The following is a 243,793-nucleotide window of genomic DNA, read 5'->3' on the forward strand; positions in this document are numbered from 1 at the left end:
GATTGAGACCTGTGTCTGGCTCCCTGCTGGGCGGGAAGCCTGCTTCTCCCTCTCCCACTCCCGCTGCTTGTGTTCTTTCTCTCACTGTGTGTGTCTCTCTCTGTCAAATAAATAAATAAAATCTTTTAAAAAAAGTATTTTCCTAGATGAAAGAAAACCTTGCACAATAGAAAGAGGAATGAGAATGATTATAAAAAGGAGAGAAACACGAAGGTGATTTTCCTGACAACTAAGCATCCCCAGTCCCTTCCTCAAGACATATTTACCAATCTTTTGTGACTAACTGAAACACACACACATACCCCAAACACACAGAAAGCCATAGCAATGTGGAAAAGGCAAAAATAATCATTACTTCACATACCAGCTTCCATTTCCACTTTTGCATTCGTACGGTGATTTGTTTTATAATCACTTTTTAAATAATACTAGTTATCTTGAAATCTGCTCTAAAATTCAATTAAGTTAACTTCTGCTATATATATAAAGCTCATTCACAAATAAGAAATGGAATACTAAATAGTAAATTAATTGCCTGCCAAGTATTCACTATCTCAGACGAGCTCGTTTCTCCATTCCATTATCAGTTCACTCTGTAAAAATAAAAAGGTTTAACCTTCAATCCATTTAACAAACATCTATTAAACATCTACTATGGGGCGCCTGGGTGGCTCAGTGGGTTAAGCCACTGCCTTCGGCTCAGGTCATGATCTCAGGGTCCTGGAATCAAGTCCCGCATCGGGCTCTCTGCTCAGCAGGGAGCCTGCTTCCTCCTCTCTCTCTGCCTGCCTCTCTGCCTGCTTGTGATCTCCGTCTGTCAAATAAATAAATAAAATCTTTAAAAAAAAAAAAAAAAGATTAAACATCTACTACGAGCAAAGCACTGCACAAGATAGTATAAAGAACAATTTGCTCCATAATAGAATCAGTGAGCCATAAATAAATTTAAAATGAGACCAATACGTTATAGAAGTGCCCACAAATGTTGATTGAGTTCAGTTATGTTTGTTTTTACTAAGCACATAAGGATATGACATTGTGTATTTGAACAGTCTCATTAAATGGGCATTTTTTTAAGAATTTATTTATTTATTTGAGAGAGAAAGAACATGAGTGGAAGGGCAGGGGGAGAGGAAGAAGCAGACTCCCCACTGCGCAGGGAACCCCAGGACAGCTCTATCTCAGAACCCCAGGATCATGACCTGAACCAAAGGCAGATGCCCAACCAACTGAGCCACACAGATGTCCCTTAAATAGGCATTTTAAAAGTTCTTTTTAAATAATCTATTCCTGTTATTTCATGATGTTGGAAATTTAGAATAGAAATAGTCAGGAGAAGTAAAATCTGTTTGGCAAAAGCTATTTGTAGACATGCTTTGGACCATAAGGTAAACACTGCCACAGAAAATAACGAATGTTGCCAACATATTTAATGAAGACTTTTCTCCACACCAAGAAAGAAGATGAAGAACTGAAAAATAAGGTCTTTCCAAACTCTCCCCTCCTATAGTGTTTATAGTCAGGTAGTTCTAGGCTACTCAGGCTTTAGGTTTCTATCTGACCCAACAGCAAGACCAACTGTACATAAAATTATTAGGCTTTTTAATGTTTGTGCTAGGTCCTCTCTTTTCCAGTCTTCTGCCTCTTGACTGTTTTCTGCACCCCCAATGCCTTTATTCGAAACCTCTATGGAGCATCCCATCCAGGACTTCCAGTTCCATATTAATTTCTATGCATATCAATTTCTATGACTTATCCAAACGGAATTCTAATTCTGCCCTCTATTTCTTCTACCTCAGGTTTCTGCTCAGTATCACATCCCCTATGAGTTTTGACATGTTTCATGATAATCTCAACATAATCTCACAAAATATGTACCCAAATGAGAAATTTACAGAGGCTGCATCCTTCCCTGGGGCAGGAAGATAATCCTTTTTTTACTATGAATATATCACAGTTTACCTATCTTCTTACTGATATGCATCTGGGTTATTTCCAGGTTATCCCTTAAGTAGCACTGACATGAACAGCCTTGTACCTGTTTTCTATCGCACATATAAATGAGTTACTTGGGGCACCAGGGTGGCTCAGTCGTTAAGCATCAATTCAGGACTCACACAAGTCTAAAGAAAATCGCCTGCACTTGTAGTCAAGGGACCTCAGATGAAGTCCAAAGTCCACAATAATTCATATGGGAGACTGAGTCAATCATTTAACTGTATGGAGACTCAGTTCATCAATCAATTAAATGGAAGAAATAGTAATGAATTCACATGAATGTTGGAGGAAATTACATGAAGAGAACATTTGTAAACAATATGGTGATCTAAAATAGAAGTGATTTTTGCTTTATGGCAATGAAAACCACCAGGGGAGAGATATCATTACCTGTTCCTCAAAGACATTCTGTAATGATGCTTACTTCACCCGTGCTAGGAATAGTATTGTCAAAAAATGTATAGGAGGGGAGAGGATTCATTTTCAAAATTATGCTTTCATTCAATCATTGACCCATTCATTTAAAAAAAAAAAAAAGTGAATGCCAGGCACAGGGGATACAACAGTACCCAAGGTCCACATGGTCCCTGCCCTCATGGAGTTTATTCCTGTCTGAGCTTCAAAACGTCTGGAAATGGGGCACCTGGGTGGCTCAGTGGGTTAAGTCTCTGCCTTCGGCTCAGGTCATAGTCTCAGGGTCCTGAAATTGAGCCCCACATCGGGCTCTCTACTCAGTGGGGAGCCTGCTCCCCCCCACCCCACCTGCCTCTCCGCCTCCTTATGAGCTCTATCAAATAAATAAATAAAATCTTAAAAAAAAAAATCTGGAAAGTGTGAAGATACTTCAGGTCCAAGCAGGATGATGAAATTCCCAGGTGAGTGTCTCTTACTGAAATGAGGGTCATCTTTGTTTTTCACTGAAACAAGGGAGGCCATATTATCTGATTTACATCCATCAATCAGCCTGTGAAACCAGCATCATCTTAAATTCTATGATCTGCTTCTTCGTCCTTGACCAGCAAAAGACAAATTCATCTAGGTGAGAGCCAGAAATGTCATAACCAAAAGCCTAGTGAAATACTTCTGTGCTTGAGAAACTAGGGTATTTGTTTTCTGCTCCAGTGACACATTGGCTCTTTGATGATAACAGCCAATACTCAGGGCTCACTAGGCTCTAGTACTGTTTTAAGCAGATGACATTCTGTCCCATTTAACCACTAAAACTCTATGCACTAGGACTATTATCATCCTGCCATTTTACAGATGAGGAGGAAATAAGGCATAGAAAGGTTAAGCAACTTATCTTAGGTCACACATCTATTTTTTTTATTCAAATCCAGTCTGTCTGATTACACAGTATAAGCTATACCCACTGTGCTCTTTATAGATTCCTCTCAATAGAATGACTGATGATTATAACATAAGAGAAATTATGTCCTTCTAGAGGGACATAACCAGTCCCTCTAGAACTCATTCAAAAGCACTAGGGTGCCTCCCAGAGTACCACTTCCCTAGGCTTGATGCGATTGAACCGCATAGGAGCATGCAAAACACAAACAGCCTCACCCTGCACAATGAACCTGTTTCTCCATCCTAAACCATACTTTCTTTCTCACATTGCTTCACTACAGAAAGCCCTGTCCCCTATTCTCTTACCGGGCACAAAGCTACTTATCAATTAAGCCCAACTATATCCTCCTTGAAGCCTTTCTGGGCTCTTTCATCTACCTTAAAGATCTGTTTATCTCTTCTACAAACACCCACTTTATATTCAGTCTACTTTGTGGACACTTTGAACTCCTGCTTAGCAATTGGTTATGTAAGGTTTTGCGGTTTACCAAACAGGTCTTTAATCAGCTACATGTAATTTCGTTGAGAACAGAAAAAAAATTTGTTTCCTGATCCTGGCTGCAGCACACTCCCCATGCCCACAGACACACACCTTCTGCACCTCATATAGTACTAAAAGTTCAATAAATGCCGTTTAGAGAGTTGGTAGACTAATTGATTAATCTATTGAATAAATATTCATCTAAACTTAAACAGCTTCCAAGATTTTCTATCCTCAGACACGGATACACACATAACGGGCTGTCGAGTGAGCTAATGAACTGAAGAACAGAATAAATAAATCTTTCACAGGGAAATTACTATAAATATAAAAATCACAAGAAATGGAAATGTATTAGGACTCAATCTAAAACGTTTTGAGAACTGGCTAGCTGAAAAAGAAAAAAGTAGGTTTTTTGTGTTTGTTTGTTTTTTTAAGATTTTATTTATTTATTTGGCAGACAGCACACAAGGAGGGGGAGCGGGAGAAGAAGAAGCAGGCTTCCTGCTGAGCAGGGCGCCCCGTGTGGGCCTCGATGCTGAGCCCAAGGCTGACACTTAATGGACCGAGCCACCCAGGAACCCCAGAAAAAGGTAGTTTTATACATTCAGCATTAAAGTACCCTCTTCAGATCTGAAAATCAAATGCTTGTCTCCATCAGGTTTGTCATTTTCTCCTGAAGATGTAATACATCATTCTACATTTCATTACATCTCTCCACACACACACACACACGCACACGCATATGCACACACCCTGTATCCCAACTTCTCCCCCTGCCCACCCCACTTCCCCCCAAAAAAAAGAAATCACCGTTCAACTATGAATTAGTATTTCTGAGTCATCAAAACTGCACTAGAGAAAGTTTCATTTGTTAACTTGGGCTCCCTCTGCTGGGCCTGCAGCAGTAAAACATACAATTCTGTAGGATTGGCGGTTAGGGAACTCAATTCCCCCACAGAATTCCTCCTGTTTTAACTTAAATTAAATCCAATATCCACCAAAACACCATCACCTGAAGACAGAAGAGATCCAGGACCTGAATAAGTTAGTAACAATACTTCAAAACAAGTGGTTTTTCAGAAACAGCTGTCCAGATGAGGGTCTCTTGCCCCTGGTTCTCCTCCCTGGCAGCAGAATGACGGCATGCAGCAGGGAGTCTCAGAGATTGCGGAGATGAGGATAGAAAACTGTGCGGAAGAGAATCATCCCAAGAACTAAGACCTAGATTGCATGTGTTTGTCAGAAGCAAATGCAGAGGCGTACGGCAGAGGCCGACGTGAGGCCTCTGGGTAAGGTTTCTGAGGAAGAAAAGGCAGCAGCAGCGAGCCGTGTCCCCAGATGTTACAGACCAAAGCTGTTGTTAACGTCAGTGAACTACAGTAGCAAACGTGACGTTACACTGTTTATTGAGCCCCCCACCACACCCCCATCCCCGCCTCCCCAAAAGCCTAACATCACAAAGTGCATTTGCATTTATTAAAGATAATAAACAGCAATCTAATTTATGTATCAAAATGGAGATGGGAAATATTGATTCCTGTTAAGATGGAAATCGGATTTCTCATCTAATTGATTCGGTGCTAATTATAAAAGAGAACAGTTAAATGGACCTAAAACAAACCATCATACCAGGAAAAAGAATGAAACTAGACCTGAGACCTCTAAAATTCTGGGAAACACTATCTATAATATTTTTTTCCCCTTAAGATAGACTGCAATCCAAAGATTCTGCAATCAATACCTTAAACCAGTGCCAGGGGTGATCTTAGAGAGTCATCAAATACTCAGGGAATTGTGTATTCCACAGCCTTGAAATCCAGGATCTGAGCTTTTCTCTACAGAGTCCAGCGCAGACACTGGCATAACCTCAGGTTACTAAAAACCTTTGCTGGGAGCCCTTCTGCTGTTACGGGTCCATCTCCTGTCTCCACTGTCACATCATTAGTTGCCATAAAGGGTTAACTAAGACTCTAGCCCATGAACAGCTGCAAAATTTGAGACACCTAGTACAAAATGAAAATGCAGGACTCCTTTTTCAAAAAGTATTAAGAACTTCCAGCCAGTGACGGCAGAACAGGAAACAAACCAGGTTAAGCCCTTCTAAGCACAGCCTCTAAGTACGGAACCCTGTGCAACTGATCAAATGGGTCACATGTCCACGAAGCCAGCCTTGCCTGAGCCCTAGATTAGTTTAAGATCAGCAATAACAGTGTCTTCATGGGTCCTATATCCCCAATGTTGGACAAAGATGCTAACCTCATCTTGTCATCCTCCAAGCATTACCTTTGCAGGAGAGATATCTTTGCTAAAACGAACAGTTCAGTTTACTTCCCCAAATGCTTTGGAACCTGTTAATGCATCATTTTTTTATTCTGTCTATCCAAGTTTGGCTTGGGTGACGAACACCTATTGAGAGAAACTAATTCACGTGGATCTTTCTTTCCTTTCTTGTAAGGGACAATTTAAGTGGTTAAAAACACAACCTCCAGGGCGCCTGGGTGGCTCAGTGGGTTAAGCCGCTGCCTTCGGCTCAGGTCATGATCTCAGGGTCCTGGGATAGAGTCCCGCATCGGGCTCTCTGCTCAGCAGGGAGCCTGCTTCCTCCTCTCTCTCTCTCTCTGCCTGCCTCTCTGCCTACTTGTGATCTCTCTCTGCCAAATAAATAAATAAAATCTTTAAAAAACAAACAAACAAACAAAAAAAACACAACCTCCAGGGTCCAACTGCCTGAGTTCCAATCCCTTCTTCACCACTGACCATGTGTGCTAGTTTGAACAAGTTACATTACTTTTCTCAATCTCTGCTTCCAAAAGCAAATAAGAACAGTATCGCTTCATGGGTTGCTTACCAGGATATACTGAGGCATAATTTATAAACAGTTTAACTCAGGGCGTGGCACCCAATAAATGAAGGACTCGGTATTATCATTACATAATATTTTTTTCAAATGTAATGGAATATGGATCTTGGAAAGCCAGCTGGCTGTCTATGAGCCACTTGGTACTTAAATTCGAGTTGTGCTTAGTGTGGTTTAATGGACTGTCTTATATAAAATAACTTTTGTTATAGCACCCATGTTCTCCAGATTTCCAAAGGTCTTTATTTATTCATTTGTTTCATAAACATATATTGATTCTCTAATCTGTCATAAGCACTATGCTGGATATTAGGAATATAAAGATTGACAAGATTAAATCTCTTCTCTAAATGAACTCACTAACCAGACACTTAAATGGATAATTTGAATACAACGGGCCAAGTGTGACAATTGCTGGGAGACTGTTCTCCAAGGATCTCTCTTGTTTCTGCACTTTCTGCCAAGGCATTAACCAATATTTTGTTTCAGACTAGCTGTTCAGGAATGTTTGTATACCACACAGCCTTGGAAGACACAGTGTCTCTCTCTCTCTCCAGAGCAGAGGGCACATTTATATTCTGACTAGAATAATTAAGACACTGGGTCCTTCCAGGGTAAAGTATGGGCAGATTTGCTAGCCACCCCCTTTAAAGGACAGAGGTTTCCACAGTTTGGTACTCCTCAGGTGGGTGGCAAATCCACTGTGTGTGTGCAGAAGGGGATTCTCCATGTGGAGGGAATGGGGGTGTAGGAGAGCATCATATGGGTGCCTAGTACACACAACACAGTCACGTCAACAATAAGGTATGAGGCAGAAGGGGAGGAAGGATGAATCTTGGGGAACTTCATGTGCCAAATGTAAACTTACTTCACAATGACATTAGGTAATGACTTTACACCATACTGTTTTTAAAAGTTATGCATTTTTTTAACAAATCTTTTTAAATATAGCAACATTTTTCCCAAAAATCTACTCGGTAAATACACTGCAGGACATGATATATTGATGTTACTGTTTGAGAGACACACTCACCAACTTACTTGGCTTACCACTTTTTAGTCAGAGTATCTTAGGGAATACATTTCCATTAAGCACTCTTTGGATGAACCCAAAACATTTTTTTTCTTTTTGAGAGAGAGAAAGAGAAAACAGAGGTCTCCTTTGGACATGCACATATCCTATGTATTAGATGTTTAGTCTTTTATTTTGCCCTGAAGGTGATTTCCTGTGTGATCACTTACAAAATGGAGCTTGAGTACAGGGCAATCTTAAAGCCCCAAAAGGGTCAAGAATTGATGAAGAAAATGGAACAAAAAGGAGATTGTGCCTTCCAAAGAGTGATTCCACTGCACTTGGCCTCTAACATTGACTGCTCCCCACTCTCTTCTTCCTCCTTTCACAAGGAAACAAAACCTTTGTTCCATAGAGATTCCATTTGTTTCCTTTCAAATTGTGGTTTAACTATTTATATAAACCTCTTTTCATTGTTGAATTGGTATCTTTTCAACCTGTGAAAACAGATTAGGTTTCTTAAGTTGAGAAGGAAGTCATTTTAATTTTTCTGGGTTTTTATTTTTGTTTTTTGTTTGTTTGTTTTTAGTTTTTCATTTAGCAATAGGTTTTTACAAAAACAAACTAAAAGTCATTAAATGAGGGATGCTTGGCGGCTCAGTGGGTTAAAGCCTCTTCTTCGGCTCAGGTCATGATCTCAGGGTCCTGGGATTGAGCCCCACATCGGGCTTTCCGCTCAGCAGGGAGCCTGCTTCCTCCTCTCTCTCTGCCTGCCTCTCTGCCTACTTGTGATCTCTCTGTCAAATAAATAAATAAAATCTTAAAAAAAAAAAAAAAGAGGCAACTGACTTATGTTCACTGCTTAAAAAAAAAAGAATATGCTTACTATGATGAGCATGTTAGTAATATATAGAATGTTTAATCACTATATTGTACACTTGAAACTAATATAACACTGTATGTTCACTACACTGGCATTAAAAGAATGCTCTCTGCTAATATTACTATTCCCCTCTTATTTGTGGCTTCTGTAGATTACTAGGAAGCAATGTGGAGAACAGCTTTGAAGGTATCAAGACTGACATGAAGGAAATCTAATGGCACCATAACTGAGAAAGGAGAAAACAGGTAGGGATTAAGAATGAGTTTGGTAGAAAATCATGCATCTGAAAAAAAAAAAAAAATCATGCATTCTATTTTGGACATGTTCAGATTAAGTTGCGTGAATCACTTCTTTCTTCTTCTCAGCAACTTACTCAGGTCAATTTTTTTTTATTAACATATAATGTATTATTTGTTGCAGGGTCACAGGTCTGTGAATCATCAGTCTTACACAATTCACAGCACTCACCTTAGCACATACCTGCCCCAATGTCCATCCCCCAGCCTCCCCAGCCCTCTCACCAGTCTCCCCACTCTAAGACAAAACAAGAAATATTCCAAAGTTGAGTTAGGATTACGTTTTGAAATAGAAACTGCAGAACCTAGAGGCCCAAGAATTTTCATTGTTTATTCAATGCTGACCTCTTCAGAGATAAGGCCCTGAAAGCCACCTGTTTGTAAGGAAGTGTGATGAAATTCATGCATGGAGTTTGTGCTTGGATAATTATTCAACATAGCAGGGAGTTAGAAGTTCCTAACTGGAAAGGTTAAAAGTAATCAAACCCAAGTAAAAACACAAAAGGTCAACAGAAGTATAAGTGGCAGATTGTCCCTTTCATGCTTTGTTTATTCTCTTTTACTACTTGTAACATATGCCCATTCACAGGACTCTACCCCCTCACTGCTCCTGTCCCCCTCAACATTCTCAACACCCCACCTCTCCAAGTTTTCCCCCGCCCAGCACCGCCTGCAGCTGCACAGAAGGGAAGGGACTAATCCTGATTCATGTTGATGTCCCTTCTGGAAAGAATACCATAGTGCGTATCAGGTGTTTAATGTGTGCTTAGTGAAAAAGCAATACCTAACTGCATAAACCCACATAAGGATAAGTACTCAATGACCTTGTGACTCCAAGTAGTTCTGAGCATAAGATGAGGGTCACATAATAGACAGTTTCCATTATTTAAGCCTCGACAGCTATAAATACCATACATTATATCTGAATCCATGTGTGCAAGAAGCTACTACATTTAAAATTAATTTCAGTTTCATGTTTTAAACTTTTATTATTTTCCAAAGAATTCAGTAAATGACATCATAAAAAATTCTAATTACTGCGCTAGTCCCAGAACGTGAATGAGACAGTCCTCAATAAATATTTCATTGAATGACTAATAAACAGATTCTTTTGTTTTTCTACCCATAAACAGATATTGTTCTTTTTCATTTTCTTGGAGTATGCACACAAATAAACTTTATCCTATGGCAGAAGAAAAATTCCGTCTTCTTTCTTCTTTTCCCTACGTATGCTTGAAATAAAAGCATGGGACATTGTAACAACAGCTGTGTTGACAAAAGTATCTTCTGAGACCACATCATCTATTATTTTTGAAGTATATTTAAAACACATTAACAAAGTTAAGTTATATTTCAGTTCTGTCGTAATGCAAAATGTAAATAATCCTCCCTCTTAGGGAAAGTAGCAATTCTAACTGAAATCACTGTTATGACACAAGAATTAATTGAACCTCTTCAGATAATTGTGCCACAGCTAACATCTTCATCCATCACAACCGGGAATCCTCATAAACCAGCTCTTCTTCACTGGACCAATACAAGGGGTAACTGATGCTGATAAAAACATGGAAGCAATGTAAGAAGCGAAACTATCATTTAATCACCAAAAATACTGGTTGCCATCTTGTCGTGGAGCTTAATTTTGTCAAACTCATTTGGTAAAAAGTACTAATCTCCAGGGCAGTGTTTCTCAAACTCCAAGCTACTAACATTTTAGACGGGATCGTTCCTTGTTGTGAGGACTGCCTTCTGCATTGTAGGATGTTTAGCATCCCTAGACTTGACTTGCTAAATGCTAGTAGCATTTCTTCCTCCTGCCACCCTGAAAATCAGAAAGGTCTCCAGACATTGTCAAATGTACCTAAGGAGCAAAATTACCCCCAGTTGGGGGGACGCCTGACTGGCTCAGTTGGTTAAGGGTCTGCCTTTGGCTCAGGTCATGATCCCAGGGTTTTGGGATCAAGCCCTGTGTTGGGCATTCCGTTCAGCAGCGAGCCTGCTTCTCCCTCTCCTTTTGCCTGCCTCTCTGCCTACTTGTGCTCTCTTTCTCTCTGTCAAATAAATAAATAAAATAAAATTACCCCCAGTTGAGAACCACTGCTGGAAGAAGTATTTGTCGTGTGACAACTCTTGAAGATCTAAAACACATAATAGTCCATTTCCCAGCCATTCTGGATAAACGAGGAGTCTCTTTGTTATGCATTAGTAACATCCCATTAACTAGTGTATTAAATTAACCATAAATCCCATTTCCTTGTCATAGCAGACAATAAACATAAATCCAAAATATTTACTCTGTTCATCATTCTATTCTGTTATCTATGAACTTAACCCTCTTACATTTTAGCAGCTATTTTTTAGCAATAAATAAGAGGGAGTTCTGGTAAATTGCCTCCACTGTCCCAAGTAAAACTTGTGGGGTAGGAGGGAGACAAGGGACTTCACAACCATAGTTGTGAAGTCATTCACATTATATCCCCTTAGCTTTTTCTCCTTTTATTCTTTGTGAACAGGAGTTTACAGCTGCTATCAAGAGCCTTCAGAGTTTCTCCTGCTGTGGCTGAAATTCACATGAAGGAAAAAAAATTATCTCAGCTCAAAATTAAAGTGGCAAAAATGAAATACACAATTTAAGCGAAGAGGGAATACATGATCATATAAACTTGTATTACAAGTCCAGAAGACAAATTCATGACATTTTTAGGGGCTAACCCATTCTCCAGAATATACTGTAGCATAAAAATTAATTACAATGAGAATTCCTTATTATTTAAACTTAAAAGGTCATTATTTGCATGTATTCCTTATTTTGTTTCATTTGACCTTTCCTGAATACCCACTAAGTGGCAGGCACTGGGAGAGGGATGTTCACAGAGGTCGAGAGGTTTTCTGCACATAGAGGCTTCAGATAATAGCCTTCTGTAAGTGGCAACTGACATCTATTGACCCATATTTGATGTTTTAAATGTTCAGATTTTCAAACACAGTATGTTTTGGGGGTGGGGGAGGGATATGCTGATTTTATAAGCAAGGTCAACAACAAGAAAAAGAGGGGAAAGAAAATGATATGTTTGGTAACATTTTATTAAACTGTAAAAATCCTTTTCTGAACAAGAAAGTGACAGTCATGTCAGCGGCTGGCAAACTGAAAACCCGACAAGTGATAAACATCAATAATTGCTTAAAAAAACATTACCTTCTGATTACAATGTTGATGCAAAACCGAAAAAGCCAGCTGACATGTTAAATAACATGTTAAAACAGAATAACATGTTAAAACGGAAAACCTCACTAACAAAAAGGGACAGTACTAGAGAGTTCACTGGCTTTTGTGGAAAAAGTGTCACATACAAAATAATGCTAAAACATACACCACAGTTCACTGGAGGAGCTAGAAATTTGGGGCACAAAAGCAAAATGTCAGAGCTGTTCTCTGCTAAGTAATTACAAAATAAATAGGTCACCTACCACCCTTGAAATTATAAAGACTCTGTGGGTGGCATCCACACACAGGGAGGAAGAAAATAGTAGGAACCTTTGCACTTTCTCTACCCACTTAAGATTATCCAAGAGCAAGTACTTAACTCCTACGTATTTAGAGGTGGTTTGGTATATGAATAAATAATTTTATAGGAATTTAGAAAGTCCTAGAAGTGAAGCGCTTTGGAAGTATGACCAAGGAGCAATCCAAAAATCCATCTTAAAAATTCAAATGACTTGGGGCACCTGGGTGGCTCAGTGGTTAATCATCTGCCTTGAGCTCAGGTCATGATCCCAGTGTCCTGGGATGGAACCCCACATCGGTCTCCCTGCTCATCCGGGAGTCCGCTTCTCCATCTCCCTTTGCCCCCTCCCCACCTCTCTCTCTCTCTTCTCTCTCTCTCTCTCTCAAATAACTAAAATATTTTTAATAAATAAAGTAAAATTCAAATGACACTCAATCGTGCTCCTGGAACACTCCACTAGCTCTGTGTGCACCCCACCAAATATGTATGACCAAGGCAACAGAAACATCTTTTTGGCTTATAATTTAACTCAAGGCAGCAGATAAGGCCTTCACTTGGATGTGAATTTTATAGCAATAGAAAAAAAATCTCCCACTATGTAAAATGGTCATTTTCAAATGTTCTCTTTTAAACTCTGTTTTAAAGGAACCAGATATGTTTGTGTAACTCTAGTCTACAAGTTATCTCCAACTACGTAGTGTTCAAATAAGCCAACCACTATTCGTGTTTTGTACTTGCTGACTTCCATTTCTCTCCTTCTACAGTTTCTCTGATGACTCTCTTACTGGAAATTAGTATTTCAGTCATTCCTCTTCACAACTTCGTGGCCAGGTCAGGCTTTACATCAGATAACCCTCCTAGATGCTGAAAGTGTGCATTTAGTTCGTAACACATTAAAATGGAAAATGGGGTGTCAAAGCTATGAACAAATGAGAGGTAACTATCCAGAGCTGAATTAAGTCTGAATCTGAAATCTACATGGATAAAATTTGCAACATAAAATATCACATTTAATCCCAGGTAAACCTGCATTTTAAAACAAATGATTTGGACCCATCTTCACAAAAAGTCCCCTTAATCTGGATTTTCCCCAAGAATGCACATAACATGAAAAATATTAAACTCTAATCAATTCTGTCTTGAGAAAGGCCCACATTTAACAATGAGTATCCAGTGGGCATCAGGAATATCTCCCCAATATCCATTTCACCTTTCTCCAAGTGTATATTAACTAGCCGGTATAGATATTGACCCTACCCCCCAACTTCTGGGATGGTCTCAACCAATGACTTCAACCTGATCAAACCCAATAGCTCCTTTACAGAATATTATGTAATGTCCCCACTCTATACTAAAATGAAATTCACAAATTAATATGATTATCTCCATACACAATTTCAAAATCATATAATTCTCAAAATAAAACATAAAGCAGGATTTTTAAAGTAATTTATAAAACAAATGTATTCCAATATATAAATATTCAGACATAATAATAGTCAAATGCCTAAACCTTCACAAGAAATCAGCATTAAATGAGACAGCTACAAATGCAGGTCCTAAGGTATACTGAACAGACAACTTGAATACCAAAGCAACACCCCAACTGTGACATAATTTTTTCAAATGGGTCAACAAATTTTGGAAAAATTCTGAACAAAGTACAGTATTCTCACAATACACTGAATAGCTACGCTTCTGGAAAATTCAGTATATACTAAAATACTGTCTCCAAGCCCACTTCATGTTTATTTTTTTTTAAAAGATTTTATTTATTTACTTGACAGACAGAGATCACAAGTAGGCTGAGAGGCAGAGAGAGAGGAAGAAGCAGGCTCCCTGCTGAGCAGAGAGCCTGATGCAGGGCTCGATCCCAGGACCCTGTGATCATGACCTGAGCCGAAAGCAGAGGCTTTAACTCACTGAGCCACCCAGGCGCCCCCCACTTCATGTTTAAATGTAAAACAGCTAAGTTCTAGATTCAGATGATTACATACAATTTTTCCCCACTACATAGTCCAGAAGCACATCCAAAAAATTATGGACAAAGGGGACAGTTCTTGGTGGCACAGGCCAATCCTATGCATTGAAGGATCCTTGGTCCTCACCCACTAAATGTTGGTTTTGACTTTCCCTTCATTGCGAAAAGGTGACACTCATCAAAAGTCTCTATGCACAGTTTTTCTTAGTTTTCCATGCATATACAACTTGGTATCACTCCCTATTTAGAATCTCTGGGAATATCTTTACCATGACAACTTGTTTAGAAATAAATATAAACCCTGGGGCTAAACCAGTCAACATGAAAATTTCCCTGGTTTTAGCAAGGTCAACTCAATCAGCACAAAGCTCATGACTTCAGTGGAAATTCTGGGACCCTTTCTCCTTTTAGACAGTGAGGGATGTGGATACAAAATCTGGAACTGGACAAAACTGAACCACAGAAGAGAAAAGAACAAAGAGAAGGGCAGAAAAAGAGAGAGAGAGAGATTTAATCATCCTGGAAGCCTTATTTCAATTACATAAGTGAAAAATTCCTTTTTAATTCATAAGCTTATCAATCTTTGTTTTTCTGTTACTTACAGAGGGAAATCTTCCCTAGGTCTTCCCTTGCCCTCCAAGAATGCAACATGAGTCAGGGAAAAGAACAAGACATAGCCTCATGGAAGCAGGGATCTTGTATATCTGTTATAATACTGTCCCTAGACATAACATGGAGCGTGGCTGACAATAAAATATTAATTAGTTGAATGAATAAACAAGCCTAGGATTGGACAAACATGTGATATACAGGCATGTATTAGCTTCATAGCTTTACCCTTTACTACCTGAGATCACCCTGGGCAAAATTGTCTCTTAGATCCCTTACCCATTAAACTGAGGACGATCACCTTTTCATCTTCATCTCACAATACTTTGCTGCTAGATGAGAATGTTTTAGCCACACCAGCCTCCTTGCAAAACTTCAAATATCCCACTCTTTTTCTTGACTTGTGAACTCTACAAAGATTTTCTGCTTTGCTGGAATGTTCTTTCTCTTTCCTTTATGCTTAGCTTTCCTGGTCCTTCATGATTCAGCATAAACTTCACTTCCTCCACCACGTCATTCATGACAACCCTCTGGCTATCATGTACTGTTAATTTTATTCATGGCACTTATCAAAATCTATGCTAATTTTGATTTTTATTTCCTTATCTAGTCTCTTTTTCACTGGAAAGCAAAGTTGAGGAGGTCAGATAGCATATCTATCTCGTTCATCTGTCATCAACACCTAGCATGATGTTGTCTGTACATAATTCTCAAATGAGTGGTCGCTCCTTCTCCAGCTCACCTTATACCATTCAAACTCTATCGTCTGCAGCTACCTGGACTTATTTTGATTTCTCAGGTATGTTTTTGCATATGCTATTCTTCCTGCCAGAAGTCATCTTCTTCCATCCCAGCATTGTCACACTGCCTACCCTCATCCCCCATCCCATCATGCTTTACCTAATTTCCACTGCCCTATCAGGTCTTACCTTACACCATTCTTTTCCAGAAAACCTCCTCTGAGAATACTATGTCTGATGCCATAATGTCCTATCATAACACCAATCACATGTACTATAATAATTATTTCATTAACTCTTTTCCCTGGTAGGGGCACCTGGGTGGCTCAGTGGGTTAAGCCGCTGCCTTCGGCTCAGGTCATGATCTCAGGGTCCTGGGATCGAGTCCTGTATCGGGCTCTCTGCTCAGCAGGGAGCTTGCTTCCCTCTCTCTCTCTCTCTGCCTTTCTCTCCATCTACTTGTGATCTCTCTCTGTCAAATAAATAAATAAAATCTTTAAAAAAAAAATTAATTAAAAAAAAAAAACAAAAAAAACAAACTCTTTTCCCTGGTAAACTGTAAGCTCTACGGAGGTAAGGAGTTTATCTTGGTCATAGCTACAGGCACATAGTAGGTGCTCAACAAGAACTATTCCCTTCCCTCTTCTAATAAGACTGGTACTTAGATTTGAGGTTGTGAACAAGAGCCAGTTGCCCAAAAACAACCAGTTTTGTTTCGTAGGGTTTTATTTTTTTTTCCAAATGACCCAAGAAAAGCCACATTCTTAGCAAAATCTAACTTCTCTAACTGACTATCAAGCAAAATGCCAGTTCTGAAGGACTGGATAGTTCAATAAATCGCTCAGCACTCCTGTGGCAGGCATCACAAGATTACCATCAGATTTATGATTTGGAGACTCAACTACTCAACGAAAGTAACAACCTCTTCATCGCAAGGTTATAGAGCCAGCAGAGCATTATGACTATAAGGTAAGAGAGATTTGAAAAATTCATCACACATGTAAAGCAAAGGGATCTTGGAAAATGAAAATAAACATTAAGGAAAAAAAACTAATGAAAAATGGATTTTATATATCATGGTAAAACAACCAAGTTAAATAAGAAAATGGGATTTCCTTTCAGAAAGCGAATTTCGAGTCTGATTTACCACCTCTGAATTATTCCACTTATGGATATCATTAGCTTCACTAAGTTAATAACAAAGCTTGCATTATACAATAAAGTGAAAATCGAAGTGCTATGAGAAAAGCTTATCTTCTGACTGGTCAATAACTAGAGAATGAGGACTTAACGTATTCTGTGTTGTGAACTGGTAAACAATGTACATCTCTGGAGAAGTCATACCTATAGAAGGAACACATGGCTTCTTCACCCTGATTGGCTTTTCTCTGCCCTCCGTGTGTCTCAGGAGGAGAACGCTCTTTTTCATGCCAGAGGCTTCATGATGAATGCTGATGAGATAATATTTGGCCCATCGCTGCATAGACACCTACTTTGCCTGCAATTTTTCACCTTTGTAAATTCACTGCCTTGCACACACATCAGTATTTGTGGTATGATTCCTAGTTAACAAGTGGACATGTTTTTGCTTTTAATTTGTAGAGATTTTTTTTTTAATATTTTACTTATTTATTTGACAGAAATCACAAGTAGGTGGAGAGGCAGGCAGAGAGAGAGAGAAAGCAGGAAGTAGGCTCTCCGCTGAGCAGAGAGCCCGATGCGGGGCTCGATCCCAGAACTCTGGGATCATGACCTGAGCCGAAGGCAGAGGCTTTAACCCGCTGAGCCACCCAGGCACCCCTGTAGAGATTTTTATTAGGAGAAAAAGTATATTCCCTTTCTTCAGTTTAGAAGATCCAAGAATCTTAAAACCTCTTATTTAATACAGTGATGCACAGTTGTTATGAATCATTCAATGTAAATGTGGATACAAATGGGTTGGACAGAATCAAACCCAGAATCAGACAGAATGTGGCAGTTTTCATCTCCTTTGTGATTCTTCTGTCAAGCCTGATAACTTTCAAAGAAGGCAACAACTTTTCCCCTCTATGAAACTCTATCATTCCAATATTCAACAAATATAAACAACGCAAGACAAACTTTTTCAGAATATGCTTACTACTACACAGGCTTTGGAGGAACAGTGCACAGAAAAAAATAAGCTATCATCGTAATTCATGACAATATGCATAAGTTATAAAGACCTCCTAAGCTTCTTCTGTAAACAGCATGTACACATAGAAGTTTATAATTAGCAGTGGTTGGGGAGTCAAAGACAGAAGATATTGACAGACTGAGAAATATAAGAAACCAGGATAACATTTTCTAACCACAAATTGTTTTGTGGTTAAAGATCTGTTAACAGAATTAGCAAGAATAGGCAATAATTTCTTTCTCCCCCAACCCCTCTCTTTTGGAAAGGGCGGTGCTAATTTAGAACACAGCCATTGGCTAAGTAAAGTTTTATAGAATAGTGCCTGGTAATATTGTGGGTTTTGTGGGCCTCCTTGAGAAACTTATAATCTTCAACTAGTTATGCCCAGAAAAAAATTGGTATATGAGCAAAATTTTAATAAAATTTGAAGAGGATTTCCTGAGCCTCTTAAGTTTACCCTTAGAAATCCTCCTTTATCCCCCAAAAGAAGTCTCTGCTTTGAAGAGGATCTCACCTTAAATATGTGACTGAAACTTAAAGGAAAACACACACACACACACACACACACACACACACAAAACACTATATTAGGAATTTGTCCTCAATACAGTTGTAGCTCTTTGGCCAGAAAAGCTCCTATTTCTCACTCTCGCCACCTAAGGACAGATGTACTAGGAAATGCCCTAAATAGATTTTCCCCCAAAAAGCCAAAGGAACATATTTATGGGCAAAGAAGCCAAGATCTACTGAATTTACATTGGAAGTGATCATATCTAAACTATGTAATAATACTAATTATTATTTCATAATACTATGAAACTAATACTTATGAAGCACTTAGGTAAGCTAAACCCACGACAAGTCCTTGTCACCTCTTACCACAATACACCTTCTTAAGAACTGTGGGAGTTAGTTATTATGCTGTCTTAGTCCATTCAAGCCACCATGATGAAATACCAGAGACTGGGTGGTTTATAAAAATACAGATTTATTTCTCACAGCTCTAGAGGCTGGAAGGCTGAGATCAAGGTGCCAGAACTGTGAGACATTCATATCAAGACATGTCAAGTCAAGACATCAAGCATGGCTGTGTTCTGAGGAGAGCTCTCTTCCTCTTCCTATCAGCCCCTTCTCGCTGTGGTGGAAGGGATGAGGGAGCTCTCGGGAGCCTCTTTCATAAGGACACTAACCATACCCATGAAAGCTCCAACCTTAAGACCACATCACCTTCCAAAAGCCCCACCTCATTTTTTTTAAAGATTTTTATTAATTTGAGAGCAAGATATGAGAGAGGGAGAGAGGGAGCACGGGCACAAGTTGGGAGAGGGGCAGAGGGAAAAGCAGACTCCCTCCCTGATGCAGGGCTTTGATCCCAGGACACTGGGGTCATGACTTGAGCTGAAGACAGATGCTTAACCGCCTGAGCCATTCAGAGCCCTCAAAAATTTCCTAAAACCGGGCGCCTGGGTGGCTCAGTGGGTTAAGCTGCTGCCTTTGGCTCAGGTCATGATCTCGGGGTCCTGGGATCGAGCCCCGCATCAGGCTCTCTGCTCAGCAGGGAGCCTGCTTCCTCCTCTCTCTCTGCCTGCCTCTCTGCCTGCTTGTGATCTCTCTCTGTCAAATAAACAAATAAAATCTTTTAAAAAAAAAAATTTCCTAAAACCATCTCCTTGGAGGTTACATTTCAACATAGAAATTTGGGGGAAACACAAACATTCAGTCCACAGCATTCACATTCAAACACAGTGGCTCCATGAGACAGAAAAACCAAGAAACAGACTCTTAACTATAGAGAAAAAAATGATGGTTGGGAGGCAGCCGGTGGCTGGGGGGCTAGAGGGGGCTGCGGGGAGATGGGTGAAAGAGGTGATGGGAATTAAAGAGTACACTTATTATCAAAATAAAAACTGTGACAGGGGCTTCATGAAGTTAAGTAGCCTGCCCAAGGTCACACTTGTAGTAGGTGATGGAAACTGGATTCTAACTGATTAATTCCAAAACCCACATTCTATTATATTCTATTTCCCCACAGCTGAATTTAGGGCATGGCCACCCACAGTGCTTGGAATACAAGGAGAGCCTAGTGCACTCTTCCTGAAGCATATACCTCAGCTAGGCAAATGAATCCCAGCCCTTTCTCACCACTTCTACCACAACCACCGAGGTGTAAGCCATCATTATCTCCATATGGATTGTTCAAACAGCCTCCTCACTGGTTTCCCAGCTCCCATCCTTCCCCCACACATTCTGTTCTCAACCCTGCAGCCAAAGGGATCCTTTCAAAGCCTAAGTTAGAACACAGCATCACTCCTCTGCTCCAACCCTGCAGTGGCTCCCCAACATAATCATAATAAAAACAACATGACACAAAAGCTGTAGGTTTTTGTAGGTCCAACGCTATCGGGTCCCATCGCTGCCTCTCTGACTTCACCTCAGATTTTCAACTCTCTCCCTCTAGATTACTCCTATCTAGGTACTCTGGCATCCTTGAGGAACCTCTTGACTTTTGCATGGCTTATTTCCACTTCCCTCCCCAGATTCCCCACCACAAATTCCCACACATCTTTTAAGCCATGCTTTGCTTCAAAACCACCTCTTCTGTGAGGTCTTCTCAGACCATGAGATGTAAAATTGCATACTGTGGCTGTTAAGTTTAAGCATCTGACTCTTGATTTTGGCTTAGGTCATGATCTCAGGATCATGGGATCAAGATCCCATCAGGCTCTGCACTCAGCATGGAATCTGCTTGTCCCTCTGCATGCATGCTCTCTCCTGCTCTCTCAAATAAAATCTTAAAATGCAATAAAAAATAAAATTGCATACCAACTCTTACCTCAACATCCCTTACTCCTCCCCACACCCTTCTTTATTTTTCCCCATAGCACTTATTAGCATTTGGCATACCATTACTATTATTTGTTCATTTATGTTCTATTTTCTATTCTATTTCTATGTTCTATTTTCTACCCCCTATTGTAAGGGCCTGTTTAGCCAGAGAAATTCCATCCGGTTAAACAGTGATTTTGTTGTTGATGCAGAAAAACTTAAACTGACCCTGCCCCCCACCCGACCCCCACAGGGGACTTACTTAAAAAGTCTGGGAAACCAGTCCCAGGTAACAAAACCCAAATCCAAGGGCGGGTCAGGCCAGGTGGAGACATCCAATCAGTAAAGCTCATAGTACAGTAAAGTACTGTCTCCTTAGCTACCAAAGAGTGTGGGCCCCGCCTTTTGGGTGCCAATTCTGACCAAGGTGATAGGCAAGTTCAAATATCAACTATAGAGTAAATTGTAATTCAATTGGCCACCCGTATGTGACCTAGCATGACTATGCAGCTTTCTTTGTGTGTTGCAATCCAAACGTCATGGCCTTTGCCCTTTAAAAGTTAGTCTGTAAGGCTGGGAGGGGTCGCCCTTTCTGTAAGAGGCAGCCCCAACTGGTCGGTTTGATTCTCGATGCTTGGCACGAAATAAAGCTTTGCTTGACCTTCTCTTTGTATCAGTCTCACTCCTTTGATTACGGACCTAACACCTATGAATGTAAATTTCATAAGGGCAGGAATTTTTGTCTAATAGTTTACTAGGGTAGATCTAATTCCCAGAACAAGGCCAGGCCCACAGTAGGTACACAATCAACATTTGATGAATGAATGAATGCAGAAGTGGTCATTGGCACTTCAAGTCTTAGTTGGCAGACCAACAGAAGACACTGAATTGTTAAGGTTTTCTAGAGCCTATTTGGATGACGACCGCTGTGATAGGAGGGGTGCCTTGCTACACTCCACTGCACGTCAATTAAATGCAGTCTTTGAGGGCATATGCAATGCTCAGCAAAGCTGGGCTTCCCCTGGTATAACCAAATGTCTGCTCCACGTCCTCTTTTCAGTTCAGTGCACCATTTAAGACATCTAAAACAATGGAAACAGAAACATTCATTTTAATTTAAAATAACCTTTTTTCAGAAGAGGTGTGAGCTTTCCATTTTAAACAGTCTTGCCAACTGAATCCTTAATTCAATAATGAGTTCCGCAAGAATTAATAGATCTCATTACTACCTAAAGACCAGCAATAGGGTGGGGGGAAAAAAAGTAAAAAAAAAAAAAAAAAAGTAATTTCCATCCTTGCCCATGGAGTAACTAGATATATAAAAGAAGAACTCTTATGCTTTTATGAAGTTGTTAGATGTGGTTTAATGGTGAGGGGCATGGATAGGGAAATGGTCCCAAAGCTGGTTACTTTTAATACCACTGTAGGAAGAGGTCTTATCAATCACTTGTTAAAAGGTGGGCTTGGGGAAAATAAGATAAATACAAATAAGGACACCAATGCATTTTAATACTCCTGAAGAAACTAATAGTCACAGCCTAGTTATTATTGTAATTACTCGGTGCTGTCACAACCAAAGCACCCAACACTGTAAAATGAGTATCTTTACTGAACTACTGAGTGTTATAAAATTCTTAAGTATTTCATAGAATTCATTTCCCCCATTTAGGGACTACAACTTACAAACAAGTGACATAAACTGAAACATTCCACCCCAGAGTATCAGCACTGTAAGTTGTTCTCACTGAAAAAGCAAAATACAGTGGCTCTTCTTATCCACAGGAAATACATTCCAAGATCCTAAAACTGCAAAGAGTAAGCCATGCCTGGAACTGCAAAGAGTACCAAACCCTGTTTACACTAGTTTTTTCCTACACATACACAGTGACGGTAAAGTTCAATTCATTAATTAGGCACAATAAGAGATTAATAAAATAGAACAATGTTAACAATACACCATAATAAGATTTATGCGACTGGGTCTCTCTCAAAATATCTTATTGTACTGTACTCACCCTTCTTCTTGGGGTGTTGTAAGATTTTAAAATGTCTACGTGATGAGATGAAGTGAAGTGAATGACTTGGGTATACGGATGTAGCCTTATGCCATTGTTGACCTTCTGCCGGTGGTCAGAGGAGGATCACCTGCTTTGGGACCATAGCTTACCTCAGGTAAGTGATATCATAGATATCATACAGAGTATGAAGATTATGCTTACTAATTTATAGTTCACACATTGATTTAATATAGACTAAATATAGAAATTCTAAGAACTCACTAATAGATCTTCTCCTGGTTGGGGATGGGAGAAGGAACACTTAAACCAGGATCCGTACCAGAGAAACACTTTCTCCAACTAGTAGGCTGTGTGACCAATGACACACATCCTAGTAACAAGCATTGCTTCGAACCACAGAATGCCATAAAAAGACTAAGGAGGCAAAAATAAATAAAAATAAATAAATAAATAAACATTAATAATAAATAAATAAATAAATAAATAAATAAAAAGACTAAGGAGGCTACATGGGGGGTGGGGGGGAAGGGGAGGTTTCTTATTCAAATGTCATACCAAACCAGAGTTGGAAGGGATCTAGCCCAATTTCCTTATTAAACCAACAAGATAATTGAGGTTTGAATTTGAAAACTGACTCGCCCAGGGTTACACAATGACTGAGTCAAGGACTAAAATAAAGTCTCCTAACCCTTAATCCAGTCTTTTTTTTTCCCCCCACTACATTGTGGGTACTTGACAAGTAATGGTTTTCTTTTCTTTTAGGCAGTAGGAGGAAAGGCAGAAGCAGAGAGGACATTGTCATTTATTATTGTTTATTTGTATTTTTTAATATAAAGACTTTAGAAAGACAATACCAGAGCGGCAATGTGTATCTTATTTCCCCAGAGCACGATGTGCTCTTGGGTAAATGTGTTTTATGAAGAGATTTGTCCCAGGAACTTGGCACATTTTCCTGTAAATATTTTAGCAGTTTCCTTTTATTTAGTTGTAGGATTAAATTTTTATCCGAGCCTCCCCAGATCAATGTCTGCAGATTATCGGTGATTTTGTGAGGGATGATGGCTTTCTTCATTAAACAGTGTCATGGTGAACATTCAAAGGACTCCTGCCCAACAAGAAAGAAGAGCTTCAGTTACTGGTTTCTTCAGCTTCCCTTCAGCTCTACAAAACTTTCTGGAGCTCAAGTCCTCTGGTACCACCGAAATCAGGTGTCCAAGCAAGGGAGCAGGGGAGCATATAAACCTGACAGTCTGGCTAATGCAGGGCAAATATGAGGGATGGTATTTCCTTCAGCGCTCACTGCCAAGAGGAGCAAGGCTTTGTTGGACCTCTTCTCCATTCCTCCAATCCTGCTTCCTCCTCTTTCCCTTCACACATCCTTGATCCCAAATAAGTATCTTGCACCTCAGGCTCTGCCTCAATGTCTGCTCCACTCAAATGTTTACTTTGTTTCTCAAGTAGACATAGTCATCAGAGCATTCAGCCAACCTAGAATGATGCATAGAGTTCACACTACAACCAATTTCCCCAGTGCTGACTTTACTGTATCAGAAATAGGTTATTTCCCATAGAAACAGGAAAATTTGAGAGACTACCTGATCAAAAACTATAGGCATGGCTCACTTCAGATCAAAAAGTCAGCCTGTAAGGCTGAGTGAAAAGAACCTGAACTGTAGAGAGAAAAGATGAGTTGGTGGGGGTGGGGGATATTAGGAAAGGACCCTCTATTCCCACTTTGTCAAGACCCGCCTGTCTGGGCCAGGCACTGTACTGCGTGCTTTATATAGGCTTTCCCTGTAAGTTCTCACAACAACCCTCTGTTCCAAGCTAGGTTGAGTTATCCCTGTTTTTCAGTTTGGGAACAATCTCAGGCTAAATAAGTTGTTCAAGGTCACTAACCTGATCACAGACACCCAAAATTCCTTTGACAATGAACAACATCCTTCACTCCACACAAAGAAGATAGATTTAAAGCCCCTAGGCATCTCTGGAGATGGAAAGGTCAGAAAGAATGATGGCAGAATTCAAGAGGTTGCTTGTTCCAGACAGCCTGACCAGACAAAGGGGCTTCCCTCAGCTAAGGGGGATGCTTTTCTCTGATGTAGTTCAAGGTTACTGGCATCTGCCTGGAAGGCTCCAGTTCCTGGCTTTGTTAGCTGCGCTCTCATCAGCCTCCCCCTTCAGAGTCTTTACCTGAAATTCTGTGGCTCTGCTCCTGTCCCCTTTGAGGAAACACCACACACTTGCTTCCCACTGCATTAAAACAAAGAATTTGGGGCGCCTGGGTGGCTCAGTGGGTTGAGCTGCTGCCTTTGGCTCGGGTCATGATCTCAGGGTCCTGGGATAGCCTGCTTCCCTGTCTTTCTCTGCCTACTTGTGATCTCTCTCTCTCTGTCAAATAAATAAAATATTAAAAAAAAAAAAAAACAAAGAACTTTGCCTTGCCCTCTGACTGCTAGTTCAATGTTTAAATTTTAATGTATATTGCAGTTTAATGGTTTTGTCTTTTTTAGTCAGCCATCTTTTGACTTGGCTTCGTATTGTTATGTGCTTTTTTAAAACTTTTTAACTGTAAACAGTAAGAGACAATGCAAGCAATGCAATTATGAGGAGAGTCATGCCCCCTACAGACGAAACTTAAAGCTTTTGTTTTCCTTTTCTTTTTCTCTTTAAGAGAGGGAGGTGGGGGCGGGGGAGAGAGAAAGAATTTTAAGCAGGCTCTATGCCCAGCACAGCACCTGATGGGAGGCTCAATCCCAGGACCCTGAGAGCGTGACCTGAGCTGAAATCAAGAGTTAGACGCTTAACCAACTGAGACACCCGGGCCCCCCGTATGCTTATGTCTATAGTTAGCTCCTTGCAGGCCTTTCCTGGATCGCTAACTGGGACTCGTAGGAAACCTCAATGAACACTCGACTCAGTCAATTAAGAAGAACTGAAAGTCATGTTCATCAGTGACCCTAGTAATTTACGAGACTCAAAATCTAGATATTCCTATGACTTGCTTTGAAGGTGGTCTTTATAGCTGATTGCTGTTTCAGTTGTCAACTCCTTATTGAATGCCACAAATGCCCAGCTTCCCATGTTGCCCACCCAACAGGGGAAGCATTTTCACCTCTGTGTATACTATTTCCCCTTTTTATAAAAAAAATAATAATAAACTGGGCTTGTGAAGTTTAAGTAACTTGCCACTTTATGAGCTTGTGATTTTAGAGAAGTTATTTCACCTGAGACTGTTCTCACATGTGTAAAATAGCGAAAATATCTACCAGATCATAGTACAGTGCCCACTGCCCTAGTTCTCTGCCAGGCACTAGGCCCTCAATTAGCATTTGTGGAATAAATGAAAGTCACAAGAGCTGAACGTGAGGAGAACTAGAAATACCATAGGAAAAACCAACAAGGACATTCTAGATGGCTCCAGTGTTGATACCCAGAGTCACATGTCAGTCAATAGCAGGCCAGAAGTCCTAGCGTTGTCTCTCATGCTCCAAATGCCCAAATTCCTTGCTGAACTACACTTCATCACGTTTCAGATCACAGTATTGTTATGTTGCCAAAATAACTGGGCCTAACTGAAGGTATGCCACAACAATTGATAGTGTCTACTACCACTTCATGTCGATAAATGTCTTTAACCATTATGACATCCCTATTATTTAAGTCCCACTGCTATCCCCATTTTCCAGTGGAAAAAAAGGAAGCACATGGAGGTCAAGGAACATGCTCAAAATAATATTGTCAATAAGGGCTTACCAGAGATGGAAACACAAGCATTCTGGTGCCAGAGACCATGATGCTACACAATCTCTTTGTATCTGCCTCCAGACTCCTTTGATTTGACAGAAACCTAAGAAGTGGCTAATTTTAAAATGGTGCCTAACAAGATTTTTTTTTAACACAGGGATGGTTACAATGTGTGTTACTGCCCAACTTCCCCTTGCATAGTCCTATTCATTATCTAACACTCACAGCCTTCTTTACTTCCCTGAAAATCCTCAGCCCCATTCATATAAGAATCTCCCATACATGACTAGTCATCTAAAGAAAGTGTCACCCCAGTGTTTTATAGCAGCAATATCCACAATAGCCAAACTATGAAAAGAGCCCAGATGTCCACTGACAGAAGAATGGATAAAGAGAATGTGATGTATATATGTGGGGGGTGTGTGTGTGTGTGTGTGTATGTGTATATATATATATAGTGTCTATACATATATTGTGTGTATATATATATATATATATATATATGGAATATTACTCAGCCATCAAAAAGAATGAAAGCTTGTCATTTGCTAGTGGAACTAGAGGGTATTACACTAAGTGAAATAAGTCAGCCAGAGAAAGACAGATACCATTTTACTTCAATTATATGTAGAATTTAAGAAGCAAAACAGATGGGGAAGATGAGGAGAAATAAAATAAGATAAAAACAGAGAGGCAAACCATAAAAGACTCTTGACCAAAGGGAACAAACTATGGGTTGCTAGAGGGAAGGTGGTTGGGGGGACGGGGTAACTATGTGATGGGCATTAAGGAGGACACTTGTTATGATGAGCACTGGGTGTTATATGCAACTGATGAATCACAACTCTACCCAGAACTTGAAATACAGTATATGTTAATTAACTTGAATTTAAGTTTAAATAATAATATTAATAAAGTATCCTGTGTTTGAAAAATAGCAGTTATTATTAAAGTCATGCCTGACCTTCTATAAAATCAGCAGTACACAGAGGTTAGACCTCACAAAGGGATTTCTTCACTTGCTGAACTCAAAGGAACTGATTAACCCAAAGACTACCTGACTAGGAACTGTTTTAATCTGTAAATGTTTTCTTAATTTCTGTCCAGGGTAACATCCCTGAGCTACCACAATACACAACTCCAGCATATGCCATTCACATGATCTACCTGAAGGGAGCGCCCTATATTGAAGCAGTGCACAACCTGAGCCACTGTGAATAGCAATGTTGACACATTTTACAGCAATCTGGTAACAGTTTTCTCTGCCTCCATCCACAATCTTATCCACCAAGTCTCCTCTTGATAGTACCTGTTTCTTTAAGACCTTTAGTCAAATTATCCTTTAAAGTTCAAAAACTCCCTTATGTTTACCACGTAGTTGACAGTTGTTCTTTCCTGTGGCAAACAAATGGAGTTAGCAAACTGTCACTGTTGCATCCTTCTCTAGAAGGTATATTTCAATATAGTGAGAAGGAGATGGTAGCCAAGTTCCTGTCAGAAACCTCTCTGTCCAAAATTATGTTCCATATTGTCGGGGACCGCCTCCGGCCGGGAAAATCCCCACCATTACACGATGGTGCTTGGCTCACTGCCAGCAAAATACGCTGCAAGTGAACACCGAACTTTCTGGTGAAGCCCACCTGAAGGAGGACATAGTCATTGGCTGTTTCAAATTTAATCAGCATAGTAACGGGACTCTCATTGGCTCTCCCCATTGTTTGGCCCCTTATTGGTCACCCTGACACATATAAGCTAAGAAAGTTGTCGAAATAAAGAGACGAAGCATTAACACCATACCAGGCTGGTTGTCGTTCTTGCGGGCCAAGGGCGACAAATGGTGCTGAGACCCGGGAATAGTTAATGAGTAAGTAAACCTTGCAAGGAGAAAAACCCCAGGTAAGCGGGGAAGGAACCACGATTAAAGTGGTGGGAATCTTGTACAAGACCGCAATAAGAAGCGGGCGGCCATAGAGCCGGGATTTTCTTAAGGGACCACGATTAAAGTGGTGGGAATCTTGTACGAGACCGCAATAAGAAGCGGGGCGGCCATAGAGCCGGGATTTTCTTCCGCGGTAAAGCGGGGAGTAAAGGTCGACTGAAGTATATGCGCGTAAAAAGTCAATGTGTTGGTTAGTGTCTTTAACGTCTGCATCTGTTGTCTTTGTGTTCATAATGGGATCTGAAGTATCTAAAGAGCGGTCTTCTTGTGCCTCAGAGGTAGTTCTAGTGAAGAGGAAGTCAGGGGAGGAGTTAGACCGTAAAATGTACTCCAAGTTTGAACAGTTGAAACTGTCCACTCCAGCAACGCCTAGTGCCCCTCCGCCGTATAATCCTATGGTGTGCCAAGGAGCTTGTAGCTGCTGCACCACATGCGGCAGTGGCAGGGTTTCGAGCTGGAGAGATCATGGCCTGGCCTCTGCCTTTCTGGTTTTAGAGGACCAAAACAACCAGCGCTATCATCAGCCTCTTGATTTTAAACTAGTTAAGCAGTTAAAGGAAGCAGTCATGCAGTATGGCCCTCAGGCAGCCTTTACAGTATCTTTGTTGGAGACCATAGCGGGAATGAACTTAGTCCCTGAAGACTGGGGTATTCTAGCCCGCGCAACCTTGTCAGGAGGGCAATATCTAGTATGGAAAACAGCCTGACAAGAATACTCACAGGACACTGCCCGCCGTAATGCAGCGGCTGGAAATCCTCAGTGGGACCTAGAAATGTTAATGGGAATGGGACCGTACATGGGAAAGCAGGCCCAAATACAATACAACCCTGCAGTGTATCTGCAAATAGCCGCAGCGGCCACTAAAGCATGGAAAACCATTCAAGGCAGTGGGGATTTACAGGGTCAGCTGTCTAAGGTAATACAAGGACCAAATGAGGCATATGCTGATTTTGTAGCGAGGCTGATGCAAACAGCTGGTCGAATATTTGGGGAGGTAGAGGCAGCCATGCCATTGATAAAACAGCTGGCTTATGAGCAAGCTAATAAGTGGTGCAAAGAAGCCATCAGACCTTGGAAAAGCAAAGACTTGAGTACATATATTAAAGTTTGCAGGGATATCAATGACAGTGTTATTCAAGGGCAGGTTATGGCTGCAGCTATCACTCAAGGTTTACGAGGATTACAGGGAGCTCAACAATACAAACATAGGGGTATTCCTGGAGTTTGTTATTACTGCAAGGAGCCAGGACACCTTAAGCGTGAGTGCCCAGAGATAAAGGTGTCTTATCAGGAGCCTAAAAAACCAGGTATCTGCCCAAGATGTGGGAGAGGTGCCCACTGGGCAAATGAATGTCACTCAATAAGGGATATACGAGGAAACTCTCTGCTTCCAAGAGGGTCAAAAAACGGGAAGGGGGGGCCCCACACCCCAGGGCCCTCAAATGTATGGGGTGCTCCAACAGGTGGCTTGCTCGCATTATCCGCCGACGAGCCAAGGCGAGCCACAACAGGGAGTGCAGGATTGGACATCCGTGCCACCACCAGACTCCTATTGACTCCAGAGATGGGGACCCAGGTAGTCGAATCAGATTTTAAGGGTCCATTACCTGAGGACACCGTGGGCCTCTTGCTAGGACGGAGCTCCACGGCGTTATCAGGACTCATTGTTCACCCCGGAGTTATAGATGCTGATTATAAAGGAACAGTGAAAATCCTGGTATCTTCCCCACGTGGAATTACAACTATTAGTCCAGGTGATAAGATAGCTCAGATCCTGGTATTGCCTAGTTGTCACAAGCTTTTTGGAAGCCATGAGGTTACGGGGGAACAAAAGGGGCTCGGTTCATCTGGAGCTCCTCTAGCATGCGTCACGCTAGGCATGGAAAATAGACCCCTTTACTCTCTTTGGATAAGAGGCAAGAAATTCATAGGCTTATTGGACACTGGAGCAGATCGCAGTATCATCAGTGAAGCTGATTGGCCTAAGGATCGGCCTGTGCAAAAGGCTGATCAAACACTTCGAGGATTAGGGATTGCTCATAGCCCCATGTGCAGTGCAGCTACACTGCCATGGAAGGATGATGAAGGCCACCATGGACTTGTGCAGCCATATGTCCTTAAGATTCCCATTTCATTGTGGGGACGGGATGTTTTGGCCCAAATGAACCTGAAGTTGACTACAGAATTATTCTATAGTGAGGAAGCTCAAGCCTTAGTGACTAAGTCTGGTTATCCTGGAACGGGAGGCCTAGGGAAATAGCTGCAGGGCACTCCTGAACCTATTCCCTTGACTAATTACTTCTCTCAAAGAATAGGTGGGCCGGAGCTGGGTTTTTCTTAGGGGCCACTGAACCTCTAAAAATTCAATGGAAAAACAGTAAAGGGTTTTTCTTAGGGGCCACTGAACCTCTAAAAATTCAATGGAAAAACAGTAAACCCGTGTGGGTTTCTCAGTGGCCCCTGCCTAAAGAAAAATGTGAAGCTGCCCACACGTTGGTAAAAGAGCAACTTGCCGCCGGGCATATTCGGCCCTCCACATCACCATGGAATACGCCTATTTTTGTGATTAAAAAGAAGTCAGGGAAGTGGCGATTGTTACATGACTTACGAGCCGTTAATGAAAGGATGGTGGCCATGGAAGCAGTACAGCTGGGGCTGCCTTTAGTCTCAGCCCTGCCCTCTGGTTGGCCCTCTGTGGTAATCGATGTTAAAGATTGTTTCTTTTCCATCCCATTGCACCCCGAGGACACCCAATGTTTTGCTTTCACAGTACCTACCATTAATCATTCTAGTCCGGATCAACGCTATGAATGGGTGGTATTGCCTCAGGGCATGGCCAACAGCCCTACAATGTGCCAATTATATGTAGATCAAGCCCTGAAGGAGGTGAGAACACAATTTCCCCCACTCATTGTGTATCATTATATGGATGATATTTTGCTGTGCCATAAAGAAGAACAATATATTGAGAAGGCCCTTTCCTTTCTTTTCAAACATTTTGAGAGATTCGGATTACACATAGCACCAGAAAAGGTCCAAATGACGCCCATTAAAGAATATTTGGGAACTAGGTTAGAGAATACTAAAGTCAGACCTTTAAAGATAACGCTGCGGACAGATCACCTAAACACATTAAATGATTTTCAAAAATTGTTAGGAGATATCAATTGGATCAGGCCCTACCTAAAACTCACTGATCAGGAATTGTCACCCTTATTTGAGACACTTAAAGGAGACCCTAACCTCACCTCTCCTCGTCAGTTGACTGAGGGGGCAAAAGCAGCCATCAATCTGATCCAGAAAAGGCTAGAAGCTGCTCAGACAGACAGAATTGACTATTCCAAACCTTTGCTATTTTGTGTCCTTGCCGAAAAACGAGCTCCCACTGCAGTTTTTTGGCAATCTGGCCCCATATCATGGGTTAGTTTGGCCCACTCTCCAGGGAAGGTCTTGCCTTGGTACCCAAGCGCCGTTGCACAAATTATACTTAAAGGGATTAAACTTAGTATAGCAGCGTTTGGTAAACAACCAGATACTATAATAACACCATATACGCAGGAACAAATAAAGTGCCTAGCAGCCTGTGATGATGACTGGGCCATTTTGATAACTATAACGTGCGCTCAATTTGATAACCACTACCCATCACATCCATGGCTACAGTTCAGTTTATCCAATCCAATCATATACCCTAGGATCACTCACCATAAACCCCTCAGTAATGTAAGGCTTATATTCACTGATGGATCTAAGCAAGGAGTAGGAGCTATAGTTACCAAAGAAGAGAGTTGGACCTTCCTATTTCAAAGCTCCTCTCCCCAAGAAACCGAGCTGCTCACAGTGATAAAAGCATTTCAAATGTTTCATCAAGAACCCTTCAACCTTTTATCAGATAGTAGATATGTGGTGCAAGCTGTCTCTATCATTGAAAATGTGGGTTCTATTAATGCCAGGTCTACTATCTCTAAGGCATTACAAGAAATCCAAACATTAGTTTGGGACAGGAAGGCTCCATTTTATGTTGGCCACATAAGAGCTCATACAACCTTACCAGGCCCCCTGACACAAGGTAATCGGTTAGCAGACTCCTTAACCAGAGGAGAATTTGTCTTTGCCATTGAGGACCCGCTGCAACAGGAGAGACATTATCATAAGCTGTTCCATGTGAATGCTTTAACTCTTCGCCTCAAATTTAACATAACAAAAGCACAGGCACGGGACATAGTAGTCTCCAGCAGAAACTGTGTGACTTTACTACCTGCACCGTCTTTGGGGGTTAATCCTAAGGGTCTGTTACCTAATCATATATGGCAAATGGATGTCACACATGTTTCAGAATTTGGAAAGTTAAGATATGTTCATGTCTCTGTAGATACCTGCTCTGGAATAATTTTCGCCTCAGTGCATACGGGGGAAAAATCCAGAGATGTTATCGCCCATTGCCTACAGGCTTTCGCGGCATGGGGAAAGCCACGCCAGTTAAAGACAGATAATGGTCCAGCCTACACCTCACAACCCTTTAAAGCCTTCCTACAACAACTTGGCATTCACTTGATACATGGAATACCCTATAACCCACAAGGACAGAGTGTTGTGGAGCGTGCGCATCTTACAATTAAAAATGCGCTTTATAAACAAAAAGGGGGAATAGGGGACACCTTCAGGCCCCCTAAAGATAAGCTCAACACCATTCTCTTTATTTTGAATTTTTTAACGTTGGACAAAACAGGTAAATCAGCTGCAGACAGACATGCAAGTGCTGCTGCTGCTCCCCCTAAGCCTTTAGTACTTTGGAAGGACATCCTCACAGGAAAGTGGAATGGACCAGATCCAGTGTTAGTGTGGAGTAGGAGGTCTGTATGTGTTTTTCCACAGGAAAAAGAGGCTCCAATTTGGATCCCAGAGCGGCTGGTGCGTGCAGCCTTGCCTCCGAACACCAGTCATGATGCTGAAGATGCTGATGATAACTCTGGAGATGCTACACCTCCTGCGGCAGACTCAAGCCAGAGAGCTGTGAGCAGTGGTTAAAGCATGGCTATATCCTTTACCAGTGACTAACTCTTCTCTCATATTCCCTCCTCTCCCTTTGATGCATGGCAGGTCTGTAACTTGTTAGGAGCATGTACTGATATCTCAGCAGTGTCCATGTTAAATGGTGGCAAATTCCTCAACTGCTCTTATAAACAAAATGACTCTGGTACCTTTGAGACAACAGTTAATGTGTCTTGTCCCAATAATATTATTTAATTGCTATCTTTCCCAGTGCTGGAATGTCATGGCCTTCAAGCTGGCTGTGATTATGCGTATCCCTACCCATGTTCCTATCCCAGTTTTCATTCCAGAGGACAAGTTACTGGTGGTGCTATCCAGAAAGAAGAGAGACTTTGGTATCACAGCCGCCATTGTGACAGCATTGGCTATATCTACAGCAGCTGCCACAGCAGCAGCAGTCTTGCTTGCTGCAACTATACCCACTGTGGAAGCTGTGAACACCCTTGCAGAAGGAACGGCGGCTGCCCTTCAAACACAGACCCAGATCAATGCACATCTGCAAGCAGGAATCCTGATAGTCAACCAGAGAGTGGATTTGGTTCAAGAACAAGTGGACATATTGGGGGCCCTATTGGGACTGGGATGTGTAGCACCCTTTCCGGCAATTTATGTAACTCCCATAGCCTATACTAGTATGAGTAACTTACAGAATGTCTCCCGACAGCTCTCCCAGTATTTGCAGGGTGCTTGGTCTGACGATGTTCTGACGATTTTCAAAATTTCACACGAGTACGCGTGTGCAACCAGTTTCCCTCCCAGAGCTATTTCAAACATCCAGCAATATGTTCCAGTTTACCAAACAATGGGCTGGCACAATTGGTCTTCTTGTCCTCCTTCTTACTGGCATTCTGCTTCTATTCAGAAAAGTTCGCAAATGGAGAACACAGCAGCGAAAGCAGAGCCGAGCTATAGTACAAGCCCTTTTGTCAATAGAGGCTGGGACATCTCCCTAGATGTGGCTAAGCATGCTAGATCGGTAGTCAAAGACGGGTAAGATCAGTAGAGAAACATACCAACCTAAGACAGGACAGAGATCATCGATATCTTGTGTCTGATGACGGATAAGGATGTTTTCTGCTACTGACGACCTAAGACAGGCACAATCTCTGCCATAAAACAAAAAAGGGGGAGATGTCGGGGACCGCCTCCGGCCGGGAAAGTCCCCACCATTACACGATGGTGCTTGGCTCACTGCCAGCAAAATACGCTGCAAGTGAACACCGAACTTTCTGGTGAAGCCCACCTGAAGGAGGACATAGTCATTGGCTGTTTCAAATTTAATCAGCATAGTAACAGGACTCTCATTGGCTCTCCCCATTGTTTGGCCCCTTATTGGTCACCCTGACACATATAAGCTAAGAAAGTTGTCGAAATAAAGAGACGAAGCATTAACACCATGCCAGGCTAGTTGTCGTTCTTGCGGGCCGAGGGCGACACAATATGAACAAATTAGCTTCATGTTTATTATGGCTACTAAAAAGTACAAAGAGGCCTGCCTCTGGGAGCACCTAGATCGAGAGGTGCAACTGTGATTGAATATTGTTCCTGCCAATCACTTCTGTTCAGGGGAACTCAACAAAGATGAAACCCTATGAAGCCTTATCCTACTTCCATGGCCACAAAAAGAAAAAAAAAAAAAGGAAAGGAAAGGTCCAAATCTGACTGAACATCTGTAGAAAAAAAGAAATTTACAAGAACTTGTGGTAATACATAAATATTGCATGATATCGTTTTTGATATGGAACAAAGAAGCAGAAGAATGATCTTTTACTGATTTACCTCTCTGGGTGTCCCAGATTTTTCTTTTTCTTAATTTAAAATACACATTAAAAAATTAAAAAAAAAAAAAATATATATATATATATACACATTAAGAGTAGCCTAAAAAGAGATAGCCCTCACATCTGACATCATTTAAAACAACACCACAGACCCTAAAGCAGAACTCTATACCAGATACCATAGGATGTCACCTCCCCATGGACTGGTAGGATTTTCACTGAGCCACTGCCTTTTCAGGATGGACTGCTGAAGGAGATCTACATTCCCCGTTATGCCTCAGCCAGATGGACTTGCCCTCGATGTCCAACCTGGAAGTGCTAGTCAGTCATCAACAACCTGTAACCGTTTATTAAAGAGCTTCTCCTCAGCAGAGAATGAGCATAAAGCTGTTTTGTTTCATTTTGTTATGTTTCTCTTCAAAACCTCCTAATCTGGCTCCTCTCTTGCCCAGTATAGCAGATCACTTAACCATATCCTGGGCAGGCTCTGTAACTTCTTAGCTGCCTTTTGGTTTTAATAGTTTGTGCAGTCTGATTTCCAATCTCCTATCAGATGTGAAACTTTTCCCTCTCCCAACACTGCTCAGTCTATGGTAGAAGGAACCGGAGGGAGTAGAGGAAATTTTCTTTCATTTGTCTTCTTTACTGTAAAGTAAACATCAGTGCTCTCCCTCTGGGACATCCTCCTCCCCTACTGAGTCTCTCTCCCTTTTCACATGAAAGTTTCCAGAGTCTCTTACCCAAATGGCATCACTGGCTACCACTGGCTGGCTCCAGATGCCCAATCTGGAAGCAATGGAAGCTTCCAGAAGCTGGAAGCACTCTCTCAGAAGGCCCACGTGTGACTTCTTCAGCTGACTCTGCAGCTGTCCTCACTGTTCCTTGACATGAGGACATCTAGTTCCAAACTGACCTGCCCTCAATGCCTACCCATAAGTGGTATCCCCCCAAGGCCCTCTGCTGTAGGGATGTCCTTCACACTCTGTGGGGTTGGGGAGATAGTTTAAGCCCAGTCATCTCTGAGACCAATGAGAAATTTATGCTTCCTCCTTGCCATGCCAAATGGTAGAAATGCAGGCTATTCCCCCTGGCTCCTCTCTGCCTTACTATTTAACTCAAGCTCTCTGTCCCCACATTGAGATGAGCCCTGGGCAGTCCAAGTCCTTTGCCATATCAAAGGTCTGTCCTGCAGTGCCAACTTCGCCATCTTGCAGGCACCCCCCGTTCCTAAGAAGAGTTCTCCCAGTCACCTCCTCATGTCAACCCATGAGGGGTTGCTTATATAAATCCCAGTAATATTCCTTCAGTTTCTTTACTGTAATTTGTTAAGAATCAATGAGGATAGGAAGTGGCTTTTTAGAATTTCATTTCAGGTCCTATAAATATTGAAAACTATGGAATAACACAGAGATGTAGGTGATTTTCCAAAGTTTTAGGAAGAGGTTTTCAAACTGGGTTCAACAGAGCCCTGGGTTGCACTGAGGTATCATGGGAGCCTTCACAGCAGTGAGAAATTCTGAAGTGTGGCTTTTCCTGCGCTGTCCCCCAGCCTCACACACTGTCAACCCAAGGAGGTAAGATTTCACCTGCTTTGTATAGTAGACTGAAGGCTTTGTATATGGGGAGACATGGTTTTGCTACCAAAAAGTAAGCATTTCCTTTATGAATTTCTTTAAAGAAGCTGAATATATATCTTCTTGCCTTATCAAATAAGAATAGAAGCTTCCTGAAGGAATAACCAGACTGTTCATCGAACACTACCCTAAGAAACAGAATGTTGGTAACTACGCCAAAATGCGAGCATTATTTCTGAGAATCACTCTTTTGTGTTCAGCTATACAAATAGCTTCCTTCAACACTCACTCAGCCACAGAAATTGCCTTTACTGAACTATAATTTAATATTATGCCTTGGCCTTTATCGGGGGTCGATATGAGGAAGAGCAGTGTGACAAACACTTCTGCCTTGTTTGTGAAATTGCTGTTGAAGATATTGTTCATGTCCCTTATATGAAGACACATGCAATGAACTCCCTTTAGAGCTAAGGGCTAGAAAAATCTTCTATATATATATATATATATATATATATATATATATATATTTTTTTAAGATACCAAGGAACTTGTAATTTGGTTTGCCTTTAGCTGCCAGTAAACTGAAAGTGAAATTTAACATTTGAAGGCACAATGTCTGGAAAAATATATATATATTAAAGGCAGAGGGCTAGGGGGAGGACCTATATTCAAGACGCTGTGTTTTCTGATCCAGTTATCGATTATTACCTGGCTTTCCAATAATCCAGCCAATGTCAATGGAGTACTCATGTGACAAACACTGTAGTAGGTATCAATGGCACAAAAATTATTTAAACGTGATGCTTTCCCTAAGATAGCTCAGTAAAATGGTTCTTGTTCTTTTATTTTTATGATCTTTTTGTTTATCTATCTATATTTGCAACCAGTCCGTATTTTGAAAACAGGATAATACAGGTAAGGAAATTGAATTATCATGTTATGGAAAGAGAAGATACGGATTTCAATTTGCCTAGAGGGGCAGGTAACAGTCATAATATTCTTCTCTCTTAGCTTCTCAAATCATCTTCCCACCCATCCTACAATCATCGGGTTAATTCTCCTAATAGGCTTTTCCTGATCATATCATTCAGCCACTCAAAAATATTAACTGCTGCCCCATACACGTTTTCCTCAAAATCTACAAATACCATCAAGTCAGAAGCAGTCTTGGCACCAAGAATACAGAAGCTGCCTAAATGCTTCATCCTCCCTATGTGCTTACAACTGGATGGGACCGAGTAACACTTTTCTAGAATGAAATAGGCACATCCAAGTGCTGAAGGCCTTATCATTGAAAAAGAAAAAAAAAAAATTGTTCCACCAGATACATATATATATTTGCACCTAAAAATCAACTTATTTTTTTAATCCGTTTGGGATCTTATAGAAGTAAGTTATTTACTTTTTTCACAGGTTTGCTCATCTTCCTGTCACCAGCACACCCAAGAGGGGTGGAAAGGACTGATTTGCAGTTTCTTATTTGTAGTTTTAACGTGTCCAAAATCTGGCCTCTGGAGTGGGGCAGGGCGGGAGGCGGGGGATGCGCCACGTGGTCCCTTGACATACAGACTGGTTTCCTTCTTTAAGGCAAGGAAAGGCATTCCTTGCACTTTTTACAAATTCAGCCGCTTGAGGGAACCAAGGTGCAAGAGCGCCCAGCCCATCATCCCCTATCATGCTCCTTTCCGGTTCTTCCCACTGTGTCTTGGTGAAACTGAAATGCTGCCCGCTAAGCCCCTGCTGACGGCTGTCCCAGGTGACTGCCCACTGCCCATCAGCACAGTCCTCCTGCCAACCTCTTGCAGTTTAGTTCTCAGTTGAAAGTTTACACAGAGAAAGATCGCATTCCCAGATTTTGTTACTTGCACAGAAGCCCAAGATTATTCTCTCTTAAAAGGAAGGTCTTCTCTTCTTTAAATGCAGAATATGGCCCAGAATGACAATACATAGGGTCTATTTGCAGTATCTGATGTGTGTATAGTTATTTAGTGTCATAGAGAAAAGTCTGGATACTTTATGATAAGACTTTAGTAGCAATTTCATAATGCAATTATATACTATCATAAAAAAAGAAGATCCTTTGGCCAGTTTACTCCCATTTCAACTGTGACTTTCCCACTCTCCTACCCGGAAAAGTGTTCATAAGCTCATTTATTTATTTATCTTGTACATAGAATAGAAATCTCTATTTCTATACACCCTAGAGCCTAACAGGGTCTATGCCATACACTAAAATAGACTCTATTATTTAGCGAAGTATATTTATGGGGTTAGGAACACTAACAAGACTCAAGGAATAAATTCCTCAGTTAGGTTTCATTTAGTTATCAGACACAGTTACCCAGTGTACTAGTGAAACAAAGTGATGGTAGCCTTTAGATGTTTGTGTTTCTGGAGAGCAATAGGAAACATAATACAAGACTGCAGTGCAAAATATTTTCAATAAAGCGGACATTTCTGATTTAGTACATTCCTCTGGAACAGCAGGCCTCCCCATATAACACAGCACAGAATGATATTGCTTTGGAAAATGCACAAACACCTTATACTGCAGTCAACTGAATCTAGAGGGAAAAAAAGATGAGGTCTGGAAGATTCTTCTTGCCATGCTCATTAGAGAGCATTTTTTTAATTACATTCACATTCCCAGATTACTGATTTGTATGCACAGGGAACAATGTAGGGGGAAAAAACCTGAGGTGAATACAATTTGCTATGAACTACTGGGGAAACGTGAACTTACTGTCAGTTCCTTACACAGATAAAGCAGCTAAGGAGTACAAAGATCTCCTCCCCCAGGAGAGGAGGCACCCTGCAGCTCAGGAATTCACTCTGGTCCCCAGTGATAGAAAATGTGACAACTCATTCAATGTTGAGAAATTTTACCTATTAATTGATTGATTACCTGCAGCATAAAGATGTCCCAAGTTCTCTGCAAACTTGGAACCCACAATTGTCCGGTCCAGGTATGAAGGATAGATAGAAGCATTCTAATAGTGTTCTCCTTTGTGTGATAATTCATCTCCTGTTTAAAGAACTGTGTTATGCTATTCTGAAATTCAGGGTCACTCTCCCATAGACGTGAGCCACAGAGCCCTGATGGGGGCAGTGAATAATTTCAGGCTATTTGTACACAGCTGCAGCTACTTGCATGGGTAATTGCTTTTGCCCGAATCACCAGCATAATTGTGGCTCTAAAGACATAGATTTAAAAGCCATTGAAGTGTCAAATTATATTACAACAATAGAGCCAGTTCTCCAGAAAATATTCATGTTTTAATTTTAATCAAGCTCCAAGAATGTGTTGAACCCTTGCTCTAGGGCAAAAACGTCAAAGTGTTGTGATATGTTGATGTCAAGCATGATAAACAGGAGTTTTGCTAACTGCACATACTATAGAAAGAACCTGTCAATAATTTCAGTACCGCCATCTCTCCCCGTGCTTGGCTTTCAATAATTTTGTTTTTAATGAATGAACACAACATCTACTTTCTATGATTTAAATTGGAAATTTGGGGTTTGAAGGTACCAGCGGTGGCTCTTCTGAGACATGTCTGTGGTGGCTGGCCAAGGCAGAGTGAGGACTACAACAAAAATGGATTTGTCTGTTACCTCTGGCCTCTGTTTAGCACGCTGACCCCTCACCCAACACATTCCATTATTTTCTCAGGTGAAGAGGAACATCAGTCCCTGCTCTGGAAAAAATTCCAATCTAATTAGACAAGCTTTCTGAGAAAAACAATAATCAAAATGCTAAATTGATTGTGTGCTAAAAAATACATTAATTTTCTCTCTTTCCGTGATTTGACTAAGAATACACAGCATATAGGGAAATCTTCAAGACTTGAATGTAAGTGTTTATACTCTGTGTCCTGTATGCTTGTTTTTATTTATCAATAATGGACCACACACAGATAAAGAGCTGTGGTGGTTGTTCTCCCACAGTAGACGTCCAAGGGTCTAGAGCTGCTTGAGCTGGTGTGGTGATTTAAGGATACCAGGGCTGTGGTCACCACAGCGCTCTTAGTCTTTCCCTCTGGTCCCAAGAAATCTGTGACTACCTAACGATTTTATCTGTGATTTTCAAAAAAAGGTGTGGAAGAAAATGGAGCAGAGGCATTAACAGAAGGGACAAAGCTCTCCACATCCATGAAAGACTTCTATTGTTACTTCATTCATTAAAATGAATGTCCCAGGTACAAGGAAGCCTAGGAAGTGTACATTTTTTTTCTTTTTTTTTTTTTTAAAGATTGTATTTATTTATTAGAGAAATCACAAACAGGCAGAGAGGTAGGCAGAGAGAGAGAAGGGGGAAGCAGGCTTCCTGCTGAGCAGAGAGCCCGATGCGGGACTCGATCCCAGGACTCTGAGATCATGACCTGAGCCGAAGGCAGCGGCTTAACCCACTGAGCCACCCAGGCGCCCCAGGAAGTGTACATTTTTTAAGCTAAACACATTTCCAGTCCCATCAAAACTGGAGTTCTACTGGTAAAGGGGAAATGGAATGAATAGGTTACTAGCACAGTCTGCCTCAACAGTCTTTCCAGAGCTGGTGTTAAGAATTCTATTGGGGTGGGGGGAATTGTATGAAAACATATTTGAAAGTGTTTTGTTAACCATAATGCCAGAGTTGATTTTTTAAGCTCAGTAAATGTGGTACTATTTTTATGTATATACAGTATCATGAAAAAAAGACTTTTAGATAATATAAACTAATATATAGGCATATTACCTAATATATAGTATATTAGGTTTCACACATAGGTACCTAGGAAAAGGAAAGGATGAATTTATTTTCCTTGTGTATTTAAGACATTGTAAGTTAAAAGTGTAAAAAATGTATGTGCTAAATTAAAAACATATGGCCTATGATAATAAGGCAAAGTACAAAAGGCTTTGACTTTTTATGTAAGTGCATGATTTACCTTTGATGACTCGATTTTTTGTCTAAAAATTAGGTATCAGGATGCCTGAGTGGCTGTTGCTTAAGCGTCTGCCTTCGGCTCAGGTCATAATTCCAGGGTCCTGGGATCGAGCCCTACCTCGGGCTCCCTGCTCAGCGAGGAGCCTGCTTCTCCTTCTCCCTCTGCCTGCGGTTCTCCCTCTCTCTGACAGATAAATAAATAAAATCGTTTAAATAAATAAATAAAAATAAAAATAATGGTATATGTTAGAGAACAAACAGAGGGTTAGCAGAGGGGAGGAGGGTTGGGGGATGGGTGAAACAGGTGAGGGTGATCAAGAGCACACTTACAACGATCAACACTGCCTAAGGTAGAGAATTGACGAATCACTACATTGTACACTGGAAATTAAGAACGCTGTATATTAACTATACTAGAATTAAAATTAAAAATAATGAAATTAAAATTAAAATGGAGTATATTGGTCTTTCCCTCATTTACATGTGATGAAATTCAACAGTAATGATTCAATTTGTAAATTAAAATGGCTTGAAGCACTACCCTCACTTTCAAAAATATAAATAAAAGGAAGGACAACTACAAAAAAGTTTCACCTTAGAATTTTAAATAATTTATCTTCTCTAAGAACATAAATAAACATTGAATTTTTTCGTTCAAGAAGCCTATGAATTTTTTCAGATCCTAGAAAATGGTCTGAGAAAAAAAATCTTTTTTAATAAAAATTCAATGCAGGAAAGAAGAAATTAGGAAAAATATTCTGTCTCAGTGACAATATAATTACAGCACCCTATGAAGCCGTTGGCACAGTAACGTGATTTTTATTGAATATCAGAGCATAGATAGACCTTAAAATGCAGTTTGAACACGCAAGATGTTAAAGTCATTAGAGATATCAAGGAGCAAATTGTTTGGAAAGCCTTAGAAAACACAGTTCCTACCATTACACTTATACCTACAGGGGACACCATGGCCAGCAGGACTGATGCAGGACCTCCCTCCCCCATTACATCTCAACCTCCCTGAAACCCACCAGTTCATACCCACCACCTCAGGGCTTTGGCACCTGCTGTCACCCCCTCAGTTTTCCGTTTGACTGTCTCCCTCTCATTATTCCACTCCTGATTCCAATGTTACCTCCTAGTGCTCTCTTCTTTGAATATGGTAAGTAGCTGACTCCCTCCACCCCTTCCCACCCTAAGAGAGTCACTCTCCATCACCTTGCTCCTATTTCTTCATACCATTCACAATTACCTGACATATTTTACTTGGTTTATTTGTTTATCCCAAACCTCCCCGCTAGGCTAGAATATAAGCTTCACAAAAGCCAGGGCACTGTCCATCTTGTTTATAGCTCTATCTCCAGTAGCTAGAACAGGGTTCATCACAAAGTAAATGCTCCATAAATATCTGTTGAGTGAAAAAAAATTATATATATAGCGGCCCTGATGGTCTGGTAGGTTAAATTGTGTTCCCCTATAAACTTTTCTGGAAAAAAAAAAAAAAATCAATACCTTTATGGTTTATCCCAAGTAAGTTATGTAAACCACAAGCAGCATTTTATACTTAGTATAATCTCAACAGAAAGAACGTGACACAAATAACTATAAGGGCTGAATTGAGTTAATTCAAATAACTTAATCTGCAAATATGACACAGGAACAAAAAATATGTGGAAAGGACTAAGCTGCTACATATAGGTGTGCATATTAGGTAGTACCTCAGATAATAAATATAATTCTTAATACTTCATTAAAACATTTCTATTGGTATTAGTACACCTAGAGAGGGATTCTAACTACCTCAAAAAAACCAAGTATTAAAAATAATATTTTTATTCAAAAATCTAAAATTGAAAAATGAAAATTAAAATAAGAGTGACCCAGACATTCTTCTGATGAGTTCCTCAGAATTTATTAGCCTAAGAGAACATATTTTTCCAGATACCATCCCCCTCTCCATGGGAACAGACTATAAAGTATGTCTTCTTAGATCTATAAGCTAAACTCCTTAAATGAAAGAATATTAAACAGCTATGTCCCCTTAAATTTGCATCTTAGACTTGGGACTCTGGTCTCTGTTTTCCAGATCCAGTTTCTTCCTATCCAGCTAAGTTATTAAAACACAGTTGTGAAAATATAGCTGGTCTTATTTTGGATGTTTATTCCGCACCCCCACACACCCCCCCAACCAAATGGTTACTCTCTCCCCCTTTAGTTCCCAAAGCAAGATGTTAAAGGTAAGATACCTAGTTAAAAGCAAATCAGAACATGAATCTTCTCTACTGTCTCCATCACTTAAACAAGGTCCATGTACTACTAACCCCACTCTAAAGATCCAGTACAAATGAAATGAAAGGCACTGGAAAATAAGCAGCATTAGACTCCTTCAGTTCATTTAAGAAAAAGGAAGTGTTCATCTTTAATTCAAATACTCCAGTAAAAGGCAGTAACTTCACATATTATACAGATATGACACCAACTTCTTAATTCAGTATGGAGTTCTCAGAAAATTATTTGAGTTCGGGCTGTCAAAAAAGACTCATTATAAAAGAAACATAATTTCTTTCTATCCCATGCTTTCACTTGACCTGGCACTGAAGGACTCTTCTGTTTCTGTAAATGCATCAGATGTGACTAAACAATATTTTTTAAGCCCTTAAGTTATTTCCTGCTCATGCAGTGATACAGTCAATCACTTTCCAAAAGGTGGGTTCAGGGGAGAATAAAACAAATAAGTAAACAAAGGATTTTAATAATCCTGAAGAAACAAACCTCCAATATAATGGTAATTAATAAAAATATTCACACTATCATTAAAGCAGAACTGCCACCATAAACTGAGTAGACTATGGTGAATTACTAAGAATCATAAAATTCTTAAGTGTCTTGTAGGATGCATTTCCCCCTCATTTAGGAATTATAACTCAGAAAGAAATATTCTGAAAGAAACAGTCTGTTCCTCTGAGTGTCAGAACTCTAAGTTGTTTTAATAGAAAGCCACAGTAAATATTTTTTATGGTAGAAGCTGAATAATATGCTTGCATTTTCTATCAAGTTCCAGCTTTTGAACTAAGCTCAGTGCGATCAATTAGAGGAAGACATTGTTTGCTGATCTTAGCTTCCCCCAAATATACCATCTCCTATAGTCCTTGGAATCCCTGACCCTGGAGCCCCATGACTTCAAGCTTCTTCTCTCACCTAACCATTACCCTAGCCATTCACTTCCACAAATAAGTACTGAAATACTCATTGTGTCAGGTCCCCAAGAGGTCCTATGTTTTCAGAGCTCAGAAAGGAAAAGTGGTTGGTATTGAGGTTACAGCTCAAGTCCTTGAAAATCTCTTGGGAAGCCAGACATGCAATGGTCTTTTGTCCCACCAAGATGTCTCTCTTGGCCGTTCTTCTCTCCCTAGCAGCTCTAGGATCCCAGAAGACAATTAAGTACAAGAAAAAGTCTGTATGTCTGAATGTACATGCAGGCAACTGATAGGAGAGATTTCTACCAACATTCATTGTCACCTCCTGTGTTAGGGTTCTCTAGAGAAACAGAACCTAGAGCATATGAAAAGAGACTTTGAGGAATTGGCTCATGCGATGACAGGAGCTGAGAAGTTCCACAATCTACTTTCTGCAAACCTGACACCCAGAGATGCAATTCAGGCTAAGTCCAAAGGCCTGAGAACAAGGGAGCTGGTGAGGTGAATCCCCATCCAAGGGCAGAGAAGGAGGAGATGAGATCCTCCTGTTCAGGCAATGAGAAGGGAAAAGGGGGGGGGGGCAAATTCCTCTTTCCTCTGCCTTTTGTTCTTTTCAGTCCCCAAAAGTTGGCCGATGCCCAACCACATGAACCACCAAATCAAATGTTCTTCTCACCGGGAGCCCCTCACACACCCAGAAACAACACTGAGTCTGGGCTCCCCAGAGCCCACTTACAATGACATATGAAATTAACCATCATGCCTCCTAAGGGAATGTTTCCAGAATCACCCATAGAGATCCTCCTTCCTTTGAGCTCTCAGGGCATTTTGCTCATAGTTCTCTGAAAGGCCTGGGCCAGATGCATTCTTGTCTCCTGGTGAGCTCTGATCTCTCCACATTCTTCCATGCACCCCTATCCTTATCACAGTAACTGTCACGGTAAATGCGGAGTAAACGTTGTTGGACACAAAGAAGTTAGAGAATAGTAAGAAACTGTTTTCTGCCTGCTGTCCTGGGGCTCCAAGTCATGCAAAGGAGATGAGGTGAGATGCCTAAATTATAACCATTACCGCTATTTCTGCTTCTGTACCTTTGCTTGCTAACCCATGAGGAGATGGAAAAATACCAGCAGACTTTCTATAGACACTCTGTAACCACACATCCCCCTCCCAGAATTGAACCTGACAGAATGGCTGCCCCCGGACCCCTCCCCCGGCTCTGGGCCAAGAGATAACAGCCATCTGACGCCAAAGAACCCCCCACCTGGAATTGGACATGACAGAATGACTGCTCCCGGACCCCCCATCCGGCTCTGGGCCGAGAAATAACAACCATCTGGTGCCCCGCGGCTTGACAGGAAGACCCCAGTCAACCTGAGGTGACACAGACCCTAGCGGCACCAACTCAGCAGTTTGAAGAATGACCCTCTGTTTGAAGAACCCTTTGCCCTAACCAATAATCCGTTCCCAGCCTTTTCCCGCTCTGTAGCACGCCAGTCATATTATAGAGTTCCTTTTTGATTTTTCCCGCGGTATGTGGCGATTTGTTACAAGATACTATGATGTATGCTAAGTCCCTGCCTCCCCAGAAATAGTGTATAAAAAGTGTTGTGATCCTGAGCTCGGGACCTCTTGGCATCACCAGCAACGAGTGTGCAGAGGTCCAGGTTCGAACTCGTAATAAACGACCCTTGCGGTTTGGCTTTGACTCTGGACTCTGGTGGTCGTCTTTGGGGGGAGTCTCAAAATTTGGGCACAACAGAGGCATGCACGGAGAAAACTAATATATGACAGAATATAAAGTGTCATAAGAGAAAAGTACAAGCTCTTCTGCCAATTTGATGTCTTCAGAAGGATCAATGGCAAGTACTGGCGAGCAGGGAGGCAGGTCTGTCTCCTGGAGGTGTGACCCTCACCAACTCTGTGGCCCTCACCCATGAGAGGGATCAGAAATCAGTCTTGTTGCTCTCAGGGTGGCACTAGAAGGGCCAATATAACTTCAAAGTAAGAGACTTAATCACTACCTCAAAGAGACATCTGCACTTCCATGATCATTGCAGCGTTATTCACAAGAATCACGATATGGGGGGGGGGGGAGAAAAGAAAAAGGTAGATTGGTGGTTGCCAGGGGTGGAGAAGAAGAGGTCATGGGGATTATTGTTTAATAAATGTTGTTTTAGGTTTTGCAAGATGAAAAGAATTCTGGAGATGAATGGTAGGGATGGTTAAGCAACCGTATGAATATATTTGGAATCCCTGACCTAGACCCTTAAAAATGGTTAAGACAGTAGGTTTTATGTCAATTTTAAGACAAGAAAAAATTAACATTCCAATGCATAAACTACTGGAAAGGAAAATTATTTTAGAGGGAAGAATGTCTGAATGTATATCTATAGCAGCACATTGAATGAGAGGATCACTCTTTTATATATTAAACTTTAAAAATCTTAGAACTGTGGGCATCTGAGTGGCTCAGTTGGTTAACTACTGTCTTCAGCTCAGGTCATGATCCCAGAGTCCCAGGATCAGAGTCCAGCATCACATCATCTGCATCATTGGGCTCCCTGCTCAGCAGGGAGTCTTCCTCTCCCTATCCCTCTGCTTCTACCTGCCCCCCGCCCCGCCAGCTTATGCTGTAATAAATAAAATCCTTTTTTAAAAGATCTTGGAATTGGGGCACCTGGGTGGCTCAGTGGGTTAAAGCCTCTGCCTTCGGCTCGGTTCATGCATGCTCCCAGGGTCCTGGGATCAAGCCCCACATCGGGCTCTTTGCTCAGCAGGGAGCCTGCTTCCTCCTCTCTGCTGCCTCTCTGCCTACTGTGATCTCTGTCTGTCAAATAAATAAATAAATCTTTTAAAAAAAAAATCTTGGAATTGTCTTTTTTTTTTTTAAAGAAGAAAATGAGGGAAGAGACATCGTCCTTCCATGTCACCTTTTTTTCTTTACTTTAGAAAACTTGTAATTTTGAGTTCTTTCTCTTGTCTCTTTGTAAATCATTTTAAAAGCCAAATAAGAGTCACGTGGGTGGCTTGGTGGGTTGGGCCTCTGCCTTCAGCTCAGGTCATGATCTCAGGAGCCTGGGATTGAGCCCTGTGTCTGGGGGAGTGGGGGGGCGCAGGTCCCTGCTCAGTGGGGAGTCTGCTCCCCCCCATCTCTTCCTCCCTCTCTGCCTACTTGTGATCTCTCTCTCTATGTCAAATAAATAAATAAAGTCTTTTTTAAAAAATTAAAAAAATAAAAGCCAAATAAGCCCCCTACTGGCCTCAAGACCCAGAAACGTCTTTCTCAAGGACCTCTCCCTCTGAACTGTAAACATCAAGGAAGATAGGCTCCTATCCCCCCACAGACACTAGGGGACAGGGGCACTCACTTTGGTGGGAGCCTTGTACCAAGTGGCTAAGCCACTTCCCATCATAAAGATAGGAGAAGCTTGTGCCTCCCCTAGAGAAAGCCGATTAGCTAACACACCGAATCACCATGAATTCCCAGGCAAACACAGGAGAGCTATGCTTGAGGAGTGGGGACAGCAAGCGCTCACAAAGACTAGTCATGGGTTATCTGGAGAACAAGGACAAGCCAGCTGGTGTCTTCTTGGCTACACAGAAGATAGAGATTTCTCCCTACCTTTTCAGTCTCTTAGATGACCTGTGATGCTCTTGACAGTCTGGTTTCATCATTTTTCAGTAATAACGCTGTTTTCTTCCTCTTCTACCTTTTCTAAGTTGGTAGGAGATATTTCTATCTCTACAAGAGTATCCAGCATCAACTCTGGGCATTGAAATGCTTACACTGCAGCCTGTCTCTGGTTCCCAGTGGATGTGTCTCTTGGACTGGTATTCTTCCTTGGTCATAAAATAATGAAATCGTGTAAACTGAAAGGAACTGTCAACTAAGAGAATTCTGTGACTACTCTATGAATGTCTCTATGTGGCATTCCACCAAAAAAAAAAGAAAAAAGAAAAAAAAAGTCCAGCTTTTATTTAAGGTGTAGGGAAGGGGGACAATTTCTCCAAAGGTAGAAAAATAAAGGAAGACAGCATTGCAAGTAGAAGATGCAGCATGAGCCTAGGACACAGGAGGAAAAACTGAATGTTTGAAGAGCACTGAGAAATTCAGTCACGTAAAAATGTTAAGGGTGTGTAGGCCCGTGGAAGACAGAACCAGTAATGGAAGTTAGGACAATAGTGCCGATATCTGAATACCAGGAAAAAGATTTGAAATATTCAAGAAGAGTATTAAAATACAACCAAGTTTGTCTCCGAAGGGAGCAGCATATGACTTAGTGAGGATCTTTCATGAAAAGTATGAACGAGTATGTTCAGCACCCCATTTCCTTTAGAGTTCTGTAAAAAACAAGCTCCCTGATTCCAGACAAAGGGCTCCCTGATTCCAGACAAAATCTTCAAACCCTAGAAGAAAAGACAACTTTTCATTGCTCTTACGACATGGTCTTTTATCTGTCCACTATTAACAGTTTTATCTCCATAACCGTTAACAGCAGTTTGGGATGTTGTTATTAAAATGGCATCACTGTTTAAAAGCACCATTTCTTTGTTCCCAACTCATCTTCTGGGCCTGAAGGAACCAATATTCCCACTTTTTTTATGCTGTCTCTCAGTGGCTAAGGCCAGTGGATCTAGTTTTTCTCTGACCTTCCTTTCATTTTCAGGGAGGTGTCCTGCCTATTTAAATACGATTTGTTGAAACCGAACCAGCAGTCACCACAGAAATGTAAGAACTCACAGAATGTCCTCTTTCATTTGCAAAATCTGCATTCAAAGACAGATGCTTTCGGAAAGTGGTTCATTTAAGTATGGCAAATATACCTGTTTGTTTTCCAAGTAACATAAATCTCTCACTGGCCTGAGGTAATTGCGATAGACATAGTGAGGAATGGACTGAGTAATAACAGCTTGTATGAACAAGTCCTACTTCTTTTGATGGGTATATTAAAAGCCTAAGGATTGAGGATGAGGAGAAATTGGGGGCAAGGGAGTGCGGGGGAGGGGTCTGTATTTTAACTCTTTCCCATGACTTCATTAAAAGAATTTTCATTTCAGCAGATGCTTCTATAATCAGAGCTGAGATCTAATTTATTTTTGGAAAACAGAGAAAATGAAAATGTTATGAATAGTCTTATTTCAGGCAATCAAAGAGAGTGGAACAAGAAATCTAGTATTTGATTTGTTTTTCACAAGCTCGGTTCAAAGAACATCTGTGCTTATATCATGGATCCTTCTGTAGAGGGCTCTCCCTTGGAAGTTTTAATAGGAACTGAGTCCATTGATCTGCAATTTGGTAAACTTGAGGTTTTTGAAGGGCAGCCAAAGTTTCACTTAGTTTTTCAACCCCTTCCCCTCTCCCTCCCGCCTCACCCCCATATTCCCTCCCTTCCGCTCTCACCTGAGAACATCTATCTTGTTCCTAGAGAACTTAAGATACATTTTTATATTCAAGACATCATTGTGCTAAAACTTGCAGACAAAAGCCAGCCAGCTTTATTGAGGCACTGAGTTCCTTTTAAAGAAATATTTCATTTATTTTCTTAATGAACATGTCTGTCTTTAGTGGAATGTCTTTAGTGGAAGAAATGCCTAAAAATACAAGTGTTACCTCCCATGAAAATTTACAAGTTGTAAATCTAGCCAGGGTTCAGGTCTTAAACGTTAATACACACATGAGTCACTCAAGATTTAAGATAATTATTATTTTTAAAAATCCAACTAGCAATTAATCAATTGGAAAAATCCATCAAATGGAAAATTTTTCAGACATCATCTTGGTTAATTCAGAATCATTTCCAAGTGTTAGCCCTTCTGAGACATTTCAGATTCGATCATGACATTTTTCATGAAATAGCACATAAGTGAAAGAACAGGTACAAAGTAGTTAGCACAGGGCCTTGTACAGGGCTCAATAAACAGCTGGTAATTTAGTAACACAGTAGTAGCAGTAATAGTACTAGTCCCACACCCTGTCCAGCAGCGGCGGCTCATTTCACCGATGAGGCCCAGAGAAATTCAATGATCTGCCCAAGGTTACAAGCGAGCCAGTGGCACAGCTAAAATTGGAATGCAGGCCCCTGACAAGTCTAATATTGCTTCTCCAGTACCTTGAGGGAAATGATTTTTTCAATTATAATGAGCTATTTTGTCATATAAAATATCCTTAGAAGGACTGAGCTTTCCTTCTAACCTCAGGTAGCAAATCTTCTCAATTTCTCTCCTGTACAACTTATAATTCTTTTTTCTCAGCCCTCAGCTTCCTTTGACCTCTCTGCTGCACTTAACACCATCACCTACACTGTCCTTTGGCCTAAGGACACCATTCTAAACCAACTCCTTTTTCTCTATTTATTCCTTCTGTTTACTTGCTCCCTCCTTCCTTGTGTACTTGATATATGGGAATTTCCGAAGTTGAGCCCTTCCGATGTCACACATATTCATTCCCAAGTACTCTCGCTATATAGAAAAGTCCAAAATGTTTATCTTCAGTCCTAATGTCTTTCTTGAAATCTAGCAGCCAATTTCCAGTTTCCTACTGGATATTGCCATTAGATATTCTAATATTAAGTCAAAAATCACCAGGTCCAAAATCAAAATCATCCTCCCTTCAAAAGTAGCTCAGAATCTTAACTTCCCAAGTTTATTAAGGGTTCCATAATTCCCTAGTCTTGAAACCATGAACACATCTTGAGTTTCTTCACCCCTCCTAAGTCACCTATCACACATTCTACTATAGGTTTTCTTTCTCCTTCCTTTCCTTTCCCACCAGCATAATGTTAGTCTAGTTTCTCACCACCAAGACCAGAACTACTCCAAGAGCCTTAACAGACAGCTCTGCCTTTGGTCCTCACCATCTTAAAAACTCCCCAAAGGCAATTAATTTTCCTGAGTCACAGTCTATTACACCATTCCTCAGATCAAATCTGTGCAACCACTCCACTGTGCCTATCTGATAGGATCTAAATGCTTTGGTCTTGTAACCAAGACTCTCCACTGCCTTGTCCAGCCCTGTTCTCTACTATGTTCATTCAATTTCTCAGCAAAATATGAATACTACCTGTGAGGTGTGCATGTTTGCTTAATGTTTCTCTCTGAGACTGAGGCAATGACAAAAGGCACTTAGTACCCAGAAATACAAGGATTGTTTTTCTCTTCTGAGAACCAAAATTAAGTTTTTGTTTAAAAAAATTAAACAGCCTAATATTTTTTAGAGTTGATATCACTCACGATTAACACTTCCGAAACTAAGAACTTTGCTTCCTAGAAAGGTTTTGTAATCATTGTCTTCCACAGATATTTCAGGCTAAATACATTCTCAAGGATAACAGTACTCAAGAAAAGCAGGAAGTCATCTTTCTCTAACAAAAGGTTAAGGAAGTCTGTCCAAAAATTACTGCTGAAGGACTCAACAGTTAACATTTTCTAGCTGGGTTGTTTTTGTTTTTTGTTGTGTCTTTTTTTTTTTTTTTTTTTTTTTTTTAATTGGCAGTTACTTAAGCCTACTACAGCCACTCTTTTTCTTTCTTCCATATTGTTAACAAAAATTGTCTAGATTCTGACTTCTCAGAGTGCTTAGGGACTGGTATCAAGAATTCTCCCCTGGGAAGGGTATTGACTAAATCCCTCCACAAAGAAACACCTCCTCTGCAATAACAATTCTTTTATTTTTTCACATTCTGTTTCTTGTTTTTATGCATCCCTTTCTTTAAAAAAAATTTTTTTTCTCTAATGTAAATTAAACCAAAATACCGTTCTCACTTTATCAGATTGGCATAAGTCCCAAAATTCGACAACATATTCTTCTGGCAATTTAGTAGGCTAATGGGCACTTCATACGTTGCTGGTGTTAACGCAAAATGGTATAAACCCTAAGAGGGAAATTTGGCAAAATTACATGTGCTTTTAGCCTATAATCCAGCAATTTCACTTCTAGGAATACATCCCAAAGTAATACTGGCAAAAAGACAAAAGCCCATTTTTGTAACACTATTTAATTAAAGCAAAGGAACAGAAACAACTTATAAGTGGATTGAAACAAACCCGTTTCCCTCAAAGCAAACCCTTTGCTTCCTCCCCACCCCTTTTTCCCATTTCCCCTTTGTTAACATCCCTACCCCAGGTGACCCCCCCCACACACAATCTTGACAAACTGCAGGAGTGCAAAAGAGCTTAAAGAACTGCTTTTATTGCCAGGAGGGGATTATACCCAGGACCCCAAACAAGAGGTCTGAAGAACGAAAGCAATCTCCAACTGTTCCAACCACAGTAAGCTTCTCCCCAGTGAGAGGTGAAATCACAGGACCATAGCACAAGGACCCAAGGTCATGGTATATAAAATTCCTGTAAAGTTCCCGTTCTGATGCAGTGCAGGGAGTTTCCTGACCTTCAGGTGCTTCCCCATGCACAGCCGTGGAATAAAGTCTTTAATACCTACTTGAATCATTTTAACTGTTTTTCTCTGACAAACCCAAATGTCCATCGACAGCAACTGACTACATAAACTATATTACATCCCCTAAATGAAGTACTAAGCAAGTATAAAAAGGTCAGAGGAATGTCTACATACTACAATGGGACGATTTCCAGAAATACTAGCTGAAAAAAAAAAAAAATTCAGGAGAGAAAAAAATGTGTTGCATACAGTACCATGTATCTAAGAGATGAGGATATAAACACAATATATATATTTACTTTTTTAAGAGAAACAAAAATTTTTAAACAGTTACCTATAAAAGGAGCAAGGGAAAAGTGTGAAGGAGACAGGGAAAGAAGTTAAATTTCTCTGAATATGCCTCATTTGTAGCTATAAATACTTTATGTAATAATTAAATTTTTAAAACCAAGCTCTATAAGCTAAAAGTGCTGTGAAACCACAAGTCTGTGATAGTGTGACCACAGCGAGGGGAGACAGTAGTATTACGTGCTTTTGGTAATCATTTGTTGGTGGTGGTGTTGGTATTATGATCCTAGACTGCTCTGTGTGCACTGTGGAACAAAACAAATGGACAACTATATTGGCATCATTAGTAACCAGAATTTCCAGCACAGGAAAAAATACAGATAAAAATCAAAGAAATTAAGTAAAAATTCTATAGTCCTAAATTTTAATTAGATTTTCATAATCCATGTGAATTTATAATAAAATTTATCTGGAAGTTCATATTTCCTAGTATTTTATACTGGAAAAAACTTTAAAACAGCATTCAATCCAACAGTAATGGGCACCCTTAGATCCCAGATGATAGTTCAAAATGCCATTTCCTACTAAAAAGGAACCAGAGCTTCTCAGGAAAAGAGTTTGTTCCAGGTTTGCGGCAGGCAAAGTGTAAGATAAGGCCGAGATACCATGTCACACTAAAAATAGGGTTGTCTAAAAATACTGAGGAGACAACTTGGAAAGTTTCTCACTGACCAAAGGTAAGGCAATTTGAGCATAGAGACAATCAAGTTCATAACTTTTCATTCTTTAAAAACTCATTATTCACCTATGAAAAAGGCTAAATAGGCAACTAATATTACTTGAAAATGTGTCAATTTTAAAAATCACACTTTTAGCCTGCTTTTCCTGCACTGTACCTCTATGTAAACAAACGATGAGAAATTTCTCTTTATAGAAGTAGTCTAGACAACAAATTTTGTTAAAGAATCATAAAATTAACATTCAACTACTTTGTAAACCCTCAAGAATTAATACATCTTGGGAATAAGCATCAGTGGCAATAACCAAGTAGGTAACTATACAACAGCACCTATTAAGTGCTGCTGCCCAAAAAGTCTAGATTGAATATGACCACACTTTAGGTTTGAATTACCAATTTACCAAAAAAAAAAAAAAAAAAAGGAAACACGTGGGATTATAAACATAGCAAGAATTCAATCAGGAAAATCTAGACTATATAAATTCTACTGGAAAATGACCTGATTTCTTCAACTGATAAATTGCAAGGAAGAAGAAAAAAATGGAAGGGGATGTGCCAGTTTAAATATTGAAGAGATTATATCAATCAGTAAATATATGCATTTTTTTTTTGGATCCTGACTCAAACAAACCGTATATCAATCTCTTTCCCCCCCTCCATATATATGTGTATATATATATATATACACACACAGAGACACATATGTATATATACACATATGTATTTGTGTCTATATGTGTATATTTATATATATATACTTTTATATATGTATATTTATATATGTATGTATATATATTATTGCTATTACATGATATTATGGCCAAATTTTTGGCACGTAACATTGTATTAGTTCCAGCTGTACAACACAATTATTTAACATATGTATATATTGTGAAATGATTAACAAAGTTAATACCTATCATCTCACTTTACATATTTTCTTGTGATAAGAATTTTTAAGATCTATATTCTTACTAACTTTTAAATATCCAAGATTATTAACTATAACCACCATGCTGTACATTACAACCTAGAACTTATTTATAAGTTGAAGTTTGTACCTTTTCACTACTTCACCCATTTCTCCCCACTGTCTACCCTCCACCTCTGACAAATACCAATCTATTGTTTCTATGAGTTTGCTTTTTTTTAGATTCTGCATGGAATGTGAGCATATAGTCTTTCTCTGGCTTATTTTACTTGGTATAATGCTCTCAAATTCCATCCATATTGTCAAATATTGCAGGAATTTTTTCTTTTATGGCTAATTAATATTCCATTGTGTGTACATCACACTCTGTGTATGTGTGTGTGTGTATTACACTTTTCTTTCTTAATTCATCCACTGATGAACACTTACATTGTTTCCATATCTTGGCTATTATAAATACTGCTTCAATGAACATAGGGGTACAATTATCTTTTCCAGGCAATGATTTCAAATTCTTCAGATATATAGAACTGCTGGATCACATGGTAGTTCTTTTCTTAATTTTTTGAGGAACCTCCATACTGTTTTCCATAGTGGCTGCACCACATTACATTCCCACCAACAGTGCACAAGCGTTCCCTTTCCTCCACATCCTCTCTAATACTTGTTCTCTCTCTTTGGTGGTAGCCATTCTAACAAATAGAAGGTGATATCTCATTGTGGTTCTGATTTTAATTTCTCCAGTGATTAGTGATGTTGAGCACCTTTTCATGTTGCTGTTTGCGTTTTGTCTGCATATCTAAATGATGCCTTTTGAAAATGTCTACTTGGTTTCTCCGTCCACTTTGTAATTAGATTGCTTGCTTCTTTACTATTGAGTTGTAGTTTTTTATATGTATTTTTGTATATTTTATATGAATATACATTTTATATGAATATACATTCTATATACATTTTTATGTATACATCTACATACAATATACATGCAGTATATAATATTTCATATAAGACATTGATAAAAGGGTTTCAAGATGACACAGACAAGTGAAATATTCAATGCTCGTAAGTTAAAAAAATTAATATTGTTAAAATGTCCATACCACCCAAAGCAATCTATAGTCAATGTAATCACTATCAAAATTCTAATGGTATTTGTTAAAGAAATAAAATAATCTTAAAATTTGTATAAAGCCACGAAAGCCCCCACATAGCCTAGTCAATCTTCAGAAAGAATAACACAGCTTGAGGCATCATACTTCCCGATTTCAAGCTATACTACAAAGTTGTATAAACAAAACAGTATGGCGCTGGCATAAAAACAGATACATAGGTCAATGGAACAGAATAGAGAGTCCAGAAACAAACCCGTGCATATACGATCAAGTAATTTATGGCAAAGGAATGAATAAATAATACACGGAAAACTGGACAATCATATGCTGAATGAAATTGGACGTCTAACTTATACCATACCCCAAAAGAATCTGCAATGTATTAAAGACTTGAATATAAGACCTGAAACCATAAAACCAGAAGAAAACAAACAGCAGGCAATTGACATCAATCTTGGCAATATTTTGTTTTTTTTAGATTAACACCAAAAACAAAGACGACAAAAGCAAAAATAAATAAGTGGGATCACCTCAAAATTAAAAGCTTCTGCACAGCAAAGGAAACCATCAACAAAAGGAAAGGCAGCCAACAAAAAGAAAATATTTGCAAATAGGATCTGGTAAGGACTTAGCACCTGAAATATATCAATTTTTATAGGTATTTTTGAAGTCATTATCTTTCAGAGAAATATGGAAGTATTTTCAGAAAAAAAGTAATAGACATCTTGGACCTTCTAATCCGGAGGTAGAGGAATGGGTAGAGGTATAACTGAAACAAAACAGGGTTTTGTGGAAGCTGCATGATTTGGCCAATATCATATGGCTAGAAAGCAATAAAGCTAGAACTCTAGTCTTACTTCTCTGACCCCAAGCCTATGATCTGTTCGATACAAAGACACGTGCACACAGTCTTTTGTAAATTGATGACTACCTAGATTACCTACTTCGCAGGGTTCTCTGTGCTTACATATGCACTTAATGACAACGTATATAGATTATAATTAAGAATGAATCCAACTAAAAGAGTGACAAAAAAGACTAAGGAAACAGCACAATAGGCATTTTTAAATAAGTACCAGATATTTTTAAATAAATACCAGATATTTTTAAATAAATGCTTCTGTTAATACAATCCTTTCAGAACTGATAGCATCATTTTAATAGAATTAAGTCAGTGGTATACAGTAGAAATGAGCTCACAACAGAAGCACATTCTAAAAAATAAATTAAGGTTCTGAGTGCACAGTGTATGACTATTCAGGTTCTTTATAAGGACCATAACTGTCTTCCTGTTTGTCTAGTTGCTCTAGTGATTTATGAAAGCCAGAAAAGAAAACTATTGTCTCCAGGACCCTAGGGCAAGACCTAATCTACCCTCGCACCCTAAAATAAGTAATACCTCTTTTTTAAAATGCCAAACAAAGGAAACTCTAAGCCAGAGTCCAGTGCTACCCTCATCATAATTCTAAGATATTTAAGTCCGATGACTCTGATATTCAGTGATTAGCATCACACTGGGTGAGTCCTTTAGACAATCTCTTTGAGGAAAGCAATTTCCCAGTGATGCAGCTAGTGTCAAGTTGCACCTTCTTCTGAAATCTTGCCAAGACTTAAAAGAAATACTAGTTTTGAAACTCGCCCAACATGTACATCAAGTCAGCCAGGTTCCTGAGATAGATCACCCTGCTTTTATGTTCTTCCATTTCTACATTTGCTCTACCAGAGTTATGCATTTATTTATTACTTCTCTACAGGATTTACTAAATAGAGAACACATAGAGCTATAAACCCCAACTGCAGAATGGGTTTTATCCGAGAGCAGACTACCTTGGCTACTGGCCTATTATTATGTCTCTACCCAAGAACATTTTAAACCCCCAGTTAAAATGTTATTTTTTGTTTTACACTTTGGCTACTATAACATTTCTTAATTGACCCATATTTTAGAACCAGTAAGTAGTTTGCAATCTAGGAACATTGTGTTATTCACTTTGCTCTGACCCACCCACATTTAAGGTGTCACAGCGTCTAACTAAACATTGTATTATAGCAATTATTGTTTTAGTATTAATCAGTTATTATTTTACTATTAATCATTCCCCTTTCTTCTGTTGGTTGACTTACACAGATGGTCTATAGTATTTCAGAGAAAAAAAATAGAGAACATAAGTAAGCAAATCCCCTAGGCAAAAGTTTTTAGCTCCACTCTGCTAAAGTTTCACATTAGAAAACAATTCCGAATTCTGAAACATAGGCCCTGTACTTTGATGGTATTGAAAGAAAACTAGAGCTGTAACTAGGACAAAGTTGGAGTATCAACAACTTCTGCTCCATGATATTCCCTTAGCAATAAACTGTCAAGAAAAAACACCCCCCCAAAAAAGTAAAAATTTCACAAGATACTTTGTAGGACTCTTTTCTTTCCTTTTGATGCATTATATATTGATAATACTGAACTCAAGTAAGAATAAATATATAAATCTATTTTAATACTAAGAAATTGGCCACAGGCCCACATCTATCATTTTTTTTAAATTCATGGAGGATTAGGAAGATGACCAGAATATAATTGTATTGTGTCTCTTATATGTACATATTTTTAAAAATGTAACTGGAATCTTACTGAAGCAAATCACCAAAAATATCTATCAAAAAGAAAACAGTATTGATCATGCAGCAAAACCATTCTCTTAAAAAAGAAAACACTTCAGACAAATTTAATATTCTTACTTGGCAAAATTATAGGCCCCTTATAGGCCCCTTCATCCTCCAACAGATATTTACTAAGGGACAATGACATGTCAAGAAACAGGCAAAGAACAATCCCTTGCCTCAATAAACACATGGTCTAGTGGCTAAGGCAAACAAATTATTTCGTTAAAATAAGGTGGATGCATGGACAGCTGTAAATCAAAATTGTACAAATGCCCAAAAGAGAGGTCCAATAACTCCATCAGATAAAAGACTCTCTTGACATTTCTTGAATGATATATTCATCAATATACCAACAAGAATTTCCAAGATCAGGTAACCTACAGGGATCCACCAGGAAAAAAGAAGTGCTATGGGCATTTATTAATCTTGGATCCAGAGTGGTTTAAAACACTTTTTACACAACTTTCATGATGGACCAGATAACTTGCTCAGTGACACTGAAACTACGTAGGAAACTACGTGAAAAGTTCCTTCAAGGCAAGAGCTGTCTTCTGCCTCTTTGTACTGTACTTATGCTCAGTATAAATATAAATAGGTGCTTTAATACATAGTAGTTGCATACTCAAAGCTAGAAAAACATGCAAATTATTTCCACCATAAAGAATTAAAATGTCAGTGACCTTGGTGAGCTAAAAACAAACAAAATAAATGTAAACTAGAGCAAGGCTTTGCCTTTAAAAGCCGATAACCTGGGTTCAAACTCAAGTTCAATCACCAACTAAGCCTAGTGGCCTTCAGCAGGGTACCTAACCTCTTTGACTCTTAACTATTTAGCTGAAAAATGAAGATGAGGATACAGATACTAATCCTTTGGGTCATTCTAAGTCATCAATGCACACACACACATACACACAGATTCTTTTTTTTTTTTTAATTTTTTTTTAAAATATTTTATTTATTCATTTGAGAGAGAGACGAGAGAGAGCATGAGCGAGGAGAAGGTCAGAGAGCGAAGCAGACTCCCCATGGAGCTGGGAGCCTGATGTGGGACTCGATCCCGGGACTCCGGGATCATGACCTGAGCCGAAGGCAGTCGTCCAACCAACTGAGCCACCCAGGCGTCCCACACACAGATTCTTAATTCAGAGTATGGATCATGTAGAGTACTCAATAAACATTAGTCTCATGTCCTCACTATGTACATGCAGGTTTAAAAAAAAAAAAAGGTAGATTTCCCAACTGTAAAAGACCTTGAAGGATCTCCTCATCATTCTCCTTTTAAGACATTCTAAACTGAATGCATGTGGGAAAAGTTATTCCACAACCTTTCTTATCAAAAGTTTCAATATCTCTTGAGAGCAGTAAAACAGTGACATCATTATCAAATATAAATTTCTTCCATTCATTTATTTGACAACTCTTGTCTATCTACCCCATGTCATGGGCTGTGTTCCAGATCAGTGTCTTATAAAGCTGGGGTCTGAGTTTCTGATCTAGATAACCTGGTGGGTAAGAGCACCCACGACAACCTCCAGGGCTAGAAATTCACCACTTTCTGAAACAACTTTCAGTCTTTGGACAGCAGGAAGGATTAGTCAGTGACAAAGAAAAATAGAGGGAGAAGAGCTTTGAGGAAGTGGAAAATGAGCTCAATCTGAGATGCCTGGAGTTTGAGATTCCTCTGAAACACCCAGCTTGAGAGGCCAAGTAGACAGTTGGAGAGTCAGACCAAAGAACTCTTGCCAGAAACCACATTTGGAAATCGTCAACACAAAGGCAGTAATTAAGTGAAGAGGGTAAAGGAGATTGACAAGGAAGTAAGAATATGGTGATAAGAGAGACATGCCATGGACAGAGACCTGGGGAACATCAATGCTTCATAGAAAAGCTAAACAAGAAAAGCCAGCATAAGAGGTTCTAAAGAAAGGGTTATAGAGGTAAGAAGATACTGTTAACAAGCCTATAGGGGAGAGAGTTGAGCAGAAAAAGAAGGGAGTGGTCAATTAGAGCAAATGTCAAGGAGAACAAATAAAATGAAGCCTAAATCCACTGGATAAAGAATTTAACTTACTCATAAAAATGTTCAAAGATAACAATCAAGGGTCCATTTAATGTTTGAGTGCCTCCAAAATAATGCTTTCTAGAAACTGTCCCCTTGTACTTGCATGAACACTCCCAGTGCTAGAAATTTACCAGTTTCTAAAACTCTTAATCTTTAGACAGTTCTAAATACTACCAATTTTCTCATTTTGAATCAGATTCTTTCTCCTTATCTGCCTGCCCACTGATATGACACTGTTTCCTAAATATTTGAAGATAACTTTTCTGATAACAGCACCTACCCTAATTTGTAAGCACATGTCTATACATAAATACATATTTGTTTATTGACTCTCTCTCCCACTAGATTATAAACTCCAAGGATACTCTCTGCTTTATGTACTAAGTATCTGCAGCACATAGTACAGTGCCTGACACATAGTAAGTGCTCTACAAACAATGATTAAAAGAATGAATAACACTGACAAACAAGATTTTAAACTCTAAAAGTACTGAATGAAATTCAGCATTCCTTTCTCTGCTTCCTTTCCCCTTAATTGGATTAATGTTCGTATAGCTTTCTAAATTGGTATAAGAAAGCAAGATAGACTAGGTCCCTCTCCAACTCCCTTCCAGAATGCTGATCATATGAAAAACTTACAAAAATTGGTGTTTTAGTGAAAACATCCCACTGGGAAATCAGGAAAGCAGAAAAGTCTCAGACCTGGTCTGCTACGATTTCTGTGTCCTTCAGCACATCTGGCTCCCTTTTTGGACCTTGGTGTCTCATTTATAACACTCCAAGATTGGATGACATATACTGCAAGGTTTTTTCCTGGTTCAAAACTTTAAGATTATAGGGAAGGGGGAGTAGAATCACTTGTAAATGTTATAATAAAACTTGTGAAGAAAAATATTTGAAATGCCTACTCATTGCTCTGATCATACCATTCCTTCAAACTTCACATTTTTCTTTCCTAAAGTTATTGTGTATCTACAGTAAGCTCCTTTTATACCACATTTTCACTTTGCCATATCCCCAGTCATTTGAAATAAAACTGCCCTGTCATCTTTGACAAAGTAGCTCTTCAAGTGGAATTATACTGTTGTTTGTTATGATTTTAAATCTTACCTTTCCAAGGGACTTTTCTCTTAGCCCCAGCTAGAAAGATTTTTTGCTACTTATAATATAAAATACAATCTATAAAGATAACTACTATTGCATTCTGAAGCAACAACTATAATTAACACCAAAAAAGTAAATCAAGTACACAAAGAGCATATAATATATAAATACTCAAAAAAATATACATTTTATACAGATACACACACACAAACACACACTAGTATTGGATAATACCTCTTCTTTAGAAAGAAAGGAGTATGTTCCCATTCTTTTCCTTTAAAGACAGAGTCAAAAGAAAATAAAAAGTAGCTGTAATACAGTACTCCTCGTCTGATGTTGTCAACATATTAAAAACACCCATAATCTTCAAAAATAGGAACCTATTACTCATATTACCATAGATTGTCTACTGCCTGTATTATCATATCATCAGGGGGAAAAGTCCATTTACAGATGTATTTTGTTTTACTCAAAAAGGGATTGTCTGAATTCTTCCAATATAATTAATGTTTTCATGAGGCTTTGTCATTAATCCGAAAATTAGAAGATTGCATTGTTCAATACTCACCAAGGGTTTAGCATCTAATTAGCCTTATATTGATGTTCTACAGATGCAACTGAGTCGTGCACTCAGGGCCTCTGCATTGGCTAGTCCTACCCTACCCACAAGTAACCTGTTTCTTACACAGCAAAGAGCCCAAGAGAGATTTTTCTAAGAGAAATGAATTAGGGCATTTCAGTCTGAATTTAAATTCCAGAAAAAGACACACTTTACCCCACATTCGTTTAAGAGTTAGAGTTTGAGTTTTTTTTTTTTTTTAATTCAAAGGAATAAATATTTGAGTATATAAATGAATTTTTCAAATTTTCTTGAATGTTAGTACTGTATCTCATTACTTCAAGTTTTTCATCAAATGAAATTAGAGAATCATAGAAAGCCAGTTATGGGAAATTTGAAACCTATTCAAAGAATGTTATGGGTATTAATGTAATTTTAATGATACAATTCTAAACTTAAAAGAATAAGATCTACTTAGAGTGTCTAGATATAAATAACTTGAACCAAGACAATTTGCCAACCGGCACTGTGTTAAGCAGAATGAGTCTCATTTTCCAACAAGTATGATTGAGATGCATAATATACAGTTAAAAACTCAGCTCTGAAGACAGGGTGTGTCGCTCAGGACTCATCTCTGCTTCTTCCAAGCTGTATAGCCATGGACAAGCCACTTACTTATAAAACAGGGATAAAAGCAGCTCTTTTCCAGGACTTTCTGGACTTTCTGTGTGAGTTAAAGGAGATAATTCATGTAAAGTGCTTAGTATAGCGGTTGGCACTTTGTAAATGCTCAGGTTTTAAGTGTCAAAAATATCTATAGATCTCCGCAGAGTAAAGACCACAGGAGAGAAGTCTCTGTCCCCTCACAGTGTTCTTGTACCCTGCCTTTGTAGACAATGATATTCAGGGGGTAGCAGAGGCAAAATGTAAATAAGCAACTCTGGGCATGCTCCCCATTCTCCTCCGTTGCTCTCTCTTCTTCCCTAGGTAGCGGGTCACTGCAGGAAATTTGAACTCCATGGTTTATGAGGCCCAGTTGCTGCAAGCTGGGCAAAACCCAGAAAGAGAATAAAAGGGTGACTTTTCCTGTAGACATTAAGGAGAGCTGAGATTCTTCTATACCCATAGGGTCCTCTAGGGCTCTCTCCTTGGTGATTTTTAAACACTCTTCCTGGAGATCTTATCTGGTTAGAAGGTTTCAACAGCCACACGTAAGCTGGTGCCTCCCAAACCTCTACCTCTAACCATAATTCTGTCCTGAACACCAGACCCAAATTTATCAGTACTTATGGAGATTTTCTTTTGGGTATTCCTCAAACTCAAAATGCTTAAAACTAAGCCAATCACCTTCATCTAGACAGACCACAGTAGGCTTTGGGATCTCACTATATAAACGGCATGAGTCACCTAACAAGGACCTATTCTTAACTCTCTTCTCTCCCTGTCCTACACAATCATTCTCCAAGACCAGTTGATGCCATCTTCCACCTCTAAGTTGAACCTACTTCTCCTCCTTTCTTCCAGCTCTCTTCTTCAAACATTTGCCAGTTCTCACCACCATCACTGAACTAGCTCTCTAGCTCATTTCCCTGACTTCCTATCCTCCACCCTCTATGGAGACTAACCTCCATACTGTCACTAAGGAATATAAATACCAGAGGAGGATGGGCCTCACAAGAGACCCCTGTGAGGACACACTAAAAGCCCGGCAGTAGTAGAACAGGTCACTCAATGTTGTTACAGTTTTACTTAGGATAGTTATGAAAGTAGACATAAACTAGGCAAAAAAGATTTCTTCTGATGTGACAGGAAGATATACTACAGAGAACTGTGAAGCATCTGAGATTTTTACCCTACTCGCAAGCTTTCAAGGTAGCCCACCATATTTTATGGATGCTGGCAAAAGACCTAAGACTCCTGGGGCAGAGACAGAAGACAATTTCTCACTGCACAGTAAGCAGCATGAACATCACATTTAAATTGGCTTCCTTCACCCCCAAATTCCACAGATGAGATGCAAAGCAGCCCATATGGATATTGCATGTGCACTGACTTGTGGAAGCATGAACTTAAGGAACCCAAATATTTTATAATGGACTATGCGGAGATCTGCACTTTTCTAGAGGGAAACATCATTTTTATTATGCTGGACAGTGAGCAAATATGACTGGTGATTCAGAAGGAGACATTATCTTTCAAGGCTATTCACTTTTTAAACATCCTTAAAAATGTACTATGGGCAGTTAGTGTCTTGAGACACCCATGGAAAATGGTCTCCTATAGCTAAGCCTTGAATTCAAACCAGACTCTTGGCACCCACTAGATATATCATTTTTAGCATTATCAGTTTTCTCACCTGTGACTGAGGATAGAGCACTCATTGCTAACTCACAGCCATTTTACAAAATCAAATGAAATCAAATGCATGAAAGTTTTGTAAGTCATACAACATTAATATGCAAATGTAATCATTTATGCCTCTGGAACTTTATCGTATATTATAGAAAAGAAGGATAAAAATAATTTAGAATTTTATAATAAAAATTAAGTATCAATTAATAAAACACTTATTAAATGCCTGAGTATGTCCTAGGTTAGACTTGGGTAGTACAAGGTGAAGAGCAAGACACAGTCCTTGACTTCAAGAATTCCAGTGTAGCAAAGCAGCAGAGAGGACAGCATCCAAGACATATTCTTGTGACAGAATTGAAGTTTAGAAGGATGATCTATGGTCATCATTGATCTACAGAGCTTGGAGAGACTTAAACAATCATTAAACCTAATCATCTCATTTACCAATAAGAAAACCAATGACAAAAATATTCAACATTTTTTTAGAATTAACAACTATCTGGTGGCAGAGCCAGAACTAGACCCATTCTTTCAGACTTTTAATTTGGCAAAAAGCCTTATCAGAAATTTCATATCCCTGATAGAGTCTTTGCAAGACTGAAGAGAAAATCTGGTTTGGCACAATCCATTTTTCTCTCCCCTACAGTCTTACTTCAGTTCATTGCCATTTTACCTCTTTGTTACCCAAGAATTATGATGGATTTATTCATTCTTTGTCTAACTTCTTACCTCTCTCCAAGGTCAAGGAGTTCCTTTTATTTGTATAAAAAGTCTAACTAGAATAAACTTCCCTTCTGACCTCTATTTTCTCCCTTTCCCTCCATCTGGCTCCTTACCTAATTCCTCTTCCCCTTTAAGTCCCACAAAGTGATAACCCTGACACCTTCTCGATCTCTGACTGCCAGTTATTCAATCTGCATCTTTCATTTCACTCCACTCTGCCATACTCTCTACCTAGTGAACTGAGGCAGATGTCACAATGTAAAGTGAAACATTAACCATGAGCTCCTAAGTCCACCTCAAAGTTGTGTGTAATCAGCTGCTAGGAAAAGATACAAGGCAAGGGGGGTGCCTGGGTGTCTCAGTGGGTTAAAGCCTCTGCCTTCCGCTCGGGTCATGATTCCAGGGTCCTGGGATCGAACCCTGCATGGGGGTTCTCTGCTCAGTGGGGAGCCTGCTTCCTCCTCTCTCTCTCTCTGCCAGCTTCTCTGCCTACTTGTGATCTCTGTCTGTCAAATAAAGAAATAAAATCTTAAAAAAAAAAAATCTAAACACTCATTTCTTAAAAAAAAAAAAATACAAGGCAAGGAAAACCATAGCTCACCCACTCTTCCTAGAAGTACCATTAGCCTTGAACAACATGGGAGTTAGGGGTGCCAACCCCCAGCACAGCTGAAAATCTGTATATAACTTTTGACTCCCCCCAAAACTTAACTGCTATTGACCAAAAGTCCTACCTGTAACATCAACAGTCAACTAGCACATATTTCCTATGTTATATGTATTCTATACTGTATTCCTGCAATTAAGTAAGCTAGAAAATCATAAGGAAAAGCACTTATAGCACTCTATTTATCAAAAACAGAAAAAAAAGAAAGAAAAACCCTCATACATGTAAGTGGACCCACACAGTTCAAACCCTCAAGGTGCAAGCATTGACTGTTAACATGGACTTTGCTCCAAGGTAAAATTCACCAACAAGCTTGATTTTAATTCTACTTGTTGATTTTTAAAATCTTTCAGTGCTACAACAAACCTAAGTTTTTCGTGAATCTCGTGTTTGGAATTGAGGCAGGGAGAAGGGATAGATCTCTTTTTCAGTAAGTTCCACAGGAACCCTCACTCCATTAACCTAAAGGTTGTCCGCTATTACACAAGCATGAATGTTTGGGGACAAAACAGGGAAAAACCAGATCCATTTGATTTAAAGCCTGTCTTTTGACTCCTTGAAGAGTTCCAAAAACACTTCAAAGAGTAAAGACATCACATTCAAGGGCTCTGAGAAACTTTTTAAGTATATAGTTTGTGTGTGTATGTATGTATAGACTGATACATAAAATGTACTGCAATCTTTTACAATAGAGGCAATGTAAAAAATTCAAATTAAAGTTTTTAATAATCTAATAAGTCAGCTTTTTTGGTTTCACCTAGGTTTCCTTAACAATTAAATATAGTGAAAGCGCTTTAATCTTGTGAAAACTTCCATGGCAGCAAGCTTTTGAAAGTTTTACTTAACATAGAAGGATTAAAGTGAAAAAATCAATAAATCCTTGAATGTGTACTATTCATACTAAATTGTATTTAAAATTAGAATACTAATAGTTTTCAATATCATTGAAGCCAAGAACAATGGTATCATAGTCAATAGAGTTCCTGAAGGTGATAAAAGCAAATCTGGTTCAAGATAAATTACGAAAATGGTAATTATGTAGATAAGAATAAACAGCTTTAAATTCCCTAATGAATGATGAGTCAAGTCACTGACAAGAGCAATCAAAATATACTCCATATGTGATTAACACTTGAATTTGACATTGACAAATATTTTTTTAATTTATACAACAGTGGAATCACAAGCATACATAGCCTCTAAACCTCCAGGTTACAATAAATTGTGGAAAGAATGGAAATATCTGTCAACATGTTTTTGTCCTTTATGATTTGCCTAAAATGCAGGTATTTTTTTAGTACTAAAGTATCTTCCAGGTTAGAGATAGAAAGCGTAGGTCAAAATAAATGGCCAATCTCTTTTTCACACACACACTCAATTAGAATAAATGACAATTCTTCACAGAGTATTTCCTCGCACACTGAAGAAACATACAAAAGACATTCTATCAATATGAACTATTAATCATCTTCCCATTGAATGTTAATTAAGTACCTATTATGTACTAGAGATTATGCTAAGTGCTGGGAATCAACAGAAGCATAACACACATGGTTCTGCCTCACAGAGTTTACAGTCTAAGGGACTCAGTAAAATTCATATCATGACTCCACTATAAGCAAAAGTATTCTATACGATAGAAACTTCTAAGCACTTAAGAGAAATTGAGTACGAAATAATAGCAAACTATATTTATCATACAACTTGCAAGAAAATGAATTGCTTCTTTCCCTCAGACTCACATATCTAAATTTAATCTCAGTTTATAATTAATATATCAGCTTAAGAAAATTTAAGAATTTCCAGGGCATTGCTATAACTGACAACAAAGGTGGCTTTGTGGGTTAAGTGACCAACACTTGATTTCCACCCATGTCGTTATCTCAGGGTCCTCACATCAGACTCCCCGCTCAACAGCAAGTAAGCTTGAGGATTTCTCATCCTCCGCCCCTCCCCCAACTCATGTGTTCTCTAAATAAATAAATCTTGAAGGGGGAAAAAAACTGACAACCAAATATTCTGCCCAGTGAACTGAACTTGTGACATGTCCAGGTCAGACCTCAGTAGAACAGCTGGTAGAATGAGCTAGGACACCTTTGGCATTAGTAATATCGGTTTAGGGGGAAAAAAAAATCTAAAGTCAAAGTCCCTAAATAATAAGTTACTATGTCTTCAATAGTAAAGAGACCACTTTTAGAAAGTATATAGGATCAGCAGAGCAAAAACAAAAAAGAGATTCACTTAAAAGTGGTATGCTCCAGAGGTGCCTGGGTGGCTCAGTGGGTTAAAGCCTCTGCCTTCAGCTCAGGTCATGATCTCAGGGTTCTGGGATCAAGCCCTGCCCTGGGCTCTCTGATTCCCTTCCTCTCTCTGCCTGCCTCTCTGCCTACTTGTGATCTCTGTTAAATAAATAAATAAAATCTTTAAAAAAAAAAAAAAAGGTATATGCTCCATAAATACACAAAACCATAATTTTTAAGCCCATCTTCTCACCTATTCATAAAAACTACTCAAATAGAACAAAAATCTAGACACTGTGGCCAAAATTTTGACATTTAAGCCCTAAGAGAAAGTAACTGCTGTTGAAATTCCAGAAATGATTTGGAGGGCTAAAATCAACCTTGTACGCTAGAATACATCCATGTATAATACAATGCTATATTTGAGAAATACACTTACTTCTTTAAACTATAGGAAGTAAGCCAAACTTGCCTTAGTATGTGAAAAACAGACAATTTCTGATTTATTCTTTGGGGTAAAATATAGTCTCTAAATAGAAGGCTAGTAAATACAGCAAACGCTTATAAATTCCGAGCTCAGATTAGAAAACCTTTGAGGCGAGTGTTTTGAGTCAGTAGCCAGGTTTAGGCTGCTCACTATAGGGAGAAACCTGTCAGAGAGTAAGAGTGGGAGGCCTCCCACCTGGCTACATGCATGGAATAAAATTCAGTGGTGAAGAGCTCTCTAAAACCTTGCAATGCTAACTGTAGACCATGGGCCCATACCAACAGCTTCACCTAGGAGCTTGTTAGAAAGGCAGAATCTCAGCCCTTACCCCAGAACCTGCATTTTAGCAAATTTCTCCCAGATGATTTGTGTGCAATACAAGTTTAACAAGCACTGACCTAAAATAAGGCATTACAGAATTATAGAGCCTGTTCCAAATATTAGGCATCAATTTAAACTTGTGCATTCTCAGCACATCCCTTAAGCCCTTCAAGACACTACCAACTTCAAGGTGAGCTCAGCATCACTGGCATGCTGAGTCAAAAAGAAGAAAGCAAACTAAATGCACAGGTGAGAATGAACCATCCTTCATTATCATTCAGTTCCTTCTGCTGAGCCCTTAACTGGGAAGGACCCTGGCTCCAAATGCAGGTGGGGTTAGAGGATTATGGGTAGAAATGACAGTAGGGCCCCACAGGATCATCTGCTTAACTAGCTGTCCTCACACATCCGTCAACAGCAGCACCTTCATGCCCCTTCTCCTGCATATGACCTACAGATATGCCTGTTAGCCCACACAGTATTTCAAATTTGAATTCATTCACTTCATTTATAAATCTGGAATTTTCACATTTAAAAAATATCTGTATACCTAATTCTCTTCTACAAATCAGAAGATCTGGCAACACCAGACCCACATTCCAGCATGGCAACAAATGAAGCCAAGGCTCAGCTGTCCCACTGAGATGCTGACCACAATCCCCACCACTCCCTATAGTCTCCCCAACACTGTAGCTGAGGCTGAGGGTCCATTGTCATTTGTTATCTTCCATTTAGTCTGCTTCACTCATTCACATTCCCAGTCTGACCCCTCTAGGTTTTTGAATTTCGACACTTTATCGATCTCAAGTCATTCAATCTACCTGCATTTATTCTTTCATTTGTCATTCAGGAAAAGGAGCTATAGTTTATACCATCCTCAGTTTGATCATAGACCTTGTGAGCTGGGTGTAATGAATGCATCAAATTACTTAGTACCTCACCTTAGTACCTCACCTTAAATAAATGCCCCTTAAAAAAATACATATTTTTTGGGGCGCCTGGGTGGCTCAGTGGGTTAAAGCCTCTGCCTTCGGCTCAGGTCATGATCCTAGGGTTCTGGGATCGAGCCCCGCGTCAGGCTCTCTGCTCCGCAGGGAACCTGCTTTCTCCCCTCTCTCTCTCTGCCTGCCTCTCTGCCTACTTGTGATTTCTCTCTGTCAAATAAATAAAATCTTAAAAAAAAAAAAAAACATATTTTTCTACATAATTCATTCTGATTCTAATATTTTAACTATTTTATCTATTTCTTTTCAGGACAGTTATTTCACAGTTATAAGTAAGAATTAATAGCAAAAGCAGACACAGTAAAATACATTGTTGAATCATTCCTCCAGATTCATTTCAAAACCTGAATATACTGTAATGGTAAATTCTATGAGGACAAGTACCTTTGTCTTTTTTCTTTACCAACATACCCCCCAAACACCTACAGCGTGCTCAATACTTACTGAATGAAGGAACTTCCCCAGAATTATAAATTCTCAAAAATTCATACACAGATTTTGAATGCATGTCTTTAATTACCAATAAGTAGGGACGTCTGGGTGGCTCAGTCAGTTAAGTGTCAGCCTTCAGCTCTGGACATGATCCCAGCATCCTGGGATCAAGTCCCCTCTCTGACAAATAAATAAATAAAATCTTTAAAAAAAAAAAATAAACAAAAAACTACCAACAGGGGCACCTGGGTGGCTCAGTGGGTTAAGCCTCTGCCTTCGGCTCAGGTCATGATCTCAGGGTCCTGGAATCAAGCCCGGTACTGGGCTCTCTGCCCTCTCTCCCGGCATTGGGGAGCCTGCCTCTCTGCCTACTTGTGATCTCTGTCAAATAAATAAATAAAATCTTTAAAAAAAAAATGAGACAAAACAAAAACTACCAACAAAGATTATTCATTTGCTATCCTAGATTTATTTGGGTCCATTAAAAAAAAAAATTATTTCAGTGTCTGTGAAAACTGGCAGCAGAGAGAAGACCTGTAATCCTAACAAGCCTAAGACTCATGGGCTATCACAACATGCTTTGCAGCTAAACAGCATCATGTAAACTAGGCAAAATGGCTACACTGTATTATGAGATTTCATCTGACTCAATCCTATGTACCCACATCTAGAGTCTTTGGTCATTACCATAATCATTATCATCCCAATTTTTTTTTAGATTTTATTTCTTTATTTGGCAGAGAGAGAGAGAGAGAGCGAGCACACATGCAGGGGGAAGGGCAGAGGGAGAGGGAGAAGCAGGCTCCTCGCTGAGCAGGGAGCCCGATGGGGGTGGGTGGCCCTCACCAGGACCCTGGGATTATGACCCGAGCTGAAGGCACCTCATCATCCCAATCTGATAAAGCTGAACAGCTGTCACAGACCATTTACTGAAAAGCATTTATGGAACACTTATCAGTGTTCCAGGAACCATGTGCTAGATGTCTGACTTCCTAACTAAAAGGTACGTCCTGCAGTACTACTATATCTCCCACACCATGATGCTTGGTAATTCTGGACATGTGGGATGGGAATTACATTTTTAATTGTCCTGCACACTTTACTGAAAAAATACATTGCTGAGAAACTGAGTCACAGAGAAATGAAGTGATGTTCTTGTGGCTACAGGTCATTTATTATTAACTATTTTGCAGAGCTACAGAAGCATCTCCAGAGCTCTCATCACTGCCCTACACTGGTTATAGTAGTCATTTTCAAAGCATATCCACTAACCAAAATGCAAGCCAATGAATTTTAACCACTCAACAAATGATATGATGAGCAAAGGTATCTTCAAATAGCAAAATCTAAATTTTGACCCAATTCTGGTATATTTATAAACATACCAACAATCAATCTAAAAAGAGTTTGCAATAAACCTAATACATGTATCTTAGCAGGAAACTACTGTGATAGAACACTTCAAGAACTAAAGCTAAAAAAAAAAAATCATTAGAAATTTTCCTTGAACTTAAAGCTGCCCCAAATGGGGCCCATTTTATGAAATACAAGATTGCAACGCCCTTGCATTCTCTTATTGGCCTTTGGATTGCCTGACTGAACGGTGGATCATCCACTTCCATTCTCATTATATACCATAAAAGAACTAAAGTTCGAGCAGTTTCACTCAATTCAACTCCACTTTCTGTAGAAAACACAAATCAAAGCAGGACCAGGTCACTGTTACTCATGTCGGATGGCCAATCTAAGGAGGAATTTGCTGCACTTGCCAGCACCAACAAATGTGAGTGTACTACTCCCCTATAACAAGATAGAACTAAACTAAGAAGGAAATGGTCACATTAACCTGTTTCTTCCACCTCAAATATATTTGGAACTTCCCATAAACTAAAGCAAATAAGAAACGTGAGTGTACAGGTTTCCTCCTATGGTCTGAATTGGCCGTGTCTGAATTCTTGATTTATCTGGGTAGTCACAAATACACTCCATCAGTATATAAAGCTCCATTGTTCCAGTAGACCAAATTTTAGAGCTACAGAAGTTCTGCCCTCTGGGAGAATATATTCTAACAAAAGTCTCTGTGTTTCATTACTAGGTTGAACTTTTGTTACTAAGTTTCCTATGACTGCATACCCCTTTTCCAGTTGCCTGCTTTTGCTTACTCCGTAAGGACAAAGACTATGAAGATAGGGGAAAGACTGGGACAAATAATCCAGCCTGATTTTCCTCACCTAGTCTTTTTCATCGGAGAGCAAGCATATTAAGGTCCTCCAATATTTAAATACAGTTCTCAATGGAATCTCTGAGAAGGATGTGAATGAGATAAACGGACCCAAAAATCAAATAAAACCTTGGCATAGTTTCGTACATATAGTTAATAAGTCTGAAAGATCAGGTTTTTTTGGTACCAGAAAGAATCTGTCTCCTTGTGGCCGAGGCCATTCAGACTTGAAAACTTCAACTGCAAAACACAAATCCATTTTTCCAAAAATCTTCTGTCATAGTGTTACTACCAATACTTTCATAATTTCCTTATAGAAGCTGCATAATCCACCACAGAAAACCAAAGTGTTATGCTGTATTATTAAACTCAGCAGAAAGCTCCATATGCAGCAACAGGAGGCCATAGGCAATTAACTCTGTAAATTGAAAGCTTTAAAATTTTTGCATGACCTTTAAAGGTCAACACAGTTGCCCATTCACATGCATGCAATTATAAGGGACTACTTCATAGCAAAAAAAAAAAAAAAAAAAAGAAGAAGAAGAAGAAAAGAAAAAGAAACAAAAATATTTAGTGAAACTAACCTTGCATTCATTAAAAGCTACTGTGCACTCTCCAAGCTTTCTGTAAAGAGTTAGTTATACATAACACATGAAGATAAAAGAGCAAAGGAGACTTATTTGTCTGCTTGTCCCCATTTTGTCAACATACTAAATTCAGCCCAGCACCGTAATTGCTAAGAATGCAACATTATCACAATAACCAACCACTCTAAAGAATTTCAAAAATTTACTGTATAAAACAATATAAGTTGAGTTAAATGAGTATGTTTGTGCTATGGCTAAAGGAAAGGGGGATGTACCTTTGCTTAACTGTCACTCAGGGGAAATCATAAGACAATTACAGCTCCTGTGGAATAATTTGGGAAATTGAAGTGATTAAAAGGACTTCATCTAATAGAAGCATAATTCTGATTCCTTAGTTATGTCTCATACCCCATATGGATCACTGTGAACAAAATGGAATATTCTCCTTATAACTTATATACTGTTTTCACCTGAATCAAGAAGTTACCTGAAGGGCGCCTGGGTGGCTCAGTGGGTTAAGCCGCTGCCTTCGGCTCAGGTCATGATCTCAGGGTCGTGGGATCGAGTCCCGCATTGGGCTCTCTGCTCAGCAGGGAGCCTGCTTCCTCCTCTCTCTCTCTGCCTGCCTCTCTGCCTACTTGTGATCTCTCTCTGTCAAATAAATAAATAAAATCTTAAAAAAAAAAAAAGAAGTTACCTGAAGGTCTTCTAGTTTCCAATGGCAATATCAATCAATCGCCTAAATAGGTGAGAATTTCACTGATTCCAGTGACTTGCTTCCCTATCATCACAGTGCAGGATGAGCTCCAACATATACATGTGGTATACACCTTGGAAGTGGGTGGGTTTTGAAAATCTAAAAAATTTCAAATATATCAAGATGTTTCTGGGAAATTTATAGATACCATTTGTAAACTGGTGTAGTATGCTCTACTGTAGCGCACGGTTTGTTTTAACTGTGGACAGGCATATCTAATAAAGATGGCATACAAATATATTCAGTGTTTTAAATGTGTTGAAATTCCCAGTCATAGGGTCAATAAACACATCCCAAGCACCTCTACGTGAAGGATCAAGTTGAATTTTTTTTTTGCATTTGTCCCCTAACAAATAAAAATATCTCCAGAAGAAAAACTAAAGAGAAAAATACATTACATGCAACAGTGGTTTAAACAGTTAAACTCAATCATAAACCATATGTTAAACCATAGGTACAGTTGTACAGTAAGTAAATCATGTAAAAAAGTGAAAAACGTAGACTGTTTTGAAAGTAATTCTTTCTTCTTAAACATAAAACCAATATTTTACATGGGTGCCATTAAAAGCATACATACTAATGCATATGAATATATATATAGAGAGAGAGATAAAGATTAGATAGATAACACAGAAATTTAGATTTAAATACTGCTTTTCTTCACATTCCAACAGGTCCAACCATACCTGTTAAATTTCTGTTGAAAATAAGTAGAAAACAAGACTTGTTATAGTTCACTGGCAAGGACACTGAATCACATGCCAAATGAATAAATCAGACTTCTTAAAAATGACAAAATAAAGCAGTGGTCAATGTCAGCTAAAAAATAAAAATGAGGGACGCCTGGGTGGCGCAGTTGGTTAAACGACTGCCTCCGGCTCAGGGCGTGATCCTGGAGTCCCAGGATCGAGTCCCACATCAGGCTCCCAGCTCCATGGGGAGTCTGCTTCTCCCTCTGACCTTCTCCTCGCTCATGCTCTCTCTCACTGTCTCTCTCTCTCAAATAAATAAAATAAAATCTTAAAAAAAATAAAAAATAAAAAATAAAAATGAACTTCTAATTCTGTTTGCTGGGCCCACAGTTCCATCTCCCCTGTTTCAGGCTATGCTCCAAATCTAAAGTAAAACTTCTCTCTAAAAAGACTTATGGTAACTTCCTTATGAAATTATTCCTGTTCTTCCAGTGCTCTAATTCAATATGCTTCAAGTAGTTCAAAATAAAGTTAACCAAAGAATTTTGAACAAAATGGCAAATACACTGTATTATATAGCATTAAAAACAAAAAAAAATCAATGGGTTGTAAGCAAGATAAATCACGTCAAATACTGTGGAAGTATGGAGACCAGATATGAAGCGATTTTGCTAGTTTGGCCTCCCTATCTAGCAGCAGCTTACAGCAATGCATGTCTGCTCTTTGTTTTGATGGGGCATTACTAAGAACAGGTTGATAAATTGCATTTGTAAATGTCAGGTACAGATCAGAGGGGACGATGTTAGATGCTTATTTTACTTCAACTTAGGGTTTTTCACCAAGAAAGCAAAACTGCATTGCACAGTCAAGTTCTTTATTTTTACTTGAATCTTCAATGAACAAAACAGCTGCAGAATAATACGACTTAATGAGGCATCCCTAATAAAATACTGGAGAAGTCAAAGCGGGGGTACTGAACTGTTTGCACTCTGTGGTTTCATTTTCCCAAATCTATTAGAAGTAGCTGATGACACTCTGGAACACTCCTAGTTTGGGACAAACATCAGACGGGCAAATGGTCACCCTAACCCTAACTTCAGCAGAATCTGACAATACCTTTTACTACAGCCCACAAGAATGCCTGGAAAATGCTGCAAAGGCCCATCTTATCCTACACGTATAGGTTAATCCATACTGGCAATTATGGTAAATCAACCCTAAAATGCACTTTCAGCATTTCAATATTCAAAAACGTCTTGTCAAAGGATCATCATTAAAATGAGATATTGAAGAGATTAGATCCAGGACCACTAGAACTTTTTAATAATATACAAAATAATTTTTATAAAATATTTTATTACTCCCTAAGTTTCATTCCTATAAATTTTTAAAAAAAGAAATGTGGCCATGTCTAAAAACAGATCTTTTTACAGCTGTGTCATCACATTTTATAACTTGGTGGTTAGTAAATATTGTATTCTCTAAGCAATATGTACCTTTTTGGTCACAGATCCATGGGCATTTCCATGAATCTTCATTTTCCATGTATCATTGTTAAAATAGCTAACATTTTTCAGATTCAGAAATCACACATACTTAGAAACCTTAGATTCCCCTTTGGCACAACTTGTAGGATTATAGGTGTTGGCTTTAATACAAAGGTTTTTGGTTCTTCTTAAAGAGGCATCATCATAGCATTATGTATAAACAGGTAAGTTCAAATATTCTCAACTACACAATTTTATGAAAGGGCAAGAAACAAGTCAAGATTTTAGTCTCCAAAAATGCCTAACTTAAATAAAACAACTCACTAAAACTGTGTTCTTCCTCGTAAGAGTCACTGTGCCCAAGCATTCAGTTGGTAGTGCTCTGCTCTCATAGCATTATACCTATAAATATCGTAATCCAGTTTTTTCACCAAAAATTAAGAAAATAAGAATAAAATAAGCTCTAGTGTGGTTACTGGTAGCCTTTCATTGGCTACTGGTGGCTTTAAAACTTAAGGCTCTAAAATGGTCAAAATGCAAGCAACGGACTCAGCATGAGATCCAGAACAGATAAAGTAGGAAAAGAGAAAAACGCATCTGATCGTTTTTTAAGGATGCTGGGCACCAAATTTAAAACTGCAAAAGATTCACCAGTCCAAGAATACATGTGCTAACATGGAAAGGCTGGAATAAATACAAATAATCTTAATGCTGTTTTTTTAAGGGCTTTAGAGGTGTTTCCAATCTCCTTTGCTAGTTATTGCCATTAAGCACCTTTACACAGAAATCTTAAATTACTCATTTGTCTTAAGTTACATTGCCTAGTAGAGCAGTATTAAAGTGTTAATTGATAACAGTCTGATAACTGATGTCTCCAACAATCTGGTTGAGAAGACAGGAACCAGATAATTATCATCCAGTCAATAATCACTGGAATTCATCCTGTCCTGAGGGAAGGACCCTTCTGCACTAAATGCTATGGGGGTACTTTTCAGAGCGAAGGCTGTATATAGGGGGTTGTTTTTGCAAAAATGATTTTTGCAAAATCCAAGATGAGATTTAACACTCACCAAACGGAGAGTCTTGTTCTTTTCTGTCTTATTGCCACAAGCCAAAGTCAAGCTAACTCACCGGGAAGAGAGGCTCGCTAGCCACTGTAGTAAGTACACATCTGATTCCAAATGCTGGAGGCGGTTAACACTGGGTCTGGAAGTGGAATACTGAATAGGAAAGCGTCGCGTCTACCCGGGGGCTCAGCAAGCTCCCACAGCCCCTCCTTTTCAAGTAGAGACTAGATAGTTCAGTCTGCAGTTCTAGGAGAAATACGGCTACGGATATCAAACTTTCCTTTGCAAAGGCCGTTTCTGGAAATAACATGTTCCCCACTGGCAAGTGCAGATCAGTAGCCTAGAGAAAACAGCTCTTGATAGCAACCTGGCCTTTTGGAATAGAAGGGGAGAAGGAACAGAAAAGCAGCGGGGCGGAAAAGCCGCGTACCCTTAATAAGATTTGGGAGGCAAATATTAGGAAAGAGGAAAAAAAAAAAAAAAAACCACTATTCGTTTCTCCAAGCTGTCCTTTTCCTGAACGCTGTTCGTAAAATGATCCTTTTCCTAAAGCTCTCCTGGAGAATCCCTCACTAAAGCTTTATTTCATTCCGTCATGAAGTGTCCGTTCCCAAATCGAAGTAAATCTTTAAATAAATGAGGCTCCGGAACTTACCGTGATGATTCTTCATGAACATAGTTAGAGGTGGGGAAATGAACAGCCTCCCTGAAACGCCCACCCTCTGCAGACAGGCCCGAGAATTAACTAATCAGAAGTGGACAGAAAGTGGGGATTCCAGAAAGGCGATCTGACACATCCCAGTGATCCTCTCTTGAACGCGACCCCCAACTCATCAGGAGTCCAAAATGGTTACCAAGCGGGATTGGGTCGGTTGGGGAACCGAATGAAAACCCACTGCCACCCTCGCCCGGGTCGCTCGCTGTGTTGGGAGAAATGGGGCAGGGAGGGAGAGCACCGCTCCCGAGCCTCCTCGGCGTGCTTGATCCCCTCTCCGCGTCCCTTTACCCCCGCCCCTACCCCGACCGCCCGCGAGGGAGAAGCCGGGCGCCCATCCAGCACCCGCTCTCACCTCGCGCCTTCCCGGGGCGGGCCCCCTACGGCCCCCGACCCCCAGGGGAGGGCTTCGGCGCCCCGGGTCCTCCAGCTGCCGCGGGGTCCCCAGCGCCGGCGGGGTCGGGGGGCGGGAGACGCGGCTCGCACTTACCTGCAGCCCGGCTTCCTGGTGGCGGCAACACCTAGCGATGGTCCTGCAGCTTCCGCGGGCCGGCGCCAGCCTTATCGCGCTTGCATCGCTTCCGAGATGCCAATCCGCCGTCGCCGTTCTGGGGCATAGGGAACCCAAGTCTGGCGGTGTGTGCTCGTGGAGGGCGTGTGAGTGGGGCCCTGAGCGCGCGTGTGTGCGCGCGCGTGTTTCCTCCTCCGATCGCAAAGAGGGTTCAGGAATCTCTTGACATCCAAACTGGAGTCCCCGAAGAGCGGGTGCAAGGGGGGGCGCCCAAGCCTCGCCTCTCTTCCCCAGCTCTCTATTCCACCGTGTCAAAGTAATCAAAAGATGTGTTCACCGAGGCAAAGCCGAAGTCCCGCAGCCCTGGCCTGCGCCCGCGGTCGCCCGCGGTCCTCGTCGGAGGCGCGGGGCGCGTTCGGCTCCCCCGACTGCGAGAATCGAGGCGGTCTTGCAGCAATTACCTGCCTTACTCCATATCTGATTTGTTTGCTTTGAACGCGGAGTCAAGACTTTTCCTCTCGCCTCACGTCGTCTCCCCCTCTCACGCACACACACACATCCTCCGGCCCCCTCTCCCGCCCTCCCTTTGGCTCCCTGGGGAAAGGCAATTGGACGGAACGATTCACCTTCAGGAAAGCAGTCTCTGCCACGTACTTCTCCCGTTCCCCGGCTCTCCCAGGTCCCAGGTCTCCAACGTGGAGGAGTCGCAGGGGAGGTTCGGGGCAGCAAGGCGGGGAGGCTCGGGGCAGCAAGGCGGGGAGGCTCTGCGCTCTGCCGTCCTCCGCCCTCAAGACGTCAGCTTCCTCGGATCAGGTGCCCCTTGTTCCCGCTTTTAGCACCTCCGTCCCAGCTGCTGCCCTTTCGGAGACTTGGCGCCCGGTCCACTTAGCAGCAACCCCTAGCCAGCTGCAGCCCCTCAATCCCGCCTCGAAGTGCTTCGGGCAGAGCCCCACGCAGCCCAGCCGCTGGCCCTCTAGGCATCGTGGGCTGGAAGGAAAGGAAATCCGCCGCTGTCCCCTGTCCCCAGACGCTGCCACCGTCACCACCGAGAAGGTGCGATTTCCAAAATCAAACACAAGCGAGCAGGTGTTGCCTGTCTCACTTCGCTAAAGGCGGGAGGAAGAGAGAAGGGACGGAGGAGGGGGGCCCAGGAAAGAAATCCGGATGACCAGAAGGAAAAAAAAAAGTAGTGGGTTTAGTAATCCAAACCTCCTCTCCGCCTCTCACCCCAGGCGCTGCACTGGCAAAAGACACCGGTGGTGTCTTTTAGAAAGTCACTGTAAAGGGCAGAACCCCTTGTTCCGCCCAGACCTTTTATTCCAACCAGCTGGGCTGTCCCGGGAGCACGGAGTGAGGGCCTCCTTGTATAACGCAAGGAGTGCGCAGGGAGAAAATAGGTCCCGACACTCCGGGGTGAGTGAAGCAGTAAAATGGGATAGCAGAACCCGGTTACGTCGCCTCCCTCCGTCTCTCCCAACAGCCTGCTCACGGATGCTGCTAAGAGCAAACTGCGGTCCTGCAGAAAAAGGAAGAGACAGTAAAAGATGAGAGGGCGGCAATCGGTGTAAAAGCTGGACTATGTCTCCCTCTAGAGGGAGAATCGTGTTAGAGAACTTCCCTGGAGGTAAGTAGGACTCCAGTTTCTCCACAAACAAAAAGAAACCGGTATCTGGTTTCGGAAGAATTTTGCATTTTTACAAATTCCAACCTCTAATGGATTTAGAGAGAGAATTTGCAGAGCCGCCCTATGCAAGCAGAATCCTTACTAAAGGAACGTCCTGATATTTACAGAAATTTAACAGCAAAGACCCTGGAAGTTCATGTCCTTACAGGTTTGGTCAAATTGGGTGTTGGTTTAAGCTGTATGCGTATGAACTCAAAGGAAGGGTCTTCTTAGGCTCACTTTGATCAAGTTTGGTCATGAGCAGAATCTTAATCTAATGATTAGAACATTGTTTTTAAAAGCATAAGTAGTGATAATAGATTTAGGAAAAAAAAATCTGAAGCGAAAAAATAGGATGCTAATAGGTGAAATCTCACAAGGCCCTTACAAACTAAGGATATCTCAAAGATTTTGTTTTGGAGCCAATATGTATACCTCTTATTCAACAGACTGGTAATTTCCAAGGTGACTAAATTCCTTCCAGCTCTAAAAGTTTGTGTTTTTATAAATTCACTGAAACCTTTGACAAACCAGGTATCACATGCTCCCTCCACCAGCTATAAAATCAAAGTAACACTAGTCACCATATATACAAACAAATATGGAATATATGTTTTATATGTTATCTTAACATGCTTTGAAATGCCAACATATTTTATATCTAAAAGGCATCAAGTAATTTAGCTCAGCGTGCCCCAGATTTTATAATGTTTTGTTACTTTGCTGATGTTCAAGAGAGGTCCCATTAGTAAGTTTAATATTTAGATCTTGTGAACTTACCATTTGAAAGTTTGCTTTCAAGACGTTTCTGTATGTTTGAATTATAAAATATATACTAACATTATGATTAAATTCCTTCCCATTCACCATTCACTCTGAATTTTTGGAGTAATTCTATTTTAACTTGAAAAATCTAACTTAGTGTAAGCTTAAGAAAGAGAAGAATTTACAAGAAAATATCTTAGACTAACAAAGCAGAAGCTAAATCATGTGGGGTTTATTATCTTAGCTAATTGCACTATAGTAGATTTGAATCAGTCTCGCACATGACAATCATTTCAGACCCTCAAATGGTCTCTTTCAAAAGATTCATGTCATGTATCAAAGATTTTTATTTCATTCTTCTTACCTAGCAACTTATTTCCCCCAGGGAGCAAAGTTTTCATTTTAAAACAACTGGCACTGTTTCACTGCAAATCTTACAGTAATTCTGTGTCTGCTATGTTAAGTAGTGGGATAGAATCCAAGCAAGAATGACATTGGAAACTGGGGCTCTGTGTTGGGAGGAATTAGCCATTTACAAAATCACTTTAGAATATTGGCCTTCGGAGGTAAAATGGCAGGCTCGTGGTGAGCGGCTGTCAGGAATGAAAATAGATATATGCCTTGAAGAAGATTTTTAAATCGGTTTCTCTTCAAATCATCTTCTTTCATACCACCCGATAAGGATTTTGATTCACCATGGCATTAGCAGCAGTAAAATGGGTGATATCAAATAGAACTCTCTGGAAACGTTTATTTCCAATTCAAAACGGAGCTTTATATTGTGTTTATCACAAATCTACATATTCTCCTCTACCAGATGACTATAATTGCAAAGTAGAGCTTGCTTTGACATCTGATGGCAGGACAATAGTGTGCTACCACCCTTCTGTGGACATTCCATATGAACATACACAACCTATCCCTCGGCCAGATCCTCTGCATAATAATGAAGAAACACATGACCAAGTGCTGAAAACCAGATTAGAAGGGAAAAATGAGCACTTGGAGTAAGGACCCATGATAGAACAACTTAGCACCGTTGGTATCCTCGTGGACAGTATCATAGACGTCATAGGAAACTGGATCCTCCAAAAGACAGATGATACTGAGGTTTTCAGGAATCGAAAAGATGCTATCTTGTGTCTCATTTGCCTTTGAGAAAATGCATTGAGTATATTCACTAACGTGTTATATAGCAAAATAATAATAAAATGTGTTCATATATTAAAAAAAAAAAGAACATTGGCCTTCCCTACCCACAAAAAATAAAAAGCTTACGTCATAATCCTTCTAGTTTCTAATTCATTAGCCCTGTGTGGTTGTAGGAAAATCTATAATGTCATCATTTTGTTAAAACTATTTTTATTGCTAAAATGTCTGACATTTTCAGAGTGCCTGAGTGGCTCAGTGGGTTAGCGCCTTTGACCTAGGTTATGATCTCAGGGTCCTAGGATGGAGCCCTGTGTCGGGCTCTCTGCTCAGTGGGGAGCCTGTTTCCTCCTCTCTTTCCACTTGCCTCTCTGCCTAATTGTATCTCTCTGTCAACTAAATAAGATCTTTTTTTAAAAGTCTGACATTTTCATCCTTGTTTTCCTAATTCAACATCTTCTTATAAAAATATGATAAAAGTAAAGAGAAAAATGTATACGTTAATTGCAAAACACAACAGAGAATTTCTTATCCAGAGTCCTCTGATGCTGAAATTCTCTCACATTTGCACTACTTGTCAGTATGCAGATAATTCCTAATGATTTTTCAGATCAAGGTATTCTTATTTCTAGCACCTCCTAGACTTTAAAACCAAATCTTTGGTTTTCTTTCCAAAACCAAGTAGCAAATACCTCCCCAGTTTAGTAGAAATCTTGAGACGATGCCTCTTATCTATTTGTTTAAACTGCCCCCTTCCTCCTGTGAAAGTAGTAAACAGTAATTGCTTGGAATGCTGAACTCCACTGGTCATAACTATGTGTAGCTCTTCATATTCTGAGGGATTATTAAAATGTCACTTGGGGGCACTTTAACCTTTCTACCAGGGCTTTAGTATGTGATCCCAAATCTTTTTTTTTTTTTTTTAAGATTTTATTTATTTATTTGACAGAGAGAAATCACAAGTAGATGGAGAGGCAGGCAGAAAGAGAGAGAGAGGGAAGCAGGCTCCCTGCCGAGCAGAGAGCCCGATGCGGGACTCAATCCCAGGACCCTGAGATCATGACCTGAGCCGAAGGCAGCGGCTTAACCCACTGAGCCACCCAGGCGCCCCATGTAATCCCAAATCTTTATCTCAAGACCTCACAACATCCCATAAAGCAGATGATAAACCCTCATTATACATACTTTTTAAACTGAGACTTAATTTCACTATCATGAAATGGCAGAGCTGGGATTCAAACCAAATCGACCTAAATCCGAAGACAGTTTTGGAGTTTGGTTTGTTGTGGTCTGGGCTTTGATTTTTCTCTACCCTCCCGAGCACCATTACTAAAACATGTCACCTCCTGTGTTAGAGAGAAATAAATCATTTGGACCCAGATGCAGAAACACCTCAGCTGAAGCTCTTGGGTTCATGAATAAGAATAGAAAGAAGTGGTGGGAAAGAGAAGAAAAATTAGCACCAGTTCTCCCCAGTACTCTGCCAGGCTCTAGGATATGAAGACAAATAAACACAAAGTTCTAATTCCTAGTGCACAAGTGGACAGGAGTGTCCCATACAAACCACTCACTAGTGCTTGTGTCTTGTTTTGTTTCTTTGGTGTTAACCACTTATTTTTCTTTTTCAATAATGCTCATCTTTTCAGTGTTTTCATCTAATTAGGTGAACAGAAGGAAGCCCAGAATCCATTGCATATAACCTAAGGTAACATGTGCATGTTATTAACTTTCAGAATCCCCATCACCTAGCGTAGGACCCAACACAACAAGTAACTCTTGAAATACTTCGTGCTCAGTAATCAGGACACCAAGGATCAGATAAGCAGACAGACACTGTAGAAATACAGCAAGAGAACTACTCCCTGGCATGGTGGGAGAAAGAACCCAGGAGGGGAAACTGTCCTATATGTAGGAAGTAGGCAAATAAAATAAAATGCTTCACAATGTAGTGACTTAAAGAACAAATGTTCACTGGGATACCTGGGTGACTCAGTCACTTAAGCATCTGCCTTTAGCTCAGCTCATGATCCCAGGGTCCTGGGATCAAGCCCTGTATTGGGCTCCTTGCACAGTAGGGAATCTATTTCTCCCTCTTCTTGCCACTCCCCCTGCTTGTGCGTGTGCACTCTCTCTCTCTCTCTCTCTCTCCCTCTGACAAATAAACAAATCACAATCTTAATTTTATTTTATTTATTTATTTTTGTTTTGTTTTGGGGTGGTACAAATTCTTTTTTTTTTTTTTAGATTTTATTTATTCGACAGAGAGAGATCACAAATAGGCAGAGAGGTAGGCAGAGAGAGAGGGAGGGAAGAAGGCCCCCTGCCGAGCAGAGAGCCCGATGTGGGACTCGATCCCAGGACCCTGAGATCATGACCCGAGCCGAAGGCAGTGGCCTAACCCACTGAGCCACCCAGGCGCCCCAAAATCTTAATTTTAAAAAAAGAGCAAATATTTATTTAGTTCACATTTCTGTGGCTTTGCGGTTTGGGCTGAGGTCAGAGAGGCTCAGCTGGGCAGTTCCCTGGGACTCACTCCTGTGTCTGTGGTCAGTGGGCATTCCAGCGCCTCACTCACCTGACAAGTGGCTGACTGTAAACTGGAGTGCCAGGGAGTATCTAGGCCACCTGTCTCTTACCATCTGTAGGCCGGCCTGGCTATTTCATAGGGTGGGAGTCAGAGGCTTCGGAGAGTAGCGATGGGGGAAGCACCTTCCAAGTCTTAGCTTGCATCGTGTTTGTTACATCTCCTTGGCAAAGCAGTTCATCAGGCCAGCCCAGACTCAAGGGGTAAAAAAAAAGTCGCCACCCCTCCAGGCTAGAGCTACAGTAACACATTCAAAAGCCTGGTACAGGGAAAGGAAGAACTTGTTTTCATTTTTACAATTGAGTGCCGTAACTATCCCAGAAGGCTAGCATTTCTCACGGTGCCTTCATCCACCCATCTTGTGGGTCTTGTGGACAGACCCAAGGAAAGTAGAGTATTCCCAGTATAAAGGACACCTATCTTGAGTAAGAACTGGAAGTCTGGCCAGATTATCAAGTCTCCAGACTTGCTCCCATTATCAGATACAGCCTGTCCAACAGCTTTCACCAATACAATGGAACATGTCTCCGTAATTCTTTCTCCCTAGGAAGCAAAAATTTTCCAAGACTTAATCTACTCTCCAGGCAGCCATTGAATTAATTAATCCCAAGTCTTTAATTTATAATTCAAAGTTATCAACACTATTATAAAATCTGACTTGTTCCACTAGAAATCACAAGCAACTGCTACACAGCAGTGATGATTGCATCGTTGGTGCACGTCATCTCCTTTGGCTACTCAGAGACATTGTTTACTTTCTGATTTCTTAACATGTTCCAAAGAGTTGAGATGAAAAATACCTATCATAAATGATTTCCCACACGGGCTTGATTGAAACCATTGGTACCACCACATCTGTAAATAATCTTACCTAGTTAATTCCAACCCACTCATTAAGGCTTAGCATCAGAATTAGCTCATCTAGGAAATCACCTGCCATTCCCTTCTCCTGTGGTAACTGTTTATCTCATGGGCTCCCAAACACCTGATACTTCTCTCCATTTTCACACTCACTGTATTGTGTTATAATTGACTTATTTTATTTTTGTATTTTATAAATTATCCCACACATTAGTACATCTGTGTTTCACCTAGTAAAGCTACAGATATGGATGGCTGGATGAGTAACCAATATATTCAACTGACAAGATTTTGGAATATGATCACATTTATTTTCATATCCAATAATGATGACTTAAAGCTTCCAACCCACTGCTCACATGAATTACATTCATCTAGATATTACATTCTCAAGTGACTTCTGGAAATCTTGACCAATGCTGACATGGTCTATGTAATTAGCCTTCTTCATTGCTACACACACACGCACACACAATCACCAGAAACAAGGATCTCAAATGTACTCCTTAAAGTCTGTCTTGTCCTGCTGACCTCCAGAGCCCCACCTACTTGTTTCTATTTCCAACATTCAGCTGTTTCCATGCACAGTTTAACACTAAGCCTCATTTTAGAACGGTAACTAAAGTCCGATTTGCTCCAACAGCTGAACTACAGTGGTTCCTAGGGTGCACGGGTAGTTCCACTTCTCCACAATGCTACACTCAATCAAGGATCAAAGAAAAATAGCCCTAGACTCCAGAAGCCCTAGGTTGTTAGAATCAACTCATTTAAGTTACAATCACATAAACCTTTTTTCCCACATTGCCAGAGAAACTAGGTAAAGAAGAGATCCAGCATTAGCTTCATGCTGAGCCCAGTAAGAGTCCTTCCCTTTGACAACTCAGATACTGGTGTTTTCCCAGCTCCCTAGGGTGTAGGTGTCCTCCTCCCTTGTGAACACCGAGGTCAGCCACAGGGAGATATGAGGTGAGGTGGGCATTCTTAGTCTCTCGGCCTGCCTGGATGCTTGCTGAGCAGCAGAGACCAGAGAGAAAAAGAACCCTTGGGAGAATCTAACATTTGTTTCCCCAGTAGTGGGGGTAAATGTGAAATTATAAAGAAGTGCCTGCTCCTTGCCTGGAAAATTCTAAAGGTGGGAGGCTGGCTGAAGTGACCAAGAATAGCAGTCCAATGTAGAGGGATCATGTGATAGTCAAGAGGCAAATCTACTACTTCATAGGTCCAAGACATATTAGTTTTAGGGACCAAGAGGATAATCACAAAAGACTGTAGGCTGAGACATCAAGGCATTGCGAGAAAAATAAAACAATGCCTTGGTTGTACTTCACAGTTTGTACCCATTTATTTATTTATTTATTTAAAAGATTTTATTTGTTTATTTGACAGATAGAGATCACAAGTAGGCAGAGAGGCAGGCGGGGGGCTGGGGGAGGAAGCAGGCTCCCTGCTGAGCGATGGGGGGTGGGTAGGAAAAGCCCGATGCGGGGCTCAATGTGGGGCTCTATCCCAGGATCCTGGGACCATGACCTGAGCCGAAAGCAGAGACTTTAACCCACTGAGCCGCCCAGGTGCTCCTGTACCCATTTATTAATGAGCTGAACAGTAGATTTTATGAATAGTGGCCTTTTGGACATTTTAGTTCTGGGATATAAGGTAGCAAACAACAATAACCAGCAGCCCTATTTTACTAGTTACTCACAGAAGGAGTTATTAATATTATGATAGTCTGAGATCTTATGATTTCTAGAAATAGGTAGGCAGCAAGTAAGTAGCTACAGAGTTATTGTGAACAACTCGCAAGGATAGAACTGGGAAGAAATTGACACATCCCAGATATGTGAGAAATTAGCAGTCCACACAATGAACATACCAGTCTCAGCAGTATAGATGGGAGGGCGGGATCATCGGAATTGAGGGTGTTGCCCTAATAATCGTTTCCTTCCTCCGGCAAAAGTAAAAATTTCCATTGGCTTGAGGTGGGAAGTTCAGGGTCTTCAACCACTTTACCTCATTGAATTCATTGGCTGTCTTTTTTCAGAAAGTCTCATAACAGTTACCTGGAGTTGGTCTTGCTCCAGTATCCACTGAAGGAGTGACATAACCTTCAACAGCCAATACTGCCAGCTCCGGACTGTCCATCTCTTGGCTCTGCCATGCTGATAGCAATCCTGGGCATTTACCATTTCTTCTAATCCTCATTCTTCCAGTCAGGTTTATTTGCTTCATTAGATTGCTTTTGGCGTCTCACTCCCTTATTACTCTTTCCTCTCCCTGCTTACCCCATGCAAGGGTGTGGAAGCAGATAGACTTTCACTTTAGCAGGCAACCAAGATTTCACAGAGCAAGGTCCATCCCCAAGGTATGGACCAAGATGAAAGTCAATTTTCAGGGCTATCCTTAAGAGGCTGGGTCCTCCTAACCTTTAGCTCAAAGTCCCATTTCCCTCTGTAATTTGCTGACTAAATAGATACTAATAACCCATAGTTTTGTTTATTCACAGAATGTGGCTAAGAATTGGGAGGAGAGTGAAATCCACTGAGCCAACTGACTACACCACAAAGACCATTTCTCACTGAAGCTAAGTAGAGAGCCATGTTTACAAGTTTTCTGTCAAAAATGGGAAACAAAAGTAAGAAAGAAAACTAACTTACCTCTTTCTTCTCGTCCGAGTTCCGTAAGATAGATATTATCTCACTTTATGATTTATAAACTAAGGCTTGGAGGTTAGATAACTTGCTCAAGTAATTCAGCTAAAAAGTAAGGGCAGCCAGAATTATTATTAGATTCTCTTTTTTTATTCAAGAACATAAACAAGTACTCTTGTCTCCTGGTTCCCAGTCCAGTTTACTTTTCACTATCCATATTGTTCTGATGTAATTATTTCCAGAGAGCTCAAGCTCTGAAATTTCTTCAAGCAAACTCTCTCCAGATTCTTGTACAAAGTTTTCTCCCACTTTTAGTCTGATATAGAATGATTTCTGTCATCTAACATGATCAAAATGGGAAAGTTTTAGAATTTCAACTCCTCCATGCATTTTGGTCACCCAGGGTCAAAGCAGTGAAACTGCAGGCAGATACTAACATTTCTAGACAAACACAGTAGTATATACTGTCAGCTTTACAGCAACAAAAATAAATCATGACAGAGGTTCCAGCATCTTTGAATGGTAAAGCTTACACACATAGAAGATACTCCCACAACAGAAAGACATGCATGAACCTAAGAAGACAAAGGTTTATAAAAAATGAGAAATTTAAATAGCATAAGGGAAGATGCACCTGTTCCCAAAAAATAAGGAGTAAAAAACAATGAGATAATGAAATTTAATTGTACATAAGGAAGCAGTCAAAAATAAGGGAAATGACATCCAGTTTTTTTCTGCACATTTTTTAAATGCAGAGGTTAATTAGACAGTGTAATGAGCCACACAAAGAATTAGAGGAATTGCCAATATTAGAGGTATTCAGCAGAATCTCTAGCTAGACAACTGATGGGAAACCTATAGACATCAATTTCCACCAAGTTGTAATGACAAACAAGTGAACAACATGCAGCAAGGGATCCATTAGGGCTAACATTGAAACATCATCATCTAAGTGGACTTACTACACATTTAACTGTACATAGATAGCACCTGACCTCTGGAAAGCACAATCTAATAAAGCAGAAATTATGACATAATAGCAAAATGATGCTATAGCTCATTAATCCAATTACGTGAATTACAAAGGAGTGAATTTTAGAGATTGGCAACAGAGCTATGTTTATTTTAGATTTAAAAAGTAGAAAAATAGTCACAGAACTCTGAGTATGATAAGAAAAAGATTTTTAATGTTAATAGGTCTTCTTTCAAAATTATTCAGGATTGGAGCTTGGGCTCTCTGGGTCACTCTTTCTTTTTTTTTTTAAAGATTTTATTTATTTATTTGACAGAGAGAGAGATTACAAGCAGGCGGAGAGTCAGGCAGAGAGAGAGAGAGAGAGAAGCAGGCTCCCGCCAAGCAAAGAGCCCGATGCGGGGCTCGATCCCAGGACACTGAGATCATGACCTGAGCCGAAGGCAGCGGCTTAATCCACTGAGCCACCCAGGCGCCCCTGGGTCACTCTTTCTTGTGAAATCCTAGCTCTCTCTACTGGGGTGTTGGCCCCAGCACAGTGCACAAGTGTACAAGGTTATCAATCAGACCAGTGGCTCTCAACATTTTGATCAGTTTCCTTAGGTGGGCTAGAAAGCATTCTCATAAATATACTAGGGTTATTAAAAATTTTGTTTCTTCCTCTAAGTCCTTTCTTTCCCACTGACAAAGCCCAGCTAATACTAGTATCTGAAAAGGATACGTAGGGATAACTTTTCCAGTTTACATTTCAAAGTAAATACTTCCCAAAGTTCCATGGTTTATTAGTAATAGCTTTATTATTAACCATTAACTTTACAACAAATCACCACATTGCATGAATCTTGTAATCAAGTAATAAATACTGTTAAAGATCATAATATAATGACTTCTTTGTGGTTCAAGGCACAGAACAAATCAAGAAAAAGTGGGTAGAAGGAGATTCATTCTATACTTACCATCAACTCATAGAACTGGAAAGGAAGTTTCCAAAAGTGTTCCGTTTCTCTTTAATTCTAAAAGTTTTTCTTCAACCAATCCCATACCCAAAATCTCTTTGTCATTTAAAAAATATTCAATACTCAGCTATGGAAATTCAATATTCAGCTATGGAAATAATATTCAAAATCCAGCAATGGAAATGCAATCCTCAGCTATGGAAATTAAGTCCCTTATAAGGAGGTACTTCATGGAGGGCTCTATTTCACAATAGACCTATTTCTTCCAATTTTGTCTTTTGTGGTTTTGAATAAGAATCTCCATCCTTTTATGATCAGGTTTCCAATTCATCAAGGATATCCTCTAGGGAAACTCATCTCTGCCGCCATTAGACATTTTGCAAGTTGACAGGGTATGATGATACCTGAGGCTACCAAAGTCCTCTGACATCTTTGGAGGAAAAGTCACTCTACTCCTCTCTGCTTAGTAACTGTTGTCTAAACATCATTTCTTTCCTTGGCAGAGCTAATTGTTTTCCTTTAAAAACCTGTGAGGAGAGTTGAGATTATAATATGCTCTACCTCTCCAAAAAAGTACTAATACAAATGAAATATTTGAAAACACTTTCTTTTTTATCCATTTGGCATTCTAAATTACCAAAGGTGTAATCCAACTCTTGAGATAAAAAAGATCATAAATTGCAACTTTGCTGATACAACAAGTTTCTCAACTATTGCATTATTTTAAGAATAAAAAATATACCTCATTTAGTCCAAGAGCTGTAAATTCCAAGGTAAAAATTATTTACAGAAGATTGAAACAATATTCACGTGCCAGAAGATACCCAAAAATAAACCCAAACAAATGATTACTACTTGAAATATTTGCCTCATATTCTAGGGTTGTGCTTTTTTTTAATGTCACTATGAAATTTTATATAACGGAGGCCACAAATAATGCATTTCATTCTCTTTGGTGGAAATAATTATAGTAAAGTTGTGAAGTGACTGTATTAGTGGAATTTATACTAGCAACCAGCCAGTTTGGAGACCACAAATTTTACCCCCTTTCTCTGAATCAGTTCATATCAAGGAGCCACTATAAATGTCTGTCTTTCTCTTCTGGATTTAGACTGGGCAGCTGCTAGTACATCACACAGCTTTCAATCTCTCCTTATTTGGGTAAGGGTGTAGCCAGAGAAGTGCTAGGATGGAGGGATGGAATAGTTCCAAAGCGATGCTTTAGAATTCAGAGGAAAAACCCCTCTACTTACAGACAATCTGCTAGTTTTCAGGATGATTGTTTGAAAATTTAAGCAAGTTCTATTTGTTTCATAATTATTAAAAGTGTAATTTGCTATTAAGTACTCTTCTGTATGGTACTGTGCTTTGTCAATATTCATGGTCTAGTGTTGTAGAAATTATAACCCAAGCTAAAGAATAAAAATGTTTATCAGCCACCAAATCGCTAAACTCAGGGTGGCTTCAACTGACAAGTGAGATGTCTTTGAAGACTTCGTTCTTTAAAACTCTGATTGTGGGGTGCCTGGGTGGCTCAGTAGGTTAAAGCCTCTGCCTTCGGCTCAGGTCATGATCCCAGGCTCCTGGGATCGAGCCCCGCATAGGGCTCTCTGCTTGGCAGGGAGCCTGCCTCCCTCTCTCTCTGCCTGTCTCTCTGCCTACTTGTGATTTCTGCCTGTCAAATAAATAAATAAATAAAATCTTTAAAATAAAATAAAATAAAACTCTGATTGTCCCCATCCCATGGAAATGATGATTAAAATGAAGATCAGTCTCCCAGATAAAACAACGATAATAAATAAATCTGAAAAAGCTTTTAAACACAAAGATACTGAATCAAGTTCCCAGTCAACATTACTACTGGCCTGTAAACACCATTTGGCCTCGTCACTTTCCAGAGAGTCATTGAGAACCTGATGAGAACGTATACTACACTTTTTCTCTAAAAATTTTTCTTTTCTCTGAATTTTTCTTTTTCTCTAAAATTTCATAAACTCTTTCAAGGAGTCCAGCAATTCCTGACCCATCCTAGCACCCCAAGTTAAGAAGAGCTGATGTAGACATTTGAGTGATGCCAGAAAGATGGTAGAATAGGAAATTCCAGCCCTTGCTCCCCAACAGAGACACTGAGACAACAACAATACTTGAGCCAAAATACTTATATGAAACCTCCAGAATCCAGTTAAGAATTTGCAACACCCCAGGGGATCATAAAGTTAAGAATTTTGCTTTGAAGTAGCTAAGAGAAATAGTTTTACTTTATCTATGTCAGATCCTCCCTCAAGCCATCCAGCTCAGGCTTGAGAGAGATTTCCTCAGACTGCACTTTCTTTCTCAGAGGAAAGATACCCTCAGGCTTTCAGGGCACTGCCCTCAAAGACCTACTACCTCCTCACCTTACTCCTAGCACTGAGATGACCAACATAATAAAATACCTGGGGGCAGCTAAGAACAAAGAAAAGATGTCTTCACTAGTGAATTCTACTGAACATTAAAGAAGAATTATTACCAATCCTTCTCAAACTCTTCCAAACGACAGAAGAGGAGGAAGCATTTCAAACTAATTTTACAAGGCCAGCATTACCCTAATACTAAAGCTAGATGAGGATACTACAAGAGAAAAAAATCACAGGCCAATAATCCTGTTGAGGATTTTCGTATCCTCAACAAAATACAAGCAAACTGAATTCAACAGCTCATTAAAAGAACCATATATCATAATCAGGATGGATTTATCCCTGGGATGCAAGGATGGTACAACATGAGAGTATCAATAAAAGCGAGAGACAACATTAACAGAATGAAGGATAAAAACCATATGATCATCTTAATAGAAACTGAAAATGCATTTGACAAAAACTCAACATCCTTTCATGATAAAGACTCTTGACAAAGTATAGAAGATAAACATAATAAAGGCCATCTGTAACAAGCTAGCGTCATACTCAACAGTGAAAAGATAAAGTTTTTAAGATCAGATAAAGACAAGGTTACCCACTCACATACCTTCATCAGTGCTGGACCTATTCTTCTGATTCAAGACAAAAAGGGACACGTCTAGAAAGAAAAGCAAGTTGTAGAACTCTCACCAAAGGGCAACTACTAAAAAGCTAAAATCATTTTTACATAGGATACCTTTGTATATGAACATAGGAGACTGATACTGCAAAACACTCACACCCTCCAGTTCCTGTACTAGGCAACAAAGGGAAGTTTCTGCTTGTTCACATTTGGGGCTTTTGGTAGTAGGTTAACAAGTGCCTTAGTCCCTCCCCAGAAAGACCTGACCTAATCCAATAACTCGGCTAAGAAAATACTAAAATTCTTCAAGGGCTGTGGGACTCAGGGTTTGAGTGGATACTGAATCATCATCATGTTTCCCCTGTTAGAGTAAACAGCATAAGGGGATGAAATAATAAATGAAGTCCTGGCCAAGTTTCTTCTAACAGTGGGTCCACAGACCATCCCCTGGTCACCTCTCCTGTCCCTAAATGCATAATTATAATGGACATACTTGGTAATCTGCAGAACCCCCATATCGGTTTCTTAGGCGGTGGAATAAGATCTATGTAATACAGAAACAGCCTCTGAAACTTTCCTTCCCTCAAGATCATAAATTTTTAAAGAAGTAGATCAACCCTGGATGGAGGACAAGGGGAATAGCCGAGATCAGTGCCCCTCTATATGTACACTCTTCCTTAAGGATAAAGGGCATGTGGCTGCTGGTTCTCATCATTTAATTAGCCACCCTGGACCTTACAGAAACAAAAACAAACAAACAAACAAACAAAGGCACATCCTGGAGAATGGTAGAATAAGCAACCTCAATTAGAAAGTAATCCCAAATGCAACTGTTGCCCAAATGTGACCTCTCTGCTAGATAAGATGATCATGGCCTCTGGTGCTTGGTATACACATTATTATTGTTCTGATGGAACACATCATTTTTCTATCCCTATTGGAAAGATCAGAAGTAGCTATGTGTACATATTTATAGTTTTAACCAGAACTAGATTAATACTGTTGCTCTCTGACATAATACAGCCAAAAGAGACCTGACCTGCTCATTTGGTAAAACATTGTACTGGTTGCTATACTGATAGTACCACATTAATCAGACTGGAAAAGCAAGAAGTAGCATATAAATAAGAGGTCTTGGTATAACATGCTTTATAAAGAATGGGAGTTAAACCCTATAAGAATTCAGGGAAATGCCATGTAAGCAATACACAGGAATTAAGTGGTCTGGGATAAGCTATGACATCCTTTCTAAACCAAGAAACAAGTAATTGCATCTTGTGTCTCCCTGCATAGAGAAGGAAATGTAGTGCCTTATATTCCTCTTTGGATTCTAGAAGCAATGTATTACATAGTTGGAAATACTGCTCTGACACACTTCCCAGGTAGCATGAAAGTTTGGGTGAGACCCAAATCAAGAAGGAAACTTTCAGTATGTTCAGCTTGGGGCATATGATCTCACAGACCCTTCAGTATTAAAGGTCTCAGTGATGGAAAAGGATATTATGTGACATTGATGCCATGTCCCCAAAGTGAAATCACAGCATAGATCGCTCAGGTTCTGGATGAAACAATGCCTTCTGTAGCAGTGAGTTATATATACACTAGTGAGAAAGAGAGGGAGAGAAAGAGCAGAAGAGAGAGCTGTCAGTAATGCTACTGTGGCTGGGAGAGACAGAGAGCCTGACGGCGGGAGATCAGGGATCAGTGGGCCAGAATGGATCATGATGAGGTAGGTTCTGCCAGACTTCTCCTAAGTCAGCACAAGAAGGCCATTTTGTCCAAGACTTAGCCCTCTTCCTGGGAACCCTCTGTCTTCAGTGACCAATCCAGATGTAAGAGTATAAAGGCCTAGCACTCCTGGCAAAGTTGAACAACTCTGGACAGGCATACTAGTTCCAGAGCTCTGCCCCTACCCTGAAAATGGCAGAAGCCATTGTCACAATTGCATCACACACAGCTTAACCCTCACTCTTGTTCTTCTTCCCTTGCTGCCCCATGGATATTGATTCCACGGACATTCTTCGATAAACATCTTGCAAACAAATCTGCGTCTGAGAATCTTTTTCCAAAAAAACCCACCTGAGAAATGCATACCAAAAGTTAGATGGGTGAAAGTAAGTGGAGGGAATGAGAAGCTTCCTTTCTGGATTTTTTTATAGCAAATCTGGATTAAATTGATTGCTAATTTATAAAGAAAAAAAGTGGAGGAAAGGAAGAGAGGAGAAGTAAAGGAAAGGTAGAAGACTCCCTTCCCTGTTGTTTGATTAACACACCTCTGAAATGCTGTGTAATCAGTTGGGTAAATTTTCATTTCCCAAGTTCCTGAAGTGGAGGATATTGTTAGTCCAAAGAATACTACCATTTGCTTTTCAGCAAAGAACCAAATGTTTTAACCCAAACTGTACTTGTTTATACCTCCTTTGAAAAGTCTGAATTTCATTCATTCACTTACTAAAAACTTATTTAGTATCTGTAACATACCAAATATTCTATAATATAGTGTTACTATATGTACACTCTTAAATCTATGAGTCAAATAGATGTTTTGAATATTCTTGAATAAGCTGTTATTCCTAGCCACTTATTTGCCTTCTCTTTTATATTTTTGTTGATTCCTCATTGCAAGTCACAAAGTCAATAAAACAATGACAATCAGAATAGATTTCAAAAGGACATTTAAATTGGAATCATTTTCTATTTACCAAAGATATTCTGAAGGGCATTTTTTCAAGCAGTTACACATTTACATAGGACATTTAATAATATCATACTTGCAAAGTAGCTAGACATTTTGGCATTTCAGATTTGAAATGATGGGATTAAAGTGGCAATATAGGAAAGCTGTGATTTGGACTCAATGAGAAAAGATGAGGACAAAATTATATTTTAATTAATAAGAATAAATACATCAAGATGAACATAGTGAAGAAAAAAATTTTAATGGAAAAACATTTCTGAAAAAAATACAATTTAGAAGTTCCTCTTATTAATACTTCATCTCCATAAACTGATGAATAAAAATATACCCCACACCCAGTTCTGAAAATAAAAACCTAGGTCAATTTACATGAATTCAAATGTATAACTAAAAGAAATTAATTTAGTTATCTGAAATATAAAAATGAAAAATTAGCTTTGGTTAAAATTATAAATGAAACCATAGGTCACAATTTTATTTGTATTTAATACAAAATATGAAAAAAAGGAGTTGCTAACACAAGGGCTTTTGGAAATGCAAAGCAGTGGTAGTAACAGGAGAAGGTTAGAGAATATTTACATATGGTAACTGCAAAATAAATCTTCACTTAATCTAAACCAATATAAACCTAATATATATTGGTCTATATACCAAGGACAAAGAGTTATTCTAAAATATTCACAAGTTAATTTTAATAGTAAAAGTCCCAAGACTGTTGACTTGAAACTTTTGAGATCTGCTAATGAGAACTTTTCACTTCAAGTTGTAAGCAAAATTTGTCAGAAGGGTTTGAATTTGCTCACCAAACTTAAGATAATTAAGTCACTAACTATAACCTCACAGCTCACTTAGTACATAAAAACTTTGCTTTCTTCCATTAAGTCAGAACTGTATCTGTGAGTCTTCCTTTTTGAATGGGTTATGAAATAAATAAGGTATTCTAAATATCAACTTTATACACAATGCAAAATCTCATTTTTTTTTAAATGTCATTCTTTCATAGGGATTACTCAGCAAGCTAACATATAGACTTGGAATTTTTTTTTTTTAGACCCACTGAAGAGCAGATCAGAGAGAATGTGAGATGAAAACTGAAAATACTTATGGGAAGTAGAAAAGTCTAGAACAGAATTATGGAGTATTCTTTAATTATGGAGTATTTTTAAATAACTAAATTATTGAAACGTTGCCAAAAAGAAAACAATTTCAAAATGATTTTACTGAAGATAAAACCTAACTAGAGTCAGAAACAAACTGTCCTCTGCCCCCAGGATAAAAAATCGAATAAGTTAGAACTAAAACAAAGTATGAGTCATAGGAAAGTAAGAAGTAGGAATAATAATCTAAGAGGAAAAATAGATACACTAATGAAAAATGCTAATAGTTACTTTGAAAAGAAATGACAAAATTAAGCTAGTTGGTGAAAACAACGCAAACTAACAAAATGAGAAATGAAACCTAAGAACCAAGATGAATGATTTTTGAAAAATACCTGATCAGAAGAATGAAATAGCACCGCACACCTGTTAGAGTGGCCAGCCCCAAACACTTGACAGCACCAAAACGCAGAGGAGGGAAAGTGGCGGAAATTCTCATGTGTGGTGGGAATGCAAAGTGGTACAGCCACTTCCAAAGACAGTTTGGCAGTTTCTTACAAAATTAAATATATTCTTTTATTTTCTTTAGATTTTATTTTTATTTATTTTATAGAGAATGAGAGAGAAAGAGCACAGACACATGTGTACATGAGCAAGCAGAGGTGGGGGGTGGGGGGCGAGGAAGGAGGAGCAGAGAGGGAGGGAGAGAGAATCTGAAGCAGACCCGGTACTCAGCACGGAACCTGAGGTGGGGCTTGATCCCTTGACCACAAGATCATGACCTTCACAGAAACCAAGAGTTGTACGTATAACTGAATGAGCCACCCAGGTACCCCACAAAATTAAATATATTCCTAACATACAATCCAGCAGTTATGCTCCTTGGTGCTAACCCAAATGAGCTGAAAACATTTCCACACAAAAACCTGCACACAGATGTTTATGACAGCTTTCCTCATAATTGCCAAAATTTGGAAACAACTAAGATATTCTTCAGTAGGTAAATGGTTAAATAATGTACTATTATTCAGCACTAAAAAGAAACAAGATATCAAGCCATGAAAAGGCAAGAAGGAAATTCAAATGACTATAACTGAGTGAAAGAGGCCAATCTAAAAAGGCCAAATACTGTATGATTCCAAGCATATGACATTCTGGAAAAGGCAAAAGTATGGTGAAGGTAAAAAAAAAAAAAAAAAAAAGATCAGTGATTGCCAAGAGTTCTTGGGGGAAAGGATGAATAGGTAGAGCAGAGTATTTTGAGCCCAAGAAAATCATTCTGCATAATACTATAATAGTGGATGCATGTCATAAGGCGTTTATCAAAACCCATAGGATGCACAACACTCAGAGTAAACCCTGACATGGACTAGGGACTTTGGGTGATAATGATGTATCAATGCAGGCTACTCAGTTCTAACAAATGGACCACTCTGGCGGGGGTGTTGGTAGTGAAAAAGGCTCTGCAGTGTTTAGGAGCAGGGGATCTATATGGGAAATCTCTTCAACTCAATCTTGCTAAAAACCAAAAATTGTTACAAAAACCTAAGTCTGTTAAGAACTTAGGAAGAAAGAGAAAGGAAGGAAGAGAAAGGAAGGAAGAGAAGAAAATGCTTAAAAGAAAAATACCAAATTATTAATCAAAATAATCCTCTCTGAGAAACTGGAATATCAATAATTTTTATTTTCCTTATTATACTTCTCTATATTTTTCTATTTTCTATGATATGCATATAATACTATTATGTGTTATAACCAGATATTAACTATACTATTTTTAAAAGACTTGGAAATTACTGAAAATATTTTCCAATGGTATAACAATAAAGGTGATATCAGAGATAAACGGATGAATACTTATAAAACACTGAAAATATATATACATATATATACATTTAAAGATTTTATTTATTTATTTGAGACAGAGATTACAAACAGGCAGAGAGACAGGCAGAGAGAGAGGAGGAAGCAGGCTCCCTGCTGAGCAGAGAGCCCAATGCGATGTGGGTCTCGATCCCAGGACCCTGAGATCATGACCTAAGTTGAAGGCAGAGGCTTTAACCCACTGAGCCACCCAGGCGCCCCTGAAAATATATTTTTAAAAATAGGTTTTATGAATAGACCAATATGATCAATACAGACCAATATGATCAAAGAATTTATCTTTAAAAAGTTTTAGACCACAGAGAATTTACTGAAAAAATAAATTATTTTTAAATGAGCATTGTTTAATATACTGTCTAAAAATACTGAAAAAATGAAATAACATCTAACTTAATTTAGTAGGTATCCAAGTTGGTAACAAATACCAAGGCTCATTATTATGATATGCTAATTAAGGTAGTGTGTTAACAGCACAGAGATAAATAAGTAGATCAGTGACTCAGAACATATAGATAACCAAGAAAGATCTATTCATATATGAACACTTGTTATATGACAGAAGTAACATGAGGGATTGGTGGGATGGACTGTTTATTAAACTGTGAAAATGACACTGGGCCTCTACTTTACCCCATCCATGAAAATCAGTTCCAGGAGGATTAGAGAAGCATGTATAAAGACAAAATGATAAACATTTTAGAAAATAATGTTAAAGAACATAGTTATGACCTTAGACAAAAAAAAATAGGCTTTTAAAACAAGATGCAAAAAACTGTGACTATGAAAGTAAAGACTAAAAATTCTAATATATTAAAATGAAGAATTTGGGGTGCCTGGGTGGCTCAGTGGGTTAAGCCTTTGCCTTTGGCTCAGGTCATGATCTCAGGATCCTGGGATCAAGCCCCACATCGGCTCTCTGCTTGGCAGGGAGCCTGCTTCCCCCCCTCTCTCTGCCTGCCTCTCTGCCTACTTGTGATCTCTCTGTCAAATAAATAAATAAAATCTTTTAAAAAATTATAAAATGAAGAATTTATACTCATCAAATGATAGCATAAAAGACTGAAAAAAGAAAGTTACAGAGAGGAGAAAATATATTTTTAACATAGTATCCAAAATATATTACAAATGAAAAAGTTGCAAGAGATTTCCAGATTAAATTTCTAAACCATGTTAAACAAAGAATTTGAGTCCAGGAAACAGACGGCATAGGGCTAAATAAGGATCAAAGCAAACAAGACTTATCTTAGGAAGTAGTCTGTGTCTGTGATGGAAGGGTGAAGAGAGATATTGCATTGACCTCTGTCTCATTGGGCATGGATATCTGTCTCCACTGACCAGGGAGAAGTAAAGGTTTAAAAACACACCAAAAAAATCCTGACTCATAAGACAATTTCAGCTAGCCTCTATATGGCCTTGGCTCCTCTCTAACATGAGGTATCCAAGGTGAACTCTTGAAGATTTGTCCGTTACTTACCATTGTGCTAGAAACACCATAGCTAAAAAAAAAAGAAAGAAAGAAAGAAACATCATTGCTAGCCAGCCTTTCAATATTTTAAACTGTACAGTCAAATATAGAAGAATTCATTCATCTGGCCTGCCACTGATTATACCTTTATTATCATACCCCATAGGCTTCCAATCCCGGTTTTCTCAGTTAAAAACAAGCACCTCATCAAAAGGTTTTGAATTATTCAATCTAACAAGTGTTTATTGAGCACCCACTTATATGCAAGCCCAAATGCTAAATGCTTTAAGAGACGTAAATATGGGGGCGCCTGGGTGGCCCAGTGGGTTAAAGCCTCTGCCTTTGGCTCAGGTCATGATCCCAGGGTCCTGGGATCGAGCCCCGCATCGAGCTCTCTGCTCAGCGGGGAGCCTGTTTCCCTTCCTCTCTCTCTCTCTGCCTGCCTCTCTGCCTACTTGTGATCTCTCTCTGTCAAATAAATAAAATTTAAAAAGAGAGAGAGATGTAAATATGAATAGAGGCTCGATCCTTCCAGGAATTTACAGGCTAGGGATGACAAAAACATAGTAAGTATAAGTCCCCCATATAGAAGAATACAGTATGTGCCATAAGAAGTATATAAAAGAAGAACTACAAAGGATCAATGGAAAAAGAAATAATACCAGGATAGTGTAGTGGATATGTGAAATATCTTTGTCATCTTTACTTTTTTTCTTAAAGATTTTATTTATTTGATAGACAGAGATCTCAAGTAGGCAGAGAGGCAGGCAGAGAGAGGAAGAAGCAGGCTCCCCACTGAGCAGAGATGTGGGGCTCCAGTCCAGGACCCTGAGATCATGACCTGAGCTGACAGGAGAGGTTTTAACCCACTGAGCCACCCACGTGCCCCTATCTTTGCCATCTTTAAAAGGGACTACTAGTTCCTTTATTTTTGTACGCTCCATTTAATTTCCCAATAAAGTCTTTATGTGCCTGATTGCAGGAATTTTAACTAGTTTTCTGTGTTGTTGTTGTTGTTGTTGTTGTTGTTTTCAGGTTATCTCATTACAATTCAGTGATGTGTCTGTCAGTCGACTTCCTAATTTGGTCCCAGCAACTGCTCACACAGTAGTTATTGGAAATGTTGAAGTCTAACTTCTGAGTCCCCTGAAGAAGTAAGATACCATAGCAGAAGAAAGGAAGATGTTTCCCACTGCTTCCCCATTTGAAAATTACCTCCAGCAGCAAGGAAAACAAGAAACAAACAAACAAACAAAAAGTACATCTTTGCCTGTACTGGGAAAAGCAGAAAGAGGCCAGTTGTCTTAGCCCTCAGAACACTAGGAGGGCTCAAGTGAGGGCTCAGGAACTGGAGATGGTGACGCAGAAAAGGGACTGATAACAGGGATTGTTTGTAAGATGGTAGGGTTGGTCATTTGACTGCCATGTCCTCATCCTCAAGGAAGCCAGGCAACTGCTCTGTCCCAATCCCTGTAGAGAATCAAGTGTTTGTTCTCCAGAAATACAGTGAGGTGCCTGTTTGAAGGTTATCAAGCATAGGGGAAGGTGTGGAAGAGTTCATACTGAGTAGTGAGACCCTTTTCTCTTTTCTCTGTCCAGATCTGGAAAGAAGACAAAGGAAAGCAATGAGAATTCCAAAAATGGTGACAACAGGAAGTTCCAAGATAACAGTAAACATCAAAAAGAGAAAGTAACTTATTCGGACCAGCAGGACAACACGTATGTTCAGTGTTGATTTTCTTTTCTTTTCTTTTCTTTTTTTTTTTTACGATTTTATTTATTTATTTGAGAGAGAGACAGTGAGAGAGAGCATGAGCAAGGAGAAGGTCAGAGGGAGAAGCAGACTCCGCATGGAGCTGGGAGCCCGATGCGGGACTCCATCTCAGGACTCCGGGATCATGACCTGAGCCGAAGGCAGTGGTCCAACCAACTGAGCCACCCAGGCGTCCCCAGGGTTGATTTTCTAAGGGGGGAAATAGAACAAAAAAACTGTCTTAAAGTTTAGACATGATGAAGATGATATTGATATATATTTCAAGGAGATTTTGGAACCATGGGAAGACATCAGCCAAATTTTCAAAGAAAATTAATGAATAAAAATGAAAAATCAAGCAATTATCAACTTCAGAAAAAGAAAAAGAAAGCACAAGATAGTAAATAAAAGCACACTTTAACACCTGACTCAGCAGTGATTAGTATTTGTCAAAAGATTCACACACAAGATACAGATTTCATAATGAAAAATTGTAATGTCAAAGGAGTAGGAGAGTAGAAGGGAGGAAGGAAAAGCTATAAATGAACTAAAGTCTTTATGTCCCAAAGCAGGAAGACCATAGATATCTACAATTAATAATCAAGCAATGCCAGTATAGGTATATTATATTTAATGGAAGTAAATACCAGAATCAAATTTTTTTAAAAATTGAAAGTGGTGGCTTCCAGGGAGGAGCATAAGAGAAGTTAGGAAAAAAGAGACTTCGATTTTTATGACATACTCTTCATCATGCCCACTGAAGTTTAAACTATTTGGTAGAATACTTTGGCAAAAAGTCAACAGAGGACATAGATATTAACATAAACGTTCTGCATATGTCAACATTTCTATTTCTAGATACATACTCTAGAGAAACTCTCATAAGCACAAGGGGTTGTATGTAAGGATGTTCATTTCAGACTTGTTTGTAAAAGCAGAGCATTAGCCCAATTTAAATGTCCATTTGGAGAATAAATAAATAAAATGTGGCAATTTTTTTAAAGATTTATTTATTTGTTTGACTGACAGAGGTCACAAGTAGGCAGACAGGCAGGCAGAGGGAGAGGGGGAAGCAGGCTCCCTGCTGAGCAGAAAGCCTGACGAGGGGCTCAATCCCAGGACCCTGAGATCATAACCCAAGCTGAAGGCAGAGGCTTAACTCACTGAGCCACCAAATATACCTAAAATGTGGTATATTTAAATGACAAAATGACACAGTAAGTAAAAGCAATGCACTTATTTTATGTATATATAAACATATATAAATACATATGCTTGGGCATCTGGGTGGCTCAGTCGTTAAGCATCTGCCTTAGGCTCAGGTCATGATCCCAGGGTCTTTGGATCGAGGCCTGCATCAGGCTCCCGGATAGGTGGGAAGCCTGCTTCTCCCTCTCCCACTCCCCCTGCTTGTATTCCTTCTCTTGCTGTCTCTCTCTGTCAAATAAACAAATAAACTCTTAAAAAAAAGAGTTTATTTGTTTATTTGACAGAGAGAGATCACCGGTAGGCAGAGAGGCAGGCAGAGAGAGAGAGAGGAGAAAGCAGGCTCCGCACCGAGCAGAGATCCCAATGCGGGACTCGATCCCAGGACCCCGAGATCACGACCCAAGCCGAAGGCAGAGGCTCAACCCACTAAGCCACCCAGGTGCCCCAATAAATAAAATCTTTTTTAAAAAATACGTATATAAATGCTGTTTTTAAAAAACGGTTGCAAAATGATCTATGCAGGATGAATTCATTGTAGTAAGGTTTAAAATATTTAAAAAAAGACTATGTATTTTTTCTGATACTATATGTATATAAAACCATAAAATTTGAATGGAAGGGCACACATTAAATTTATGGGGAAAAGGAAAGGAATTGGACTGAATTGGGGAGACAAAGATTTCAACTTATCCTTAATGTTTTAGTCACTATATTATAAAAAGATAAAGCAAATATGATAAAATGTTAAGTGTTGGGGATTTATACAGTCATGCAGTCATTTCACAGGAAATATTTCAAAATATTCCCAATTTAAAAAATTTAATTCCATACACAGAGTCTGTGACTACATCTACAAAGCAAAGTCTTCCTAGTCTGAGAAAATACAGTACTCTGATTGGAGTAAAGTTTACAGAAATTGAAATTTACGTGCCTTATAAGAATACAATCTGTAAATACTAAGAGCTAACCAACTTGTAAAACTCTCATCTAAAACATTCTTCCCAGCTTTCTACCCAAAAGCTGGATTCTTGTAAAAGGACATTGAAATGAATCACTGACCTGAAAAGTAGATAAGAAATATTTGCTTGGGGCATCTGGGTGGTTCAGTTGGTTGAGCGTCCAGTTGGTTTCAGCTTACGTCATGGGTTGTGAGATTGAGCCCCTTGTTAGGGCTACTTGCTGGCTATGGAGCCTGCTTGGGATTCTCGCTCTCCTTCTCCCTCTCCCTCTCCCTCTGCCTCTGCCTCTGCCCCTTTCTGCTCTAACTCTTGAAAGGAACGAAGGAACGAAGGAAGGAAGGAAGGAAGGAGGAAGGAAAGAAAGAAAAAGTGTTTAACACAAAATTGAAAACTATGGGCTAACCTAAGATTTTAAACTAAATTATTAAGATTTTTAAATATTAAGAAAATGAAAACACCTTTAGTTAAGAAAGATTTACATAGTAAGAAAGATTATCAAGATATCAGTTTTCCATCACATATTTTTGTATGGATACTACGTTTGAATGCCGAACTGCTCCTCTTAATATTGATATAGGAAACATGGCAGGAAAAAGCTTTGATACTGGACCCGCAACATAGCATTAGCTAATTTGGCTTTAAGTACTGCCTAATCACGTATTTATAAATGCACAGCACATACCTTTAGGCCGGAACAAAGCCCCATAACCATTTCAGTTTATCAAGTAGATGAAGCAGTTTTTAAAAAATATTATGCAGTCAATTAAACCAGGCAACAATATATACTCATGATTATTTGTAAGGGTTACCATTTATGGACTGATTGTCTACTTTATTAAGTGGTTAAATGCCAGGGACTTGAGCTGGTGAAAATGAACTACTCTGTGTAAATGCAGAGAACTGAAATGATAGTTCAGGCCGCTCTCCTCTCTGTCATCCCCGCTTGTATTTACCAGTCACTGCTCACTGGCAACATTCTACTCCTTTTGTCAAATATCCCTACCTTTTCAAAGCCCAGCTTTTGGCTCTTGCGGATCTTTTTTCTGTTTCTATTTTCTATTTTATTAATTTCTGTGGTTTATTCTGTTGTACTTTTTCCAACATCTTAGCACCCTAATTTTCAGTTTTTCTTGTATGTACGCTAAAGACCTTAAATGTCACCCTTGGTTCTGTTTTAGCACCAAGCTATTTTCATTGTCACTCCTTTATCAATCTTACACAACTTCCAATTACAACTTCTTTTAGCGACAAGCTATTTAGTTTCATTTTCACTTGATACTACACTTGATCTTAGCAAAAAGGCTGAGAAGCGATTTTTAGTTTCATTTTCAAATACAGAGTAATTTGGGACCATCTTTTTCTTAAAGATTTCTAATTTTGAAGATCTTTACAACATGGATTGTTTGGTATTTTTTGGAAATTTTTTTTATCATTTCATGCTGTGCAATATTCATGATTGTTTTATCCTCATTTGAAATAATCTGCATTCTCCAATTATTGGACAGAAGAGTCTTCAAGCTTATTTTTTATGTTGTCCTAATCTGTATTTTTTTTAAAGATTTTATTTATTTGACAGAGAGAAATCACAAGTAGGCAGAGAGGCAGGCAGAGAGAGAGAGAGAGTGATAGGGAAGCAGGCCCCCTACTGAGTAGAGAGCCTGATGCGGGGCTCGATCCCAGGATGCTGAGATCATGACTGAGCAGAAGGCAAAGGCTTAACCCACTGAACCAACCAGGCACCCTAATCTTCTGTATCTTTAGTGATTTTTACCTGATCTATCAGTTTCTCAGTTTCTATTTATAATTCTTTAGTCTTTCCATTTTATATATTTTGAGGTGATACATTTAGATACAAAAAGATTCAAGATGTTACATTTTCCTTATAAACAATTCTTTTTATCATTCAATTGTGACTTTTTGCAAAAAAAGGCTTTTTGCCTTAGAGACTACATTAATTGATATTTGATTATTAATAAATAGTAACAGAGTCTGATACACCAGCAAAACCAAATTTCTTTGATATTTTTTCTGCCAAGTTATTTTCCATCCTTTTACATTCAACATCTATGTTTTTACATTTTAGGTATCTCTTACAGATAGCTTAAAGCTGCTTTTTTGGTTCTTGTTTTTATTTTTATGTATAAGAACCTCCATTTTTTAAAAGATTTTATTTATTTATTTGACAGAGAGAGAGATCACAAGTAGGCAGAGAGGCAGGCAGAGGGGGGGGGGAAGCAGGCTTCCTGCTGAGCAGAGAGCCCGATCCTAGAAGCCAGTGATCACGACCTAAGCTAAAGGCAGAGGCTTAAACCACTGAGCCACCCAGGCACCGCAGAACCTCCATTTTATAAACAAGTCAAATTAATCTACTCAAATGTGATTATATTTGGCCTTATTTCCACTATTGTAGATATGCTATGTTTTCCACATGCTGTGCTTTCTACCGCTTCCTCCTTGGCCGCCATGTTTGCTATTATTGTCATTGTTCTCCTTGTCTGCCTTCTATTGCATTGGCTTAACTTATTGTATTATTTTTCTCTCTTCTACTCTTTTAGAAATTGTTCTTTTTCTTTTTCTCTTTTTCATAGTCACCTTTAAAATCTTTAACATACTTGTCTTGAGAAGGTGTCAAGTCTTATGGTAGCTAACTGAACATAACAAAAAAAATTTTTTTTAAGAAGGTCTAAAGTCAACTGCTATTTCTCTTCTGCCATTATTGTATTTGTTAAAATTATTTGCTATTTGTTAAAATAAATTATTTGTTAAAATTATTTCCCTTCAGGATGCCTGGGTGGCTCAGCTGATTAAGCATCTGCCTTGAGCTCAGGTCATGATCCCAGGGTCCTGGGATCTAGTCCCACGTTGGGCTCCTGATCCATGGGGAGGCTGTTTCTCCCTCTCTCCCTCCTCCCACTCGTTCTCTCAATCTGTCTCAAATAAATAAATAAAATATTTTAAATAAATAAATAAATAAATAAATTATCTCCCTTCATCACCTTTTTTCAAAAATTTTAATTGTGGTAAAACATACACAAAAATTTTACTAACTTAACCCTTTTCATGTATACAGTTCAGTAATATTAAGTAGATTCACATTATTATGTACCAATCTCCAGAACTCTTTTCATCTTACAAAACTAAAACTATACAATTTAAATAGCAAATCCTCATTCCCTGCTATCTCCAGCCCTTTAAAACCACCATGACATTTGTTTTTTGTTTTGTTTTCATGAGGTTCATTTTAATTTCTGAATCTTAATCTGAAGATTTCTGAATTTTGCAGGGGGTGGGGAGTGGGAAGTGTAGTATTATGTCTTTGAATATTGCTTATTTTTCATTCTGAACTCCTATTAGGCATATGTTAGGTTTTGTCCATTCTTCATGTGTCTTGTTCTTTCTTAGTTTCCATACTTTAACCTGCATTCTGATAATATAGTAGATTAAAGGATTTTTTTTTAAAGCAAATGATCACTCCCTTCCCTTCCCCTCACAAGAGGAAAATGCTTCTCTGCCACAGAGTTTAAGTCTGCGTAGTTAGTTGGCTTATCTCTTGATGGCCTGCTTTTTTCAGGAGAGCCTGACTCCAGTAGCTTCTGGCTTGAGGAGGAGGAGGAGGATGTGGAGCACCCTTCCGTCCAGCCCGCCTCCAGCAGTCTGCAGACCAGCAGAGTCCTGCAAAGATCAACTTAACCTCAGCCAACCCACAAATGCATGAGTAAGAAATACATGTATTTTATTGTAGGCCACTGGATTTAGAGTGTTTGGTAAGGCAGAAAAATTTGACTGATAGAGAATTTGGCATTCAGAGTGGAGTGCTACCACAACAAAAAATTTATGTGGCATTGGCCATGGGAATGGACAGTAGATAATGATGCAAGAGAGCGGGAAAGAGGCAGCAGTGTCATGTAGTGACAAAACATTTGGGAAAATTGTTACCTGTGATAACACAGAAAGCAGAATATGCAGTTAATAAACTTGTGAAGTTGGATGAGGTGATTTCAAAGTGGAATGGTAAAAAAAAAAAGAAGAAGAAGAAGAAGAAAAAGAAAAAAAAAAGCTAGCTGCTGCTAGCTGCATTGCATTTGAAAAGGCATAAATTGTGATGAGCACCAGGTATTGAATCCAAGTATTGAATCATTAAATTCTACACCTGAAAATAATATTACACTGTATGTTAACTAACTGGAATTTAAATAAAAACTTAAAAGAAAAAAGAACTCATAAGAAGTGAACTCAAGGGGTGCCTGGGTGACTCAGTCAGTTAAGTCTGTCTTGGCATCTGGTCATGATTCTGGGGTCCTGGGATGGAGCCCCATATTAGGAAGGAGCCTAATGTGGGGCTCCCTGCTTCTCCCTCTCCTTCTCCCCCTGCTAGTGCTTTCTCTCTCGCTCACTCTCTCTCTCCAAAAAATAAAATCTTTTAAAAAATAGAAGAAGAAGTGGGCGCCTGGGTGGCTCAGTGGGTTAAGCGGCTGCCTTCGGCTCCGGTCATGATCTCAGGGTCCTGGGATCGAGTCCCGCATCGGGCTCTCTGCTCTGCAGGGAGCCTGCTTCCTCCTCTCTGCCTCTCTGCCTACTTGTAATCTCTCTCTGTCAAATAAATAAATAAAATCTTTAAAAAAAAAAAATAGAAGAAGAAGTGAATTAAAAAAGAATTGCCTGGATTACAGAATTGAGAAGGAATATAAGAATCCAGAAATTCCGAAATTTGTAGGGTTAAAAATGAAACTCCGAAATCTCAACTCCAGAGAATAACTTTAATTTCAAAATCCCAACTTCAGGGGCGCCTGGGTGGCTCAGTGGGTTAAAGCCTCTGCCTTCAGCTGAGGTCATGATCCTGGGGTCCTGGGATCTGCTTGGGGGCAAGCCTGCTTCCCCCCACCTCTCTGCCTGCCTCTGCCTACTTGTGATCTCTGTCTGTCAAATAAATAAATAAAATCTTAAAAAAAAAAAAAAACCCTTTAAAACCCCAACTTCAGAGAAAAAGCAAATCTACGTTGTTGCCAGTAACACATGGCCTTTGCGTAAAGGCCAAATCAAGGGTGTAACTTCAACATCCTTTGTTAAAACCTCAGAAAAGATAAAGGTTGTATTGCAGGTCAGACTGCCAGGAAAGCAAATCTTGACAGGGAGATTAGTCTGCAAAGAAATGTTCTCAGGGTGAACACCTGTGGAAAAAAAAGGAAGTAAGCAAGACCCTGCAGAGAAAGAAATTAAGCTATAATGCATTTACAAAAAGACTTCAACCCACTAAAATTAGATGGCTCCTCAGAGTTGTTCCAAACTGAGGCAAAGGTGTTGGGCTTTTATAACCCCACATCAACTAGTCATTATATACTGGCTACCCCCTGGAAGTGAGCATGTCCTAGGTGTGGTAGTCCTTCATTTCATCTATAATGAAAGATCCTGTGTCATGAAATCGAACCCACTGTAAGCCCTCTGATGGTGGAAATGGTTGAGGACTGTTGGCAGGAAAAGAAAATCCATGTCTGTAATGTCAATTCCAATCAAGATGAATCGTTGTTTCCAGAGTAAGGGCCAATGTACTTAACTTACCACCATTAGTTTTTCTTCTGGGGTTGATTCCATATCACAGGCTCAGTATTGGTCTCTGTTCCTGGCAGCCTAGACATCTAGCAGCAGTAACAATTAGATTAGTCTTGGTAAAAGGAAGCCCATTCTTTGGGGTCCTTTTATTAAAACCACCGTCCCTACCACTATGATTATACATTCACATGCTCATTGCTCTAGCATGGGGGTAGAAGCTATTTGATGTCAACTGTTGGAATCATTCAGTCTATTTGTTCAATATCTCTAGTGGTGTGTGCTTTATGATTGGTGTTCACATGTAACACTAAAATCAGCCCCATAACTTTTCCTTAGACTTCCTGGTGTTCAACCTAACAATATTTTTCCTTTCAGGCCCCTGATCAAACTTGTCTTTCCAGGCAAAGTAGGTGACCAGGTGTACCATTCAAAACTCTGCTCATTGGGAGAATTTCCCCTCACTACTTGCTTTCAAGTCCACCCACCCATGAATGGATCTATAGCGCAGATGACATCATTTTTTTTTTTTTTTTGCTTATACTCGTGTACTGAGTTGAACCATTTATAAATAAACTTCATTTTGTGCCCTTTATTATAAACAAGTCATAAGGTAGCCATCAGCAGCCCTAGGTATGAGCTTAAGTAAGTGTCTACTACATGTTTTAGCTACTAGACATTTTCACCTGGAAGAAAGGAAACTAAGAGACATTAAGAATATGGTCTAACAGAATGTTGATGAAGGTATCTTTAGTTAAGGTTATAAAGTGAGATGATCTCAAAAAGAATTGTAGGTGCAGCTTTTGATATGTAGCAATGACTGGAATCAAATATATAGAAAATCCATAACCAGTGAAAGTACCGTAGGCTTGGACTAAAAGACACTGAAACTCTTCAGATATAAAAAGAAACCTGGGGGGGGGGCACCTGGGTGGCTCAGTGGGTTAAGCCGCTGCCTTCGGCTCAGGTCATGATCTCAGGGTCCTGGGATCGAGTCCCGCATCGGGCTCTCTGCTCAGCGGGGGGCCTGCTACCCTCTCTCTCTCTCTCTGCCTGCCTCTCCACCTACTTGTGATTTCTCTCTATCAAATAAATAAAATAAAATCTTTAAAAAAAGAAAAAAGAAAGAAACTTGGGCCCCAGCGTTCTACGGGGCGAGGGGTGGGGGGCAGACCATAAATGTCTTAGCCACCAAGAAGCCATGCTTCAGAAGTGGCTAAGGAGGACAATGAAAAAGGAAATATGCTCCCTCCCCACCAGGAAGCAGAGCAAAGACCCATGAAGGAACATATATGGGAAATGTTTTCAAGAAACAGAAGTAAGACTTCATCAAGGAACATTCCACACCCTCAGGGTGGAGGGACTTAGAAATACTTGGCTAGGGGCCTATGGGTGGCTCAGCTGGTTAAGTGTCTGCCTCTGGCTCAGGTCATGGTCTCAGGGACCTGGGATAGAGCCCCGCATCAGGCTCCCTGATCTGCAGGGAGCCTGCTTCTCACTCTCCCTCTGCCTGTGCTCCCTCTCTCTCTGTTTCTAATAAATAAAATATTTAAAAAGAAAGAAAGAAAATATTTGCATAGCAAGATTTCAGAATTGCTGTAGACCAGTGACTCCCATATGTATCTCATTCTTCTCCTTGACAAATATAAGTGTTTACCATAGTTATCCTACCTTTGTTCAACCATCCTATATTAAATGTATGAGAGCTGATATCTTACCCTTTAAGTGTTTAGGACTTTGAATCTCAAGAAGATACTCTAAACCTTATATAAATCATGTGATCCTAGACTTCAATTCTAATATCATGCTTGAATGGGACTTTTGGGGTGTTTTGAAATGACTGAATACATTTCACATATGGTTGATGAATGAATATTTGTAACTAAAAGAGCAGACTGTAGTCAAGTAGATTTAAAACATTGTCCAACAAGTAGTCATCCCTTCCCTTCTCCTCCAGACAGGAGTATACTTTCCCAGAATTTGATTTAGGGCTTAGCCATACAACACCATCTGGCCAATGGGATATTCGTGGACATGACAGGGCCAACAGCTTACCGTGTGCTTGCATAGCTAGACTTTCTCTCTTGCACTCCAGCTTTTCTCATCAGAAGAACATGCCTCAGGTAGCCATTGGTCCTTATAATGACAGAACTATAGAGCATAATTGGGTCCAACTTGCAGCTTAGAGCCTAGGTCAGTTGAGTCTAAACTAGATTTGCCAAATCCTAGTGGCCATACACATGTAAGAAATAAATGAAAGTATTGTTGTATACTACCCAGTATATGGGTGGTTGGTTACCAAACAGAAGCCACGTAATACAGGGAAATGTTCTCAGAGTAAGAATTTAATTTATGAATTGTTTCTTCATTTGCATCGTATTTGTAATTTAACCTGTTGTTATGAATATTTGTGTCCATCCTCCCCCTACCCAACACCATTCATACGTCAAAGCCCTAATCCCCAATGCCATAGTGTTTGGAGGTGAGACTTTGGAAGGTAATTAGGATTATATTAGGTTATGAGCATAAGGCCCTCATGATGGGATGTATGCCTTATAAAAAGAGGAAGAGCAGAAAGGAGGGAAAAATAAAATAAGATGAAATCAGAGAGAGAGGCAAACCATAAGAGACACTTAACTATAGAAAACAAACTGAGGGTTGCTGGAGGGGAAGTAAGCAGGGGGTGGGGTATCTGGGTGATGAACATTAAGGAGGGAACATGATGTAATGAGCACTGAGCGTTGCAGCAACTGATGAATTAATGAACACTACAGCTGAAACTAATGACACTCTATACGTTAGCTAACTGAATCTAAATAAAATAAGTTCATTTTAAAAAAGGAGAAAGAGCCATAAAATGGCTCTCTGACTTCTTGAACAGAAACATGGGTCTTCATCTGTCTTTAGACTGGGACTTACCTCATCAGAGCCTTCTGTGGGGTCTCAGGTCTTCAGACTTCAACTAGAATTCATACCTGTGGCTTTCCTGGATCTCTAGCCATCAGAGAACAGGTCATGAGACTTCTCCGCTTCTATAACTGTATAAGCCTTATATACATTTTATGTATACAAATATATATGTGCATGTATGTATAGATATAGAATATAGAATAGATAGATATAGATATAGACACAGACATAGATATCAGAGCCTTTAAAATTGGCTTTGTTTCTCCAGAGAATCCTAATACAGAAATCAGTACTGAGAAGTAGGTGCTTCTGTAACAAATACCTAAATATGTGGAAGTAGCTTGGGAACTGAGTAATGGCTAGAGGCTGGAAGAATTTTGAAGTACATTCTAGAAAAAGCTGATATTGCTATGACGCAACTGCTAAAGGTGATTCTATAGAGTAAGAGCACAGGAGGAAAAGATTGCTAAAAAGAGAGAGAGTGCCTTGATCTTCCTGGAGAACACATAAATAATCCTGAACAGAACAGTAGCAGAAATGTGGATGGTAACAACCCTTTTGATGAGGTCTCAGGCAGAAATGAGGAACAGCTTATTGGAAATTGGAGGAAAGGTATTTCTTATTATAAAGTAGCAAAGACTTTGGCTGAATTGTGCTTCTTCTGTTCTAGTGTTTTGTGGAAGGTAGGACTTGGAATTCGTGAAATGGGATATTCACTTGAGAAGACTTCTATACAAAGGGCTGAAGGAGTAGCTTGGTTCCTCCTGACTACATATGGTAAATTTCAAAAAGGGAGGAATGAGTTAAGAAAGAATTGTTAAGCAAAAAGAGACTGTAACTTAAACATTGTGGAGATTTTCAGCCTATCCATACAAAAATGAGAAAGTGTATTTGGAAACGAATGCAAAGGGTGTGACTGTCTGACTATTTAATTAAAAGATTAATACGGGTATGAAGCATGGGCCTAATCAGCCATTCCAGCAAGGGCACTGCCAATTTGAACGGAAGGGAACAAATAGGAGAAAATGAGGGGAAGCTGTTGGGTTTCTTAGACCCTATAGGACCCAGACCATAGAACTATTCGGCTGCAAATATCTGCTATTCTTCAAGACAAGGAAGAATGACCTTAATGGTGATTCAGAGATCATTAGACGTTCAACAGGCTAGACAGCCTCCAACCAAAGCCATGGGGATGAAGCTGCCATGAGCTGTGGGGACGTGAGACCCACTGGCAGAACTGTGATGTAGACTGGACCTTCTTACAGAGCCATGGGGAGGGATGGGGATCTGGATCTGCAAGGCAGAGCACCAAACAAAAATAGACTATTCTCCCACCTTAAGATCAAATAAATGGGATTTGCCTTGCCAGATTTTGGATTTATTTGAACGCACTCTTCTCCCTAATTCTCCCTTTTGGAATGGAAATGTCTATCCTATGACTGTATTATCATTACATGTCAGAAGCAAACGCATAACTTGTTTGGTTTCACAGGTTCACAGAGAGACAGGAATTTTGTCTCAGGTTGAATCATATTTCAAGTCTCACCCATATCTGATTTAGATAATCACTAGATGAGACTTTGGACTTTGGAATTAAGAGTTGATCCTGGAATAAACTTGAGACTTTAAGAGATGTTTAGTTGGAATGAATATATTTTGCAATGTAAGAAGGATATAAATTTGGGGAAGGACCATGGCAGAATGCTATGGACTAAAAGTTTGCGCTACAACCTCCTCCCCGCAAATTCAAATACTGAAGCGGTAATCCCTAGTGTGATGGCATTTAGAGGCCTTTAGGAAGTAATTAGACTTAGATTAGGACAGAAGGTGGCTAGCTTGTGATGGGATTAATGCCCTTACAAAAAAGGGAGGAGACCGGAAATCTCTCTCCAAGAAGTGAGCACATCAGCTAGAAAGCAGCCGTCTGCAAACCTGAAAATAGCTTTCACCAGAACATAAATCCACACCCTAATCTTAGACTTCTAGCCTCCAGAACTCTAAGAAATAATTTCTATTGTTCAAGCCACCCAGTCCATGGTGTTTTTGTGATGCTAAGACCCCTATCCAGGGGCACCTGGGCAGCCCTGCTGCGTAAGCATCCAATTCTTGGTTTCAGCTCAGGTCATGATATCAAGGTCCTGAGATTGAGCCCAGCCTCGGGCTCCCTGCTCAGCAGGGAGTCTGCTGTCCCTCTCTTTCTCTCCCTTGGCCCCTCCTCTGCTCCCCTCCTCATGATCTCTCTCTCTATAAAATAAATAAACCTTTAAAAAAAAGAAGATCCCTATCCATTTAGATTTTAATTTCAATAACCATATTACATATTCATAGAAGTCTGATTCATTTTCCAATTTGCTTTTTTATTTTTGCACATACTGTTGTTTCTATTCTTTATGTTTATAATCATATTAAATTTACTTATTTTTATATACACAGATTTTTCCATTACTTAGGGCTTTTAGAATACTAATGTTCTCTTTTTGTTGCATATATTGATTCTTTAATGGTGGTTTGTTTCCTAATTTTTATGTCATATTCCATATATGATACTTTTTCTATGGTATCCGTGAGAGCTAGAATACAATAACGCTTCTACTGGGAATTAATTGTTCATTTAATTCTTTTTGATCCCTAGGGGTTTCAATACCATTGGACCAACAACCTCCCTTCAGCAGGTTCCACATTCTAATCTGTACTCTTTCCCCATATGTGTATCATAGTTATGTATGGTGAGAACTTTTACTTACTACTTCAATTTTATTTTTGTTTTTATTTATGATACCTAGAGATTTCATTTTTAATTCTTGATTTATATTTTGATATAATACCTATCAGTTCTGTAGGTTCAAGAGGGATTAGATAAACCACATTTACAAGAATAAGCAACAAAAAAAATTGATAAAAATTAAAACTTTTCTGCTTCAAAGAACACCAACAAAAAGGTGAAAAGGTAACTCATAGAATGGGAGAAATTTTGGGGAAATCATCTATCGGATAAGGGTCTAGTATGTAGAATATTTAAAGAACACAATTCCAATACAATAAGATAAATTACCTGATTAAAACAAGGGGAAAATGTCAATCTGGATAGATATTTCTCCAAAGAAGGAATACAAATGACCAATAAGCAAGTGAAAAGATCCTCAGCATCATCAGCCATTAAAGGAATGGGAATCAAAACCACAATGAGATAACACCTCATAGACACCAGGATGTCTCTAATAAAAAAGACAGATGATAACAAGTATTGCTGAGGATGTGAAGAAATTGGTTTACTAGTGACAGTGTAAAATGGTGCGACCACTTTGGAAAACAGTCTGACTGTTCTTTAAACCATCAGATATGGAGTGACCATCTGACCCAGCAATCCCACTTTCGGGTACATACCCAAGAGAAATGAAAATGTACATCCAGGGCGCCTGGGTGGCTCAGTGGGTTGGGCCGCTGCCTTCGGCTCAGGTCATGATCTCAAGATCCTGAGATCGAGTCCCGCATCGGGCTCTCTGCTCAGCAGGAAGCCTGCTTCCTCCTCTCTCTCTCAGCCCGCCTCTCTGCCTACTTGTGATCTCTCTCTGTCAAATAAATAAATAAAATCTTTAAAAAAAATGTACATCCACACAAATGCTTACACATGAATGTTCGTAGCAGCATCTGGAAACCCAGATGTCCACCAACAATGAATGGATAAATTAAGTGTGTATATCCATACAGTGAAATATTATTCAGCCATAAATAATGAACTACCGTACATGCTACAACAGAGACGAGGCTTGAAAACATCATTCTAAGTCAAAGAGGCCACTCACAAAAGATCACAGATTGTGTGGTTCTACTTATGTGAAGTCTCCAGAATAAGTAGATCTATAAAGGTAGAAAAAAGACTCATGGTTGCTTAGGGCTGGGGGATGAGGAGTTAGGGTGACCACAAAGGCATGCAGGGTTGGCGGGGGAGGTAATGACAATATTCTAAAATTGCTTGTGGTGACAAATGTACAGCGCTGTGATATACTAAAAGCCGTTGGATCGTACACTTTAAATCAGTCAACTGTATGGCATGTGAATTATATGTCAGTGTTTTAAAGAAAGAAAAAAAATCCAAAGTTTGGTTGTGTGGTCATGTGTTCAGCTGAAACTTCTGTTGTTATGCAAGAAGAATGCCTAGCATCACTCCCGGCTCAACAGGGAGCCTGCTTCTCCCTCTGCCTCTGCCCCTCCCGCCGCTTGTTCTCTCTCGCTCTGTGTGTGTGTGTCTTCCCTCTCAAATAAATAAATAAAACTTTAAAAAAAAGAATGCCCATCATCAATACAGTAATTTATTGAATTAGTGTGATTATTTAGAAGAGCCATGAAATAAGAGGTTATTTCAATGTTAGTCCTGGCTCTCCCTTTTACTAGCTTTACAACCTTGATAAGTCACAGTCTCTCTCACAGAGAAGGTAAAGATTAAACCAGATGACTGCTACAGGCCCATTAGGTTCTAAGATCATTGGGTTCCAACTGTACAAATTTATCTTTTCACAGATTATTTCCTCCCCATTTGCTGTTTCGAGTCAAGCACCTGTTTAGCATGTTCCCTTGAGTGTCCTTCATGTATCTCACCCACTTCAAATATTGTTTAAATATCTACTTCTCATCCTCAAATAGTGGATCTTTAATTTTCTTTGTCCCTTCCAAGTCTGTATTTTACTATTTGAGGTGCTAAATGTGAATGAGAGCTTCTCTGCTCAACACGTATTACAGATTCTTAGGGCTGAGTTCATCATCAGGGTAACAAATCCAAAGTCCTGACTTTAACAGGAAAACATTCAACTACAACTTTAAGTATTGTTCATAAAAGTTTCCCCCAAATTATTCGGCAGTAATTTCCAAATAAGAAATCTTAGTTATAGCTAACTCAAACCCTTAAATTCCATCTGTCTCCAATTAAGGGAAATGCATCTCTAAATACCATTTTTCTAAATGTCTTGCTCTGAATTTTAATTACACTTAATCATTCTTAGTTATTTAAAAAGCCATGCTTATATTGCCATAGTCTCTGTTATCTAATAGGTTATTTATTCAAGACTCCCTTGATTCCTATGTTATATTCCTTCCCACCTGTCAAAATAGGAGAATCTAAAGGAGTTAGTTTCATAAATCAATACATAGGAACCTTCAGTACTTTTTAGGGAAGTTGTGTTTTCAATCCCATGGGTCTCCTAAACTGCTCCTACGTATGCTGTACTCACAGAAGAGAAATGGGCTCAGAAAAAAAAGAGCATGTAAGTTCATTTGGGGGCAGAGGTAGAATAGGGGAGAGGTATCCACTGCCACAATACACAGTGGAGAATGTTTAGAAATAAAGTGAATACTGATTTTTCATTTTTGTTGCATTCTTTTTCTATAGAAATCAAGATTTCTCAAATGACTGCTTAACTGCATAAAATCATCCGGGAGCTTTGAACACTAGTTCTGACCTCCTAATTTCACTGATTTGGTAAGTACTGAAGAATGCACCATTTTATCCCTTACATGACTCCTACAATACATTAAAATTTGAGAATGACAGAAGCCTACAAAAAAGTCTTTTCCTCTTTTCAGTGCTTCCAGAATGAAATAAACTTTTAAGAATAAGAGTTTCCGTGATCCTTATGCAGTAACAAAGACTATGATCCTTAAAAATATAAAGCTACTGAAGTTTTGGTACAGAATCTGCAACTTATTACACATTTAAATTGTCATAGAGAAATACATGTGTTTCACTACAAAAATATTTCATTTTCTTTAGTGATTATCTGTAATTATAAGTATTTATATGCTATAGTGTATTTGTATTATATTTATACTTAACCATTTATGGCTTAAATCTTAAATTAGATCTTTTTATATAGGCAGTACATCTCTTTTAACAGAAAAATTAATTACTTTTACTTGTTTAATAAAAATATTTACCATCAGTTGGACACACAGTTCTTAGCAATTTGATGTGTTTTAACTGAGATATGATTTGTGTACTAAAAAGGGAAGCCCAGTGGACTATAAAATGGTTAATGTACATACAGCAAATAGAAGAAATTACTGAATATGAAATAAATACATTGATATAAGCAAACATCCTCACTGAAGATGAAGATGATAAAAAATTATCGGATTTTTTAAAAGAAAAAATCTTATTTGAAATGATGACAGTTACAATACGTGAGTTATACTAGAATTATGCATTTAATTTACTAAGATTAAACAATCCTAGAGGGCTAAGGAGAACAATAATTCTATCAAGAATGGACATTACAGGGGTGCCTGGGTGGCTCAGTCGGTTAAGCCTCTGCCTTTGGCTCAGGTCATGATCTCAGTGACCTGGGTTTGAGTCCCACGTTGGGCTCCCTGCTTGGCAGGGAGCCTGCTTCCTCCTCTCTCTCTGCCTGCCTCTCTGCCTACTTGTGATTTCTCTCTGTCAAATAAATAAATAAAATCTTAAAAAAAAAAAAAAAAAAGAATGGACATTACATCCCTGCAGCTACAATGCAAGACTACTCTTATCACAATGTCATTGCCTGAATCTGGGCAAAATGAACTGAAGAACCCAACCATCTCCTTAGACTAACGCTTCCCAAACTTGGGAGAGCACAAGAATCACCAGTAAGCTTACGAAAATGCAGAATTCAAAACTTTATTTCCCAATGATTCTGACTCAGTGTATCTGGAGTTGGACCAAATAATCCACATATTAAAATGCATCTCAACTGTTTATGACATATAGCTGATCTACAGACCCCACTTTTAGAAACACTACTTTAGGCTGAGATGATTTTCTTTTTTAACGCTTCAGCCACGAATCACTAAATTGTACACCTGAAACAAATGTTAACACTATACGTTAACCAATTTAAATAAATTTAAATAAAGACTTTTTTTTAAAGGAAAAATAAATAAATAAAAAGTTATACCAACCCCCCCAAAAACACACAAACAGTCCGTTGGAGAATTAATACCTGTAGGCAGCCAAAAGGAAAAGCAAATTCCAATTGAGTTCCATCATCCTTTTCTGAAGTTCAGATGAAGAATTTCATTCTCTTATTAGATACCTTGTTTCCTAATTTGAGTTCTTTTTTTTTTTTTTTTTTTAGTTGAGGAGCCCTAGAACTTAATTTGGGATGCCCAAGTCTATTCTTAATCAGAGAACACTATTTCTATAACTTTTAAGGAAATATATAAACAATTCCTCCGTTGATTTCATCATACGTTTTCCTCTATATCATGGTAGCAAATATTTATAATAGAATTAATGTAAGGTAAAGATTTTCTTTTTATCATTTCCCATAGATGACTCTTTCTACATTTTTAAAATCTTATTTACTTTCTTTACCATAGTTTTAAACTTTTTTCAAGCTCGGAAAAAGTGTTCATGTCTTTATAAGATTTTATTTTTTGTTTTCTGAATTAATTTGTGCAATAAGAAAATAGAAAGCTAGAAAATGCAAAACTTGTTAACAATAGAAGAATTTGGGAAAAAAGTATTTATTTCACAAGGCTGATAGTTCTGAAGTTTTTAATTTCTTTTAATTCTACTTCAAGAGAAAAAAGTTTGAAATTCATTTTTGTCTGAAAGGCATGAAAGAAACTTACAGTACAACGCCATTTACATGAGCCATTCAAAAGCAGTTACAGCATGTAGAGTCTAAACGACATTACTGAAAAGCGCTCAGCCCCTGCTCTACTAAAAACGGGTTTTTTGCTTCTTACCTTGATCTACTTCTATTTTCTATTAACCACTTTAAGTAGTCAGTAAAGTTGAGTATTATTCTTAGTTTAACCTGCCTGCAAAGACATTTCAGTCAATAAGTACTTATCAAGGAACCACTGTCCACATTTTTACAAAATGCCTTGAGAGAAAGGAAGAAAGGAAGAAAGGAAGGGAGGGAGCAACTAAAGGAGGAAGGGGAGGAAGGAAGAAGGAAAGAAGGAAGGAAGGATGGAAGAAAGGAAGATAGGAAGGAAGGAAGGAAGGAAAAGGGAGAAGGAACGAAGTGGGGGAGAGAGGAAACAAGGAAGAAATTTTTGGCCACGTGTATTGATTTGTAATCTATCTTGGCTAACAGTTATACGTATTACCTAGCTCTATGCGTACTTATAGATCTATTCCTCATAAGTCACCTTGACTCAATTTCCTCTGACTATAATCATAAGGTAGGCTAACAGTTGCTTTAGCTTCCCTGCACTGTTTCAGTGTCTCTATTAGTAAGTCTTGATAGCATTTCTTTTGCATGGCATGCCAAATAATTATTCTACTACTACAGTGTGTAAAAGCTATTTGGGGATCTACTGTTATATATTTCTGGCTTATATCTGGCCAGTTGAAATGTAATCAGCACAATTTATAAGCTCCAGGCCCCTACCTTTGTTGGATATTTATTATAATTTGATGTTAAGAATTGGGTGACATTGCCTACAAAGTTAAAATAATCTCATAATCACTTGGGGTGCCTGGGTGGCTCAGTCAGTTAAGTGTCTAACTTTTGATTTTGGCTCAGGTCATGATCTCAGGGTTGTGAGATCGAACCCTGAGTTTGGCTCTGCACAGGGTGTGGAGACTGCTTAAGATTTTCTCTCTTCCCCTCACTCTGCCCATCCCCCATCCCTCCCCTCTTTCTCCCTCTTAAAAAAATTATCTCATAATCACTGAACACCTTGGTATGGTTATCACTTTCTGTATTGTATCAGTTTTAGAGCTCACAGCTAAAAATATCTTCCATACTTCTGTCAACTAGTCATTGAGATAACCTATCTTATTGAGCCCAATTTCTTTTAGTTATTAACCATGACATACATATCCAGTAGATGGACACATTGGTCCGTTTTAGATCTAAAAAGATTTTACTTTGTCTTGGGGCACCTGGGTGGCTCAGTGGGTTAAAGCCTCTGCCTTCAGCTCAGGTCATGATCTTAGGGTCCTGGGATCGAGCCCCACATCGGGCTCTCTACTCAGCAGGGAGCCTGCTTCCTCCTCTCTCTCTGCCTGCCTCTCTGCCTACTTGTGGTCTCTGTCTGTCAAATAAATAAAAATTATTTTAAAAAAATAAAATAAAAATAAAAAATAAAAAGATTTTACTTTGTCTTAATTTCCTTAGGATAGGCTGTTCTACTACCTGTATTAGTTTTCTATTACTACTATAAGAAATTACCACAAACTTAGTGGCTTGAGACAACATGAATGTATGACATTACATATTTCTATAGTTTAGAGGTCCAATATAGGTCTCACAAGCCTGAAGTCAAGGCATTGGCAACACTGTCCCTTTTCAGAGGCTTTAGAATAGAATTCATTTCCTGTCTTTTCCTGTTTCTAGAAGCCATTTATATTCCTCAGCTCATGGCCCTTTTATTTCACTTCAAAACCATACTTCCGGGCTCCTGGGTGGCTCAGTGGGTTAAAGCCGCTGCCTTCGGCTCAGGTCATGATCCCAGGGTCCTGGGATCGAGCCCCACATCGGGCTCTCTGCTCAGCAGGGAGCCTGCTTCTTCCTCTCTCTGCCTACTTGTGATCTCTGCCTGTCAAATAAATAAATAAAATCTTAAAAAAAAAAAAGCCATACTTCCATTGTCATATTTACCTCTGACCAAGGCCAAGAAAGTTTTTCCACTTTCAAGGATTCATACTAATTCATACTATATTCTGGATGATATAAAATAATCTTCCCATCTCAAGATCCTAAACCTTAATAAACCTGCACAGTCCCTTTTGACATGTAAAATAATATAATCACAGGTTCTGGGATTAAGACATCGACATCTTTGAGGGGCCATAATTCTGCCTTCTGTACTGTCAGTCTATAGGTAAGATGACTGCGACCCATGCATTAGATCTGTTATGTATTTCTTCTTTTGTAATTAGAGAACCTTCGTACACATATGAATATTCTGTTATATTCTACTGTGGCTTCCAAGCAAACTGTTTTATCCTTCAAAATACCTATTCTATTAAGAGAAGACTTTAGGTAAAGCTGGAATTTCAATATTATCCTTCTTAGCCCCTTTAGTGATTAGTTTTCTTTGATATGGGATACAATTAATTTTAACAGAACTATCTATATTATTACATAGCAGCTTTGTAATTTTTTTAAGATTTTTAAAAAATTTATGTATTTGACAGACAGAGATCACAAGTAGGCAGAGAGGCAGGCAGAGAGAGAGAGAGAGAGAGAGGAGGAAGCAGGCTCCCCGCTGAGCAGACAGCCTGATGCGGGGCTCAATCCCGGGACCCTGGGACCATGACCTGAGCCGAAGGCAGAGGCTTTAACTCACTGAGCCACTCAGGCACCCCACAGCTTTGTGATCTTAATGAATTTTAGACATTTGTTTAGTAACTGCCTCAGTTGAAAAGGAAAAAATAGTTCATTAAGTAATTCATACTATATATTGAGCTCTATGAAAGAGTTTCACGTCCATTATTTTATTGTCTTTTTATAGAATCCTATGAAACAAGTTTATTATTCTCATTTTACAGTGTTACAGAACTAACAAGTAGCAGAATGGGGCATTCATATGTAGGTCTTTCCAATCTCAAAATGTGTACTCTTTCTACTATATTCTATAAACATTTACACAAACATTAAATTACCTGTAGAGGTGTATTATTATTTCCTGCACATCTCACGAATCCTTCCTACTATAGAAACATGACAAACATATTACATAGTATCCTTGGGCCAAAGATTTCTAAAATTTTAGAAATCCATCATTGACCTAGTTCAAAAGGATCTAGACAGTAGTTTGCTGGCTAGCAACAGAAAGCAATGGTAAATATTTTATAAAATCACTAGATTTGTTTTATCTTCCCTGTTGAGGTCTTCTAACTGGCCCTTAATAGGGTCTGTAGTACCCTTTTGCTTAGAGATACCTGGAAGACAAAATCATGAAAAATGCCTCATTTAATGTCTACATCACTCCGGAAACATACATGTATTCTTTAAGACCTGCTATTATATTGTTCTAAAACTCTTCGTAAGCAGTTTAAATCTTTTTGCTACTTAAGCCAAAATGAAGAGAAGGATTGACCAAATAGAAAGACTGAATAATTCAGTCGTCTCTTGGGAGAAAACAAGTTAATGTCTCCGGTACCTACACAGTTGCAGTATCAGTAGATCATTACACAACTGTCTACTTCACGCTGGATGTGTAGATTTTCAAAATCCACGAGCGTAAAAGAAAACATTTTAAACTCTTGTGCAAAACTGATATACAGTAAAAGTGATCAAGTATATAAAGTTAAGATCAACATCGTACTTGATTTAACTTATTTTTTTTTAAGATTTTATTTATTTATTTAACAGAGAGAGAGGGAGAGAGAGAGAAAGATCACAAATAGGCAGAGAGGGGGAAGCAGGCTCCCCGCAGAGCTGAGAGCCCAATATGGGGCTCGATCCCAGGACCTTGAGATCATGACCTGAGCCAAAGGCAGAGGCTTAACCCACTGAGCCACCCAAGTGTCTAAAATGCTTTTGCTTTCTGGGGGCACCTGGGTGGCTCAGTGAGTTAAAGCTTCTGCCCTTGGCTCAGGTCATGGTCTCAGGGTCCCGTGATTGAGCCCCACATCGTTCTCTCTGTTCAGCGGGGAGCCTGCTTCCCTTCCTCTCTCTCTGCCTGCCTCTCTGCCTATTTGTGATCTCTGTCTGTCAGATAAATAAATAAAATCTTTTAAAAAAATTTTAAAATTTTGCTTAAAATTTTTTAAGCTTTTAAAATTTTTGCTTTCTAAAGTTCATTGATTATTAGAAAGTTTGGGAAAGGACTCAGAGGCTGCTTAATGTTTCCATTTTTTTCATGAAGTGGTTCTTTATCCACTTTGAAATCTGTCAGTAAATATAAATAACTAAGTATAAAACAGGCAGATTTTCCCTAATGGCAACCTTAATTTGATCTATATCACTTGATATATCACTATACAGACCTAGGATAATCTAATTCTTTCTTGTAAAGTATGTTTCATTTAAAGTATGAGATATAAGTATGTTTCATTTAAAAATATCTAGGAACCATAGGATGTGGTTTAAAAGACTACATGTTTTAAAGATTTTTTTTTTGTTGTTCATGATAGAATTCTAGACCTATAGAGACTATTTGATTTGTTTATTATTCAATTCAGTTTAGTTCCTTTATCATTCAGTGAATATCTACTATATCATTCAGTGAGTATCAGCTTATCAAGCAGGCTGACATCAACCTTCAGGGTAAGTCAGCTTTCAGAGCATTTTGTGTGTGCTTCCAAAAGAATTCAAGTAGCAACTCAGATTAATCAATTCCCTGACTTCATTCCTATGTTAAAATAAAACTTTCCAGATCCCTTAAGTAGGAGATATAATTTTGTTTGTTCTAATTTTTTAAATTTTAATAACTTGGGGCACCTGAGTGACACAGTCAATTGTGTCCGGATCTTGGTTTTGGCTTAGGTCATGATCTCGGGGTCCTGAGATCATGCCCCATATCGACCTCTGCTCAGTACAGAGTCTGCTTAAAATTTTTTGTCACTCTTTCTCTGCCCCTGCCCTCTGCTTGCTTTCTCTCTCTCATCTTAAATAACTTTCATTGCAGCAGACAGTTCATTAGCATCCACAAAACTTACCACAGATTTGCTTCACCCATTTACATTAGTTACATAGTCTAACTCTTGCAAGAATTTGAGTTTTATCCCTTGAAGAGTTTAATCACCCTATTTTATAATGAAGAAACTAATGCTCAGGGAAATTAAATGATTTGACAAGGGTTACCCAGCTACTTAGTAGCACTGAGCCCAACTCAAAATCCAAGTACACTGACCCTCTCTGTACGAGATATTGTATTCATTTTACTACTTTTTCTTTCTCTTTGTCAGGACCTAACATTTGTCTGAAATAAGGAGCCTCTGTATTTTTTTTTTAAGTTTTAAAAACTGTATCATGGCATTTACAATTTTTATTCATATCTCAAGTTTCAAAATATCAGTAACAGATTAAACAGTTTACTACATGCTGCTTTGGTGTCTGCACTACTCCCCCGCCTTGCCACTGCCTTTTAGTTATTTAGAGAGCTAGTAATCGGAGAAGGGAATTATAAAATTACAAAAGAGAAAAGGTTGGCTTAGAGGGGTGAATAAAATCAGGGGGAGAAGGGTTTATCAGAGGGAATAGCTGTAGAGAAATAAAAAGGTGGAAGGAATAGTGAAATAGTGCTTGTGAAAACAAAGATGGTAAGAATTTAAAAAATAAAGACAGCAAGGTATCGATCACTGTTCTGTACAGGGATGTGTTCATTCTGGAAGATTCTTCCTTAGGCTCATGTAGCCAGCATTAAACAATATTGTGAGTTGGACAAAACTTGTCTTGAACTTCTTTGTATTTTCTTCCATTCAGTTTTTTTTTTTTTTTTAAAGTGTTTTTCCTTTTTTTTTCTAGTCCATCCCAGGCTGAAAACTGGCTCTCATTTGACACCTCAGGTCTAAACCTTATTTTTTCCCAAAGTATTTACATTTGAAGTCCTATCTTTTTTTTTTAAAGATTTTATTTTATTTTATTTTATTTATTTGACAGAGAGAGATCACAAGTAGGCAGAGAGGCAGGCAGGGAGAGAGGAGACAGCAGGCTCCCTGCTGAGCAGAGAGCCCAATGTGGGGCTCGATCCCAGGACCCCAGGATCATGACCTGAGCCAAAGGCAAAAGCCTCAACCCACTGAGCCACCCAGGCGCCCCTGAAGTCCTATCTTTTAAATGGTATATATAAGAACCTCTCTGAAAGGGATTGTTTAAACATCAATGAGTAGAAAGGGGAATTATTTGAAGATAAAGGAACACTTCCTAGAGTATCTCTAATTTCAAAACTGACTCTGCCTTTTTGTAAGGTACACTTTGTTCATACCCAGCCTAATTCCTTAACTTCTCAGCATACTCTTTTCCCCTTCTCAAAGCTCTAGGTTAAAGTTTTAGTGGACAAGAAAAGTATGAGAGAATGTGAGAATATAATGATGATCACCAAGCAAATACTTGCACAAATCAAGTACATTCTTGCAAAGTTAATGAAGGGAAGCATCAAGATAGTGATTCCGTATAAATAATGTGAGTCCTGGCTTATATTTATCTTTGTGATGCAAGAGAAAGTTACATTTCTCATCAAGTACTACCAATTCAGAAGGGAAGTGGACCTCAACCAATTCAATGTTTACAAACAATTTCATTTTGCCTCATAATTGAAAGAAGCATGAGTAAAATAATTAGAATTTCCATAAATTAGTAAACTGAGGTCATTAGAAAGTTGACTGCTATAATCAAGATCAATTTCATAGTATATGTAAATAAATCATTATGTTGTACTCCCTAAACGTATGCAGTAATGTATGTCAACTGTTTCTAAATATAACTGAGGGGAAAAGATCATAAAGATTGGTAGAAAAATTAAAACTTACCCAAACGTCTAGATTTTGGAGCTAGACTTCCTGATTTCAAATTAGAATTCTGTCAGTTGCCTCAATCCACCTCTACACAATAGGAATAACAATTGGAGCAACTGGGTGGCTCATTGGTTTAAAGCCTCCGCCTTTGGCTCAGGTCATGATCCTAGGGCCCTGGGATCAAGCCCACATTGTGGGGGGGCGGGTCTCTGCTCAGCAGAGAGCCTGCTTCCTCCTCTCTCTCTCTGCCTGCCTCTCTGCCTACTTCTAATCTCCATCTGTCAAATAAATAAATAAAATCTTTAAAAAATAATAATAATAATACTGACCTTATAGGATAGCTACAAGGAACAAGTTAATATTTTAAAGTGTTTAGAACTGGTCTTAGAACTCTCTCCCTAATGCTTACTAAATACAATAATGTAACTGTTACTTCTTTTCTATCTCTGAAGGCAACTAATTAGGTCTACAAAATGACCTCATAAATCTGATGTATAATTCAAATTAACATTGAACTTATATATGTATGTCCAGTTAACTCATTGCCTTAAATGTGGTACAAATGAAAAGTTTACTTTGTTGCATGGGTACAGGCTTCAGCATTTCAAATGTGCATTTTCTTTGAAAGGAAACTGAATAGCAGAGCGTGCATGAGGCAACGCTTCTCAATTATGCTGTGTTTATAAAATGATAGCATGGTTTTGCTTTGAAGTCTGTGACAATTTTTTAACAGCTTTATTGAGATATAATTTATATACTATAAAATTCATCCTGTCACCAGTAAACAACATTAGCATTCACTGATTGGCTTTCATGTCTCAGGCAATAAACATATATTATTCCATTTAATCTTCATAAAAAGGCTTTAAGGTAAATATTAACATCCCTAATTTCATGATTAAACTAAAAGTTAAGTACTTTCGCAGCTAGAGGTTGAGGTGAGGTTTTAACCCCTGTTCATATGAGTCCAATATTCTTCCGGTATCATGCTGCCTCTCCTTGGAAAAATACTTTGCTGTCTTCCAGAAGTTGGCTGGGAGGAGGGAAATGTGACCCTTTGATGATACTCATGGTTAGAGAAACTAATTTTTTTAACCTGTCCTAAGAAAAACCAAATAATGTAAGAAAGAGCAGTAACTGGAAGCTTCTTTCAGACTCTCAAATCAAGGATCACATGATAGTGCAAAATGGTTTTATTATGAGGAAAATAATCAACTATGATGCTGATACACATCATAATGCCAGTATGCACTAACTTGGAAGGACTCAATACTTCTTACTAGCATAATTGCATTCTTCTTTATTGAATTCCCACCAAATTACAAATTCCCACATTAAAAATAGGGAAACAGCAGATACTGTATGAATTCTTATCTATCTTTTAGACTTTTCACATAGTTTTTATTATCCTTAAGTCAAATAAGACCTCCTCATGCTTGGAAATATTCAAGAAGTTTTTCCCCAGTTCATTTGAAACAAATATTTAGGTGGTGCTTATATGTTAGGGAGCACAATCCTAGCCACCAGCTGTACAGAGGTTTTAAAGAAGAAAAAACAAAGATGAAACCAGGGCAACCCCGTTAATACATGCCAGGTTTTCAAAAGGAGAGGTAGTCAGTGTGCTCTAGCGGACAGACAGTACCCGGGGTTTGGAACTTGGGTTTTTTATAAACTTACCTCTCCACCTACTGTGTGACCTTAGCATTTGATTTTTGAGACTGGATTTCCCCGTCTGTAACATAATTAGCTACAATAAAATCTGGTATTACTAAATAATGGCCGGTAACACACACGGGAAGATGTGGTTAAGAAAATGTTACTTTACAACATCGAGGATAAAGGTTTTCAGGCACGTTTCCTTCCCTTTTAGTACCTGGCATTATTTAATACATATTTCACTCCGTGTTCACCGACGAACTGGGACATGTTTTTCACTGCAGTTTAGCGTCTGGGTGTGCCTGGGGAGGCGTCACAAAGAGCCTATAAAAGGTTTCCACCTACAGCAGGAGTAGGAGGGCAGGAAGGAGCCCAAGAAGGGCACTGAGACCAAGCGTTCGGTTTCGGATTGTTCTTTGTTGGGGCCAAAATTCACCGAGCTTACGTTCCGCGACTAGCAACGGAAGGACTAATGCCTCAGAGCTGTTAAAATGTTCTGCCATATCTTAGACGTCCCCACGCCCCCCGCCCCACCCCACCCTCAAGCGTGAGTGAATGCGCAAATAAGGGTTTTCGGGCGCCTGTGAGAAAGAGGGAGGGGAAGGCAGAAGTCGAGGATGGACGGGGCGGTGGCACCGCTGCTGAGAGAGGACACAGGGTCCTCACAGAGAAGAGTTAAAACCCGGCTGTCCCGAGCCAGAGGAGGCCAAGGCGAGATGCTGGACGGGCGGGGGCCGACTGGGGGCAGCAGACCGCGACAGCGTACTCAGTCCGCCCCCGGGACCAACTCTTGTCCCGAGGCGCTCCCCCCAACCCCCCCCTCCGTCTCTTTTGGTTTCGACCTGCCGACTGGGAGGGGCCGCGGGACGCCATTCCCACAATGCTCTGGGGCGTGCCGCCGCCGTCGCTGCCGCCTCCGCTGCCGCTAGTGGAAGAAGATGGCGGAAGGCGGAGCGGCAGATCTGGACATCCAGCGGTCTGACATCGCGACGCTGCTCAAAACCTCGCTCCGGAAAGGAGACACCTGGTGAGAGAAAGAGCTTGAGATGGTCGCGGTTGCGGGAGGAGGGTGGAGAACTGGGCGGGAACTGCGGGCTGGTGTCTTTAGCTAGTGACAGGTGCGGGCAGGTCCGGCGGCGGCCGCACTGGGGAGCAGGATTTTGGCTGCTCCCGAAATGTTGGGGCGAAGATTGGACCCGAGATGAGGTCCAGGGTTCGTGGCTTGTCGCGGCGTGCTGAGAGGCTTCAGGGGAGCGGCGACGGGGACTCACACAGTTCTTTCCGTCCTTCTTCCTTCCGTAGTGCCGCTCCCACCTCAGGCCTTCCCGAATGATAGGTTATAGTCGTTCGGCGTTGAGTCTCTCAATTTTTGACAGGTCGAGGTCCCGCGGCTTATCAAGATCTCATCCTCTTTCCTTCTCTAGTCATTTCCTTTCCTGGCATTGTCGGCATTCAAGTTCCTTGTTATTCTGATTCTTGTATTCTTCCGGGAGACAGGCTGCAGGATGTTTGCGGTTCTTACTACACAGGTGGCATGTGTCAGGGCGCCACTTAAGAGAAAGAAACCCTAGTTTCCAGTTCCTTGTCAAAAGGAGGGAGAGGAGTACGGAACCTTAGGCTAATGAGAAATACCACGTGGTCTTGTGCTTTAGTGGAGGCTTGATAGAAACCGGCAGCGTTTCTCTTAGAAGCGCAGCCCTTCCCTCCTGTTGGAGGGATAACGTAGGCCTGCAAAAAGTAGATAAGTCTGCTTGAGGCTTAAGTCACTTGCTAATACTCAGACTTACAAAATACCGAAGTATATACTTAAAATACTCAAAGAAGTATGTGTAGATTTTAATACTTGTCGGCCTAGTAAGTGGTATTCAGAGTAACTTAAATATGTGAGTATGTAACAAAAAGAGCAAGTGCTCTATTTATTAAGAAGGGTAGTGTGCTTCTTTACTGTAATAACAATTATTTTCATGTGCCGTTGTCACCATAACAGTGGTGTATAATTTACGGAGTTTTTTTTCCACGTACTCCTCTATGACTTAGTGGAAGCAACATAAGATTTAGACGTAGTTAGGTCACGTTTCACCACTTAACCTGCAATACGACTTTGAGGAGAGTTCATTTAAATCATTGTATCTCAATGTCTTCATCTGTGAAATGGACAATAATTTCATTGTCAGGGTTTTTTCTTGATTGAGTGACATATTCCAAAATATTACGTTTATGAGATAACATTAAATTTTACTTTCTTGTCAGCTTCGTTAACTTCTGATAACATGCTGTAGTACTAGGAGATTTTCAAGTAAGCTAGTAGATGGCAGTCTTGGGACTTGAATTTAAGTATTTTGATCTAAGTCTTGGTACTTTTTTCGTACTTTGTTAGGCTACATAGATTCTGTGTTTATATGATAAAAATCCCTAAGGGTGTAAGCATGCACTTGTTGCATTACAACAAAAAATATCTTAATCATCTTTAGATGATTTTAACAATCATTGTTGTTCAGATAAGTGTGAGATGTTTATTCATGTGCGGAAATTGGGTATTTCTTAGGACACATGTTTACCTGGGTCTGTGGATTATTAAAGATAAATCTTTGCTTCCTTTTATTTGTTAAAGAACACTTAAACTTTTTTTTTTTTTAAAGATTTTATTTATTTATTGGACAGAGAGAAATCACAAGTAGTCAGAGAGGCAGGCAGAGAGAGAGAGGGAAGCAGGCTCCCAGCTGAGCAGAGAGCCCGATGCCGGACTCGATCCCAGGACTCTGGGATCATGACCTGAGCCGAAGGCAGCGGCTTAACCCACTGAGCCACCCAGGCGCCCCACTTAAACTTTCTTAATTCACCTAGCTTATTACCACCTTATAAAAAGATAAATGTGGATTTCCATAAAATAGAAATCTGTAAGTTTAAATATGGCTGTTATTCAGATGGATATTACTTTTTTTTAATGTATGTTTTTGGTATTCTGGGTAATAATTGGTGTTGACACTATGGGATGATACGAACAGTGTGTGTATTGTGAGCATTAAACTTGAAGTTTGATATTTTTCAAATAAAAGTATTTTTGCTTTTTCACAGTTACTGTAAATAGTTTTAAAGATCTGTTGTAAAGAATATAGGAAGTCCATAAATTTGATTTTCATTTTAAAATGAAAGTCAGTGCTTTCATATTAAAGAAAAGGAAACTGAAGCTAACATATTTAGGTAACAGCAGAATGTGGACTTTTTTTTTCTTTTAAGATTGATTTATTTGAGAAGGAGTGGAGAGGGGCAGTGGTGGGGGGGAGAGAGAGAGAGAGATTCTTTTTATTTTTTTAAAGCAGGCTCCATCTCAGGACCCTGAGAGACCCTAAGATCACAACCTGAGCTGAAATCAAGAGTCAGATGCTTAACTAACTGTACCATCCAGGTGCCCCAGAATGTGAAAATTTTTGTCCTTGATTGATTACCTCTGTTAGTTAAAGGGGAAGAATGCCGGGATAGGATGGTACTGAGGATTTGCAAAAACCAGTTTGGTTTATATGTAAACCAGTTAATTTGCAATTAGGTGAAATCTGTCAAAAAAAGGAAATAGTTTAGAGCAAAAGTTTGATTCAGAGTTTTAAGGAGAATAATTTGATAAGTACACAATTCATTATGTACGCATGATTAGAGAACTGGTGAAGATTTAATAATTGTTACTTGGGCTCGTGTTGGGGACTCATTAAAACTTGTTTTTAACTTGTTAAAAAGTTGTTTCTCTTTTTAATGTCTTTTTAAAAGATGATTAGATTAGTCATTTATGGTTATTTGGGCAAATTCAGTCTGCAGTTTTGTAGCTGAAATGGGCCATATGCAGATGGAACATTATCTTGGTATGTGTGTATAACCATCTTGAAAAAGACTGATGACTACTGAGAAAAAATGGAAGGTTTACTCTAAGTTTACTCCTGAAGACTTTATACTAATTTTTGCTGTTTTGGTGCCTTAAAGTGCTTTAAAATGAATAAACTAATGAAAATGAAATTTAATTTCATTAAGTAGTTTGTAAGCAGCTTTTGGATAGGATTGTTTCATATTATCCTGGTAGATAACTAACACTTAGGCAAGGTTTGATTCTGCTTGAAAACTAGAGTTTCTATTTATTTTTAAATAGTGAATGATTTTTATCTGCAGACTGAGTTTCTAGAGATGAAAATAAGTACACAAGTCTAAGATGAGGAAGAACGAACTTTATTTAGAAGTTATTAATTAAAGTTATTAATATATTTACTAACAAACTTAATACTAGACTTTATGGTGACAAGTCCAAATTGATGCTTAAAAAGGTGAGGTATGAAAGTGACACTGATCTGTATTAGAAGGAGTAAAGTAGTCTTATAATGCTGTTTCCTAATCTTTATTTTAGCTCAAAGGAGGTAATTAGAAAACCATGAACAAGACTGTTTGAATTTAGTTACTATAGAAATAAAGATAAAGGAACTAGAACTTGTTTAACTTAGATTGAATGAAAGATAACTTAATCTTCAGGTACTTAGTGATTTTTCTTCATGAGACAAGAGGAAAAATTTTTAAAGTACATTACATGTTAAGTATATTAGGGATAGAGGAACCTATTCATGGAGGATGGATAATTAAATAAATGTGTGACAAAGACAAATTGTGGGCTATGGAATACTCTTTGGATATATAAGTAAACAGATAACTACAGATCATCAAAATCACTGCTTTATTTCCCCATTTTTATTAAATGTTACTCTTCTACCAGTCATTTTCACTAACTTTTATGTGTGAAGTTTTAAATTTTTATGTATGTTCAATGGTAATGCATAGCTAACTTTACAAATTAAATTTTGTGTGTCATTTTTGCATAAACCCTAATAACTCTAGTATATTTAAGGTACTTCAGAGAGTAACTTTAATTTGTATTTAGAGTAATTTCAAATGTATATGATACTTTTGTTTCAATAAATAGGTAAGGAATAGTCCATCAGATCTTTGAGATTTTCATATTAGAAGACATTGATTCAGTTTTAGGACTTCCCTTCAATTCCTGCTCTTTTACTTAGAAATCTTTGAGGCTTTATTTTATATGGTCTCTTTTTGTGCAACTTTAATTAATACTAAAAGAAAATAACCTTGTAATGACAAATCAGTTCATCATGTAAAGGGACACTATTAATATAAACTCCACAAATAGTTTAGTATATATTTTTTAAAGAATTTTTACATTATTATTACTGTAAATATTAATTTTAGTTGTGCTAAAGTGTTAACTATTAAATTAGGGTATATGTCAGGGACGCCTGGGTGGCTCAGTTGGTTAAGCAGCTGCCTTCGGCTCAGGTCATGATCCCAGTGTCCTGGGATCGAGTCCCACATCGGGCTCCTTGCTCGGCGGGGAGCCTGCTTCTCCCTCTGCCTCTGCTTCTGCCTGCCACTCTGTCTGCCTGTGCTCGCGCTCTCCCTCTCTCTCTCTGATAAATAAATAAAATCTTAAAAAAAAAAAATTAGGGTATATGCCATATCATTTACAGGAAATGAGACCAAAGAGCAAAGTGGGGTTTTTTTTGTGTTGGTAAATCAGTGAAAATAAGGACAGAAATAGTGACATTATTAGAGCATATTTTTCACATTTTAGTTGCTTAAAATCTAGAAAGGCAATTTTTCCTAATTTAAGCTTTATAAGTTTTTAACTCACTTCTAAGTTGTTAGTGAATCTAAAATTGTGTACCTTCTTTGCTAGGAAGATCCAGAGCTTTTTAGTCTGTGATTTCATTTATCTATTGAGTGACATTTAGGCTTTATTATGTTTTTTCTAAATCATACCATTTTCCCATTAGCACACCTAAGTTATTAAATATTCTTTTTGCAGAATAGTTTTGTGACAAATACTAATTTTGCTCACACATATGTATATTAAGAAAAACTTAGTTTTTCAGGCCATGATGTGTATAGTAGTATATTTGAAAACACCATGTGCTAGGTACTGTTTTAAGTACTTATTATGTTAACTTAATTACTTATCACTATAATTCTAGGACACTAGAATGTGAATGTAATGTAATTCACATTTGACAGAATAGGAAGCCTAGGCTCAAGTGTTCACACAGTAATCTGGGATTTGAACACAAGTAGTATAGGGCTTTAATTCAGGCCCCAAAATCACTTATTTTGAAGATGCATTTTTAAATGTTAGTTTCACTTCAAAGGGGAAAAAATGGACATTTTTTCTTTTTAAATGGAATCTATTTTTGTAGAGTTGTATCATTTTATTGTAAATTTGTGTGTTATGACTGTTTAGTTCAGATACCATAGCATGTATAGAAAATCTTGATGTTTTCCTTCTGGAAAGCTGTTCTAAATGCTTTATAAGCAGCTTTTAAAGTAAGTGTTCTTATTTACCTCGTTTTAGAAATGTTTGATGAGTTCAGAGCTAGTGTAAATAACCTGGTTTATAATGATTTAAAATACCAGATATTATCAGTATCTCCTTAGAATTAGAAATGTTTTGGGGGTACTCGGTGCCTCAGTAGGTTAAGCATCCAACTTTCAATTTCAGCTCAGGTCATATCTCAGGGTCGTGAGATGGAGCTCTGAGTCAGGGTCTACACTTAGCATGGAGCCTGCTTGTCTCTCTCCGTCCCCCACTGCTCTCTCTCTCTCTCCGTCAAATACATAAATAAAATCTTTTTAAAAAATGTTTTCATGCTGTCACTATTTGAATATAATGCAAACAGTATTTCATTAAATTATTATTCCTTCTTAGTTCTTCCTATATAGAGTTACAGCAGTTAGTAAGTTGTTTTTCTTCCTTGACTCAATTCAGTTTGTGCCTTTCATTTTCATTTCCTCAGTTTCCACTGTAATTCATACTCTGTCTTTTATTTTTTCCCTTGCAGTCATTTCTCCACACTCTTCTTCCATCACTTCTTTAAACAAGCAAGTTCCTTTCAGTTTTATCCAGTTTATATAGTAGTCACTACTAAAGAAACCTAGAATAAGACAACTAGTAAGTGATCTTAGTTTTGGAAACAGATTAAAATGACTTATCTGAAGTAATAATTAAGAATTGCTCCTCAAAAAGAAGTAAAGAAGTTCAGATTGTAATATGAGGCAGAAAACCTCTGTAGAATTAACTTGTATTTGGTTATACCTACAGTACTTGTACTGCTTTCATCAATAGGATTCTGCATGGTTTCCTTATAACTCTCCCCCATAAAAGGAGGAGGGTAATGACTCCCTTTTCTTCTCCATGAGGAGGAGAGCTGGCTGTCTCTTCTCTCCTTTGAACTTTGGAAGACCCAGATATTAGTTTGGTAATTCCTTACTGTTAAGAAAAATCTTGTAGCAGAAGTAGCCATAGAAAGGACTTCCTTTGTGAAAGAAGTCAAAGGCTCTCACAGACAAGTCTAAGAGTGGCTTTGAGGCCAGGCAATTCTAAGTTTTAGAGAGCCAGGTAAATCAAAACCTGGAGCATTAGAGACACATTTACTTACTTGAGTGAAAAAATCATCAAGTTCCTTGAGTAAAGTTTTACTAAAAAAGATTAAGAATGATAGGGTGAAATGATCATGGTAAAAGAGACCTGAGGGGTGCCTGGGTGGCTCAGTGGGTTAAGCCTCTGCCTTCCGCTCAGGTTATGAACTCAGGGTTCTAGGATCGAGCCCCATATCGGGCTCTCTGCTTAGTGGGGAGCCTGGTTCCTCCCACCCCCGCCTGCCTCTCTGCCTACTTGTGATCTCTGTCTGTCAAATAAAATAAATAAACCTTTAAAAAAAAAAAGACTTGATAATTTGGTTTGCTTTATATTGTTTAACAATATATTTTAATAGTTTGATAGAGTTGAACAGTTTAATCCAGGGATTTACCTTGGATATAGATAGAAAATTTTATATTCACAAATTTTAATGGATTTCAAGCTGTAGAAACTTAATTCTATGGAGAGGTAGAGTTAAGTAGTTACATGTACCATATAGTTATTGTGATGGTTACAAAAATTATTACATGTTAAGAGCTTTACACTTATATGAAGTGATTATATTCTCATTTTGCAGATACAGAAACCGAGGTATAGAGTTACATGTACATAATCAGAAGTGATAGAGCAGAGATTATAACCTAGACAATCACCTTGAAACCCTGCACTTTAAACTGTGTTGCTTGCCTGTGAGTGATAGAGACATACCCATATTATGGAAACAACTTTTTGAGAGATGAATACTTTGAAGTTTTAAAATCAGGCAATGATATCTTCGGCATTTTTTTTTTAAAGATTTTATTTATTTATTTGACACAGAGAGAGAGAGAGAGAGAGAAATCACAAGTAGGCAGAGGGGCAGGTGGAGAGAGAGGGGGAAGCAGGCTCCCCGCTGAGCAGAGAGCCCGATGTGGGGCTCTATCCCCAGACCCTGAGATCATGACCTGAGCTGAAGGCAGAGGCTTAACCCACTGAGCCACCAAGGCACCCAGCTTTGGCATATTAAAAATAGGATTTTCATCTTTATATTTTGAGGAGCCTGTAGGATTTTAGGGTGCTCTTTCCTTGGTATAGTATTCTAGTCTTAGCAGTTTTATTTCTAATTAATATAGCTCTGCTTTAATACTGATGGTGGTTCCCATTTCTTGGAAATTATTTACTCATTTCTGCCTCATAGGCCATTACACGTTATTCATATTATTTCAAATACATTTTAGTAATTCCTGACCTTCACTTTAAAACCAAGCTCAACACCAATCCCTAGGGGTGCCTGGGTGGCTCAGTTAGTTAAGTGTCTGCCTTAGGCTCAGGTCATGATCCGAGGGTCGACGGGGGGTCCACTTCTCCCTCTCCCACTGCCCCTGATCTTTCTTTTTCTGTCTCATTCTTGTGTGTGTACTCTCTCTGTAATAAATAAAATCTTTTTTAAAAATCTCTTGTAAAATCATCCCTAATAATCTCATGCAGATATATATCCTTTCACTCTTAAAAAAATAACAGCTTTATTGTGATACAATTGACATATTGTACAATTTTTCCAGTTAAAATGTATAATTTACTGGGTTTCAGTATACTCACAGAATTGTGCAACCATTACTTTAATCAGTATTGGAATATTTTTTATCACCCGCCCCCAAATCCTCCATACCTATTAGCAGTCCTCTGCTTCCCCCAGTTTCTCCTTGGATCCCCCTGCTTTAGGTAGCTACTAATCTACTTTTTATTCTATAGATTTAGCAGTTTTGGATATTTCATATAAGTGGAATCATATATGTGACTTTTGTGTCTTGCTTCTTTCATGAAGTATTAGTACTTCATTTCTTTTTATTACTGAATAATATTCCATTGTATAGATAATATACTACATTGAATTCATCCCTTCATTAGTTGATGGACATTTGGATTTTTCACATTTTTGGCTCTTATGAATAATCTTGCTGTGAATAATTTATGTGCAAGTTTGTGTTTAGCCATAACTTTTTGTTATGTGTACATACATACTTTTGTTTGTATATACAAAACTGATTTATCTTGAGTATATACCTAGGAGTGGAATTCCTTGGTGGCTTTTCCAAGGTGGGTGCAGCATTTTACATTGCCATCAACAGTATGAGGGTTCCAGTTTTCTACATCCTTGACAGCACTTGTTAATGTCTTTTGATTATAGCCATCTTAGCAGATACGAAGTGGTATCTCATTGTAGTTTTGACTTGCATTTTCCTAATGACTAATGATATTGCACATCTTTTCATATGTGTATATTAGCCATTTGTATACCTTCTTTGGCAAGTGTTTACTTAGATCCTTTGCTCATTTTTAAATTAGATTAGATCCTTTGCTCATTTTTAAATTAGAGTATTTGTATTATAGAGTTTTAGGAGTTTATATAGTCTATATACAAATTGCTTTTTGTAGAGATGATGTGCAAAATTTTCTCCCATTCTATGGGTTTTCTTTTCACTTTCACAATCCTACTTGGCCTCCTTCCTGAGTTCCTTTTTTGTCTTAGTTTAGAAGTAAAAAGAGGTCATAAAAATTAGTTCTTGCTAACTGATGAATTTAATGTGCAAAGTAGAAAATAGGTTGGAAATACTTGAAATTTAAAATGAAGATATAAAGAGATTAACCAAACCATTGTTTTATTTGAAAGAACTCCATAGCTTTCAGTTATGTATAGCTTTCAGTATAGCTTTCAAATTTCAGTTAAATTTTGCTGAAACCATGAAATCCTGAGTTATAGTTGGGTACTTTTTTTTTTTTTTTTAAAGATTTTATTTATTTGTCAGAGAGAGAGAGGGAGAGCGAGCGAGCACAGGCAGACAGAATGGCAGGCAGAGACAGAAGGAGAAGCAGGCTCCCCGCCGAGCAAGGAGCCCGATGTGGGACTCGATCTCCAGACACTGGGATCATGGCCTGAGCTGAAGGTAGCTGCTCAACCAACTGAGCCACCCAGGCGTCCCTAGTTTGGTACTTTTTAAAAAGCCTGTGAATCATCTGGCTTATAATGATTTAAAATGCTAGAAATTATCGATATCTCCTTTAGTATTGAAAATGGTTTTATGCTCTTGCTGTGTAAATCTAACTTGAATAGTATATCATTAAATAAGAGAATTAATCTTAGAGTGAATTAACATCAAGAGTTGTTTATTCCACTAATCCTGTGTAAGATAGTTATACATGTTTTTCTGAAATTGTGTGCTACGTTGGGTTAGGTTGAAATGTTTGTGTATTTTCTTAGTTGTAGAAGAATGTTTTATATCTACAGAGAAAAAGGGAGGGTTTTAAGAAATAAATGATGTTACATATGTGTCAGTATTAGGAAATTAAGCAGGAATCACTTATCAAAAGATGTTTGTATAAATGTGCTAATCAAAAAAAGGAAAGAACTATGCATTCATTAGCTCTATGATTTTTTTTTAAAGATTTTATTTATTTATTTGACAGACAGAGATCACAAGTAGTCAGAGAAACAGGCAGAGAGAGAGGAAGGGAAGCAGGCCCTGGCCAAGCAGAGAGCCCGATGTGGGGCTCGATCCCAGGACCAGAAGGCAGAGGCTTTAACCCACTGAGCCACCCAGGCACCCGAGTTCTACGATTTCTTAAATGCAGCTGTTGAGATTTCCCCTTTTCCCATATTTTTTTTTTCTAAAGATTTTATTTATTTATTTGACAGAGATCACAAGTAGGCAGAGAGGCAGGCAGAGAGGAAGGGAAGCAGGCTCCCCGCTGAGCAGAGAGCCCGACGCGGGGCTCAATCCCAGGACCCTGGGATCATGACTTGGGCCGAAGGCAGAGACTTAACCCACTAAGCCACCCAGGGGTCCCCCCTTTTCCCATATTTTTAAACTTCTTTATGTCTAGGGCTGTTTTCTCAGTCTTTCATTAGCCTGTATATATCTTTCCTTAAGTTTGCTTGTGGTGTATATAAAAATAGTATAAACTTTTAGAACTCTATCTTTACCCCACCACCACCACAAAAAAAGAAAAAAAAGAAAAGAAAAGGAAAAAACATCTGGCCTTTTTAGTTGTTACAGTAACTTTTAAGCATTTGAGGACTGTCTTAAAATTAACTTAAATTTGTGTGGGGTCCTAAAATTGACCCATCTTCTCTGGAGCCATTGAAAACTATTCTGGCCAGACCACAATACAAATTGTCTTTCTTGATGCCATCAGAATATTTAGGACCATGTAATTTAGACCTTTTTGAAGTACTCATAGCTTTATGTGATTTTTTTGATTTATTAATATTTGATCCTCCCAGTAGTCCTGTGAGGTATTTCCAGTGGTCTTCATGAAATGTGATTCAGATCATATCTCTTCCGTGCTAAAAATCGTACAGTGACTTTCGATTATACTTAGGATAAAAGCCTTAGCATTACCTTAAAGGCATTGGATAGTCTTGGTCCAGTCTACCTCTCTAGCCTTATGTAGTATTTCTTATCCCCTTGTCATGAACTCCGACATCATTTAGTCAGTTCTTCCTACATACCAGACTCCCAAAGTTCTGGTCCTAGCACATTCTAGTTTTGAAGTTACCATAAATGGAGAAGGCTGTCTGGAGATACGCTGGAGGATTGTAGGTCATCTCTGAAGGATTTGAGTTTGATGACCATAGACCTTGATCTCTGTAAGATTTTCTTTACTAATTTTTGAACCCATATTAACATTATGATAAAAATATTTCCTATTGACATACTACTGTGTGACAGTCGTGATTAATGCAAGTGTGAGGTGCTTATAAAATTCCTTTTAACTCACGAAACAGAGGGAAATGGAAATAATTAAGCTACAGCCAGTGGCCTTAATCATAAATAATCTTGATCATATTTTGGTACATGTACTTCATGGCTTTTTATATGGAAACACAGTCACATGTCTCAGTATTACTTAGAAATATTTCACCTTTGGACTCATCTATAAGGCATAGACTCCTTTGTGCAAGAAACTTAAATTGGTACATTTGTCACAAAGCAGTTAATTTTTCTTCCGTATTTTGGGATCTCTGGATATTTGCAGATTAGTATTTACATGAATTTTAGATAGTCGCAAATTTATAATGTAACACTTCATACTAAAAGTTAAGTCAGCTTAAAATAAGTATATATATCAATTGTAGGGTTTTTTATTGTTTTGCTTGTATTATTTTCCCAGATATCAAGGATTGTAATCTGTGCTTTCTGTTTCTTACATGCTTTTTTTGTTCTTTTGAGATATCACCCAGTCATTTCTATTTTTCTGGTTTACTTACTGGTTGCTGTAGTTACCGAAAAGAAATAATTTCTTCAGAATGAATACATTATATGTCAGAAACATAATTTGATAAATTTAGAAGTAATCAAATAAATCATGTTTTTCCAGAGAAAATTCTCCAAAGCTTATGTCAGTTTTTTAATTAAAATTTAATGCTAATTCATGTTTGGAAGAGATAATATAAGACAGAAAAAATAAATATAAGAGATAACTTAAACCTACAAATTTCTTCCAAAAATACATAGTAAAACAAACTGTGTATTTTGTACATTTTGATACATATTTTTATCACAATTAAAAAGAAAAATCTAAGGGGACGCCCGAGTGGCTCAGTTGGTTAAGTGTGGGACTCTTGGTTTCAGTTCAGGTCATGAATGATCTCAGGGCCCTGGGATTGAGCCCTACATTGACCTCTACACTCAGTGCAGAGTCCGCTTGTCCCTCTTCCTCCCCCTTGGTTCCTCCCCTGCCAAAATAAATAAAATCTTAAAAAAAAAAACAAAACCCAATTTTTATTTATAATTACTTATTTTTATGCTTGAAAGTCTTTTCATTTGTTGACTATCACTTAACTATCAGTTTTTTTTGTTTGTTTGTTTGTTTGTTTTTTTGACAGACAGAGATCACAAGTAGGCAGAGAGGCAGGCAGAGAGAGAGGAGGAAGCAGGCTCCCCACAGAGCAGAGAGCCCGATGCGGGGCTCGATCCCAGGACGCTGGGATCATGACCTGAGCCGAAGGCAGAGGCTTTAACCCACTGAGCCACCCAGGCGCCCCTTAACTATCAGTTTTGACCTCAGTATTCAGTCTATACATTTGACTCCACTTCATTTGTGCCCAGGTATATGTGTATATATAAATTATTCTATATTAAGTGGAAAATATTAATCATATTTAATGTACTATTTCAGGAAGAAAGAAGAGTATAAAGAAAAATATAACAAGACATTTGTGCACACATATCTTAGTTTAAAAAAATAAAACATTACAAAAATAGTTGAATGTCCTTGTGTATGTTTCTCTAGTCCCATCATCTTCCCTCCTTTGTCAGAGGGAGCCACCATCCTGAAACAGATTTTTATTATTATCTTAAATTATTTATATATTATTTTACTTAGTTTTATAATTAAATTATCAAAATATTTTATGTATACATTTTAAGATATATGCATGGATTGTAAATATATACTATTGGTGGCATGTTTTTAATTATTCTTCAAACTGTACATCTGTTGTCTTTATACATTTGTGTTATATTACATGTGTCCTTTTGCAATTTTGGGGGGGTGTTCAGCATTGTAGTTTTGAGATTTATCCTTGGTACATGTAGTTGTATTTTGCATTATAATTTTTGTGTAATATTTTTGGGTATGAATAATGGATATTAGGTTCTTTGCATCTTTTTATTGTTATAAATTATGCTGCACTATATATTCTTTTTTTCTTTTTTTAAGATTTTGTTTATTTGACAGACAGAGATCACAAGTAGGCAGAGAGGCAGGCAGAGACAGAGGGGGAAGCAGGCTACCTGCTGAGAAGAGAGCCGATGCGGGGCTCAATCCCAGGACCCTGAGATCATGACCTGAGCCGAAGGCAGAGGCTTTAACCCACTGAGCCACCCAGGTGCCCCTGCATTATGTATTCTTATAGTTGTAATTTTGTACAAGAGTTTCTGTAGGGTAAAACTTAGCAATGGCAATACATGATGTATGGTATGTACATCTTTTTTTTTTTTAAGGTGTGGTAAGTCGGTTCTTTCATTTATTTGTTTTTAGATTGTATTTATTTGACAGAGAGAGAGAGAGAGTGCACAAGCAGAGGGAGTGGCAGGCAGAGGGAGAGGGAGAACCTGGCTCCCTCCTCAGCAGGGAGCCCGCTGTGGGGCTCAATCCCAGGACCCTGGGATCATGACCTGTGCCGAAGGCGTACGCTTAACCGACTGAGCTACCCAGGTGCCTCACATCTTTATTCTTAATAGATTATGTGGCCAAACTACCATCCCAAGTAAAGGTTCCAGTTTATTCCCCTTTTGGCAGTATACAAGTTCCTATTACTACACATCTTTTCTACAGCTTGATATTGTTGACACATGTGCACATGATGTGTTCACCAGCTTCATGAGATGATACGGTATGGTGTGAATTTGTATCTTTCCCATTGCTAATGGGATTAAGCATTTTCTCATATGTATGGAGGCCATTCTGATTTTCATTTCCATGAATTGCTTTTTTTCCTTCTTAAAAAAAATTTTTTTTTAATTTATTAACCTAAAGGAGTTCTTCATATATTCTAACCCTTTGTCAGTTATCTGGAGTAGGTGTATCTTCTCCAGTCTGTATCTTCTCTTTACTCGGTGGTGTCTTTGTTGAAAGGTAATTTTAATCTTTCATTTTAATCTTGACAAGTTTCATTTTAATCTTAACAATTTTATCAGTCTTTAAAGTTTTTGCTTTTTGTCTTAACTCCTCTATATTCTAAGGAAATGAGGATTTTCTCATATCTTTTTTTTTTAAATTGTACTTCTACTTTCACATTTACATTTTTAATCCAACTATAACTTGTTTTTGTACAGTTACTTCTGCTGTAACATAGCACGTGTTCCTAAAAATCATCATGCTATATGCAAAATCATGCAATAAAAAAAACATAGGGCATATGGGAAAATTGGGGTTGGGACAAAAAAATTTTGTCAGTGACACATTAAAAACATAATAAAAATGGTAGCACAGTTTTTTTTTAAAAGATTTTATTTATTTATTTGACAGACAGAGATCACAATCACAAGTAGGCAGAGAGGCAGGCAGAGAGAGAGGGGGAAGCAGGCTTCCCTCGGAGCAGAGAGCCCTATGCGGGGCTGGATCCCAGGACCCTGGGAATCATGACCTGAGCCGAAGGCAGAGGCTTTAATCCACTGAGCCACCCAGGCACCCCGGTAGCACAGTTTTTAAGAAGTGTGTAACTACCACGATAAATATGACATTTTTATTTTCAAAAGGATGGAGTTAACTTGTAGAAGTAGGATTTAAAGGGTTGCAAAGTGGTGGAAGAAAAGTTTTCTTAAATCTGCCAAGAAGTTGTAATAGCAGATGTAACACACTTGAAGACGATTGAAGTGTGGGGGGGTGCCTGAGTGGCTGAGTCAGTTAAGTGTCTGACTCTTAATTTGGGCTCTGGTCATGATCTCAGGGTTGTGAGATTGAGCCCCACACTGGGCTCTGTGCTGGATGTAGAGCCTGCTTAAGATTCTCTCTCTCTCCCTTTCCCTCTGCATTCCCCCATCTTTAAAAAAAAAAAAATAGGGCGCCTGGGTGGCTCAGTGGATTAAGCCGCTGCCTTCGGCTCAGGTCATGATCTCGGGGTCCTGGGATCGAGTCCCGCATCGGACTCTCTGCTCAGCAGGGAGCCTGCCCCCTCCTCTCTCTCTCTCTCTCTCTCTCTGCCTGCCTCTCTGCCTACTTGTGATCTCTCTCTGTCAAATAAATAAATAAAATCTTTAAAAAAAAATTATATATATATATATATTTGAATGTGTATGTTTTGTGCATTCTTATGTGGTTCAGTACAGCTGAGTAGTTTTCTTCATTCACCTTATGTTTTAGTTAGGACTGAAAAGTAAAAAAGTAAAAAAGTAAAGCAAGCTAAACACTTAGGGGGCAGAATTTCAGGAGGCACTTCTTATTAAGATTCCTAGGCATCTCACTTGCCTTACCCTTAGTCCTGGTCCTGCTTATGGATTAAAGTAGTGCTTGAGCATATATTGAAATTTGTGCTCTTGTTCCCTAATGTATCAATCGTGTTTAACATATTCAAGTTTTTAAAACAAGCATTAGAGTAGAACTGACTGCCTATGTGAGGTAAAGCTCTCATTTTTCCCATATACTTAGCTACATCATTCCCCACTAATATGGTGATGCTTTTGGTATATATCATGGTTCCCCATATACATGAATCCAATTCCTGTTTCTCTGTGCTATTTTCATTGGCCTTTTTGTTTCTCTATGCCAGTATTACTTTTTTAATCACAGGTCTGACACTTTGTAACCTTGGTCAGGGTGTTCCTTTGTGCCTTTGAAATTATAATAGTACCTGCATTATTGGGTAGTTAAGGGAATAAATGAACCAATATATTAAAGTGCTTAGAAATATGCACCTGGCCCAAGTGTAAAGCTCAAATGTTAGTAATTTTGTAATTAAAAGTAATTTCTTTAACTTAATAAACAGTCTTGATATCTAGTAGGCTAATAATTGTCATCTTGTTTCTCTTTTTCCAAACTATTTGAAAGGAAGTGGGAAAGGCTGTGGGAGGATTCCCTGAGAAAGTGACGTGTAGGCTATCTGAAAGATAATAGGAATTAAATAGATGTTGGGAGCAATAGAAGTAGCGTCTAGGCAGATGGAACCATATGGCAAAAAATGGAGTGTCTAGTAACTGAAAGGTTATTGTAGTTATGTCTCAGCAAAGAAAAATGGTACCAGTTGAGACTAGACAGGCAAGAGTAGATAGGTCATGCAAAACCAACTGGGCAATGTTAAGTATTTTAGACTTCATTTTAGGATCATTGTTTTAACTTTATAGATTGTTTATGCCTTTTATTCTTTCTCAGAGGTCTAAGATTAAAGTCATGAAATATCAGTCTTTACAAATAGTTATAACTATTTAAAAACAAAACAAAACAAAAAACCTTGGAAGCTAAAATTGGTCCTATCTAGATCCTAATAGCATACCAAGGATTAAGAATACTGTTGAAAATCTAGAAGTTAGGTCTTTGTTCACTTACTTGTAATCATTAACTATTGATTCTGTTGTGGGCTTTTATCAATTCAAATTGAGGATTCTTATGTTTTGGCAGATTCACAGACTAGAGGTAGAGTTTTTAAAATAAATCTATGTAAATGTCTTAAAATAAATTTTGTTTTATTTAGCTCACTTCATTTAATGTTGTCTTTCTTAAGTACATCTAAGAAATGTACAATTATTTCTGTGATGTTTCTGTTTTTTCCTATATTTTCCCTCATATTTCATTACCACAAAATTTTGCAAATAAGATACGGCGGCCTGTAATAGATGTGATGGCCTTTTCAGTTGAAAGTAATGTTGAAAGCAGATAAATATCCATCAAGTGTGAGAGTCTCCTCTCTTAAAAGTATCATTATAAAGAAACTACCGGTCACTTCAAGATCTAGGAAAGAGATATGAACTAGAAATATTATAGCAGCAGATGAATACTACCCAGTGCAAACGTCCACCATACAGTAAAGGATTTATTAAATACTATGGGAGATAAAACCCCATCTTTTAGAAATATATTTTAAATAAATAGAATTTTGATAGTATTTCCCAAATAGTTTTAATGTCAGTTTTATAAATCACATTGTTATGTATACTATTACTGTTAATTAATAAATTTAGCACATAGCCAATCAAAATCTTAATTGTACTTTTTGTGGAACTTGATAAACTGACTCTAAAATTCATGTGGAAGATGGCCAAGAATAGTTAAGGCAATTTGCAAGAACACGAAGCTGGGGGAACTTGCCCCCCCAAAATCAAGATTAAAGTAATAAAGAGATGATGAAATTGGCACAATGATAAAAACAAAATAGATGGAACTGAGGAAAGGCCACATAGTATGACATTAATTTGCAAATAAAGCAAATGAAATATCTGACAGGAAGGAGTCTAAAAAATGTTTAGTGGGTGATAAATAATTAAGTATTATTTTGTTTAATATGTAAAGCTACTGCTGGTTTAATCTCTTTATTTTAAAAATAAGGTTTTCTTAAGATAGTCTCTGAGCTTTTTTTCTTCTCTAGTCTCCAGTTCTACAATTTGGGGGGCTTGAGTTACATAATCCTGACTGTAGGTTTGGAATACTAGTGAGTAGATAATTCTGCAGTACCCACTTTAAGGGAATTAAACTGCTGATGAATATTCTCTAGGAATTGTGGGATTTTGTTAGATTGGTGCCTTTGCCTCAGACATTTTCAGATATTTACTGTGTAAACTGTAAAACTGTAGGATTTCATTCCTATGCTTAGTGCTGTGTGTAGTAAGCACAGATACATTAGAATGATCTCCAAAAAATAACTTGGTTACCTCTGTTAATGCACGTGTGGGCTTTAAACATCTTGTTAACTTTTACTTTTGATTTTGTTTGTGATTGAATCTGATTAAGTGTGGGGAAAATGTTTCTGGAAAAGAATTTTTTTTTTTCTGGAAAAGAATTTAAAATAATTATGAGTCCATGGCAAAGCAGTATTTCATAATGGGTATAATATAGTCAGAATAAATTTGTTAAGTTTTTTAGGTTTATGAGTTTTCTTTCCTAGAGCACCAGTATTTTACTTCTGTAATACTTTTACTTCTGGTCATCTGATGAGAAGTCAGTTCGTAGGTACTTGAAAATAAGATGAATATAATTTCAGTAATGCCTACAGTGCTTGGTGTACCATACTTTTGAAAACAAACAAAAAAAAACCTTACCCTGCTTGCCCCAGCAGATTTCATGAGAAACAAATGGAAACAGTATTGTTATTAGCTTTTGTTGGTAAAGAAGCTAACTAAAGTTTTTAAAAATTTGTTGTTAAAATTATTATAATCAGTCTCTCAAACCTTTAATAATCCACTTTCCTTATCCCTAAAAGGATAGAGTAAAATATATAAAATAAACATACTGTCTTTTTAAGTTTTTTGCAGAAGAAACATTTTTCTATTTCTTTATATGTTGTACTTTAAAATTTTGTTTTGTTTCATTTTTACGATTCCCATTTGAATTTTTGTTCAACTGTCAGATAGTTTATGGAATAGCTATTGCATTTTCTAAGAGGTGCTGTTAAAGATTGTTTTTAATGTGTATGTCAATACTTGTCCTCAAATAGTAGATATTTATAGAGCAATAGGAATAACACTTTTGTATAAGTGAAATTTTTTTTCCAGATTTTAAGTCACATTGCAGTTATTCTCAATAATCCTTTGAAGGAGGCATGTACTTTAATATAAAATGAAATATAAAAAATTGATATCTTCTATGCTATTCCTCTAGTTACAGGTATTTTCCTTTATTAATTTCTTTTCTCTTTTTAGGTACCTAGTCGATAGTCGCTGGTTCAAACAGTGGAAAAAATATGTTGGCTTTGACAGTTGGGACAAATACCAGATGGGAGATCAAAATGTATATCCTGGACCCATTGATAATTCTGGACTTCTCAAAGGTCATTATTTTCTTCCTTCAGTCAGGTTTAAAATGTGTTCATTTGAATATGTTATAGTCAATATATATAATATGGAAAACATTAATGTAAATAAATTAGAAAAATTTCTTCGTATTATAGATTTGACCTAATGAACTCAGATTATTCTATCATAATTAGTTACTACTCTGTATCATGACAGTTTTTTTCATTTATTATGTAAGAAACATTATTTTTTAACCCTTTAAGTGAAGAATGTAAGTTAGAAAGCACTATATTATTATTTGGGGGAAATGCTGTATTGTTCTTGTTTTTCCTAATGGACACATGACTTTTATTTTAAGTTGGGGAGCATTGATACATGTTTACATTCTTGGATTTTTACATCAGTCTTCTATACCCCTCACTAATTACCAGTCTTCTGTACCTCTCACACTTGCAGAGAATAAAACATAAGTACCAGAATTTGCATTTCTGGCCAAGATGGAGTGAGAGGGGCTAGCTTTACTCTTCCACATGAGCAAACTAAGACCTTGTCAGAATATATAAAATAACAGTTCTCAAAACACTGTATACCAGGCAACAAAGAATAGTGATCCTTGAGTGATAGCTTACTGTGTTGATAGAATGTTAAAGACAAGGCACAGAAGAGGAAACCCATGTAGACAAGCTCCCATAGTTGAGGAAAGAGTTTGAAGTCCAGGGAGACCCATACCACCAGTGTTTTCAGGGCAGAGTACTAGATAGGAATGATCAGCAAAAAGAGACAGAGGAGACACAGAGACACCTAGAGATATACAGAGGGTATCTCTCAGGTCTTCAGCTGAGTGTTGATCAAGGTCATGAATGTGAGGGGGCTGCCCAAGGCCAAGGAAAGAACCATCCAAAAGAATTTGAGGGAACAAGTCATTGGGGCTCATTTAGAACCAAGAATAATGTGTTAATAGTTAGAGTGGAAAATCTTACAATTCATGGAGTATACAACCGAGAACTGTTTTGCCACTGTAATTGAGCAAATTAATCCTTTTGTCCTTCTAATCTGAAAGTGTCAAACCTTGTATCTTAGAACAAAATGCAGAAATACTTAGAGGAATCCAAAAATATCCAGCATCTAATCAACAAGTTAAATTTTATAATGTCTTGGATCCAATCAGATACTACCTGGCATGCAAAAAAGCAGAAAGAGATGCATAATGAAGATAAATGTCAGTGTTTTAAAAAAAATTTTAAGTAGGAAAAATGAACAAATGAAACAAATACAAAACAGCAAGGTAGATTAAAATTATTCTTTATGAATAATCACATTAAATATAAATATCCCCAATTACAGATAGAGATTGGATAAAAAAAATAATTATAACTCTAGGACACCTGAGTGGCTCAGTTGGTTAAGTGTCTGCCTTCAACTCAGGTCATGATCCCAGGGTGCTGGATTTGAGTTCTGCATTGTGCTCTCTGCTCAGCAGGGGGAGCCTCCTTTCCCCTCTGCTTGCTCTTCCTCCTGCTTGTTCATGCTCTCTCTCTCTCTCTCTCTCTGGCAAATAAATGAATAGAATCTTAAAAAAAAAAAGACATAACTATGCACTGTATATAAGAAAGTGCCCCATTTAATATAAAGATCCAAATGGATTAAAAGAAATTGAAAAAGGTGTGCTATGTTATGGTAAGCAGAATTCTAGACTGACTCCTACTGACTTCTTTCTTACATAATCATCTCTCCCTTTGAATATGGGAAGAGCCTGCAAATAGGATAAGATATCATTCCCATTATTATTTATGTTGTATGGCAGAGGGAGAGTATCCCAGTGTTTTTTGTTTTTGCTTTTTTAAAAAAGATTTTATTTATTTATTTGACAGAGAGAGAGGTAGCGAGAGAGGGAACATAAGCAGGGGGCAGTGGGAGGAGGAGAAGCAGGCTTCCCACTGAGCAGGAAGCCCGATGCAGGGCTCCATCCCAGAACGCTGGGATCATGACCTGAGCCAAAGGCAGACTGAGCCACCCAGGCGCCCTGTCCCAGTGGTTTTAAACTAATAACAAATGCCCTTTAAAAGCAGACTGTTTTCTAGCTGGCAGGAGAAGTCAGAGATTTAAAGCACGAGAAGTGCTTAGTATATCATTTTTGCTATGAAAATGGAAGAGGCATTGTGACTAGGAAGACCGGCATCCTCTAGGAAAAGAGAGAGACATTGCCCAAGCCAGCAAGGAAACAGACCACCTCAGACCTGGCACCATGAAAAACGGAATTCTATGGGGCGCCTGGGTGGCTCAGCGGGTTAAAGCCTCTGCCTTCGGCCCAGGTCATGATCCCAGGACCCTGGGATCGAGCCCCGCATCGGGCTCTCTGCTCAGTGCAGAGCCTGCTTCTCTCTCTCTCTCTCTCTCTCTCTCTCTGCCTGCCTCTCTGCTACTTGTGTTCTCTGTCAAATAAATAAAATCTTTAAAAAAAAAAAAAAAACGGAATTCTGCCAACAATCTGAATGGACTTAGAAGCAGATTCTTCCCCCAGAGTTTTTAGATAGGAGATCACCCCATCTAACATCTCGATTTCTGCCTTATGAGCCCTAAATAGAGGATCCAGTTGAGCCCCCCGGAACTTGTAACCCACAAAATTGTGAGATTGTAAATAAGTATTGTTTTCAACTTAGTAGTTGGCTAAGCATCTCTCGTGTTAGGCTCCTGCACTCAGCAGAGTCTGCTTAAGACATTCTTTCCCTCTCCCTTTCCCCTCCCATCACTCTGTCTCTCTCAAAATAAATAAATAAATCTTTAAAAAAAAAAAAAAGGTATTGTTTTCAGCCCCTACATTAATTTTTTATGCAGCAAACAGAAAAGTAATACATGTGCCAAAACTAATCAAAAGAAAGCTGGAGTGGCTCTGTTAATATATAATTATATAATATCTGAGTATATAAATAAAATGAGAGTCTCAAATCAGTGGTGTTGGTTTTTAAGAAATAAGAAGGAACAAATAAAACCTAAAGTAAACAGAAGAAAGGAAAGAAGAGAAATAAGTTCAGAACAGAAATTAGAGAAGAGAAAAATAGAGAAAACCAACGAACCCAAAAGCTGGTCTTTTCAAAGATTTTATTTATTTATTTGAGAGATAGACAGTGAGAGAGAGCATGAGCGAGGAGAAGGTCAGAGAGCGAAGCAGACTTCCCATGGAGCTGGGAGCCTGATGTGGGACTCGATCCCGGGACTCCAGGATCACGCCCTGAGCCGGAGGCAGTCGTCCAACCAACTGCGCCACCCAGGGGTCTTTTCAAAACAAATGTAATATGATGTGTCAATTATAAAAAAGAAAAAATAAGCTGATTCTTTGTGAAATTAATAAAATTGATACATATCTAGTTTGATTACAAGAAAAAGGAAAGACACAATTACCAATATCAGGAACATAAGAGATGTAGTATCAGTACGAAATCCACAAATATTAAAAGGACAATAAAGGAATATTATGAACCTTATGCCATTAAACTCAACAAACTAGATGAAAAAGATGAAAACTACTAAAGCTCATTCCAGAAGAATAGATTACCTGAATAGCCCTGTATCAAGTGCAGAAATTGTTTCAGATTTTTCCCAAAGAAAACATCAGATCCAAATATTGCCACTGGTGAATTCCACCAAATAGTTAAGGGAGAAATAATACCTATTTTACAAAATTCTTCGATAAAATTGGGTGATAGTATTTCCCCACTCATGCTTTGAAACCATCATTACCTTGATACCAAAATCTTAGAGAAATTTCAAGAAAACACTAGGCCAGTATCTTGTCTGAGCAGAAGTTCAGTAAATCAAGTCCAACAATGAAAAGAACATATTTGTTATTTAGAAATATGTATTTAGAAGATAACATATCATGTAAGATAAAAGAGTAAAATAGAAAGAAATGTTCTCATAATGGGCATCTGTGAAAGACCTACAGGTGACATGGAAAAGACAAGGACGTCCACTCAGCTCTTCAGCTGGCATTACTGGAGGTGTCCTGCCCAATGCAGTAAGGCGAAAGAAGAGATAAAAAGCATACATATTGTATAGGAAGAAGTAATAAATCTTCTTTATTCATAGACTGCTATGATCACATAGAAAATTAGACTGAATTACAAAAGAGAAAAAAAAAGCTGCTAGGGGCACCTGGGTGGCTTAGTTGGCTAAGTATCTGCTTTGGCTCAGGTCATGATCAGATCATGAGCCTGTGTCAGGCTTCCCTGTTGAACAGGGCTGATTCTGCCACTCTTTCTGCTCCAACCCCGTTTGTGCGCTCGCTCTCTCTCACATTCTCTTTCAAATAAATAAATAAAATCTTTTTTAAAAAGTTCCTACGGACTAATAAATGAGATTGGTTTATGGGATATAAGATCATTATTTAAAAACCTAACTGTATTTTTATATGCTAACAGTCAACTAACATGAATAGAAATTTTAAAAAAACATTTTGTAGTAACATCAAAAAAATACAAAATATGTATAAATCTGACAAAATATGTACAAGCTCTATAAATTGAAAGCTAGAAGACATTGCTGATAGAAATTAAAACCTAAATAGTAAGAGATTCTGTAGGTACATCCAAAGACTCTATGTTGTTAAATTCCCCGTCCCCCAAACTATAGATTCAACACAGTTCCAAATTACATTTCTAGTAGGTGTCTAAAAAATTGAGATAGAAAAAAAATTGAGATTGAATTTACCTATCACAAAATTTATCCTTTTAAGTTGTGCGATTAAGTGGTTTTTAGTATATTCACAGTTATACAGCCATCACCACCGTCTAATTCCACAGTATTTTCATCACACCAGAAAGAAACTTTGTACCCATTAGCAGTTACCCCTTATTCCCTTTTAAAACCCCCAACCCTCAGCAACCACTAATCTACTTTCTATCTCTGGATTTACCTATTTTGGACATTTCATCTAAATGAGATCACATAGTATATAGCCTTTAACATTTGAGTTCTTTCACGTAATATAGAGTTTTCAAGTGTCATCCATGTAGAATGAATCAGTACTTCATTCCTTTTTATGGATGAATAATTTTCCATTGTATGGATATACCACATTTAGTTTATCCATTCATCAGCTGATGGACATTTGAGTTTGTACTTTCTGGCTCATGATGCTGTGAACATTTTCACATACAAATTATTGTGGTTTTATATTTTCATTTCTCATGAGTACGTACTTAGATGTACAGTTACTAGGTTAGATAGTAACTCTATATTAAACTACTTAAGGAATTGTTAGACTGTTTTCCACAATAGTTGCACTATTTTTACGTTTTCACCAGCAGTATATGAAGGTTCCCAATTTCTTCCTATCGTTGCCAACACATTGTCTGTCCTTTTATTATAGCCATCCTATTGCATATGAAGTGGTATCTCATTGTCAGTTTGATTTGTGTCTCCCTAGTGATTAATGATGTTAAGTATCTTATCTGTGCTGCTTATATCTATATTTTTTGGAGAAATGTCTATTCTGATCCTGTTCTTTTTAATTGGACTACTTGTCTTTATATTCTTGTGTTTCAAATGTTATTTATATGTTCTGGATACTAACCACTTATCTAATACATGATTTCCAAAAATTATCTCCCATTCTGTAGATTGTCTTTTACTTTCTTGATGGTATCTTTGAAGCACAGAAGTTTTTAATTCTAAGTCCAATTTATATTTTTTCTTTGGTTACTTGTAGTTATGTCAGAATGCATCACCTAATCCAAGGTTATACAAGATTTATACCTATGTTTTCTTCTGAGAGTTTTATGGCTTTAGCTGTTAATTTATGACTTTGATTATTTTTAAATATTTGTATATAGTGTGAGGAAAGGATCAACTGAACAGATTAGAATCCAAAAGTTGATCCACATATATGTGTTCAATTGATTTTAGACAAAGATATAAGAGAATTTCAGTAGGGAGAGGATAGTCTTTTAAACAAATGCTGCTTGAGCATTAGGTATCTGTTTGCCAAAAAAAAAAATAAAAGCCCAAAACCAAAACAAAACAAAAAGCCACCCAGACTGAATTTTGATTCGTATTTGGCATCATATACAAAGTAAGCTCAAAACAGATCATATAAACTTTAGAACTTATAGGAAAAAAATTGGTGAAAAATCTTTGTGACATTGTGTTAAGAAGATATCTTAAATGTGATATAAAAAGCACAATTGATAAAAGAATGAACTTTTTGCCACTAATTGTTTGATCAGTAATAAGTGATACTGTTAAAAGAATTAAAAAACATTTTTTGAAGAACCTCCTCACTGTTTTCCAAAGTGGCTGTACCAATGTGCATTCCAACCAACAGTGTAAAAGGGTTCCCCTTCCCCTACAACCTCTCCAACATTTGTTGTTTCTTGTCTTGTCAATTCTTGCCATTCTGCCTTATAGAAGGTGGTATCTCTGTGGTTTTGATTGGAATTTTCCTGATGGCTAATGATATTGAACATTTTTTTCATATGTCTGTTAGCCGTTTGTACCTCTTTTTGGAGAAGTATCTATTCATGTCTTCTGCCCAATTTTTGACTTGCTTATTTGTTTTTTGGGTGTTGAGTTTGAGAAGTTCTTTGCAGATCTTGGATACCAGTCTTTTTCTATAGTGTCATTTGCAAATATCTTCCCCCATTCCATGGGCTGCCTCTTAGTTTTGTTGACTGTTTCCTTTGCTGTACAGAAGCTTTGTATCTTGATGAAGTCCCAAAGCTCATTTTCACTTTTGTTTCTCTTGCGTTTGGAGACATGTGATGAAAGAAATTGTTGTGGCCGTTGTCAAAAAGGTTACTGCCTATGTTCTCCTCTAGGATTTTGATGGATTCCTGTTTCACGTGAATTAAGGTCTCTCATCCACTTGGAGTTTATCTTTGTGTATGGTGTAAGAGAATGGTCGAGTTTCATTCTTCTATATATAGCTGTCCCAGTTTTCCCAGCACCAATTATTAAAGAGACTGTCTTTTTTCCATTGGGTATTTTTTCCCTTCTTTGTCGAAGATTAGTTGACCATAGCGTTGAAGATCCATATCTGGGCTCTCTATTCATTTCCATTGATCTATCTGTGTTTTTGTGCCAGTACCATGTTGTCTTGGTGATCACAGCTTTGTAATACAGCTTGAAATCAGGCAATGTGATGCCCCCCGCCCCCGGCTTTGTTTTTCTTTTTCAAAATTTCCATGGCAATTCAGGGTCTTTTCTGGTTCCATACAAATTTTAGGATTGTTTGTTTAGGGTATTTTGAAAAATGCCATTAGTATTTTGATTGGGATGGTCTTGAAGTTATAGATTACTCTGGACAGCATAGACATTTTAACGATGTTTATTCTTCTGATCCATGAGCATGGAATTTTTTTCCATCTTTTGTGTCTTCTTCACATCTTTTGTGTCTTGTTCTGTAGTTTCTAGGGTATAGATTCTTTACCTCTTCGGTTAGGTTTATTCCAAGGTATTCTAAGGTTTTTGGTGCTATTGTAATTGAAATCGATCTCTTTTATTTCTCTACAGTTACTTTTTTAGTGTATAGGAAGGCAGCTGAAGTGTATAGGAAGGCAGCTGATTTCTGTGCATTGATTTTGTATCCTGCCATATTACTCAGTTGGTGTATGAGTTCTAGTAATTTGGGGGTGGAGTCTTTTGGGTTTTCCAAATAAAGTATCATGTCATCTGTGAAGAGAGAGAGTTTAAAATAGAGCTACCCCATGACCCAGCAATTGCTCTACTGGGTATTTACCCCAAAGATACGGATGTAGTGAACAGAAAGGCCATATGCATCCGTGTTCATAGCAGAATGTCTACAGTAGCCAAAGTGTGGAAGGAGCCGAGATGCCCTTCAACAGATGAATGGATAAAGAAGATGGGATCTGTATATACAGTGGAATATTACTCAGCCATCAGAAAGTATGAATACCCAACATTTGCATCAACATGGATGGAATTGGAGGGGGTTTGCTAAGTGAAATAAGTCAAACAGAAAAAGTCAATTATCATATGGTTTCAATTATATGTGAAACATAAGGAATAGCATGGAGGACCATAGGAGAAGGAAAGGAAAAATGAAGGGGGGGATATCAAAGGGGGAGAAGAACCATGAGAGACTGTGGATTCCCAAGAAACAAACTGAAGGTTTTAGAGGGGAGGGGGTGCTGGGGAATGGGTTAGCCTGGTGATGAGTATTAAGGAGGACATGTATTGCATGGAGCACTGGTTGTTATACTTAAACAATGAATCATTATAACAATGAATCAGTAATCATTATACTTAACAATGAATCAGTATATCAAAAACTAATGATATACTGATATATAATGATATATGTATAATATATACATATATATACATATAATATATATATTATATAATGATATACTATATGGTGACTAACATGACATAATAAAAAAATTATTATTATTATTTTTAAAGATTTTATTTATTTGACACAGAGAGATCACAAGTAGGCAGAGCAGCAGTCAGAGAGAGGGGGAAGCAGGCTCCCCGCCGAACAGAGAGCCCAATGTGGGACTCGAATCCAGGATCCCGAGACCATGACCCACGCCAAAGGCAGTGGCCCAACCCACTGAGCCACCCAAGTGCCCCCAAAAAATGATTTTTTAAAAAAAGGAGATGAGATGCCTAGGTGGCTCAGTTATTAAGCATCTGCCTTCAGCTCAGGTCATGATCCTGGCGTCCTGCGATCGATCCCCACGTTGGGCTCCCTGCTTGGCGGGAAGCCTGCTTCTCCATCCCTCACTCCACCTGCTGTGTTCCTTCTCTCACTGTGTATCTCTCTCTCTCTGTCAAATAAATAAATAAAATCTTAAAAAAAAAAAAAAAAGAAAAGAAAAACCACAGTGTGGGGGAAATACTTGCAGATCCGCCTAGTTGATAAAAGACTTGTATGCCAAATAAAGAATTCTCAAAACCATATTAAGATAACATAAAATGTAGTGGAAAATGTAGATAAAAGATTTGAACAGATGCTTCACCAAAGAAAATGCGGTTTTTAAAACTGCATAACTGCAAAGATACTCAGCATCATTAGTCATTAAAGAAATGAGGCTTAAAACCATAATGAAGTACCACTATTGTATATAAAAATGAGTAAAATTTAAAAGAATGACCAACAAGTGTTGACAAGGATGTGAAACAAGTGGCACTTGAATACACTGGTTTTGGAAATGAAATAATCAGGCAATTTCTCGAAAAGCTAAACATGAGTTTACTGGAGGAACCAGTATCCACTCCTGCATATTTACCCAAAAGAAATGAGAGTGTACGTCCATACACGAATACTTATACATGTTATACATACTTATAATGTTTATAGCCGTGTTATTTGTAATAGAGAAAATTGGAAGCAACCCCAAATGCCCATCAATAGCTCAATGGATAAGCAAATTACAGTATATTCATATAATGGAATCCTACATAGCAGTTGAAAGGAATGAAGTGTTGATACATAAAAACAATGACTTTCAAGATGATTATACAGTGTAAAGGAAGCCAAACAAAAACAGTACATCTAATTTTTATATAAGATCCAAGAAAATGCCTGTAGTAACAGAAAAAGACATAATTTTTTTAGACAAATTGGATTTTATTTTTAAAAATTTTTTAAGCATTATTTAAATTCAGTTAATTAACATAATGTATTATTGGTTTCAGAAGTACAGGCCTGTGATTCGTCAGTCTTATATAATCCCAGTGCTCATTTTATCACATGCTCTCCTTAATGTCCATCACCCAGTTACCTCATCCCTCCACCCACCTCCCTTCCAGAAAACCTCTGTTTTTTTCCTATGATTGTGTCTTTTATGGTTTGTCTCCCTCTCTGGTTTCATCTTGTTTTATTTCTTTTCTCTTCCCCGATGAGCCTTTGTTTCTTAAATTCCACATATCAGTGAGATCATATAATTGTCTTTCTCTGATTGACTTTTTAGCTTAGCATAATACCCTCTAGTTCATCCATGTCATTGCAAATAACAAGTTTTCAGTTTTTTGATGGCTGCCTTATTTTCTCTGTGTGTGTATGTGTGTATCCCATCTTCTTTATCCATTCATCCAGACAAAATTTTCATATATAATTCTACATAATGCACATTAGTCTATAGTTGCACAATATAGTGATTTTCTAGGGATAGGACAGGAAACTGGATAGACAGGAAGGAGAGATTACAAAGGACTACTAGGAAACCTTAGAATGGGGATGGATATATCATTTTGGTTGTGGTGATGGTTTCACACTTGCATTGTTCTGTCACTTCAAATACGTGCAGTTTATTCTATATCAATTATATATCATTAAGCGCAGAAGTAACAAATAGCTCTTTTGTGTTTAGGTTAGGGGTATTCTCGTCTCTTAAAAATAAACTGATTGGGGATGCCTGGGTGGCTCAAGTTGGTTAAGCGGCTGTCTTCGGCTCAGGTCATGATCCCAGGGTCCTGGGATGAGTCCCACATGGGCTCCTTGCTCAGCAGGCAGCCTGCTTCTCCCTCTGCCTCTGCCTTCCTCTCTGTCTGCCTGTGCTCTCTCTCTCTCTCTCTCTCTCTGACAAATAAATAAATAAATAAAGTCTTTAAAAAATTAAAAAAAAATTGTTTTATTTTGCCATTAGATATAAAATTACTATTGGATTCTGATATATAATAAAGTCTTTTACCCAAACTCTTAAACCAACGTAAAAGTCTTAATTTTTAGACTCTTCTTTCTTTTCCTAAGTTTTCTTCAAGGTAGTCTATTAATAGTAGGAAGAAAGTGGATGTTAGAGTAAACCAATTTGTATTTGAATCCAGTTTCTATGATCTTCTCTATGTGTAACCTTCGGCAGGTTAATCAATACCTGAATCTGCTTACTAATTAATTTGGAGATATTTACCTCATAATATTGTTTTGAAAAGTCACCTGAGATAGCAGTGTTTTCTAATAACACTTTACAGAGTACCTGCAACTTTCTGCATGTATGATCCTGGACAAGTTACTCAGTTTGTCTAAAAGTATTTTCCAATCTAAAATGGAGATACCTAGCTTAAAGATTGTTTTGAGAACTGACTGAGATAACATAGTTGTTTACTGTAATATGTCTCATAGAATATGATGCATATAGGGGTTTAGAATATGTAAGTTTCTTTCACCTTCAGCAGGCTCTAAAAATATGTTCCAAATTATCAGTTTCCCCAACAAGATTTTAAAATTACCGCTAAGATTTTAAAAAACCGAACTTAAAAATTAATCCTTAGAATGTATCGGCTACTGAAGTTTGTATTATAAAATTCAGAGTTTTATCACTTCTGCTCTATATGAAAGTTTTCTCAAAGTTTAGTGTAATTCAGGGCACCTAGGTAGCCCAGATAGTTAAACATTTGCTTTCAGGTCAGGTCATAATCTCCAGGTCCTGGGATTGAGCCCTATGTTGGGCTCCCAGCTCAGAAGGGAGTCTGCTTGCCCTCTTTCTCTGCCACTCCCCCTACTTGTGCTTTCTCTGTCTCTCTCTCTCTTTCTTTCTCAAATGAGTAAATAAAATCTTAAAAAAAAAAAAAAGTTTAGTGTAATTCTCTGACCCATTGATTGATCCTAGATGGAATAAATAACTTTCTCTCAATCCTTTCAGAATTTTCCATGCTTCTTGATTTGTATTGTTATGTCTAATTAAGAATAGTCGGCCCTCGGGGCACCTGGGTGGCTCAGTCCGTTAAAGCCTTTGCCTTTGGCTTGGGTTGTTATCTCAGGGTCCTGGGATCGAGCCCCATATCAGGCTCTCTGCTCAGGGGGGAGCTTGCTTCCCGTCCCCCCCCACCCCACCCCACCCCCCCCACCCCCCCCCCGCCTGCCTCTCTGCCTACTTGTGAAATCTGTCTGTAAATAAATGAATAAAATCTTTAAAAAAAAAAAATAGTGGGCTCTCATTTTTGAGATGTTACGGAGAACAATTTTGCTTCTCATGTTAAATAATTTAAGACTGGCTCAAATTGAGAAAATCTTCTTTATGTTGTATATAACTCAGTTAACTGTATCTGTTTCTGTACTTTGGAAATTCAGGTAAAGATAATAACAGAATCTCAGATTGGGACTGCCATTTAGGTATAACTCATGGTATTGCTTCTAGATCTCTGGCCTGCCCTGCACTAAATTTTTGGTTTAACCAGAATTTTGAAAATGTTCATAGAATTAGTACCACATCTGAACAACTTCCTCCACTTTAGATTTTGGGAGAAATCTAGATCATGGGCCTTCTGGAATAATTTGTTTCACAAGATGCCCTTTGTGATTTCCATCATGGTTCCCAGCCCATGTGCTTTGGAGTCATTGTAAAAAGTTATTAGTTTGCGCCTGAATTTCTTTCATCAGCTATTACTAGAATGACCACTGTTACCATGTGAGGGATCTCCTACTTTAAATATTTGGGAAACGTTCTTCTTTCAGATCCCTTGTTATTTTTAAGAGCTTAATAAAAAATTATGTCTTTAAATACTGTTCATTGACTACTGGTACACATTGAATCTTTTTAAAGCAACAGTTTATTTTGGAAAATGTAGATTAATATGTGAACTTCAGAGCTTTCTTCAGGCCTCATTTAAATACTTAAATTAGTCTCTATGAGTTTAAGTAATTTATGATATTTACACTAAAGTATTTCATGAACTATTGTTTCTTTTTATTTATTGGGTTTACTTTTTTCTTTTGCAGATGGTGATGCCCAGTCACTTAAGGAACATCTTATTGATGAATTAGATTACATACTGTTGCCAACGGAGGGCTGGAATAAACTTGTCAGCTGGTACACTTTGATGGAAGGTCAGGAACCAATAGCACGAAAGGTACATATTTAGAATAAGTGAATAAAAATATTTTTATTGAACAGTCACATTTTATTGTTATAATTTAATGACACAAATCCTCATCAAATATCTAAGAGAAAAAGACCATCAAGATGTTACTTTCATATTGTATAATAACAATAGCTAATACCTATAGAGGATTTACTATTTGCTAGCCACTGTTAGAAGCAGATTATACATTATTATTAATTTAGTCCTCACAGGAATCTCTATAGGGTAGGTATTATTATCTTCATGTAGATGAGGAAATGAGGACAGAGATAGAGAAAGTCACATCAATTTAGAAACTCAGACAACCTCTTTTCTTAACCACTGTACTGCAAGTTTTACAATTATAGTTTAGAAACATTAAAAATTATCCATATCTTTACTTTTTGGAACTAAAAAGTCATTTATGAAAGTGAGGATGTTGTTCTAGCAGAACACTAAGTGTTTAAAGTAGATCTGTCAATCTTACATAAGTATTTGTTAATTGTAAATTGTATCAGACAGGGAAAGGGAAAGAAGGAAGGGTTTGGGGACCAGGATCTCTGAGCATATAATTATTTATCTGTTGGTTTTTCCACACAGAAACAATTTAAAAGTCAAGTTATGTAACACAAGGGTACAAACCTCTAGTAGACCAAACCATACATGGATTTATTTGGAACTGTTGCTACACACTAATTATATTAATGATTTGTATGTATGTATTGATGGTTTAGGGATAGAATTCAATTCTGTTTTCTAAATAGAATGTGAGTGTACCTTTGATTTAGTTCAGTTTTTATTTTTTTATTCATTTAAGAGAGAGCAGGAGCAGGGGGAAGAGCAGAGGGAGAGGGAGAAGAAGATTCCTGCTGAGCAGGGAGCCTAATGTGGGACTTGAGCCCTGAACCCTGGGATCATGACCTGAGCTGAAGGCAGATGCTTAACCAACTAAGCCACGTAGTCACCCTAGTTCACTTTAGTTTTGACCCTTAACTTCACTCAGCCTTCTCTTATAGCCATTTCAAAATTGGGATTTCTGTCTTTTAGAAATGCTAGCCTTATACATATAAAGTAACCTATTGTTTTACCTATAGTTGCTAGAGAATTGAATGTTTTGCTCAATTAAAGGATTGAATGTTTAGCTCTAAAACTGTTTAGAAGAAGAACTTTATTCCTGGGATAAAAGAAAATCTATGCCTGGAATATCTTCAAATATGCTAACCTGTATTACTTTAACCTTAATAATGTACTTTTTTTTTCTTAATAAAGGTAGCATATTATACAGTACTAGTATTTGGTATGGTAAACAGACCAACCAACAGCTTCATTGGCATTACTTTTTGAAAGAGGCCGTGTTGGAATTTCTTAAAATCTGTGTCTAAAAGCAACTTGAAATAAGTCGATAAATATAAATCATGAAAACTTCACACAGAAAAAAGTTTCTCTGTTAAGAGGTCATCCATATATTTGTAATAAGATAGTTTGGAATTATTCAACCTGTAAGATAATATTTAAGCTTTAGTGTGCATAAAAATATCTGGAGTTGTTTTTAAGATCTGTCTTCCTCCAAAATTAAATTAGTAAGTCTGGGAATTTCCACCTCTACTTTGCCCCCATGTGACTCTTATGACAATGAAATTTACTGAAAGAATTACTATTTTTTTAGGGTCTGAAGCCCAACTTGGAATTTTAACTAATCTCTGAATTGAGGAATTTAGGATTAGTAGATATGATATAGAAACAAAGTAGTTAACCATCTCTCTGGGCCTTGAATCATCTCTAAAATGTTTCACTTATAATGTCAGACACTCAGTTAAAACAACAACAAAAAAGGCAAAAATAAACATACTTGAACAAGAAATACAGTGGAATCAAAATCTAAGAGAAACAATAGACAATAGAAACAGACCCATAAGGAATCCAGATAGTGGAGTTAGACAGAAACTTCAAAATACTGTGCTTTATTATGTTTAAAAAAAAAAAAAAGACAGTTGAAGGACAAAACTGTTAAGAACAAATATAATTCCAAAACTATTAAGATCCAAATATAATTCTGTAATTCTAAAAATAATTTGAAAAAATTAAGTAAATACTCAGTGTTTAATTAAAACACTGAATAGAACCAAAGAGAAATTTGTAAACTAAATAACCTCAGTAGAAAGTATACAAATTAAGACTTAAAGAGACTGAAGGATGGAATGTACAGAAATAAGCAAATACACTTGGAGCACAATGCCTAATTTTAACATACACATAAGTGGGCTCTTAGAAGGAGAGGGAAGTCAGAATAGAGTAGAAGTAACACTGGAGTTAATAGCTGAGAATTTTCTAAAACGGATGAAAAGTGACATGCTATATAGAATCAAGAAACGCTGTGAAACCCATGCTAACAACAACAAAAAAATACAAACAAAACCAAGCAAAGGCAAAAAAAAAAAAAAAAGATTTCTAATAGGAGCCACACAAAAAAAGTCCGTTACCTTCAAAGTAATAATAAACAAATTATTTCTCAAGAGAAATGAAAGCTGAAAACTAACCAACCATCTTCAAAATTATGAAAGAAAAATAACTGCCCACTCAGAATGCTGTATCCTTCAGGTGGTGAAAAAGTTGTTTTCAGATAAACAAATTGACTGAGTTTGTTACTAGCAGAACTGTGCTAAAGGAAAACCAAAACAATCTTTAGAATGGAAGGAAATTATTCCATATGGCAGCTTGGAGACACAAGAGAAAATGTAAATTGACAACAGTAAATATTGCAAATAAATGTTAAGTCAGGCTATTTATGGTAGTTATTTCTATTTGGGATGAGTGTATGCATAAATTTAAAATATGTGATATTTGCATATAAGTCAAGATAGTAGCCTTCTAGGTAATCTCCAATGAGCTCTTCCTTATATCCTTATCCTTGGGTAGTCCCCTGTGGCCAGCAACATACAGCAGAAGTTATAGCATGTGTATCACTTTCAAGATTAGCTTTTAGAGTCGAGGGAGTCAAAAGGTATAAACTTCCTGTTATAAAATAGGTAAATCATGGGGATGTAAGTATATAGCATGGCGACTATAGTTAATAATACTGTATTGCATTTTCGAAAGTTATTGATTAAGAGTAGATCTTAAAAGTTCTCATTACAAGAAAAAAAATTTGTCATAGGATGATGGATGTCAACTTATTGTGGTGATCATTTCACAACATAGATAAATATTGAATCATTATGTTTTACACCTGAAACTAATATATGTCAGTTATACCTCATTAAAATAGAAAAAAATCAGACTATAAAAGACACCTTGGCTCACTACTTGGATGCACACACCTCTTCCTCTCTCTCAATTCTCAATCTGGGGAATTCAGCTGCATATTCAGGCAGCCTGTGGCAGGGCTCACATGGTAAGGAACTAAGACTTTTGACCAGTAGTGAGGAAATGGAAGCCTGCTAACAACCATGTGAGTGAGCTTGGAAGTGAATCCTCTAGTTTCATGCAGCTTTCAGGTAATTGAAGCCCCGGCCCACAGCTGACTGCAGTCTTTCAAAAGACCCCAAGCCAGAATAACCCAGCTAAGCTGCTCCAGATTCTTGACCCTCAGAAACTATGTGAAATAATGTTTACTCTGTTAAGTTCCTGGGTTTGAGGGTGATTTATTATGCAGCAGTAGAAAACTGATAACTGATTTTGGTACCTGGAAGTAATGTGCTGCCTTAGCAAAATTTGATCTGTGGTGGTGGAACCAGGCAGGGAGCAGAAGTTGTAAGAACCTGTAAGAGTTCTAATGAAAGCCTGAGGTGCCTTGAATAAATTGTTAATAGAATTTTAGACTTTGAGGAGGACTTACAGGAAAGAGAAGAAAATCTTATCAGAACCCAGAGGAAAGTGATCTTTGTTATAAGGTAGCAGAAAGTTTAGCAACATGTCAACCGCAGTAAATTGAAAGATCAAAAACTGTACCTGATGAACTGAATCATCTGCCAGAACTGCCTGGTTTTCTTGTGCTGCACATAATCAGATGAGAGAAGGGAGAGAGAAGCTAAAGAAAGGGCTGCAAAAAAGGGGCCAAGACCTACTAGTGTTTTGAGGATTTCTGGCCTCTCCAGATGACAGACAGTGCTGAAGCTATGATATGTTCCCAAGCAAAGATGAAAGTCAAGGCACTCTCAACTTTAACCAAAAGTTAAAGCCACGGGGATATGACTGTAAAATTCTTTAAGACCTCAGAAAAATCAAAGGTAGTGCCTCACAATACTGTCAGACAAAAGGCCCTTTAAAGGATTTCAGGTATACTTTGCACTTCCTTTCAATATGTGGCTTCTAGGAACAATAGGGCTTCTAAGAAGCTTAAGAGCATTGCCCTTCAGTCTTCTCAGCATAAACCCAAGATAGGACATATCTAGAGGACATTTTAGGATGTGCCTTTTTGTGTAATGGAATGAGATTCCAGTGAGATCCACTGGAGACTTAACCATGTTTTTAAGAACCACTGTTGTCTTGGACTATGGAGACAGGGTAAAATCAAAGTGTCTCCTAGACTTCTACAGAAAGCAGGAGTTAGACTAAGAATTTACTAACTACAAACATGTGCTAACTTCATGAAAATCGTATGACCCAGAACCAGAATCAAGTGTTGTGAAGACTTATCTTTAGGTAACAGCAGAATAAGCCCTAATCAAGGAACTTTAAGTATTTGCCCAGGTGGGTTTCAGAATGTCTGTGGACCATTGCCTCCTTTGTTCCTCTTACCCTCATACCCCTTTGAACAGGAATATCTAAAAAATTATCTTCTGCATGTCCCACCATTTTATTTTGGGTATATTTGGGGCTTATCTTATCTGGTAGTTCACAGAATTATAGATAAAGAGGAACTGTACTCAAATGCTTAAGAAACTGTACCCAAGGATCCTTATCTGTGCCTAGATCAGATATAAATGACAAATTTCTGAACTTGGAGTTGATATTATAATGGGACGATACTAGTGGGGGCTTTGCAGGGAGTGAATGTATTTTACATGTTGAGGGGAGGGATTGTGACTTGTTGGGAGCCAGAGAGTGAACTGTAGTAGCCATCCTCAAAATATTCCCCAGTGATCACCACCTCCTGGTATTCAAACTCTTGTGTAATCTCCTACATTGTACCAGAGTTAGTCTGTGTGACCAGGAAAATATGGTGGAGTGATAATATGTTATTTCTGAGATTAGTCTCTAAAAGATTTGGTGGGGAGTGCTCTTTTGCACTCTCTTGCGTGCATGCTCTCTCTTTCTCTCTCAGATCAGTTGCTTTGAGTGAAGCCATATTGCCATGCAGGCAGCCTATAGAGGCACTCACATGATGAGGAGCTGAATTCTCTGCCAGCAGCTGGAGAGGATCTGAGGACTGCCACATGATTGAGCTTGGAAGCAGATTTGAAGAACATGATTAAGCAGCATGACCTAACTGACATGCATTGCACTTAGTAAATGCAGAATACAAATTCTTCTTAAGTGGAATTTTTACCAAAATTGACCATTTGCTGGGCCCTCAAGCAAATTCCACTATATTTCTAATAGAAATTATTCAGTGTATTTTCTGTCCCCAGTAGAATTTAGAAGTCATTAACAAAAAGGTAACTAGATTGTCTCCTAACTATCTAGAAGTGGAATAATATACTTCCAAAGTAATCCTTAGGTCAAAGAAGAAATACAAAGTAAAATTAAATTTAATTTTTATTTAAAATAAATTTAACTGAGTGATAATAGTACAATGTGAAAGAATGACTAAAGCCACTCTTATAAGGAGTGTGATAGCTTAAATGCATATATTAGAAAAGAAAGTCAAAATCTATTGTCTCAAGAAGTTGAGAGAAGAAAAGGAAATTAAGCTAATCAAGAAATAATAAAAATAGACATTAATAAAATAGAAAAAAAGATCTGTATTAAATGAACAAAGTTGATTCAAAAAACAGTGAAGTTAGACAAGTAAAATAAACATGAGTTCTGGCAAGACTGATCAAAAGTAAAATCATGCCCAGGGCTGGGGGACTGGGGTCATCAAATTTTTTCTGTAAAGGGCCAGTGAGTGAATATTTATGAGCCAGGATAGTCTCTGTGGAAACTGTTTATCTCTGCTGTTTTGGGTACAGCCATAAATGATATATAAATGAATGGGCTTGACTCTGTTCTAGTAAAATGTTATTTACAAAAATAATACAAGTCAAATGTAGCCTGTGGGTCGTAGTTGGCCCATCCCTGATCTTGGCCCAGGTTAGTTAATGCCTACCTACATCACAAATAATATTATTTGTATCTTACTTAGAATATATCTCACCATCTATGAAGTAGTCTTACTAAAAATTGCAAGAATAAAAAGATAGATGGTGAACTTTTCAGTTAAATTATATTTTGGAGATTTATCAGTCAGTTGCGCTGCATGGGATTTATTTGGATCCTGATTCAATAAAAATGAGATGGGGACAATTTGAATATTGACTGGATATTTGATATTAAGGAATTAGTTTTAATTTTGTTAGGTGTGATGTGGTATTGTGGTTTCTGAGTCCTTGTTTTTGAAGAAATATATCCTGAAATATTTGTGGATGAAATACTACATGTAGAATTTATTTATACTTCTCTACTTGTCTGTTTTTTACCACTAGTAAGCATAGTACTCAGTAAGCGCTACAAAAACGAATGTTGCTAACTCCTCAAAAATAGTAAATGTGTCCCATTAGGCCATGTCATCAAACCATTCTAGAGTACCAGATTTCTTTAGAAATAACTTTGTTTCCAAAGGGGGAAGAAGTAAGCACTTGGAATTAAAGTTTCTATGAAACTTTCATATGCCCATTTATTTTATTTTATTTTTAAAGTAAAATCTTTAAAAAATCTTTACTTATTTGACAGAGACCCAGCTAGAGAGGGAACATAAGCAGGGGAGAGGGAGAAGCAGGCTTCCTGCCGAGCAGGGAGCCCGATGCAGGGCTCAGTCCCAGGGTGCTGGGATCACTACCTGAGCGGAAGGCAGATGCTTAATGAGTGAGCCACCGAGATGCCTCTCATATGAAAATTAAAAAGTACATGAAATTTATCAGTATATTTCATGATTTTCTATAAAATGCTCTCTAATATTCACAGCAAAATGAACAAATTGTATTTATTTTAATTCAGTGTAAACTTGTATTTCCCTAATTTAGTAAAGAGATTTTACCTTCATTGTGGCTGTTAATGGGACTATTTTTATTTAGCCATAAGCTTTACATTTTGGACAGGAAGCCGAATTTCATCTTATGCTTGCTCTTTGTTTATAATAATATAACATAATTCACTTAGAAAAAAATAGTTTGGCAATCACCTCTAATTCTGAAACATAACCATTATGTCTGAATATTCATGTTCCAGTCTTATTTCAAATGTGTATTTTAATGGTCATAATAATTAGGTAAGTATAACTTTGTACCTTGTTATAATTTTATAATCTCGTTTCTTCCTATTACACAGTTTTCGTAGCCATTATTTTAAGTTATTTTTAGTGCATTTTTAATAAGGTAGTAGACTTTATATAAACAAATATATAAATAAATAATCTACATACAGACATAACACTAATACATAAATATGCTAGTTTTTTTCCTCTACTATGGAGCTACTGTATTCAAGCTTTAATTATTCATATAGTATGGTTCTTTCAAATAAAAGTAGGGAGGACAAACTCCTATTTTCTTTAAATAAACAGCTTTTTAATACACTGCTTTTGGAAGTAGTAAAAATGTCTTATGAGCATACTAGTATTTTGAATACTGATGATGTGGGTTTTAACAATATAAGATATTGTTGGAGAGAAGAAGAAAAATGGTGAGAAAAATCCTGAAACTCAATAAAGTAGATTTTGAAATAATCTTGGTGTTTTGTTTTCATTGCTTATAATGACTAACAGCTAAATCACTAGATTCTTTCCAGGAAAATATCTGTTGGTGTTATGAAAATTAATCCTCATTTTTTAAAAGCTGTGCTTATGTAGAAAAATATTTCTCAAAGTAAATAATAATAAGGGATTTTCCTTTTTATTATTTTATCCTGTTTTATTATGCCATTACCTGCTCTGTTGATCATTCTATTTTTCCTCCTAAAAATGAGGCCTGTGAGCACCTCAGTTTTAGCAACTTACCAATGATTAGTATTAATATATTTTAGGATTCTTACTCAGATATTGAGTCCCAGAGCAAAAATTTCTGATTGATAGAATATTTGATTTCTGGTTTTTCTACTTAAATATAGCTACACATAATCCTGTAAAATTAAATGATAGGGTAGCTTTTACTACATTCTTAACCTCAAAAATAAATAAGCATAAGAGATTTAAAACAAATTTTGTTAGTTAAGAGATAATTTATATATTAGTTTCTAAAAGTAATTAAGATCTAGAGAGGTAAAGGCTGTTGCCTGTTTTAGAAATGTGAATATAACAAGTGTAATTAGGAGATGATAAATAACAAAGTATTATAAAAATTAATGTTGGATTGGACATTAAATATTGGCTAAACCGCAATTGAGGTTTTTGAGCTAAAACAATTTCCCTGCAAGTGAAAGACAAATTTGTAAGGCCTTTGCTGAACTGATGATAAGCTTGTGAGTTACAGCAGTTACTTGGAGCCTCCCTTTAGCCATATTTGTCAAATGTATCATGTATCAAGCTGATTACTATTTTCAGAAACAGTATTCATGACTGAAATGCTACAGTTAACCTTTAGAAGATCAAAAGGAAATATACTTACTTAAAAGGTGACCCTAATATATATATATTTTCTCTTTTCCTGCTTTGTTGCTTGCATGTTTAGCAGCTTTTTTTTTTTTCCCATTCGTTGCATAAAATTACTAAGAGCGTATTTAAAGATCAAAGAAAGTCATCTTAAGTTGGAAAACTAACATATCACTTACAGGCCATTGCTGAATATTTTGGCCGCAGTAATTTGGAGTTCTTTTAAAAGATTATTTTAACATACAGAGTGATTTAACATACAGAGTTAGCTGTTGCTAACTGAAATTTTATAAAATTTATCATTTTTAAGGGTTTTCTGCTTGAGATCAAGTAATAAAAGCTAGCAGTAGGTCTGGATCATTAATCAGAGCTGTATTTACATTGGGAGTAAACTTTCTCATTATAAATACTGAATGCATTATTTATAGTATACCAAAATATCTTCATAGATGGGTAGAATGCCTTTCCAAACTATCTGTTAATGTTTAATATGATTATTCATTTTCTCTTAAATATTCCAAATATGTTTCTGGCTTTTTCAACTATCTAGTTATCTCTTACTTCATATTGACAGTTTCTAATAGTTTTTTTTTTGGAGATCTTCAGTTTCTAAAACCTCTTTAGAGAAATATATTGCTGTTAGAGACAGTGAAAAATATTGAGCTATAGCTAACACTGATTTGTTTTGGTTTTTAGGTGGTTGAACAGGGTATGTTTGTAAAGCACTGCAAAGTAGAAGTATATCTCACAGAATTGAAGCTCTGTGAAAATGGAAACATGAACAATGTTGTAACTCGAAGATTTAGCAAAGCTGACACAATAGGTAATACAAGATCCTGTCTCTTTGTTGAACCACTGCTATCAGAAATTTAGTTGTTATTCTATTATATTCTACTAGGATGATAACTAATTTTTAATGGTTTATACTTAAAACGTTACAGATTTCCAACCTTGATGCAATATATCTTAGCCTAAAGTTGAGTTATTAATCATGTCTAATCTACTATACATTATTAGATGAGTTTATTATTTGTGCCCCCCCAAAAATCAAATAATTATTGTTTTAATTGAGTATTTGAAAAAATACATATGTTTGTAACCTGGGTATAAAGTAGAACTGTAAGTAAAAATAAAAACTTGATTAAATAAACATTTTTCAGGTAATATAATATAGATATCAATAATAATAATAATAATGTTTCCCCTTAGCATAGAAAATGACAAACTTTTTATTTTCTTTTTTCCTATTTATTCTCTGGACGCGAAATGCAAATTAAGTAGCTCCTTAGATAAGGCAGTAGGCTTAGCATTTTTGTGACAAATTGGTTTTTTTCTTTTTTAACAATGAGTAGGTACAAATACAACTGTACCTAACTCCCACTGTATATTTATATATCTACATATACCTATATATTTATGTATCTGCACATATAAGTGCATATTAAAATGTGGGGGTTTTGTTGCATTTGTTGTATTTAAAAACCACATTTTAATTTAAGATCAAGAATATGTTGAATGAGATGTTTTTTAAATAAATGATCATGGATTTATAACAATTACAGCATTTTTTGATAAATCATAGCTCAGATTATCAAAGTTATTTATTTTCAGATAAAGGTATTGCAAAATAAGAATAGTGGAACTAACATTGATGTTGGAAAATGCAAACAGACAGTAGAGACATAGCAATTAATGCAGAACTTCTCAGCAAGAAAAAGATTAGCAAATTTATGTATAGATTTCTTTGTTTAAACTAATTGTTAAGTATATTTTGGTTAAAAGTAAATAAGAATATTTGCTTTTGACTTTTACAAATATATTTGACTTTTACCACTTACCCATATCACACAGAAGATACTTATAAACCTGTATTTTTCATGAAATAACATTATCATGCTTCAGTACCCAGTACTTGGTTGATCCTCATGTTTTTGCCAAATGGGATATTATGGGTGAATTTCTGTTTTCCCCCTCTTTATTTACCTAGAACATTTATAAGTTTGCAGTTCAGTTTAGTATATTCATCTTCCTAAAATGAAAGCTTAAAATACTAAGAATTCTATGTATAAATGTCATTTTATTATACTAATATATATAATTACTCAATTTTTGAATTTCTAGGTTTGTGGAACATATTCAGGAAAATAAAACATTTCTTCATACTAAAAACTGAAAGTTTTCAATATGTATAAAACTTCACTAATCATGATATTAAAGTATGCACAATAAGAATTATCTATCCAACGAGGGTAATCTGTTAAAATTAAATAATAAAACTAATGTCTGAAATGTTCAGCTATTTAGAATATAAATGAGAAGCTACATCTTAAAGCACTTCATACAGATGATGTTTTCTAGTTATTTTAAAAGTTACTTCCTTTTCTCCTTAGCTAATTTCTATAGAAAAATTATGTATAAATATGAGACAATCAGAAATCTTATTTTAGAATGTTATTTCACTGAGTAATATTTTTAACTCATTATATGAAGATCAGCTGGTTTAATTTCTGAATTCAGTACAAGCCCTATGGCGTTTTCATATTAAGTACTAAGTAAGAATTTGTTAAGGAGATAGTTAATTTATAAAGATCTCTGCTTTGCTTGCTCTGATTGCTTCAAAAAGTTTATAATTTGCATAGATTTTAATGAACATAGTTAAATTTACTAATATTTTAAAAGCTACATACATTGAATATATGCCTTAAAATTGTGAATTAACTGAATTTTTTTTTAAAGATTTTATTTATTTATTTGACAGAGAGATATCACAAGCAGATGGAGAGGCAGGCAGAGAGAGAGAGAGAGAGAAGCAGGCTCCCTGCTGAGCAGAGAGCCCGATACGGGACTTGATCCCAGGACCCTGAGATCATGACCTGAGCCGAAGGCAGCGGCTCAACCCACTGAACCACCCAGGCGCCCGTGAATTAACTGAATTTTTATACAGCTAAAATTTCTTACTAAATTAGAGCAATGTTTGTCAAGACTTTGGGTGGCCATTACATATTTGGGGAGTAAAAAAAATGGAATGAAAAATATAAAAATAGAAAATAGCACCACATATGTGTATTTTGGGTCACAATTTCTTACTGTAGGTCTTAGTTTTTAAAAGTCTGACTATATTAGAGCAAGTTTGCTTTCTAAGCAAAAGGTTTTGCAAAAATTAAAATTAAACTGGGAATTTTAGAGACTTCATGATTACAGTTATCATAGTATTTAGCCATCGTAGAATACTTCCTATGATTTTGGCACTTCTTAGGAAGTTCCTTATTTAAACCTCAACAGTACTGTATCGCCTCATTGGTTAGGGGATGAAGTTGAGGCTTGGGAAGTTTAAATATTTACTTAGGTTCACCCTGGTTCTACCTGAGAGTCCATATTTAAACTCTACACAGTCTCATCTCTTGGTTGCTGCCTTGTACAATCTGTGCAAAAGTTAATTGGGCTGATTTTGTTTTTCTGAAGGAAGTGAGTGTTGAAATAATAAAAAATTGGGATAATAAGAAAGTAAATACGGGATGTATATTTTTCCCTTGTGATCTCATTGTGATTAAAAATGATCCAAATACATAATGTACATAAAATATAGTTATGTTATAAAAATAGAATTAAGAAATAGAAGCACCTTTTTTCTATTTTTGCCAAATTAATAAAATGTCTCATTTTCAGCTAATACTACCTATACTGACTTATGATATAGTTGCCATAGGCAGGATCTAAATAATTTACCTCATTCAGAGCCAAAATATCTTGGCTTTGAGTATTTTTCTCCTTAAATTGACATACTTGGTTTTTTTTTTTCCCTTACGGTAGGATGTGCAGAGAAGTGAATTAAATTGACATATTTGAGTATAGAACACGTTTCAATAAGAGATATAAAATTTGGGTTTTTAAAAATTTTTTCTTTAAGGATATACTGAAAAAATAATTTTTGTTATAAAATTACTAGAAAATGCTTTGTGTTTATATAAAATTTATTTAAAAATCGTTTAACATTATTAAATATTCTTACTAGAAATTTTGTTATAATTTTATTTTATTATAGGAATTAATATTTTTCTACCTCTGTAAGCGTTTCATTAACTGCCTAATACAGTCAGACTCATATGGAGAAATCTACACACACTCTCAATACTTTGACATTCTCAACTCAAGTGATCTTAATCTGTATCCAACTTCAGGTATCAGTTTCCCAGCTATACCCTAGCCTGTCATTATCTATAACTGCACCTGGCAGATCTCAGTTTGATCATCCTGCTTTCTGCCTACCATTCACTCTGCTTCCATTCTCACTTGACCCTGCTACATCAGACATTCAAACCTACCACTCTCCTTGGCACTGTGATTGTCTCTAATTTCTTCGATGTTGATAAATCTAATGGTAATTTTAGTCTTCCATTTTCTTAACCTGCCAGCAAAAATTATACTTACTCACTTTTCCATCTAGAAATAACTTCTTTTTATGTGGCTTCCACAGCACAAGTTTTCACTGCCTGCATCTTTTCAGAAAATCTAAAAACATCCTCTTCATATTCCTGATCTCAAAACATCAGGGTGTTGCCATGCTTAGTCTTTTAATGTCCACTTTTGTTTGATGATTTCCTTCCATGCTCTAGGTTTTTACTTTCTGCATACTGGTAACTTTTGTATTCGTATCTCCTTCCCAGAACTCTCCCTTAATTCCAGTTCATTCAATCCATAGCTTCACTTCATCTGATAGGAATCTCAGGATGTAACATGTATGCAACTGAAGTCTGTCCTTCCCCGTCTGAGTATTCACCACTTGTATTCTTTCAATTGCTCAGGCTAAAAACCTTGGTATCATTCAGATTCTCTTTTTTGTTTCTCACCCTGCATGTTATCTAGCAGCATATCTTCTTAGCAGTTCTTCAAAATTTGTTCTCAGTCGGACCACTTAACATTGCTTCTCACGGGGCGCCTGGGTGGCTCGGTGGGTTAAAGCCTCTGCCTTCGGCTCAGGCTCAGGTCATGATCCCAGGGTCCTGGGATTGAGCCCCACGTCGGGCTCTCTGCTCGGCAGGGAGCCTGCTTCCTCCTCTCTCTGACTGCCTCTCTTGCTTACCTGTAATCTCTGTCAAATAAATAAATAAAATCTTAAAAAAAAAAAATTGCTTCTCCCTTAGTTTTGATTGCTGCATAGTCTGGACTCCTACACTTGACATCTTGCAGTTTTTCTACTAGCAGCAGAAGTGAACTTTTACAGTGTCAGTTAGATCATGCCACTTCTTTGTTCAAAACTCAGTTGCTTCTCCTCTTACTCAGATAAAAAAGAATACTTTAATAACTTACAAGATTGTAGACAAAAGTCTTGTTTCCACCTTGCTCATTTCACTTCAGCCACATTGGTGCACCATGCTGTTCTAAAACATGCCAGATACATCCCCCCCTCAGAGTCTTTTGCACTCCTTTCTTCTGCTTGTAATATTTTTCCCCATTATGAAGTATCTTATGAAACTCAATGAAGAGGAAATTCCTGTATGTGTCTGTATGTATTGTATTATATATGTAAATATTTGTGTGTATTAATAGACAAGATATTTTTTTCTGAAAGAAATATCAAAATGTTAACAGTGGCTCTCTCTATAGACACTTTATTTGTATTTCCTGAATTTTTGCAGTGAGCAGGAATTATTTATGCAATTAAGAAAAAGTACTCATTTTTATTAGACGAAAATGACCACCCTTCCTCAGCTTCTTCTAGCCTTGTTCCTGCATGTTCTGTTGCTTGATCTGTGTGCTGGTTATGTGGGTGTGTTCACTTTGGAAATTTATCATTATATACTGGCCTATGCATTTTTCTGAATACATTTACACTTCAATAAGAAGAGCAAAAAAAAAAAACCCAAAATAGAAAGCAGTTAGTATATTTTATGTAATTATTTAAATATTCTGGCTAATTTTCTCTTGAGTTTTCAGATACACTGTAAGATTTCCTATTTATTTAATGCCTTAATCAAAATCTCATTGACTATGACTATTAAAGAACTTCAGCTACTAAGTAGAACATAAACAGTATTATCAGACTAAATTTAATGATGTAGGATTCTTCAGAGAACATATATTACTAGGTTTAGTATTTTAATGTTTCTTTCCAGACTAACCGGGTATTCTAAAATGTAGAAGTATTTTATATTTCTTTGTATGTTATTAGGTATTTTACTGTTTTCTTGAGTCTAAGGTAGGCAAGTTATTGATCAGAATTCAGTAGGTTTAATAGTATTTTCTAATATCTCTTTCTCATGTCTAAAGATTTTAAAGATTCATTTAACTATGTGGCACTGAAATTTAATTGCATCTTTACTCTCAAATGTGTGTGTACTCCTGTATCTTATTTTATAGCAAGTTAACCTGCTGCAGTTTTTAAAAAAGGCTTTTTTTTCACTCACATAAAAGACTTAGAAATAAGGAAAATACATGGTTTTCCTGTGAAACCAAATTTTTACCAATACAGACATCCTTCAAAGAAGCACTTTCCTTTGTGTCCATATATTCTGTTTTTAATTTTAGTTAACTATTCAAACTGTAAATAATGTTCAATTTAATATAAATTATCCTAAAATTGGTTATATACATTTAAAAATAGTTTCTATCTATAGCATGTCTGACTCATACTTTTTCTAAATGCAGCATATCATCAGAAAATATATTAAATTTATAGTGTGTAAAAAGTTAAAGGTCATCCTGTATAATATAAATTATACTGTAGTATTACATGGTTGAACTCTTCTCCCTTGTGGGATCTTAATTTCCCCAAGTAGTTTTCTGTCAGAGTTATAATTACCATTTTGTTCCTAAAAAGCATACTGGGTATCTTTATTGTTCTTTATATATGTCCTACATATTTGTTCATCTATTCTTGCTATTACATCAGTATTTTAAATTTAGGGCTTTTATGCTGGTGAGCACTTAGCTATGTATGGTATATTTTAAAATATTTATTATATTTATGTATCTTTTCTCCTTAAATCTAGATACAATTGAAAAGGAAATAAGAAAAATCTTCAATATTCCAGATGAAAAGGAGACCAGATTGTGGAACAAATACATGAGTAATACATTTGAACCACTGAATAAACCAGATAGCACCATTCAGGATGCTGGTTTATACCAAGGACAGGTATTGTTTAGCAATACTATTTATTTTAAGCATACTATACATGAAGCTTTTTGAAGTCACAAACTTTATGACTATCTTGACAATGTATAATGGGTTCTACTGTCTCTGGCTTTGTCTTTTTTTTTTTTTTCCTTAAGATTTTATTTACTTGACAGAGTTACAGTAAGAGAGGAAACACAGGCAGGGGGAGTGGGAGAGAAGTAGCCTCACCATTGAGCAAGGATCCTGAGGTGGGGCTCCATCCCAGACCATGGGATCATGACCTGAGCCTAAAGGCAGATGCTTAACTACTAAGCTGAGGCACCCTGGCTTTGTCTTCTTTCTAACTCCTCTCTTCCCTGTTCTGCTGATCACTAGCAATAACTTGCTTTCCTCCTTGAGCTTGAGAATAACCTGCTTTTTGAAAAGAAATTATTTTCCATCTGTTAAACAGCTAATATAATAAGATGGGTCAGCAGACTTTCTGTAAAGAATCAAATAGTATTTTTGGCTCTGTAGCCCATATGGTCTCTGTTACAACTACAATTCTTCCATTGTAGTAACACAAAAGTAGTCCCAGACAATATATGAACAACAAGCTTCATTTACAAAAGCAGTCAGTGAGCTAAGTGAACTCTAGTTTGCCAGCCCTTGGTAAGGTATCAACCCGTTTCGTGTTTCTTTATAATATAATCCAAAGAAGTGAATGTGTTAGGAAATGAAGACATTTAGATATAATCAGCAAGTCCTACTGATTCCATCCTCTAAATATTTTTTTTCAATTAATCTCTCTATTCCATTGTCAGCCCTTTCAGTAGTATCTTATCGGGTCGCACTGTGTCTAGCCTTCTGTTTGTCTATCCTCAGTCTTCCATATTTCTATTAGAACACTCTTTCTAAAATGTAAAACTCGATGTTTCCTAATGATAAACCTTTTCTGGTTCCCTAACAATTGTAGAATAAAGTCTTGGCACCTTAATACAGCATGCAAGTCGAGGTTTGACCTTTTGGCTAGTCTTCCAGCATCTTTAGATTATCCTTGCCTCGTGATTTATGCTCTAACAATACCAAACTGAACTGCTTGTAGTTCCCTAAGCATACTATGCTATTCCCAACTCCTGTGCTTTTATCTGTGTTAGTCCATATCACCTCTTCAGCCTTGCCTGATCTGTTTTTCTCAATATCTCTTTGAAGTATAGGAGTTTTCTACTTTGTGGAAAAAATTACTCCTTTCACTTCATATGATTTATGTATATGTCTTTTGTTTCATTCATTATGTACTTAACCTGATTAAAGCTGGAGTAGGGAACTTGGAACTCTCATGGTTAGTCAACACTCCCCTCCTTAGCCAGCCAGTTCCCTCTTTCACTCCTTAGTTACCATCTGTAGGTCTTGAGATAGTTCCAGGAGTACAATTTGGAATACATAGAACCATTTCTTTATAAAACTTTTCACTGATTGAGCCTATGTAATGGTTTTTATTCTAACTGTCTTGTGCATTAGAAAGTTTAGGCTTAGAGAATTTAAGTAATTAGATGTTCTTGATAGGAATGCAATTATTGGGACACCTGGGTGGCTCAGTCAATTAAGTTTCTGCCTTTGGCTCAGGTCATTGTCTCAGAGACCTGGGATCGAGCCCACTGAGCAGAGAGCCTGCTTCTTCCTCTCCCTCTGCCTGCCTCTCTGCCTTTTTGTGATCTCTCTCTCTCTGTCTCTGTGTCAAATAAATAAATCTTTTTTAAAAATGGAATGCATTTATCACATTGCAGATGACAGTAAATTATTTTAATAAGAAGAATAAATTTCCTTGGGGTGTCTAGGTAGTTCAGTGGGTTAAGCCTCTGCCTTAGGCTCAGGTTATGATCTCAGGGTCTCAGGGTCCTGGGATCCAGCAAGCCTGCTTCTCCCTCTCTCTCTCTGCCTGTCTTTCTGTCTACTTGTGATCTCTCTCTCTGTCAAATGAACAAATAATATATTTTAAAAAGAGATTAAATTTCCTTACAAACGTTTGATCTTTTGAAATAAGAATGTTTCAAAGAGCATGCCTTAAATTTTCCAGATTTTGCAATTATTTTCTGACTGATGATAAATGAACTAAACATTATCCTAGACTTTTTTTTAAGATGTATTTATTTATTTTAGAGGGAGAGGGGCAGAGGGGGAGAGAGAGAGAATCTCCAGCAGACTTCCTTCTGAGCACAAAGCCTGCTGGGGCTTAATCTCAGAACCCTGATATCATGGCCTGAGCTATAATCAAGAGTCAGTCACTTAACCGACTGAGCCACCCAGGTCCCTTGTCCTCGACTTTTTAAAATTTTTACTGAAATCGAAAGTAAAATGAAACATCAGAAAGTAAAATTTTTCTTCTGATTAGTTTGTTGTATGTGTTCTGGAAACAGGCTTATATTTTACATGATTAGGATCCAAATGCCAACTTACAAATGGTCTGAAACGGTCCACAAAAGTATTTTACCAAGAGTATGTAGAGTAGGTTACAAAATTTGAAACTTTAAGAAAAAGAGTGGAGGGGCACCTGGGTGGCTCAGTGGGTTAAGCCTCTGCCTTCAGCTCGGGTCAAGATCCTGGGGTCCTGGGATCGAGCCCCGCATCAGGCTCTCTGCTCGGCGGGGAGCCTGCTTCCCCCTCTCTCTCTGCCTGCCTCTCTGCCTACTTGTGATCTCTGTCAAATAAATAAATTTTAAAAATAAAATAAATAAAAATAAAAAGAGTGGAAAGTGAGTATCTAGGTAACAATACTTAGCTAAGATTATACATCAGTATTTTAACAGCTGTGACCATTTATTGGGCATCTGGGGTTTTTTGCATGGTGCTGCGTTACAGTCTGCAAGTGGAAAAGAAGTAGAAAACATACTCCCTAAACTCAAGGAATTTATATTCTATTTATACTGCCCAGCTTTGGAATCAAAATGCAAATACTTCTTCACCTGTCTACTCTGTCCTTGAAATAATTCCAGATTTGCTCTAGTTTCTTAGTATAATCAGCTAATCTAAAGTTATTTTAACTTCGGAGTTAAGGAAAAACGTTCTTCTGTTGTGTCATATTTACAGGTGTTAGTGATAGAACAGAAAAATGAAGATGGAACATGGCCAAGGGGTCCTTCTGCTCCTAAGTAAGTGCTCCCACTTTTTATGGCAGATTGCATGTTTTGAAGCCTTTAATTTCAGATAACAAAATCCAGAAAGATAGAAGATACATAATTTTATGTTGCAAGTATATATACCTGCTTTATATATTAATATTTTATTCTCAGTTTAGAAGTTATTTAAATATGCATTTAAATTAAAAGCCTTCCAATTCATATCTCTTTTAGAATAAGGAACAGTGTAAATATGTTGTAAATATAATGTTGCATTGTCTAATATATCAAATCACTATTAAACATTTTATTTACTATTTTTCAAGCTTTTTGTGTTTTTTAAAGTATCTGTTAAAGAATACTCTACCAAAATGAATCTGATATGAAAGCAATATTTTTATTTATTTAAATGTTTTAGAATATAAAAGCACAAGTAGATATAGAGGAGTATAAGAATTGCTTTTGATGGTAAATGAGGAATGAAAGAATTAGAAATCTTTAACTTTTTTTTTAATATGGTAAGAACCATATTGAGATCTTGAGAGCTTGAGATCTACCCTCTTAAATTTTGAAGGGCACCATACAGTATTGTTAACTGTAGGCACATCGTTGTATAATAGATCTCTAGAATCTAACCATCTTATATATCTGAAACTTAATTCTTGTGGTCAGTAATTTCCCATTTCTCCCTTCCCCTAGCCTTTGGCAGCCATCATTGTGGTCTCTGTTTCTATGACTGTTTGACTAGTTTAGATATCTCATATATCTAAATCATACGGTTTTTGTCTTTCTATGATTGGCTTATTTTACCTAATGTAATGTCCCCTAGATTCATCCTTGCTATCACATATGGCAAGATCTCCTTCCTTAAAAAAGACTTAACATTCTTTAAAAAAAAAAAAAAAGTCTGGATAATTCTTTGTTGCATTATATACATTTTCTTTATCCATTCATCCATCAGTAGACATTTAGATTATTTTCCTATCTTGGCTATTGTAAATTGTGCTGCGGTGAACATGGGCATGTAGGTATCTCTTTGAGATGATTTCATTTCCTTTGGATATATACCCAGAAGTGAGATTTCTGGATTGTATGTACTTCTATTTTTAATTTTTTGAGGAACTTTCATACTGTTTTCCATAGCGGCCACCTTATTATACATTTCTACCAACAGTGTACAAGTGTTCCAGTTTCTGTCCATCTTTGTGAGCTCTTGTTATCTTTTGTTCTTTTGATAATAGCCAGCCTAACAGGTATGAGGTGGTATCTCATTGCATATTGATTTGCATTTCCCCAGTGATACTGACATTGAGCATCTGTACCTGTTGGACCATTGGTATGCCTTCTTTTTGTGAAATGTTTATTCAAGTCTTAAGGCCCACTATTTAATCTGGTTATTTGGGGTTTTTTGCCACTGAATTGTAGGAATTCATTATATATTTTGGATATTAACCTCTTATCAAACACGTAGTTTAAAGATTTAAAAATAAGACCTGAATCTGTAAAACTCCCAGAAGACATCTTAGTGGAAAAGCATCATCATATCTGTCCAGGCAATGATTTCTTGACTATGACACCAAAGTATAAGTAATGAAAGCAATAATAGACAAATGGTACTACATCAAAAAAAGTTTATTATGTACAGTAAGGGAAACAACAGAGTGAAAACCATATACAGAATGGGAGAAAATATTCTTAATGTTCTTTGGAATTATCAGATCTACACTCCATTATCAAAAATACTGAATGCTAGTTGTATTTCAATTTCAGACTTTCAGACCTTTGAAAAGTAATATGGTGCATATGCCACCTATTATTTTCATAAACCTATGGATCTAAGGAGACTCTCTTAATCAAACACATTAATATTCAGCAAATATTCACCCTGAGTAGGATAAAGGACTATAAATAGTTTCATATCAGTTTAGGGTAGATTGCCCTCAAGTGGATTATAAAATGATTTTTAAATTTTCAGAGTTTTTGGAATTTCAGATTTTCAGATAAGGGATTGTAAAGCTATATTTTGAAATCCTTAAAATAATGATTCTTGAATAAATTAGAAATAATTTATTGATTGCTAACCTAGCAAATAAAAGAAAAATGATCCTTAAAAATGGTATCCGTGGGGGCACCTTGGTGGCTCAGTGGGTTGAAACCTCTGTTCTCGGCTTGGAACATGATCTCAGGGTCCTGGGATTGAGCCCTGCATCGGGCTCTTTGCTCGGCGGGGAGCCTGCTTCTCCCTCTCTCTCTCTGCCTGCTGCTCTGCCTACTTGTGATCTCTGTCTGTCAGATAAATAAATAAAATCTTAAAAAAAAAAATGCGTGGCTGCGTTGAGCCAGCTTTGGGTGCTCTGCACACCAGGTCTCCTTCTCTTCCTGTTCTTATTAGCTATGGCGGCCATGAAGACCCTGAATCCCAAGGCCAGGTGGCCCAAACCCAGGCAGCACTGGCAGTTAATCAGTGCAGCGCAGGAACTACAGGACATCCTGAGGTCAAACTTGGGGCCTAAGAGCACTGTGAAGATAGAAGCCTGTTTCTGGTACTGAAGACATCAAACTTACTGAAGATAGCAATGCGCTCTTACTGAAGATAGCAATGCACTGCTCCATGAAATGCAAATTCAACACCCAGCAGCCTCCTTAATAGCAAAGTGGCAACAGCCTAGGATGACATAACTGGTGATGATACCACTTCCAGTGTCTTAATCACTGGTGACCTACTGAATCAGGCAGATCTCTACATTTGTGAAGATCTTCATCCCAGAATAACAGAAGGATTTGAAGCTGCAAAGGAAAAGGCAGTTCAGTTTTTGGAACAAGTCAAAATAAGCAAAGAGAAGGACAGAGAAACACAGATGTGACCATGGCCACACTTAAAATGTCTCCCTCCTAAAGTACATGCTGAACTTGCTGATATCTTAACAGAGGCTGTAGTGAACTCTATTTTGGCCTTTAAAAAACAAGGTGAACCTATTGACCTTTTTTGTTGAGAACATGGAAATGAAACAAATCTGAAGCTGATAAAGCTTAATCAGAAGTCTGGTTTTGGACCTTGGGGTGCGCATCCTTATGTGAAAAAAAGAAATAGAAGATGCACACATCCTCACGTGTAGTGTGTCATTAGAATATGAAAAAACAAGTGAATTTTGGCTTTTTTTTTTTTTAACAAGAGTTCAGATGGAGAGAAACTTATAAAAGGTGAAAGAAAATTCATTGAAGATAGAGTTTAAAAATAATAGAACTGAAAAATCTGCGTGATTCGAATAAAGCATTCAAAAGGGAGTTGACCCCTTTTTCTTAGACGCGCTTGTGTAGAGCTGAAAGGAGAGATGTGGAAAGGCTGACTCTTGCTTGTGGTGGAGTAGCTCTAAATTATTTTGGTGATCTAAATCCTGATTGTTTTTGGACATGCAGGACTTGTCTATGAGTATACATTGGCAGAGAAGAAATTCACCTTTATTAAATTTTATTGAATCAGTCCATCATATTATTGGTCAAAGGACCAGATAAACACACAGTCACTCAAAGGCTCAATAAGGATGGTTTGAGAGCTGTGAAAAATTCCATTGATGGTGGCTGTGTAGTTCTAGGTGCTGGAGCAACGGAGGTGGCAATAACAGAAGCCTTGATTAAATATAAGCTCAGTGTAAAGGGCAGGGCCCAACTTGGAGTTCAAGCGCTTGCTGATAAATTGCTCATTTTTCCCAAGGTTCTTGCTCAGAACTCTGGTTTTGACGTTCAAGAAACACTAAAGTTCAAGCAGAACATTCAAAATCAGGTCAGCTTGTTGTGCATGTGGACTTGAACACGGTCGAGCCAATGGTAGCAGGCAACGTAGGCTTATGGGATAACTGTTGTGTAAAGGATAGCTTTACACAGTCCTGCAGTATGATTGCCACCAACATTCTCCTGGTTGATGAGATCACGAGAGCTGGAATATCTTTGAAAATGTTGAATTCCCTGTATCATCTGAATCATGAAGATTCTACAGAGTGATCCTAAGAATAGCTCTGGAAGCTTGCAGTGATTTTCAAAAGCATTTTCTTTCCCCATATGAAAAAAAGAGAGAACACTGACACCCATATTCTGACATTTTGAAATTATAATTACAGTATTTTTTAAAATTATACTGCAGTGTACACATTAAGTAACAGGATGTTTTGCTTTAGCTTCAGTGTTATAAAAGTACCAAGTTAGATAAGTATATGTTATCTACCTTGTTATTAAATGTTCCTTGAAATACAAAACAACAACAACAAACCTACAGTTCACCTTTAATGAGTGGCTCTCTGTTTTTTTATCTTAGGTGAGGTTTTTTTCATTTAATTTTTTTATGAGACTGTGTTAAGTATATTAATTACATTTTATTATTACTCCACTTAGAATAAGGGTAGAACTTAGTTTAAGAAGATATTGAAAGCACATGGTTAGAATCATGTAAATTTCTTAACTGATAAAGTTTTAGAAATTAGCAATGTTTTTGATCTTTAGATCAGAACAACTGTTGTTTTTTCCTAGCTTATCTTTAGATTGTTATGTACTTGTTATAGCTTTAAATAATTTTTGAAATTTCAAAATTGCTTGTGCCCTGAAAAGTACCTTGAGTTCTAAGGATTTACTTAAAGAACTATAGCACTTGCTTCTATAAGAGAAAACACAGATTCTTACATAATACTTAACATCATACACATGCAGTAAATGTTGGTGAATGAAAGTACTGCTAAAAATGTGTTGATGTAGTTAAGAGCTCCAGTCTTCACTGAATCACCCAGAGTAATAGGAAACCCAAATTTCAAAGCATGTAAAGTTAAGTATCTACTTAATATAAAATGTGCCCAAACCATGTAATAGAATGTCATAAATTGTCCAATGATAGTGTATTAGAATAAAATAAATTTTTTTAAATAGCACCAGTGTATGAAAAGGCTCTCTGAAAACTTAGAGTAAAAGGAAATTCTCAATAAAGTCTGTATACCCAAAGTCTGTAGCAAACATTATACTGAGAAATTTTGAACATGAACCAAATAGGATTAGAAGTTAAAAAAGAAAAAAAATGCACTGCTTGCATATAATACAGTCATCTGCTTAAAATCCAAAACCCATCTAAAACTAAAACCAAGAAAATTCAAGATTCTCTAAGACTAAATTTATAAAAATTAGGGGTGCCTGGGTGGCTTAGTTGGTTAAGCATCTGCCCTCAGCTCAGGTCATGATACATAGGGTATCAAAAGTTGGGGGAAAACATTGCAAGTTGTAATATGGTGATAAAAGGAAGAATCACCTGTTGACTTCGTTAAAAATGGTTTCCTAGGCCCCATCACCAGAATTTCTGATTTGGTAGCACTGGGTGGAGTGGAGCTCCGGAATTAATGGTTCTAGTAAGTTCCCAGGTGATTCTAAAGCTTTTGATGTTAGGATCACATTTTGAGAAATTTTGTAGGTGATGTTTCTTAATATTTACTATGTGGCCCACCATAGTATGAACAGAATATAAAGATAAATCTTTATGTTGGGTCCAGGTGCATTTTTAGGTGCTGCTTATGAACAAGAAAAATACCAGTATGATAGGTATGTTTCCTGAAACAGAGGAATGTCCTGGGCCCATTTTTATCAGAATGGAGACCATATATTCTTAGCTAAAGCTGAATTTTTGTGCTGCTTGATTGAGAAGAAATACTAAATATTAAATGTTAAGGGCAAAGTATAATTTTGTTTGAAACATGTAATCCTGTAGTTACAAAAATGCATATATCTTGAAACAACCCATAATCTGTATTAGAAATCTAAAGCTACCTAAAAAATACTCGAGAGTTTTCTGTCTGGATTTTTCTGCTAGATACCAAGATTGATTTGAAATTTACATCTTTATATTCATGTTATGTTTTTAAAATACTCAAGTGCTTAGTTTTTTTTCAGAACTTGCATTTCTTATCTAGTTTTTCTGATTTCTTGAACTCTCAAAACATAGTGTTTTGCAGTAATATCTTTAAAAAGTTTTATCCCAAGGTTCTCTGTTCTGTTAAATTTGACCATTTATTTTCCAAAGATGTTGGCATCAGGTACATAGTGTGATTATTCAGTGGGAGATACATGGCTAGTTAAATCTTGTATTTCTAAAAAATTATTTTAATAGTAATTGTAAAAGCACAGGGATTCCTAAAGAGAGGAGAAACCTAATCCGTAGATTATACCTCTTATTTTCCAGAGTTTGTTGAATGTTAACACTTTGGTCCTTAGCCATAGCTTCTGAGACACAACTCTGTTAAATTTTGACTAAGTTGTACAATTAATCTTTTTCTCTATGGTTGTATTTAGGTATAGTTATTTTAAAGGATGGCTTTGATATTAATATTAAAGAAAAAAATCTAAATTACTCTTGTGAGAATAGCACAAGAAATGGATTTAATTCAGATATTTTCATTAGTTCAAAAATACTGACAAAAGACATGTGATTAAATATCTGGTGAATAAAAGTTGAAGGTCATTGATGATTGTGAAAAGGCAGTTTTCATGGGCTAGAAAACATCCAGAGAAGAATCTAAAATTAACCACATAAGGCATGAGAGGCCAAAAATAATCAAATGGAAAACTAAGCTAGTAGTTCTTACTCATACATTGTCTCTTTGCCATCTGTGTCGTTCCGATTAACAAAATTCCAAATTGGTGACCAAAACACCAAGTATAAACTAAATCTGGTACCTTATTACTTTTTATTACAGCACTGTGTCCCTGAGTGCTCTGCTTGGCAAGAGGGAGCACTTATAAATAAAACTATTGCATATTTCTTTTTGCTCAAGATAAATAATAAAAGCATGTAGGTGACTCTGCAATATTCGGTTTTTGTTTTTTACGCCATCTGTTTCAATTCTGTATTTGCTTAAATACATTCAGAAAAACCTAATGTATACTTCTTTAGAATTTTCTTGAGTGATTAAACCCAGTTTGCATATGTAATTAGAAGTTTAACTCTATAAATTGATTCAGAAATGATGCATAGAGCTATTTGGTTGAAAATTCCTAAATTACATACTAGGAAATTCTTACTAAAGTAAAGTATTGGTTTCATTTTAACAAATTGTACTGAGTTTAAATTTAACAATTGTACAATTTAACAAATTGTACTGAGACTTTTTAAGTAATTATAGGCATAGTTTCTGCTTATTTGAAACAGTAGGTTTGGTTATTGCAGGTTTTTTTGGGCACTAAACAAGCTATATTTATCATAGTTCACAGAAAATGTGTTATCAGTTTTAATCTTGTTCAAACATGAAGTTGGGGATTGAGTGGTTTGAGTTTGTGGGAGTTGAGAGAGGGCTCATAAACCAGCTTGTGATTCCTTGTAATCCATTTATAGTCACATATTTTAAATTAATAATGTGTCTTCAATTTAAAATGCAACCTTATGAACCATAAATCTAAGGTAATATTCCCCAAAATCTATAATTTGTTATAATTTTTAAGGACATATAAATTTTCTTTCGTACTTTATATCACTTTATCTTGTTCTTATTTTTCTCCTTAAGAAAAAGATGTAGAATGACTTTGTCTGAGACTCTAAATTAAGGTAATGGAACAGCCAAACAAAACTGCCTAGGATGTAGTTGAAGATAGGGAACCAAAGTTTGGAAACTAATAACTGCAGATGTGGAGTTATATTCCTAGAATTGAGGAATTTAAACATATATGAATTATCTAATCAAAAATGTAAAGAACTGTATACTATAAGAGTGTCCTGAAGTAATGACATAAAACAAAAAGATCAAAGAGAAAGAATATTCCTGAACATTCAGGAAAACTTGGAACTCATTATGTCAGAGAGGCCAAGGGAGAAAACTTTTAGAAGAAAGGGAATGGTCAGCATTGCTAAAATGACCCAGAGACCGGTAGGAGAAGAGAAAGCTTCCACATACTTGACAAGTGGGAACTTGTATTGGGAATGAGAAATAGGTTATAGGAAAAGAGGAATTGAGTAATCAGAAAATGGAACAAGTGGTACAAATCACTCATCTTGAAATGTAGTGAAAGAAGGAAGATAAGTACCCAGAAGAGGGTACTTATTTGGAAAGGCAGGATTCCTAGAGAGGGAGAGAAACTGCTTTATATATAAATTTTTTGTTGTTATTTGAATGTATACCTCCTTTCCTAGGTATTTGTCACCTAAAGATAGGCGTCATAATAATGTTAGAAGGAAGTTCCTGTGTGCTGCCATTTACCAAATAAACTGCTTTTTTCTGGTTATTTTGGGTATCCAAATTCCAGATCCTTTTTGGAAAGGCTTGCACATCAGCACACTCCCTGTGACTTGAGGTTTCTCGTTTTAATATTCATTAAGATCCGGAGTCTTTATGCACACTCCTTTGAAATGCTGAAAATGCACATGGATTAAATAAATCTTTTCTTCATCTAAATAGTGTACCAGTTTCCTATTGTGGAAAGATAATATATAATCTAGTACCTGTACCATGTCTCCCAAGTTTTGTCAAACAGAGCATGGTCACAGTTGAGTTCAGTAACTAGTGTTAGATTTGATATTTAAAAGCCATATCCGGATTTAATTGAAGTTAGGAAATTAAGACAGCATATTTCATGCATAAATGTAATTTAAGTTTACAGTTCTTATATAGATGCTTGATATGCACAGGTACTGACAAATATTACTGGATATTTTGTTGTTGTTTTTCCCTGGTTTGATCCAAAAAGGATTTGAGCAATTTGCAGTAATACATATGAGTCAAGGTTAATATATGAATAGATACAGAAATCCCTCAAATGTAAAATAAACTTAGTCACTGTAAGCTGAAATGAGAGGAGAAGTTAGCTGGCAGGAGCAAGTAAGGGCTTTTGAAGTTATCAAAATTGATCTGCAAATGTATGGATTTGTTTTGGGTCCTAATTCAAATCAACCGACTGGGGAGAAAAGATACTTTGAGACAGTTGGGGGAAAAAGTGAACATGAACAGAGTATTCAATTGGGACTGATAGTGGTATCAAAAAAGATCTGTTACCTGTTAGGGATATATATTATATATATATAAAATATATATATATAATAAAATATATAATATATAATATATATATATATATAACAAATTTTTTTGTTTGTTTCCGTTTTTTTGTTTGTTTGTTTTATTTAAATTCCAGTTATCATAAAGTGCAATATTAGTTTCAGGAATAGAATTCAGAGATTAATCACTTACATATATAACACCCAATGTTCATCACAACAAGTGCACTGCTTAATACCCATCACCCATTTAGCCCATCCCACCACCCACCTTCCCTCCAGCAACTCTGTTTGTTCTCTATAGTTGTCTGTTTTATGGTTTGCCTCTCTTTTTCTTCCCCTATGTTCATCTATTTTGTTTCTTAAAATCCACATATGAGTGAAATCATGTGGTATTTGTCTTTCTCTGACTTATTTCACTTAGCATAAAACCCCCAGCTCTAGCCACATCATTGCCAATCACAAGGTTTCATTTTTTATGGCGGAGTAATATTCTATTATAGGAATATTACAGGTAAATATAAAATTTTTATATATATATAGAGAGAGAGAATATATATATACAGGTGAAATTTTAAATGTATAGGATTTTCTTTAAAATAGTCCAGCAAAAACAAGGGGAGAGGGAGGTCGAGGGAATAAAGATAAAATGAAAGTGGCAGGATGTTAATAATTTTTGAAGCTGAGTGTCTGGTATTGGGTACATGAGGACTTGTGTAAGTTTGGAAATTTCTGTAATAGGTTGAAAATAAAATGGGTGGGTGCCTGGGTGGCTCAGTGGTTGAGCCTCTACCTTCAGCTCAGGTCATGATCTCAGCGTCCTGGGATGGAGCCCTGCATCGGGCTCTCTGCTCAGTAGGGAGCCTGCTTACCCCTTCTCCTCTGCCTGCCTCTCTGCCTACTTGTGATCTCTCTCTCTCTCTGTGTCAAATAAATAAATAAATTAATTTAAAAAAAAAAAGAAAGAAAATAAAATTTAAAAAATGGGTTGCAAATTTGGTACTGGGATTCATAATGGCTGAAGAAAACTAATTTTATTTTTTAAAATATTTGTTTATAAATAATACTAAAGTTCATTTTGGTATAAATAATATTTTTGTGAAAAATAATCTTCACAACAAAAAAATGTACTGATAAGAGTAGAATTGTTTTACATATTTGAAATTTCTTTAGTATCTGACTAAACAGAAGACAAAATTCTCATAATGGGCTTCTGCATTCAGTTTATTGTGATATATTGTTTGGATTGAAGTGCATAAATAAAGCTCAGTTTCACAGATACGTAGTTAGAACACAGGTATTTTCAGATAATTGATACCACATCAGAACTTGAGTAGCGGTGGTTTAATGATGAAAATGTCATTGCAGTGTGGAATCTGGAACCACATCAATGAACTTTTAATACTATTATGTTAATATCTATCATGTGTACTTGATGCAGTTGGAAAAATATTGATTCACTAAGTTATGCAGATATTCCAAATATTGACATGTTTCATCAGATAGTATCTTCTTCATCACATAGTATTTTTTAATCACATTTCTTAAAACGTCACCAATCTTACAAGGAAAGTTTTTAAATAATGGGAAGCTATCAAGCCTCACAGTGGCAAAGTCAGGTTTTCCAGAATTCTCTTTTTTGTTTGATCACTTGAATGTTATCATGGGCAACAAATACTTTCAATTTTTTTCCTTGAAGTTACAGTCTTCCTTCATTCATTTTTGAGATGTCTGCCAGATAGCCTTTATGTGGAAGAGTGATGCAGTGAAAAGAGGGCTAGTTCTGCTTGATTCGAATATTTACACAACTGTTTTTCCTCATGACAATCATGTTACTTCAGTATAGAACGGATGTGCTTTATGCAAACTTCCCAGTTTGTCACGTAATATTAAAAAGAAGTGTATTTAAGGGTTAGGATTTAATAAAAGTAATATTTTTTTATCTTTTTAAGATGGATATTCTTAAGTGAAACTGTTTTCTTCACTGTAAGGAGACAGTGAAAAATACAGTGACTCTAGTATATAATTTGATGCTGCTGCTTTAACTCATGCTAAGGTATCAGCAGTTTTACCCACCATTGTTTTTGCACTATCACTGGAAATACCCACCCAGTGAAAAGGTCAACTAACACTTAAGTAGCACCTTTATATTATTATGCAAATGGTTTTGACCTCATAGATGGGCACACCAAAAGAATCACAGGGCCTTCCGAGGGTCCACTGACTGTTCTTTGAGAACCACTTCCTAAACATCCAAGACATTTTGCCCTTGCCTACTGTGGTCTTTGCCCCAGCCTTATTAGTTTTATTAATGTGGTCTCCTAAATGATCTGTCAGTCTCCTTTCTCTTTCTCAAGAATTACCTTGCTAGAGTACAAATCTGATTGTGTAGTTACCCTTTTAAACTCTTTCAACATGCCCAGTACAATGGAATAAGATCTACTAAGTTCTTTATAGAACATCAAAGTTCGTTTATTATCATGCCTACCTTCTTAATTTCTGTTCTTGTCACTACTTGTTTCCTACTCTTTAAGCTGAACTGAATTTATTGATAATTCCTGAACACATCTTCATTTCTACAGTCCCATACATTTGCATATGCTGTTCCTTCCACCTGGAATACTCTCACTTCCAGTTTCCACCTATCCCTCCAACTCTGCACATCATTTTAAATCACCTCGTGTTATTACCCACAAAATTTTATATTTTAGTTTTAAAATTTCTATAGGACTTTAAACTGTTTTATAGTTATTTTGCTTATGTGTTATTTTCTCCCATTAGATTTTGAGCTGTTTGATGTCAGGAACTGTGTCCTTGTATTCCTAGTACTTACGAAGGGCAAGGCATATAGTAGTCATTTAATAAATGTTTGAGTATTTCAGTGAATTTCTTCTAACTTCTAACAGGAACTTCTAACACTGTTCTTGGATAGAGTTGCTAATGGATAGTAAAAAGGCCACAAATGGGCAAAGGGAAAAAAATATATATATATATTTATATATAAATTTGACCATAATTAAAATTCAAGAGAACATGTCAGTTTATTTCTGTTTCTGAAAAGGTGAAGTGAATTAAATTGTAGGTAAATGGATCACGTTTTGAAAAATTAACCTCCTTAATTCATTATAACTCTTTTCTCTAATAAATATGGGTTTTTTTTCTTTGATAACAGCATTCTTAACATGAAGGCAAAAACGCCAGGATACTTCTGTATTTCTGTTACTATTTAAAAACTACTATGGTAAAATATTAAGATAACCTTTTAAATGTGTCCTCTACATTATTTTATATTAAAACTTGGTTAATTGTGTCTTATATTTTGATCTTAGTACAGTAAAATAATACCTTACAAGGTTTTCTGTCAGAAAGGCATCTAAATAGAGGTCTTAACTTCGTATAATCTGCCTATATACAACCTATATCAACAACAAAAAACACTCCTTTAAAATAAAAAATTTTTACCAAGACTTCATAATGTATAAAATTTTCAAAAGTTAAATAAAAATTTTTATGTGTAAGAAATGTTATTGCCCACCATGTATTCTGCATAATGCATTGCGAGTATATAGATTAGGTGCAATCCAAATCACTTAAAATTTGTAAACTTCACAGATTTTGTAGATCATACTTCCATGCCCACTGACCATTTCACTGTTCATTAGCACCTGATTAAAGGAAATAAAATAATTTTTAAAAACTAATCACTTTGGGCCTCACTAATTTAGAATTTGTGATGAATGAGATGCTAGACTGACAGCTTTTTGTAGTCCATGGCCTGGATATTGCCTAATAAATTGAAATTGTTTACAAAATTATAAGGGAAATTAAATATTTAAGAGACCTGTTAAGTATTTTAAAGTAATCATTCCTGTGTAGTGAGTTTGTTGATTATAAATCGTGCCCTTAAAGCATATTGGTTGATTAAAAGCTATTAGTAATTGAAATTTCTCTGAAAAGATTCTGAATTAGTGAGGTGTGTAATATAGAATCAGATGTATATCTTTTCAGTTTTTGTAGAAATAACTTTGGCCAAAAATTACTTCTCAAGATTATGTTTTGAAGTTCTTCTATGCTATTGTATCCCTGTTGCTTTACATTTTAAAGAACTGGTAAATCCTCGGATCTGTCAGTGTTGTATATAAGTAAAATGAAATGGTACCTACTGAGATACAAAATGATTTCATTTACATGCTTCCTTAAAAAATGGATATTTTAATTCTACCGATTTAAGGAAATTATTGTTGTAAAATATTGAAAATGGTTACCTGAATTCAGAAATGGGTATATTAGTCAGTAGATTTATAGGAATAATAAATATCAAGTTGTATATTTAATTTGATAAATTTCTTTTGAAAATAATTCCCTTTTGTACCAATACATAGGGAGTAGAAAAACAAAGGCGATATAGTGATTTTGCTCATGAATCTGTTTTCCAGCATTCATTTACTACATACATTGTCATCTGTTTTTTTCTTTATTTCATAATTAATTTCAAAATTCAGCATTTTTTATCTAATTTAACATTTTCATATTTTTAAAGGTCCCCAGGTGCATCCAATTTTTCAGCTTTACCAAAGATCTCTCCTTCATCTCTATCAAATAATTATAACAACATCAACAACAGAAAGTAAGCACTGAATCTTAAAAACTCTTTGTTTAATTGATCGCCCTATTGTGGTTGCAAAAAAATCTCTTGTATCTAAAACTTAGGATAAAAGTCTTACTGCATTCAAATTGAATTTTTTTTAAATTACTGATCAGTTCTTCTAGGAGTAATTTTACAAGAAAGCACTATTCTAAACTTCTTGATTTAATACATCTACTACAATAATCCACTAAAAGAGAATTAAAGTACTTTCAGAATTTTACTTTTTAAACACTAACTGCTGAAAATATATATAGAAGTCTGTTAGAACTCAATTTTTTAGTAAGAGTATAAATTTCAGATGTCATTTGAGAACTAGATATATAATCACCTACAATACGTAATATTTTTTTTAAGTATATATCAGTGATTCTCACCTGGAAAGCATACACAAATTTTTATGTTTATCAAAAAGGCAATCACTTTTTCTTTAAAAAGGTTAGAGAAACAATTCCCTTGCCCCATCATGAATAATATTCAGAATCTCAGAATTTGTAAAAGTTACATGAAAGTGTATGCTATATTGCCATAGAAAAAGGTTAAAAATCACTTGGGCTTTACTGTAATGTCGGACATGGGTATATTACCTTGAAAATTGTCATGGTTTTTATTTTATAGAAAAGGATAAAAAGAAAGCTTTTGTTATTTGTAATAAGGGAAGAACTTTAATCTAGAAACAATTACCCTTTTATTGTTTCTTGAATATATACATTACATTGTGGTTTATTTTTTAGGATAATTGTATGTAGTTTTCCTTTTTTTTTTTTTTAATTTGCCCTACTTGTCCAGTTCATAAATGGCATCTGATTTCCCAAAGAGTAAATTTGAAAAGACTAAGGCTATTTGTGAAATAATTTTTAAAATAACATCATTAATTGAATTTATAGGTTTAATTAATTTTCCCTGAAAATTCATATCTGGGATGGGGAGAGGGCTTGACAAAATGATTTTAATGTACACCTAGATTATAAATACGTAAGAATAGCCAAAATAATTTTGGAAAGGAAAATGAGAAAGGATTAATCCTACTAAATATCACAGCCTCTGACAAAGATAATAAGAATTCAGACAGCATGGTAGTGACCCAAAAATACATCTACAGATCAGAGAAATAGAAAAGATAGTCCAGAAGCAGCCCCTTATACATTAAAGAATTTAATGTGATCCAAAAACATTGTAGACTAATGGAGAATGAACAGATTATCCAGGAAATTTTGTTGGGAAAATTGGATCACTATTGAGAATTTCTCTTTAAAACTTTATATTCAGTTGACCTTTTAATTGTTAGGCATGTAAAAATTAAAAGACAAATAAATGGAAAAAACACTTGCTACAAATGACAAAGGATAAATATTCCTAATATATCAAAGTCATAAAGATCAGTGAATAATTTTCTAAGATAAGTAGAAAAATGGGCAAATGATGCAACTGGCAATAAAAGCAAGGTAATTAAAATATATAAACATTTTAAATACTCAGATTCACAACTAACTAGAGGTATGCAAATTAAAACCATTAAAAATTCTATCTGCTTCTCTCCACCTCAGTCTCACTGGGAAGAGTTAATGATATTTATTCTTACAAGGATTTCATTTGAGTGGTTGGAGTATTAGTCCAACTTTTCTAGAAAAGAATTTACCATATGTATGTCAAGAAGATTTATTAATACATTAATTCCTTTTAGTAATTTATAAAAAGACATGTGTATCATAATATAACATTACATTATAGTGTAATAGTGAAATGTTGAAGACACTATGAATATCCAAAACTGCAATGTAGTGTGTTCTTTACTACTTAAAAATGTATGTTCACAGGCAAAAAAGTGAAAGAAAATACCCCTTTAATCTGGTTTATGTTTTATATGGTATCTTTTAATTAAATTCATCAAAAATAATATTTTCATGGGAGTTAAAATACTTCTTCTGTTTCTACCGATTGCAGATGCTCCCACATTTACTATAAAAGAACTCAGTTTCAGGTTTAACATATATTTATAGTTATTGTTTGGAGAAATTTTTAACATTGTAGACTGCATTGACCATAGACTGTAGTCATCGTGTTAGTATATGGGTTCTGGTGCATTTTTGTTTTTGTCATTTCCCTTCCATAGTAAAAATATGATGGTATAATCGGATCCTAAAACCTCTGACTGCAGAAGATAACTGAGAGAGAAATTGGAGTATTAAGTTTGAGATATGTTTAATAATTCTACTTCTATGGCTAGATTTTATTTTTAGCTGTTTATATTTGTTTATTTTAGGCACTAAAATAGTCCTTTCATTATAGGAAATTTTTATAGCAAATAGTTACTGAAGTACCACCATGCTTAAAAGTAAAGCTTTAACAATAAAGCTTACCTTTCTTAGTAAGGAATAAAATTTAAACATTTGTAAAATGGAAAGTTTTTTTTAAATTTTAATTTGAATCAACATTTTAATTACTTTTAATGTGAATTAATCTGAATTTGAATTACTGTTTAGTTTAATATTATCATAATTATTTCACATAAAATTTATTTCTTTCCATTCAACTTGTAGAAATGCATAGGAGTTTAAGACTGCCTATGGAAGTAGCATAATTTTTTTAATTAAATGTAAAATGGGTAGTGACCTTTTTTAGATTAAGTGCATTTTTGAAACGTCACATATGTGACTCTACAAGTACCAAAGTATATACTAAAATCAGTAGTTATGACTTACAAGTTTATGTGACATTATTTATAAATTCAAGACTTGAATTAAACTGATACATTACTAAAATAAAAAGTTTTCACTTCCAGAAATAAGGATATTGGTCATAAAGGTAACAAAGTATACTTAGAATTATTTCATATAAATTTAATAAAGCTTTTATTAAAGACTAATGAAGAGTCAATTGTTTATCCTAATGTAGTAGTTTTACCTCCTACTCTATACAGTTTTTGGTTTTGCCTCAATTATAATTTAAGTTCATTTTTAATGTGCGCCATTTCCTCTTTTTGTTCCCTGCATTTTTTTGTCTTGCTACATTTGCTTTTGATTAACACTGTCTTTGAAAAGTCTTTTTAATGTATGTATTGTCACAATTCTTGGCATTCCACATCAGAGCACATTTCTATTTTTATGTTAATTCATTTAAAACTCTTATTTGAAATGGAAATGACTCCCTATAAGAGATTAAACTATGAAAAAGAACTTGATTTTGGAGACTGCCAGGGCTAGCCAGCCATATGGCTCTTTGCAAGTTACTCACTGAAAGCATCATTCATTAACTGCAAAATGAGCATAATTATAGTTATGAGGATTAAATTATAGATTTATAATACAATGTCAAATATAAGTGCTAATATAATATAAGTGCTAATATAAATTATAGATTTGTAATACAATGTCAAATATAAGTGCTGAAATTTGTATAGAAAGATAGGGCTCAATTTTACCAAAAAATAAGTTACTTTTTTCAATGTATCTTCATTTAGGATGATAGATTTATAATACAGAATTAACATAGTATAATACTAAAATTCCCATTAAGATTACAGGCATACTTATTTATTTTTGCAAAACAGCACCGCCATAGAGGATAAGGACTAGCTTGTCACCTTTCGGAAAAAAAATAGTCATAGGTCTAGGTTTCCATGTATTTAGTTGGAAACGTTTTAAGAACTCCTGGTTTTGGTATTCTCCATGACTTACTTTAATATTTGATTTAGGAAGCACGTAACAGGTGGGTTATAAGTAGCCAGTCAATATAGTGTTAAAATATTTTAAATTTATCAGTTTTTATTATTGTCATTGAGCATCTAGACTGTCTCAGTCTTTGGGCCGTGCTTGTATTTACTCTGTCACTTAAACTGAAATGTAGATATCCTTTAAGATTCAAATTTTAAAAGACAAAACAAAAAAAAACCTGCTTTTGCAGTTGAGTTTTTGTTCAGTTCTCAGTAAATTAAAATCCCTATCCCAGCAAATTCCATCCTGTTGCCACTAAGAAGAGAAGAGCTTCCAGCATCCATTTGTGTTACTTGTGGCAGACATGGCTATATGAATATATACTTAAGGAATAAGCATGTAAATGTGCTTTTTTAGGCTTTTCACTTGCCTCTGTGTGTGTGGTGTGGTGGGGGGGGGGAGTGTGGGGGTGTGAGCATGCATTTGAGCATACTTTCCCTGTGTACTCTGCTCAAAAAAATTTTTTAAAGATTTTATTTATTTATTTGACAGCGATCACAAGTAGGCAGAGAGGCAGGCGGTGGGGGGTGGTGAGAAAGAGAGAGAGGAAGAGGAGGAAGCAGGCTCCCTGCTGAGCAGAGAGCCCGATATGGGGCTCACTCTCAGGACCTTGGGATCATTACCAGAGCTGAAGGCAGAGGCTTTAACCTACTGAGCCACGCAGGTGCCCCAACTCTGCTCAAATTTCATGTTAATTTTATATCTGGTATATGTGTGGGGTTTTTTAAATGTGGAGGATGTGTAGAAAATGCAGGCCTTTCATTTTTGTATATAGAGACCTTGATTTTAAGCACTTCTTTTGGAAATTAAAAAAGAAAAACGGGACTTAGCTTTTGTTACATGTCCTCAAAATTAGATTCAGGAGTCCAGTCATCAATCACTGAATGAACATATAGGTGTCTTATATTTTAGTAGTTATTGGGAATATAAAATATGAATCATAAGATTAGTGATCTGCCAGAACAAAAGGTCCTTGAGTCTATTTTTTGTTTTATACTTTTTTTTTAGTTTAAAACAAGTAAATACAATTACAAGTCTAAAAGTTCTAGAATAGAATTGATCAGGTTGCATTTCTTTGTGCCCTCCCTTTTTTTTTTTTTAATTATCAGGATAATTTGCTTTTTGAGTCTGGAAACTGGTCTTTTTATTTGTGTTATGGGTATGTTCTTAAATTATGTGAAAATATTAGGTTGGCCTTGTGTGTATAGTTTTGGGTTGAGGTTGTTTTGTTTTACCTGTGAAGCTTGTTGAAGGGTAGGTGTGTGTGTGTTTACTAAAGGCTTTGTGGTAACTAGCAGTAATACAGTTCTCTTAAACTGTTATAATAATAAAGTATTAGTATAGAAGCTACAGTATGAAAAATTTGAAATTATAAGTAAAAAATACTTCTAAAAAAAAATACCAGGAATAAATTGTAGCTAATTGAGATTATCAGGGTTACTGATTCATCATGTTTATTTGTAACACTCTATTCTTTTATTTGAATTGTGATTTACTTTTAGTATGACCTTGATTCTCATTCAGGTTTGCTCTCATGAATAAAAAAAGTGATGATTGAGAGTATGGCTTTGAGTTATATCTAATGTGTCCATTGTAAATATTTTATAAGATAACCAATATATTAAAAATTAAGGGAGAATTCATCCTTTCCCACAAAATTACTGTTTTATTACATGTAGAAAGAAAGAGGGACAGTTTAACCTACTGAGTTTTCTTTGTCTTAAAATTACTCTGATTCTCTACGGTTGAAAATTATTTGCCTTTTTTTATGATTAGTATTTATTATGCTGATAGTCCAAATTATCCTGAGGTTATATTCATCTAGGTAAAAAAAAAAAAAAACTAAATTATTCTAACAAACTAGAAAAAGAAAAAAAAGCAAATACTGGAATGTACTTGCTTAGAATCATTTCTGATCACCCCAGGCTTTTTTCTGCATTTGATTACTAGATTTTGCTGGTCTAGCATAGAAACTATAAATAGAATCTTCAATGCATCAGACCAGTGATGTCACAGAGGCCTTGGAAATCTCTGCTCTCACCTGTAGCTAAAGTACAACTCCTCCTGTTTCTACTGTTCTCATTCTATTACAGTAGCAGGACGTAAAAGGGACATAAATGAGATGATTTATTGCTGCGGGTGGTGTTTAAAATCTGAATGTTTTAAATTTGATGGAGCAATGAAGAATGGAGCAAGCTGTGGAGCTGCTCCAGCTAATCAATGGTAGAAAGATATAATAGTGGTTTGTATTGGTTGGTGTGGCATATGTGTGCAGTGATTTTGTTGATTGAATGAGAAGTATCTTAATTAAAGGGGTTATTTTCATTAGGTTCATATCTTTAAAAGTATGAGATAATTTTTTAATAAAAAATTTAATGACTGGCCACCTATCTCAAATTGGTTTGAAGTACTCTGTTCATATAACAATTTTTTAAATAATTGACTGCATTATGAAAAATATTCTTTTGTTTTCTTCTAGTGTGAAAAACTCAAATTATTGTCTCCCATCATATACTGCTTATAAGAACTATGATTATTCAGAACCTGGCAGAAACAATGAACAGCCAGGCCTCTGTGGCCTAAGTAACTTGGGAAATACGTGTTTCATGAACTCAGCTATTCAGGTAGGTCATTCCAAAGTGAAATTCACATGGAAATCAGCAATAAAAGAAGAGTAGAGTTTTACGTATCAGAACATGAGTATTATATATGTTTTGAGAGTTTCTGTTTTCATGGAAGATTTAAACATGCATATTTGAATCATTCATTCTAGTGCTAATAGGATATTAATCATGTTCCTCAGTTAGGTGGCATATGATTGATTACCACATGGTAGAAGATTAAGTATCACTTACACAAAATATAATTTCAAACAGAAAAGCTAGACTCTCTGAAAAGAAAAAAAAAGTGAGATCACTCCTTTATATTTTCAGTACAAATGTCACGCTTTTTTTGGACATTGGTGGGAATCTTAGAGAATAAATCTTTTATGGTCACCAGTTCTTTAACTCTAAATAAATTTATTTTTAAATCGTTTTTTTAACCTTAATGTGAAATTTAAGATTTTTTTAATGAGAAAATTTTATGAACTTCCTTTTGCATACATATTTTAACAAATCACTTTCCCTTAAAGATGTTTTTAATTTGTGGATATAATTGATCACTTCCCCTTTTTTCCCTTTATCTCTCCATGAAGCTTCCCTTTTCTTCCTGCTCTGTGTACACCCTTTTACAGCTTATTGAATGTTTATGTCTTTGATTGACTTTGAAGTAATGAGATATATATATTTCTTAATATCACTGTCACTAATTATAAAATTAGAAATGGTTATTTCATTTTATTTTTACAAATAAAATTCTGTACTTCAGAAAGTCCAAAATAATGGTATACTATTTTTGATAGTTCAGTTTTAGCCTTTGGGGGGATCCTTTTTTTGTTTTGGAGTGGTTTTGTTTTTTGAAAATTCAAAAATTTTATTTTTAAATCTGTAATTTTCTGTTCTCAATTCATATTTTAATACTGAATCTCCTATGCCTAGGAGGCATCCTCCAAAGATAGTAGATTAAAATGCAGAGTATGGATTAATTAAGGACATTATTACAACTTTTTTTCACTATCTGAAAATAGTATAGGACTTTTTACCATCCAAAATCCAAAACTCTAATAATTCCTTTTAAACATTGGCATTAATATATTTGTCTCCTAAGTTAACCATTGTCTTTACGGTATTCTTGGAAAATTAGTATTTGTCATAACTGTCTAGACCAAGAATTGGCAATCTTTTAGAAATGCCTAAATGATATAATTACTTAATTTGTGATTTCTTGGTTTAGAGTTGATCCACTCAGAAAATAGCCTTTATGCTCAAGCAGATACTGTGTAAGGGTTCATAAACTCTTCCTTTAAATTTTTGATGATTAATTTATGCTTTAAATGAACTGAATTGAATTAAATAAATTGAATTACTTTATTCAAAATTATTTTTCTAGGATCCCAGTGCTAGTTAAATAAACAATTTTTAAAAATTTTTATCTTTATATTTCTGGGAGAGGAGAAAAGGAACTCATCTGAGAAGAGCAAGCCAAAACGTACTTTTTTTTCTGGCAGCTATTTAAATAACAAAGTAAAGTGTGTGGGTACTAAGCTTTCAGAGAAAGGAAGAGACCAGACAGATTGTAATTTTATTTGGATATCTGTTGGACTATTCTACCTGACCACAGAAAACATCTTTAGTACCATCTCTGGAAGATGTTTTATATAAATGGTATGTCAGTACCAGAAAACTCTTCTTGTATCACTAAATCATATTAATTTTTAGATCACTCCTATCCTTGCACTGCCAAAATTATTTTGGTTCTAGACACTTTATGAAACATGAGAGGGGGTTTTTTTTTGGGAGGGGGAGGTGATTAATCTAAAACCAATCTTGGTTCTTTCTTATAAGGATTAAGAAGATACTTTAACAGCGTAGAATTAAATCTGAGACGGTCAGAAGAGAACAAGAGTTAATATTCTTGCTAATCATTCAGAAGCGGCTCTGGCTTTCATTCAAACTGAATTCCTTCTAGGAGATTATTAAGTTCTAGTTTCCTATGCCTTTGATACAGACGTACTAGTGTTTTGTCTCCATATGGTTAACTATAATTCCTTAAAAAATGAGTATTAAAATTAAATCTTCTAATCACTTATGTTGGGTTAGATTTGGCATTTGTTAGACCTTCTTATATATGTTTAAGGTATCAGAAAATTCATTCTATTAGTTACTGCCTCACTTCAAAACTATTATAGTTTTGAATTTATAAAGTTATAAAGTTTATCAATTTAATGCTGATCCTCTCAATATATATTACCTTTACATGTTCCATTTCGAATGAAATTAGAGCCATGAGGGTGAGGTTTGTAGAGATGAGGGTGATAGTTTGTTACTTTCTGGTATTAGTCATAAAGTAAGAAAAATTTTAGATGAAAACCTCCGGGGTTTTTACATTTTAAGCAGTGGATATTATTTCATGTCTGTGTCTTGGCTAGAAATTGTACTTTTGCTGAAATTAAAATCTCTAATCACCTTGGGCAAGAGAAAAAAATGAGTTTTTATTTTTGCTACTTTTGACTTTTAATTCAAATCCACAATTAGGAAAGCTAATACTTCATTTTATTTTCTTAAAGCTTTTATGATTTTTGATTGATTTAGATGTTCACTCTGAAGCTGAGAATTCATCATTAAAGGGAATACAAAATGATGTCAGTAGGCTTTATCCCTGTTTCATGAACATGCATGTACGTCGTTAGGTCCACAGGTGAAAGGGGTTAAAGAGAACTAATAGAGTAGATTCTTTTTTTAAATAATTTTTTTAGATAGTTTCCTCAATTATCCTTTTTTTTTTCAAGTTTCCTTATAACTTCTCTGAAATTGAAGACAATTCATGAGCTTCAGAAAATATCTCTGCTGATAATTTGGATTTTATTATAATTTCTTATAGTCAATAATTCTTAAAAAAAATACGTAGACATTTTAATACCTTGGGCAGTATGATTATTGATATGCCAAAAAACTTTTTGTGGAAAGCATACCTACTTTTTGTATGTGAGAATGGATTATGCTTATTAACCCATCAGTAGCCTTGAGGTAAAGAAATCTTTTTGACTACTTATGGTTAAAAACTAAGTGGCACCAATCTGAGTCTGATTTTAATATTATTAGTCTTACTGTTTAATTATATTTGTATTCAAGATTTTCTCTGAAGTAATAGTATGAATGAGTATTAAACTTTTTTGATGATAATAGTACTGTTACATAGTTTTAATTTATTAAGTTAATATTTATTGAATATGAAACATATGAGACACTTTTAGACACAGATCCTGTGTCCATGAAGATTATAGTCTAGATACTGTGGTTTTCACACTTTTTGCCTTTTAGTAAGGACATCTCTTTTTAATTATTACTCTGAAAAGTTTGATTTTATCCTCAGTATTTAAAGAGATTTAGCGAAGTTGCTTTGGTTGGGTAAAGGGTATAGAGTCCCACCTACTGTCTCTTACTTTCCTTAATGGCCGTGGAAGCATTCTCATGGGATCCCAGGACTCTAAGAAAAACAGTCTAAAAACTATAGTATAGGAAGAAAAAAGAAAAGAACACAATTAAAAAGTAACAATACAGATTAGGAGAACAGTTTATGGAGTTATACTGCCTGGATTGAAAACATGTCTCTCTTATTTATTATCTTTGTTACCCTATAGAAGTCATTTATCTGTGTTACCCTATAGAAGTCATTTTCATTTTTCACATCATATGAGGAAAATAATGGGATCCGTATCTTGGGAATTTTGTTAGGTACTAAATGAGGTGAAGAATATAAAGTTCTTAGGATAGTGACTAGCACATCATAAATCAGTAGGAAGTAGGTTGATGTTTTGTCTTGTGTTGTTTTGTTTCAATTCAAGGAGCTAAGCACAGTAACCGGAAAAAATCTAATTTTGATAACCATTGTATTTGTTCTCCTTTTCTGGAAGTCTCATTTCACTTGGCTTGTACCTAGTGATGAAAAAAGAACTAATCATATTTTTAATTCTTTTTCGCTTAGTAGTATTGCAGTAATGGCATTTATCATCTCCATTTTTGAACTGTTTTAGTTTAACTCTCCCCAGGCAAACTAGTAGGCAAGGAATACAATAATGTAGAACTGTTTGTGCATATTCAATCTTCAGAAAACACAAAATTCATGATTTCAGGTCCCTGGCCTCAGCCTCCTGAGTAGTTATGATGGCAGGCATACACCACTAAGTCCCAGTGGTACAAATAAGTTAACAAAATAGTTTTCTAATGCCCTAAATCTTTGAGAGAATGTCTAATTTTAAAATTTGCGTTATTGGAGGTAATTTTAATTAGCATCAGTTGAGTAGATTCAGGAGCACTCCAACCCTTGTCTTTTTCATTGTCAAGGCCTAGGAGGCTCATGATTGGCTTCCTGGAAGAAGCAACTCTGCAGATGGATTTGAAGCAGGGGAGTGATATGGTCTTTTCCACTGGAAAGCAGCATGGCGTAAGATGGTTGTTTTCAAACTCTTTACTTGGAAGTATTAGGACTCTAGGAAGTCATTGAAAAAAATGATAGTAATCAAGACTCTATTCATTATTCCTGTCATACAGTGTAAAATCAGTTGGGATTTCAAGCATTTTTAAGTCAGGGTTTTTTTGTTTGTTTGTTTTGTTTTTTTTAAGATTTTATTTATTTGACAGAGAGAGATCACGAATAGAGAGAGAGAGGAAGGACAGGCTCCCCGCCTAACAGAGAGCCCGATGCAGGACTCGATCCCAGGACCTTGAGATCATGACCTGGGCCGAAGGCAGAGGCCTAATCCACTGAGCCACCCAGGCAGCCCCAGTTTATTTTTTTTCATGGTCTGTTGGATTAGGAAAAAATCTATTCAGTCTATTCAGTAAATTCTGAAGAATGTTAAATAGAAAGCTTAAAGCTTTTTAAAAAAAACTTAAAAGAGAATGAGTAATGCTACACCGAAATAACATTTTTTTAAGGAAGTAGGTTCTTGGGACACCTGGGTGGCTCAGTTGGTTAAGCCCCACATCGGGCTCCTTGCTCAGCAGGGAGCCTGCTTCTCCCTCTGCCTCTGCCTGTCGTTCTGTCTGCCTGTGCTTGCTCTCTCCTCCTCTCTCTCTGATAAATAAATAAAATCTTTAAAGAAAAAAAAAAAAGAAAGGTTCTTATTATATTGTAAAACAGTGGAAAAGTCATTACTAAAACTATTAATTTCTATGTTGTAGTCCTTTATCATTTATTTGCATATGATTAAATTTAATGCTGTTCTGCTGTCACCCTGAAATACTCTTTGCATTTATTGGAACACCAATTCTTTGAAGTCCAGATTAACATGAAGTTTTCTAATTTCATTCAAATCAACCAAATTTATAGTTAAAAAATGGAAATAGTTTTCATCAAAAAAGGAATCAATTAGCCCTTGAGACATAAGCATTTTAAAAAATAGTTTAGGATTTTGAAGAAAATGCCTTCTGATAAACTGAGAATATAGCTAAAAATTCAAAACTTCTTCCTAGGGCAGGCTTTTTAAAAATTATAAATGACATGAAATATTATATTAGTTTTTGTATACCACATAGTGATTTGATGTTTTTATACATTACAAAATGATAACCATGATAGATGTAATCACCATCTGTCATCATACAAACTTATTACAAAATTATTAACTATATTCCCTGTGCTGTACTTGACACTAATCCAGGAAATTAAACTCAGTTATTTGAGTGTCTATATTATGTGCCAAAAATTACATGGCACTATCATCAAAAATGTGTTTAATCATCTATTAAATGACAGCTCATTTGGGTCTTCTTTCCATTTTGATCAAAGTAAAGGAATGGAAACGGCCTTACTTATACTAGAACCATTCACTTTCTCAATACAGGTGCTAATATTTTTACTTTTCCCTTTGTTTGAACTAGGGTAGGAGAGAAGTATTCCTTCTTTTAGAAAGAGAAAGGGGGCTGGAAAAGCAGAACCTGAATTCTCAGGCATATTTGGAGAAGAGTGTATATATATCATAGTTCTCTAAGAAAGAGTTTTCATAACCGGGGGAGAAATGGTATCTCTGAAAGCGTAACTTGCATCTATGTAACTTGGCTGTTTGTGATTTCTTGTCACGAAGACATGCCTGCCTTAAGACCGAATACTGAAGGGAATAATCTTATTTGTTCGTTCTTCACATTTTCTGAATTAATATACAAGTATCTCTAGGATTAATGCCTCTATTTCTGAATTAGTATAGACTTAAATGTTTTATCTGCCCCTAATTCTGTAAGAGAATGACATGAATATAGATTAGAGAAAAATGCAGGGATTATTTTAAGGAGTTGTAAATAATTATACCTGATTCTAATACAGAATTGTTTTTACATTGCTCTGGCAGATCAACACCAATTTACATATACTTACTAGGTAGGATTACTTATAGTGATTATACCTTATGACAGCAGTTAATATAATCAGACTGAATATCAATTTTTTTAAGATTTTTTTTTTTTTAATTTTTAAGTAATCTCTACGCCCAACATAGATCTTGAACTCACAGCCCCGAAATCGAGTCGTAAGCTCCACCAACCAGGCCAGGAGCCCCTCTTGTATTGATTTTAATAATTGTTTAAAGGATATTTATTTGTAGCTAAAGGAAAATGTAAGGAGCGCCAGGGTGGATCAGTTGGTTCAGCATCTGCCTTTGGCTCAGGTCATGATCCCAGGGTCTTGGGATCAAGTCCCGTGTGGGGCTCCTTGCTCAGCGGGGAGTCTGCTTCTCTCTATGACTCCTCCCTCCTTGTGTGCATTCTCTCTCTTTCTCTAAAATAAATAAATAAATAAAATCTTTAATAAATAAAGGAAAATGTAAGAAATGTCAGTCTGTAATTTATAATGATAACTACACATTTGTTCCCCTCCAAAAAAAAAAAAAAAAACCACCAAAGGGAACACGGTTCCAAATTTACTTCTGTCACCCAAAAACCAAACAGTTTATTTTCTGGACATCAAAATGCTTTCTAAGATCTATTTCCTCCCTTATTAAATATACACTAATATCATTCAACACTTTAATAATTAGAAGGTTCTAAAATATGTGAGGCTAATATTCTAAGTTTAAAGTTGCTATTACTGAATAGTGTCACTAGGAAAGATAGGATATTGGTGTGATTAGAGCCTTAAAAAAAGGAAAGACACACTAAATCCCTCTTAAGGGCTTGTTTTATTGACTTTTTGTTTGTTTTAATGTATACATTTAAATTCTAGTGAACTGAGGCTGTGCTTTATTTATTACTAAAAAGTTCCTAATCTGTTAGACTTTTTTTTCTTTTGATGTCATTTATCTTTAAATCACCTTTCTAGGGGCACCTGGGTGGCTCAGTGGGTTAAGGCCTCTGCCTTCAGCTCGGGTCATGATCCCAGGGTCCCCTCTGCTCAGAAGGGAGTCTGCTTTCTCCTCTCTCTCTGCCTGCCTCTCTGCCTGCTTGTGATCTCTGTCTGTCAAATAAATGCATAAAATCTTTAAAAAAAATCACCTTTCTATTTTAGTTTGTGAGTAGAAATAGTTTGTGATTATGCTTATTGCTCATGAACAACTTCATTAATGTCAATTTGCAAATAATTGCTTAGTTCAGTATTCTTTTAATACTATATTTATGGAAACCAGTTATTAAGTATTATCAATCAGTCCTTACGGTGATTTGTAAATTATGCTGTACTGGGTAGGGAGAGGCTCAGTGAGTTGGTTCTGAAAACCATTGCTTAATTAATAATATCTCAAATAAATTACTTGGGCACCTGGGTGGCTCAGTTGGTTAAGCAGCTGCTTTCAGCTCAGGTCATGATGCTTGGAGTCCCAGAATCAAGTCCCACATTGGGTTCCCTGCTCAGCAGGGAGTCTGCTTCTCCCTTTGGCCTTCTCCGCTCTTGTGCTCCCTCTCCCTCTCTCATTAAAATATAAACAAATAAATAAATTTTTTAAATGACCAATTCTCAAAGTCATATTAAAAAATTAGAAACCCAGTAATGAACCTGCAGCCTCTGAGAACAGCACTGCCCTTCTTTACATAGTGCAGGTTTTTCATATCATTGTCACTTTCTTAATTTCCTCGTCATGGAGGTCTCTCATTTAAGGCATAAAGTATCCTTATTTTACTGATTAGAAAATTGAGGCAAGGAAGGTTTAAGTGACTTTTCATTCACTAGGACAAGTTAAAAAATGAATTAAAACTGAGTTATTACTCAAACATTCTGAGATGATGTGTCTTTCAAAATTTACTTGTCAACTTGTAAGGAATGCATAAAAATGTTTTATTGTGGTCAAATATACTTAGCAAAATTTACTGTTTTAATCATTTTTAAGTATGTGTTTCAGTGGCATTAGATATATGCAGGTTATACAACCATTAACAGTGGTTTTATGTTTATGTCAAATATATGGCCCCTTAATTCAAGATGCTCCCCTGAAATACTATAACTGTTGTACAGATCAAAATAGTTTCCTCGGAAGTTATAAACACTCTTAACTCATTTAATAGTAAGAATGTTCAAAACATTCTAAGAACTCCTTTTGGAATTACATTCCTTTTTCATAACATCACCAGTAGGTGTTTTTCTTGCTTTGATGATGAAGTTGATTTTCAAAAACCTGAAGTTATTGAGAGCATTGTCCTCAGAATATTATAGGCAATCAAGCTGGGTAATTTTTTTTAAAACAAATATACTTATGAAGTCATCCATTCATTTACTCAGCACTTAGTTACTGAGGGCCTACTAAGTTCCTTTCACTCTCATAGGTACTAGTTGCACCATTGTAAACAAAACAGTATCTGTTTCCATGGAGCATAGTCTAGTAGAGAAGATAAACATTAAATAAATCATGAATTATGCTAAGCATCATCCAGAGGAAAACTGAGGTGCTCTGAGTAAATAACAAGAACTTGGAGAGTACCTGCTTTATACTGGGTGTCTTACTCTCCAGAAGTAACATTTGATCTATGACCAAAGAATGGGTATGAGTTAGGCAGGTGAAAATTGTAGTTAGATGGAGCAACAACATGTGCACTGCCTCTAGGACAGGCAAGTTTGAAGAACCAAAAGGTGAAATAATATTTGAGGGGGAATGGTATAAAATCATTCAGAACCTTGTCTACTCCATATACAGTAGTAAATGCCTTTGCAGCATTCGTGTGTGTGTATTTGGGGTTTTTTGTCAGTCTGCCTTCGCCTATTTCAAGCACACGCACAGATGCATGCTCACACACACACTTCGTGAGCTCAAGGCCTTTGTTTTACTTACTGCTCTAGCCCCATTTATCTGTCTGCCTCCCCCCCACCTCTCTCTCACACATGCTCACACTCACCCATGCTCTATGAGCATAGGAGCTTTGTTTTAGTCACTGCTCTAGCCCTATTACCTAGAACAGTGTAGACACTCAAATTAATGAAAAATGAGGGAAGTCACATTTGTCTTTAGTTTCTGGCTCGTGCATCATAGTTCGAACCGTTTAATGAAATCCGAGTGATGGTAGGAGGGGCACAATGGCAGAAGTAGATCTGGGGTAGGGAGATGAATATGAGTTAACTTTAAGCATATTCAATTTGTGATGCCCATGAAACATCCAAGTTAGATACATCATTAGCAGATGGATATTCTGGTAGGGAATACAGACCAGAGACTTAGGTTAGTAACAGAAATATGGCTGCTTGTAGTGGTATTTAAAATCAGGGATGATTGCATCTAAATGAGGGCATCTGTGAAAAAGAGGTCCCAGGACTAAGCCTCACAGTACAACATTTGAGTGGAGGAAAGCTACTACTGTTACAATGGGAGAAAAGAAGATTGTTTGCAAGTAGTTTTGGCTTCCATTGTCCTAAAAATACAAGGCCCAGTTATTTGCTAAGAATTAAAGAGTAAGATTGCTTGGCAGTACTGAAATCTCATTTGAGGCTGAAGATCATCAATTCAGAACAGTGGAAATGTATTCACTTGAAATTTTCTCTAGCAGTGTTCAGCTGCATGTACATAGAGTAGATGACTGGGTTCATATAATAAGTCATTGGGTTCATCTAGGGTTGGAGAGAAAAAGGGCAAAGGAATTAAGAGTTACTAAATTAATTTTCTTGTTTTTATTGGGCTAATTTATTTAGCTAAACCAATAAACAACCTTTGAGTCTCTACTGTGTGCCAAGCACTATTCCAGCCAGTCGTAGTAGAGTTGATAGTGTAATGAAGGAAAAAAGACATATAAATAAATATGACACAGTATGTGATAGGATAGAAAGCATGAACAGCTAGATGTTGTGGAAGCAAAGAAAAGAGAGCCTTTGGGAAGTAAGGTTTCGCCAAAGAGGTGACTTCTGAGTCGAACTTTGACTTGTTTGGTAGAGTACATTATTCATAATGACTTCTTTTTTGTTCATTTGGTCATAAAAAAAGTAATGGATTACCAGAGGTACAAATATAATATTATATCTCATACTTCCTCCATATTTTTTTCCACCACAGAAATCTCTACATTAGAAACTTATTTTACCATAGCAAAAAACACATTGTTTATACCTAAGTTAAAAACATATTGGCCTCCCCTGTATGCTAAATATTGATGCTTTTTTATATGTTTGCCAACTCTGAAGAGAAGTACCTGAAATATTTTGAGCAATGACAATATCAAGAGAATAAGCATATGGTCTCCTAAAGTAATTATATCAATGTTGATGTTCATTTGAATTTGAAGGGTTTACTGAAAATCACAGCTTTATAACCATGTCGTGTATAAAATTAAAACACTGTGGCCTTCATTTAGAGATATTTTGCTTTGAATATAAACTGAATCATTGATACACATATTAATATAATACACGTGTATATACATCATGTATAAATGAATATATATACTTTTTTTAACCGATTTGTTATATAATTGAGGTATTATGAATGATTCTTCAGCAGTTGCCCAAGGCCATTCTAAGTATGAAATACAGAAAAAGCTTTCAGCAACTGTTTTTAAAAGAAATTATAATTTTTTTACCAAAATGTTCCTAATTGTTTATAAGGAATTTCTTAATAGTAAAATAGAACATATTTTAAGATTGTTCTTATCCTCACTGAATACCATTCCTAAAGTGTCTGTCTCTTCATGATTTTACCACCATCTCCCTGGGGACCTCTGTCATCTTTCCTGAGACTTGTTTTATCAAGCATCATATCATTGTTACAGACTTTTAACCCTACCTCTTCACTGTGTTTCTTTAAGCATATATACACGGTCAAGTCTTTTTTCTTTCTTTAAGGGGTCGGGGAGGATAGAGTGAGGAGGACTCTTGATCTTGAAAATTGAAAATAATGGCCTGTGCTTTCTCCCTATTTTTTCATCTCCCATCCAGTAGTCCTCTGCATCATCACAAGAGTAGTTACAAGCATAGATTTTAGAACTTGATTGCTTGGATTTAAATCCTAGTTCTGCTACTTGGTTGTATGATCTTGGATAATAAACTTCTTATTAGTTTCTTCATCTATGAAATGTAGATAAATTGCTTAAGAATTGCTTGGTACCTAGAAAAGCATATGTAAGAATCAACTACTGTTACATCATTGCTGTGACAGTCATACCACCCCATAGAAATTGCTTTTGATAAGGTCATTCTTGACCTTCTGTTCGCAGAGTTCTTTGTAGTGTTTTTACCTTTTAGAAGTTGGCATCCACTTGAACAAATCCCAAACCTGTCTCAACCATAATTTTCCCTCGTGAGTTTCCCTCAGTATATAACTATTAGATGGACATTTCTGCCTAGATAATACCACACTTAAACTAAATATGTCTGCTAGGACCAAACATATTCCCCGAAGGAACCTGATCCTTTTATCTCGTATACTCCCTTATAGTTGCAACTATCCACCCACTAACCCAAGCCTGCTTCCTCCTCTCTCTCTCTCTCTGCCTGCCTCTCTGCCTACTTGTGATCTCCCTCTGGCAAATTAAAAAAAAAAAAAAAAATCTTTAAAAAAAAAAAAAAATTCAGACATTTGCTGTTATAGTCCAGTAGTTTGAAAACCTTAAATACATCTGCCTGAAAATTATAATATTGTTGGTGGTGAAATCATTATCACAGAAGCTTTCAAAATTTATATTGCAAGTGGATCTTCTAATTTCTACTTATAGCATTTAATATGAAAATTAGTGATCTTTACATAATCGTGATTTTTTTTAACGTTTTAAACGTTAAAAAACTTGAGACTTGTTGCCCAAATCCTGTTCATTCCACTACCTCTTAATGTCACGTATACCCGTCTTCTCTTACATTGTCAGTACACTGTTTCAATACTTGAGCATCTTTTCTGTGAACTATTGAAATATATCTCTAACTCATATCTTTGTTCCTTCATTTATCCTCTTCCACTACATTTAGTACACTGATTCCAGAGTAGTTGTTTTAAAATGAAAATACAATTATGTTATCTCTTTGCTTAAAACTTGCTTCCTGTCACCTTAAGGAAAAAACCCAAATGGGACCCCACCTCCTCTTTGGCCAAAACTAGAGGTTCTTGGAATTTGTTAAGTTTCAGACTTCTTTGTGTATACTTGTTTTCTCTTCCTTTTCCCACACTTCTACCTCTGCCTCCCTTTCCTCTGTCTCTTTCTTCTGGATAAATACACAATCCGCAGTGAGAATTATGAAAATAGAGACTGTGTTTGAATGTCTTTTATATCCCCAGTGTTTAATATAATGCCAGATAATAATACATCGAAACAGTGTTTCTCGCAGGGTGTCTATGAATGAGACGGCATGGTTAGCAATAAAATAAGCATAGAAATTAAGCATAAGTGATCTAAAATTTTTCTAGCTTTTTGTCAGGATAATTTTATATCTATTGAATCTTAATAAAAAGTGGGGATTTGTTTTTTGTATGTCATTTTTAATTATTTCTAGTGGTTCATTTTTATTGTATTTTATGAAAGTATCAGTCTGTGATGATTTGGAAATTTAAAAAAATAAGTTTTTTCACACAAATGGTTAGAGAAAATTTGCATTAGAAAATATACCAGAAATGCTTAGAACTTGACCTGGAACAGATTAATGTTATTTCTGAAACTGTCTAAACTCCAAAAGAGCACATTAATTTTAAAAAGAATTATAGCATATAGTATCTGTCTTTGCTTTTTGCAGCTGAAGAGTCAGAAACCTACCAGTATATATAAAGTCTAAGAAATACTACAGCTTTATGCTCCGGCAGTGTAAGCAATCTGGTAACTCTTGGATTGGGCTGCCATGTTAATCACAGCTTGGCCGAGAAACCCCCACTACCATGCAGATAGTTTCTTGAATGAGTTCACAGTGAACTATAGGAAAAAAGCCTTTTAGAACATTATTTTTATACTCTTATACTTTTTATACACTCTTGAAATAATGATCATCTTTTCTTAACAAATATTTGTTGAGTGATTAGATAAATTTAAAGTTCTTTTTTGATTTTAAAAAATAATCAGAAACCTTCATAGTTCATGCTATTACATGGTATTTAAACTTCTGTTTCAACTCACCTGAAGTATTTATAGTCAGTTTTGGGCCTAATGTAATGAAATGATGCAGAGAAGTATATGACATGGTGGTTTCCCTTAATGAATGTAAAAAATCAGTTAAACTTTGTAGAAATTTTCTGCTGTCCTTTCCTGTATGCCTTCACAGAAAAACTAAAAGATCACTGAATCGCACAATTCATAATACTCATTTATTAAAAAATGTTTCTTTACAGAATATCATGTGCAAGGTACTGAACCACAACATAAAATTTTAAAGAACCATTGTTTTTATCCTAAATCCTTTCTCTCGCTTGACTAAAATAGTGGCATTTATTTCTCTGTGAGCCATTTTTGTATTTTAAAAGGGGTAGAGCAGATATAATAATATTAAAATTGAATTTATATACTTTAGTTCTTTAAAATAAATATAACTTACATTAAAGTTTATTAATATTATTAGAACCATTTGTTTTTAGCTTGCTTCCTATAAACTGAATTTTAAACATAAAATCACTCATTAAATAGCTGTTACTAAAAAAAAAATTCATGGGCGCCTGGGTGGCTCAGTGGGTTAAGCCGCTGCCTTCGGCTCAGGTCATGATCTCAGGGTCCTGGGATCGAGTCCCGCATCGGGCTCTCTGCTCAGCAGGGAGCCTGCTTCCTCCTCTCTCTCTCTCTCTGCCTGCCTCTCTGCCTACTTGTGATCTCCCTCTGTCAAATAAAAAAAAAAAAATCTTAAAAAAAAAAAAAATTCAGACATTTGCTGTTATAGTCCAGTAGTTTGAAAACCTTAAATACATCTGCCTGAAAATTATAATATTGTTGTTGGTGAAATCATTATCACAGAAGCTTTCAAAATTTATATTGCAAGTGGATGTTCTAATTTCTACTTATAGCATTTAATATGAAAATTAGTGATCTTTACATAATCGTGATTTTTTTTTAACGTTTTAAGATTTACTCACTGCTAGTAACAGGGTAGTCTTTTTGAGAAACTTAGAATTCTCCTCCCTCAATCCTATAGATGAGAGAAAAATAAAGCACTGATATTTCTTTGCTAGCAAACAAAACATTTCCCACTAATTTTCCTGGTTCCCAAAGCTTTCATAATTCTTCATTGAGTTTAAGTAGTGTATGAAGAAATCTCATAGAATTTGAAGGAAAGGGTAACAGCAGGAACTTTAAATGAAATTTAATTTTATTTAGGTCTTAAGCATTGTGCCCAGATTAATGACATACATTAAAACATTAGAACAATATCCTTGTCCAATTCAAAACTGCTGCCTTTGAAACTATTTTATGTAAAATTTCAGTATTTCAAGTTGAGCATATGGCAGTGCTCTCTTCTCTGACTAGTTGGATGGGGGAAAAAACAGTTTAAAGTTTTTTAAAAATAAATGAATTAAAGTTATATCCACTTACATTTTATTTACCTAAATATGTTTTTTAAAGAAAGCTTGAAAAGAGATTGGAAATAGACAAACAAAATAAAGCAATTATATTTGCTTTCCCAAAATATGTGGAGAAGTTTTAGAATTGATCTCTCAGATATGAGATTTACCTTTCCTAGGGAAAAAAAGTAACAAAAAATAAAATATATCTCATTTTAAAAATTTACTTGATGAAGGTGTAGGCTTATATTTACACTTCTTAAATTGTAAAAGTCTACATCACACTTGCCTTTCTTAGCCACTATTTTTTACAGAACTAGAGCCAGTATCCCAGTATTAACAGAAACCTTCAGAATTATACAATACCTTTTCAGAATGTTTATACTGTTGTCATGACAAAGTGAAAAACAATAGCATGTCACATCTGAAAGTTCTTATTCCATCTAATCTTAAAATCCAAGAAAAAAAAATATTGGGTTATTCTAAGGTTACTTTAACCATGGATTACTTCAGGTTTTATTTTTAAATCATAAGATAAAATGGTTTCTTCATTTTAGATTGGGTTTTTATTTTTAGTATTGGTTAGTTTGAAGGTTTAGCTACCTTTTTTAAAGGGATTGTGAGTGGCATTACATTTTGATCAGTTGCAGAATGAGTTACACAACTCAAAGCTTTAGGTAATCAAAAATTAAGTTTGTTTTCTTTCCTGTTCTAGTTACCGGTTTACTAAAATAGTGAGCATACATGATCACTTGAAAATTGGGCTTCTGGAGCACCTGAACAGAAAGGGAGTGGTTCATATTCAGCATTACAAAAGACAACTTTCTCTTTTTGAAGGGGATTACTTTGGCTATTTTCCAGGTACTGGGGAAATTCCAGATTCATTACAAAGTTATTGGGATGGCTATTAATTATTCATTTCCTAAAATATGTTGATTACAGACTTGAGATTTTGTTATACAGTAGAACTTTATTTCACTTTCATCAATTAAAAAAATGATGTAGAAATTTATAGTGAAATACAAAATTGAGACTTACATGGGTCACTTATTTTTTTCAGAGAACTTTAAAAACATCACTCTTATTGATCACAACATTTTTAATGGTAGAACTATTTGAAAATAATGTAAGAGCAATAGGATTTGTACATGTGTGTATAAGGAAAAGTTATGTGCAGAGCATGGTAGCTTTTCCAACTAATTAAATAATGAAAGAAAATTCATAACCTTACATAATAGTACAATTTTAGATGTGTGGGAATTTATAACTAGAGAATTTTTCATAGAGAATTATTATTTTATGAAATAGTTGAATGATACATGCATTCTTTTTAAAAATAGTTCTTCATGGTGGCAGTGGTTAAAGTTCTATAGTTGAACCATATAGCAGAATGTCCACTCAATGAGACATTAGATTATTTAGAAGAATTCTCTTTAGAATTTCTATGTCTAGTTCTAGGTTGAATATTTGGGGAAGAGTCTTTATAAAAATCTATTTCCAAATATTTTTCCTTTACATATCTTTTACTTACATGGATTGATCTTGATAGTTTGGAGCATTCACAATAGCTGTTTTCCTTCAATTAGGAAAGTCTGCCTAGGCACTATTTGGACTTTCATTTTTTGAACTTACACAACTTTCAGATAGGTTATAGTTCTATAATGGGGTGCAATTCAGATCTCTTTAGTGTTTTCCTACTGCTCTCAATTTCTCTAAGGACTGCTTCCAGTCTTTCTGTCATGTAAGTTTTCATTCATTCAGCACACCTTTATCAAGGTATGTGTAAGGCATTGTGCTTTAGACCCTGAAGTACAAAAGTGAATTAGACATGGACACTGCTCTTAAGATAAGTGTAGTATAAGTGAGGTCAGGGTGTAGAGTTAGCTCAGAGGAAGGAATATTATTCTTCCTTGAGGTGTTGAGGAAGATGTAATGTTTGTAAGAGATGCTGAGAGGAGTGTTAAAGAATGAGTAGGAATTTCTTTACAGGGGGAAGAGTTTTCTAAGAAAGGGAGGAGAAATAGAACATGCCGAGTTTCAATCTTAAAACATTAAACTAAGGGCTAACTATGTCTTAAGATTCCTAATTCAAATTCACATTCAAGAATATTCTTTATTATTTGGAGTTTCCATTTAAAATGCATCTCTAAGCACAAGTAGAGAACCACAGAGCCACTTTCAGGACAGGTGCTTAGCAGTCATGTCTGCTTACAAAATGATAGGCTTGCCACCTACCCAGGCATTCTCATTCCTCATGGATCAACAATTTTTCATATTTGTGAACCTTCCAGTTAATCAACTGGTTGTTTTATCACAAAGGCTGATAAACAAATGAATGCCAAAACTAACATGTACTAAATATGAAATTCAGTTTTTTAATCCTTAAATCTTCAATTGCTTTTGTCAGTTTCACACATTATTAACTTGCCTAGGAATCATAAAAAATATTTACGTATAGAACTATTTAGCCTAGTTAACAAGTACATTTTTGCTTGTTCTTTATGAGTTTTTACTTACTACTCTCTTTTCCATTAAGAACTGAAACTACTGGTATAGAATCCTTTTTCTTCATTCTGATTATAGCTTTATTTTTAACATGGTATTTGACAAAAATTCTACCCAGTTTTAGGAACAACTTTAGGAACCATTATGATATAAACAAAATGTGGTTTAAGATATGTGTCTTATGATCAGTCACATTACCTCATATTTGGACTTTACTTTTTTTGGTGATGAGTTGCCAGAGGCAGTTCTCCTTGAAATACTGAAGTACTGGTACTTGTCGTGGTAGGGAGTTGAAATCTGAATTAACAAAGGTGATGCTCAAAATGGCATGTGACTGGTAGAATGTCACAAAACTCCTAAGTAGCCACAAAAATAACATACAAATAATGTTTCTGTAATTTCTTTTGTTTTTATCATAGATTTATATCTATATTCTCAGATTTTACTAGGAATAACCATGCATGTTAATAAAGGATGAGTTTTGTTCTGTTTTACAGTTCAAGTATCATTGAGAGCAAGAAATACATCCACATAGGCGCACAACACATGTGTGATTTCAGGTCCATATTATGTCACTCAGTAGTAAAGTATCTTACAGGTTGAAAAGGAAATTCCCTATGTCTACATATGTAGGGCTTTTAATATATATATGTCTCAAGAAAGGAATTGTTTTGGGACAATCCCAATCAGATGGAAAAGTGTGATGTTTGTTATAATAGAGGAATCTTTGAGAGAGATGCTTCAGAACTGTGGTTATGGTAGTTTTTATTCTTTTTTTTTTTTTTTTTTTTTTTTTTGGTGGTGGTTTTTATTCTTGAACCAGCCAAAATATTTATTCTTCAAAACATTGTATTTAATGGCAACCAGTCCAAGTGTCCAGTTTTCTTGTACATGTCAAAGATGTTCATGTTTCTAAGATAACCTCATGTTAAAAAGATAGAATGAGTTGCATGAATTATAACTCAGAGTACATTTTGGCCAGTATTAAGAAATGACCTTTTTCTGCCACAGTGATGGCATTGAATACATCAATAACACTTAAGCCATGGAAAAATTTTAATTGTTTGACCTGTATTCTAATTGTATCTTGAAATTCGTACTAAAAATTATAAAGAAATCTTTTATTATTTTAAGTGGTCTTTATACTATTTCAAGAATAATATATTATTTTCAAGATGAGAGAGAAGGTATTTTCAACGTGAGAAAAGTCTGATTCGGTGTCAGTTTTTAAACTATTATGATTGTGCATTAGTAGAACACTTAAGCTTGTCTGTTGAATTTCTGTATTTATATGTCTTTGTATAACTTTTTTTAAAAATGCAGCTTGTGAGTTTCTTTTTTTTTTTTTTATCCCCCCCCCAGCTTGTGAGTTTCTTAAAACCTTATGTTCTGGTGTACACCTGAAACTAATGTAACATTGTGTGTCAACTATACTTAGGTATTTTTTTTATTTGTGTTTAACAAATAGAATGCTTTTTTGGACCCTAGGACTTAATGGTTGAAATTTGAATATGATTATCTCAAAATATATTGGTTATGATATCTTGACACATAATACAAGCACTTATCATTAAAACTAATTGGGTTTTTTTTGTTATTTAGTTTGTAATGTTGAATTATAGTCAGCTTCAAAACCGCATGTGTCACTTTGAAACTAATCATTGGTCTCTGTGTCAGGGACTTAAAAAAATCTAAGCAGAGACCCCCTACAAGGCAGGTAGTGGATTGAATGAAAGTGAAGCAAAAGCATGGGAAGGTTGTTTGGTTTTTTGTTGTTTTTTTTAATAGTTATTTATTTTAAGTAATCTCTACACCCATTGTGGGGCTCAAACTCATGACTCTGAGATTAAGAGTTGCACAAAAGCATGGGGAAGTTTTTAATAAATACTGCCTTTCTTTGGCTTAGTATTCAGGTAAAAGTGCTTGAAGAAACTTTTGGGATTATTCATTACCAGCTAATATATTTTTGCCTCATCTAGTAATAATCCATTCAAGAAAAGTTTAAGTACTCTGTACTAAACATTGAAGGAAAAGAGTAAAAAAAAAAACTAAGAGGATAAAAACATTTGTTAATATAGGGGAAAACACGTTTTATTAATCGTGCATTTATTGTACACATGCTGAGTGCTGGAGATAGACATGTAATTGATATTATGGCTCCTGCTCTCATGAAAGTCTCAGTCCATTAGGCAAGACAGACAAACTAAAAATTGAAATTACACTATGTTAGTAAAATAAGTGCTATAATAAAAGTGAGCATTATGCATTATGGAAACATACACATGGAAACACTATAAGGAAATATAGGAATACTTCCTAAACAGGATGCATGACTCTTGATGCTTTAGTAGAAGTTAGTAGGACAAAGAAGGTATATTTCACATAGATGGAGTGATACTGCAGATTTACAGAGTGAGAGATTGCATGGAGGTCAAGGAACCATAAGTAATTAAATGAGGCTAGGATGGAGTCAGACAAAGGGACTAGCAAAACCTGAGGCTTGGGACGCCTGGGTGGCTCAGTTGGTTGGACGACTGCCTTCGGCTCAGGGCGTGATCCTGGAGTCCCGGAATCGAGTCCCACATCAGGCTCCCAGCTCCATGGGGAGTCTGCTTCGCTCTCTGACCTTCTCCTCGCTCATGCTCTCTCTCACTGTCTCTCTCTCTCAAATAAATAAATAAAATCTTTAAAAAAAAAAAAAAAAAAAAAACCTGAGGCTACATAGGAAGCAAAAGACACTCTTACAAAAATTTGAGATTTTTACCTGAAATTGCTATTAAAGGATTTATAGCAAGGAAATGACATGATTAGATAAAATTTTAGAAAGATCACTCTAGATACTACTGGAAAGCTACAGAATTTTCAGTTACATTTGGAAGCTCTTTGCAAGATAAGGATACATGTAAGTAAGTAAAAAAGTTCAAAAATTATTTGTGTTTGTACAACTTGGGTCTTAGTTTGGTCAAACCATCAATTAGGTTCTTTGTATAATGGTGTTGCAGACAGTAGTGGAATATCATAAACTTCGTATAACTCTGAACTGATCAAAGACAAGGATTTGAAAATATATATATAAGGATTTGAAAACTTATTGTTGGAAATGCTGTCAGACCACCTCCCTTTGCCTCATTGACTATATAGTGTTGATCCTATTTGTGCTAAATCAGATGATGCGACTAAGTGATGGCATTTAGTGTAGCCATGGTGTATTCTGGGTTGCCTGACCCCTAGTGCTGGGCTTATAACTAAAAGAACATATAGTGGAAAAGGAAGAGAGAATGAATCTCAAAAGGTGTGTAAGCTTATGAAAGGTTGAGGTATAAAGAGTTCAGAAGTTCAAAAGTATCCTTTCCCAAATTGCCTCCTACACTGTAACCTACCTATCTTCCTCTTGCTCACCTTAAAAAATGACTTGTAAATTACAGTGAAGTCTGTATAGTTTCTATATTGCTTTCATTGCCTGAGAATTATAGAATAACAGATTCCACATTGTAAATAGTTCTCTCTTTTTGCCTTATGAGAGGGGCCATATTACCAGTTTGAGCCATATTATTTTTATTTCATTGAAAATATCAAAATAGATATTACTTCAGTAACTAGATTATACATATATATATTACTTCAGTAAATATAAATTAATTCATATTTGAAACCACAGAATAGAACTTTATGATTTAATTCAAAAAAACGAATATGCCTAATTCTGAATTTTTACCAAACAGTACATGGTATATAGACAAAGTTTATGCTACCCAAGTTATTGGCATAAACCCAGCAGGCGGAACTTTTAATAGCTACCAAGACTTTAATCCCAGACTCTTAATCCAAATGAATGGTAAACAAGCTTTGAAAAACCTTGATTTCCAGGGTGCCTGGATGGCTCAGTCATTAAGCATCTGCCTTCAGCTCGGTTTATGACCCCAGGGTTCTGGGATTGAGCCCCTCATGGGGCTCCCGGCTCAGCAGGGAAGCCTGCTTCTCCGTCTCCCACTCCTCCTACTTGTGTTCCTTTTCTTGCTGTCTCTCTCTCTGTGTCAAATAAATAAAATCTTTTTTAAAAAAATCTTGATTTCCATTCATATAAATTCGAGCTCTCACAAGAATGGATTTCGACTCCTTTAGATGCAAGCAACTACCTTCACTTAAGTACCTTGCCACTTGACTCCCAAGACAAATGTCTTCCTGCAGCAAAAGAAAGTGACCTATAAGACCATATGTCTCTCAGTCATTACATATTCTATTTGATGATCCTAGACATCTAATTGATAAAGTAAGACTGGGTTTATAGTTAAGTCAAATTGTATGGTATTATTGACTTAAAATTATTCATCTTGAGATAATATATTATAGAAAAACTATACTTCTGTCATCTATTTTATTTTAAATCCTAAATTATTTAATTCTAAATGGAAATAGAGATGGAGAATTAACTTATTCATAGTTTTAATCTTGCCATAAAGGAAAATTGGATTGTTATAGTATTGAACTTGATGATGTAAGAATACACTTAGCTAGAGTTCACATAACAAAAGTTGGTTTCCTCAGGCTCAGCTAATCTGTACTGTCCCTTTTAAAAAATGGGTGACCAAATGGAAAACGTAAAGGCTGCTCTTTCATGATAAGGAATTGACAATGGAAGCAGTAAATACCTCTTTAAAGTTAATTTCTTGTTGCACTCTATCTCAGTTTTTACCTACTCAGGCTAATTTGCAGGTGCCTGGGATGAGTAGACAATCCATAATTTCTACCAATCAAGTAAAAGAAGGAAAGAAAACTCTGAGCTTCTCTCCCAGTTAACAGGTAGTTTGCTGTGGTTAAAATTACTGCAGATTTTACAGCAACAAATTAGCATTTTCATTTATTATAAGTAATTGATTTGAAATTTGGGAAATGAATAGTTGAGTGCATCATTTGAGTGTTTATTTGACTAATTACTTACTAGTTCAAGAGACCATCATGTAAATTTTTCTCTGTTTATTATGGCAAGTCAGTTTATTTCTCTCTTCATTTTAACATGTTTAATGTGTGGTTACTTTTACTTGAAAATGTGTTTTATTCTTTGCAGTGTTTGAGCAATACACCTCCACTTACTGAATACTTCCTCAATGATAAGTATCAAGAAGAACTGAATTTTGACAATCCCTTGGGAATGAGAGGCGAAATTGCTAAATCTTACGCTGAATTGATCAAACAAATGTGGTCTGGAAAATTTAGCTATGTCACGCCAAGAGCCTTTAAGGTTAGTATAGTAAGTACATTTTCTGTAATGGCTATGTCATCCCCAAGAGGACAAAAACAGGTTCTTTGGGGAAGGAGTGAAAAAAATCATAGCTGTTAAATTGATTTGTGGCCCTCCATAGAGACCCAGCACAAACAGATACACAATATATCTGTGCTGTTAAATTTCCTGGGTGGGGGATGGGACAGATGATTACTTTAAAATGTCCAAAAAGGTTCTAGGGGATGGGGAGGGAAATAATGAAACGCTGGAAAACACTGTTATGGTATGAAGTGACAAAAAACAGCAGAGCATGTGCAGGTTGCTTTAGAATACAGTGCATATCTAAAAAACCTACGTAAATTTTTATTACAAATGTAAAGGCTAAATTTGAGCAGGTCATTGAAGTCTAATAACTCAGTTTATTTTGAGAGTCATTGTAAGTTTGAAATATTATTGAATTGAAACTAGTCTGCAGAACCAGCACTACATATTAATTAAATATTTTCAATATAATCCTTAAACTTTTAAGTTTATTCTTATTTGTGAAGTGGTTACCTCTTAGAACCAATAAAACCTCAAGTAATTTAGTTTGCTATTCAAATAAGAATTGAGCTGAAATTTAGTTTTATATAGTTTAAAAAATTTTTCCAATTTTTAAGATTTTTGTTTATTTTTTGTTTGTTTAAGATTTTGTTTGACACAGGGGCGCCTGGGTGGCTCAGTGGGTTAAGCCGCTACCTTCTGCTCAGGTTATGATCTCAGGGTCATGGGATCGAGCCTCACATCGGGCTCTCTGCTCAGCAGGGAGCCTGCTTCCCACTCTTTCTCCGCCTGCCTCTCTGCCTACTTGTGATCTTTCTCTCTGTCAAATAAATCTTTAAAAAAAAAGATTTTGTTTGACACAGAAAGCAGGGAAATAATTTTTCTATTTATTACAGGTGAGTTCTGTTTTAAAGAGAATAAGCAGTTTTCAGCTGTTTTTTAACACAAACTTAAATAATACTCACATAGGATATCTACCAGGCAACATTTTATTAACTATATACTAGTTCTTAAAAAATACAACAAATGAAAACACTATTGCATTTATGTATCTTCTTTAACTTTCTAAGCTTTGGACAACCTAGTTTAGACAAACTGTTTCTTAATCCTTACCTGTGATTCCAATTAGTTTTATTTTACTAGATATTGTCTTAAAATTATGTGTAAACAGGGTCCTGATATCTGGCTTTTTCTTTCACATTTCTTCAGTTTTATCAAAAAAATACTAGTATTGCAAAGACTAGGAAAATTATATATGAACACAAACATTCCTGTTATCCCTGAGATTTATCCTCTTTTTACACAGAGAAACAAAATGAGAGCTTTGTAATTTTTTCTAGTGACCCAGAAGTAGTATTGAATTTTGATAGTCTTTAGTATTTCCAAATCCTTTGTGCAAAACTTTACTATATTTTCTGTCCTCCAGTCTTATCTGTATTACAGATTAGTTACTTAAAAATGTTTATTTAAAAAATGTTTTTAAGATATGTAATTATAGGGACGCCTGGGTGGCGCAGTTGGTTGGACGACTGCCTTCGGCTCAGGGCGTGATCCTGGAGTCCCGGGATCGAGTCCCACATCAGGCTCCCAGCTCCATGGGGAGTCTGCTTCGCTCTCTGACCTTCTCCTCGCTCATGCTCTCTCTCACTGTCTCTCTCTCTCAAATAAATAAATAAAATCTTTAAAAAAAAAAAAGATATGTAATTATATGTATGTGTTTATATGTAATTACCATATCTGCAAATGACTGCAAAAGTGCCACAAGTTGATTTGGGGGTGACAAATAAATTTTAGCAGTCAATGAATTCACAAAATATGAGATCCGTGAATAGTGAGAATCAAATTTTATTAATTAGTCCTGTACCTATAACTGATTTTATAGTTTTGCTTTTCCTACAGACACAAGTAGGACGTTTTGCACCTCAGTTCTCCGGATACCAGCAGCAGGACTGTCAAGAGCTATTAGCTTTCCTATTAGATGGATTACATGAAGATTTGAATAGAATTAGGAAAAAACCATATATACAATTAAAAGATGCTGATGGAAGGCCAGATAAGGTAAATTTAATGATATTATTGTCACCACTGTTATAGTAATGTTATATCCCTGTGTAATATGTGTCTATTTTTCTTACAGATTGTTGCTGAAGAAGCCTGGGAAAACCATTTAAAAAGAAATGATTCTATCATAGTAGATATATTTCACGGCCTTTTCAAATCAACTTTAGTTTGTCCTGAATGTGCTAAGATTTCTGTAACATTTGATCCTTTTTGTTACTTGACACTTCCATTGCCCATGAAAAAAGAACGTACCTTGGAAGTATATTTAGTTAGAATGGATCCACTTACTAAACCTATGCAGGTAAATCATGATTATTTTCTTTGCATTTCTTTCTTTTATAAAAACTTGGTGTTGAGACCTTGTAGCTCAAGCATAATTCAATAATAAGTTTATTTGTGTAAGAGATTTTATAAACTAAATACTTTGGAAATTTTAGTACAGCTTTTTAGAATTTTGAAAAGGTGAGGGATGTGTAAAGTATTATTTGTAAAAGCAAAATTCTCAAAGTCTTTTTCTTATGAAAGAAAAATGATAGGTTGTTCAATTTACAGTGTTAGGATAAGTATGAGCTTACCGAAGATTAATAACATTATTTTTCCCGTTTTCCAACTTGAACTTTAATGTTAATTATATATTTTTTCTAATGGCTGTTGGAAGTAGAACTAATAGCACATATTTTGATTCATGATTTGATAATAGTATACTTAAATACCTCTGATATTTAGGCATGTTAACTTGGAAGAGAAATAGAAATTTAGTTTCGCTATAAATACTTGCTTCACTAATGTTCTAAGCAAAGCACTATATTTTCTCCCTTCATTAATCAGTTAATCCTTCTCTGACACCTGAACCACCCTTAAAAAAGGTAGTTCTTCCTCTTCTACCTTCAGTTCAATTCTATTATCACACTTAATAAATTTTATTATGACCTTTGGTTTACTTATCTTTTCTCCACTAGACAATGAGTTCTTTGAAGATGGGGACTTTGTAAATCTTTGTATTTCCAACCCCCATAACTTGTAGTACTACTGATGCAGAAATATTCAAAAATTATATTCATTGAAATATGTGTTGGGCACCTCATGAAATTGTAAAGCTCTGTTTGACAAACAGGAGACATGGTTCCTACTTTAGAAGACTGTTTACTGAAGATCTTTAGCTTAGAGTTCCAACCAGATAGTGCAGTTTCTTAGAGCATTGTAGTTACAAACTGAGTGGCTTTAAACAACAGAAATTTTTTTTCTCACAATTCTGGCGGCTAGAAGACTAAAATCAAGAGTACCAGCATGGTTGGTATCTAGTACAGACTCTATTCCTGGTTTACAGACAACATTGTCCTCATGGTGTTTAGAGAGAGCACAGTGAGAGAGAGCACCTGTTTGCACATAAGCTCTGTCGCATCTCCTTATAAGGGCAGTAATCCCATCGTGAGGGCCCCACCTTTTTGATCTCCTATAAACCACCCAAAAGCCCCCTCTCCAAATACCGTTACTTTAGTGGTTAGGGTTTCAACACTAAATTTTAAGGGGACACAGTTCAGTCAATAGCAATATCAGGAGATCTGTATGAAAGGTCTACTTTTTTTTTTTTTAAGATTTTTTATTTATTTATTTGACAGAGAGAGATCACAAGTAGGCAGAGAGGCAGGCAGAGAGAGAGGAGGAAGCAGGCTCCCTGCTGAGCAGAGAGCCCGATGTGGGACTTGATCCCAGGACCCTGAGATCATGACCTGAGCGGAAGGCAGCGGCTTAACCCACTGAGCCACCCAGGCGCCCTGAAAGGTCTACTTTTGAGCAAAGTTAAAATCTTACCATTACTTCAGTGTAAGTGTTTGGGTTTACTCTTAACAAGGACACAATAAATGAAGTGTTCATAATAAAAGTATAGTCCTTTCATTCAGAGTGATTAAGGTCTAGTAAAGACTAGTCATACACTTAATGCACATTTCCCCTATTTCTTTTGCTACTTTATATGTTTCCTTCATGAACTCATTGAACCTGATGCCCTCATGTCAATATATCATTCAGTAGTACTGAGAATATTGAGCAGGGTCAGAAAAGGCCTGCTTTTATTTTTGGCCAGGGGAATATAGGTTCACATTTCTAAAATCACACCCTTTAATAAGCATAGAATTGTTAATGTTCTTTTCAGTGGAGGGAAACAGTAACAATGCTAAACTACACTCGTACCTCCAGTTTGGAAATTTGTAAATATATGCCAGTGAGTATAATGGAATGAGAGAGAAGCATAAACAATAAGTAAAATTTATCGCAACAGAAAAATAAATATACTGTTTTTCTACATTATAAAACAGTACTCTCCCATGCTAGTACTACAAAGTAATCTTTATTACCTAGAGACAGATTGCATTCAAATTTCACATTAGCCTATAGGGCATGTACTGAATGTTCTCCCATAATTTGAGTTTTAAATTGTTTTCCCAGTAATATGAATTCCATTAGTATAGCTCTTTTTCTTTTTTTTTTTTTTTAAAGATTTTATTTATTTATTTGAGAGAGAGAGACACAGTGAGAGAGGGAAAACAAGCAGGGGGAGTGGTAGAGGGAGAAGCAGGCTTCCCTCAGAGCTGGGATTGAGCCCAGTCCAGGACTCGATCCCAGGACCCTGGCAGCATGACCTGAGCCGAAGGCAGACGCTTAACTACTAAGCCACCCAGGTGCCCCAGTAAACCTCTTTTTACACTTGGTGGCCAAAACTACAGATTTGTGGAGATTGGAGCCATGGTCAGCACAAAGAATTGGGCATTTTTTTTCTACTTGGAGGCAGTAACAATTCAAATACAAAATGATGGGCTCATTAACAGTGTGCTTTAACCAGCTGGAGAGGAAAAGTAAATTAACCGAGTTAACTTACTTGATGAGTTGTCCCATCACTGAAGTTGATTTAGGTCATAATGTATTAGTAATTGTACTGAACATGTATTCGGTATTGGACTCCCATACTCTGCAAAGTGCTGGAAATCAAAGGTGTTCCTGGTTCTTGTTCCCAAGAAGCTTTTCATACAGTGTGAAAAATGCTGTGACAGGGTACTGTAGGAGTATACAGGAGTGACATACCCCAACCTACCAATATACCTGTGTTGAATCCTGAGGATGATTAGGTTTTAAGCGTGTGAAAGCTGGAAATAAAGACATTGTAGAGAACAAGAGTGGGATATACAAAGAGCTAAACGCAGAGGATGTAGCCCACATATGGAAATTATAAGTAAATAATATGGTAAGCAGAAGCGAGCTAATAAAGAAATTTGCTGCCATGAAAGGAAGTTTGGACTTCATCCTAAAAATGAGGGGAGCCATTAAAGATTATTAAATGAGAGATTACGTGACCCGATTTGTATTCGAGAAAGAAGACCCAGGCTAGTGCAAAGTTTGGATTGGAAAAGCTTAGGTCAGATGTACTAAGACCATGTAAGTGAGTTTTGCAGTGATCAGATGATAAATGAAAAGGGCTTGAGCTTTTAAGATTAGTGTCAGGATGGCTATTAGAAGAAATAGTTGAATATAAGAAGTAAAAATGTTTAAGTGCATTCAAAGATGATGCCAAGCTTATTGGGTTGCAAAACTGAGGAGACAGAGGTGCTATTTGTTTCAATGGGATATACGGGAAGAAAGGTTTAGAAAGAAACCTGTTTTAATATTGGATATGCTGACCTAACATGACCTAAATCTGTGTTAAGTATTGTACATGTTGAGGTGCATGAGGAAAATTTAGGTAGAGCTATCGGTTGGCATTGAGTTTCTCTATCTAGACTGGAGGAGAGATGTCTGTGCTTGAGATAGAAATTGGGCAGTGAACTCTATGAAAATAATGAATGTCTTAGAAGGATGAGATTCCTTAAGGATAGGGTGATCCTGTAATGTATCATCTAAACCAGAATTCTCTTAAAAATAAAAGGGGCCATTATAATAATTACACTAGGACAGCAGGCTCATCCAGGACTGGCCAGAGCAAACTGAGGTATATTGTCACCTGTTCTAAAGAAAGCCTATACAGTCAAGAAGAGGGCTAAGGGGGTGGGGGAGGGTAGCGTCTGGGTGACTCAGTACATTAAGCCTTTAATCATCTGCCTTGGGCTCAAGTCATGACCCCATTGTCCTGGGATCAAGTTCCACACTGAACTCCTTGCTCAAGGAGGTGCCTGTTTCTTCCTCTGCCTTCTGCTCCCCCTGCTTGTGTGCGCGCACTGTCTTTCTCTCTCTCTCTCTCTCTCTCTCTCTCTAACAAATAAATCTTAAGAAAAAAAGATTAAGGGTAAAATTCTAAAGGAATTTGACAACCTTGGTAACGGGTAAGAGAAAGAAATGAGGACAAAAGCTAGGGGTGGATTGATAAATGAATGGGAAGTGAGGAAGTTAAGATACTGTAGACATTACTTTTAGCAAGGTTATTTATAAAGCAAATGAGAAAGGGAGATAGAGGGAAGAGGCAGTGAAGGAGTGGTTGTTTATTTCATTCTTTTTTCCTTTCTTTTTTTTTTTTGTTTTTTTTGGAGAGGCTTGTAAATTATTTCACTGCTTATGTAAGGATCAGAACAAAATGGAATAAAGACTGATTGCTGGTTCCCAAGGAAATGGAGCACGATGAGATTCAGAGCATAGATGCTAGGTTTAGCCTTAGATGGGAAGGGTGACACCTGATTCTCTTTCCCTATGTAGAAAAAGATGGAGAAAAGGATCTTTTAGAAGTTTGTTGAAGGACACAAAGTTGGAGATTTTCCTATCCAGTAACCTCTTTTTTTCTTTTTCTTTTTCTTTTTTTTTTTTTGGTATTCTGTAGACAGTGAAGGGAGAGGTGGTGAAATAGGAAGCCTAAGGAATGGTGAGGATTTTATAAAGTTACTGAGAGAAATGAAGGAAGAAGTAAATAAGGGAGGCACAGAATTTCTGGCTAGTGTTGAACAATCAGTTAAGTCTTGGGCACTGTGAATTTGTAGCAAACCAGTCTCTAAGTTGGTCAGTTTTCTCCAGCATATCAAACAGCTCTAAGGAACTATAGCAAGAATAAAATTGAATAACAAAGTAGTTAAAGGTTTTGCAGTGCAGTAGTTGAAGTGATAAATCATGTAGGATCTGGATGGAAGTCCATGAAGACAGTAGGAAGCTGGAAAACCAGGAGAAAATTGAGAATTAAAAGGACTAAAGCTCTAAGTGCAAGCCAAGAATGGGGAAGAACAAGTTTCCAGGAGAAGTAATTAATGGTTAGTCAGTAGCCTGATAAAGAGTTTAAGAAACCGGAGGTGGAATGAGTTTATGGCAAGGTGCAAGAAGTGAACTACAGTTGAATGTAAGTGTGGGTCTTTGAATCAAAGAGCCAGGGAACAATAAGGCTAATTTAAATTATCCATAGAGACATCGCCATGGTAGGATTGGAGAAAGACACTGTAAAACAAATACTAAGTGAATGTGAGGAAGCAACCATGAGTTCATTTTCATCTACTGAGTATTTTTTCCAAAGTAATAAATTCATTACAATTTTTTTGTTTTTTAGTACAAAGTGGTTGTCCCCAAAATTGGAAACATACTTGATCTTTGTACAGCATTGTCTGCTTTGTCAGGAGTACCTGCAGATAAGGTAAGGTATTTCTGGGTTTGAAGTATGTAAACTGGAGTTTAGTTTTTCAGTGATGTAAAACCAGCTTAATAGAAATTTATTTCCTTTTAGATGATAGTTACTGATATATACAATCATAGATTTCACAGAATATTCGCTATGGATGAAAACCTTAGTAGTATTATGGAACGGGATGATATTTATGTGTAAGTATAAAATTCATTGTGCAAAATATTAATTGGGAAAATTTCAGAAGAAATAACATAAAAGTTTTCAGAGTTTATGGTCAGTTTTGTCCTTATAGGTTTGAAATTAACATCAATAGGACAGAAGATACAGAGCATGTGATTATTCCTGTTTGCCTAAGAGAAAAATTTAGACACTCAAGTTATACCCACCATACTGGTTCTTCACTTTTTGGTCAGCCTTTTCTTATGGCTGTACCACGAAATAATACTGAAGATAAACTCTATAATCTCCTGCTTTTGAGAATGTGGTAAGTGTCAGACAATTCTACATTAACAAAATGAGTGTTAGAAGAGTTAATAAAAATAAATGTGTAGTGTATCAGAATATAATTTGATAAGCCTATATTATCTCAACTGTGTTTAAACAGAATTTACAAAATCAAATTTAATTCAGTTTGTTGATCATGTAAAACACATTACTTAGGTAATTGCAAACCCAGAAAGCATGGTTCTTTTAGCTGTTTTAAACCAGAAGTTTGTAGTTGGAAGAAAATAGGAATTTGTCATGTATGCACTCTGATATTATAACAAATTTCAGATGCTTCATTTCTTTATACACATTGCTGGTTCAGGAACTCCTACAAATGGTTTTATTTAAAAGAATAAATTTTCAGGGTTGAGAGTATTTTAAGCCAACCCATTTTTGTCTTCCTAAAAACCTTGATTTGAAATGTAATCAAAACTGCCATTTGATCCCTTTGATTTTATCCTTTGTAACTGACACATTCCTTCTTGCATAACTATTTTAATCATTATAGTCCCATAACCCATACATAAAGATCACATTATACAGTCATTAGTGATCTTAGCAATAATACATACATCACCTAAATTAGGATATTTATATAATAATTTTAAGTCAAATTATTTGCCACAAACTTTTTTTTTTTTTAAGTTTTTTTTTTTTTAAGATTTTATTTATTTATTTGACAGACAGAGTAGGCAGAGAGGCAGGCAGAGAGAGAGAGTTGGAAGCAGGCTCCCCGCTGAGCAGAGAGCCCGATGCGGGACTGGATCCCAGGACCCTGAGATCATGACCCGAGCCAAAGGCAGCAGCTTTACCCACTGAGCCACCCAGGCGCCCCTGCCACAAACTTTTATCATAAGATCTTAAAACCCTAGAAGTAACAAACCAGCTCCTTTCTTTTTATAAAGACAACCAAAACAGAAATGATTGGTCACTTGCACTTATGGTACTATATCCTGAATTTGATTTACCCTTGAATCTACTAAATGACCACTATTACTTCATTAAAAAGTACTGAAAGAATAGAAAAAAAAAATTTTTTTTATTTTATTTTATTTTATTTTAATTTTTTTAGTTTTTACTGTCATAGAACTAAATTTGTATGATTTCTGATTTTATTTAAGCCGATATGTCAAAATATCTACTGAAACAGAAGAAACTGAAGGATCCCTACACTGCTGTAAGGACCAAAATATTAATGGGAATGGCCCAAATGGCATACATGAAGAAGGCTCACCAAGTAAGACTTTCCTGTTAAATTTTATAAAACCTTTCACTTGGATTATTGCCTCAGAAAAAAAGAAGATGGGGATTAAGGAACTAAAAAAAATCTCTCCAAGCCTGGGAAAAATATTGTTAATATTAATAACTTTTAAATGTAGCATTGGGTTTATTTAAAGACTTCTAATATCTAAAATTAGGTGAAATGGAAACAGATGAGCCAGATGATGAATCCAGCCAGGATCAAGAACTTCCCTCCGAGAATGAAAATAGTCAGTCTGAAGATTCAGTTGGAGGAGATAATGATTCTGAAAATGGATTATGTACTGAGGAAATTTGCAAAGGTCAAATCACGGGACACAAAAAAAGATTGTTTACATTCCAGTTCAACAATTTAGGCAATACAGATATCAACTACATCAAAGATGATACCAGGCATATAAGATTTGACGAGCGGCAGCTTAGGCTAGATGGTAAGTATGAAAACTGGCTTGAACACTGACCTTTACCAAAGTATGTTATTATTTTAGGTGAAAACTGAAATTCAATAGTCATGAAAAATAACATTCACTTATCTATATAAAATCTACATATCTTAAATGAGAAGTCTTAATTTCTAAGCGTACTAAAACACAGCACTGCTTATTAAATGGAGGTTAGACTTATGCTTAAGTTTTCTATCTTTTTTTTTAACTCCTTAAATTTTTAATGGCTTGGAAACAGCAAGTAGAAAGGTAGTCCAAGTAGAAAAGATTGTTTATTCTAGTATAGATCTTAACATTAAAATATACTCATTTTAATAAAGGTATATTAAGTTTTAAAGAAAAAAAAATGTGTTTTTCATCTTAGAAAGATCTTTTCTTGCTTTGGATTGGGATCCTGATTTGAAAAAACGATATTTTGATGAAAATGCTGCTGAGGTAAGTCATTACTCATTCCATATCTACCCAGGTTGATTGCAGTTTTGTTACTTTCTTTTCCTTCTACCAAGTATGGTTATTGTGCTAGTAGAAAAATGGTTATGTACTAGAAAAGTCTTGTTGGTTTACAAACATGCTTTCTATTAACAGTTTTAATCATCCATGTAGGTGTGTATAGAGAAGTTTTTTTTAGAAGAGTGGTATAAATCTCAGCTGAAATAAGCTTTATAGTTCTTTTGAGAAAGTTTAGGAGTTTTTCATTGCTATTCATAGTAAGATGGTATCACTAAAATGAGTTTTGTTTCATTTGTTCTCTTAACTCAAGAAATACTTCTCTTTAGGATTTTGAAAAACATGAAAGTGTGGAATATAAACCTCCTAAAAAACCCTTTGTGAAATTAAAAGATTGCATTGAGCTTTTTACAACAAAAGAAAAGCTAGGTGCTGAAGATCCCTGGTAAGAGACAAAGTTAAAAAATTGCATCTAATTATTTTGTAAGGATTTGTACTGAGGTATGTGATATATCAAGTTGAAAAAGCAGTAACTAAATTCCTTTTGATATTTTAAATAATAAGCACTTCTTTATAATAGTCTGTTAAAAGTGATTCGAGGGGCACTGGGTGTCTCAGTGGATTTAGGTTTCTGTCTTTGGCCCAGGTCACAATCCTAGGGTCGTGGGATCAAGCCCTTTATCAGGCTCCCTGCTCAGTTGGGAGCCTGCTGCTTCCTCTCCTTGTGCTCTTTCTCACTTTACCTGTCACTGTCTGTCTCTCTCTCTCTCTCAAATAATAAAATCTTTAAAAAGAAAAGTGACTCAGATGTTTAGAAGTATTATTATAATGTTAAGCTTTAATCTTTTTACTGTATTTTCTACAGTAGCAATTTTACTATGGATAATTTTAGTTTTCCCAAGAATTCTTTGCTGTGCAGCTATTTTGATAGAAACGTTTTTAGGAAAATCATGTTTTGTGGTGTTATTAATTCCATTAGAGCCCAGAAGTTTTGAGATTTTCTAATACTTATATCTCAGCATAGTTTTGTATTCTTTTAGCTTACTAAAATGTAAATAATCTAGCCTTCATCATTTCTTTGAATACCTATATACATATTAATTTATAATATTCTAAATCAATTTGATTTACTGAAGATACATACATATATATATACATACATATATATACAATATACATACATATATATATGTATGTATGTATATATATATACATACATACATATATATATGTATGTATATCTAAGTTTGCTGTATATTAGGCACATAGTAATTGCCCACTGAATAAATGTGAAACTTGCCAAGCATTTTTTTAATCTATTATTTTCATTACTTTTAGCAAGCTTTAAATATTTCACTTTATTTTTAGGTATTGTCCAAATTGTAAAGAACATCAGCAAGCCACAAAGAAACTGGATTTATGGTCCCTGCCTCCAGTACTTGTGGTACATCTCAAGCGATTTTCTTACAGTCGATACATGAGAGACAAATTGGATACTTTAGTTGATTTTCCCATCAAGTAAGTTTTTGATTATGCTTTATAAACAATGGGCAACTGTAGGTTCGTAAAATCATCAGATAGTATTGGATCCAACTTCAGTTTTTTAGTGTATTTATGAGTAGTCTGAAAAATTTGTAAGGATCAGTAAAAATTTTTATTCCTTTTTAGATATTTTTCAGAGAGGGGCACTTGGGTGGCTCAGTGGGTTAAGCCTCTGCCTTCAGCTCAGGTCATGATCTCAGGGTCCTGGGATCAAGTACCACGTCGGGCTCTCTGCTCAGCAGGGAGCCTGCTTCTTCCTCTCTCTGCCTACTTGTGATCTCTCCCTGTCAAATAAAGTCTTTTAAAAAAAATAGATACTTTTCAGAGAATAAAGAGAAAATATACCTTTTTAAACAGAATAAAAGTAATTCTGTATTACATTATTATATGGGTTCATTGGCACCGTTTATAAATAAATCTAAGATACTCTGTGGGATCGTACTGATTTTATTTTTTCCTAGGATATATTTCATCATTAATCATCAGTTATTCCTAAGTATACTTTTTTACAAAGACTGAGTGTGAAACAGAATAATGTAATTGTTGAAAAGGATGATACCAGTAGTATAATCCGTCATCCCTTTTGTGTCATACTTCGGTTTATTGCATTGGTCAGGGTATTACATCATTTTTATAAAAAGTCTGGAGACAGCATCTTTGTAGTCCTTTATTTTTTTCTAAACCTTTCACTAAATTTAATTAAGAATTCATAAGGACAAAAATGAAATTGTGTATTCTTGTTCACATGGTCCAGGAAGGACTTCATCACTCAATATTTTGCAGCAATAACTTGGTACTCTCCCATTTTGCTAAAAGAACATTGATAGTATTCTTTTATATTTTGTATTTGTGCACCAGGTATTTGAAACAGTTAACAAGTAGACACCTGCCATTGGCAGGTGTGTGTGATTAGAAAGAAATAGAGGTAATATTGAAAACATTCTTTGGATTGCTTATTCTAATGGTGTAAAGTTACAATTAAAAACATTTTGCAGGGGTGCCTGGGTGGCTCAGTGGGTTAAGCCGCTGCCTTCAGCTCAGGTCATGATCTCAGAGTCCTGGGATTGAGTCCCGCATCGGGCTCTCTGCTCGGCAGGGAGCCTGCTTCCCTCTCTCTCTCTGCCTGCCTCTCTGTCTACTTGTGATTTCTGTCAAATAAATAAATAAGATCTTAAAAAAATAAAAACATTTTGCAGTTTTTTACCAGAAAAAAATGGTAATTTTCTCCTTAACAAAATTATGAGCCATCAAAGTTTTCTCAAGTTTTTTATAGCATTAAAAAAAAAAAAAGAAGAATATAGCATTTTAAGTGCAAGAAGAACCGAAGTAATGATAAGCTGGAATCTGTGAGATATACTTGAAATTTTAATCATTATTGCTTTTTAATGATGCAAGTCCAAAAAAAAAAAAACAAATAATGATAAGTTAAAAAATGGTCATGTTCCAGTTTCATGCATGACAGATTACAAACAGTTGGTTGCGTTTCAAAAAATATTGCCCACTTGGGGTATATAGATCATCAGAACCAGAGAAATGTTGAATAATCCTTAAATATGTAATTACTCAAAATGACTTCAGAAATATGAAAAATTAAAAGGGTCCCAGTGGCAAATGGTGATGACTCTTTTACTATATACTAGAGAGTTAAGTGTATTAGCATAAAACAGAAATCTGAATAAACAGCAGTCAGTAGACAATTTTAAAATTCCTAGCCCCTAAGAAAATTTTTGCCAAAATATTCAAAACTTAGAAGTGTATGCATATTTTTGGTGTGCGTGTGTGTCTGTGTATATATATATATAAAATTATGTATATGTTTGTATTTACACATACATACGATATGTTTTACAGTTATTTGACTCTTATTTCTTTAGTGAGGGAGATTTTTTATATAAATGAGAGTCAAGCAACATTGACAGAAGATAATAGAATTCATGACACTTAGAGAAAACATAAAACTAACTTGATCTCTTTGTTAAACAGTGACCTGGATATGTCAGAATTCCTAATTAATCCAAATGCAGGTCCTTGTCGCTATAATTTGATTGCTGTTTCCAACCACTATGGAGGGATGGGAGGAGGACACTGTAAGTTGACAGCTTACCATTTTGCTAAAATCATGATGTTTGATTACTGTAGACTTTTTCCTTAAGATATTTATTAAAGGGAAAGGGTAGAATGCCTGGCTGCCTTAGTCAATAGCATGTGACTCCTGATCTTTACTTTTTTTCTCTTCTGTTGAAGGATATAATTTATAATTAAAGCTATAATTTTCCCTCTACTGCTTTGTCTTTATTCCATTAACTTTGAAATGTAGTATTTTCATCTACTTTTAATTCTGTGTATATTTTTAATTTCCTTTATTATTTTCTTATTTGTCCAGGGCACTTAATCATACGCTTTTCCAAATGTATGGTTTTTTTAAAGCTCTCCTTCTGTCTTAATTTTGATTTTATTACATAACATTTGGGGATACTACCTATGTTATATTAATCCTTAGTTTATTAAAGTGTTCATGTACCTTAATACATGGTCTGTTTCTTAAATGTTTCTGTACCTGAAAAACATATGTAGTTCCTGTCCAGACATAGAATTCTATATTTCTCTTATATTTGAAGCTTATTAGTTATATTCAGATATTTGTTATATTTCTTAGAATTTGTCAGGATTCTTATTAAAATGTTGATTTATCTATCTCTATTAATAATTTTATTGTTTTACATTATTAGTTGCATTTATGTTTGAAATGGTAGCTCTTTCTTGTTTCTTTTACCAGTATTTGACATATTTTTTCTTTTGGTATCACTTGGTTTGCAAACTCTAGGTGCCTTTTTGTTCAGTTTTTCTCTTATAAATCATTTTATTGCTAGATCTTGTCTTTTTATTCAGTGTTTATTTTTACTTACGGATACAGTGGTCTGCAGTTCAGCTGACAAACTTACAACCCACACACAGAAGAGCAACAATTTTGTTTTGTGAGGGGTAGAACTATTTAGAAGATATAACCTGTAAAGTGTCACTTTTTAGAAGCTATGATGACAAGATAATTATTTTGCAGACATTTTGCAACTTTGTTTCCTCAGTTATTGGATAGTTAAGACAAAGCATGAAATGTGTAAAGGGGGCATTTTTAACTTATAATGATAAAGCAAATCTTTAAAAGTTGTACAAATAAATTACCTTTTTTTTTCTTGCTCCGTATTTTCGTTAAAGACTAAAAAAGATTTTGATGTAAAAACTACTACAAGTTAATAGGATGGTATTGAAAAAATATTTGTCCTACAAAATTTAAGTTATGATAAATAACTTGGGTTTAAATGCTCACTCAACCACTTACCAGCTTTACTGTTACATATTAAACTTCTCTTAATGTTTCACTTGCCCCATTTCTAAAGTTAGAGGAATAATAATACCTTCTCTATGAGATAATACATGTAAAGTACATAGCACTAGAGCTGGTTTACCATAAGCACTACATAAATATTAATTCCCATGTATTGTCATTAGTGTTATTCTGTGGACTGAAAAATAATAAATCTATTCTGTGTGTCCTTGGGATGAAAAAGTCACAAATTTCAATGTCTTTGAAAATTATTTTGGGCATTTAGATTGTAGGAAATATATTAAAACCTGTAATCAATGGAATCCATTGAATGTGTAATAGATAGGTCTTTAGGTCTTGTGTAGATGATTGTCATGTAATTTTAATATGTATTCCTTATATAGATGATTGTAAAGTTTTGCGGGTTCCCCCAGGAAACCATAGATCATTTCAGTCACAGAAGTGATTATATTTTTTCATTAGATACTGCTTTCGCAAAAAATAAAGATGATGGAAAATGGTACTACTTTGATGACAGTAGTGTCTCAACTGCATCTGAAGACCAGATTGTGGTAAGTATGTCTTTATTTCCTGAAAAATCACAAGAGCCACTTTAAAAGCTCCCATGAAACACTACAGTCTATATTCTAGCAGTTTCTAATAGTTAAGAGATACTTTTTCTGATTTAAAGAAATGTAAAGTTGTCCTCGAAGTGGAAATTTGTCTCCAAATTTGCCTACTAAAAGAAGCATAATTTTCATCATGAAAAATGGAGTTTTCTAATGAAATAAAATTTTCCTTTGGAAAGTAGGTTCAGACATTTGGGGACATTGACTACTTAGCGTACTAAAATAGAAAAGGAAAAATCTTTAAGGGCCTTCTATTACCATACCTACGATTTTTAAAGTAAAGTCTTTGTGACACTTAAACATTTAAACTCAAAATTACATGCTTGGATGAAACAAATTAGAGAAATTTTTTTAAATTGACCTTGAGTATCTGTTACTTGAATATTTTCTGAGGGGTGCCTGGGTGGCTCAGTGGGTTAGGGCCTCTGCCTTAAAGATTTTATTTATTTATTTGACAGAAGAGATCACAGGTAGGCAGAAGAGGCAGGCAGAGAGAGAGGAGGAAGCAGGCTCCCTGCTGAGCAGAGAGCCCAACGTGGGGCTCAATCCCAGGACCCTGGGATCATGACCTGAGCCGAAGGCAGAGGCTTTAACCCACTGAGCCACCCAGGCGCCCTTTCAGTTGTGTTCTTCTCTCTCAATCTCCCAACCAAAACATCCTGAAATTACCTGCACTGATGATGCTTCATTTAGTCAGCAGGTATTTGAGTACCTTCTTTATATAGGACTCAATTCTAAACTAATCTCAAATCTAAAGATTAAGAGACAGCTGTTTCTGACTTGAAGAGGCTGAAAGTCCAGAAATGACAGAGAAGTAAATTAACAGTTAAATCATAAGTACTATTAAACATCTTGACTGCATGGAAATAGGACAGCCATCTCTCCATTGATTTAGGGTTTAGAGATAGGACCAGTGCAGGGAAGATTGCATGAGAAAGTGGTATTTGACCGGAGTCTGCAACTTTAAAAATGGAAGTAAATTAAACAAAAGAAGTAAAGGTGTTCTAAGCAGAAAAACAATACCTACAAAAGCAAGGAGGCATGACAGAACATGACATTTAGGAAAACAAATAATTTGGTATTATTGAAAGGACATACTTGTTAGGAATATGGGGCAGAAATTAGGCTAAACTTAAACTTGGCAATTAGATCAAAAAGGATAATATTCTTCAGGGTTTAGAGTTTTCTTAAAGACTGTGAGAAGCATGGGTGATTATTAAGCAGTAGAACAGTATTAAATTTGGAAGGCAATGAGAAAGGAAACAGAAAGACCATTATAGCCTCCAGCTAAAAGAAGGTGTCATTCCTGCAATACAGGCTTCTAAATTTAAGGTTGTGGTGTAACGTATAGACAAGGGGGAAATGGATTTATAAGATAGTTCCATAATAGAATTATTAAAACTTGATCAAGATTGAATATAAATAAAGACATAGAAATGCGGAGGAAGAAGTTGAAGATGACTTAATTCAGCATTTACCACGATAGGAAATATAGGAAGAATATTTGCTGTTGAAATTTGAGCTACTTATATGATAGCTTTGGGGAATTTTCCATTAGAAAATGGGACTAACAGGACTAGAGTTCAGGAGTGAGAACTAGCTTTAGTTATAAATTTGCATTATTGGTTTTAGATAGCGGTTGAAGCCATAGGTTTGAATAAGTCACCTAGTGAGAAGGTAAAGATTGAGAAAGAGTGCACAGAGGACAGAACGTGATTTTTTTTTTTTTTTTAAGGTTAGGACTTAATGAGAACCCCAAAAAAGAAACAACCATGGAGATAGAAGATCTAAGGAAAAATAGTGTCATAAATGCCAAAAATTATTTGATGCAGGAAAGAGGAGAAGTAAAGCATTAAATGCTACCGAGAGATTGACTAAAAGGACTTTTAAAAGCACCCATAAAAGTCTATAGCAGATTATTGCCTCTAGTGAAAGGCATTTCATTAGAATGATTGGGGCAACAGATCATACTGAATTGAGTGTGCATGAGAGTGAAAAATGAATATTCGACAGCTCTATCTGCCAGCCTGGCAACTAGAAGAAGGCAGTAGAATGAAGAGGGATTTAGGATGGGAAAAGACTTTTGAGTATTTGTTATGCCAAGAAGTCCACTAGATAAAGAACTTACTAAAGCTACGTAGTGATGGGTGCCTGGGTGGCTCAGTGGGTTAAAGCCTCTGCCTTCGGCTCAGGTCATGATCTCAGGGTCTTGGGATCGAGCCCCGCATCAGACTCTCTGCTCAGCGGGGAGCCTGTTTCCCCCTCTCTCTCTTCCTGCCTCTCTGCCTACTTGTGATCTCTGTCTGTCAAATAAATAAAATCTTTAAAAAAAAATAAAATAAAAAATAAATAAAGATACATAGTGATGATAAACGGAGCAATATCCTTAACAGTAGGAAAAGCTGGACTATAATGCAAACTTAGAGTGATTAGTGTTAGAAAGAAGCTTACCTTTTCCTTAGAGATGGGAGGGAAGAAGCAGAGAATTGTTTCATGTTAACTAGGTCGATCTATGAAATAGTTGCATTTACTTACCTATTCAACGAATGTAATAGAGAATAAAAATGTTAATTCTGGTGACTTTTCCTCCTTTATATATAGATGTCATCTTATATTTAAACCAATTTTAGTAACTTCCTTTTGACCATGTGGGATTTTTCTGTTTGATTTATGCCCTGTGACCAAAATGGATTACCAGCTGAAAAATATGTAGTATACTTAATGTGATCTTTGAGAATCATGACGATTTTAATATGCTTTATTTGTTTCAACAGTCCAAAGCGGCATATGTACTTTTCTACCAGAGACAAGACACTTTCAGTGGAACTGGCTTTTTTCCTCTTGACCGAGAAACTAAAGGTGCTTCAGCCGCCACAGGCATCCCATTAGAAAGTGATGAAGATAGCAATGATAATGACAATGATATAGAAAACGAAAACTGTATGCACACTAACTAATGAAAGTCCTAGAAGCCATAAAAGAGAGACTTTCCTGCTGGTGGTATCTATTGAAGTGATGAAGTTACCCACCACATTAAACAAAAGTCTGAGATGGGGAGTTTCAGATAACCGAATGTAAATCCTTTATCAGATTTTAACTTGTGCAGTACTTGAAGTGAAACACAATGAAAACTTTAACAGAAATTGTCTCTTAATACATTTACAGTCTTGTAATTACAAGCTAAATATATATAGGAAATCACAAATAAATCCCTTTTAAGTTTGCTGCTGTTTTGATGAATTACGTTTTCTTTAATTTTTTGGATGTGAGTTAATTGATGACAAATGTTAAATTTGTGGATGTTGGTCATTTATTTTGCTCTAATAATACTGCAAGAAAACTATGGCTGAACTTAGTTTTTGGATAATCTAGTTCATGTGCATTAGGCTGCCACATATATTACTATAATATTTAGCTGCGGTATCAATGTGGCATAAATACTGCAGTAGTATTCTTGGAAAACCAAATTTTCAAATCTATCCCTGGTAATCTACATGGGCCTATTAAAAAACCAAATCATGATATAAAAAACAATCTTGGAAAAGTTATTTTCTTTTGTAGTATCACTAAAAATCCAGAATATTATGTTCATCTTAGTGCTGTTGTGGAAACAGGTTCTAGATTTCACACTCCATCTAAAATCATTTTTCAGTTAAATGTAAGTATAATTTTTACTGCTATTCGGATCTATTTCTTAGATACTCAAAATTTTTTTCACTTGCTTTAAAATGTATATCTTTAATCTGGTGTGTTCCAAAATTAAAATTTTTGCTGTCTGTTTTTCTCTACCCCATTTTTCGGTAATTTGGCAACTTTTAGCTCTTCCAATTATTGTAATAGAAGGACAGACTTAAGAATATTCTGTATCCATAGTAATAACTACATCAAGCTTAGATGAGAAATTTTTTTCATATACTGGCCTTTAAATCTTTAATGGACAATTGGCTTTAAGGTAGGTCTGTTAACTTTCTTTGTGTGTTCCTGATGGAATTCACCATAGCCTTACAGCTTTTCTCAGAAGGTAACTTGTTATAAGAAAATTGGCATTGCATGTTCTAGAGTCAGAACCTGTATAGTATATAAAGCATACAAACCTTGAATTTGATTTAAGTTCACCACATTCAAGGATCCAGGATGCCAAAAATACGTGTGAACATTTGAAACATTTTTCATTTGCTGCTTTTTCCCTTTAATCTAGTTGAAAGAATGTATTGTCGATTGGCATACAATACTGCCTTTAATAGAAAATCTAAATGCTGGGGCACATTTCACATATCGACTACCTGAGAAATTGCTTTGTGTCCCACTGTTATTAAAGCAAAAAGTATAATGTTCTTCACTTGAACTAATCAAATACAATAGATTATAAATTGTGTATTGTAAATAAAAGTTCACTCTGTGAGTGCACATTTTTGGTAAATTATTTATTTATGTTAGCATTTAAAAGTTAAAAAAAAAAAATGCATTTGACCAGGATAAATGAGGTATGTTGATCATGGCTTTGCTTTATACCTTGATATTAAAGCTGGTTTTTCATCCTGGTATTTTAAAAGCTGCTTTGAGTTTTTGTTTTTA

The 243,793-nt window shown here is 36.8% G+C and overlaps 3 protein-coding genes and 1 pseudogene across 4 annotated transcripts in view; 3 read left to right on the forward strand and 1 right to left on the reverse strand.

Moving 5' to 3' along the window:
* Positions 1 to 79,442, reverse strand: part of TAFA2 (TAFA chemokine like family member 2) — a 493,613-nt gene extending 414,171 nt beyond the window's left edge. Inside the window, exon 1 of the mRNA XM_044227874.1 lies at positions 79,021 to 79,442. The gene's annotated coding sequence lies outside the window, so the exon portion shown is untranslated. The remainder of the gene's footprint in view (positions 1 to 79,020) is intronic.
* Positions 79,443 to 82,165: 2,723 nt separating this feature from the next.
* LOC122891832 (39S ribosomal protein L42, mitochondrial-like) lies at positions 82,166 to 82,590 on the forward strand. Its single transcript, XM_044227812.1, is given in 2 exon segments — positions 82,166 to 82,499; positions 82,502 to 82,590. Coding segments are annotated over 2 exon segments (405 nt in total). The 3' UTR covers positions 82,573 to 82,590.
* Positions 82,591 to 130,139: 47,549 nt separating this feature from the next.
* On the forward strand, positions 130,140 to 242,442 carry USP15 (ubiquitin specific peptidase 15). Of its 2 annotated transcripts, XM_044228849.1 has the most exons (22): positions 130,140 to 130,252; positions 149,014 to 149,141; positions 161,792 to 161,922; positions 171,335 to 171,461; positions 177,628 to 177,773; positions 180,822 to 180,883; positions 194,398 to 194,484; positions 200,695 to 200,839; positions 223,247 to 223,420; positions 225,344 to 225,502; positions 225,582 to 225,806; positions 231,015 to 231,098; positions 231,189 to 231,283; positions 231,382 to 231,573; positions 232,697 to 232,812; positions 232,994 to 233,266; positions 233,643 to 233,713; positions 234,055 to 234,170; positions 235,094 to 235,243; positions 237,251 to 237,354; positions 239,073 to 239,161; positions 241,993 to 242,442. In XM_044228849.1, the coding sequence occupies exons 1-22, from the start codon at positions 130,164 to 130,166 to the stop codon at positions 242,173 to 242,175; spliced, it is 2,946 nt and encodes a 981-aa protein (XP_044084784.1). In that variant the 5' UTR covers positions 130,140 to 130,163; the 3' UTR covers positions 242,176 to 242,442. The 2 variants fall into 2 exon arrangements, with proteins under 2 accessions (XP_044084784.1, XP_044084785.1); XM_044228850.1 differs by lacking the exon at positions 194,398 to 194,484.
* On the forward strand, positions 183,245 to 184,920 carry LOC122892400 (annotated as a pseudogene).
* Positions 242,443 to 243,793: the final 1,351 nt, after the last annotated feature.

This window comes from Neovison vison, chromosome 12 (genome assembly GCF_020171115.1).
Source record: "Neovison vison isolate M4711 chromosome 12, ASM_NN_V1, whole genome shotgun sequence".
Classification (NCBI taxonomy): Eukaryota; Metazoa; Chordata; class Mammalia; order Carnivora; family Mustelidae; genus Neogale; species Neogale vison.

Coding starts and splice junctions, on each gene's coding strand:
- USP15 (XM_044228849.1), top strand. CDS start 130,164: ATGGCGGAAGGCGGAGCGGCAGATCTGGACATCCAGCGGTCTGACATC. Junction 171,462..177,627: donor TAGCAAAGCTGACACAATAG/GTAATACAAGAT, acceptor CCTTAAATCTAG/ATACAATTGAAAAGGAAATA. Junction 237,355..239,072: donor AGGGATGGGAGGAGGACACT/GTAAGTTGACAG, acceptor TTTTTTCATTAG/ATACTGCTTTCGCAAAAAAT.